The sequence below is a fragment of the Dermacentor silvarum genome, chromosome 1 (assembly GCF_013339745.2).
Source record: "Dermacentor silvarum isolate Dsil-2018 chromosome 1, BIME_Dsil_1.4, whole genome shotgun sequence".
In the NCBI taxonomy this organism is placed as follows: Eukaryota; Metazoa; Arthropoda; class Arachnida; order Ixodida; family Ixodidae; genus Dermacentor; species Dermacentor silvarum.
The window spans coordinates 305,943,759-306,232,116 of NC_051154.1; the positions used below are offsets into that span (position 1 = coordinate 305,943,759).

Below are 288,358 nucleotides of genomic sequence, written 5' to 3' on the forward strand. Positions count from 1 at the left end.
CGTCCTCTATATCACCTGAATGTTTCTACACATATCAAGTTGTTTAGGGGTTCATAACTAACTGTTATTTGTAGTAAATGAGTTCAAGGGATCAGAGTTGCTGAAGTACAGGGCTTCGCTTTTCTTTATATCTGCCTTTTATCACATGACACCAACTGTTACCGAGGCAAGGAAGGAAAGGACCCTCCACCACCATATTGCTGTAACTTCCCTTCTCCCCACCTTTTGCATGCTCTCAAGCACAGAGAGGCTGGTTGCACACACAAAAATGCTAAGAGAATGCTAGGTGACATGATTTTTATAGAACTCATTCACATTTGCACAACAACTATTTTACAGCTTTGCCTAGTTGGCTTCCTCGGCACTTTTTCCTACATCTTCAATAGATGTGCACAGTGTCAGTGCCAACTATTTTGCAGCCATCACATGAGAGGACGACCACGAATGTACTTGTGGTACCAGAGGAACGTAGTGGCAGCACTCAGTGAGTACCTATAACAGGAGGAAAATTTTGTGTGGTTAGTTACGGGCTTTTGAGGAGCAAAAAACATGTTTCAAGACAACATGCAAGAAAAAGAAAAAAGAAAGCCCAGAGGTTCACACTGCATGCAAGCTGTGATGTGTGTCATTCTTGAATGTTCTTCAAGAAGTACAATGGAGAAAGCATGGCAGCCTAACTGTAAATAAAAGTGAATATACATGGGACTTGTAAGAACATTTGAAGGCCATGAAGAATAAAACAATGCCATTCCAATTCCATTCTTCACTGGCTTGCACATCATCATGCTGATGGTGTATGGCGCTCTTTGGCCATATCTGGGCCTTGCGCCATAAAACCCCATACATCATCATGCTGATGTCATCCCCGGCATTGACCATTTGGTGCAATGGATGATGAAAATGAACAGTAGGACCAAATAAAACAAATCAGTTCAATGTCTGGTCCCAGTTCTCAGCATGGTAGTATCAAAATAGAAATACAGTTAAGACTTAGAAGAATAAGTGGAATGTGGGTAAGTGACTTTTTTGCAGAAGTATGAATGGAATTTGAAAACTAAAGATATTTAAATGTCATTGCATTCCCCAATACAAGTCCAGCCTCAAAAAGAAACCTTGCGCCCTCAAGAAAGTTAGAGAAATTAGATGGTGCGTGAGAAGAACATTCGGTTAGCGCTCAGTTCTCAGACTGTTCTTGTGGGAAAAAGTCAAGACGCGACACTATAATGAATGCAGTGAGACACAGCAGGTCATGGAAACAGTTACCCAAAGAATTTTATGTTGCAGGAATGAGGCAGTGTTGACAATGCAAAAACAAAATTCCTTTTAAGTCTTTAGCGTCTCAGACACTTTATTTACAAAATGAAGTTGCAAGTCTGGAGTAATGCAGAAAAGACACTCCTATATTGCTGCCAGTAGTTTCCCCTTACCTAAGATCTGTTGCCAGATTTATTCATAAAGAAAAAGCTGTTCCAACAAGATGGGCAGAAGAATGGATAGTCACTCAAAAGAGGACAAATTATGGCAAGTAAGCTTTAGTTTCTTGTGCCAGCACTGGTGAACAAATAGTACGCATATTGCCTAAGTTTACATTATGTTTCGGGTATTTCGAGCTACACTTTGTAAGTGACAATCTATAGCCTACGTGTTGTTATTAATTCTGTTATTCTTCTTTTTGATACCACATGTCTGCTGATGTTGTTTTGTGTTAGGTTGTCAATGTGCAGTAAACTGCTCTATGACTGAGCTATTCCTGAAATGCACTGTCTCCTGTCTTGCAGCTTCTTGTCACGCAAAGTTAATGCATGGGGCCGGAGGCTCACTCTAGCTACAGTGTTGTAGCTGTTTGCCTGTAGTTCGTTTCTCCCTTTCATGAAGCTGGGAATAAAAATGTCATTCATATATACATTTAGCTTTGTGTGTAGAGTATTTTATAAGTGCTTCTCTCACCCACTTACCATAATAAGAAAGAAAGCAATAACAACTGCTGCACATTAATATAGAAAACAAATAGGAAAGTGGGATATGCATGTGCTGTGTGTTCTATACCCCAGAGATGCAGAATGAAGGTAGTCTGTTTGTGCCTATAGCAGTTCACAAGCAACAAAATCGAGGGTTTGGCAAATGGAGCACAATAATTTATAAGTGCTGATTCTTTTATTCTGAAAGGTAGCACCTAATGGAGCCACCTTCCTGCTTCTGTCACCTACCTTAACTACCGTCTTCAAGACACCCATTGTCAGTGAATATTGTAATTGTGCTACATTGTAATTCATTGTTTTCCTGTGTGTTTGCATTTTTATAATATCCACTCTCTGTAATGCTAAGTACTTGAGTGAGAATAAATGAATAAATCAGTACTCAAGTATTTTCAAAATGGAATAGCAAAATATGCAAAACTCACCAAGTGATAATGTATGAGACATGCTCATTTCGAAGAGTCACATTTGTTTGACCTCCTATGGGTCCTCCTTCCACAGTGCTCTCTGCCATAGTGTATAACAAGGCATGAAAAAAAAATTAGAAAAAGAAGACAGAAAGTTGTGCAGGAAAAAAAAAAAGAAAGAAAACGCAACTGACAATAGGACTACAAGATGAAAGAAGAAAAATATATAGAGTAGACTTCCGTTAATTCGACTCCAGCTAATTTGACCCCGACCAGTGCCCATGCATTTCTATGGGCCCAAATGTTTGTTATTTTGATCCTAAAATTGGCATTCGCCAGATAATTCGAACTTCAACAATAAGCACACACGTGCCTGACCCCCATGGTGAACCTAATAATGACCCCTTTAGTGGCTACATCTGTCTTGGCGGAGCTTTAGGAACAATGAATGCGCTGAACACATGCCATCTCCTGCCGAAAATGCCTATTTCTGGCCCGCCCTAGGATGATTCTCCAGCAATAAGGGTAGCACACAATGTCTCATTACGGTATTTACCAGATTCTAACGCGCGCCTTTTGTTTTTCACAGAAATAAATAAATAAATAAATAAATTGGGGCGAAAACTGCCTGCTCGGTGCAATCGGATACAAAACCAAGACTGCTTCACGGCATTTGTATGCTTTACCGCATAACATGGTTGTGTTGCGGCGAAGCTGACTTTAAAACCATCGGTAAAAAAAGCAGCGCCAAATAAACACAGACAAGGAAGGAACACAGGACAAGCGCAGTTCCGTGTCCCGCCCTTGTCCGTGTTTACTTCACGCTGTTTTTTCACCGATGGATTCGTACCAACTAGCTCGCATTCATACCCTTTTAAGTTGACTTTAAAAATTGTGCGGAGAAGCTCACTTTAGGAAACCAGTTTCTAGTTGTTTATATTTCTTGTATAAATTTGATGCATGTTGACTTCCTACATCATCCTGTTTACATGCTTGTAAAATTCATTGTAAAATTGTTGTGAAGTGCTGGTGTGCAATGCCAACTGTTTTACAGTTGACCAGGACTTTGTCAGGCTCTTGCCTTTTGTCTTCGTGCCCTCTTTTCATTGAAAAGGAATAAACTTTCACTTTCACTTAGTGTTTGTCCTAAACGGAGTCTACTGTTGTTCCAGAGCCTATTGTAGAAGTGAAACAATCACATGTGACATTGTTTCAGTCAAGTTTCAGTCAGCACAAAAGAAACCTCAGGTTACAATTTAACAGTGAATAACATGATCACAGGCAAGATTAGTACAGAGTCACGCAGAAATAGGTAGTATTCGCTATGGCTTTTTTTGAAGGTCACAGTAGAAACACTGAATAGTTCAGCAAAGCTTGATCCAGTTCAGCTTATGTTCTGAGTACAAGGAAGTGCTCAATGTTTAGGCTGCTATATCACATTTCACAGTACAATTCTTTGTTCAAATTATATTTACTTCATATTATTTTCCAAACTTGCAAAGCTTCGCACAACCACAAATATCACAGCCTGCCTACACTCATGTTTAATCTGCTGAACCCTCTGAAGTGGAAACTTGAATAGCTGAAATGAGTAAAAATGAAGCTCACCAAAGACAGCATCAAGAAGGACAGGTGCAGCTCCACAGGCCTGAGCCATCTGTTCCACATCCTTGTAATGCCAGGTGTGGCCTGTGGTCGGGTTCTTAGGGCCAAGAGGTGGCCTCTAAAGTTGAAAATGTAAAAAAAAAAAAAAAAAAAAAAAAAAACCCAGCAGCATTTCAGTGCTCTCGAATGTTATGCAACCAATGGCAACATTCAGTAAGTGAACTGGATTAATATATACACAGTATATGCTTTTAGTATCAAAGCCCATTTTGTTCACAACAAAGCTTGCACTAATTAATGTATACAGCTTGATCTGTGTGAAGGGAACACCTCTTTTGAAGCTCATGTATAGCAGAAAGAAAAAAGCATTTGTAGGGCAACTCTGTCTGACCACTGACAAATTTTCAAAGAGGAGAAAACAACAAAACAATGTAGAGCACTTCTTAACTGTATGCTTAACTGAAATCATCATCTGCAATCGTGCCATAAACAAATGATGCATGTGCTCTAGCCCCAAAACTTTGCATCTGTGAATGAATCACACCAGTGCCATGCACACACAGGTGAATGTAAAACAAGGGAAATGCACCTTATAGTTTGTTTTCTCATGTTTGTGTTTCATTTCAGCATGACAGTGCACTGAATAAGTACACTGACCCAGAACACAGACCAAAGGGAAAACTGAAAAGCCCAATCTTGCTTCAACACATTTCTATTATGCTCTGCAGAAAGACTTAAAAAGGTACAGGCACCAACCTGTTTGTAGGTATTATCAATGTCAAATGTTTACATGGTATGACTTCTGCAAGAAAGCCGAATTTCCACACAGTTTTGCCATGCAGCTTGTGAAACATAGATCAGGGTGTTGGCTGCACGCTCTACCACAAAGCCTGGGCATTGCCACATGTCCAGGCTTTGTGGCAATCAAGCCTCTTCGCAGTTCCCATGCTTCACAAGCTTTTGACGCCAATAGTACCATTTGTTTTACAGGATCCCAAGCCACTGTACTTGTGGCCAGTGCAAGCACAAGAGTGTTTTGTAGCTGCCATGTATGGTGCTGGCCTGTCCTATACCCTTAGAGCAAGCATGCATTACCAGAGTGCTGCTGTGCTGTCTCATACTGACTCTGGCGATGACTGCAGTGGCCTGGCAACTTTTGAGAATGAGAGTACATTCATCTTGTCATCTGCAGGCCACTATTCACCACCACGCTCACACATACCCCTGTGGCCACTGTCTTCATATCCTGAAGCTGAGGTGCTTGCTAGATGGTTTCTCACTACAAGGACCTTAAGAAAGAGCTGTTAACTTATGCTAAATTGTGTGTGCTTTGTACGGTTTGCACTGATCTAACAGCAACATCCTCCTGCGTGGCATGACAGTAAAAATGAAGGCACGAACATTCATTGATGACAAGGGAAGCCACTTGTCTTCGATGACTGTTGTTTTTTTACTCTCAACTTCCCGGATTGTTCCTGTGCCCTGCATTCGGATGACCTCGACTCTGACATTCTTGTTGCTGTATGTTAAATAAGAAGGTATCCTGGTCACTTGCTTGCTCCTAAGACTACGTTTCACATGGTGTCAGCAGCAGACATGTGGGTTGAAAAATTGCATTTACCTTTTAAAAAATAATTTTTGAGAGGTGTTGGTAGCAAAATTATGCTTCAGCATTCTATTTTCATGTATAAGAAAATCAAGGTGTTTCGCTATACACAAGACTGCAAAAAATTCTAATCGAGGCATGGTAGCTGTAGGGGCCTCATTTTTCCATTCATGCTCGACTGATGAGGGTCACAACCACATGTTTTTCCCAGATATGAGCTTTCCTGGTGTACGAACAAGCGAGCAATAGCCCTGACTAAGCCGGCACCAGCTCATTCCTCAATTTTTACCAGTGCTCAGCCAAATTCACGTCCTGTCGTGGAGATACCCACTTCTATGGCCATACTGTGGTTCAACAAAGGCCACAAAAGCTTTGAGGAGGTTCTACTAGAGCTGGTCGTCCTTCCAGCTCAAGAGTTGGTTCGCTCTAAGCAACCAGACGGACCAGAGAAGAATCAGAAGAATGTCTGTAAAACTGACAGCTGAAGCTAAATCTCGTCATCACTGTGCAGCAAAGAGAGCAGGACGAAGCTTGCAAGGGTTATAAGGGTACCACATTTGCAGCAGGCGAAATTTGAAGTTTTACACTTCTGCAGGGCATCGGGCCGAGTCATGAAGGCCCTCATCGAAACGCAGAGCCTGCTCTGGAAGAAGTGACAGTGCTCATATTCGAAATCAAGCAGCATATGTTGCAGCAAGCTGCATCACTGTCGGTAAGCTCAGTGCATACCAAAGAAGCTTGCTTCTCAAATCTGGCATTTTAAAGGAAATGGACAGAGAAGTGGAGGACACTATCGAGTCGCAAAGACTTCAGGATGAAATGAATAGAATAAATTAATATAAAGAAGGTACTATTAACGCAAGGTAAAGCTGGATTTCTTAATTCTGCAAGTCAAGGTGAGCATACTTGAGAGACGGTAGAAATCAGGCAAGCAACAGATAAAGCGAATCAAAGAGAAAAAAATCCTTTGAGTGATCTAGACAACGAAAATGATGCACGCAATCCAGCACCCAATGGAGACATAGAGAATGATGGTAACAAGGTACCATCCGTTACTGTTCTCTCAGATATTCCGCACGAAGAAAATTTTGCACATCACAAACCGACCGACCAACCGACCATGAAAACATTATATACTTATTTGTTGCACGTTCAAGAAATTAAGACTTCTTACCATAATTATGGAGTTGACACCTATCCAATAAATAGAGAAAAAATAAAAAGGGCAAGAGATAAATATTGTGTTGGTGCTTCTTTAGGAGTGTTTTAGTTTAGCTGAGGTAATCACAAAAGAAGTCATCAGACAGGCTTCACCTGCTTCTTCACTGTTACTGCAAGGAGCCCCAATGTTCTTTCAGCTGCACCGTTATGGTCCTGTTTACATTCTGCACATCTACAGCCCTTTCTGTTCATATGAGTTCAGCATGTCGGTCATCAGTTTTTACAAAAAGAAGCATGTGTCTATAGTAGCTCAGTACATGGTATGCTGTTTTCTCACTTTTAAATGAGGTTGAAACAGCAATACTAACCACTAAATTATGGGGTTTTACATTCCAAAACCAAAATCTGATTATGAGGCACACCGTGGTGGGGGACTCCGGAATAATTTGGACCACCTGGGGTTCTTTAACGTGCACCTAAATCTAAGTACATGGGTGTAGCAATACTAACCACAAGTGCCTTTTGTTGTGCAATATAAGCTTTTATTCTATGAATTTTTATCCATATGCCAAATGACCACGATGCCAGCTTACTAACGGTTCAGTTCACTTTGTACCAACAGTACTGCATCTTTAGTGGTTGATATCCCATCTCCTATTGAATAGATACAATAGTGTGATGATAAGTAGGAATGTGTGAATATCTGAGTAATTGTACAATGTGGAAATAACTAATTATTAGATACAATGACGTAAATAAAATATTTGGTTGGTCACACTTCATATGGGCTAACCTATGGCTATAACGAAACCAAAAGTAATAGAACCAACACATTATCGGATATAGCGAAGCGAATATTTGCTCACTCTCAGTTCAGAACATGTTTCTCAGGAGGCAGGCATTCTGGAGTAGTATTCTCGGTCAATAGAGAGTTTTAGCGTGTCCAGTATTCCAGTACATACAATGGAGTTCGCATAATACCGGGTAAGCGGACACTGGTAGCGACGTCTTGTGATGCTTCGTCTAACCACGGTGCCTTATAGACACGTTTTCATGTTCCTTGAGTGTTCTTGTCAAAAAAAAAACATTTAAGAAAGCGACATGTTCAGGATCACACCACTGCTGAAAATTTATACCAGCAGTGAAGTAGAATACATTTGGCAACTGCAATAGTAGCTCTGTGTTTGTCTGGCTGAGCTCTGCACCAGCAATTCAGCCACTTAAGTTTACGCCTCTGCTAACCTGGTAATCTACGAATGATACCGAATACTGAAACTCTCTACTGATTTTGGGGGATACAGTTGTTATTGCGTGACTCGGCACCGAACATGTCGGCGTTTAAGAGCAACAGCATTCCTGGCTCAGTGCCAAGAAAACGTGCTTGGCACTGTGTGAGAAGTGCTGTCACCTGTAGACGCTGATGCTTCCAATGCCGAGTCACGCAAAATCTCGCAAAAGTGATTGTAATGCTGACAGGAATTGATTGAGACTACAGTGGCTCCTGGGTACAGTGAACTAGAATATATGGGCAATGCGACAGACGTGTACTGCATCTTATTGCTTAAAAGTAAACATCTTTGACAGATCTGTCTGGCTGGGTGGGAAATATTACAAGTGAAAATTGCTAAATTCAAGATTAAGAATTTCCCAACATTTCGGGGTCTTGCTATTGGCTGACTATTGAATGTGTGTCGCAGTTAAGTGCAAGGCATGCTGGAGAACAGCCATGGCTGGAGCTGCCGTTTGCTAGACACATTCAGTAGTGAGCGACGACAACACCGCCGATACGAGTACTACTTCGCATGACACGTGCATTAGTAACGAAAAACTGCTGCCCAGCCAAGGTTAAGAAGTTCCCGACATTTCGGAACCAGCTTAACTGCCGACACACAGCATCACGCTTGCACATCTCTCACTTAGACACAATCTCGGATTTTTTTTAAATTCATAAGAGTGAGTACATTTATAACGAATATCGGACATAATGAGGTCATTGTAGTGGCAGCTGCAATTTTCTTATAACGAGGTTCAACTGTACTAACACCAGTCAAGCAAATAAACTTAAACCTGACAATTTGACAATGCACGTGTCTGTTACTTAATGCAGGTATAAAAAAAAAAGAGAGAGCCGATCACAGAGCAGGGACCATGTACAAATGAAGCGACCCCTCAGTACTCACACGAATGCTAAACTAAGAGTTGCACCATTGACTAAGAAGATCCCCAACACAGATCTACATAAATCACAGCAACTTTTGGGAATGTGAGACAATGCACCACATTTTTGTGCCATCACAAGTGTGCTATGTCATGTCTCTCAGCCCATTGAAGAGAAACCATGCCAGGGATAGCTTGCACCATGTGTCTTAAGGTCACCATCATTATCAGCGTCAAAACATTGTGCTGTGGCCGCAGAAGTGTGCACATCTGGCCACAATCGTGATGACGATAGTAACGAGCTGGAAAGCTCATGTCAAAGACAGCATGCCTATCACATGTCTAGATAAGCAAGCTGGTATGCTATGACAGCCAACATGTGACGATGCTAATTTTTGACAGAATAATCGCATGATTGTTTGTTAGTATCTACATGATGTCAATAAAACTAATGAACATATTGACAAGGCTGTAATTGAAAGAACATGAGATATCCATGTCAACTTGAAATGTTAGAGCCACTGCTGCATATAAATACCCTTTCATATCCCACAGGGACTCATAGCTTTTTAATGCGGTACATACAGTGGAATCTCGATGATACGATCACGGCTAATACGAATTTCTGGATGGTACGAATTTTTCTGAGGTCCCGGCCGAGCCCCATTACTTTGCAATGTGCTAGAGAACGGTTGTTACGAATCGATTTTTGACCCGCGTCGGTTGATAGGAATAAACGCCGCCCCACCGATGGCCGCGAAAGAGAACAGCACGCAGTCACGTGCGTTTTCCCTTTCTCTTTTGGTGCGGAGGCACGGACGCGACGCTGGACAGCGCGGAAGCCGCGACTGGGCGCGAAGAGTTTGAAGCGGTGGCGCTTTTGTTGCTTTTGTGCTTTTCTTTTTGTCTCTTCGCTCGCTGCGGCGGCCGCGCTTCCCCACGCGCGGCCGCCGCAGCAAGCGAAGGTTCGTGTGGTCTATCGCTTCAACTGAAACTGAGCGGCGCAAGCACAGCGCATACAAAGGTCAGAGCCATGTGGAGATCGCTTTCAAGATACGGTGCGCGCAACAACACCGACAGCCGGCACAGGCGCAAAGTACAAGAACGCATTTGTTGGCAGAGTAGGAGCCCCCCCCCCCCACTCCCTCCCTCCCGCGCTACCTTCCCGCTTTGCTCCTTTCGCGTGGGGAGATTTCGTCGCCAGTTACCCTTGTGCTCGGTTGCAAGATACGCATTTGGCACCGCAGCACAGCGTCGCCCCCCCTCCCTTCCTCCCATACCTCCACGGCCTTTCGCGCAACAGAAGTCGCGTTTGCTCTCCGCTGTGCGTCCGCTGTCCATGAAGGCACGCGTCCTTTCACTCGCACATACGGCGCGCGGTGACGACTTTATCGCCCTTGGACTCGTGCTCCACGTCTCATGCTCCTCCTCCGCATTGCATTCGTTGATCTCCTCTCCCATCGGTGGGCGCACCTCGTGCTCGCTACCGCCCTTGTCGGCGAGATTTTCCCACGGAAGCCACAATTTCGTCTCACGCGGCTGCACTGTAAGCGGTATGCGTATACATGGAGTTCTATGGGAGGGTAAACGGGAGTCGGAAAAGGCCGCGTTGTAGCCAGTTCTGCCCTATAAATGGTTACATTATAAGTGGTCTATACTGTAAATGCTTTTTACGTACATGTGCCTGAGTGAGTTCACCTCTCGACTCTTCAATTTAGCTAGTTTTAATTGTGTTTTGATGATACGAATTTCGGCTAATACGAATTTTTTTTGTGATCCCATGAGATTCGTATCACCGAGATTCCACTGTATTCTTTTTCCTATAAACCTGTGAAGAAATTTGCATACCAAGATGCTAATACTAAAGCCTATCATCTTCAATCTGAGGCAGACTACCTGCTGCTATGTCCTTACCTTCTCTGACTTGCGCACAATGCCGACCAGATTTACCTCGCCTTCTATCTGAAAAAACAGAAATGAAGACAGAACACCAGCATCAGCATGTTTCCTATAGGAGCTGCTGTATAGTCAAGAGTGAAGCGCTAGACTCAGTAGCAATTATACAAAGAATGAAAACTTGAAACATGCTCTATCTGTTTTTGAAAAGTGCAATAATATATTAGTGGCCAAGTTGGTTGAACAAATTGCTACCGTATAGACTCGTGTAAGGGCCGCAACCCCAACTTGGCAGCGCAAAATTTAGAAAAAAATTTCTATTGGAGACTCAATTACGTTCGGTGCCCCGATGCCACGTGCACGCATCGGAAAATTGTCGCCACACTGAGTACTTCTGCATGCCGCTACTAGATGGCGACAGCTGCACGTTGACCTCTGATGCAATGGTACACCTGGGGATCCAGGGTGTGCAGTAGTCGCCAGCTGTGCCAGCACCATTTTGCCCAAAAGGTTCGGTCCTGTGTAAGGGCCGCACTTCTTCAAGGGCCGCACTTCTTCGTCGAAAAAGAAGTGCGGCCTTTGTACGAGTCTATACGGTATTTTCAGTACAGAGACGTGACAAATAAATAAACTAGACAAGAGAGAGCACCAACTATCAAATAAACTTTATTGTTTGATTCTGCAGAATGTATGTGCTGTAATCACAGAAACAATGACATCAGAAAGTACACCGTTGACGCATCGAATCTTACAGCTACATGACACGCGTCTAAGAAATATGTTTAGGTTCCTTTCCTGACAGTGCGAATGGAAGCCACATTGACGGATATGTCATCAAGGCCAGCAATTTCTCTTGCCTCCATGATCTCTCACGTCAGGCTGTTGCGACTTCTGTGCAGTCACATTAGCTCCATCAAATCTCAGATGACAGTATTCAGAGATAAGAAAGAAATTAAGAAAGTATGGAAGACAAACAAAGAGCTCAGGGATGGAAGATGTCAAGCTACAAGTAATTGAGCAGAAATGAATACCGGGCCATCAAGTGGAGGCACTTGCTGCAGCCAAGGCACTCTTAATTCCTAACCATCTTGCAGCCATTAAAGACATTGATTACACTGTTTAGGGAGAAATACTGAGAGGGTGTCAATATCTGCCATACGGTTTCTGGTAATAAGTCACCACTGATGCGGACGAAAGATGAAATGAAGTGTTGAGCATTCCATTGGTGAGCAAGGCATTCCATGGCCTGAGTGCTGAACTGCACACACAACAAAAGTCACTGTCGGGCTGTTAAGCCTCTTATTTTTATCCCATTTTTCTATATTATGCAGGGGAAAAAAAGCAATAAAAAATTGGCAGATCTCATGCATATGCGTGAATTGGTGATAAGCAAAGCTTTCTTTGATGTTTACTGAAAGTAAAAATGTCCTCACTTCGCTTCTCTTTCTTCTTCACTTCTATGTAGCTCAAAGCTCCTCACTCAATGCGCACTCTGGTCCCATTCTTTTAACTTTACTTCTTTCTCCACGCTCGGTTACTTCCTCCCTTCTTGCCTCTTGTTCTGCTTGTCTATTTGTGCATGCACCTCTTCCGAAGGATTGGCCCAGAATGTTCACATACACAGTGGCACCCTGCCAAGCTGCACATACCCAGTGTAATGCATTAATTACGAAAGGACGTTCGTCACACTTGTTTGTCGTGCCGCGCGATAAGGAAAAGGGATGCAGGAAACACCAGTCTGACTTGTGATGCAAACTCAAACTACATTTATAGCAAAAGTCAAACTACACCGGGACAGAACGCTATGCCACATGAAACACGTAATATGCTAGAAGAACTAAGGCTGATGGGAGTCCAAAAAAAAACCCACAGTTCGAAAGAGCTCACAGTACGTGGACAGGAGACGAGAGGCTGCCGAAGTGAGGGGCGATGACGTGACGACGTCGGACACGCCTCGATGTTGCATGGTGAGGAGAAGATGGCTCTTGACAAATCGGGAATGACCGCTCAGCAGTTGGCCTGCATCTGAGCCGCAGTGCACGTTGCAGGAATGGTCAGCCTGCCCAGCGGACAGCTTGTGTGCGAGCCGCAGTGCTCGGCGCATACGCGATCATTAGCCAGGCCACGAATGGTGCTCCGCCAAACAGCTGTCCGAGGAGACGCCTTGCCCGCGATCCGCAATGTTCGCGGCAAGTGGTAGCACAGCAGGCCACGCCACGCTCCGAGCTGTAGTACTCGTGCTGGCGAATGCCTTGGCCAAGGGCAACGGTCGGGCGGCAGCTGCATGGACGACCGCGTTCCTTGGAGCCTTGATTGTTGGCGTCCGACACGTCGGCCTGCTGTCTTGCGTCTCCCGCTGACTAGGCGTGTGTCTCACCATGAAGCATTTCATCAGGTGCTCGCCATACGTGGCCCAATCGTGGCACGACGCATCTTCGGAATACCACTGGACCATGCTGATTTGGCGGGATCCCTCAAATGCGTGGTCCACTCATGATAGAACGCGTGCACACTTCGTCGTCTGTGTCGTTTTCTTTCATTCATCACACCCAGTGACCCAAGTTGTCGATTCGGGCACATACTCAGTGGCACATACCCAGTAGCGCAAGCTGTTGTATACTTATCAAAGCAGCAGACAGCAGCCGGCACCCGCAAAGTGTAAGAAAGAGGCAAAGAAAGCTTTGCTTTAAATACGCAGATCCTACGCTATGTGAAAACCAATATTGTGCAAAGTATTGTCTAATGTCGACACAATGTGGTGTTCTAGTGTTATAGTCGTACCCATCAACGCTGAGCAACACGTCTTCGTCCCAATTTTTTCTTGTGCTGCTCCAAAGCTTGTTGCACCGAACTTCAAAGTGTTATCATTTTGTGCAGCAGATGCACGGCCGTACCCCACAGTCCAGTGCAGACACGACAGCGAGACATGCGGCTGTGCATGAACTTTGTGGCAAACGTGTCTCGCTTTTGTCATGTATAGCAGTGTTACAGACAATATGAAACACCAAGTGCTTTCTTTCTACTGCCAACCTTGGCTGATCCCGAAGGTTGTGGAATGTCACATAGTGCCTCAGAGTGCTAGCTATCACATAGAAGGATAGGGGAACTGGTGCACTTTCATTTTTGTAACTACTAAATTGTTGCTATGTGACACAATGCATGCACCAAGTATCACTAATCACCAGCATGAACGAGGAATGGACTTGCAAGGTTTGTGTTCTCTTGTGCTATGCATGCATCTGTAGTCGAATGGGTAGAGCATCGGGCTGTTGCACTGGGGAACCCTGAAGAATCCCACTGGGAAATCCCACCATCGGACAAATAATTTTAATTTTTCCTTATTATTGTGCAACTGAGGTTAGCCCACTTGATGCCGAACGTACTAAGAAAACGTGGACAGTGATCCTATATAAACGCTTCACATAAAAAAAAAACAAGCGCTCAACATTGCACAGCAAACTAATGTTTAGGTCACCAACCATGTCACAGGGAAGATCTCTCAAGAAGCAAGAGCCAATGCATGAAAAATTTTTGGCTGTATAGTTACCTAAGGAGCAAAGGATGCATGATTTCAGACTTCATTTTTTCCTCGGGCTGCCAGAGACTGGAACGACCTACCCTTCAATGCCGCTGCCATCACATGTCATTCAGAATTCTTGGAAACTGTTCAAACTTGTATTTCACCGTAACACCTGCATTTTATTGTGTAAACACGTTCACCACCCCTAACGTTATACCCCAAACGGTGTCTTTAAGGTAATAAAATGAAATGAAATGAAATTCCTTCTACGCTGTCTTTACACAAGGTTAAAAGGAACGAGGGCCATTATACTTTGTGCACAATTTTACACTCTCACATAACCCAGCAGCATCCATCAGCTGACAGGAGGTGAAGTGTGAGAATGAATATATTGTGACAGGCACCAAATAGATGAAAAGTAAGCACGGTTTATGTACATACTGTTTACAGATGGATGTAGCCAAGATGGCCGAAGAGGAATTATGCGCAACATCCCGGCCAATTGTGGTCTTCTTTATTACTCTAAGGAAGCGGCTCATAACATCTAACCTGCCTGGTGGGCGGAGCACCGTCTCGGCGCAGAATAATTACACAAGGAGGTGGTGGAAAAGTAGGGTTTCAGCTGGGACATGTGCACGACTTCACGAGGTGGCAATGTAGATGGTGAAGAACTGTCCAGCAGCATGATCTCACAGTTAATGTCACTAAGTTGCCGTAAAGCCTTGTAAGGCCCTATGTAACACGACAAAAGCTTTGCAGAAAGACCTACACGGTGTGATTGAGTCCAGAGAAGGAAAAGATACCTAGGAGAAAAGCAGACATGTCAGTGGCAGCAGTCATAGCAATCCTTTTGAGATGACTGCGAGTCGCAGAGTTGCACATGAGCGATCTTATGTGCCAGATGGGCTCGAGCAGTAGCATCACAGGCATGCCCTTTGCTATGATGCACCACAGCAGGTAGTAGCATGCAGAAAGGGAACGCTGGGTGGCGACCAAACAATAGGTAAAATGGCGAGAGACCAGCGGTGTTGTGACGGGATGAATTGTACGCGAAGGTGACACATGGCAAAGTGCTATGCCAGTCACAATATAGTGAAATCTCGATATAACGAACTTTAAGGGACCGCAGCAAATTGTTCGTTATTCTGAAAGGTGAGAAAATGTGTGAAACCTGCCACAGTCTTTTACATACCTGCCCCTGTAGCCGCTTATGGGGAAGTGTTGAGGACTTTGGGACCCAGCCACGGTTCACGAGGATTGTAAAGCTTGAAAAGCCAAAACAAAAAGAGAAATTAAAACCAAGAGAGAGAGAGAGAAAAGGAGGGAGGAACCTTAATGGGTGAAAGTTGGAAAGGTTGACCTGAGTGACGTGCCTCTAGCCTGCTACCCCACGCTAAGTAACGGGTTTGGGGGAACGAGAGCAAGATGAGGGATGGCTGTTATGATAATTATGACAATGAGAGGCAGACACTGTCCAAGTACTGCTTATGCAATGCGTACCTGCATACTTCATGCCGAAAAGCAGCTCTTGCAACTCCTTATCCTTCGAAGTGGCAAGTCTCGCATTAGAGCACAGGGGCCCAAGTGTGAAGAGACACGCTAGACACCAGAGGTGGCGCACCCACTGTCATCAATTTGAAAAGCTTCTCCCCCATAAGTGTAAGTGAGCCATTTCTATGGCAAAACCATTAGGACAATGCAAGAAGCTAAGCTTGCTTATTCCAATTCATATTGGCCTTGCCAAATTCAAACAAAGAATTTCTCATAAAAAGTGCAGCTGAACATACTTATAAAGGGAAGAATCAGACAGTGGTACCAATGGCAGAAAGGCTTGGCCCCACAGTTGTTATGAGAGTATATTATTGAATTATCATCACTGCCATTGCTTCTTTGATATTTTATTGTGCTTGAGCAAGTGTTGTTTAGAGAGATACCAGCAAACATTACAATAAGAGAGAGATGAGATATAAAAATACCATTATGCTGGCACTTTTAACACAGAATCATCTAGAGCAACACAAAACAATCTGAAAGTTTATGATAAAACTGCATCTGGTCAGGGCACATCATGATCATCACTCCTGCTCGATGAGTGAGCAGTACAAGTGTTAGCTGAGGCACTTCTTATTCAAACACATGTGAAATGCAGAAATTCTTTCCTTAGGCAGCTGCCGAACCAATGTGACTTAATTTTGTTGCACATGAAAGAAAAGGTGATATGTTATTGAGCGTTTAAAATAGACTTTTCATTTAGGCCTTGCAACTTTATTAAAAAAAATTGTTATTATTGACAATAAAAAGGATTGAAAAAATTTGAGCATCAAGATTACAACATTTTAAGACTACAACAAAAATAAATTGCAATTCTGTTAAACGTACCTGACAGACCATTTAGGGCAGACAAAATCAACATGTTAACTGAGAGTTTGCATAAAATTTCTACCTAGGGCACGTGAGTTTTGTGAAAGCCTTCTACACTATATATAGCAATACTTTCCACACAATATAAAACAAGACAAGGCTCCATCCTATGCACATCAGTAATAAATGACATATGCAGCATGAAGCACATGTTTTGCATTCGCACAGTTCAATGCCCACATCTGTTACCAGCCTTTGCTCTGGGCCACGGAGAATGATGAGCAGGAGCACTGACTCTGCTAATAAGGCATGAATGACACTAAAGCCTCAGGATACAGTATAGACCACTTATAACGTAACCGCTTATAGTGCAGGACCGGATATAATACGGTCTTTTCAGACTCCTGTTAATTTTCCCATAGCACTCTATGTATACGCGTATCGCTTATTAGTGCAGTTGCGGGACACGAAATACCAGTTACAATGCGGCTGCCTGGAAGTTCGGCAGTCAACCTAGACGGCAAACGCTCCCCTCAAGCCACAAATAACGTATTAACTCGAATCTAACACGCACTTTTTTTCCGATAAAACAGGTCCAAAAATTGCATGCACGTTAGAACCGAGTACGACCCTAAATCTGCGTTACCATATAGCCGTCGGCATTTCAAAATGGCCGCCTCGCAGGCGCGTCGAGCCTAGCTACCGTAGCTTCCTCCATGTGCTGCAGTACACGTGCTTAGGCAATAGTCTACTGTCTGTCTTCACGTTCTCTGTGTCTGCTCTATCAGCATGAAGCACCGAGTTCATCATGATGCCACATTTAAAAGGAAAGTGATCATGTGTGCGGAGACGGACGGAAATTGGGCCGCATCACGGGCGTTCGGAGAATCCGAAACTTGAGTTCAGGAAAAGCATTCAGGACTGGCGCAAACAGAAGGAGAGGATTTTTGCCAGCAAAAATGCGGAACGGTTTCAGTGGACCGAAGCAGGGCGTAATCTGCGACGATCCACTTCGGCGATACGATCGCCTTGGCCCTAACTTGAAAGCAATCTGCGACGGGGAAAGTCCGCCGCGCACCGTGTTTTCGCCGCTTATAGGTCGCGTTGAAGCGAGAGGCATGATATCACGAAGGTCAATCCGCTCACCAGGCTTCGTCACTCGAGCGTTTTGACAGTTCGTTTCCGCGGTCAACGAGCAAGATGTGTTCATGTTTGCTTGTGCACGCGTGACACCGTGCTTTAATTTATTTAGTAAGCGAATACGGAACCTACTGCACGGTGACAGTGACGGCAGAAATGCGCCTGGAGTGACCATTATAGCAATAAAATAGTTGTTTTGGTTATAGTGCGGTACCGCTTATAGTGCGGATATTCGCGACTCCGGCGACTTACGTTATAAGCGGTCTACACTGTATATCGGATAGATGAATGTGGTTGCACTTTGTCACACTAATAGCAGCTGTGCATGACAGCATCACTGTGTTCTTATGCAAAGTCGGCAATGCTAGACTGTTTCAAGCTTAGAAATACAGTTAAACTTCGATATAACGAAGTTGGTGAAATTGGCAATTTGCTTCACTATATAGAAAATTTCGTTGTATTGAAATTCAACCTTTTATGCAAATAAGTACAGTTTCCGATCAATTTTTCTTGCACGGAAGGGGCCGCAAAATTCAAAATTATTGAAAAATCGAAAAAAGCAAATTTGACTCAGAAATAAATGCATTTTGTTGAATTTGAGAGTTGGCAACAAAAGATATGGTGTCATGCTGTGTCGACAATACCTTCAAGTTGGCGGTATGAATTAAACAAAGCCAGCCATGCTTTCGCGTCCACTCCAAGGTCTATTCGCAAAGCCGAAGCCAAAAAGCAGTTCGTGCGACAGCAGCGTGACTACCATCTCGAGGGGCAGAACACCAGTTTATGAAAATTATACATCCATTATGTCACTTATTAAAGCGTTTGTAAAAGTACAATGTCATTAGAATAAAAAAATGTGAAGTCACAAGCTGTTTGCTTCTATATCCACGAACAATTATGGGTACGAAACTGTGCAGGCTTTCTGCAATTTGCTCGTGGCGATGCATGCTGAGATATGCCAAGATGGTATTACCGTACTTAACCCTTTGCGGTCTGAAACTTTTACCCACTTTCCGGCTGTTCCGGTCCGAAACTATTTTGCCACTTTGTGGCGCCGCTAACAAAACCACCAACTGTGGAAGAAAAACTCGCAGGATATATATTTTTTTCTCTTGCATTCTGCAGGCAACTCCTCTACCAATATTTGAGCAGCGTGTGATACCGCTCGAAGCATTCTCCTGGCTGCAGGCCTGGGTTGTTACTGCAGGTTTTGCAGAAAAACACAGTTTCCCTGCTGCCTCCGTTTGTTTTTCGATCGCTACAAGCGGCACAGTCCTTGCTGCTTCGGCCTGGGAGCTTGTAGATGAAATGGCTTCTCCGATCTAGCCTTTCCTCGCACTCCTTCCGCGCAGACGGGCCTCGATTTTTGGCTCTAGCCCTTATGTCACCCACCAGCTGTAGGATGAGGTTGTGGCGGTACTGCAGGTGTCGCTGTTCTTTCTCAGCATGATTCTGCAGCTGTGTGCGCCTCAAAATAAAGTTATTGACAATGGAAACCCCTAGAAGCTTTCACTAAATGCACCACCGTAAAATGCACGCGGTGAAAATGTGGTCATGCTTCTCAGCGAACCGTGCGAACGTGCAGTTGCGCGCGCAAGTGAGAACGCTCTGGTATCCAGCAGCCGTGCTGAACATTGTGCTGCACCCTAGTGCAAAAAGAAGTAAACTTCAACAAACAATGTTTATTTATCCCTCAAGAGATGGCGCATCATGTATACAGGGCTCGGGCCCGCTTTACGAGGCCCGAGCCCAGCCCGGGCCCGGCCCGGGCCCGTGGTTCCAAGCCCGGGCCCGACCCGGGCCCGTGTTACTGAGCCCGGGCCCGGCCCGGGCCCTGGCGTTCATTACTAAGCTTAGTTACGGACCGCGTGTGCATGACCAGGCCCGGCCTGTAAGGAAAAAAATCTTACAGATTGTACCGCATCTGTCAGCCTCACCTTCTCGAGGTTTGATCAGCTGCATTATATAAGCAATAAAAGGTTGAAATCTTTGTTTCCCCCACAGGAACATCAGTAATCCGGCCCATTGCCTGTGCTACTATTCTATTGGTGGTGTGCATGCACTTACCTTGATTTGTACGATATGGTTCTACTGATGTCATTTACCATGAAAACATACAGGGCGTTTCATTGAACCAAATTTTTAAAGATTGCCTGTGGCAGATAGCAGTTATAATCTTTGATCTAAACTACTCGATGAGGCGGCCATTGCTTCCCCGAGAAATCAAAACGCCTAATTGAAGAATTAACATAATTACGCTAATGAACGTTTTAATTAATTATTTTATGGCACATCTTTCAATCTTCGAATTATAGCCGCCGAGTTCGCAAGGCGTATCCACTTGGAACGAATTCTCAGGACTAAACCAGTTTCGAGATAACTTTCAAAGTGTCCGACGAAATCAAATCAAATCAATTTATTGTCTAGTTTACATGCTGGACGGTCATTTTGGACTAAAAGCTACATATGTAGCTTGACGTGACCCAAAAGACCAGGCAAGGCAATAGTACAGCAAACAGTGTGTACACATGCACAATAATTCACATATATTTCCAGCTGTCGCTGGAATTCCTCATAGACGAAATAGCTATGAATGGAAAGACAAAAAATATTTGCATCACGGCGAGTTAACAGAATTGGAAAAAGTTTTGACAGAATGCATTTTAAACAACACTACAATAACAATACTAGCTATACAAAACAACGCAACACCAGCTATACAACATAGCATGAGACTGAATTTTACAAGATCAACATTTGCTAAGAAAACGAAACAGGATTTACATTATATACTCAGAACTATACACAAAGGCAGAATAATGATACATTACCAGCGACCAAAGTGTCAGCTGAGTTCTTTCTTACTGAAATTACCGCCATTTTTGTATCTGTTCAAAGTGAATGGTAGGTAATGTATTAACGACTGATGCTTATAGAGTGTTCTGAAGTATGGAACTGACCATATCTCAGGATTTCTTGTGTTCGCATTAATGCAACGACGCTCTAAGGAGGCTAATTGTTTTATGTAGTTCCAAGCTAATTCTGACATGGATGGCCTAATGGATGGTCAAAACGCCTAATTGAACATTTACCATAATTACGTGAATTAACTTTTTAATTCATTATTTTACGGCACATCTTTCAATCTACGAATTATAGCCGCTGAGTTCACAAGGCGTATCCACTTGGAACGAATTCTCAGGACTGAACCAGTTTCGAGATATTAATTTTCAAAGTGTCCGACGAAATGCATGGGCGTTCCAGTTCACTTTTTGAGGAAAACGCTGTTTTATGCATTGAAGCACAAAAGTAACTGGCCTTAGCGCTAAAATAATGCCATTGTATAGACACTGGTAATAGTGCGATCGCAAAAGCGGTAACATGGACATGGTTTGAGGAGTGGTTCTTTGTATAATTTATTTTTCCTTGCGCGGAAACAATGTTCGTTTTTGCGGAAAAGAAAAAAAAATTAGCGTAGCTTGCACTGGCGGCGCAATGCTAAAGTGACAGCGGAGATGATGGGCACCTAGCTAGTCCTGGCTTTTGGGCTAGACTAAGTACTACCAAGTCATCCCCAGCATTTCCCGGAATTTATTTATTATTGATTGATTATCGATTAGCTATGATTGGCTGTCGATTGGCTATCGTAAGGTATTGGCCACGTATTTGGGCTAGGCTAAGCACTACCAAGTCATCCCCAGCATTTTTGGGAATTTATTGATTATTGATCGATTATCGACTAGCTATTGATTGGCTATCAATTGCCTATCGATAGGCAATTAGTCCCCACCATTCTTAGCTAGACTTATCCAGGCTCAGCTTCGCTAGTTCACAGGTGTATGTGCCATTGCACTTGGCTTTTTGCACTGCTGCCAGGATCGGCCCACATTTTTGGATTCAGCAGACACATTAGGCCCGGCTGAAACAGCTCCATGGTTAAAAATGAGAACTTCATCTGTTTTACTATTTTCTTTGATAAGATATAGTCATCTGATAAGATATACAGTCAAGAGAGCGGCGTGGATCTGAGAACAAACGGGGATAACCGATATTCTAGTTGACATTAAGCGGCAAAAATGGAGCTGGGCAGGCCATGTAATGCGTAGGATTGATAACCGATGGACCATTAGAGCTACAGAATGGATACCAAGAGAAGGGAAGCGCAGTCCAGGACGGCAGAAAACTAGGTGGGGTGATGAAGTTAGTAAATTCGCAGGCGCAAATTGGAATCAGCTAGCGCAAGACAGGGTTAATTGGAGATCGAAAGGGAGAGGCCTTCGTCCTGCAGTGGACATAAATATAGGCTGATCATGATGCTGACAGTCACCTTGCACGTGTCACTTCAGCTTGGCACTGAATGCATTGAACCATGCAATGCATAACGGTCGCGTGTGCTCGAAGGCCTACTTAGGCCCTTCAATGAGTGGGTCCGAGTCTGGCCCGGGCCCGTGGCTTCAAGCCCGAGCTCGGCCCGGGCCCGGCCCGAGCCCGCCGACAAACGCTTTGGACGGCCCGGGCCTGTGCAGTGCTCTAATACAGAGAATGCGCACGAATCGCAGTGAGAAAAACCGCGAAATTTAACCCCCGAACACCCTTGTCGGGCGGTGCCCGACAGCGGACCGCTACGGCCATGTTGCGTTGTCGGGCCCTGCCCGACAACGGACCGCAAAGGGTTAATAGCGTAATGTCGCTAGAAGTCTCTTTATGCGTAGCCATAAAAAAGTTATGGCTATATATATGATAGTAACTTTATAAGATGTGATCAGTAAAGTTCTTCTTGAACGGTCTTTTCACTAAACAATGTTTCAGCTATGTGTTCAGTACTAGAGAAAAGCTACAGGTGGGATGCGTGCTGTGCTAATAAGATGAAAGTGTGGTTTTTGTGAATTATTGCATTGTAGTGTTGCTTTTCTCTTGACACCGAAATAACAGATGTGTGTTGGTACAGCGTAGACCGCTTATAACGTAAGTCGCCAGAGTCGTGAATATCTGCACTATAAGCGGTACCGCACTATAACCAAACCAGCGATTTTCAAGCCCTGCACGTATGCAAAACATGTAGACCAAGCAGCCGTGCGTATCCGAGAATCGAAGCGTGCGACTGGGAGTTTTGCATCCGTTTAAATTTACGAACGTTGAAAGGTTAATGTCCAAGTACCCACAATCTTTGCATGAAGCAGACAAAGTAATAATTTTTTTTAAATGTCTCAGTTTTGCCCGAAAGGCGAAGCATCAATTGCGATAGCAAATTAGTAGAGAGCTATAAGGAGTAGGGATAGTAGATTTATCAGCTGCATAAACTTGACACATTCGCTTGCTAACTGAATTAACAAGTGTGGTGTCAACGCGCACAAGCAAACATGAATAGACTCGATGACCGCAGACAACCACTGTCAAAACACGGGCGTGGGGAAACGCGGCCGCGGCGGCGACCGAAGGTTTGTGCGGTCTATTGCTTCAACGGAAACAGAGCGGCGTAAGCACAGCGCATACAAAGGTCAGAGCCATGTGGAGATGGCTTTCAAGATACGGTATGCGCGACAACACCGACAGCCAGCACAGGCTGCGAATGCATTTGTTGGCAGAGTAGAAGCCCCCCCCCCCCTCCCTCCTCGTGCTGCTTTCCCGCTTTGCTCCTTTCGCGTGGGAGATTGCGTGGCCAGTTCCCCTTGCCCCGGTTGCAAGATATGCGTTTGGTGCCGCAGCACAGCGTCGCCCCCCCCCCCCCTCCCTCCCACCCATACAGTTTTTCGCACGATGGAAGTCGCGTTTTCTCTCCGCTGTGCGTTCGCTCTCCGTGAAGGCGCGCATCCCCCGCGCGCTTTCACTCGCACATACGGCGCGCGGCGACGATTTTATCGCCCTTGGACTCGTGCTCCACGTCTCAGGCTCCTCCTCCGCATCACCCTCGTTGATCTCCTCTCCCATCGGTGGGTGCACCTCATAGAGAAGCGTGCTCGTTACCGCTCTTGTCGGCGAGATTTTCCTGCGGAAGCCGCATTACAACCGGTATTTCATCTCATGCGGCTGCACTGTAAGCGGTAGGCGTATACATGGAGTGCTATGAGAAAATTAACGGGAGTCTGAAAAGACCGTACGATATCCGGTCCTGCACTATAAGCGGTTACGTTATAAGTGGTCTATACTGTACTAAGGACACATACATGTGGTACTTAGTTCAAAATCTGGGCTATAAATAGAGATGAGTCAGTAACTCTATTCGTGCCGGTTTGTGATGTGATCTTATGGCGATTATTCTCACTTGCTTGTGCTTTATTTGCACTGTTGCTATGTGCACTGTTAATGAAGTGCCAGCAATGGATGTGAGCTGGTACAGTGGCCAACTTGCCGTAACAAGCCTCGTACGGCAAACATCGATTTTTTCCCACCAAGAAGTTGGCCCTGCGAAATGTAGATGCCGCTGCGGTGCCTACACATGCCACCATTACAGGACATATCGGCTTCTATAGAAGTTTCGCTACCATGCATACATATACCTTGTCCACTCTGCTCCCGCGGCTGATAGTGTCGCCCACAGTGGGACGATGCTATCATGAAAAGTGCCGGCAGTGGGCAGTGAATGCTTTGCCTGCCTCTCGCTTCAACGCATCTCCGAAACTTGAGATTACGCAACCTCCAGTACTAATCGTGCGGGAAGACAGCGCACATAATGCCATGCCATCTCGGCATGCCCACTATTTGCACACGTGGCAGATTACCTCCAAAACAGGGTGTGCAGGCTGTGTATGTGCTGAGCTGCACTGACAGCCATGCACAGGGCTGCGTTAGAAAAGGAGACGCGCGCCAACCTGCCCCCCATTTCATTCCCCCCTTGCACGCGCTTGATCGCGTTACCGCAAGCTCACTCCCCTCCCCCTTTGCCTTGCTCAGCTCGAGAAGACGGCGCTCATCAAGCCACCATCCCTCTCAGCTCACCCTCGCATGCTATCACTCGCATCCAAAACATGAAGCGTGTGGGGTGCGATAGGATCTTATCGCACTTGGACTTTATAAGGAACATGACAGTGCTCCACTTTGGCGGTCTCTCTTGGTTGCGCACGATTTGAGAGGTGCGTTTGCAAGCAGCCGCTTGTCATTCAACCATTTGACCATGTGTGTTCAGGGAAGTTTCCATTTGTTGTCTCAGTATTCCTTTGCATTGGCAGTGAAACTTCGTTACATGGAAATTGTGTATAAACACACCTCGTTACATTGAGGCTCTAAATGCATGGTGTTCTATGGACAAGAACTTATGAAAAATAAAATACTTTGTTATATTGAGAATTTCTTTATATTGAAGCTAATTATATCGAGATTTAACTGGATATGCCTTTCTATCTGCAGACGGGAAGCAAAAAACAAGCCACCATAACATCAGCTTGTGTGCATGACATTAGTGTGAAACACCAGTGGCTGATGGATGTGCTTGAGCGCATGTCTATGTTAAATGTTTTATGTTTACTTTTCTCACTCCCTCTCACTACTTGTAAGCTTCCTCTCCCACTCCCATAATCCCCCCCCGGCTGCAAGAAATTTGAAATGTTCGTGGAAACGCAAGACTGAACAATAATATAACAACAAGTGTGATATAATGCACTTTTTTTTTTGCCTTTTGACTTGCTCCTGACACTGCGTACACTTAGCTTTCTGGCTCTGACAGCATGAAATTCACTGCTCACAGCTAGCGGCAAAAGAAAAGTTGAAAGAATTCGAATGGAACAAGGTTGAAAGAGGGAGACTGGGGAAACACAGCATACTGCACAGTACCCTAAAGCATGTTATGTCACTACAGCACTAAGTGGCAGACTAAATGCACCAAGATTTATCGATGAGTCGGCTCCTGTGTTTGCCTCGCTGCATACTACAAGCTTAAAAATAGCAAGAGTGACAGCACCGTCATTAGTAGCAGCACTCACTCTCGGTCCTTAAGCTTGAAAGGTGTGATGACCAGGTTTCCTGTCTGTCCTGGTGCAGTGATGATGCCGCCTCTCCTTTTTCTTCGGCCCTCCTCTGAGTCCTCCTCTGGCTCGATACGTGATCGCGGGCCCACATACATCTCCCGCTCGTGGTCAAAGGTACCAGTAACCCTCACCTGCCGGTACTCCATGTCGTTCAGCTCCCTCAGACTGCACAGCACAAACATAAGTTATGAGCTTCAAGTTGGCTAGAAATTCTGTTATACCTGAAGGCCACTGATGTAAACATGTGTAGCCATCTTAAAGATAAGCGGGCCCGTTCATAGTAGACAGCTGAATCAACGCAACAGTTTTCACAACTATACTGCTGCCATGAAGTTGATAGACGAGCATTCAGGTTGTTCCAGAACAAGAAATCCCCATACGTAGGCCAAATATTGCAAAAACAAGCGTGACTCTGAATGCAGCTTTGGTTGTACCACCTACGAGAAGCAGATATAGTTACATAAAAAAACATGAAATTCAACATGCTGAGGGGGCTTGATGCAACACTAAACACACAACGATATGTCATACTGCTCTGAAATGCTACACAGGCGTCCAATAAAATTGTTGATGTTGATGTCTCCCAGCATCTCTGTAGAGGTAAATTTCAGTGAACAAAGGTGCCTGCTTTCCTCCACAAAATGCAGCTGACATTAGCAGTGCATCCAGCCCATTTGTTTTGAGTCAATATTAAAGCAGATCTTTAGACTATTCCTAAGTCAGGTAAAATGTAGATATTTAACAGCAAAAATTTGTCATTATTTGATCCCTAATTATGAGCATTCAAGATCCATTCTGTTAGTAACTCTGCCTGAAAGACTGATAGCATCATTTGTAGCCAAGCAAACAAAATTTCCCGATGAAGGTATACATATATACCTTGCCGCATCCATAAGATAGTTCAGAAAAGCTGAACACAATGGAAGTGCCACTAATCACTGGTGTTTTCAATGAAATTGGTTGTGACCGTGTGTTGCCATACACAAGCAGTTATTTGGAACATGCATAAATTAAACATGACTCCCTACTAATGTTGCCTAATAGTATATTATATTACTCATAAGTAACAACAAAAGAACCTAGCAGACACTACATTTTTTTTTATTTCAAGAATTATACCTCAGCACTTTTTGTACAAACGATCAGACTAGCTTATCAATTTATTTTTTGTCAAAATATAACGATGAGTCAGGCTCGACAAGAAATTTTGTTTATTCAGTCAGGAAGATATCTACTGCTTGTCTATAGCTTTAGGAAAAGCTGCAAAACTCCATTTGGCATCACTATAACTAAAAGCACAAATACACAAAGCCCAATACCTCAGGTGAGAGCAGAACACCACAGCATGCTACTTCAAGCAAGCTTTATTTGGAAATGTGCCCCATGTGTAGGCTACATACCTGTGTCTAAGCAGACATCACACAGGTAGAGCTATGACAATCAACATACGGTGACTTGCCATTTTTAACTTAAAAAGGTATCAAAAATATTTCGCGCTTACCGTTCCTTGGCTGTAGCTCAAATCTTCCATCAAGGATGCATTTTATGGTACGAATGATACAATTTGACACTTGGCACTGTTTTGTGGCTGGGTTGTAAATTAAAAAAAAAAAAACATGCAGAGGCTGCCTTTGCTTCCATCCTTTGCCATAAGTGCTGTCCAAAAGATCACGGTCATTAAATCACTTTCAGTGTCTTCATAATGGCAAAACATTGCTTTCGAGATTGGTTTCCATTACTTTGAAGGAGACACCACTGGGGGGGGGGGGGGGGGCACCATAAGAAGCACAGATAAAGGCAACTTCACATTACTTGGGGGCAAACCAGGCAAGAAATCAAGCAAACTAACACTGGTACGTGTTGCCAAGACTGCTGAACTCTTTTTTGGAGACAGCTACAAGGGGTACTGACACATTTGTCCACCAAGTGAGCAATCTTTTCTGCCTCAACCATAGTGTGCATGACAGCCAGAAGTACCATGCTGTAGCGTCCCTGTCTCTTTGTCCTGCTTTTGCCCTGTTAGTATAGAGTACGGGTGCGCAACTAGTAATTTTTGAGACTGAATCGAATACGAATCGAATAGTGCCACAGACGAATCGAATCAAATTGAGTATTGAATACTTTTGAATAGGTTTCAAATCAAAAAGTAATTTTCGCCATTAATATAAAACCATGCTCACATGCTCGATGCTCTTCACAGTGCTAGTAAGTTTCTGTCAGAAAACTACACATTATGAAGCACTGTTTATTCAAAGTTAAAATGAGGAATGTGGAACGAATAGGCAGTTTGTTCAAATACACAGAATTCTTCGGAGTGCGAATGATAGTGGTTTCAAAGGAAAAGTCTGGCTCCTTTTGCAATGTATAGCGTGTGCCATTACGTATGACAGTTGGGGTGAAATTTATCAAACTTTTGCTACAATATTACGTTTGATTGCACAAACTAAAGAAGTTAAAATATTAAAAATATATATATATTCAGATTTATAAATACTAATGATTAAATTCGAAGAACGAATCAAATAAGGCCTTATTCGATTCGTTATTTGCAATTTTTTAATATTCACGCTCCCCTGGTGTAGAGTACTAACAGGCCTAATCGTCTACTGTCGTGAACTTACATTTTGCACCCATAGTCCATGATAAGGCATGGCTGAGGCAAAACCTTTCTCGACAATATGTGTAGCCACTACTTATCAACTGCTCTAGCAGCAGAACCAGAACATTTTGCTTAAGCACACATTATGTTCTTAATGAAGAACAACTTGATGGTCTAATTGGTTTATGATTAGGGTAGGAAATTACTGCACAAATGCAAAGAAAGGGGCAGCACACAAGAGGACACACAGAAATAGTGCAAGCTCTGCTACATGCAGTTGCACTGTTTCTATGTGTCCTCTTGCATGCTGCCTCTCCGCATTCACACAGAAATTCCCTGCCGTAATTACTCATATGATGAGCATGTTTTTCCAGAAACATAAAAATATATCTACAGTGTAATGGGCACAATGCTGAGCACTGTTAATAGTGTTTACATGTAGAATAGTAACTGCTGCCACAGTCAATGCTTTGTGACGAAGTAAAGCCCTGACATAGAAAATGAAAAAACCCAATGTTGTAGAGGAGTTACACTTGTATATATTGCAATGTGCTTCTTTAAAATACAATAGAACACGTATCTTGTACTTCTTTCGTTACTGCACGTTTAATTTCTTAATTTCTGCAATTAATTTCTACAATTTTTTCAGCCAGCAGTTTTTTATTTTCATTGTTAAAGTGTATGTTTCTGTAATGTTATTCAGCTAATCAAATTTAGCTGAACAATACTAGCTCATCTGTGCAATTTGCAACAATATGCCTTTCTGCCTCATTTATCTGATGTGTTCGGCAAAAGCATATAACATAGCGAAGTAATAGCTCTGCAAAGGGACTCTGAAAATGACATAAAATGTTTTTACTGTACTACATCTGGCAGACATGCACAACATGAAGAATAAATATCAAGCAATATACTTCTACGTAGTTTGTCCAACAGTCAATGAAGTACACCAACATTCTAGCTTTGTACGTATATAAATGATGAGACAAAAGATGCAAACAGTTTCACGGGCCCTGAATTTTGTTCACCACCTATTTATAGTAATCCTTTCCACAGACCAACTCCTCAATATTACTCTGATACATTATACCACTATGCAAATAGACAAAGGCAAGGTTATATCAAAGTGTTATGAGTTATTGTCATCTCATGGCCCTTTTTCGCAATGTCGGTTCCCCTCCATGCATCATGCATGACTGCTATGCTCAAAGTTTGTTCATTTGTGGTGCCTCACATTTCCGTCAGGGGAAAATTACACGTAGTGACAGTCTCTATTCATCCTCCTCCTTCTACCACTGTAATCCTGGTAGCAAATCTTGAAAAAATTGAATATATAGACGTGTTATGGGTCGTCTGCCTGGTTGGCTGGGGCAAATATTTCAACATCTACCCACCCCCTTTGCCCATATCCGGCTCACATTTATTCTATAGCAACTTGCTGCTGATTCTCTCACATGCTCATCCATAGCCTCCTCGATAAACTCTGTGCCTGTCAAATGGCGCTCGAGCGGTCATCGCTTTTCTCTCTCCCTCTCGGTCGTTTCCACCGAGAGATGGCGCCACCAACATAGACTAGCTAATGTAGCGTGCACCCGCATTTCCTATGCCTCCACAGCAGTACAGCAGTAGTCGTTGTGCGCATTCATTTTGTCGTTTTTTTGTCGTGTAGCACACTCACTCCACGCATTTTAAACCTTGTTGTGTGCTGTGATCATCGGCCTGGGCTTAACGTCAAGCGACCATAATTGCACGATGCTTTTCACGTGCATACTCAACAAACAGATCAGTGGGGGAAAAAAAAATAAAGGAATTCGAAGAGGCCACGCTGGTTCCCAGACATCATGTCTCGGAATCAGATGGGTACTGTGATCTTGTTTACGTCTATACATGTAACTTTGAGCAAAGCATATAATGACTGAAATTGATCTCGCTCATTTATGACCACACTTTGCTTGAGCTGGCTTTAATTTCTTCCTGTATCAGTTTTGCTGTTGAATGCATGCGAACCGCATCACACGTGCTCCCAAGTTCAGTCGCTTTGTTTACTTCGCTAGCACTCGGTAAATACTGTTCGCTGAAGGTTGATATTAGTTAAATATAGTCTGTAGCAGCTTGCACTAGCTTTTCTTTAATTCATAGAATAATGAGTGCAAATCGTTATCGGTAAGCGTTAATATTTTATGGCAGCGGGTGTTGGCAAGAGGTTGTAACTCGATCTTTATTCTACCTGCAGGAAGCAAATTTATCAAACCACTGCTTGTGAATTATGCTAGTGCAGCCACCGACAAGAATGATGTCTACAGGGGATTTCCTTCAACACCACTGAATAGGAAATATGTTAATTGTAAATGAGCCCTCAAGATTTTGTATGTCTAAACTTTATGCATCATTCAACAAAGCGTTTGTAATAAAAGATTTGCTCACATCTTGCTTATTCAAGGCATGCGGCGCTTTTTTTTGGGCCTTAAATATTTCTTTCTATTTTTCCTGGTCGCCAAACCACACGGACATGGTAGAAGGTGCAAAGGTTTCTGGGTATGAATATTCACGCCGGCCACAATGCTCGTCTGATGTAAAAGAACTGGGGAAAACTCGTCTGAGAGTTGTAAAAATAGTATGCTATTAACTTGTGCCGAAGCCCGAAGGACGGCTAACTATAAGAATATTCTAGCTTTGAATAGAGCATCCTTGCAAGCACTTTTTGGCAAGATATCATATCTGTAAGAACGCTTGACGACTTCCATATTTTCTGCACTTTGCTACGGTAACCAACGGCGTATTAACCGCAATCACTACGACAGCAGTAAATAAACTTGCGTTTTTCTTTTTTTTCTGCTTTGTACGAAGCACAATTCGCTTTGACGCTACACTTGCTGCAAGCGCGCTCGAACCTTCACAGACTGCATTCAAGACACTACTATACTACTCTACAGCGTTATAAACAAGGTTCTGATCACACAGTGGATCGTTATTCCACTACCGCTACAACTAAAAACAGCCAGCGTCGCCTGCCAGCGCGCAGGCAGGAGTCTCGGCGGCAATCTACGTCGGTAGCGCCCTCAGCGAAATGAGCGGCGGCAGTTCGCAACTCTGCCGACGACGCCTTCCTATTGTCTCGGCGTCTTGACAGGCACAGAGTTTATCGAGGAGGCTATGGCTCAACTCACCCAAACAGCATGTCCTCCTAATGGAGCTACTCTCAACGATCACTGATCACAACTCAAAGAACATCGCACTCACTATTTATGCCCTTAAATTCACACATAGGCACTGTTCAAGATTCCTTGTCCTTTCCAGTCACCTGTGTATCCTATGAGAGGCTAGGCATCTTAAACTAAATAACGCATTTTCCGGACTATAAGTCAAATTTTTCCCCCAAACTTTTTGTTGGTGCGTCTTGTACAACGGTATGACTTATATATGCATAAAAACATGCAAGCTGGGACAACCAATATGAGCATTTATTTTTCTCTCGAGCATACCACACTGCAGAAGCAATGTCAGCGAGATGCCTACAACATCTCTCAAAAGTTATTCAGAGGTCGGCAATAGTGACCCAGCGATGCTACCGGCTAAAGTAGCTGAAGTTTTCAACTGTGTAGGAGTATGAGGCCTTCGATGGCTTCGAGTGAAGTGCAATAAATGTTGGTATTCTGGTCCTAAGAAGAGTGTCCGTTGAAGTTTTTTTTTGCTGGAATTTGCGGCTTATAAAACTTTTGTTTACGGAAATTTAGTGCCCCGAAATGAGTGAGTAGACATTTTGCGATGAGTGTACGAGTGTGCATAATCATGTTTAATCAGGCCAACCAAGCTAAAATAGGTGCGTCTTATACACCGGTGCGACTTATACAAAGGTGCGACTTATAGTCCGGAAAATATGGCATCCATTCTAACCCTTACAGTAGGTTTTGGAAGAGAACGGGTAGGGTGCTCTTGCATCCCAATTTCCTGCAGATTATGCCCGTTTTTGAAATCATCACTGTGTTGGAGTGGCAGCTTCATGACTGGCACTCCAGCATGGAGATGACTTCTGCTGGGCGACAATAAATATAAAAGCCACAGTACTCTTCTGGCAGGTCTACAGCAGGAATTGTTGTCTTCTTGGCAAGGTCATCAATGAGCTGCAACTTCCACTGCCGCCTTTGCACCTGCCACGTTCCCAGGGCAAAGGTTGCGATGGGGATTGCCTGCATGAACCAAATGAAAAGTACGATGGTGTACTGCGACAATGAGCGTAGGATTAAGTGCCATCTGCTGAAGCAGTGGTCCTCAAGAATGAGTGAAGTGGACTGGGTAGTTACTGCACATTGGTGAGGATGAATGGAGGATCCAGGGGCGATTGAAGTGGTCGTATAGGTATTATATTATGATAAGAGGAAAGGTTGCTACAACTAATTTCAACTGCATATTAGAATCTTTGCATTCCTATCAAAAAAGCAGAACAGTCATAAAGCTCTTCTAATTCATTGATATATGCTGCTGTCATGTTGCATGCAATACGGTAGTTGTATACAAAGATAGAACAAAATATAATTTGTAATGAGAACACAGATGAATTAACTGCTTAGACCAACCAAATGGACCATAAACAGAACTGACTCGATTGGATAAGATATTTGGCTCCAGCAGAGAAAGAACACAAACTTGATCCTTGCCATGTTAGCCACATAGTATGACTCGAATATTTTAAACTCAATTCCAGAAGTTTGCTCCAACATGAACATATTACTTAACAACCCACTGCAAACAGGTACACTGTCATTTTTAAAAGATACAATCTCACTGACATATAGTTATATTGCAACAAAATTTGGATCAACCAGCAATGTCAGTGCTTCCAAACAAGCAGTATTAAAGTTTTGTAAGCAGGGCCAGTATTTTGTAGCGATGCCTTTCCGGTAATAATGCCTTTTCGCACTTATTGCGCTTTGTCAGTGGTCGGAGCGACGGTCCGCTCACATTATCAACGGGATCAGCCAGCCGTGAGCGGTGGATAAGACTAGAGTAGAATAAGTCATAATGCATCGCTACAAAATCGCGGCCCAGATTTTGTAGCTTATGGACAAGCACAAGCAGCTTTCCACTGACTATAGCAGAGCACTAGTGTGTTATGTATAAACTTTTTTGTTATTTCATGGGATTGTGTGTCTCTGTGAAGCCCTATTGAGACAAATTGATATTTTGGCTACTATTGATGCCTGTGGAATTTCCCAAGTAACCAGGTGACCAACATGGATTCAAGCAAGCTACACCTTTGGCCCTTAAAATGCACCAAGAAGACACCCAAGAATGCCTAATTGCAACTGTCTTAATAACACTATGACACACACAGCATCCAGTGGAAGTGCAGCCTTTATAAAAAATATGCAGGCTGGCGCCAGCGTGCCCGAAGCAGGTATGGAGCACTCCAATCACCGCATGCACTTAGGCCAAGATTATTAAGGGTGAGCAGGTAGCCAATTTCGCCATTGCATGCCCGCAGGTGAGGGAGTCTTGGTATTCACTGTATAGTAAGTGCGCCATTTCCTTCTGCTATCATTTTTTTTTGCCCTTCCCCGTTCTTGGATGCTGCATGTCTCGGTGCTTGGTCAAAGGGCTGTTGCTCTGCTGGCACTGCCACGTGAGCTCTACAAACATCCTGCTGCTTAACTGCATCTTGAGCTGCAAAGCCACGATGCATTATTTTTTACAGTGGCAGCTGGCCTGAAAGAGAGGATGATCTTGACGAGAGCACAGCAAGAATGACCATGAACACCGATGAGGAGCATGTGAAGACAATACCGACGACAGTACAGCGTTTTGTATGCCGCAGGCCCAGGTTCAGATCGCGGTTCAAGAAAAATTGCCTTTCTGGTGGGCACTTCTTACACGATGATATGGTGACAGTATTTTGGCATTCTACGAACGGAAAGAGTGAGATGCAGAAGCCCCAGTAATGTCGACCACTGTAAAAAAAAAGAACTTTGTGGCTTTGCAGGTCAAGCTGCAAAGCAGGATGTTTGTATAGCTCGCAGGGCAGTGCTGGCAGAGCGACAGCCTTTTGACTAGGTGCCAAGACAAGCGGCATCAGAGAGCAGAGAAGGACAAGAGAAAATGATAGCAAAAGCAAATGGTGCACTTGCTATTCAGCAGATAGCGCAACTCACTCATTTGCAGGTACAAAACTACTTCCTCACCCTTCATAATCTCAGCCTTAGTGCATGCCATCAATCGGAGCGCCCCAGCACGGCCCTGAGCCTGCTCTGGGCACAGTCGTGCCAGGCTGCATATTTTTGACAGAGGCTGTACAAACTATCATGAAATTATGCGCTAAACAAACGGGGACTCCCCCAATTGTTTAGAGCAAAATTTCACGATGAATCAATTCCAACTAAGCCGGCTCGCAGTGATGTACAGACTATATTAATACCAAGTGGACAAACAATAGTTTGGGAGAGCACAACAGCTCCAGTGGTTGCTCACTGTGATAAGGCAGTTCAGACGGCTGCACATTGTTCAGTATAAACTGACTAGCCCAGCAACATGTACGACTGGCTATACAATTTAGTTCATGCAACAAGATACCTTGAAATTATTTTTATGATTAACTACAATAATGCTGCTCACAGCTAATATGGCAATGTTAAGGATGGTATAATCTTTCATCTGAACCACATCATAAACAGTTGAACTTATAACATAAATAAGCTTGCGGCAGTACACTCAGAATTACTTGCTTCTGCACTACATCCATGCATTTTTTTAGGTTATAGTTTGTAATGGCTACTAAATAATACCTATACGTAGCACAACGGCAGCCTGTAGATGCTGCAACGAGCTGTCAGCTGCAATATCAGTTGCTGCCAAATTTTATTCTGCCATAACAAACTATATTTGATCAGCGTTCCTTTTTTTTTTCCTTATGGCCCAACTTGAGCGAACAAGCGCACTCCCAGCAAGGTGCTCGGCCAACACGGGACCTCAACGTTTGGGAAGGACACCCACGTGATGGGAAATAGCCGGCATGGGACCGGCAAGCATACTTTTTGAGAGTTGCGTGTGGCATCACGAAAGTTGTTTGCAAACTCGGCACACTTACCAGAAGTGAGTACCCCGCCACGCCAATATCTCGTGGTAATTTGAAATTGCCAGTATACTGGTGGCACTGCTGCCCTGTTTTGGGTTGCCATCGGAGTCTCAGAAAAGGCCGAAGTGCCCGCTCGAACTGCAAAATGCATCAAAATCTGATCAATGAAATTATGGCAATGTGTGTATTTATTCGAACAACATTAGAAGAAAATTTTACGCTTGCTGCTGCTCATTCGTGCTCACAATTTGCAGCAGGATCACATCTTTCGGACTGCATCACTGAATAACACACTTGGAATCTTTGGTTGTCTGGTTTGTCCAGCAAAAATGAAAATCCCGCATTCTATACCATTGAATATATGTGAGCTGCAGCAGAGATGACTGGTTTGGCTGTTTGGCTGCCTGTGGGCAATTAAAAGTTGGGATGAACCAGGCAAATAATGATGTCAAGTGTTTTATTGGATGATGTAGACCAGAAAATGCCATCTTATGAAATTTCAGCAAAAACAAGGCAGTGGTAGTGCAGCACTTTCATTTGCATTTGTTAGAATAGGAATTTGTCACTGCATTTCTGTAGAGAAAAAGCAAACGAACTACTGAATCAAGTGTTCCAAACACGGTGTACAATTCTGTGATGAGGTGCTTAACATGTCAGGGGGCTGCTAATGCTACGAAGACAGGAGCACTAGACTTCATCAACTTGGCTCTTGAGAACACAGCTTTTCTTGAGTGCAACGTGAGCACACAATGAGAACAAATGTTATAAATTCTGTGCATTTTACCTGCAGTTCAACTACCAGCAACTCTTCCGAAACAATCATGCATCTGCCCCTACACACTCAAGTAATCATGGATATCCACTGGACATGTAGTACGACTACAGGAAATAGTTTGGATAGTCTGGATATCCCCAACTTTCCAATGGATGTCAGACATATCCAGTGGAAGTCCAGAGGTGACGACCTTACAGGTCCTGTGGATGTCCGAATTAAATATTTCTTTTCTGCAAAAAAAAAAGAAGAAAAAAAGTAACAATTATTCTGTTCTACTTTCTATCTAAACTCCATGGAATGTAGAGTTCATGCATTTTCCACCGACTTGAAAAAGCTATATTTAATCCCATGCATGGCTCAACACTTTTAAACGGTACACTCAGTCTTACTTAGCTGAAACTTAATATATTCCAGCAAAACTAGGGGACACATGCTGGTACCAGTGTTTCAAAACAAAGGGGTAATAGAGAATTTCTTCAATTATAAGAAAGCACATACTGTACGTGAGTGATCAGACTGGACCGCAAAGTACTTTGTTTAATTGAGTACTTTCATTGTAATTTTGTATAATTTTTACAGCCCAATTAGCTTTGCAAATACATTTTTTTGTGATGTCCCCTCTAATGGATAAGAAGACATGTGCAAGATATGTTTTGAAGTGTCTTACTGACATTTTACATGTTATCTTTTATTTGCAAGGACAAGGACAGAACATTAATTGGCACATTTTATATTTATTTTAGCGTAATCACTTGAAGAGCCATTAATAGGCATTCCTTGTGTGTCCATCATAAGTGCTATGTGGATGTCCCCCCTCAGTAGTGGATCTTCGATAGATATTCTTCAGATGTCCAAGATGAATATTCGTGCAATGGGATGCTAAGGTCCTAAATGAATGTTCTTTTGATATCCGTAATTAACTATGCAACTATAGCAGAATGTCAGAAAAAAAGGATGTGCACACATTACACATCTGCAAGTGCTGGGCATTTGTTTGCCTGGCCCACTTTCTTCCATGAGGACATCCTTAGCCCTTACACTGCCACTTCTGAGATAACTTGTGAGGCCCCAATGCGTGCACTCCCTGCTACTAATGAGTATAGTACTCATTTTGTATTTCAAGCACACTTCCTGCCTCTCTTTAAGCAACCTGGGAAAAAAAAGAAAGGAATATTGTGGATCTGTTGTGCAGTACATGGAGAGGTCAGCTAAATGCACAGAGCTCAAACATTAAATTTCTGACAGTAGGTGGAGCACATGTTTTGGTTCTCTTTTGCTTCGTCTTGGCAGGGCAGTCGTGGCGAGTCAGCCTGGCAGGTCTGTCCATGCTTTGACAGATGAAAGAAATTTATGAACTGTCGATAAGTTCAGACTCGGACGAAAGCAATGATGAGAAACCAGCTTCTATGTAGCATGAAATATCCGCTGAATCAACATGTGAAAAAAAACTTGGAGTAGGGTCATCACCAATTGGAACCAAAAAAAAAAAAAAAAAATGCCAGTCAAAGGGTCAAATATGCTTAGGTTCAGAGGCCAATGCCATCATGGTTTGAAGGGTTGTGGAACTCCTTTTCTTGGTGACATATAGGTGTGTCGGTCACGTAGGAACAACACATCTTACAATTTGTTGATTAGATGGTATACATCCAAGTGTTACTGACTGAAGGAAGAAATGTAACAACAGCAAGAGATGCTAATCTACACACACAAACATTTATATTTTGTTATACTGACATGTAGGGGGTACTAAGTGGTGCAGCATGATATGTTATAGCCAACCTATATACTAGTATTTATATGCCAGACTAATTTAAGAGGCAGTGTTGTACATTTTCGAATATTTACACAAGACGTCTGACTGAGAACTTGCCTTTGAACCATCCTGTGGTAACTTGTAGATGCAGCAGCATTACACGATCAATTACATTAAAAAGAAAAGCTATTGTAATTTTTGCCCCAGACTAATTACTTGGTTAAGAAAGTGGTAAGTGATTAATAGAGTAATTTATCAATTGAATATCCATAAACAAAATTGCCACTCTTATATCTTGCCGTCTTGAATATCAGTTTAAAATAAATATAAAAATGAATAAAATATTTTTTATGTCTATCTGTCCGGCATGCCGACTACACACAAGTTTGACTGTTTTTTCTTGAAATAGAAAATGCAACCTCTTGTTACCTGTTGCCATATATAGCCTCCATCCACACATTATTCATCGGCTCTCTGACCGCGGGTGCCGGCTCAGGTGACCTGCTGCTTATCACTGCAATGCAAGAGCTCACATCACCCGATTTGAATGCGGGTTAAAGAATGTTCTGCTAGTGCTGTCTGCGCTACAGCTTAGTTATGCTTGATGTTGTTGTAACTGCCCTCAGGAATAGTTGCGCACCTACTTTGGAGTATCGGCCACGACATTTTACACTGTGTGCCTCCTGAAAGTGATCTGACAATGTGTACACACTGTGGAAGAGTGGCAAGGAATGTATTTCCCTCCTTTAAATATATATATATATACATATATATACACGTCAGTTACATTACTTCAGCAGCCTTAAAACGACTGTTTTTCCTTAAAAGCTCGACCCGGAACTAAACTAATAGCCTATAATACTTCAGTACGATCAGTACTAGAATATGCAATTTTCGCTTAGTTTCCTTCCACTAACAAACAGATTAGCATAATAGATGGGGTGCAAAGGAAAGCAGTTCAATTCACCTTCAATAAGCACTGACTAACAGACTCTACAAAAGAATTCACTAACAGACTCGACAACATAATTATTGTGAATAGCTGGATTATTGACACTTCAGAATCATGCCACACTCACACAATTTACTTAATTCAATGTACATTACTAAAACTAGCTCAAAAACAACACAACACAAACAAATGTACTGTACACTATAGAGGAATACCGTTTCCGCACCGATTGCTTTAAGTTTTCATTTTCCCCCGCTAGAAATAAGGTAATGGAACAGTTTACCCTGATCTATAATAAACAGTTTATTACTATTAAAATTTTGACATTTTTGGAAGATTACTTACTTGCCCCACAGCCATGAATTAAAACCATTTGCTGTTCACATGCAAGAAATTACTGTACCAGTTCTTACTTTTATAATTATTTTTGTTTTGTATAATTGTTTGTCAATTCGTTGCCCAAGCGTCTGACTGTATTACGTTATATTGTTCACTTATCGTCGCTTGAATTCCCAACATGGTTCCACTGATTTTGCTAAGTTAATCTAACCTCAATGCACAACGTTTTTTGTTGCTCTGTATAATTACTTCCTTGCTTAATTTTTACAAGTACTCTGGCAGTATTATAACATGTTTCTTCATCTATTACCCTTCCTCTAACAAACCTTGATGGGATCGGCAGTATGTATAAAATAAAATAAATATACGCGCCACTTGCTGCCCCATACGCAACTTGTAAATAAAGGTGACATCTATTCTTTAAAGCCAGTCGCGAATTTACGCTGCGACAACTGTGAAGACTAATGGCGAGAGCGTAGCAGGACTGTATGCATATTAAGTTACAGATGCAATGACAGGTAGCTGTGATGGAAAAACAAGTCATTTTAACCAGCAGTTAACTGATGCAAAAAAATAAAAAATTAAATAATAATAATAAATCGGCAAGGAACGTACAAGCAGTGCACTGGTTTGCGTGGCTGATGCGGTTGCACTCAGCACTGTTATCGAAATTATATTGATTTTTGGTCACCGCTGCTTAGTACCATAAATTACGTTAAGTTTAGCGTTTACCTAGCGCATATTTCGGCCGAACGAACATGTGTCGTCTGCCAACGCCATGGCGCAAGAGGTGCGCATAACTGAAACGGTGGTGATGGCTAGTATACGGTGAACCACCAAGTTTATGTTGCATCAGGAAGCTTGAGTGCTGCCACGAAAAGGCTATTAAGCACTCAACTCTTCAAATAAATATATATACATATATTTGATTCAGCAAAGAACAACTTACACATGTTTTTACCTGCATGTTGCCGCTACTACGTGGTTGAGAAGTCGTAGTCTCACTTTCGAACCTAACAATCACCTGGAATTGCCTAGCTTAACTATGCACTACGACTATGTTAGAACATTGAAATATAAAATATTATTTTGTTGAGTTTTTAAATTTTTAAGCGCGCATGATTGTTCAGCTTTGATACGGAACTGCGGATTTAATGTAACATGATTTTTGCGGACTTTAAAAATGGCGCTGTCGATATGAGGTATGGGATCGGCAGCATACGTGGATGTTCCGTGAGCATATGGAGCGGCGTCACGTTCGTCGGGCATCGTGATATGACACACGCGCCGAATGTGTCGTGAAACACGGGAAGCGCCGGCATCTCGGCTTGCCTGAAAGGCGGTTTGGTAAGACGTTATGCGGCTCTTCGCTCCCCGTCGTGCGTCATTATGTGCCCGCCTTTTATCCTTTTGCGGAATTGTGACTCGAATTCTGATTGATTGTTAATATTTTCGTGCGATTTCTGAGCTTATCCTGTTGTGTCAGTGCCGCCCCAGGGGGCCACGTAGTTCACGAATTGGAACGTTTGGCATGGAAAGATGTTCTTATTCGCGCGCGCGCGATCTCGTCCCACGATGAGATTTGTCGCCGTATTATTAACCAGTGCATGATTAACCCCTGAATCATTTTGAAATGGGACTTTGGGCCAGTGGAACGACTTCGGTTGTATCCACTCTGCCGAACCTGTGCTTACTTGTGCTTTTTTTTTTTTTTTTTTTACCTCTCGTCATCGGCTTTCATCGAACTAGGTCACATCGCAGAAAGCGTGATTTGGGCGTTGAAGTTGAGAAAACAGTCGTTTTTTATCGCTTTTGCCTGTTGTTTTTCGCATTGCTAATCAGTGGACGCCCAACGCTGTGCTACGATGGCGCGACTGAAGCATTTTTCTAGTTTCTTTCCCATTTGTGTATCTACTTGACGCGCCTAGGCCGTTTATTTACGCCGGCTTTTGGCGCAGCTGACTTTGACAGCGAGCGGGGTCTGAAGTTTTTCTTCATTATCGCGATAGTGTCTGCTTTCGTTTACGTGTTTGACAGATTGAACGTCGAACAACGGCATCTGTTTTTAACATCGTGCTCTGTCGTGAAGTGAGTTTTATCAAGGATTGCAATGGCGCTCGGCGTTCATATAGCTAAAGCATCGCCGAGGCAATACTTCGTAAGTCGCATATCGAGGGAACTCGCAGGAGCTATAGCAGCTTCTGGAGTTTCCTCGATATGTGCCAACATCAAAGTTAGCCTCTGTGGTAGGCTAAGGATTATTGTAAGCAGCACAGCATCGGTCAGCACGACTGCCTTGTGGACCCTTCAGTCCCAGCTGATGGCACTAGAACTAGCGTCATGTTTCTACCATCTCTTTGGTGAAATGAAATTAGATATGAATGTGGCTGCTATAATAGCATGTGAACTGAAGCTGTGGTGCTTTTCAGGTAGAGATCAAATGCAGCAGAGTAAACGAAAAGAATGAGCAAATATAACCCAGTGTGTAAAACAACCTTCATAAGCTTGCAGTGCTTTTTTTTTTTTTTCAATTTTCAAATACCCGTATATCATACATGATACACTATATGGTCATATTAAAAACAATCTAGATACCCTAATTTATAGCACTTTCACTTGGACGCGATCAAAAAATATGTGGGAGGCCTCATCACATATCTTTAAACTCCATTTTCAAATGCAATAACGCTCATGTACTTAGATTTAGGTGCACTTTAAGAACCCCAGGTGGTCAAAATTAATCCGAAGTCTCCCGCTACGGTGTGACTCACAATTAAATGTTGGCTTTGGCAAGTGCAACCCCAGAATTTAATATTTTTCATTAGGCTAGTTGGCAATGTTTGTAATAAAGCATAGTTGGCCTAAACAGTACAACACAAAGGGCTGATGGATACTTGCCTCTTCCTGACCTTCTTTACATTGTAGAATATGCACAAACCACATTCCTTTACTGTGTAGGACATTAAAACTGTATGAGAGGTTGTGTTTAATACATATATGCTATGTGTAGTAGCACACTGTGTGGTATGAAGGTGGCCAATGCATTCAGTCTATCCTTTTTGAAATGACATCATAGGCTGGTACTAATGCATAAGTAGAATGTAGAATTTTTTAGCAGGGACCAAATTTTTAATTAGCAGGGTTTTTGGACTGACTGGCTTTGGTTTAGATTTCTCAGATTGAGGTACTCATTGTGAGTAGCTGGATAGCAAGAGTGCTTACAGCTCTGGTGTTAAATTAAACTGTCTTGGAAAACAGTAATGTCTTGCTGCATGTGCCATGACATTTATGCAATGCTTTGGACTATGTTAGGTTTGAATGTTTGAGAAAAGGTCCTGTTTTGTTTACTTTCTTTTTTTGTACATTGGCAAATGGTTTGTGATTGGGTACAGTTTTTTTTAAGAACCAAGCAGTCAGTAGCGTCCACTTGTTCAAATTTTAACGGATTTGTAGTGGATGCTTGTGTGCCCACAATTGGCTTAGTTCAGTGGCAGGAGAGAGAGCACAAAAGAGTTGTGAGAATGTGTCTCATGCCAAGGCTTCAGTTCTACTGATAAAGCTTAACCTTTTCATACTGCAGGAAATGAAAAAAAGTGTACCAAATTTTCTAGAGATTTCCAGAAACATGGCCTCACGATGTACTCATCGTCGGCTATATCGGTACAAATTCCGATTGTGGCTATACTCGTTAGCGGTAGAGCAAGTATTAAAGATCTGTCAGCATTTTCCATAATGGTGATGTGTTTGAAAGTTGTGGCGACACTAAGGCACAGTACTTGGCTGCAGTGGTGGCTCCACATGATGAGAATTTCATGCTGCACAGTTTCACAATGTGTAAATTTACATCTCGTATGGCTCCTCAATTTCATTTAATTGACAATTGAGTGACAACAGTTCACCACTTACATCATGCTCTTTGGCCATATCTGGCCCTTGTGTGGCATTAAACATTACACATCATTATCATTAAAAAATTGAATGCTTAAATAAAAGACCTGCTTCCTACAGTCGCTAGATTTAAACTATTTTCTTTTAATGTGACAAACCTTATCAAATGTGGTGCAGCATGCTGAGCAAAAGGATAGGAGCTGCTTAGGTATAAAAGTTCCTCTTGAGTATCTGCAAATGAGCCTCTTTACAATACATGCAGGCATGTTTATGATGCAACAATAAAACGCCTACCTTTCTGTTTGCTACTTTTGTGTTTGCTAAATTTTAATGGTTGGTTGCAACTCATGATCACATTGTTTTGGCATGTTAATGCATTCATACTTGCACAGTGATGTCAGATAAGAGTTTCTAAATGCATGTTGATGCAACAAGGTTTTTCCCTGCCACTTTTGAGGACCAAAGTTTTTGAATCTGAACTGAACACGCATTTTCAGAAAAGGAATGTGTGTTACTGTTTAATGGGTGTCCCAACTATTATGCACCAAGATTTTAAAATATGCAAGTGCCATGTAGCTGGACAGAACCAAGGTAATGTTGTTTGCTGTCGCTTGGAAATAAATTTTTTGCATTCTGCCTAATTACATTATAAGTCTTAATTAATCAACTTCTCACATATTATAATTAGATGAAAAGTGCCAATGAGAAAATTGTAGAGCAACATGAAAAACTCCCAATACAGCTTTCTGTGGCTCAATATGTGTTTTTCCGAGCATGAAAGAAGCCCGCGAATACACGCAAAATTGCCATGCGACTGGCTGCTTGAGGCACTTTGCATGTATTCGCGAGCAATAGAATAAAATGAACTCTTTTGTAAATATATGACAGTTCAAACACTCGTACAGATATTTTTACGACCATAACTTATTCATTTTGCTGAGTAAAACTAGAGGTGAATAAGGGTCAACCATCAGCTTAGTAAGTTAAAAAATTACATTCTGAGGTTTTACGTGCCAAAACCACAATCTGATTACGTGACATGCCGCAGAGGGGCACTCCGTGGCGGGTAGCTGAGTAAATTAGTTTTTACTAGTCTCTATATAATCCGGAGCCCTCCACTACAGCATGCCTCTTAATCGGAACTGGTTTTGGCACATAACACCCCAGAAAGATCTTCTTTATGGCTGCCTTTGCTTTGCCCCAAGTCGCCTAACAAATCTCTTCTACAAAAGTGTATTAAGGTTGTGTGCATAATTCTGTGAGCATAGTAGTTGATAGAATGTGCACTTGAAGCCAACCAAGTCAATTGCTTTGGCCATGCATCTTGCGCGAGCCTCACAAAGACTGAAATGTCCAATGATTAAGAATTTCTTCGTTGTGTTGAAATTTTACTCTATAGTGCCACGACCCTGCCAAATTTTTCTACCTGCAATCTGGCTGTCTTGTTTGATGACAAGATGGCAGCCAGCCGCAGTGCCAGTAGTAATGGCACAAGTCTTGGAACAGGAATTTGAAAGTATTGTTTGTGTTTGGTATTGTTTCACATCAAGGATCTTGAAAGGTGCTGAATATGTGGCAGTGGCGGAGGCTGCCACATGCACATTCAACAGAAAGATAGTTTGAACTACGGAACTCTAGGAATCAATATGAGGCAGCAAAAACAAGGGCATTACAAGTGCTTGGTTGGGGCAGCAGTGGGAGCACCACTTATTTGCTTGCTTTTGCACTGTCTGGCCACTGTCTGCAGGAGCAGTAACCTTAGGTGGTTGTCCCACTTGGCCCCCCTCCCCACTTTTGATGCCAGTTGGAACAAATTAAGGAACACAGTTCAGTAAGCGTAGTAGGGCTTGATGAAGTTTGAACAGGTAATATACCACGAAGCCGTAATGGGGTTACAAACTAGTGGATGAGGAGTTCTGGTAAACAGCTGAGTATATGCTACAGTCAGTGTATAGGGACATATAGTTGCAAAAGTAAGAATCCAGCATCTTCAGTGGGACTTCAGAAAGCCACTTAATGCATGTGAAAAATCTTAAGATAATGTCATGAGCTTATTGTGCTACTTATCACATCTCAATGAATAACTATCAGTTATTTGGCAGTACTGGGGCGTTCATTTTTGCTGGGAATTCAGATTTTTTTTTTCCATGACAGGAAAATACAGGCAACATCTTTTCTCGTCTACCCTTTACATTTCACTAAAAAATTGAGAATCAATTTATTTCATTAAAATAAAAGTGCCAGTGTTCATAATTGGAAGCATTGATGTGCTGTGACAGCTTGCACATAGGTTAAGGCAAGTTATTGAAATGAAGATGTCTTTGCAAACCCTCTTGGACTTTGCTGACTGTGGCTGCTGTTAGGTGCTGCTGCTGTCTTGCCAAGTAGCTCGCACATAGAACAGCATTCGTATAATTTAATGCCTATATATAGCTGTCTGTACTACCACTACAGGTGTGCTAAGGACCAGTTCTGTTTTACACAGAATTGCGCAATGAAAGAACTGGTACATATCCTTACTGCAACAAGTACATGTCTTCAAGCATATAATTCCTTTAATAAAGTGAACCTTTCCATACCATTTCTTCCAAGGTTTGGCATGTCTGCTCAGTCTGTTTCTCACCAAGTAAGATGGGTCAGTCCTGGAGATAGTGCAATAGTAAACAGGGCTGATCCAGGAGGTAGTGTAAGGAAAACTGGGCTGATCTCGTAGACCGTGAACTCCACAGTCGCTTGGGTCGCATGGTGGAGTTCTCCGCGTCTTGCTGAGCAGGCACATAATCGCTATGCTACAAAATACAGTATGTAAAATGAAAAATTTTATAGCATTTAATGAACCGCTTCACATAGATTGCAGCATGTGCGTTGGATCTGCATTTTTATAAAAAATAAAGGTAGAAAGGAAGAAAAGTTCCAGTCTAGTCTGATGGTATGATATACAGGGTGTCCCAACTATCATGCACCAAGATTTAAAAATATGCAAATGCCACATAGCTGAACAGAACCAAGGTAATGTTGTTTGCTGTCGCTTTGAGATACTCTCATTATTTTTTGCAATCTGCCTAATTACTTAATTAGATGAAAAGTGTCAATGATAAAATTGTAGAGCCACATGAAAAGCTCCTGATACAGCTTTCTGTTGCTCAATACGCGCTACATAAGTGTTTTTCCGAATGTGAAAGAAGCTCGCAAATACATGCAAAATTGCCGTGCGACTGGCCGCTCGAGGCACTTTGCGTGTATTCGCGGGCTTATTTCATGCTCGGAAAAAACTTATATGTAGCATGTATTGAGCAACAGAAAGCTGTATCGGGAGATTTTCATGTTGCTCTACAATTTTCCTATTAACACTTTTCATTCAACTATAATGTTTGAGAAGTTGATTAAATAATTAAGACTAATTATGACATTAGGCAGAATGTAAAAAAATAATCTGAGCTATCTCCAAGTGACGGCAAACAACATTATCTAAGTTCTCTCCAGCTGCGTGGCATTTGCATATTTTTAAACTTAGGCTAAAGTTATGTGGGACACCCTGTATATTGGCACTAGTGATATTCAGGTGGCTTCAGTTGATCGTTTCACCGATGTTGGTTGTGACCGTAAGCACTTCTCACGCAGTCAAAGAAATTAAAATCACAGAAACACAACCACAAAGATAACCACATGAAGCCAACATGCAATGAAGCAAAGGAGAGCATAAGAAAAATTTTGCTGTTTTCTTCGAGTTGTAATGTAGTTATGAATCAGAATTAAATTTCTGATAAGCTTCATAATATCAATAAATGATAGTGAATTGTGACTGTTCTGGGCACTGTACAGTTATAGAATTCCTCTGGTCCTTATTATATATTACTGAAGTTGTTGATGTTCGTTGGCCCTATTTCGTATCTTTGACTGCATAAATCTCCTTCAGCCAACACCAGTTCTCCTCCTCGCTTATTTTATGCTTCCATTGTTCTTACTGCTTCTGTATTGATAGCATTTGTAAAATTATATATATAAAGCAAGCTTTGGACATTATGTGCAAGGCCATAAAAGCCATTAGGCTATTGCAGTATTCAAGAACATTTGTGCCATATGAAGGAAGCCACAAAGCATTGAACATCTTATTAGGTGATTCAGCTCTGACCCCATGTTGGCAATACTGCACACCAGGACTCAGAAATGAGTTTCAGAAATAATTAAAACTGCCAATGACTTTCTCATTTTATTGTGAGTTCTATTTATTAACACCCATTCTGTGCTTAAGCTTCAAATAAGAATTACTAAAAGCAAGTAGAACTGAGTGGTAGCTTCATATTTGCATATATGTCCATGTCAGATGTGATAGATAATTTGTTCAGGGAATTTTCATGTATGTGCGAGGTGTTTTACCCTCTCACGTGAAATAGCATATGCATTATTCGTTCAGCTTAAATTAGAATGTGCCTGCATTGTGTGGGTTTCCCATACAAAAGCTAACATTGATGCCTTCAAAAACAAATAGCAAATATAAAATAAAATGGCTGCCCATTTTATATTCAGACCTGTCATTTGCACTCTCTTTCTCTTAACTTCTTGTTCTGACCTTGTATAACTTGCCCAAAATATTTTTCCCCTCATGAACGATAGATAAATGGAACAGCCAAATAGAGTATTGGCCCAAGCAGCACTATCGAGGACATAAGACTAAGGCAGCATGACACTGCCTTGTGTCATGTCGTCCCTTCTCGCGTCCCCATGATTAACCAGCGATCTCAAGACATGTTTAAAGGGGCACTAAAGAGAAACACTAAGTCAGTTTACTGATAAACTCTTCTTTGAGAACTCTTTTTTTTATCTTATGATAATAAATTAGAGAAATTGAAGGTTAAATTTCATTTTTATTTAAATTTGTTTTTGCTGCAGTACATAAGTGTGGTGTCAAAGTATTCTTTTGTATTTGGGCCATCGTGGCTTAATAAAAGTTGTTGAAAATTGTCAAGTTCAGACTTTGGCTCTCTTAAAATACGATGTAGTCAATGTTTAACAATTAAAATTTAACTTGGCCCCAGATGAGGCCATAAGAATCAATGACGTCATGGCGAGCTGGTGCCAAAAGTTCAAGGTGGCGTTGCCACTCATCTTTTGCATTTCCATCTTTCCGGCTTGCAAAGCTTCTTGTGGTAGGAGTGACTTTTTTTGGTATTGTAGAAGGGTAATTTACTAATGCAGCTGAAGTTATTTTTCTTTTTAGGATCACTTTAAATTTAGCATTGTTTCTTCTGTATAACTAATAAAAAGCAATCTATACTAACTTGCTTCTTGAGTGGCTTTAATATTTTATGGTTTGTGTAACTTTGTTCTATTTGCATTGTATATATATTTTTTAAAGCATTGTTGTATGTATTTTGCGCCTCCATGTCTCGTCTCTGGTACTACAGTAAAACAGAACTCTGAGCATTGCACTAAATTGTCTGAATTACAAAGGGTGGTGCTGTCTATTCTAGGTAAGGCATAATTGAAAGGTCCTCATAATCAATTCTGCAAAGCTATTTTAAAAAGGTTCTATTTTTAACCTGATAAGCAAAGGGGGTGGGGGGGGGGGGGGTTACTTGACATTTGCCAGAAAAGAGATTGCCTAAAAAGGCAATCTTGATGACAAACTTGGTGCAGTGCAGATGGCAAAGCTGGTTCACTACCTCTTTTAAAATAAAGTAGTTTTGAAGCTGTAAAGTCAGATTGAAACATGCGTAATGGCTTTGACACTGTGTCTGTCATCCATGCCAGAGTATTGTTGTCAAAGTCGTGTGAAAAAAAAATGCATTAGACACACATGCCTTTCCGTATCGTGGCACAGGGCAATCTTGTCAACATCTGCTGCTCTGCTTGTACGCGACAGTTTGAGCTTATCTCAGCCTTGTATGCCCTTCTATCTTTCCGGCTGGCTAGTGTAAACCACTGTAGCGTGCTGTTGTCCTCCCAGTGAGCTATTGTCTTTCGGTATCTTTGTGAGCAATCGGTCTGGCTGTCTTTGTTTTTAGTGTGTGAGGTTTCAGCAGGGGGTCCCTTCACTTCAATGATGCTCATCTTGCTCATCTAAGATCTGAGGTAGTCTCACTTTTTTATCACCAACTTTTAAAATCGCTTATCCCCCACTTGCTCAGTGATTGCTTTAATCTTCTTTGTTTATATTGTCATGGCGCATCACTGTTGATACTGTGATGTCAGTACTGAAAACGTTCTGCAAATGTCGCAGTAAGCTCCATAGGAGCAGGTGATGCCAGCAGAGAGATGGCACAAGGAGCCATCACAGCCAGGTGTATAAACTTAGTGTAGGAAAAAAGAAAAGTCTATGCAACCTTGATGTAGGATTCTGATGTAAGCTTACATTTTTGGAAGGGGCCCAAGTAGGCTAAGCTGGGGCAAAAATAAACTAGTGGGGAGGATAGCGCGGAGCAAAGTTCTCCTGCTCCAAATGCTTCTAGGTTAGGTACTGCTGTACTTGTTTTTTTTTTGTTTTCTTTTTTTATTCTTGAAGTGTAATCTTTTTTTTTTTTTTTTGTGGACCCGAGAGTAAGGAGTAGTGCCTTAGAGGTGCCAGTTAGTAAAGTTATTGTCAGAACATTGTGTATTAACCCTTCAATAGAGTTTCAGAGGTTAATGTGTGCTTGCTGATGTTTACGGGAGTGAAATGCAGTATATAGTGCTTGTGGAACTACGCAAAAAAGCGATAATGATTGGATTGTCAATGTGGTATGCTTGTGCGCAAATTTACTATATGTTTGTAAACTCAATCTCAAAAATACAGCTGTTGGTTGGCACCTGTCGAAGGTCCCCTTACACTCTGACTTTGGGACCCCCATCTGTGTATTACCTGTAATCCACCCACTGCACTGTTGAATGAACAATTAAACTGTTAAGCAAGTTAAACTGAAACCTGGCTTATATAAGTGTCTTTACGTTCACCTGTTTCTCGATGGAATCTAGTAATGTGCTGCTATTCACTGTGCACGCTGTTTGTGGTCATGCTGCAGGTCGGTGCCGTCCTCTTGGCAGAGCAGCACTTGTGAAGTTCTGGCAAGATGCTCACAGCCTTTAAGAAGCTGGTGGGCAACAGCGGCGATGGGGGAGGGGGTGCCGCTGGTGGAGGGAAGCACCAGCCCCCGTCGGGCATGCAAGCCATGGAGCAGAGCCTGCAAAAGCGCTTTGCTCGAGGTGTCCAGTATAACATGAAGATTGTCATCAAGGGAGACCGCAATGTGGGCAAGTCGTGTCTCTTGCTACGTCTGCAGGGCCAACCATTCAAGGAGGAGTATCTGCCCAGTGACGAGATTCAGGTGAGAAGCACACTGCAGGTGTTGACTCGCGCTGCACCTAATTAAGTGTTCATCTATGAAAAAGTTCTCTCTAGATAGATTCCTGGCCCGCAGTCTCATTTTCTGATATGTTTAGTGGAAAATGTCGTTTGAGAGCACTTGTCACTGTTGACTGTGACTCGATAGAGTGTGACATAGTGGACGGTGAGGGGCTTAACTTTTACATTCTTTATGGCGTTTCATTGCTTATAGTTTGCAGCGGTTCTGCTGCAAACTATAAGGCAAGGCAAACTTGAAGTATTTATTTGGGCAACAAAAAAATAACATTAGGAATGAGAGCTAACATATATAGATGGACAATGTGAGAAGCAATACCACACCACCATCGCACTTACAATTCAACTGCTGAGCCTTCCCTAGGCAAACTGCTGCAATCGCTTTCTATGCACCACCTTTGTCCAGCAGCCACCTGTCTCCCTCGCTCCTCAGCGAGTGCTCCTTTTATATTATCATCTGTCAAGCGCTATCTGGTTACATTTTGTGAAAGCAGTACTTAGTACAAAAACAGATGGCATTGCATGTCAGAAATTCCTGTAAGTTGCAGCCAGTGTCATGCTAATTCATTTATACTAGCAGTAGCTGAAGCAAATAACTGTATTTTGAATTTGAGCTTCTGAGAATGCATTGTGAAATTGCCTGTAAATTTTTGACCAGCTGTTCCATGTTGCTTAATCCTTATTTTTATGGGAACATCACTCCTTAACAAAAGTGCGCCCGCAGTGTTGGCACCTCATCGAACTATAGAATATGCGTTACTTTACAAGCAGTGTACACTGAATTTTGGAATACTCTGCACAGCAGATGCTTGAAGGACATGACTCCAACTTTGATTTCCACCTGCTGTGGCAGCTCAGTGGCTATGGGGTTGCACTGCTGAGCACGAGGTCATGGGTTCAAATGTGGCCACATTCCAATGAGGGCTATGGAATAAAAAAACTCTTGTGTGCAGCGCATTGGGTGTACATTAAAAAAGAAGCAGTTAAAAATTTATCTGGAGTCTTCCACTACAGCGTGCCTCATATCAGATCATGGTTTGTGTGTGTAAACCCCAGATTTTAAAAAAAATTTATTTCCAGGGTTGCTTGCATTCTGCCCATAGTTGCATGTGGCCTTTTGAGACTTATTGGCGCTTTCTACTGCCAATAGCGCATCCAGAATCTCTGCCAGGGGGGGTTGAATTTTTGTTGGGGGACGGGGGAGCAAGCACGTTGCATAATATGCAATTTCCTTGCTTTAGCCAGAGGAATCCGACAGCAAATAAAATGCCTAATAATTATAATAGTAATGACGCCAAGGATGATGATGATGTTTATTGCTTCAGCATTTTACTCAAAGTCTTGAAAGAGCTTGATAGGGCCAAGAAGCCGGTCTGCAGAGCAGTGCATGTAGTCATCCGTGCAGCTCTTACCTAAATGGTCGTGGCAGCAGTGAGGGGTGGCAGTGTCTAAGATGGTCACTTATGACTGATGGAGTGAGAGAACTCAGGAATGTCAGTAATAGCATGGATAGAGCACCAAAATAATAATGTGTATGTTACAAGTTGTCACTCGCGCGTCGTCAGCGCGAAGGCGGTGACGTGAAATGACAGCAGGGTTTGGTCGTTCCGTATGTAAGCGGACACAGTGAAGGGAGCAGAGACTGCGGTTGAAAACAAAATAGCTCAGTCTCAGGGGGTGTTAGAACCCCCCCCCCCCCCCCCTTGTCGGTGCGCCACTGTCTACTGCACACTAAAGCCCCTATATATAAAAAGTAGCGCCAACCACTTCCCTTCTCCTCCATTCCGCTGTCGCGCTCGGCACGGCCCGCGCGATCGAGGCGCGATATTGACAGTGGCGCCGCCTGCGTCGGGCCTGCCGTGGCAGACGACAGATAATGCGCTACCAGAGGAAACCCGCGGAAAACTTCGATCGTGCCCTGCGGAGCAGTTTTTGAGGCACGATTTTGCTTCGTCAATCAGTAACTGGCCTTAATAATGCCGTTTTGGAAGTAGCAACGCGACGATGCGAGACGGCGCAAATCACGCGTGTGCAGCAAGCGTTTGCCCTAGCCTTGTCAGCTGCGGCAACTTAATGCGCAGCAGCATGCCATCACAACTAAGTTCTTGTCCCTAACACGTTTGGTCAGTTTGTGCGTACAGCACTTTCGTCGCACAGGCCCGAGAATGGCGGTCAAAGCGCGCTGGAAAAAAAAAATGCAAGAGCGCCATGCGTGCTTCCACGTGACACGGATTGATCAATGGGGGAGCGGAGGAGGCAGGGGCAACTGGAAGCGGTGAGGAGGAAATGCCGGGGTGAGCGCGGTGGCGGGAAGATCTAAGAATGGCACTACTTTTTATATACAGGGGCTTTACTGCACACATTTTCCATCATGGAAACACTATAGAAGGCTGTGGTGGGGGTGTATGTTCCTTTCTTTCTGGTCAAGGTGAACATGATACATGTATTTGCTCTCTTTGGCTTCATAGAATTCTTTCTTGGCTGTCTATGGGAACTTTTGAAAGCCATACTTCACTCACTTCAATTATGCAACTTTTCAGGACTTTTGGTTTTGCACTTGATGTTCTCAGACTGAGATTGTGGAACTTCCTTCTATCACTGCTAGTACTGAGGATATGAAAATGCTTGGGTTTTCTTGTGAGGGAGGGAATTTGCAAAACACAGTAAAATAAGTGTCTCCTGTGATGTATACAGTAATGAACACTTGATTGAAAACCTACGAACATGTACAAGTTGGGAAAGCTTTTCATAGTAGTCGAGCAGGGTATATTTTTCCAGCTTGCATTGATTGCAGCTCCTGCCGTGATGCACAGAAGTGAATTATGATCATGATATTTGTCAGCTGTATTATGGTAGGTAACTGTGGGATTGACAGAATACAAAAAGGCCTTGCACATTCTATTTTTTCTATATGAACCAAGATTTGCTCCCAGGATCTGCGGACTAGTACGTATTTCCAAATGCTAGACACTCTCAAGGGAAAACAAAAGTTGTTTCTTTCTCTTTCTTTATGCAAATTTACTGACATTTCTCAAGTGCAGAGGGCACCTCTGTTCCTTTTTAGCTTATCTTAAAAGGCCCCTATATTGTGCGAATTGTGATGCCATATTCCAAGTCAGTCGCACCTTGCAACATTTTCATGGGGCATAACATCCATTGCACAACCTCTCCGCAGCAATAGGCATTCATAGGTATCATGATGTTTATGTAGCCCATCCATTCAGAGCAGTCAATAATTAAGTGAAAGTAATGCCGATTCCAGGTAGTTGGTGCCCATACGCAGCTCTCATTCCACTGGTTTAGGTAGCCAACTAAAACTAGAAGTGGTGCCAGTGGGCTTTAGTGTGAGCAAGGTTGAGTTACAGGTACAGTAGACAACCTCGTTCACATCGTGGCATTGTTCCCCCAGGTGGCCAGTATCCAGTGGAGCTACAAGGCCACAGATGACATCGTCAAGGTGGAGGTCTGGGATGTGGTGGACAAAGGCAAGAAGCGGAAGCCCATCAAGGGTCTGAAGCTGGACAACTCGGTGGCTGATGCTCAAGGGGTGAGCAGCTGTGGGGGTGTTTAGCGCAGTTGGTGGTGCTTCTCGTGTGCTGGTGATATGTGGTGAGCAGCTGTATCGCTGTTGCATATTTAAGTGTCGCTACATGTAATACAATACATTATTATGTAAAAACACTTCGGATGCAATTTTGCATGGTACAACAGGTGCCACAAGTTGGGCAGAGGAATAATTTAGGGCAAGTTTTATGGTGTATCTTCCCTTTAGGTCAACTTGGAGAGAATAGGTGCTGGGCATACAGTAATAGTGAAGTAAAATCACCTATTTAAGAAAGAAAGGCACAAAGCTGTGTTGTGAAATCGTGTTGCAAAGTCTTTGTGGTGGCCACGTACAAAGGTCACTTTCACAATCTCTTGAGGATATTGCCGTTGGTCAGCTTGCCTGCTTGAACTTTGTATGATCAATAATACAGTGTTCTATGTTCACTGATTTTCACTGCAGAAGTTAATATAAAACAGTAGCTGGTTACTACAGCACACTAATTTTAGAAGACTATGTCTCTCCAGGGCTTGCAGTCACTGTTGATGCACAAGTTGGGGCAAAGCCTGTACTTTATCAGGCCAGCACAGTACTTTCACAACAAATTACAAAGGCCTACACAGTCTTTTAGCTATTGCACTATAGCCAGTATACCACTTCACATGGCAGCTTTGTAAGTGACATACCTGCCAAGTCTCCCGGATTACCTGGGAGACTCCCGGATTTGGACCATATCTTCCTGTTGTACGGTTGACAGGAAAATCTTCCGGAAATAGCTGTTGTGTCCTAATCTAATCCAGTTAGAAGTTCATCGCACAAAACATTGTTGAAGTAGTAGGGAAACACTATACATGCACTATTTCGTTAACCGCAGAGCCGCTCCTTACGTTGACGGGGTTGTTGGGTGCCATAGTGGCCCTAGTCTCATTTTTAAGGTAGCCAGCGAATGCTGCCTTCTGCAACTAGCAACAGTAGGCTCCATCGTTTTCCTCGACGTCAGCCGCCCTGGCATTGCGTAGGGTCAGTCATGGCTTTAAAGGCAAGGAGTGCTAGGGCAAAAGGTATCTTCAAGTATTTTTAATGTAGTGCTCAGCCGAAGTGACGCTGGGTATTTTGCTGATACCACAGAGGAATGCAGAGTGCGAGCGGCAATTTAACATCATGAAAAATACGAGGACGCAGTGCTGCTCGTCCTTGTGTCGCTCGTTCAAGACGCTGGGAAACGTCATCCTGAAAAAATGTGAAAAATGAAATTTCTTACAATCAAAGATTATCTGAATAATTTTTGAACAGCCACTGTGGTTGCCTAGTGGCTGTGGCATTGCGCTGCTAAGCGCGAGTTCGCGGGATCGAATCTCGGCCGCGGTGACCGCATTTCGTTGGCGGCAAAATGCAAAAACGCGCGTGTGCTGTCCATTGGGTGCACGTCAAAGAACCCCAGGTGGTCGAAATTAATCCCCCACTACGGGTGCCTCATAATCAGATGGTGGTTGTGGGACATAAGACTCGAGAATTTAATTAATTTTAAATAATTTTTGAAGGGAAAATTAGCAACAACAAAATGCTTATAAAAGTGAGGCCTTGATGTTCATGCGGTCATTTGTATATCTGTAAATAAAATTGTAATGAAGTTCTCCTGGCAGCACTTGAAAATATCGAAGTCGAAGTTTGGGGAGAGGGGGGGTTGTGTAACTGACTGACCCCCCCCCCCCCCCCGGGTCGGAAGATCTCCCGGATTTAGTTTATCTGAACTTGGTAGGTATGAAGTGGTATGCACTCAGTTTTACGGGAGTGAAAGCAGGAGCCATAAATGGTTGCATTATGTATGGTCATGTCTTTGTGCAGTTACGTTATAAGTGTTCTAGACAGTATACTTCGTGAGCACTGCTAAAGCGAAGAATTTTGCAATTAACTTACCTGTTTAATCAACTGGTCTATGTTTATTTTGAATCTATGACTGTTATCCTAACACCATATAACCATATACCCTGTTTTGAATAATAAATTTCTTATTGATTCTGATAAATGAGCAAACATGAAAACGCACATGTTTACATTGCCATCATCTTGTTCTGCATGTGCAGTGCTCTAGTGATCAGATTCATCGTATGAATCTCAAGTTTAGCTTTTGCTTACGCATTTTCGTTGTCAGGTGTACAAAGATAAGTGTTCATTTTAGGTTGTTGCTGGTTCTAATTGATTTGAAGCACACAAGATTAAGTGAAATATGTATTTTTATATGAAGTGTATTCTATATGAAGTGTGGCATAAGACTGCATCTATGTAGATGCATTGTTATATTTGATGATGTCGCATTCTACATCTTTATCTGTGCTGGGTGCTAAAGGCTCAGAAGAGGCTGTGCATATGAGCGAGCTGCATGCTGTCTCAGATATATTGCTTTCTTATGCCATCAACACAATGGTTTGTGGTCAACATGACTAACAGTACAGACAGTAAGGTAAGAATAACTGCTCAACACTGTCAGCAGCTGTTTTTTGGTCCTGCTTCACATGTACGTTTGTTGCAACATTCTTCAATTCCATACTATTGTCTTATGGCCAGCTAAAATGAGTGCAAGTTGCTCAGGGCTTTTCAAAACATCGACATTTAACCATGATGGGAAGCTCAAAATAATTATCCCTGTTCTCAGTGGTGCCCGGGACTATCAGAGGTACAATTGTTATAATGAACGAATTCATATAGTGCAGGATATTTGCAGCCCCAATGCATTTTGTGATAAGGGTGTTTTGCTGTACCATGTTGTCCCTTCCATACATATATATGTATATATATATATATATATATATTTTTTTTTTTTCGTTGGAGCTACGAGCAACACTTCTCTTATGCAAGGGTCATCTGGAATTGGCCATTCCATGGCTGTAACCTTATTATCACACCTGTTGCTATCATATCACTAGTAGCAAGTACCTGAATGCCTGGCATTGAGCAAATGTTCTTATGTAAGAGATGTTTTGTGAAAAGGGACCGAGGTCCTGCGAAATTTGACATGTCGTTCTCGTTGAATGCCCCAAGTTTATAAAAAAAAATCTCAGCTAATGCCTTTTATTGTGCCTCATCATTTGCCACACCCATGCATTTAACATCAGTGACACTTTTCTGCTGAGTTGTAGTTTGAGCTATGCACTGGTACAAAGGTGTAATCACTTGTGCAGCAAAAGAGGACAGCAGATGTAGAGGAAGGAGCTTACTTGCATTCACATGGTTAACATATGCGAGTAGAAGGAATGCTTTCCTTCCACATCCACTCCGGCATAGGCAAAGTATAGTAGCAACCACTGCATATTGGCACAGCTGCTGGTCATCTTTAAACAAGTGGCCACTCACAAAACTGATACTTGTTCCAGCAAGCATGCTCTGCTGTGCCATTGGTATGTCTGTTATGGGTTCCACTGGGGTTGTGGATGTGCTTTGCAGTTGTCCTCTGTGATTTCCTGGAGCACAGCTCTTTGCTTGTATTGTCCCCTTTTATTTGAGATTATTGCGATTTTTTTAAATATTTGATTTGATATGAGAGATTACTTAAAAAGTGCACTACACTACAGATTCAGGAGTTGCCAACAGGCACTAATATCTTTGCTTAGAGGGCAGGTGTACATGTCAACTCTTAGGGTAGGCAGGAAGATCTTTACTGACCTTGCTTATTGGGCCTACCATAAGATTTTTCTGACTCAAGAGTGTTAAAGCAGAAAAAAATATGTTGTGCATTTATGTGCATTGGAATATATATTTTATAGGCACATATATGTAGTCTCCATGCAGCTCCTTCTCAGTAGAGAAATGAAAGTGCTTGCCTTCTTGTGTGGCAGGTACCTGAGGAGGCTGCCCTGGATGCAGAGTTTATTGATGTGTACAAGGGCACAAACGGAGTTGTCATGATGCTAGACATCACCAAACAGTGGTGAGTACGCACTCTGATTTGTGATCTATCATTTAGTGGCAACATGCTCAAAGGAGGCTGTTACTGTACACAGGGGAGATTGCCCATCACGGTGTTGCTGATGTAGTTTTAATTAAAGAAAATTTGTGTCAAATGCTAAAGGTTGCTCAAGCATGGTAATGGAGCATGGAAATGAAGCATTGTGGAAATGTTTGTCAGGAGTTACTAATTTTTCACTCAATTATGACATTTTAAAGGGTTCTAATTGCCTGCTACATGCTTATTTTGAGCTGAAGAGACACGCATATAAACGCTTCAGACATGTGACATGTGTAAACAGTTGTCTTGAACATTAAAAAATGAAGGTGCAGTAATGATGTATGGTATGTTGGCTGTGTACACAGGGCAACTTTTATGCAGAGTGCATTGTTTTTTAGGTGCCCATTGCAGAGCAACTGACATGGTCACATTGCACAGTTGACAGCATACTTTCACTGCCTCATTTTTTGTCACCCAAGTGCCAAGCATCTTGCTGCTCTTTGCACTGTCAATTTTCTTGAGAGCTCTGCCTTCAATGGGAAAGGAAATTGTCTTGCAGTGTGGTCCAAGTATTGAGAAGGTACAAACATGCATGGGTGGGTGCCTCGATCTTGGAACATTTGTTTCCACAGTGCCATTTCCACATACAATGAAGCCCAGATACAGTCTAATCTCGATAATTCGAACTCGAAGGGGCCCGAAAATTTGTTCGACATAAAAGAAGTTCGAATTAACGGAAGGACGTATTTTTGAAGTATTCGAGCACCATAGCAAGATGAACGAATGGTGCGAGTCATGAAATTTCGCGGCGCGCAAGCGCATAGCAAGTTGCGCCCACGCTGGCCAATGCTCGGTTCCCGATTACAGCAGAAAACGAAACTTCAGGGAGCGAACGGCGCCGACATGGCGACAGGAGCGCGCGCGCGGAGTAGGTGAGGGAGGAGGGCAGCAGGAAAGCGGATTTGGCCTCGGCAACTCCGCTGCCTCGGTGGCAGTGGCTTTGGTGGCTCCCCTCGCCCTCTCTCTCAACTCCTTCGCAGCTCCCTCACCTTCGACTGTCTCCGTGCGCACCCGCCGCCGGTACAGCCGGCTCGGCGCAGATTAGCCCGCTCCTTGAAGTTTCGTTTTCTGCCTGTATCGGGAAGCGAGCATTTGCCGGCGTGGGTGCCGCCGGTCCCGCCGGACCGGCGCCAGCTTAGGCTGTGCCCTGAAGTTTCATTTTCTGCTGTTATCTGGAAGCAAGCGTTTGCCGGCGTGGGCAGTTCGTTGGCCGGACTGGGCCTCCGCTGCTGTATGAAGGGGTCTCTCCTAAGCTTTTGCTCTATGGCGGTGTCAGAGCAATGCCGGTCGGAGGCGCCGCTGCGTTATTCGGCGCGCTGCTGAGAGCATTGTCGGTCCGCCGTATGTTCGAATTAACCGTCGCAAATGCTTTCGCGTTCGAATTACCGAGCGTTTTCGCCCATTGAAATACACATAACTTTGACGGGACCACAGCGTCAGTTCGAATAAACCGGCAGTTCAAATTAAGCGTGTTCGAATTAACGAGATTCGACTGTACAACAAGCACCTTCATTGCACAACATGTGTTCGCTGTTGGAGAAGTTAGTTATAATTTAACTTTCCTTCTAAACTACCGATAAAGAACTGAATAAGGTGCAGAAGAGCTTGTTTGTTGGCAATAATGATGTGCACGGCGCTTACTGGCACAAATTGAGTTTAAAAGTAAGCTTTTAGAGGGACTAACAACTAATTTTCATGGTACCCATTTTTTTTTTGTGCAATGGAAAACTTACTGGTCAGAGTGTCTAATCATGAAGTGGTAACGTGGAAAACACCGTGGAACATTTTTATCAGAATTTTTTTATCTGCAGTGAGGATGTAGTCGTTCACTGAGAGCATGCTGAAAACTGTGATAGGTGAGAGCGATAGTGATTATAAACTTGCATTTGGTGGGAGGCAGATGACAAGTATGGCCATAGCCATGAAAAAGTATTGTTTTGTTTATCCAGCCGATATTCTTGCGATCCATGTTTTCTAATGTGTTAAATTATTTGTACAATAGCTGAATGCTATCATGGATTCCTGTCCAACTGCTTTGGTCATTAACCAGACAAGAATGTTTGTTAGCCAAGCCAAGTTAAGTTCTCAAAAGCAAAACAACGCTTTTACGCATGATACACAGTTCAGCGTGTTGCTCTAGCCATGCATGTGCTAATGCTATTGTAGTGCTTGCACCCATTTACGGCACAACTAGTCGATGGCATTTTGTATCTCACAGGGAGACCACTCAACTCTGGGTACTTACAAACTTGCATGCATACAACAGCATGTATGCTGCCATGCATTGTGGGATGCGTGTGTTGCTCATTAGCGTGGACATAAAAGCGAAGCTTTTCTTTGCAAACCTCACCGGGTTTTGGGAGTGTGGGTGCTGCGGCCTGGCTGTTCTTTTGCCACATAGGCCAACCAATTGCAGCAGAGTATGCATGCCAGTGGCGCACTGTCGGGGGGGGGGGGGGGGTTGTAACCCCCCCCCTCCTTTTGCTTAACCCCTTTTCTTTCCTTGCGCATTTGAGTACTGTAACTAAGATGTAAGACGCGCAATCGTCTGCACACTCGCAAAAAGCGCATTTTTTGACAATTTCCCTTGAAGAAATTGAAATTAGTGCTGTTTAGATGGTATTGGCAAACTGTCAACGCCCCCCTGTCAGAGATCCTGGGTGCGCTACTGATGCATGCTGCGTGCACTGCTGGATTCCTTGCATCACCAGCAAGGAATGGTGCTTGCCTCCACACATCCGCGGCACCGGCCGTGCAGGGAAAAGAAAAAAAAAAAACAAAGAACCAGAAAGTGCACCTATGCGCATCTGCGGCAGCGGCATTGCATTATCCTCTCTACAATGCCTGAATAAAGCCTTCTGTGTCACTTTGTGTAGACATTCAGTAAACACAAACTCGTGCTTTGACTCTTTATGCACTCACACAAAGCATGGCTGTATATAGGTTCCAACTTGTTAGATCTGCTGCATTCTTTTACTTCATAATACACATAGAATAAAGTGCAAGCGTCTAATAATATAGGAAATGTAATTTTAAGCAATAAGTATGCTGTACTTAATAACAGCCGACTTATGCACAGTAATCACATATACTGCATCTGGAGTACCAAGATTTCACCCTCAGGCCACACCACTTAAACTGGTGTTTGAGACTTTCTTTGCAAATTTAGCATTTTAATCTCTACTTAAATCACGAACCGCGTGCTGGATCTCATCACTAAATGAGGTCATTTCATTTCCATCAACGTCTCGCAACACATTCTGGCCAGTTGTCAGTCCCTTTGTCACTCGCATAATGAATGCAGCCCCCACTTTTCCAATCAAGAAGTGTGTTTTTACTTTTCCTCGCATAATGATCGTACCCTGAACTTGCTGCCGTGAAGTAGGAGACACACGGTACGATTCGATGTCCGATAGGGCATCCGACACAATCGTACCCGCCGGACGCCCTATCGGACGTCGAATGGTGCTGTCTCTCCTGCATTTTAGAGGTGGCCACAAAAAAAAAAAAAAGTTCCAGTAACGTTTCACTTTGTGAATGCGGGTGATGCGAAAGCATATGGGTGCTATAGCGCACACGAAGCTATCGGCCCTCGGTGCGCCTAGATGCCTAGACTGTACACATTGCAGATCGCTTTCAAGATAGGGCTCGCGCGGCCGCGCTATGTGCAGCAGCCGCCAGAGTACGAAACTCTGGCGGCTGCTGGAGTATTGTGCCATAGACTGTCCTCTAGGAAAGTCTCGGTGGCATTGAGTCTTCATCTTTTAGCGCTCACTTCTTTCGTGGCTTCAAACATGCCATCGCCAATTTCACTAGCTGGCCCCTTACGCTTGCGCGGGGTAAAATATTTAGCGATTTGCACATAGGTATTTTGCACATATTTTCGGGAAAAAAGTGCATTCATTGTGCCAGTAAATACGGTAGTTTAAACCAAATAATCGCACTACTGCAGTTCTTCAAGCTGGTTGTAAGGGAAGCTACATGGTTGTAAGGGAAGCCCCTAACCATTGGGGGGGGTCCAGTAGAAGGTCTGCTAGTTTCTTGGTAATCCCTGCTACTGAATTTCTATAAGTTGTCCGTTTTATTTCTCCTACAATGGTTTCTTCAGAGACACTCTCCGATTGGCATGTGCAACATCGTCAGCAGCAGCACTGCTCGCTGTAACAGCAGCCCAAAACTGAGTTGAAAAGCCCAGAAGAAAAAAAAAAAAGATTGTTCCACGTTGTTCAGAAGTATCGACAGGCTGATATCAGTAAAACCATAAAATTAATAAAGACAAAAAGGCGGTGCAATTTACAGTTGCAATTGCCCGTGCAGCATCCTCTCCTGCCCCAGCTAATCGAGATGCTAAAGTTCCACAGTTCATTCTGTTTGTTGTAACTGAACCCAGTTAGTGAGTCATTACAAGTGGACTGCTCTCCCATAGGCTCCTTGCAAAACTCTTTGGATATCGAGAAACTCTTTGTAGTAGCGGAAAATTTTCTCTAAATGGGATTGTCGTATGTAGGCTTGACGGTACTAGTACAGGCACATCAACACTTATTTGTGATGTATGTATGTATAGCTCAATTAAATTTTGAAAACTTTAAATCTTTGCATCATATGAACCATTTCCACATGTCCCACAAAGGTCAGACTAGTGAAAGTCATTTTTTTTATGTATTGGTGAAGCAACAAAACGACAGACACCGACCAAAATAAAAGCTAAAAAATTAATAAAAACTGAGTAAGACACGTTTCGGCTTCGCTACGGAAGCCTTGTTCACAATTGTGAACAAGGCTTCCGTAGCGAAGCCGAAACGTGTCTTTACTCAGTTTTTATTAATTTTTTAGCTTTTATTTTGGTCGGTGTCTGTCGTTTTGTTGCTTCATGTTTCATCCCGACCAGACGGGCTTCCGTCGAACCCTCGATTTCATATAAAATTGGTATTTAATTCAGTCATTTGATGTAATGAGCATGCAAGCATTAGAGTTACTGTAGCTTGTGAGAAGGCCCCGTAGTGTTTCTTTGTCTAGGCATTTCTGTCTCTCGTACAGTGAACCACAAAAGTTTTTGGAGCATGAAATTTGAAAAAAAAAAAAAGCTAAATTTCCAGGCTCTTTTACCACTCAGCCTAGAATTTGTGTGTAATATAGAGGTGATAGGGGAATGCCCATAGTTTATTTCAAATTGAGGGAAGATGCATTGGCTGTAGCTGAATTAAATGTTTTCGGGAATTGCATGTTCCATGAACTTTTGTTGTAGGGTGTACAGCTGCCCAATTCCTAAATAATATCGACACATTTATTAATATTGGCACGTCATTGCAGACGTCATCGGATTCCATTTGTGCATGTGAGTCACAGTGTCGGCTAGGCTCTGTCATTCAATGTGACCACATCTACCTCGCCACAAGTCACTGCGGCACTGATGTTATTAAAGGGGCTCATACATTATTAAAGGATTAGGAAGTTGTACATGCTCCTCACTTGGCTTATAAGCTAAAATAGCTTACCTGTGTCTTTGCTTCCAGGACGTTTGACTATGTGCAGCGCGAGCTGCCCAAGGTTCCAGCCAACATTCCAGTTCTGGTTCTGGCCAACCACTTAGACATGAAGCACCACCGAAACATCACCGAGGACCAAGTGCGCTTCTATGTTGAATCCGTAGAGCGGTGCGTTATTGCCCTTCTTATTCCTTCCACGTGTAAACTTAGTTGCCATCTTGTGGTGACTGTCTAGTATGAGGTTGAATGCTTGGGATTGCATATCTGTCAAACACCATAATATTGTAACCTCTAACCAACACATTCTTTTTTTATTTGCTGCTTTTATTGTACATTGTGTACAATTGGTAGCTTCCAGTAAACACTTTGGTTGAAAGCCAGAAACGCCAATAACGGTACACAGTAAAACCTTGTTAATTAGAATTTCACGGGACCGAAAAAAATGTCCAAATTAACCAAATGTCGAATTAGAGATTTTCTATTTTGCACAAAAGCAGCGCGAAAGCTGCAGTTGTCGTCATCTCATGACTGATTATACCACTTGCAGCGGCCAAGTCCTCACGTTCTTCCTTCACAGTGCGGCTGCGGCTTGTGTTTTCATCCTAGACACGCTTTTCACTGACGTGCACATCCCATTATTTTTTCGGCAATGATCTGGTTGCCAGCTGATCGTCCGTTCGTCGTGATATAGCCGGCGTTCTTCATCTTCGACAGCTTCCGCCATGTTTGTGCCATTGCGCACGCAGCCATGGCACTAAGCCAAAATGAAACTACTGTTTGCCACAACCGCTGCGGACGAAACCGCGGTCGTTATCAACGTGATCATGGACGGTGTTCACACAGTACTAAAGGCAAGCAGCCGACGCTCGTACTAAATAAAAATGAAACTACCATTTGCCGCAACTGCTATGGACAAAACCATGGTCGCTATTGACTCTATTGTAGATGGTGACTCTGCAGTTATGAACACACTCGGCAAACATGTCTTTTTGCGCGGCGGTAAATGCAAGAATAAATGCACAAATAGGCATGAAGTGTTCCGGCATTCCTGTCATGCATGATTTCCGCTCACAACTATGGCAATGCTGACTCTGCCGCTTCTTTTCGGTTGAACAGGAAGCTAGTGCCGTTTTTGCTTGTTTGCATCACACATTTGCACCGCTGTGCTCTCGTTGAGCTCCGAGAGTTGTCCAAATTAACCAGTGTGGGGCCAACTATGTCCAAATTAACAAGAGTTCCAGTAAGTAATGTGTATGCCTGCCAGGACCAGAGGACAAGTCCGAATTATCAGATTTTTTTAATTAATGAGGGTCAAATTAACAAGGCCTTGCTGTATCGTTTTCGTTTTCTAAAACTCAGTTTTAACTGGGAAAGGTCAGTATTCTAGGACGATACAATACAGGAAAAGAAGAAATGCAGATTGAGATGCTCAAGGAGTATTGTAGCATATGAGTTTTATGGTAATCCACAGGTTCGAGATAGTTTCTGAGAAGTAAATTGAAAACTAAGTATTTAGGCATTAAGGATGAGACATACAAATACCTGAAGGAAATGTTTGTTTTTAATCTAAATGTGCAAAATACGCCAAGTACAGTAAAACCTCGATAATTCGAACTCGGTTAATTTGAAATTTCGGTTAATTCGAAGAATTTGAGCGGTCCCGTCATTCTCAATGCAAATTCTACCGGATAATTTGAATGGCCCGCGGGGCTCTATTCGGATAATTCGAAGTTTCCGGCTAGTAGCAACGTGCGGCGGTTAGGTTAGGGTGCTCCGTCAGTCGCCAACCGATTTTCCGAGCTCGTGGGGACTGAAAAATAGTCCGGAAAACTCGTTCGGCCGAAAAAAAAAAAGTTATTAGTGCAGCTTAAAAAAAATCTCTAATAATGCCCTGCCTCATACTACGCTTGGAGGGGATCGACTTGCTTGGATTTGCGCAGCAATGACGTCGTCTCCATGTACAGTCGACACGAACGTCACCGCGTTGGCGATCTCCGCCAACGGAGTTCGCCATGGAGATCCAAGAAACGAGCTTCGCACCGCTTAGCTCTCGCGAAGGTACAGGAGGTAGCGCCGATCACTGAGACATGGGTCTCCGAGACACCTGCTCGGTGTACACGCCACGTTCAAAATAGCAACCGAAACTTCAGAGAAAAAAAACTCACTGAATTAACACACGTGGTGTCGGCGTGCACGAGCGAGCGCGGCCGCCGCAGCGAGCGACGGTTCGTGCAGTCTATCGCTTCAACGGAAACTGAGCCGTTTGTATGGGTGGTCTGTGACTGAGCGGCGAGAGCACAGCGCATACAAAGGGTCAGAGCCGTCTCGAGATCGCTTGCAAGATACGGTGCGCGCGAGAAACCGCTCCGGCGTTAAGTACGCAGTTGTTAGAAAAGTAGAAGTCGCCCCCCCCCCCCCTCCCTCCCATACCCCCACGGCCTTTTGCACGAGGGAGGAAGTCGCGTCTACGCTCCGCTGGCGTTCGCTCTCCATGAAAGCGCGTGTCCCCCCGCGCGCTGTCACTCGCACATACGGCGGGCGCGCGGCGATGATTTTATCGCCCTTGGACTTTGTATGGATCCTCAGGGCGGCGGCGCCGACGGCGAAAATCTGCTTGAAGTGTCCATATAATTGCTGTCGCAATAAAAAAAACATCCCACAATAAATGGTTACAACGATAGTGCTGAGCGCATATACTAAGAAAAAAGAAAAAGTGCAAGGAAGAGCGGGCATGGCCTCCGAGACTGGAAGATTACGCGAGCTCTCTATTGATAGTGCGCGTTCCAATCTTGGAGGCTATACAGCGAGCCACTGGAATTCAAGCCAGTGCAAAATCCAACATGGCGGCCTCCAAGATTGGGTAGCGCGACTCGGAAAGAGCGCTTTAGTCCGCGAAATCGAACTTTGGGGTCTCAATGCGTCCGAAAAATTGGGTGCGAAAATGCATGAACTCAATGGGAACCCTGATGGTGCATTTTTGAAGTCCAGAATATCCAGCAAGTCCAAATTTTTGGAGTCAAGCACCACCACGCCCGCTTTCGCGGCAGTTATCGATTCCGTGAACATCGTCCGCAACTTTGTTGAGTGCAGTGCGGGTGATATTTGTATGCTACGTTTTTTGAGCCAGCTGGAGAGCATGGCACTAAGGGCGGTGAACCAGCGCGCCAAGTAATCCCGCATTGGTGATTACTTTGAGTAATTTTTCTCGGACATGGAAAATAAAGGTGATTTTTTTGCGGCAAGTTCTTGCTTGTTTTCTTTTTTTATTATTCATTTCGGTTAATTCGAAAATCCGCTTAATTCGAATAATGTTCGCGGTCCGGTGACCTTCGAATTATCGAGGTTTTACTGTATAAGCATATTCAGTGAAAAGAAAAATGGTCTTGTAGAAAATTTTTCAACAATAGGGGGAAAACACCAGGCAGAATACTGTGAGCGAGTTTCACCCCAGCATCTATCGCTTGGTTTGAAGCTTGTACGGCCAGTTCTCGTTGGATATGAAACATAGGTGTACATTGCATTTGCTTTATTACATTACATGTGTGATACCACAGCCGCTGAGGATCTTGCATCGGTCTGTCTCCTCTGACCATGCTTTCAAAAGAAAGCGAGTCGCAAGCCAAACTTCTTCCTTGCCCTCTTTTCCTGTTCTAATCCAACAAATGACGCTTGATGCTTGTAATTCAGTGCTGGCTGATGACATTTAGCCAGAAACTTCATACTCAATACCGTAACTCGGCAAAAAAAAAGTTTTTTTTTTCTGGTGTATTGCCTGCAGGCAACGCTCGTCCATAAAGGGTTAATATGACACTTAAGCCTGTTTCATATTGTGTAAACCAGATGCATCTTGTGCAGTGCTTTTTGCCAAAGATGCCTCATGATAACACTGCCTCGATACCACTGTTTGTGACCTGTCTTCAAATGTAGTAATTTTTGAATAATAAAACTAAGCAACAGAAAGGACATATAACATGTTATGATTATTTTAGCAGTGAAAGCCTAGTAATAGTAGGCCTTATGCAGTGTTTCTGAATCTGTTGGTCATGACAGTTGTGAAGGTCGAATCACTTTAACTGGGCTTTCCAAAGTTGTTTGGGGACTTAAGGGAGAACAAGTGAGTGCGACATGAAGCTGGCAGGAACAAAGGGTCAATGAGCTCCAGAACCATCACAAATGACAGAAAAATTTTGCAAGTTATCCGGGGAAAGCAGCCAATATCCATGATTGGAAGTAGTCAATGTCGATGAGTGGAACCAGCAATTCTGGTTACGTTATTTATGTGTACAATCGCCAACCAATCACCAACCGCGGAGTCTGAAGACTCCGCGGTTGGTGATTCCCTTTCGCGCTGCCTTCTCGCTTTCCTCCTTTTGCGTGGGAGATTGCGTCGCCAGTTCCCCTTGCGCCCGGTTGCAAGATATACGCATTTGGTGCCGTAGCACAGCGTCGCCCCCCCTCCCTCCCTCCTATACCCCCAAGGCCTTTGGCACGACGGAAGAAGTCACGTTTGCGCTCCGCCGTGCGTTCGCTCTCCGTGAAGCGCGCACCCCCCGCGCGCTTTCACTCGAACATACAGTGCGTGGCAACGATTTTATCGCCCTTGGACTTTACATGGAACCTCGTGACTGTGACGCTGATGGCAGAAATCCGCTTGAAGTGTCCATATAATTGCTATCGCAATGAAAAAAAAAAAAAAACATCCCACAATAAATGGTTATGACGATAGTGCTGACCGCATATACTAGAAAGAAAAAAGAAAAAGTGCAGTACTCTGGAGCGTTTTGTCAGCCAAGGAAGAGCGGGCATGGCCTCCGAGACTGGAGGATGGCGCGAGCTCTTTATTGATAGTGCTTGACTCCCAATCTTGGAGGCTATAGAGCGAGCCACTGGAATCCAAGCCAGTTCGAAATCCAACATGGCGTCCTCCAAGATTGGGTAGCGTGGCTTGGAACGAGTGATTTGGTCCGGAAAATCTAACTTTGGGGTCTCAATTCGTCCGAAAAATTGAGTGCGAAAATGCATGAACTCAATGGGAACCCTGATGGTGCATTCTTGAAGTCCGGAATATCCAACAAGTCCAAATTTTTGGAGGCAAGCACCCGCACGCCCGCTTTAGCGGCAGTTATCGATTCTGTGAACATCGTCCGCAACTTTGTTGAGTGCAGTGCGGGTGTTGTTACGTGTTGTGAGGCAGCTGGAAAGCATGGTGGCGAACTACCGCGCCAAGTAATCCCGCATCAGTGATTACTTCGAGTAATCTTTCTCGGACATAGAAAATAAAGGTGATTTCTTTTTGTGGCAAGTTCTTGCCTGTTTTTTTTTTTAAATATTTTTTTATTAATTTCGGTTAATTCGAAAATCCGCCTTAATTCGAAGAATTTTCATCGTCCGGCGACCTTTGAATTATCAAGGTTGTACTGTACTTTAACTTTAGACCTTTCCTGTGCTTTCCGCACTTCGACGCCATCGGTGACGATGACAAAGGTGGAGTCCGAGCCATTGCTGACAGCGGAAAATCCTTTAAATGAAAAACATGGCACTGTACTGCAGGGAGCTTGATAGTCAACATCAAAGCAACTATGCCTAACGACATCGCAAAACAACTACTATGGCTGCCAGCGAACGGCGTGTGAGAGCGCTGGTTCGAGGCTGCGAGATAACCAAATAGTGGTGGTTGCTTCAATTAATGCCTTTTCAGACGTGCAATCATGGCAAAAAGTAAAAAAAAAATCGGACGGCAAAGGCTTTTAGCATCCGAAATTTCAGACATCCTTATACGTTGACTTCATGGGGTATGTGGTCGTGTCGCGAAGGTGTTCGATTTATCAGGCATGTCTGAAAGATTTGTCGTTCACTGATAGTGCTAAACCCTAGCAATGCTGACTCAACTTGTTGTTCAAATGCAGGCCCCCGGGCAGTGCCCAGATCCGCTATGCGGAGTCCTCACTGCGCAACGGCTTCGGCCTCAAGTTCCTGTACAAGTGGTTCAACCTGCCTTTCCTCCAGCTGCAGGTGGGTGGCAAGTGGTTCCAACACCGCGTCTCCTGGACAATGTTATGTTTTGCACTCACTGTTGCAGTAGGCCAGTTTAAACACATTCAGGAAGGTAGTTGTTAGAAACAACACTATCTGGTATTAAAAAAAGTTACAGCAGACAATTACAGAGGTAGCCATTGATGTTTTTTGTTGGGTTTAATGTCTCGAAGTGTCACAGTGGCTAGGATGTCGTAGGGGAAGACTGGATGAATTTTGACTACCAGGTCATTTTTTAATGTGCACTTAATCTAAGTACATAAGCATTTTTGCATACTGCATTTTTGTCCCCATAAAAATGTGGCTGCCATGGCCAGGAATCGAACCTGTAACTTTGTGCTCAGCAGTAGAGCACCATAGCGGGAGTGGATAGATACTATTTAAGGGGGGACGCGGCTTTCGCATCGCAAAATATGACCAAAAAAACGATTTTTTGAAAATGACATTTTCAGTTTGTATGACTTCTTTTCTATTTTATTTCAAAATTTCGTCACGGAAAATCGCGCGGAAATGATGTAAAAAATGTTTATCGAAGCTAAGGTGGTGAGGAGTTTCTCGAAAATAGCGAAAAAACGGCATTTTTCAAGCCGCGATATCTCCGCAACCGCGTAACCTAGCGCCGCCATCTTGGTCTCTATGGATAGCGCGATTCTCCGTCTTCAAATCTGGCGCCTCGGCCAGCTGCACCAGGCAAGAGCAAGCGCACAGCAAGCAAAAGTTTCAAGGTCTCGCGGCGGTTTCTGATCAGCAGCGCGCGCCACGTGACTGTACGCGGCTCCGCATTGGTCTCCCGGGCGGTTGCCCTTAGCAACCGGCGGAAAGGTCGTCTGCTCGCCGCGCTGACAGCGCTGAGGAGCCGATTTCGCGTCTTTTCAAGTCGTCGCGGCATGGTTTGGAGATTGTATCTCACTCGTGATAACGGACCGGCGCTCGCTTGTTAGAGAAACGAAAAACGTTGTCAAGCTCGGCCCGTCTTAGCTTGGAGAACGGCTCTGGTCTGTTATCATGGGCCGGCGATCGTTCAAGAAGAAACGCAAGACTGCGCATCAATTTGGTGCTCGTAAGTCGAAGCCACCGATCTCTAAAACAAAGTTTGCTCCAGCGACTTCAGCAGTGACAATGACGGTGGCATGCAACACGACGCGGACGTGCAGCTGAGCACCTCAAGCACGGATGGAACATCGTCCGCGCGTATTGGCGAAACTGTGCGGAAAGATACCATGCGAAAAAAGAAAGCTGCAAAAGCTCATCAGACCATCAGGTCAGATGGTCAAGCGATGCCGCATCGCAAAGGACACAAAGAACTATAACCCTGGTGCCTATTAAATTTTGACAACTTTGAACCTTGTTTTCTCAGTACAGTTTTTGTAGCATGTTGCTCAGCTCGTGGAGCAGATATCTTGGTAACTACTTTACACATTTTGATTGCGTTTGTTTTGTCAGACTCACTGAACTGTACTTTAGGGCAGGGGTTCTCAGGTACGTTCATCCCAGGGAACCCTGCTAAGCTCCATAAAGTGCCAAGGAACCCCCCCCCCCCCCCCCCCCCCCCGATTTAACCGAATTATCAAGGGTATCAAGAAAACAAACAAATGCTGCACTACGTCAACACGCTTTTATTTACTCAATGAATCGTCAAATCTTGTTTCTATTTAGCACAAGACCAGTGCGGAAGCTGAAATTCTCTTCATCTCATGATTAGCGCTAGCAGCGGCGAAGGCCTCGCGACATCCTTCGCGGCGCGCGTTTTCATCTGAGACACGCTTTGCACCAACGGGCGCACATCCCGATTATTTTTTCGCCACTCAGCTGCTCGCCAACAAATTGTCCGTCCATCGCGATGTAGCCGGTGCTTTTTATCTTCGACAGCTTTGCACTGAGTAAAAGCGAAACTACAGCTTGCCGCAACCGCTGTCGACGAAACCGCGGCCGCGATCATGGACGGCGACCTTGCGGTTCAGAAGGCAGGCGGCTGACGCACGCACCAAGTCAAAACGAAACTACCGTTCGCTGCAAGAAGTGCGGACGAAACTGCGGTCGCTATCGATGCTACCATGGTTGGCGACTACGCAGTTGTGAAGGCACGCAGCCGACGCGCGCATCGAGTGAAAACGTAACTACTATTTGCCGCAACCGCTGCGGACGAAACTGCGGTGGTTATCGACGCGATCAGAGATAGCGACTACACACTACGGAGGCACGCGGCTAGCCGCCAACGCGGTGTTACGCGCGGCGATAAACGCAAGAATAAACGCTTTGAAGCGCTTCGGCGTTGCTGTCAGTCACGTGCCGCGTACGATTGCCGCTGAGGACCACGGTGCAAGCTGAGGACCACAGCGATGCGGACTGCGCCGCTTCGTCTCGGTTGGACGCTACGCCGTTCTTGCTCTTCTGCGGCGCGCATTTGCGGTTCTCCGCGTTTTTTATATATATATATATATATATATATATATATATATTTCCTCCAACGTATAGGTCAGTGCACACGCTATCGGCACCTACCCTATCTACAAATAGGAGAAAGGCGCATGGGGGTAAGTTACGGCCTCCGAGATTCAAGTGAGAAAGCTTAGGCGCGCTGCCCGTTCTCGGAGGTTGGGTGGCTACAAGCTGCTTGCGTATTTATTGCGCAGTTCGCGCGTTGCTGTTACACACTGTGATGTGCTTTTTGACACTCGGGCATGGGTAATGGAGGTTCTTTGGATCAAGCGCACCTCGTGTTCGCCGTTTTAGACACTTGTCGAGAGCGGGACCAGGGAAAATTTATCAGTGGCTCGCGGAACCCCGAGCAGGGGCCTGCGGAACCCGCAGGTTCCGCGGAACCCACTTTGAGAACCCATGCTTTAGGGGATAGCGCTCTTCTTTTTTTATCCTAGTGTTTTAAGAATTCGTAGTAGGGTTCCTTGTTTGCAGTGCAAGCATGCTCACTGCAGTGGGACTGGAGAAAACAAACTACAAATTTTAGTGTTGAAAAAAAAATTATTTCGAGAACGCTATCTCCTTCTGCATACATTTGGCTCTGCATACAGTATTTAACAAACTTTTCACTTGATTTCGTAAATCCTCCAGTCCCTCCATGAGGTTCAAGAAAGAAATAATTTGTCTAGCAAAAAGTTTTCATGGTACCGCTTTGAAATTTTTATGAAAGCATCATAGAGCCATTCTTATTCTATGTACCAATTTTCATTGACATCCACCAAGAAACAAGAAAGTTGGTACCGAAAGCCGCGTCCCCCCTTAAGTGACCAACAGGCTACTGGTGTGTTAGACATGTTCAGGGGTGCCTATTACATACTGGATATAAGGCATATTCATTTCACCATTCGCAAAAAAAAAAAAAAAAGCTCATTCACGTAGTGTGTGCTCATAATTTACCTTTTCTGTTGCGCATTCTCTTGATCCTTTACGTGTGGTGATGCACTGTGCATTTTAACCTTCTTTGGCGTTTTTTTTTCTCACTTGCTTTCTATTGATTCCTGAAAAACACAGGCATGTTGTGTCTTTCAAGAAACAGTTGCTAGCCGTTTTTCTTTTTCTATTTTGTGCTCATCCTGTATGTTTTCTGTGGTAACAATACAGTCAAGCTTTCATTAATTTGATCCCGACAGGAGTGTGTGAGTCAGTCTAATTATCTGGTTGATTGAATGGAAATATAATGAAAGGGTAATATAATGTCTGAACATTCTAACCAATTATTTACCAAAATAATCTGCCGGCACGAGTTACCATTAAAGGGCCCCTAAACCACCTCTGTCATCTTTTTGCATATTTTAAATGTATGTACATGCCCATCGTGTACAGAGTATTGTGACAATCATCCTTCACAAAAATGGTAGTTTCACAAAGACAGCTTCTTAAAGAAAGCATTGATGTAAAAAATGATGCGGGCTACTTCGCCATCCAAACATTTCAAAATGGTGGCTGATGGGAAGGTCGCCTGTGTACAAGGAACACGTAGTCACGCTTTCTTATGTGCCTAATGTAAGCTACCTTGTGTTTATTGTAGGTTTGCGCATGCAAAGTGTTAACACTTGTGGGAATCCTCGGGTCCTATAACCGCCGCACGGGCAGCGAACGTCGCGTCAAGCGCATGCGTGCCAGGGAGAGTTGGGACAGGGGAAACTTTCCTTCTGCGGGGGGCACGCGGGAATCGCAAGCGCTATCAGCGCCACCGGGTGGGTCGCGTGAGATCCCGCTGATATCGCCCGGGTCTCTTTGGTCTCCAGCAAGCGGCGACGGCGGAAGTCTCCGCCGCCGCTCCCGTATTCCCGCACGTGGTTAGTTAACCGCGTTCTTGCCGCGGCAAACACCGCGGCCCCCTCGTATTCCCCAGTTGGTAAGTCGGAAGCCCTTCTTTACCTAGTGTATTCTCTTCGAGGGAACCCTCAGCGATGTCAACTATAGCTAGCTGGCCTGCTCGAAGTGTTAGTTGCAGTTGTAATAAATGCTTTCCGAGTGTACACGTGGTTGTCCTCTATTGTTTCCTCGAGCTTGTACCGGACCGCGGTTGATGCACAGGCTTGCGCCAACCGCGGGGCTCGGTGTGTCGAGGCAGAGGGCCGTTGGCATCCACCCCATATCCCGACACACTTTCCTGTCCACGGGAAAATAGGCAGTTTTTGGGTAGTCTAGTAAACAATTTTTCTACTGCTGCAGCAACTGCTTGATATTAAATTGTATGGTATCAATTTGTAGAAGGAGGAATGTGCTTTCTAATGGTATTATTGTCAAGGAAACATTTATTAATAATGCTTTGAAAAAAATTATTTTATAAAAAAGTTCGTAAGGAAAACGGGAAAACTCTGTAAAACCATCGATGCTGCTTTGCACCAAGAGAACATTAAAAAACTTCAAAATATTCATTTTGAACAAAAAGACTATACAGGGCAGTCCACTTATAACGATACCACACATAACGATATATCGGTTATAACGATGAGTCAACATAAGAGTGTCAACTTATGCATTAGGGCATGGGTTCTCAAAGTGGGCTCCGCAGTCCCCTGCTCGGGGGTTCCGCGAGCCACTGATAAATTTTCCGTGGTCCCGTGCTCGCCAAGTGGCTAAAACGGCGAGCACGAGGTGCGCTCGGTCTACACTACCTGCATTACCTATGCCCGAGTGTCAAAAAGCACATCACAGTGCGTAACGGCAACGTGCGAACTGTGCAATAAATCCGCAACCAGCTTGTAGCCCCCCAACCTCTGAAAACGGGCAGCCATGGGCAGCGTGCCTAAGCTTTCGCACTTGAATCTCGGAGGCCGTAACTTAGCACCATGCGCATTTGTAGACAGGGTAGGTGCTGATAGCGTGCACACGGACGTATACGTCAGCGGAATTAAAAAAAATAAATGCGCAGAGCACCGCAAATGCGCGCCGCAAAAGAGCAAAAATGGCGCTAGTGTACAAAAACGAAGCGGCGCAATCCGCATCGCTGTATGGTCCTCAGCGGCAATCGTACGCAATACGTGACTGGCAGCAATGCCGGAACGCTTCGTGTCTAATTAGAGAGTTTTAGATTAGGGGGACGGAAGCGTTGGGGCCCCCTAATCTAAAACTCTCTATTGTGCCCCCAAAGCCTTTTCTTGCGTTAATCGCCGCTCATAACACCGTGTTGGCGGCTAACCGCCTGCCTTCATAAGTGCGTAGTCGCCATCTATGGTCGCGTTGATAGCCACTACAGTTTCGTCCGCAGCGGTAGTGGCAAACAGTAGTTTCGTTCATATCTTGTTTTTTTGTCAACAGTTCATTTCGTTCACGAGTTCATATCTGCCGCCATTACCGCGCAGCGCATCCCGCCTGCGTGCTGATTGCGAACAAAAGCCACGGAGAGCATCACAAGTTGGCGCAGCGTGCACAAGATGGTGCACGCCGCGCGTCACTGCAGAATGCAATTTCGAGGTCCACTTCCTGCCGTCTTCTCACGCAAAACTCCTCTCTCTGCGTTGCAGCTGGCAAGTGGTCCTGCCCAAATGATGTTGACAGCCTGCAGATAAGAACTGTAACCTTTAGAACACTCCGGATATCTTTAGCTCTGATTGTGGGAGTGATGAAACAGTTCGGAGTAGGAAACAAAACTTGCCGGCGAATACCTGGTGATGTTACGGGGCTATTTGACGCACTTTCACCATCCATGCTGAAGTCTGATGAATCACAATCATCTTCCAAGTCTGTGTTGCTACCACCATCAAAAAATTCTAATGCAGACTCATCGAAATCCGTCAAAATTGGCTGTTTCTGAAGGGCAGCTGCGCGTGATGTCGACGTCGTGTCGGAAGCTACAAGGGCTGATCACGCCCGGCTAAAAGGCGCTTTAAACATCCCCCTGCGGTGAAAAAAAGAAACACGAAAGGGACACTAGAAAAATAGTTCCTCTTTTAAGTGCTGGATGGCGCTAGCAGTCCGAAACAGCTCCGAGTGCGGCAAAATTTTAAGTTGAAACCATCTATATAGGCGCGGACAGGAAAGTGTTCAAACACTGCGATAATATGTGCTTTTCATAGTTTTTTCTTGTTGATGTTAGGTGGTGTCGAGTCGCTAAGTTGTCTTCCAGATATGTTCCATGACTTCATCTCAAAGTTGTCTTTGTACTTGGCAACGTAGACTGTCTCCAATGCTGGCCAGAATTGGAACGCACCCATAATCCCTGCAGTTTGCAAATGTTTTTCATGGTCTTTGTCTGTATCACTGTGGCCTTGCTGTTTATTGTTTGGTCACCGCCGATCCATTGTTTGTGCAGCGGGAGAGCTTGCTGCTGCAGCTGCAGCGCAACAGCCAGGAGACAAATGCGACCAACGATGAACTGGACATGCTGCAGGAATCTGAGGAGCAGAACTATGAGTTGTAAGTGCTCGATGTGTTCAGCATCTCAGGTTTGTGCATCACTTGCATTGGTGATGTGGGATTCGCATGCATACTGGGCACTTGGTACGCAAAAAAAGGTGGTCACACTTCTTTGTTATTTACTTAGGTTTGTGAACATCGGAATGCTTCATAAGAACCACACTGCACACATAAATATCCACAGCGCTATGTACAGTGGAACCTCGTTGATACATTCATCACGGGAACCGAAAATAAAGCATATCATCCGAAAATCGTATCATCCAGCGTATTATCCAACCAAATCGTATTATTGGGAAAAGAAAAAAAATGTATCATCCCGAAAAACGTATTACGTAAAATCGTATCAACGAGGTTCCACTGTATATATGCAGTAAAAGGTCATTAATTCAAATTCTGCAGGGATGCTACGAAAATTCGAATTAGACAAAATTCAAACTAATGAAAGTCGGACAATAAATCGCTCGGTTAAGGTGCGTATATACAGTAAAACCTCGATAATTCGAACTCGGTTAATTCGAAATTTCGGTTAATTCGAAGAATTTGAGCGGTCCCGTCCTTCTCAATGCAAATTCTACCGGATAATTTGAATGGCCCGCGCGGCTCTATTCGGATAATTCGAAGTTTCCGGCTAGTAGCAACGTGCGGCGGTTAGGTTAGGGCGCTCCGTACAGTCGCCAACCGATTTTCCAAGCTCGTGGGGACTGAAAAATAGTCCGGAAAACTCGTTCGGCCGAAAAAAAAAGTTATAGTGCGGCTTAAAAAAAAATCTCTAATAATGCCCTGCCTCATACTACGCTTGGAGGGGATCGACTTGCTTGGATTTGCGCAGCAATGACGTTGTCTCCGTGTACAGTTGACACGGTGTACAGTTGACACGTACGTCACCGCGTTGGCGATCTCCGCCAACGGAGTTCGCCATGGAGATCCAAGAAACGAGCTTCGCGCCGCGTAGCTCTCGCGAAGGTACAGGAGGTAGCGCCGATCACTGAGACATGGGTCTCCGAGACACCTGCTCAGTGTACACGCCACGTTCAAAATAGCAACCGAAACTTGAGAGGAAAAAAAAAAACTCACTAAATTAACACGCGTGGTGTCAGCGCGCACGAGCGAGCGCGGCCGCCGCAGCCCACAGCGAGCGAAGGTTCGTGCGGTCTATCGCTTCAACGGAAACTGAGCGGCGAGAGCACGGCGCATACAAAAGGTCAGAACCGTCTGGAGATCGCTTTCAAGATACGGTGCGTGCGAGAAACCGCTCCGGCGCTAAGTACGCAGTTGTTAGAAGAGTACACGGGAAGAGTAGAGGTCGCCCACCCCCCTCCCTTCCTCCCTCCCTCCCTCCCTCCCTCCCATACCCCCACGGCCTTTCGCACGAGGGAGGAAGTCGCGTTTACGCTCCGCCGTGCGTTCGCTCTCCATGAAAGCGCGCGTCCCCCGCGCGCTGTCACTCGCACCGCGGCGTTGATTTTATCGCCCTTGGACTTTGTATGGATCCTCAGGGCGGCGACGCTGACGGCGAAAATCCGCTTGAAGTGTCCATATAATTGCTGTCGCAATAAAAAAAAAATCGCACAATAAATGGTTACAACGATAGTGCTGAGCGCATATTACTAAGAAAAAAGAAAAAGTGCAGTACTCTGGAGCGTTTTGTCAGCCAAGGAAGAGCGGGCATGGCCTCCGAGACTGGAGGATTGTGTGAGCTCTCTATTGATAGCGCGCGTTCCAATCTTGGAGGCTATACAGCGAGCCACTGGAATTCAAGCCAGTGCAAAATCCAACATGGCGGCCTCCAAGATTGGGTAGCGCGGCTCGGAAAGAGCGATTTAGTCCGCAAAATCGAACTTTGGGGGTCTCAATTCGTCTGAAAAATTGGGTGCGAAAATGCATGAACTCAATGGGAACCCTGATGGTGCATTTTTGAAGTCCGGAATATCCAGCAAGTCCAAATTTTTGGAGTCAAGCACCACCACGCCTGCTTTCGCGGCAGTTATTGATTCCGTGAACATCGTCCGCAACTTTGTTGAGTGCAGTGCGGGTGATATTTGTATGCTACGTTTTTTGAACCAGCTGGAGAGCATGGCACTAGGGGCGGCGAACCAGCGCGCCAAGTAATCCCGCATCGGTGATTACATTGAGTAATTTTTCTCGGACATGGAAAATAAAGGTGATTTCTTTTTGCGGCAAGTCCTTGCTTGTTTTCTTTTTTTTATTATTAATTTCGGTTAATTCGAAAATCCGCTTAATTCGAAGAATTTTCGCGGTCCGGCGGCCTTCGAATTATCGAGGTTTTACTGTAGTCTGACGTAGCGTGAATGCTTGCATGTACGCACACGCTACGTCATGTCGGCAAGAACAACACAGTGATGTGATTGCTGCTCCAATTGCTCCAAGCTGCTCCAAAGGGCAATCCTGCTACATCCCGATACATTTCCGTTAATGTGCTCCAAACCTGCTCCAAAAGGTGTTTTATGCTATTTTTGAAAGCCAACGAATCTAACAAGCGACATCATTCATCACACGCACTCGTCATGTGTGCACATGGAGGAAGTAAGAGGTGGGTGCGAGAGTAGGGCTGCAACATGTTTGAAATGTGGTGGCTCCTGCCATTGCTGAAATGGCACTTTTAAAACTAAGAGGTGAGAGCACAAAACTTTCATAATAATGCTATATGGTAAAGCGTTCTGCTGGTACAGCAAAGCCTTTACACAATGTGACTTTCATAATAACGCTATATGGAAAAGCGTTCTGCTGATACAGCAAAGCCTTTACACAATGTGACTTTCCCGTTGTTAGGTCAAGTGGTTGCATGATGGCTGAAAATTTTGTTAAATGGGAGCAAGTCGTTGCACATGCTACTGAGCTTGTTTCTCTTCGTTGCACTGCTGCCATTTTGCTGTTTTCGGCTGGTGTAGCTTAGCGAGTGAGCATTGCGCACTCCTAACGCGCTTCTGTATTTGAGTTCCCCAAATTTGTCTCTATGTGCACTTCTACAGTTCCCGCCATTTTAGTTCCCAGCCTCTTGCAAACTGGAAAGCTAAAGTAGAGATTGGAGAGGTTCGTGGTCATACTATCGTCGTGATGCTGTAGTGGTCCTACTATCGTCATCACAGCTTCATCCTCTCATTTCGTTGTCATTACTCCGTCATCATGCATGGGATTCGCGTGTTTTAGCGCCACAACTTTTTGTTGAGGTAAATAATTCTTGGTAAAAATGTGCTTGTTTTCCATTAAACTGGGCTCCCTCCTTTTGTAGTCTGTCTCTCTTGCTTCTCTCAGAGGCAATTTTGCCGCTTGAAAATATGCATTTAGATGCTCCAAAAGCTTGTTTTTCTGCTCCAAAACGCACTTTTGGCTGCTCCAAGAAGCTGCTCCAAAACGGTCTTTGCCAATCACATCATTGACAACGTCGTCTGTCATTCACCGCACTGGTGTAGCCAACGTAACCGGACACAGCCAACGCAATCAAACGTGCCTGACGTCGAGATGGTTCTTTCTCCATCTGCGCATTCTTTGCGCCGTCTGCGCCGATTCACAATGCATTGCGCGAAGAAAAAAGGTGCCCATGCCGCTTAGCCGATATCCGTTCAAAGTGTCGCCGGCGCATGGGTTGGGGATCATTCTGCGCATGCTCCCAAGAGAACAGCCGACGGCGCCTGGTGCAGCGCAAGTGGCATAGCGTGACTGGCCGCAAGCGATGCTCGCCCGCGTGCCGAAAACATCCTTTATAGTCTGACGTTTTCAGCATGCGGGCAAGCGTTGCTTGCGGCCAGTCAGGCTACGCCGCTTGCGCTGCGCCAGGTGCCGTCGGCTGCTCTCTTCGGAGCATGCGCCGAACAATCGCCAATCTGCGCGCCGCTTTGAACGGCTGTCTGCGACAGTCGACAAAGCGGTGTGGGCACGTTTTAGAGTTACCCGCGTGACGACACCAGCATCGCCAACGTGCTCCCACGCAGCACTCTCCCCATCCACGATAGTGTGGAGTTCTAATTATTGGTGGCAGTGCGGATTTCAGTGTGAATTAGCGGGATGCATTACAAATTGCTTTCAATACATTGTTGGATGGACTGCGGCGGCTACTTCGAATTATCCAAAATTTTCAATTAACCCCATTGTCATTGTTGCCTACTTGGCTGGTAGATCATGTGTGTTGTTGCTGCCGTGTTTCAAATTTCTTACAGTTCTGAATTAACGAGATTTCACTGTATATTTTTTAGAAACTCAAGTAAGCTAAGCAGCGTAACAGTAAAGATATTTCACAGTACAAACATATCTAGCTAACTACTAGAACAGTGCAACTGTGAGGCAAAAAAAAAATCATTACTCTCTATGACTGTCCCATTGTCATTGTTGCCTACTTGGCTGGTAGATCATGTGTGTTGTTGCTGCCGTGTTTCAAATTTCTTACAGCGATATCTCTATTGGGACCCGTTGTCGTGTTCACAGCAATGTGTTTTTGGCTGGGTATAGGTTTTTATATGACCTACTTCAAGAGTAATAATTTTTTTAAATGCAAGCGGAGATATTTCCATGGCAGCTGCACAATTTTAGTCTGTCCTGTGGGTTGGAACAGTCTTAACCACTAAAATATGCCACTGAAGTAGTTCACACCACAAATGGTGTATCATTGTGTGTCATATAAGGAAACCGTCAGCTGTGTTTTGTAAAATCTAGTGATTGTTGCGGCCAAACGCCTACAGTAAAGACCTGGTGATACGATCACAGCTGGTACATATTTCGGTTTGATACGAATTTGTAACATTTCCTGGCCGAAATACTGTACTTACTCGATTGTAATGAGAGTTTTTTTCCAGATTTTTGCTACCTGAAGTCGATCCTCGCGTTACAATCGAATACCGAAATTCAAGTTGTCTAAAAAGTGCAATGATGCACCCAATTCTAATCAACAAGTGAAATGTGCGAGTGAAAGCACGCGATGGACGCGTGCTTTCACGGAGAGCGAAGGCACGGCGGAGAGCAAACGCGACGTCTCCATCGCGCGAAAGGTCATGGGTGAATGGGAGGGAGGGAGGGGAGGTAACGTTTAGCTGTGGCACCAGATGCATATCTCGCGACCGGGCGCAAGGGGAACTGGTGACTCAATCTCCCACGAGAAAGGAGGACAGCAAGAAGGCAGCGCGGACGAGAGGGGGTACGGCTTCTACTCTGCGTGATTGTACTGTACTTTGCGCGGCTGCAGGCTGTCGCGCACACCGTATCTTGAAAGCGATCTCCACACGGCTTTGACCTTTGTATGCGCTGTGCTTTCGCCGCTCAGTTTCCGTTGAAGCGATAGACCGCCCGAACCTTCGCTCGCTGCGGCGGCCGCGCTCGTTCACGCCAGCGTTTTAACGGTGGTTATCTGCGGTCATCGAGTGTGATCTATTCATGTTTGCTTGTGCGCGCTGACACCATGCTTGTTAATTCAGTTAGTAAGCGAACGTGTCCAAGTTTATGCAGCCGATAGAACTACTATCCTTACTCTATATAGCTCTCTACTAATTTGCTATCACAATTGATGCTTCCTTGCGGGCGAAAGTGTGACTTTTTCATGCATCCGGTGGTCTTGCTTTACTTTAGCTTTTTTCTTCTTCATTTTTTTTTTTTTTTTTTGCTGGATGCAACGAAAAGTTTCCCCTCGCGTTACTCTCACAGTTTTATTTTTTCTTGATGTTGGCAATGAAAAGTCACCCCTCGTGTTACAATCGCGGTCGCGTTGCAATCGAATAAATACGGTACATTGCTCACAATACGAAAAATATTGACTGTTCTGAACTCGTTGCCGCGCTGCTGGGATCATATAAACGCATGAGCAACAGCGGCGGCAGCCGAGCCAGCGGAGCAACCGGCACAGACAAGCCGGCATAGCGGGATCGGGGCGGGATCCATAGTCGCCAAGCAACCGGCTACGTCACACAGCTGCACAATCTCTCATTGGTCCCCCCGGAGCGGAACCGAACCACATCACAGCCTGATGCTTGAACAGCAAGGAAGTGACGAGGACCACTGCAGCAACGACGACCGCGGCAGCAGCCTCGACGGCAAGCGCTCCCTGCACTCGACGTGCTGAGGCATTCCAGTGGCGTGCGAAGATGTTCTGAGATCACATGTTCACCTTTGTACGCCTTCCAGAAGGCGATCGTTGACGATTTGGGCAAGGAATGCTGAGGCCCCATTCAGTGGCGTGCGAAGATGTTCTTGAGATCACATGTGCACACTTTTACGCCTTCCAGAAGGCGATCGTTGACGATTTGGGCAAGGAGAAAATGCACACAGATAGTAGAACCCCTTTGATGTGTTTTTCAAGGGACCGCGAAAAAAAAGTAAAAGTAAAAAAAAAATTTTGCCCAAAATTCGGAGCAACGATTGCAATAGCAAATTAGTAGACGGCTGTATGAAGTAATGATACAGTCGAATCTCGAAGGGGCCGGAAAACTTGTTCGACATAAAAGAAGTTCGAATTAACGGAAGGACGTATTTTTGAAGTATTCGAGCACCATAGCAAGATGAACGAATGGTGCGAGTTGTGAAATTTCGCGGCGCGCAAGCGCATAGCGAGTTGCACCCCACGCCGGCCAACGCTCGGTTCCCGATAATGGCAGAAAACGAAACTTCAGGGAGCGGACGGTGCCAACATGGCGACGGGCGCGCGCGCTCGCGGAGACCGTCGAAGGTGAGGGAGGAAGACGGCAGGAAAGCGGATTTGGCCTCGGCAACTCCGCCGCTTCGGTGGCAGTGGCTTCGGTGAGGGGCTTTAGCTTTGGTGGCTCCCCTCGCCTTCTTTCTCAACTGGCTCACAGCTCCCTCACCTTCGACTGTCTCCGTGTGCGCCCGCTGGCACCGCTGTGAGTCATGCCGCAAGCGGCAAGTTGCCGCGTGTCAACGCCTTGCCGCGAGGCCACCGTGGCATGACCGTGCGGCAGCGCGATAAGATGTCCCGTGCTCTCAAAATGCGCGAGCAACATCGCGAGCGCTCGTTGTTTCATGCGAGAGACGACGATCATCGATTGAAAACCCAGCGCGGACCGGCGGCGGTCCAGTTCTGATGGCTCCGTGACGTCACCCTCGTTGCTCTTGATTGGTTCTTCATCTCGCAGCACGCGGCATTTGCGCAGAAATGGGTCTCGAAGCCATTTCGCGGCACGCCGCAAAACCCCCGATTCCTGCCGCTTTTGCCGCCGTGGCATGACGCGTTGCCGCGCGTTCTTGCCGCTAGCGTGGCCGTACCATTAGGCCACTCCCTGAAGTTTCGTTTTCTGCTGTTATCGGGAAGCAAGCGTTTGCTGGTGTGGGCAGTTCGTTGGCCGGACTGGGCCTCCGCTGCTGCATGAAGGGGTCTCTCCTAAGCTTTTGCTCTATGGCGGTGTCAGAGCAATGCCGGTCGGAGGCGCCGCTGCGTTATTCGGCGCACTGCTGAGAGCATTGTCGGTCCGCCGTATGTTCGAATTAACCGTCGCAAATGCTTTCGCGTTCGAATTACCGAGCGTTTTCGCCCATTGAAATACACATAACTTTGACGGGACCACAGTGTCAGTTCGAATAAACCGGCAGTTCGAATTAAGCGTGTTCGAATTAACGAGATTTGACTGTAGTAGTTTTATCAGCCGTATAAACTTGTAAACATTCGCTTACTAACTCAATTAACAGGCACGGTGTCACACGCACACAGGTAAAAATGAACACATCTCGCTCGATGACCGCGGAAACTCGCTGTCAAAACGCTGGAGTAAGGAAGCGAAGCAGCAGCAGCAGCAGCAGCGAGTGAATTAACCTTCGTGCTGTCTCTTGGTTCAACACGAACTGCATGTCGAAAGCACAGCGCATACTAAGCTATCCGGCACTAGGCGCACTTTGTCAACATCACAGATCGTTTTCAAGATGAGGCCCGCACGTGTGCGCACTTTGTGCATGTTGTAGATTGCCTTGGGCCCGCGCAGTTGCGGCCAGCGACGTATCTGCAATGCGCCGGTCACTTGTTGCAATGTACAAGCTGGCTGCACCGCTAAATTAATGTGACTGCCACATTGAAATGCAACGTAAGATGCAGGAACATTACAGATTGGCGACGTATCAAGCGGAACTTAATACAGTCAAACCTCGATATAACGAATCTCGATTTAACGAAATTCGAGTTTTTTATTTCCCCATCTTAGTTCTATTGATTTAACGAAACCTCAATATAACGAAATTCTCGATATAACGAAGTCATTTGCTGCAAGTGCAACTTCGTTATATCGAGGTTTGACTGTACATGGAAGTCAATGTAGGATTTAGGTCGGGATCGCGAAAACACGACGTCGCAGCCGGGAAAACGCAGCAGCAAGGAACATATCAACAGGGTTCGACTATTAGGTATTTTTTTTCTGCTAAAATAAATTAATTTTTTCTTGATTTTGTGTATGTTTTGATGATATGAACTTTGGGTGATACGAATATTTCACGCGACCCCGTGAAATTCATATTACCGAGATTTTACTGTATTTGCAAAAAGTGACTGATTGCATTTTCATAAGGCTAGTGGAAGGAATATTTGTCGGACAGTAGAGAAGGAGGTGAAGACTTTATGGGTGAGGAGCCTAATGTAAAAAATGAAGTGCTGGCACAGTCCACTGTTTCAACCTCGCCTCTTGACGCACAATGTAGAACCGAGGAAAAGAGAAAGAATCACAAATAGCAGTTTTCCAGAGTTGTGCTAGGCATCGGTGTCGCTTCTTCACACATTGGGCATTAGCGCTGTCATTCTTTTTACCTTTAGAGAGTACCAGATTTATTTCATTATAAGGTGAGGGTGCAGTTGGGGGACCCAAGAAATATAAATGAAGTGGGCACTTTAATATAAGGTGATATACAGTAGCCCAAGGATTATTCAGGCTCGGTGGGGATTGCCCAAAATACAGAATAATCGTAAGTCTGAAAAAATTAAATAAATAAATAAGACTGTTTTACCATGGCAAGAGTGTCTTGATTTCGCAAGTGTGCAAGGAAAGCTTGTGAGTGCGGTGCTGTGTGCACATGTTTGCATGTGACCACGTCAGCGTATCATTGTCATGCAGTCCCTATAGACGCAGGAAAGTACAGTCCGTTAAAATATTAAATTATAATATTGCAATAAATATTTTCATCACTGGACAATTTGGAGAGGTTCACCACTTTTCGCGAGCAGAACGATTGCAGGTTTGCAACTTTCATTGTGGAGCACTTCTCTTGCTTTATCGCGGCCCGTGCTGGCATAGACAGTAAGGGTGTATGTAGCTGGCTAATGATTCTGAGCAATAGAAACTCTTTAAAAAAAAAAAAAAAAACTAAGTTGGCTCGGACCCTGAAAAAAACTTTTGGACACATGTTAAACACACGACATGCACGCAAATATGCAGCTCACCATCCCTGGCTTGGCTTGGCTCTTTAGCTTGGCATGCAACTGCGGGAGTGATTGATGGATTAGGCCAGAAGCACGATTTTATTACTTTTGGTTTCGAGAATGCACTGGCATTGTAGAAAAACTAAAACTTCGCTCATTTTGCTTGCAGTGGCGACCAAGTTCTCGCGCCATCATACAAGCGCAGTCCAAAAGTTTGAACAGCGCGCTGTAGGGTGTCTCAAATTACAGTCATGGCACGTATAGAAGGGCTAATGGGGACTAGTGGTGATGCCGCAAATCAGTTGGAAACAGAAATTGACTCAGCTTAGTTCATTCCTAATGTAAGAGAAAAAAAAAAAACAATGAATTCAATGCATCCTAGTAAATGTCACTTTCTGGCATGTCCCACTACTGCTTTCCACCAGCTGTTCAGGCAGCACTTTAGATGGCTGGTTAATGACGACAATGATCAACGACATTCACTTTGCGTTGGTGTGATGGCGCAAATACTGCCTCACAAGCTGCCAAAGTTTATTAGTTGTTATAATTTTCACAGCCGTTTAAAATCAGGATCACCAGAAATTGGCCGTGGTGCTGGCATATTGAAACAGTAACTGAATCCATCAGCCTCGCATGCAGGGGGGGGGGTGACTTCGAGGCTAAGGATTCTGGGAAGAACCTCGCCTTATATTCGAATAAATGCAGTAATGCATCACTTTTTCCCATAATGTCTTGCTAAGTATGAGGCATGTTCCTATCAAAGAGTTCGAAGCTGGGGTTAGTTGGTTTTCATTCAATACAGTTGAATCTCCCTATAACGAATGCTGCTATAACTAAATGTCCGCCACAACGAAGATTTTCTGATTCCCAGTCAGCTGCCCATAGAAGGTAACACAAAAAAAGTATCTCCATAACGAAGGCATTTTATTCGGTAGTTCCACTTCAATGAACTTTTCGAGAACGAAACTGGGATTGAATTGAAATTGGAACTGCCGGGAGTAGTCAAATTAGAAGGCCCTTCCAAAGCTGTGATGATCGTATGTCCGCTTGAACGAGGTTTTCGCAAACGAAATCAAGTTCAACTTACCGATTTACGCCACTGCAATCCATAGCCACGCGTGGTCATCACACGCCTGTGCGAGACTGCATGGGTTCACCACAATCGCTGCCGTTTTCTGTGGTGTGTGTGTCCGGTCGAAATGGCTACGTCAACGAAGAAGTGTAAATTTCTCTCTCTTGAGAAGGCACATATGATCGCAGAGGCAGAAAGTGTAAGGAGAAAATTTCGCAGTTTCGTACGAAAGGCGAAGCATCGATTGCGATAGCATATTAGTAGACAGCTATACGAACTAAGGATCATAGTTTTATCGGCTGTATAAACTTTTAAACATTCGCTTACTAACTAAATTGCCAAGCACGGTGTCACGCGCGCACAGGTAAACATGAACACATTTCGCTCGATGACTGCGGAAACTCGGTGTCACCCACCGGGGTGGCTCAGTCAGCTAAGGCGTTGCGCTGCGGAGCACGAGGTCGCGGGATTGAATCCCGGCCCCGGCGGCCGAATTTCGATGGAGGCGAAATGCAAAAACGCCCGTGTGCTTGTGTTGTAGTGCATGTTAAAGAACCCCAGGTGGTCAAAATTAATCGGGAGCCCTCCACTACGGCGTGCCTCATAATGAGAACTGGTTTTGGCACGGAAAACCCCAGAAAGAAGAAGGAAACTCGGTGTCAACACGCTGAAATGAGAGGGCGCGCGCGGCAATAGCAGCGAGCGAATTGACCTCCGTGCCGTCTGTCGCTTCATCGCTAACTAAAAAAGCACAGCACACACGACCCTACCGGCACTAGTTGCACTTTGCCCACATTGCAGATCGCTTTGAAGATGAGGCACGCGCGGGCGCGCACTTTGTGCACAGCGCAGATTGCTTTCAAGATACGGCTGCCGCGCCGCAGCCGCTGTTGTCAACATGATGCCAACGTCTCGTCGTCTGGGAAAAATGACAATCCACTAGACCATGGGTTCTCAAAGTGGGTTCCGCGGAACCTACGGGTTCCGCAGGCCCCTGCTCGGGGTTCCGCGAGCCACTGATAAATTTTCCCTGGTCCCGCTCCCGACAAGTGTCTAAAACGGCGAACACGAGGTGCGCTTGATCCAAAGAACCTCCATTACCCATGCCCGAGTGTCAAAAAGCACATCACAGTGCGTAACAGCAACGCGCGAACTGCGCAATAAATACGCAAGCAGCTTGTAGCCACCCAACCTCTGAGAACGGGCAGCGCGCCTAAGCTTTCGCACTTGAATCTCGGAGGCCGTAACTTACCACCATGCGCCTTTCTCCTATTTGTAGATAGGGTAGGTGCCGATAGCGTGCGCACTGACCTATACGTTGGAGGGAAAAAAAAAACGCGGAGCCCGCAAATGCGCGCCGCAGAAGAGCAAGAACGGCGTAGCGTCCAACCGAAACGAAGCGGCGCAGTCCGCATCGCCGTGGTCCTCAGCGGCAATCGTACGCGGCACGTGACTGACAGCAACGCCGAAGCGCTTCGTGCCTAATTGTGCCTTTAAAGCCTTTATTCTTGCGTTTATCGCCGCGCGTAACACCGCGTTGGCGGCTAGCCGCGTGCCTCCGTAAGTGCGTAGTCGCTATCTCTGATCGCGTCGATAACCACCGCAGTTTCGTCCGCAGCGGTTGCGGCAAATAGTAGTTTCGTTTTCACTCGATGCGCGCGTCGGCTGCGTGCCTTCACAACTGCGTAGTCGCCTCCCATGGCAGCGTCGATAGCGACCGCAGTTTCGTCCGCACTTCTTGCAGCGAAAGGTACTTTCGTCTTGACTTGGTGCGTGCGTCAGCCGCCTGCCTTCTGAACCGCAAGATCGCCGTCCATGATCGCGTCGATAGCAACCGCGGTTTTGTCGACAGCGGTTGCGGCAAGCAGTAGTTTCGCTTTTACTCAGTGCAAAGCTGTCAAAGATAAAAAGCACCGGCTACATCGCGATGGACGGACAATTTGTTGGCGAGCAGCTGAGTGGCGAAAAAATAATAGGGATGTGCGCCCGTTGGTGCAAAGCGCGTCTCAGATGAAAACGCGCGCCGCGAAGGATGTCGCGAGGCCTTCGCCGCTGCTAGCGCTAATCAGTCATGAGATGAAGAGAATTTCAGCTTCCGCACCGGTCTTACGCTAAATAGAAACAAGATTTGACGATTCATTGAGTAAATAAAAGCGTGTTGACGTAGTGCAGCATTTGTTTGTTTTCTTGATACCCTCGATAATTCGGTGAAATCGGGGGGGGGGGTTCCTTGGCACTTTATGGAGCTTAGCAGGGTTCCCTGGGATGAACGTACCTGAGAACCCCTGCACTAGACATACTGATTCCAGCGACTGCTTTGAAAGTAATGGATCCTTTTGACCTCATCTTAAAAGTTAACAAAGCCCACGACAATGACATTGCGATGGCTCTTTTAACGGACTGTGAGACTCGCATAACGCCTTTGCTTGCCGTGAAGTGTAATAAATCCAGGCTTACGGACTTCTGGAAATAAAACTTCTGGTAAGCGCAAGCTTGCCAAGTTTGCCGACTTTGTCATAAATATGCAATGAAATTGTGATAATTCAAACCGCTTCATTAATTGCAACGGTGCATGTGCTGCAAAATGAGTTTCACGATCAGCCGGGCACGTGCGCCGAGTTAGGCCTCGGCCGCAATGTACGAAAAATGTAACGGCGGTGCGAAATGCATTGTCTCGTGAAGTTGACACTATTTACCGCCTTCGGTACGTCTCAAACTTTGCACCCACGCCATCGCGAAGATTTCCCAGACAGTGGTTTTGGTTTCGTTCGCGGCTTTGCCGTTTGGCGTACGTATGTACATACTAATTTGGCGTCAACGAAGTTCCTCCACAACTAAATTTTTCACGTGTCCCGTGAATTTTGTTGTAGCGGGACTCGACTGTATAGATAACATGGCAGACGACGGGGAGCTGTATAAACAGGACAGAAGTTCTGTCAACATTTTGTGGGGTCTAAAACGTGCTCTTGGGACATAGGAACAACAACACAGTAGTAGGAATGAACAGAAGGGCATTTATTGCACTTTCTATACACCAATGCCAGCTAGCCGAATCGCAATCAATGGAACATGCCGATGGGTGCTAACGAACCGAGGAAGTCTGACTCACAGTGACAGGATATAGAGCGAATATGTTTGCCCCAAGCCGGACACCAACGCCTAATTGTTCATGTTTACAGCCATGTGAATGGTGATGCATTCGAACAATTGTGTTCGTCCATCGTGGTGCCCCGCTCCAAAGCCTCTACGGGGGCGAAATGCGAAAACGCCCGTGTATTCAGAGTTGGGTGCACGTTAAAGAACTCCAGGTTATCCATATTATTCCGGAGTCCCCCACTACGGCGTGCCTCATAATCGGATCGTGGTTTTGGCATGTAAAACCCCAAAACTTTTTTTTTATCCTGTGAAGCGTGCGGATGGGCACGCGAAATATTCGCTCGCACCACCGACCCCAAGCCAAAGTGGTAGAGTCTACTCTCTTTTGCGCTAGAGGAACCTCACCGTTAGGGAGTGTTAGCAGCGAAACACTCGTGCCATTTCTCGTACTATTCTGAAACATTACTGACCGGCAGCAGTGCACAGTTACATGGTGAAGCCAGGTTACAGGAGACGCGAGAGCCATTCGGGGGAAAACAAGGTCAGGGGACTCATGTGAGTTGAGTGTCCCCACAATTTTTGTTCAGAGCCGTACAGTATAAGATGACAAGCTTGCAGACACAAAAGCACGACGCTATCTAAGTAAGCTGCTTGACCGGTCGTCAAAGGGGCGTCTTCAAATTTGTCGTGTGTAATATCTATACTCTGTAGTAGGGTATGTCCGAAAAGTAATGTCAATGAGTCAGTTATAAAAACGTTATTGATCGGATTGATACAACACATTAAAAGGTTTAAAAATAGACTCCTTCCGAGTGGATACATCACTTCCAGCGAGATTTCCAAGCATCGAAGGCGTCGCAATAGGCCTCGTCTGGAATGTCCTTTAGAAAAGCCTTGGTGCAAGCCTCTTTGACCTTGTCAACTGTCCTGAAATTATTTCTTTTCATGGATGTTTTCAAGTGTGGAAACAAAAAGAATTCTGGGGGAGCCATGTCGGGACTGCAGGGTGGCTGTGGAACCATTGGCACCTTTAAATCGACCAAAGCGGGTCACGAGGAAAGCGTTGTGGGCTGGCGCGTTGTCATGAAATTTCCAATTGCCCGCAATGTCAGGTGCAATGCAATGAACCCTTCGTTTGAGTCTCTTGAGCACTTTCACATAGAATTTGGCATTGACAGTTGCAACACGTGGTACAAACTCATGGTGGACAAGCCTTCCCTGATGTCAGAGAAAACAATGCGCATGGTCTTGACCTTTGACTTGCTCATTCTGGCCTTCTTGGGGCGAGGGAATGCCGACGTGTGCCACTCGGCACTTTGCCTTTTTGTTTCAGGGTCGCATTCGAACACCCAAGACTTGTCACCTGTGATCACATTGTCTAAAAAGTGGGGATCACTTTCACACAAGTCCCAAAATTCCTGGCATGTTTCAACTCAGCACGATTTTTGGTCGTCTGTTAAACTTTGGGCACAATCTTTGTGCACACTTTTTGCATCTGCAAATTATTCATAAAAATCTCGTGAACGGTACTTTTTTGGAATGTTTAATGTCTGTGCCACTAAAGAGACTCGAGCACCGGTCTGAGTTCAAAAGATCTCTCCCATGAGTCCCATTTTTGGCGGTGATGGTCGTTGATGGTCGTTCAGTGCGGGCTTCATTGCTGACCTCTTCACAACTTTCTAAAAAGGGCTTGTGCCACCAGTAGGCTTGACGTTCTGGCAATTAATTGTTATCAAAGGCCATCTTTATCATAGGAAAAGTTTCCACTGCGAACTTGCAGAGTTTCACACAAAACTTGATGGCAATCCTTTGTTCCAATGAGCGCTGCATTACAGCTTGCATGGGAAATGAAAACGAGTTTCACGGAAAAGCCTGTCCTTGCTCTCCAGATGGTAACAGACGACTGAGCGACCGGGAGTGCATAAGCTAACTTGCCCCTCTACCAATCCCAACCGGTCCTAGTGCGCTGCGATGTATAGTCGCTTCACAATATAATCACTGACATTACTTTTCGGACAAACCCTGGACAAACAAATCGAATCAGTTGATGGCGCATCTGTCCTGTTTATATACTTCCTGTCCCGTGCTGTTCGACATATTGCTGTTATTCATGCATTGCTCCAGGTAACCCACAATCAGCCTGATAACTGGCATAATCAGCCTGATGCTAACCATCAACAAGATACCGCTGCAGGGTCGGAACAAGGCCACTCTACAGCAAACTGTGTACGAAATTAACCGAAGTGAAATTACTGGAATAATACTGTACAGGCTTAACTTAATTAAGGAAACTTAATTTTCTCTTAGTATCCCTTTAAGTTCCTTCCATAAAGAAAAATTGCATTCATTGAGAGATTTTTGACGTTGTTATGATTATTGCTACTTTTCTGCGCCTTTTGCAATTTTGGTTTATTTCTTTTTTGCAGGTTTGTTGAAACCCTCAACAATAGGCGGCGGCAGATGGCTGAGCAGCTCTCATCAGCCTCTAAGTTTGCAGAGGCAGCAGCTGCTATGCCAAATGGAATGCCTTCCAGTGCCACCACCGCCAATTGTAAGCGAGCTGTACATCAATTTGGCACTACAGTTGACTTCCGTTAATTCGACCCTGATGGGACCGGTGAAAATGCTTGAATTATCCAGCGGGTCGAATTAAACAAGATGCGGAAAAAACAGAGTAGTACACACCATTGATTCATTTGGCAGTATTTTCCTGATGCTATCACGCCCCTTAATCAAATACACAGCCACTTTCTTGGTGTCCAAACTAGAAGACTACCATAGAAATTACATTAAAGCACCTAAACAAAGTAGGAGTCTAATGCGCACCCGATTTATTAGAAAAAATTGGCTGAATGGTGGCTGTTTTCCTAAAGTCAACTTCTCCGCAATACACCTGTGTATGCGGTAAGGCATACGAACGCCGCAAAGGCGATTTTCGTTTTCCGCACAGGCAGTTTTTAGTCCAATTTTCTTGAAAAAGGAAATAGGGTAAATATCGTAATCAGACATTTTGAACTGTGGTTATTCCTTGAAAGGCCGAAAATCGGTGTTTTCGACAGGAGATTACATGCTCGACACATTCACTGCCCCCTAAGCTCCAGCGAGAGAGACGCTGCCAGTAAAGGTGTCACCATAGGGGTCAAGTGCATGCGTGATGGCTGGTCAAACTAGAATTATCTGGTGAAGGCCAATTTTAGGGTTGAAGTAATGAAAGTTTAGGCCCATAGTGCTTGGGCACCAGCCGGGACCTTCGGTCAGGATCGAAATAACAAAAGTCTACTGTAATATAACTGTGTAACTGTGTTTACTTGTCACAGTGGCTCGGTGGTTATTGCAATCTGCTGCTAAATGCAACACCATGAGTTTTATTCCTCATCATAGCAGCTGCATTCCATTAAGGGCAGAATGCACAAATGCTTGTGTACTATGCTCCGAGTGCAAATGAAAAAACCCCAAGATGGTTGAAAATGATTCGGCGCCCCTTGCCCTCCTACGTTGGCATGCGTGTCAAACGGCAAGCCGCTGTGTGAAAATTTAATGGTTGTACCTGTAGACCACGTTGGAGATAAGGTGTGACATCACATGCACGCGCTGGGCTGATGGCCACACCCATGAAGATGAATTTGGGTCCGCCGGCATCAGCTGGCAGCTACCATGAACGCCTACCAAGTTAATGTGTGCACTTCCTGCATGGAACTGTATACGCTCACGTGTGAGCATAAAGCCTAAATAAATAAATCTCCAAACTGGTTTTGCACAGCCCACAGCCTCGACTGAGAGCATTTGTAGAGTCAAGGTCACGTGAGTAGTATCTGTACTTCATGACGATACATGACACTTGTGTATGCTTGGGACAGCGTGAAATGCACCTGGAGCCTCAATCACACAAACTTTCCGAGTACTGTCATTCTCATTATGAGATGCAAATGAGAGTGTATGGCCAAAAGTGCTACAAGACTGCACGGTGGTGCCGACATACAAAAAAATTGGTGAACTAAACAGCACTCCAAAATTACTGGTACATATTTGGTCAACCAATTTTTCACATGTTGGTGCCTTCATGCAGTCTTGAAGCTCCTTGGGCTACGGGCTCCATGTTGCAATTCATATTGAGCATGATAGTACATATTAGTACACTCAAACCTCGGTATAACAAAGTTGAAGGGGAGCTGAAATGACTTCATTATATCCATTACTTTGTTATATCCATCATTGCCTTTTACTGCGTAAACCCAGAGATAGGGACAGCACGTGGCACACAATACAGCACGCCAGGAGAACACCTATGGAGGAAACCCACGTATGACGCCAACTACGCCACTGATCCAGGCTGATCTGCCACTCTCACGTGGCTCAGCAGGCTTTGCTGTGTGATCAAAGAGGCTAGCGAACCTCACCACGCCGGCTTGGCTTGGCCAGCTCGTGGCCTCTGAGGTTGCATCGATGCCAATGCGATCTCGAAGGCCATGCCTAGCTGTACTAGCCCGCGCGGCGTGCCGCAGAGAAAGAAGTGGATGCACTGGTCTTTCACACAGTTGTTCTAACTTGAGTTCATATTCAATGGTTTAGTGAATAGTCTGGGCAAATGTTTTATGAAAGGTGTTAATTACAGTTACTAACCTAATTGAAGGGGCAAAAGTCGGAAGGTTGAGGTCTTGGAACCCTTACACATTACTCGTTCACAAGGAACCGAAAAGGTGGTATTTGAAATGAGAATGTTGAGGTTTTGAAACTGCCGCAGTTTTCTTGTTTATCTTTTGTCCATCTATCTTTACTGAAATGTTCTGTGCGACACACCGCTCGCATACACTTTTCTTTTTTTCATTGGCCACTACTACCTAGTAGGGGCCATTATACAGTAAAACCTCGTTACAAGAGACACTCAAGGGACCCAGGAAATGTGTCTCTTGTAACCAAGGTCTCCTTGTAACCAAAAATTCTAAAAACACTGAGCAGTCGGACTAGATCACTTTATTATACATCAGCATCAAAGTGCATTTAAGCACATCTACGTACTACACATCTACAGTTGTACATACTTACGTCGTACCCACGTCAGGGGGCGGCATACCGCATTTGTTCGATTATGCTTAAGGTGGGAGTGCATTTCGAGAGACCTCCCACCTCTCCTCCAGAAAGAAAGAAAGAAGAAAAAAAGTATGCACGCCATTTATAAGGTGATAAAAATGTGCCAGGAAAATAACTTCATCTGTGGAACCCCTATTTATACGGCCGCGTGCTAGCCATGTGCACAAACTCCGTACCGTACAACTCCTGGGGAGTCTAATGTCCGCTCACAGACGAACGTAACATGAGACGCCGCGTTCATTTGTCTTTCCTTTTTTTTTATGTCGGCAGTCTTTAAACGCAGCACGAGCATGCTTTTATGACGGTTGCCCTTCTGCTGTTCAGTTTCGCGCAACCTACTAACCGCACGAGCGGAGAAGCCAGGCGGGGGGATGCGAACTGTGGATGGGGCGATAGCCGCACTAAACAAAAAGCGAGCGAAGAGCGAGGTGCAAAGTCCGGACATGGTAAAGATTCACAGCAAGATAACCGGGCTGGTCGTGCATCCGCCGTGTCCGCTCCGCACTGTTCGGCTCCCGACAATTCGAACAGAGCTGTCTCATTGAAACATGGCGATGGCTCCGGAGTTCTACTACCAGCATACGAAGCGACCAGCGCCGCGGGTGCTGCGACGGAAATCCAACTCAATGGTACTCTGTTGCAGAGTCAGTGAGGGAGCGTGACTGCGATTATAAAAGCATAATGACATAAAGTTCGGTGCAATTTGTAGTCACAACCATATGAGGAATGACATCCAGCTGCGGAACGGAACAGAATCGACCCAAGGGAATGAGAATTGCAGTGCGTACCAGTTAGTACGACATCGGCCGCGTTGCGGGAGCGTGTCTGGGTTATGTCTCTTCTAAATAGTGAATAATTTACTCTAGGGATCTAAAAAAGTTGTCCTTAGTAACTGAGTGTCTCTTGTAACCATGTCTCTTGTAACGAGAGTTTACTGTATATGCTTTACCCCAACTTTCACAACAACTTAACACAAAATTAAGTGGTTTGCCACTGTTGAAAGCTGAAATTGCAGAACCCAGTTTGAAAGCAGCCAACTTAGACTAACTACCCCTGTTAATGTGTCAATTTGATTTTCTTGTCACTGAGACCTCAATCGGAGAGCTGTGATGGTTGTGCTAGGTGTGATTGTTGGTTGGCTGGTATGATACTTTCTTCAAGTGGCGTTTATACACATATAACTGTGCAGTGGTGGGAGAGGCAGGCCGGAGACCTTCTGTTGGTGCCAAGGTGGGAGCAGCACCCTCACGAAGCGTGTCAGTGCCTAGTTCGCTGGGACACGAAGCACAGAGGGCAATGGTAGGAGCTACATTGCATCCACCACAAGTCCAACAGCAGCAGTCGCGGCTGCAGCAAACGCAGTCACCCAGAAAGCCAGCTGTTTCACCTACAATTGAACAAGGATACCATGTCCAAAAAGCATCACCAACTGCATCAAATAGTGATGCTGTTGCTTCTGCTAAAGCATCATCAGGAAGTGCACCATCACCGACAGTATCAGTGGTAAGTGTGCATTGAGGATGTGAAATTCAAATTGCTGTTTCATTTTTTAAAATAATCTTATTTAGCTTATCAAAGCAGAAAAGCTTGATCACGGAATAAGACTTACTTGTACAAGGATGACTCATTGACATGTTTTTGTGGGGAGGGGTAAAATGAGTGGGATGAAAGTCATGGGGAAGGGAAAGCATGCTTTCAGGGGGTATGAATCACAATGAATGTACAGCCAAACACCTTTATAACAAAGTGCTTGGGGCTTCCTGCGTTATGCAGGTCACTTCGATGTATAGGTCGTGCACCGCGCTACTCACAATAGAACAGGGACAGAATTATTCCTTCGTTATACAGGTCATTTCATTGTAGAGGCGTTCGTTATAGAGGCACTCGACTGTACTAGTATTTTCAGCTTCTTGGAAAAAGCTAAGAGAGTCGTCATAGGCTGGGCCATCGTCTGCCAGTCATATGCACCCATCAAAATCTGACATCTGCCTATTGAAGGAGTGATAAATATTCTAAAAAAAGTGCTTTTTTTTACTGCACCAGAAGTGCGAGGTTCACAATGCACATGTTCTGTCTGCATCTGTATCGTGTAGCCTCTGACTTGCTTAAAAATTTTCACAGACGTACTGTGCAGTGAGTATAGACTGACAAAATTGTCTCGGAAGTGTGCTGGAGTAAGTAGGACAGCACTAATATTTAATGAAGTTGACATAATTGCTCAGGCAAATGGCTCTATACAACATAGAAGTGTGTTAGTGATTTGTGAATAGTTGCTGCTGAGAGAGAACGTATGTAATTTGCATAAACCCAGCGAAATCATTGTACATTCTGATGTGGGTCTTAAAAAGCACCATGTACAATAAGAAGTAACTAGTTAAGAGCACAAATAGCAAGGTATGTGCTGGGGTCAGTGCTTGGTGCGGCATGGCACCTGGGGAGAATATGACATCAGTGGCAATGAATAGAATAGCGCACAGATGCTTGAGCAACAGTGAAGCATGGTGATGTGATGTAGGACGTCTTCAAAAGCTTGTCACGCTGAGCACAGTGCAAGGACGTGGGTGGCTGGGACAATGCAAAAGCGAGAGCTAGAGTACTGGAAGAATGAACTGATGCAGAATTCTTGCCTATGATAAGGTATGGAATATGCACAATGTTTGCACTGCTATAAGCAAGAATGCATATGTTAGCAGTGGGCATTTGTGAGGCAAACTCTTGATGATGTGTTTCACAACACGTTGCACACATCTGTAAAAAAAATTTCATGCAAAGATAAAAAACACGTTGGAAAATATGGAAGCCTAAAGTTAACTGAAAAGAAAGATATCTTAAGTGCAGAAGTAGAGGGGTGGGGTGGGCTTCTCTGAGGGAATAAATTGTACGCCAAGATAGAAGGTGTACTTACGTTTAGTTGAACATCCTTGGTGTGAGGGGGGAGGGCACTGAATATCTCAGCCTCTCTGCTTGTCTTGTACCGAGCAAAAGGGCAACTGGTTGGGCTGGTTGGTTAAACATTCATTAGACAAGGAGAAATCCTTTTTAGTGCACAAAACGTAGGAAGGTAGGAGGAAGGCACACTAAAAAAGATTTTTCCTTGTTTAAACATTGTACCAAGCAGTTTTCTTGTTAAGCTAACTGGAATAGAGTGGGGGTGCTGTATATAGGTGTTTGCGGGGGGCCAGCTTCCAAGCACTTTTACTGGAAGCCATTTAAGTATTTGTTCAGAAATGAAAGAATAGCAATCTTCTACTTACTAATTGGCTCCCTCAACTTGACTGACATGCATGACATTGTTCTGGATTACCTGTGTCTCGTTATCCTCCGAGTTCAACAGCAGATTAAACACTACAAGGCAAACTTGTACCCACTCCTTTCCCATTTAATGGGTCTAGGGGGTGAACCACTACTACCCTTGCCTCACCCCCATTCCTTTGTGCATGCCTAGGGGGCTGGATGTCATTATAATGCGGCTAGACAGGATTGACAATTGTTGGAACAGCTTGTGTATCGCACTCTTCAGCTCACGTCCCCACAGCACGAGTCTTTTGAGATGGAACAAAACGCTGTTCTTATCTCATGCGCTGCCTCCTTATCTGTGCTTTTCTCAGTCTGTACTATGCACCTGTCACATCACTTTTCTGCTTGGCTTCGCTTTGCTGATTATCATTTCTTTCTTTGCTTTGGCTCGGCGCATACTTTTGTACACAGAGTCGAGCATACTTGAGAGCAGAGGGCAGCCATGCCGTACGATGTATTTTGAGTGCGTTATGGGATATTGTCAGCGCAGTGGCTTGGAGCTGCCATTTGTTTTCTTTCTCATCGCAGGGTACACCGACAAAACAAGCTGCCAGTCTCATGTCAAAACTTTTTAATAAGAAACCAGAGAGGGAGGACTATATGGGTGAGTCTCGAGAAGCCCCGTCTCATTTCCTTTTATTCCTAACATCTATTTTGCTGAGTCTTTTTTAGCTTCTAAAAGGTGGAAGATGGCTCATTGATGCCATAAGCTGTCTCTTGCTAGTTGTTACTAGTGGTGACGCAGAAATGCAACCTGGAAAAGCTAAATGTAAATTTAAATCACTTTACAAGCAAGCGAGCAAACAAAAATGCTCATTGCAAAAGTCTATATTATAAGGCATTGTGATACAGCCCAACAATAATAAGACAGACTATCTACCAATTTTTAAGGACATCCATTTTTGTGGTGGAATGGAAAGCTTATCAAAATTGTTCAGTGTCCATACCAGACACCGTTAGTTCAGAAATTTTTTACAATCTGTGAAATTTCTTTATAAGTGTAGACCCCCAGAAACACTGAAACTAAGAACAGGGGCAGTAGCACACCTAAAAAATATTGCTGAACAAGTGCAGCTCGGGAGCAAGAAAACTAATTTTTTATTATTTGGTAACTATGAAACTGAGCCCCCCCTATCTCCCCCCCTCCCTCCTTTTTTGTTTCTTGCAATGCAGATTTATTTTTTCTTTCTTTCTTACTATGCCTGCAGAGTGTGAGAAGTCTCTGCAGAAGTTTGTAATGTAATATGTCGACTACCTTTGTTCTTGTGCATTCTATGAATCCCAGCACTTGCCAGTATGGTCATTCTTTTTTTATTCTTTGAATGACCATACAACCAGCATGTGAGAGTAGATCGCTATGTCAAATACATGCTCCAAACTGGCACGCATGCTGTGCCATGTCTTTAGTGGACTGGGAGTGGCACGACGATCAACGACTTGGCTGCTGTAGTATGCCTTGAAATGCGAGGGCATTTCTAGCCTTCGGCTTCATGGCAGTGTGTGCGGTGTGGGGGAAGAGAGGGGAAGCAGTCGACTCGGCATCACTCGGGACTCGGAAAAACAGTCGCCAGTCGCTCTACCACAGCTGCACAGTCACTGCTCGTGCGCCGCCATTCCAGTACGAATTCAAAATTTTCCCGCCACTCCTGTCAAACTTTCGAGAATTGTTAATCTAACAGGTTGAATTGATTAGGTCGATTAAAGGTAAGGTGGAAATCGATGAAGATTAATCATTTTGTGGGATACATTTAATCGATGAATCAATTAAGCAATTAATCATTCATCGATATTACCAACCCGAACCTGAACTCAGCTATTTGACCGTGTTTACCTAGTGACAGTATTGACTCTTCCAAGCCGCCAAGTCTGCCTACAACATTCTGTTTAAGAAAGAAAGTGTACTAAGTGCTGAAACTGAACCATGAAATCTAACTTGTTGTGTACTACTTTCATGTAGACCGAGCTTTCCATAGTGCTCCTTAAGCACCCTATCCTGCTTCATGGTCCTAGAAATCCTGCCCCCTGTGCAAAAGAACCATGCGACCCTCTTGCATTGCCTCATTTTGCTACTTGTTTGATACTTCATTGGACAGCATACTTTGACTGGATTTTTAAGGGGCTGCTCTTGTGGTATGAATGGGGTGAAAAGGGTATGAGTGAGTTCATGTATTGTGAATGGTTGATGCAAGTGGCTACACATGATGACCTTGTCCTTATTCAGCCATTAAATAAGGGGCAGTGGCTTTGGCACCCTTCGAAGCTACAACTTTGGAACATTTCCCCCAAGCCATGCCTAATCGATGTTGTTCAAAGAAAGCCCTGAGCATGCATTTGTGATTTAGGCACAGGAGAGTAGCCACTGATGATTTCGGTAATCTCAGCCTCAGCACTGTACACTTACTTAATGAACAGTGTTTGCTACTGATCACTGCTATCAAGCCCAATGACCTAACAGAATTTGGTGCGACATAAAATTATGCTACAAGAAGTAATTTAACCATACCAACAGTTTTATATAAATAAACATTGCCTGGCAGCAATTTCTGCAATGTGGCATGCGCAGTCTGTATCCAAAGAAATGAATGGATTGTCACATGGCACCTCAAATGTTATTGCTGTGGGTCATGTTAGGGTGCCATAGAGAAATCCGAAAAAACTGGTCGTCGACTGTATGTTTGTTAAAGGTTGAAAAATCTTTCAACCAAAGTTTAAGCTGAAATGATCCAGGTATTTTACTTCTGCATGCCTGACACATGTGATCTATTGTAACCATGTGACCATGCACCCTATGTGACAGGGATTAGTGAGTAGAGTCGTCAACATATGCAGTCAACTAATGCAATGACATTTTCTTCTGTCTGTTTCACAGTGGTGCAAGCTGATGTGCATGCGCCACCACCAATGAGCTCGTCATCCTTGGCTGTTCACAATGTTGATGACTTCGTGCCAGATGGTGATGCCAGCTTCCACAGCTTTTTAGAAGAGCGTGATGTTGATGGTGGTGCTGCTGCATCATCTGCCCTTGATGACGAAAGTGCCAGGTAAACACTGTGTACAATTTATTGGATTTATAAACTACATTTAAGTACTGTACAAACCGGAATATAAGTCGAGGTATTTTCTTGAAGAAAGCAGGCTGAAGTTACCCCTTATCTTAATATAGCGATCTTTAGTAGAATGTGAGTCGTCGTCTGGCAACCTACAGCATGCATGTTGGCGAACACATAGTTAAAGTATAGTTTAAACAGTATTCAATTCCAAATGTTATTCCTGGCATTTTTCTTTCTTGTCGCTTTGTCCTATTGTGTGAGTTCTTCCAATTCACCTCGTGTGTGATGTTTTTTTGTCTGGTGAGTAGTGGCACACAGTGACAATTTTCAGCAGCGTTCAAGATAAGTTAGATTACAGTTGTAGACTTCACCGAAGCAAGTGGCAACATGGACGCTCAGTGCCAGTATGGCGTTTCTGAAAAAAAGCTTGTGATATTGGCAGGCGCAAAAAGGAAGACTGTTGCCATGCAACCCACATAAAATATTACTTCATGGGTGTCATGCAGTGCATCTATAGCTTGAGGACGCACTTTCAGATTGTGTAGAAGCTTCATGTGTGCTTGCTACCAGTGACAGTACTGTGGTGAAAATAAACAGGTTTCGGTGATTTTCTTGCTGTTTTCTTTTTTCTTTTCACTGCAAGGTAAGGGGTCGACTTATATTCCCGCTGGACCTATATTCCGTTTTTTACAGTACCAACTTTTGCGCTGGGTGGTAGTCAAGGCAGGTTGTAAAATTTTCATGTGCTGAGATTGTGGGGCAAAATCAAGAAACCCAACTTGGTCAAAATTGATCTAGATTAGCCAAGGTATAGCTTTATGGCATTGAAATACAAATCAATCAAGTCTGAGCTGGTAAGCAGCTGGTCAAAAAGAGTGATGTTTTTCATCTTGCCTGTGAACTTTCTTGTGCAGCCTACTTCTGAGATAAATTGTTCTAGTTGGTGGGCTTGTGCCATTATGACATTATTCCACATGGCATAAAAATGAGGGTAGATTCAGTACATAACCTGCCTGACCATAAGTCTTTTTATGGATCATATGGAATGATTGTGCCAGTTTTCCAATGTATAGTTGTGGCCTGTAGGTGCTGTGACAGCTGCCACTTTAAACTTGCATGCCTTGAATATAGAGGTTAAAATTAATTTTCTTATTGGTGGTGCTGTGTGTGTGCGTTTTTTTTTTTAATTACAGTTGCAGCATTATTTTCTTCTAACCAATTATTTTGTTGTTGCAAGTTAGCTTGTCTGGCCTGCAGAAGTACAGAATACCAAAATATCACTTGCATAATTGTCGCAGCTGTCACTAGCATTCCAAGCCAGCCAAATAACAAGCCTACCTTCCTGGCCTCTTATGTTTTTCAGCGATGAGGATGACTCTGGTGGCAACCCGCTGGTCACCGGATTCCAGGACGATGTAGACCCCGAGGACTTTCGTCCAGGTCGGGCAGCTGGTGACCTGCCGGCTCCTGTAATGCCCGTGGGCCATGGAGATTCCCAAGATGAAGAAGATGCTTTGTGTGGGGGCGGAAACAGCGCACGAGGTGAGGTGTTTTGAGGTAGTCTACGAGAATTGGTGAAGTTTGGAGCCTGGTAGAAAGGAAAAGGCTTGAATGAAAACTGAGCACAGCACGAAGGTACGGTGGACTGGAAAAGAACGTCAAAGAGCCCCAAACCACTCTGAGCTCCAAGGCGAGCAAGTGGCTTCACTCTTGCCTTCGCTATTCTCAGCCATGGGTGTTGTCTCTCATCCTTGCTGCATACTTCCATAGAAGACTTGGGGGCACTACGTCGGTACCAGAAGTCACATTAGCGCTCTTTTCTCGTTTGAAAACACCATCAACTTCCATTTATCAGGACTTTGCACTTGTTGGCTACATGCGGTCGCCACCGCACAGGCACTGCAAAACATGCTACAGGAGGTGAAATTAGTTAATTGCACACTACAGACAAGCGAGATGACAAGGTAGAGCGGGTGTGCGACTGCATGGCACAGGCATGCTAGCAGATGGATTAGGAGTAATGTCTCTCCTATTGGATCAATGTGCAGTGGAACCTCGTTGATACGATTCTGCGTAATACGTTTTTCGGGACAATAAATTTTTTTTTCTTTTCCCAATAATACGATTTCGCTGAATAATACGTTCGATGATACGATTTTCGAATGATGCACTTTATTTTCTATTCCCCATGAAGATCGTATCAACAACATTCCACTGTACAGGTTTTCCCCTGGTGACATCATGACATGTGAAGAATGGACCAGTAAAGCCCAGAGAAGAGTACGCAAAAATTTTTTTTTAATTATCAGAAGTGGTTTAGGGGCCCTTGAAGGAATGGGATTAGAAGCAGCACAGATTAGAGAAGAAAAGAGAGTTTGTGATATGAGAGTTGAAATTTAATCAAAGAATTGGACTTGCGTAAGACGTGATGCACAGAGAAGATAACTAGAGGCCTTTTAGAACATTCGGGTGGGTACCAAGTACCAAGGTACCATTTCCAGATGGTATGAAGAAATTGCGGAATTCTCAGTTATTGGTTGGGTACTGTTGGTACAAGGACAGGGTTAATTGCAGTGCAGAGTGAGAGGCCTCTATCCTGCAGTGAGTTTGCCACAGAGAAGTGACAGTATGCACCTGCTGATGATTATGATGGTAGTACATGCATAGCTTAAAAGATTTCCGCATGCTGTGTAATAGCTGAGCAGTTTTAGTACTTAATTTGAGATAGAGAATAGCCATACTTCCAGACTTTGTGTCAGTCAGTGACCTGCAGTGCGTGGTGAACTACTGTTTATCCACACTAAAAAGACGGAGAGGGGCATTGACCTAGGGTTCATTGGATCATGTTCAAATTACCATTGCTTGGTGCTCTGGTAATACGGCAGCTTTTGTTAACACTTCATGGGTCTATGACAGTGGTTGCTGCTTCTTTTCAGTGCCACATACTGTGTGAGCAAGCTGGTAACGTAGCATCTGTTGCATGTCAGCAAATTGAATTTGCATTTGAATGTTTGTTGCTCTTTTCCTTTGCTTGCTCACCTTAGCAGACAGCAATAAGGCCTCATGACTTCTTGTGCTGTACTTAGGGTTCCTTGTTTCCAGTTTTTATTTTTTGAAAACTCTTGAACAAAGCTAATAAAGTGCCACAATATTCTGTTGCTTGAACTGTGCATGAAGAAGTTGGCGGCTAGGGTTCCTTTGCCTACTTACTAGCGAGACCCCTCTCACTATACCTATGAGGCCACTAGACACGTTCAACACCATCCTCAAAATGCCTTGAGCTGATGATTTGCTAGAACAGGCACATTTAACTACTCATTTCCACCTCGAAATATTGCTGACTTGGAATTCTTCAGATGCTTCATCATGACATGTTACTCAGTGATGAATGATCTAAAAGTTCTTGCCTTCTCTTCATGTGTTTGTTTCAGTTTATGCCCTCCCTGCATAGGAGTCTAATCTTCATTATGTACTAACTAAATAACTGCATAAATAAACTAATGTTACCTGGAAATATTCAAAAATAGACTATTTGAAAGTGCTATTGTTCATGCATCGAAGAAAGATGACAGTTTGGTAAAGTACAAACATAATTGAGTAGCATGAATGGTTAATGCTTTAAAAGGCACAGCAAATTGTTGACAGACTAATGCAGTTACCCACTGCCTGTTTGAGTAAAGCAATCTGTAAAGCCACTACAATTGTTTATAGTCATGCCACTTGTGATTTAGATGAGCACAAAATGGGCATTGTAGTGAGAAATTGACTGAGGTGTCCTTTGGCACAATGGTAGTCTGCTGGTGTAAGACCAATGCAGATGGTGTTTCTGATGCAGTGCATTTTAACTAGATAAAGGGTGCCTCCTTTTACACCACAAAAATATGGTGCTCATCTGAAGAAATTTTTGGCAGAGAGGCTACACCTGGAGTAGCATTCCAAGCCTATAGCTAGGCTAATCTCTCCATCTACCATAAATTTTCTCTCTGTTGGCAAAGCTTACATGCCCTGGATGACCATGCACCCAAAATTGTTCTGAATGACTCGGGCTTCATATTCAGGGCATGTTTGCTTTGCCAACAGAGAGAATTGGGAATTAGTGTCTTGTATGTGTCCAGTATTCCACAATGTGGAGGACAAGAGGTTTGTGTGCTGTGAGTGCTTCTTGGAGTGACTTTGGCTCATCAGGACATCAACACACAGTCACGACATAATGTGCCACAGTTTTCCTCCTACCATAGGAAAATTTATGGTGCACGGGGGGTGTGCAGGAACAATGGTGATGTAAGCATTATGTGTGCCCTTGACCCCGATATGGGAGAAAGCAGAGGAGGAATATTTCGAACAGGTGCTGGTGAAAGGAATCGGGGAGAGCCTCTGCTGCGGCGATAGTAGCTCGCTTCCTTATATGACCTCGCAACATTTCATTTGCTTCCATCTGTACTAGTATCAATAAACCCTTTTCTAAAATTCTTGCGGTAGAAGGCTGCCCCGATGGTGCCTTACAACTTCTGATGGACTGCCAAAATTTCGTGCAGGGCGTGGCGAGGGGGGCTTTCTTTCCCTATTTCCTAGGCAAATAATGATTAACTAAAGTTCCGTGATGAAATGACTGGAAAAGTACTTCTGCCATCATTAAAGTATTATGGCATTAAAGGTGCTGCAGCTGCAGCAGGTCTGGCCATTTGCTTAAAACTCAAGATCACCCTGACCTCTGACCTTGGGCTTAAGCTAGTGGCTTTCACTGTTTCAGCACAAAACACTGAGCCCGGAAAGCCTTGTATCTGAGCTTGAAGAAGTCCAATGATGGCCTGTGAGAGTAATGAGAGAGGGTTTGCCATCGTATGTGTCAAAATATACCTCACTGCAAAGATTTTTCCATGTTTTTTTTTTTTTTTTTTTTCATGAACTCTCAGGTATTATTGACCTTGCTATGCCAGTTCTCAAGCATTTGTAAAAAAATGCATTTGGCTTCTTTAATTCTGCTTTAAAACAAAAGTACACACTACCGGTAGTGCTGTGATGTTCGCTGACTGGGATAGTATATAGCATCGGAACAACTTGGAGCACTGATTAACTATGACTACATACATGATTGCAAGTTTTCATGGAGCTTCGGCTACAATCACTGTTAAGGTGTACTTGAACTCCACAGTAGAATAGGTCCTTAAATAACATGCTGACTGTATTGGACAAAAGTCCCAGTTCTTTTCTATCTTGTAGTCATACTTTTTCAGTATTTACAAGTGAGTGAAATTTTTGAAAGGGTTTTATTTCCAGTGGAACGAAAATTATGATTGCTGTATGCAGGCCTCCTGTTCTCATTCCGGTGAAATTAAAATGAATATAATGGCCACAGTTGGGGTTGGAACAGTGCATTTATCATTTATTACTGCACAAGATAATGATAGTAATTTTGTAGAGGAAAGATTTGTGAAATGAAGCCTGGATCAGATTCCAGGATTAGGAGTGGTTAAATGGGGTTTTCTTTTGCACATGATGTTCAAGCTTCCTCGCTTTAATTGGTACGCTTTAACTGGTACGTTATTCACCCCAGTAAGAGATTTTTTCAATTTGTTTCAGAGCCTTCAGAGGAATCTTTTCTATCAAGGGAAGAGGTATGTGATCCATTGCTTTGTTGTGAGCTGTAGATTGGTGTACTATCACTAGTTTGTAGATTGTTGCACATGTAAAAAAAAAAATAAGAAAGAAAAGGTAGGAAAAGCTGTCTGAAATTAACTGGTGCGCTGCACTTGTTACAGTGCAGACTGCATTTGTCATTCTTGGGAAGCATGCCTTGGGCCTGGAAGGTAGTTCAGTTGTTATTTTTGTTTCTTTCATAGCCACCATGTTCCATGAAGCATTGTGGATAACTGTGCAATGTTGGGACATGCTGTGTGAGCGCAGTGTACAGTCGCGATCAAAAGTTTGGGGACCACAGCACCAGCAAAAAATTAAAATGTATTCAAGCGCAGCTACGCAGCCTGGAATTGGTTTGATACACTGTATTGGCCAAGCACGCGCACGTATGCTTGCACACTTGATTTCAGCCGGAATGCCCAGGCTGAGAAAAAAAAATTAAAAATCGAGGCACCTTTGGTCCCCAAAGTTTTTATCGCGACTGTACAGCCCATTGTGTACAGTTGTGTGCTTTAGTGAATGGGACGCCCTGCCTTCATTTGTTTTTGAAGACAAGGCCGCCTTTAGCGAGTTCAGGGGTTTCTGGGATCTCGGTATCTAACCACCTTTGTCTTGTCGTCTTGCTAATTAGACTATTTGAGGCCTTCTAGTGCACGTAGGACAACGAAAAAGGCGTCAAAATGAAGCTTGAAACGAAGATGCACCAAGTTAGCGTAAAGCTATGTATGGAACAGTAGCACATAATTAGCGAAAAAAGGATGAAATGAAACCCAGACACGCTCGATTAAACTGCACGCACCTAAAACCAGAACCGGAAGTGTGGCTTTACTAAGCAAAAAATGTGGGCTGATCCTAGTGATAGTGCAGTCAAGAAAAGTAAGGGTTAAATAAAGGGCTCTATGTAAGGGTAAGATGGTGCTTAGCTGGGTAAGGAGAAGGGATGAAGAAAGCATCAGTGGCGGCAAAGTACGGCATATCTGACACAATCGTGTCATCTATTTACAAGAACCGGGAGAAGGTGCAGTAGCAGCTGCAGCAAGATTCTTCTTTGCTGTCACAAAAAAGAATTTGTGCATAAAGTACGGGAATGTGCATGCGGCATACTTCAGATGGTTGTGAGAAGTGATGGGTCAGAACATCCTAGTAAGTAGCCCCATGCTCCAACAGAGATGTAGGTTCCTTGGTACTCTTTTAGGTCATGATGAGTTCAATCCACTTAATGGGTAGATCCAGCAATTCAAAGACATTGCATCAGCTTTACAGTCATTTGAGATGAAAGTGGTGAAGTGAATGATGGGGGGGGGGGGTCCATCAAAGTCTGGCTTCGCTCTAAATTGGAGACCATGCTGTCAGCATAAGCGGACAGAGATATTTATAATGCCGACAAAGCTAGCATATTTTGTCATTTACTGTCAAGCCACACTTTCCCACTCGGAGGTGAACCCTGCTCTGGCCTCAAGGCTTCAAAGAAGTGCATCAATATTTTTCTCTGCAAATATGGATGGCACTGACAAGCATCGCCTCTTTGTCATTGGTAAATCAGCTATGCCGCGTTGCTTTAAAAGATGAAGTGCTTGTCAGTGATGTACAAAGCATGGAGGACGCAAGAGATATTTGCAAGTTGGCTGTGCATGTTTCATGAAGACATGGTGGTAGAGAAGCAATGGGTCGTGCTTATCCTTGACAGTTGTACAGCTCATAACATGCAGCCAAAGTTGACTGTAGTCAGCTTGGAATTTTTGCCAGTTAACTACACTGCTAAGAGTAAGCCCCTTGACCTAGATGTCATTGCCACCTGTAAAGGTGCTCTACAAAAAACGCATTCGCAAGAGGGTTTTGCTCAATATGCAACTGCACGAGCGTCTTAAGGTGAATCTAAGGGGTGCAGTCGACATGGTTGTCAGCTCGTGGTGGCAGTTGAAAGCCATAACAATAGGCAGGCGCTTTCAAAAAGCTGGTTTTGTGCGTAACGCTGAGGCTTTTGAAGCCTGTGAGGAGAGACACTTTGTGGATGAGACAGGCAACACCAACAACGTGTAGTCCGGCCTCGTTGACAGCAACATTGTTTCCACAACAGGCACCTTTGAAGACTACGTCGATGCTGGTGAGAATGAGCTGGTTGTCTGTGAGGAAGTGAGCACTAACGATGCAGTTGGCATAGCGGTTTGCAGTAGCCCGAAGCTTGCGACTGAAGATGGGGCTGATCACGACGAGGATGAAGACTGCGCAACAGATGTGCCGTGCAAACAAGCACTTGAATGCCTGAACAAAATGAAAATGTACTCCGTTTAAAACAGTTTAACCAACAGAGCGCTTCAGTGTGTAAGCCTTGTTGAAGATGAAATAATTCGAAATGCAGTAAAAAAACACCGCCATACGACAATCGCAGCCTTCTTCGGCTGATAAGGCACTTGTGAAGACATCTTACTTTTTGTACTTAGTTGTGAATATTTTTTCTAAGGTGCCATAAATTGTGTTTGAAAGGTAGGTTGCCAGTTCGGCATGCAGAAGAGCCTAAAAACACTGTTTTGGTTATAACATGGTACCGCTTATAAGGCTCTGTACACAGTAAGTGGTGGTGGGCTGGAAGAGGAATTCCGGTAATCAGAATACAGTAAAACCCCGGTGATACGATCCCGGCTGGTACGAATTTCGGTGTGAGACGAATTCGTAACATTCCCCGGCCGAAATACACTGCTCACAATACGAAAAAAAATAATCTGTTCCGAACGCGTTGCCGCGCCGCTGCGGGTCATATGAACGCGTGATCAACAGTTGCGGCGGCCGAGCCAGCGGAGCGACCGGCACAGACACGCGGCTATGCAAAAACGCCTGGTAAATCGAATGCAAAATCATTTGCTACAGTCAATTCGAACATACCATGCACCGACAATGCTCTCAGCAGCGCGCCAAATCACGCGGCGGCACCTCCGACTGTCATTGCATTAGGAGAGACCCCTCAATGCCACGTGTGAACGAAAAAAAACATTTAAAAAGCAAAGAAAAAAAATGTGGCGGAAATTTTACCCTCTCTCAAATGGCAAGGTTGCCGTTTCTGCGTTGCGCCGGAACACGCGTGTACGTGCCTCGTCTCAGCCACGCGGAGAAAATGGCAATGAACCCTTCTCCTTTATGCTTCCTCTATTTTCTAGTAACATGTTGACCTTGCACGCTGCGGCTGCAGTGCAGAGGGAAGCAGCGGCAGTGTCCCAGTCCGGCCAACGAAACTGCCCACGCCGGCAAACGCCTGCTTCCCGATAACGGCAGAAAACGAAACTTCAGGGAGCTGGCGCCGAGCTGTGGCTGGAGCTGCGGCGCCGGCACAGCGGCAGTCACGCACGGTGACAGTCGAAGGTGAGGGAGCTACGAGGGAGTTGAGAGGGAGGGCGAGGGGAGCCACTGCCACCGAAGCGGCGGAGTTGCCGAGGCCAAGTCCGCTTCCCTGCCGCCCTCCTCCCTCACCTTCCGTGGTCTCCGTGTGCGCCTGTCGCCGTGCAGGCGCCCCCCGCACCCTGAAGTTTCGTGTTCTGCCATTATCGGGAAGCCAGCGTTGGCCAGCGTGGGCAGTTTCGTAGCGTTCGCTCGCTATGCTCTTGTGCGCCTCGATATTTCACGACTCGCACTGTTCGTGCATCGTGCTATGGTGCACGAATAATTCAAAAATATGTCCTTCTTTTAATTCGAACAAATTTTCGGGCCCCTTCGTTCGAATCATCGAGATTCGACTGTACGACCGCGAAAATGCGATGTAGCAGCCGGGAAAACGCAGCAGCGAGGAAGGTATCTATGGGGTTCTACTATTAGGAATCTTTTCTGGTAAAAATTAATTCTTTATTGATTTTGGAATGTTTTGATGATACAAATTTCGGGTGATACGAATATTTCACGTGACCCCACAAGATTCGTATCAACGAGATTTTACTGTACATGCACCGTAGTTAACCTAGTATCTGGCATGCTTTTGTTTTCACATCCGTATGCTGTGGCAGAGCAGTGGATTAGGTACCCTGTAACTGGTGGTATTGAGGTGAAATGAAAACTCGCTTCTGAAACAAGAACCTCCAGATGTATATACTACAAATTTAGTACGCTGTGTACAGTCGCCGACCGATAATTCGGACTTCGCGGGGATCGCGAAACAGTCCGAACTATCGAATGTCCGAAAAAACGAATTCGGCAAGAAAACACTATTTATTTACTAGTTACAGCACCTGAGGCTGAAAAAACTGTTCAATGCTTTGTTGAACAGTATTCCGCTTGCGCAGAACCAAATCTGCTTGAATTTGGCCAAGCGTCACGTCCTCGCTGAAGCACGACGAAAGCACCGCGAGGGCTTGCGCAAGGTCTCCATTCGTTGGCCCCGCAGCACACGTTGCGTTTTCCTCAGAGTCGGAGTCTTCTTCCACGGGCGCGAGCACTTCATTAACGATTTCCTCGTCAGTGAGCTCGGCACAGGACACTGTGGCACTGTCTACATTAGCGAAGTTTCCGAAGTTCACTGTGGCCGGAATGGGCACGCCGCTGCTTCGCAGGTCTTCTATCAACTCGTCTCCGCTCACGTCCGGCACAGTAGCCGGCAGTTCAGGTGCAGGGTCCTGCGTTGCAGCGTCCGATTCAACGCCGGCAACAAATCCTGCGTGGCGGAAACAGCGGTGGATTGTGCCTGCTGTCAGTGCCTTCCAGGCATCGGCAACAATGTGAACAGCTGACAACAAATCCACGCTGTAACTTTTGCCACTCTCGATGCACAGCACCATGCGACGTAGCAGGCGTGACCGGTAAAACACCTTTAGGTTCTTGATGATGCCCTGATCCATGGGTTGGAGGACGCTCGTGGTATTTGGTGGCAAAAATTCGATTTGAATTGCCTTCAAATTATTGATCAGGCCATGGGCACCGCAGTTATCAACAAAAAGCAGCACGTTGCGCTTTTGTGCCTCAAATTTTCTATCGAGCCTGCGCACGTAGCCTTCAAATAACTGCTGCGTAATCCAGGCTTTCGTGTTAGCTTCATACAACACGGGCAAACTTCTAATGCCTTTAAAGCATCTCGGGTTTTTAGACTTTCTGATAACCAAAAGCGGTAGCTTTTCACTTCCGGACATGTTTGCGCCTAAAAGAACAGTAACCCGTTCCTTACTGTGCTTCCCACCATGGCAAGGATCTCCGGAAACAGCAAGCGTCTTCTCTGGCAGAAGCTTATAAAATAGTCCGGTCTCGTCACAGTTAAAGACATCGTCCGGCGAGTATCGGCTGAGCAAGGTCTGCAGCTTGTCAGTGCGGTAATTCGCGACCAACGTGTTGTCCACAGCACCACTTTCGCCGCACATTTTCTTAAAGACGAGGTCGTATCGCTTCTTGAAGTTGCGGAGCCAGCCGTCGCTGAACTTGCAGCCTACGATTCCCATCCGTAGCGCGAGGGTGTCGGCCTTTTGTTTCAGTAGGTCACCAGATATGGGAATGCGCTGCGCAACCATGGTGCCTAACCAGATATTTAGAGCCTCTTCAAGTTTGGGGTATGTGCCTTGACGGAGGTTTTTCTTCTCGGCCGTTGCACATTTCTCGGTCGCTCCAAGAATCTTGGCTTTATTCTTGACGTAGCCCGAGATAGTTTGCTTCGAAATGCCGAATTCCCGGGCTACCTCAACTTGTGACCGGCCGTTCTGTATGAGCTGTACGACAGCAGCTTTCTGCGCCATTGTCATTGTCTTGTACTTGCAGCGCTTCGTCACCGGCGCTAGCTGCGAAGGTGGAGTTGGCGCCATGCTCCGCTTCTTGTAGATGAACGATACTACCTACTGTTGAAGTACTGCAGGGACAACCTCGTGTTCAAAACGTAGTTATCACGGGCGTTACTACGCAGCACGCTCAACGAACACGGAATGGTGACTGAGGCAACGTTCAACACAACAAAGCACAAAAAAAAAAAAAAAACAGCAACGGAACCGGAAAACGATGGTGATGGCGATGCGAATGACCTACTAGCCTCAGAGATTTTGGGCCTGTATGAGAATCTCTGAGGTTCTACTTCACTTCACAGTTTGGTGGCAGTGCTGGCGTCAGTTGGCAACAGCGACAATAACAAAGTTTTTCGCGGACCGCGCGGACGGAGTCCTAAATATCGAATGGAAAGCCCTAGTTTGTCCGAAATTTCGGTCGTTGTTATGCATGGCGTCTATCGCGGGAACGGCGGTGCCGCAAAAAAGTACGAATTACCAAGCAGGTCCGAATTTTCGGTCGTTGACTGTATTCTTAAACTAGGATTTTCGGTGTACAAAGCCCTGTACTCGGTATGTATTGGATTTGAAAACCCAGCATTTAAATGAACTTTCGTGATGGTTTGTGAAAAATGCTGCAGATAAGCCGAGAGGATCCTGATGGAACATCGTCACCAGCTGCTCCTGAGAATGCGCCAACAGAGCAGGCATCAACATTTTGGAGCATGCCCAGTGAGGACCTGAACTTTCTGGAGAAGAGGTACACTGGCCTTCCTCCACAGCTTGGTGAGTTGTCCTGCTAAACATTTTCACGCTGCCATGCGAAGGCTCATCATCACATAAATTGGTGCAACTTTTATGTCTTTAATGCAGGGATCTGCTGTAAAAGAGCTGTTAAGATTTGATGGGTTCTGTTGCAGGCACACATCTTAACACAGATGTGTGCCTATTCAGCAATATTTTTGGGTATGCAGCTCTGTTCATGACCTAGAAACAGTTTGTGAAATCACAGGTGTCCCCTGTCCGCCAGCAGTGACCTACTACCATATTTACTCGCATAATGAGCACACTTTTTTTTTCCCCGAAAAATGTGTGCAAAGTTAGGGGGGGGGGTGCATTATACGGGGTAAAATTTTGAACGATTTTTTTTTTCCGCAGCCACCTCTAAATAAGTTGCAGTTTCGCCTGAAACGCGAACCATCGATTGCGATAGCAAAAGCGTAGACAGCTACAAGAAGTAAGGATAATAGTTTTATCGGCCGTATAAACTTGCAAACATTCGCTAACTATGTAAATTAACAAGCATGGTGTCAGCTCGCACAGGCAAACATGAACACATCACATTCGATGATCGCTGACACTTACTGTTAAAATGTTGGCATGAGGAAGCGCGGCAGCAACAGTGAGCAAAGTGTGCTTCGTGCTGTGTATCGCTTCAGCGCAAACGTAGTGGTGAGAACGGAGCACGCACAAAGGTATAAGCCGCCGTCGCACCTAGATTCTGCCAACACCACCTAGATAGCACAAGGCCTGTTCACTCCGATCCGTGACGTCATGCTACCTGGCTTGACTGCCATAGAATCTAATGGGGATACACTGTAATTTTGACGTCATCGCTTTCGCCACGCCAGCCTTGGCAATGGAAATTTCTGGCCAGGTAGCGTGACGTCATGGATCAGAGTGAACAGGCCTTCTGCTATCTAGGTGGTGTTGACTCAGCCCCCGAAGCAGATTGCTTTCAAGATAAGGCTCACGCGGCTGTGCAATGCGCTTTTTCTGTGCCACCTCCCCTTTCCTCCCCGCTTCCCTCCCTCAAACGTGGGAGATTGAGGTGCGATCGTTGGCACCGATGGCAAAAATGCGCCTGGAGTGTCCATGTAATTGCTATCGCAATAAATGTAGGAGACACACGGAAACAATTCGGCGTCCAACACGGCGTCCCATACAATCGTACGCGTCGAACGTCATACCAGACGCTGAATCGTACCGTGTCTCTCCTGCTTTACGGCAGCAAGTTCAGGGTGTGTTCATTATGCGAGAAAAAGAAAAAACACACTTCTTGATTGGAAAAGTGGGAGGTGCGTTCATTACACGAGTGGATTCACTTTGCGAGTAAATACAGTAATTCATCTGTGTTCGTGCGTCGGGGGCTACCTTTTTCATGCCTCTTTGGTGCCCCTTGAGATGCCTGTCATGTTTCCTGCCTTCACAGAATGCCTTTCATGCCTTTGGTGCACCTGCTCAGCCAATAGGGGGGGGACTGGCCTCCCTTGTGTGCATGCCTATGCCTGCACCCTGCAAAAAAAAAAAATCTGGAAAAAAGTGCGTCCTTAATCGAGTAAATACAGTATATACTTGCAGCATGCACAGGTTGGCTAAACTAGTGGATGGGGACGTGACTGAAGAAATTTGTTGGCATGGGCACTTCCCATGAGCATCATTTTCATTCATTGTCAGATGCAATAATGACAACGTGGACGTCAGTGCCAAAATACTATTAATGGATGACTTCTTTATCATTGCAATGAATGCTACGTCACGGGAACAAAAAGTTGCAGTGTTAAGAATATGGCTCCACATAGTGTTATCCTGCTTTAAACGTGGTGTTCCATAAATTCAAGTTTGTCGATCTGAGGTGAAGTGCCATTTCGAAACTGCTTTGTGATGGCCTAATTACAGCTGTGTTTGATTCTTTGATCATTATTTACATCAAGTGTTTAATTTTGTTAGTTATACAGTAAAACCCCGGTGATACGAACCCGGCTGGTACGAATTTCGCTGTGATACGAATTCGTAAGATTCCAAGGCCGAAATACATTGCTCACAATACGAAAAAAATCGGCTGTTCCAAACGTGTTGCCACGCCACTACGAATCATACGAACGCGTGAGCAACAGCGGCGGTGGCCGAGCCAGCGGGACCACCGGCACAGACGGCTTAAGCCGGCACAGCGGAATCTGGGCGGGATCTATAGTCGCAAAGCAACCGACTACGTCACGCGGCTGCGCAGTCTCTCATTGGTTCCCACATCGAGCGGACCGTACCACATCAGAGTCTAGCCGATGCTTAGCAAGAAATTAGATGAGGACCAATGCTGCAACGACTACCGCGGCGCAGCCCCGACGGCCAAAACGCTCCCTGCACTCTACTTGCTCAGGCGTTCAGTGGCGTGCGAAAACATTCCCAAGATCACGTGCACGCACTTATACGCCTTTCAGAAGGCGAACGTTGACGATTTGGGCAAGAAGAAAACGCCGCCCCGTTGATACGTTTTTCAAGGGACCGCGAAAAAAAAAAAGAGAAAAAAAAAGCCGCAGTTTCACCCGAAAGGTGAAGCAACGGAAACGCAGCAGCAGCAGCGAGCGAATTGACCTTTACGCAGTCTCTCGCTCCAACGCGAACTAAACGTCAAAGGCACAGCGCATACGAAGCTACTGGCACTAGGCGAACTTTGTCAACATCGCAGATCATTTTGACAATAAGGTCCGCGCACACTTATGCGCACGTCGCAAATCGCTTTCAGGATATGGCACCCGCGCGGGTGCATCGTATCTGCAACGTGCCGGTCGCTTGTTGCTACGCATCGGTCGCTAGTTGCATGGCTGCACCGATAAATTTACGTGTCGCCACATTTAAACGCAACGTAACATGCCGGTACATTATAGATTGGTGAAGTATACTTCACGAGGAACGCCCGGTTATTCAAACGCGAAAGCATTTGCGATGGTTAATTTGAACATGCCGCGCACCGACAATGCTCTCAGCAGCGCACCAAATCACGTGGCGGCGCCTCCAACCAGCATTGCTCCAAACGACACCGCCAGAGAGCAAAAGTTTAGGCGAGACCCCTCAACGCCACGCAGAGAAAAAGAAAAAGAAAACCGTGGCTTCGTACCAAGGTCGCCATTTCTGCGTGGCGCTGGAACACGCGTGTACGTGCCGACGTTGCCAACGCTGCGCAGTGGCTGCAGTGCAGAGGGAAGCAATGGCGGAGGCCTAGTTCGGCCAACGCTCGCTTCAGCGGCAGAAACCGAAACTTTGGGGAGCGGGCTAAGTGGCGTCGGGCCGGCGGGAGCGGCGGACGCGCACAGAGACAGTCGAAGGTGAGGGGGCTACGAGGGTGTTGAGAGGAAGGGCGAGGGGAGCCACTGAAGCGACAGAGTTGCCAAGGCCAAATCCCCTTCCCTGCCGCCCTCCTCCCTCACCTGCGACGGTCCCCGCGTGCGCCCGTTGCCATGTCGCCTCTTCCTCTTCACAACTACAATCTCTCTCTCTCTCGCCGTGGCTGCGCCGTGCACTCCCTGAAGTTTCGTTTTCTGCCGTTATCGCGAAGCGAGTGCGGGTAGTTTTGTGGCCCTCGCTCGATATGTGCTTGCGCGCCGCGATATTTCACTAATTGCACCGTTCGTACGTCGTGCTGTGGTGCAAGAATATTTCAAAAATAAGTCCTTTTAATTCGAACAAATTTTTGGGCCCCTTCGAGTTCGAATTATCGAGATTCGACTATACATGGAAGTCAATGGGATTTAGGTCGGGACCGCGAAAACGCAACGTAGCAGCCGGGAAAACGCAGCAGCGAGGAAGGTATCAATGGGATCCCACTATTAGAAATCTTTTCTGGTAAAAATAAATTAATTTTTCTTGATATTATGTATGTTTTGATGATATGAATTTCGGGTGATACGAATATTTCACGCAACCCTGCGAGATTCGTATCACCGAGGTTTTAATGTACCGTCTTTTCTCTTCGTGGTGTATTGTGGTGTAATCGATATTGGGTGTAGAATGTCCCGATTTTTGTTTGTGGGAGCCAGTGTAGCATAGAAATAAAATATTGTCTTAGGCTAGGTTTGAAATGCAGTTGCTTTTTTTTTTCAGTTTAGGTGGTATGACTTGGGCAGCACGGTGTTTGCATTGTTTAGAGTACATTCTATCCAACCTGGACCAGTAAAGTAATTCCACTTCTAGTAGATTCTTCTTTGTTATTTTATTATCAGTGTTGATGCTGCCTTGCATGGTTAATGTGAAGTGTAGCACTCATGGTTGAAAGCTTGCTAAGTGTACTGATAAGTAGAGCAGATCATAGAAAACTTTCAAATCAAATCAACATTTGTATTCCAGTAAACTAAAAGCTACGACAGTAGCTTGACGGGGCCCAAAAGACCTTGCATAGCAACGCCAGCATAGTACGTAGTAAGACAAGTATACATATAGTGCGATGAAATAGTAATTATATACAGTGAAATCTCGATGATACGAATCTCACGGGGTCACGAAAAATATTCGCATTAGCCGAAATTCGTATCATCGAAACACAATTAAAACTAGCTAAATTAAAGAGTCGGAGGTGAACTCACTCAGGCACGCGCACGTAAAAAGCATTTACAGTATGGATCACTTATAACGTAACTGTTGATAGTGCAGAACTGGCTACAACGTGGCCTTTTCCAACTCCCGTTTACCCTCCCATAGAACTCCATGTATACGCATACCGCTTACAGTGCAGCCGCGTGAGACGAAATACCGGTTATAATGCGGCTTCCGCTGGAAAATCTCGCCGACAAGGGCGGTAGCAAGCACGCTTCTCAACGAGGTGCGCCCACCGACGGGAGAGGAGATCAAAGAAGGCGATGCGGAGGAGGAGCATGAGACGTGGAGCATGAGTCCAAGGGCGATAAAATCGTCACCACGTGCCGTACGTGCGAGTGAAAGCGCGCCTTCACGCACGGAGAGCGAACGCACAGGGGAGAGCAAACGCGACTTCCGTCACGGCCGGGCGCGCCAGTCGAGCCCGGCCCTGCTTCCGTCGCGCGAAAGGCCGGGGAAGGGAGGGGGGAGGGGGGTGGGCGGCGACGCTGTGCTGCGGGGCACCAAATGCTTATCTTGCAACCGGGCGCAAGGGTAACTGGCGACGCAATCTCCCACCGAAAGGAGCAAAGCGGGAAGGCAGCTCAGGAGGGAGGGAAGGAGGAGGGGGGGTGGCGGCTTCTACTCTGCCAACAAATGCATTCTTGTACTTTGCGCCTGTGCCAGCTGTCGGGGTTGTCGCGTGCACCGTATCTTGAAAGCGATCTCCACACGGCTCTGACCTTTGTATGCGCTGTGCTTACGCCCCTCAGTTTCCGTAACAAGTAAATTAGGACGGGCATGACTAAACATGACTGAAGATTCACATGCAATGTTGCGAGTGTTACACAGATTAAAAAAAAAGAAAAAAAGCCCTCGTAACTGAACAAAATATAACCGAAGTTGCTTTAGCATCCGCATATTTATTTAGTCACAGGTAAATTGTAGGCTAGTGATTGATAGCAGTCATGGTTGTCACTAAAAGCTAAGTGTTTTTATTTGTCCCTATTGAATACATTTTCTCTTCTTTCTTTCTTTTTTTTTTTCATCTTGCAAAGATAAAGCCACTTCCGTGCCAAAACATCAGCAGAAGCTTGGTGGCGCTTCTGGTGCAGCCAGTGACACTCACGAGGATGATGATGCTTCCATCACGAAGCATAAGAAGCACAAGCACAAGTCCAAAAAGGTGCTTGTCAATTGCTGAACTGAAGCATGCTTTTATGAGGTTATCTGTGGACACCAGTACTCGAAACTGTTTGTATAACCAGGTGCAGTGGCATGTTTGCTTTTGCTCAGTCTTTTCATGCATTTAGGTGTGAGAAAAATAGGAAAAACTTTGGTCATGCACATTGACGCGTTACTCATTTGCAGCGTTTGCTGTATGACTGGGATAGTTCTAAGAAATTGCATAGCATGCGAAATTTTCATGTGCCGGTTTCTTGTGTAGGTGTTCGACTTGTGTACATAATTATCAGGGTGGTCACACATTCTGAACTCACACAGCTCTTACTTGTGGGGAAAAAAGGCTAGTCGTCATTGGGCATTTTCGTTCATTGTGGCTTTTCCTGGGATGAATACGATTAGTACTAATGTTTCTACCTGCATTTACACTTATTTTGACAGAAGGGCTGTTATTGTTTTTCAAACTTTAGCAATAAATAAAAATAAATAAAATAAATGCTCAAACTATTAAGAGGTAAATTATTGTCGTCAGACCAAACAGCATGACCTGGTTGAATTATTGGGACAGCTGGAAGTTATTCGTGGTGTGCAGCTGCGTTAATAAACTGCCTTGAAAGTGGCATAAATCACGACATGATATTTGACGCATGATACTGTGTGGTCACTTGTGCATGATCATATGTGAATTTTAAATTTGGACACCAGGGGCGCGATCTTGTACGCGTTCCAAAATGGAACGGAGGCGGTCCGTTCCATCGAGCCGCACACGATTGGTCAATTTGAACCATGAGCCGCACACAATTGGTCAATTTGAACCGTGACGATCAAATTGACCAATCGTGTGCGGCTCGATGGAACGGACCGCCTCCATTCCATTTTGGAACGCGTACAAGATCGCACCCCAGGTCTCTATAGTTATAATGATGCAGTCATTTAGTATCGACAACAAATATGGCCTCTAGGTGTCTGGCATGTACTTTTGAATAATCACATGCTTTACTTTGCACTGTAGCTTGGCGACCTTTTTTGTTGTTGTTTAGGTCTGTATCACTTAGCCTTCATTTCCCTACTGTGAGCTTATTTAAACGTGGGGTTTTGCCAAAGTTCTACTCAATCAATTTTTTCTAAAATCCTGGAATAAATATGCAGAGAGATCCCACCTTGTTTACTGTGTGCTGCATTGACCAGACAGTTTGTGCAGTACTGTAGTGGAGAAGAGGCATTGAATGATATAAACGTGTTGGCTTTGGGGACATGCAGGATGACACCGAGAGGAGCCAGAAGCATCGAAAAGAGAGGACCAAGGAAAAGTCAAGCAGGGATAAGGAAAAAGGCAACGAGGAATCCAGTGACAAAACTAAGAAGAAGCCTCACCGCAAGCATCGCAAGGCAGTGGAGGAAAGTTCTTCAGATGCAGAAAAGCTGGAGGCTTTCCTGGGTGCTGCTGATGATGTCGGTGTAGAGCGAGCGGCTGAAGCATACGAATCGTTGTGACATATCCACTTTGTAGATAGTGGTGTTGAAGTATACTAGTTTGTGCAGAGTGTTAATGGTGACAGAGCAGTAACATGCGTGCTACCATAACAGAAGATGTACCAGAGAAATATCCCACAGGTATACTTTAAGTTTGGACTGAGACCATAACTGCTGGTATCAGCAGTCTTGGTCTTCCTTTCTACTGACAATGCCAGCATCAGCTTTAAGGTGCTGTTAAAGCTGATGTTAAGGGACTGGTGCCAACAGTTCTAATAACCATGTTAATATCACTGGTGAGGTAGCAATACTCCAGCTTTTTAGGTATTGCTTAACCTGTGCGGTGATGCTCAAAAGAAAAGATTGTCAAGCCAGAACTCAGCTGTATTTGGTGTGCTTGGACTGACAGCAACTGTATGTGGAGTGCTGCTACCGCTGTGGCACCTGAATAGTGTGGCATTGTGTTGCCTAATGATGCTGCTGGCTACCGACAATAGTCACTAGCGCGTGAACCCTCGTGCGGCAGGTATTGTTGGAGGCTGGGTTAGTGTTATGAACCATACTGAAGTAGTGGTTGCAGTTAGAACTTGTAGCACTAAGCAGATACATACGGCACACTGCACACGTCTTTCATGTGCCATCCAACAGTGTTGATGCTGAGTAACTGATATTTACTACTGCTACCATTGATGCTTCTTTCACTGGAAAGAGTGACGGTAATCTATGCTATTGGGCTTCGCATCAGGTATGCCAAAAAGTGTTTGCAAAGTGAAGTATTCAATGGTTGACAGGCAGATAAATTATTTGCACCATTATTCTCATTTTGTTTTGTGCACTGAAAGCAATGTTCACTCATGTTTAGGGAGCATCAAAAAACCACCATGACTGATGGAAAGATTTTTTTTTTATAGGAGAATCGTTATAGACAGTGTCAGAAGTTAAAAATGTTCATCTTTGAGGCACGCTCCAAGTGCTGTTTGCAAGGCACCATTTTGAATAATTACGTAAAACATGGGGCGGGAACACATTGGTTATGCACTGTGCACAGTACTATCATTGGTCCTTTCATTGGTCCTTTCATTGGTCGTGCCTCCAAGTGCTGATAGTCTGACAACCCTTTTGCGAAAACTCCCAGGTAGTGCCTAAAAGGCAGCCACATATTTGAATGTGTTGTTGCTCCCGTGAGGCAGTATGTTCCGAATAGAAGTTTCAGGCAGCACATTTCACAAGGCATTTTTTGGCCACAAACAACTTTTGAATTGGAAAAGCCTGCCAAGAAATGTACCCTGGATTGTATGCGCAACAAAGTTCAAATTTGTCCTCTGCATAGCTTGAGTGTGCTAGAGCTAACCTGCTATCCTGTTGCACAGGGGACATTGGCATGTCAGATGAACTTTGTTGTATTTATGTGCAAGCCAGTGATGCTCTCCAGGGGCAGAGCTGTCACGCTTGTAGGTATTGAAATTCACTTGTAGGTGTTGAAATTGGGGGCACACTTCAGTAACTCCACTTGACAGGCTTGCAACTATTTTGAAACATGCAACGGGTACTAGATATTGCTTGCTGCTGCAGTGAAGCAAAAAAATCTGAGTAGTGTTTAGCTCTGTTGTTGTGAGTTATTGATGAACTGTGCTGTGGGCTGGCATGTATGTCTTCATGATTAAATGCAAATCATCTTGTTTTTACGGACCTGTATGGTCACTGTGATGAGCGCTCCTTATTGAATGCTTGCTTGTTGTGTACAAGAATGTCCTGTTTATGGAAGTTCCTGCAAATATAAAAATCTCGAGGCATCATTCTGTCCTCACTTTGAACAACTTCCTCTCAAAGTTTGCAAGATTGTTATTTGTTTACCTTTTACTGTGTTTCACACTTTTCAGTTTGTAACCTCATATTCTTAAACTTTCTAAAGCATGTTTGACAAGGTCCAGATCACATACTTGTGGCATCAGTGTCATACATTTAATTACTCCAGCTGGCCACGAGTTGCTGTGATAGCAAATTCTGACAGTGACTTGCTTGGCCTGGAAATTTAACAGGGTTACTTCGTGAGCTTTGAATTGTACAGTTTCTCTTTTTGTGTGTTTCTTGCCTTGCTTTCTTATTGAAAGTTTGATTGTGTGCCTGTATTTATAGAGCACTATAGAGCATGACTAGTGATGTTTCTTTGAAGTGACATAAAAAGGAAGCTTGGAGAATATGCATTCTGTTTTGTTTACCTATAAAACAAACCTTGAAAGCATGCTGTGACTGGCTCAAGAAAAGCTGACAAACACTTTTAGTTTTGCTGCAAGAATTGCATCAACAGCTTGTCTTTCATTGAAGTAAGTAGTGAGATAGTTTACAAGTGTACTGTGTGTTTTCAGGATATATTACTGTAAAAAAAAACATTATGAAGATGGAAAAGTATCTCAGTTACTCTACAGTGATGCATCCATGTTTTATCAATATCACTGTTGAACTGTCATAAACACAGAAGTGCTAAGAACAATGCTGTTAAAAGGACCCTGAAGCATTCTGTTGTTCGTGTTTAAATGCACTAAATCATTGGGGGAGGTCATTGTAGACATTCATCAAGTTTATTAAACCAATAATTTATTAATGAATTTGAATGATTGCACATTGCTGGTAACAGTAGCCCTACTCCATAAATTTTTGCCCTGTTCTGCCCATTGACAGCAAATTGGTGACTTGTCAAGCAAGCAATCTTGTCTGCTTCCTGTGTGGCTTTCTGTACAGTTGACTTCCATTAATTCGACCCTTACGGGACCGCCGAAATTGATTGAATTATCTGGCAAGTTGAATTAAACAAGATACAGAAAAAAATGCCTAAACATACTGCCGATTCATTTGGCAGTATTTGCCCTATTCTAACATGCCCTCGAATCAAACGCTTGCCCACTTTCTATGTGTCTAAAGTAGAAAACTAATGTAGGAATGGCATTAAGGCTCCTAAATGAAGTAGAGACTTAATGTGCACCTAATGTTTTAGCTAGAAAAATTGGTGCACATAGGAAGCTGGGGGAGGGCAATCTGTAAGTGCCCACCTAGTGTACATGTCCATTTTGCCTGTTACTTAAGTTCCGATTGGCTGGGCTGGGGTACGCGTGAGGAGATATGCACCCCTAGCCAATCAGCACTTCAGCAGCAGACGAAATGGACATGTCCGCTATGTGCACTCCTACAGACTGGACACTTTTCCACTCCTCTTTCTAATGCTTCAGTTTTGAGGGTACAATAAATATAGGCCCGTTCGATTCACCTGCACCGCCTGAACCAGTTCACGAGGTGCTGCACCCTGCCATTCGTTTCAGCAGTGCAGCAATGGCGCCTGCTGAACCATGCCGTTCGTTTCAAAAGGTGCAGGAAAGGTGCAGGGCTGGTTCATGATTTTGCTGCACCCACTCCACTGTCGGTGCCGCCTTGGTGCAGGCGTATAAGTGCGCGGCAGCAGCGCAGCAAAGGACACAGCACACGGGCGCGAGCGCCGTTAAAACCCCGCTTATGCACGTCTGATGCATCTATACAAGTGTGGTGTCTATTTAGGCCCCAGAATCCAATCATATCTGCAGTTCAGGACCTCTCAATCTTACGCACTCCGTACACATTAGTCGGAAATAACACAACGCCTGCACCTCGGCATTCGTTTTGAGTGTCGCGCTGGGCCTGCACCCCAGAAATCGAGCTGCACAATTTCTGGACTTCTCGTGAACTGGTTCACAGTGGTGCAGGCGAATCAAACGGACCTTAAATAAATCCCCCCCCCCCCCTGCTTTTCTACCACATAGTCTTTATTTTTTAAATCAGCTCCGCAGCAATACCTCTGACTTATTGGTAAAGTGTATGACTGTTCCAAAGGTGCGTTAGGTTTCGTGTCCGATTACACCATGTTGGCAAATTTTGGCCCAAATTTCTTTTGTTTTTAAAAAGGAAGGTGCGTGCTAGAATAAAGTACATACTGTGATTAGAAATTGTGAACTTCGGTTATTTCTTGAAAATCTTTCTAGGGCGAAAATGGCCGTTTTTGACAACAGATGATGCGTGTTCAATGCATTCACTGTCTCATAAGCTCCGCCAAGACAGACACTGCCACTGAAGATGTCGCTATCGGGTTCCCGAAGGGTCGGGCACATGCATACCAACTGGTCAAGTTCAAGTTATCCGGTGAAGGCTAATTTTAGGATTGAAATAACCATGGTGTAAGAAATATACTTCAGGTGTAACTGCAGTGCGTATATGCAGCGTTTGCTTTGTGCATGACAGGGCTTGAGTGTGCGCTCGCGCTCAAATGCTCCTATCTGGCTGTGCTACGTGGTGCGGACCGGCATTGTCCTGCACCAGCTTGACTGACTGATTGTAGCCACATACAACTTGTGCATTTTGAAGTGCTATCGATAGCTAAGTATGAAGTGAAGTCTCCCAAGGCATCTCGCCTGGAGGGGCTAGGATTAAGTACGCACTGGCAAGCATGCGTGTGGTCTGATTTTAAGTTTCTCATAGTTTGAGGCTAGTTGAGTGTTCAGATTTAGTCGAGATTAGCTAGACCTGAAGGCTACGACTCCGATAAGTCTGTTGGCTGAGCAGCAGCGGCCTGGCGTGAGCAGATGATAGCGGCTTCTTCCAGAAGTACGTAATTATTATTGAAATTCGAAACCGGATTTTCACTTGCTTCAGCCTGTTTATTAAACAGCGTCAATAAATATACACAGTAACAGTCGGAAGATGCGCACTGATCCAAACACCCTTCTTGATTGATGTCAGCTGTTGGCCAATAACAGCTGCATATGGGAATCTGCTATATAACGAAATAAAGCATCCAAAAAATAGTGAAGAGCAGGCTTCTGTTGAAAAGAGCGTTTGAGAAAAAGGTGACTCCGCACTCTGCTGGTAAGCTCCACACGATGCGCACGACTGCAAAATTTGGCTGAGATGTTCACAGCAGTGTATGCTATCAGCAGACTGTGTTTTTTTTCAGCAAGCCCAAGGGGGTGGTTCAGGACCCCTTTAATACATGGATTGCTTGCAGTGAGAGAGACATACGATTCTTAAAGGAGATGGTGTTCCCACAGCCAAGGACAAGGACTGTCTGCTTGAACCTGCTTGTGTACACCATGTAACTTGCATAGAAGACTTGTTTGGTAGCATGGAGGAAGGGGAGGGAGTGAATATAAAGGCATCAAAGGTTGAAAACAGTGCAGTAAAGATGTAGGCTTGAATGGACTTCTGGTTTGGTCTTCTGCTAAGAACCAGAGGCAGCTATGCCTTCTGGCACACAGCAGATGCACATGTCATGAAGCGACTTCTCAGCCCTGTATTAGGCTCCACATTAAGGACGCCTGTAAACAAGTGCAACATTATCTTGCCTGGCAGGTGTGTGCCGAAAGTGGCCACGCGCTATGAGACTGAAAGTGCACAGCACATGCATTGTCAGATGATAGGATGCCTAATATGTAGTGTAGTATGGATTAAAATCTGAGGAGGAAAGGGTGCAGGTTGTGGGGGAGGGCAATTTGCAATCATGTATATTTCTTTTAATGTAGAATGCTGTGATAATATTTTTGTGAGCTAGCAACATCTCGACAATACATTTTATGTCTAAACCTTTCTCTTGGTTTTGCAAAAGTTGTTACAGGGATCCTTTAAAGAAGAGTGTAGTTTAGATCAATGTATTGGGTGTGACATCCGATTTCCACAAACCATCATGTGGAAGGACACGTGCATGTGTGTGTGCATGCATGTGTAAGGGGACTGTTGCACGTATCGGTTTTATTTCGAATGATGATGCTGTGTGGCGCTTTCAGTAATCATGAGTCAATCTTTGTTGTTCTGCATTCAGTGTACCAAATGAAGGGAAAAAGAAACTGGTAAAGTATCTGCCCGCAACAGTACACAAAGAACTGATGCTCCCGTGATCCCACACTTAATTATGGTGGTGGGGAAGCATACTCCAATAAGAAAGAGACTTGGGCTGGTTAGTGTAGCATAGGTCAGATATTGTAGGACCAGCGCTTAGATGAAGCGCAAGGAAAAAGATGCACAATGTGTGTGTCTTTTTCATTGCACTTTGTCTAAGCACTGGTACTACAAAATCTGAACTAAGCAGCATACTCACTATATGACACCCCTGTACTGGGGGGCAATGCAGTAGCGTCACTCCTTTATGCATTAGTGAAAGCTACGATTCGGTGCCGTTAGAATACTAGGTATGGATAAAACCTTAGTATTAAATGCTTAGAAGTACATTGTAGGCCTCAAATGCCGAAACTTAGCAATAGCGGTTAAAAAACTACAGCTTTAATGGTTAATGTGCAAATTTCTACGAGCAGGCTTCTCCACAAAGCTCGAACACATCAGCACTGTGAAGGTGGATTTTCGCATGCTGGGAGCTAGAACAGCGAGGAATGTTTTTGACGTACCTGTAAAGAACATATTCATGTTATCGGCAAGTGCCACATACTAATGCATTCCCTGTGTTGTACCTGCTTTGGTCAGGGGCTTTACCATAATAGAGATGACATTTCAGTTATGTAGAGAAGCCTGCTTGTGGAGTTTTGCATATGCACCTGTTAGTACATTAATGTTGCCCAGAAATCCTGTTATTGCAATTACCAGTTTACGGTATTAGCGTGTGCCATGCCCTGTAGGTTAAAAGTGAAATGACAAATACACAAGCTTGGCTTGTTTATCTAGTGGGTATTTGTTGACGTGATATATTAAACTTAGCACTAAAATGTAATCTTAGAAACAGGTGACAATCCCCAAGTTTCATGTCTTCTTTCCTCGTCTTGGGCCACTTCAAGTTTTGGTTCAAGAAAAGTTCATGGCAAAGCTAGAGGATCCATTGCACAAATGCTACACAAGTGTGAACTTGTGCCGATCAAACGATTCTTATTTATCTAGGCACAGGGCTAATATGAGTCTATGTACTTGGTCATGTTGTTTGCCATAAGATTTGTATATGATGCTGAGAAAGACTGTACTATCGCATCTTGTCAGCTAGGTGTCAATTAAGGTCATTCTAGTGTATTGTGCTTTGCCAGTGTGTATTTTGCTAGCTGTGTGCATAGAAAAGGTCCATGTGCAAAAAGATTGGGTTGAACCGCAAGGTAGCTGTTGATTGTAAAGTTTTAGTATGTGCAGGAAAGTTTGTACTCTGATATCAATTTATATTGAGACAATATTGTGCAACATCAATCCCTGTGTACAGGTGTAAGGTAAGAGCACTTTGAAAAAGAATGCTTAGCTCTTGCTCATTTGCAAGTAATACACATCAAGCAGCAGAAATTTATCAGACATATTACTAGAATGTTCATGCAAGTTGCAGATGGTGTAAACTGGCATATGGTAACGTAATTATGCACCTCTCATATTTCTCACCATTGCATATGCACATTGTGAGTTAAGGGATGCATATGTTGGAAACTTTAAAAATTAAATTATTGCAATGTTGTTTGATTGACGCAGTAAACTCTTGCTGTATTAGTAGAGATGCTCATGCAGTGATGTTTCTTGTTAACTGTGCTGGCTTGCTACCACTTAGTAGAGGCCCCTGTTCTCCATATGTCCATGCTTGTATGCAAAATGTTTCAGAGAACTTTTTATAGAGTCAAATTGTCAGCACTAGTGCACGATGCCAGTGACAACTGCTTTGGTGAGCCCTTTTCTTAAAAACTAGAGTTTTTAGCACAGAATAGCACCATGCAAAGGCTCATCTTAAAAAGGTTGCCTCATTTAATGGGCACAAGCGATGATCAAAGTGAGAGCAGACAGAGTACAGTTCTCTATGTACTGCATGCAGACCTAAGAGGAGCATATAGAGAGAGTGGCTGTGATCTAAAATGAATCTCCACGTCTTCTGACACTAAACAGCTTCTGCTAGGCCAGTGCACAACACAGGTACCCTTTTTAGCAGCATGAAAGGGAACATTAAAATTTACATTCAAGGGACCACATTGACTACATATCTGTTGAATGTAAACATGCTCCTCAAGGCAGAATATAAAGTCACATGGCTGTTTGTAACATAATCACTTGCCACAAGTAATTGTTGCTTGGAAACAACTTTGATGCTCCCTTTCAGGCAGCTCGAGTAAACATCCTTCTGCACGATCCATGCTCACCCTTTTGCACTTGTTTCACACACCCACTTCCTACACTTGTGTGTGCTCCTAGCAACTGAAACGTGTGCAAGGTGCTGCTTTGCCAGCCATCATATTGTGTGTGTATGACGGGTCTGGCAGACGCTACAGAGGAAGTGAGCTCTGTTATTTAGTGGTGCCCTTTGAGTCAAAGGCATTGTTCATGTGGCTTGCACATGAGCACACTGCTTGTTGTGAACAAGTGAACAAATTTATCTGAAAGCATGTCCGAGACCCAAATGCGAGTTTCCAAAGAAGGGTTGTGCAATCAGATTTTGAAGCAATGCATTTGTTTCCAAGACTCTACAATCCCCTTCTTTATTTTGATCAAAAACTTTTCAGAAACATTAGTCTCAAAACTTGTCAACATGGCTTTTCTTTTTTCGCTTTTAACCTCTTCAGGCGGCAGTTAATTCAGTCCATTGGAAATTTAATTTCACCACACTTCTTGTATCTTATGAATCAGGAAAACCATATAGCTGCAGAAAGAGTTGAGAATTTTTAATTATTGAGTAAGTTTTTTTACAGAATGTGGACTGTGAGAACTCTCTACAGGGATGTCATATGTGAGAACATCAACTATTTTTCTCTGGCATACTTTTAAAGCACCCATCCAGGCACTTGAAAAATATGCCCGATGTAAAACATCGGGAAAAGCTATGAAAGGAGTGAACCCGCTGCAGGTCGACATAACACGGAGCACAAACACCTAGCCGTCTAGTTCCAATTAATTTGACTAAAAACCAAATTATTCAAACTTCCAGCACAGGTTTAATCAGAAGTACATAAGATGTATGCGACACATTTAATACGCCATTATTTTCATCAGTGCTACTGCTTTTGATGCACACACAGTGCCTGAAAGGGTTAAAGCGAAGCCTTATTTGCGAACTTCCCAGATTTTCCTGATCGTGGCTGCTGATTGTTGTTGCTGGGTGCTGCTGCTCTCTTGCCGAAGAGCTCATACTTAAAGAAAAATTGAAATAAAGGCTCGATGGTAAAATTTAAACTCTGTCCCCCAGCACAGCAGCCCGGTGCTCTAACCATTAGGCCACAATCTCATGTATGCTGCTCTCGTGTCAATGCCAAGTCGCCCTTTTTGAGACAATCTCTGCATGTGTCACATTGCATAGCACAGGTGCACAAGAGCACACGCACCAGTTTAGTTTATGCGAAAGATTCAGGAATGAAATTGGCAAATTTGTAGCATTTCTGCTTCACGAAAGCTTCGCTTAATGTAGATTCTAAGCTGTGCATTGGATCTGCGTAATTTCTTTATAAAGAAATACAGTTGGTCAGAAACTTATTGTCTAGGAGGTGGTCAGACAAAAATTTACATTTTTCGTGTGATGCTTAAAAGTCGCAGATTTCAGTCTGTCATTTGTAAGGAGTAAGTATGGCTACTAATTTCTTCTACTGTTTAGATTTTAGTGCTGTTTACTTTTTAGTCTGAGCAGTGCAGATAATTTGAAATTTTCTGCTAGTACAGTAGCTTGATAAAGTCTTAACGTACATCAAGAAAAAAAAATAGATGGCCACAATGGATGGCTGTACATTGGAGTGCCACTATGAAAGTGACCTGCATTTGTAAGTGTGCATGAGACCACTCTCATCTAATTTGCTTAAGTGATTGCTTGCATTCTTTTCGAATTCTTTTACTTCTAATACAATCATGGGATGACCAGAATTGAAAAGCTTGCTGTAATGCCATTTTCTGCATGCCTGGCATGTTTCATTCATGAGTATAATTGATGTACTGAAGGACATGAATGAGACGGAGAAAGGACAGAAAGTGGAACACTCAGAGCTGTAAGGTCTATTACAAGAGCATACATGCATGATTGTATAAACGAGGTGCCTTTTTTATCATTAACAAAATTCTTGAAAATCACTCGTGGCAGGTAGTACAATTCTGCTTCTTGAGCTAGATTACACTCAGAGGCAGCAATAATTTGCACAAAAAATTAAAAATGAATATTTGTATAATTAATGCTTTCTTTGCAATTTAACTGTTAAACTAATTACTTTATGGCACATATTGCAATTTACTAATTCTATCTAGTGACTGAAAATTATACCCATTTGCAACGAATTCTGAGGATAACGCTTGTTTCAAAATATGCATTCCCAAAGTTTGCGATGACATGTATTGGTGTTCCAGTAATTTTTAAGCTTTACTGAACAAAAAGAAGTGTTGTTAAAAAAGTAAGTGGAGCAGTACATTTTTACCACAATTCTGACTGCGCTTATCTCAAAACTGGTGCTAGCTTCGAAATCGTTCCAAGTGGATGTGTCTTATGAAATTTCTGGCTTCAATTCATGTATTGCAATATGTGGAATTTGATTAGTGAAATTTTGTTAATTATGCATTTAGATTTTTAGTTAAAGTAATAACCACCTCTTCGAGTAATCCAGATTAATAAGTACATTTGTGCTATGTGCCACAGGCGATTTTGAAAATTCTGTGAACGTTAAAACACCCAGTATAAATGATGTAACACATTCTTGTAAAGGCACATGTGTGAAAGCGAAACAAAAGGCAAATGCAGAATAGAAAAAAGCTCAAAAAAGGAATTTTTTTTGTTCTCTGACAAATGTCAGTAGTTAGAGATGTGTATAAGCCGCACTTGCTTTTGCCAATGGGCCACAATTATTTGTGTCTGCATCCTTTCCATTTACAATGGATTGTGATGTGCATTGTTACAGTCCTTTGATCCTGCCTTCTTCCAAATAATTGACAGCTCTCTATTTTTCTTATGTCTTTCCTCAGTAGAAGGCGTTATTGTGCACTTCAAATACACTGCTTACATGGCCGGGATATCTTTATATAACAGGCTACAAAACTTTGCAATGGGAAAGAGAACATGGAAGCTGCACAGAAGGGACTTGTACACTTTGCCGCTTCACTGACAAAACACCACCAAGAATGATTACAGACACTTTGAAGTTGGGATGAAACAAACCAGTTTCCGCATGTGCAAGGTGCTTGGTGATGATAATACTTCGAATGTTAGTTTTCATCATGAGTGCGTGCACCGTGAAAGCATATTGGCTGTTTGCACCTCTACAATGCTTACTGATCAGTGAATGCGTGACTGCACATTACATGAAAAGCAGATTTGAACCAGTAGTGACTGTTTTGCAGTAACCAGAGGCTGTTGGGGTGCTTATGCTCTTCTTGCCCAGCAAAAGCGTTACACTTTGCTGACCAGCACCTTGGAATTGGTAGGCAGAGTGGAACCATCCCTTTTATTTATTTTATTTATCTACATACCCTAAGGGCCCCTAAGGACATTACATAAGGGGGGAATTTACACAATCCAAATTTGCATCACATACAACAGAAAAGAGAAAAGCGCGCACAGAAAATCGGCACATCATACAGTTGCCAAAAAAGAGAGAGAGAGAGATAAAAACATCACCGCAATGCAACATTCGGCTTGGCATAACACAATTTGATAAGTATGTACTCTGCTAACATGGAAATCTTCACAGGCATGATGCTCCTTGCCCGTTCGAGGAATCTTTGTTGTGATGTCGCTTGCAAAGTTTGCGCAAGAGTTATTGTCCGCTCATAAAGGCACATGTCGCACTTGAAGTTTATTGTAAGTTTGCATTTAAGTCTCATTGAGGTGTATTTCACTGCATCCTAGTTTTGAGATCCTTATAAATGTGTGTAGCAGCCATTGATACCAGAAGGAAGACGTGCACACTTTGATGGAGCCAGTAAATTTTAATGTACCACTGTCATTGTCCGTTGAACACAGGGCCCAAAAGAATATAGAGCGGCATAGACAGTGCAAGTTTAGTTATGCTCTGTGCAGGACTTGAAGCTTTCTCTTCCAGTTGTTTCAGTTGTTCATGTGGCAATGCACTTGCTGTCTTTAACTCTCTGAGAAGTCCAATTTATTGGGCATCTTGCAGTGTTTTGAGTGAGCTTTGCCTTTTCGGGAAGCAGGGCTGGCCCGATTATTAACAGCAATGTATTAACGGTACCCGGGCATACACAATCAATCTGAACAGACATATCAAAATGATACTCACTTTCATAATATGGCGCCCGAGTGGTAGCTACAGCTAGTATCAGCCAGTCACGAATGCGGTAATGTGAATGAATGCACATGTCCCTGTGCCATGTGTCCCTTGACAGCAGCCTGTGCAGCCTCAAGCACAATCCTGAGTTCCAGAGCCTGGCTTGTAGCTTCCACTCCAGTGCCATGTTATTGTGAAATAGAGTGAAGGAGCAGTGGTCTGCATGTTATCAGATGCATGACTACATGGTGACGCAGAAAGGAGAGGATTTCCCATCGTATGTGCCAAAATATACGTCAATGCAAAGATTTTGTCATGTTCTTTTCCTGAAAGTGCAGTCATTATTGACCTTGCTGTAGAGTTCTCAAGCACTTGTGAAAGAAAAGCTTGTGGTTCTTTCGTTGTGCTTTAAAACAAGACTACGCACTACTAGTAGTGCAGTGATGTTCGCTGACTTAGTAGTCGTACCATGCGCAATGCTAACAAGAATATAGCTTCCATGTGTCCTTGGCTGAATTTATCATTTCTGCAAGCAAAAGGTTATTCACTTACCTTTATGACTGACAGAGCAACAGCTAGGTTACCTTATTGCTTATCACTTGGTTTTAAGACTAGTATTTTTTTTGGAAGCAGGTGTGTCTGCATTAATCTGCTTTGTTCATCTGCACATCTATGACAAAAATGCTGACTGAGTTAATCTGCAGGTCTGTGAGGCAGTATTATTTGATTTTACATTGGTGTGTACACTATCATACTCTGTATTACTGCGCTTATAGGGAAAGCAAAATTGTGTACTTTGGCTTCATATATACGTATGGCTGTGCATCATAGCATTTGCATGCTGCATGCTGAAAAGACTCAAAACTGTAGTGATGTACCTGTGTAGCTGGAATAAAAAAAATGATAGTGTGGCATTTACCTTGGCTAACCTGATAGGCAGATTTCACTAGTTTGGTCCAGAGAGAGGGCCCTTAGCATCAAATTTTGATGTTTGTTCAAGGTATTGGGATTAATTGTAATGCAGCAATTTCGGTTAAAATACTTTGTCCAGAAAATGCATGACTCTGTGTTTTTATTAATGTACTTTTGCTCACACTGCTGAATTCACAATATGGCATTCTTGGTGGCCACCAGGCACACTGTCATGAGTGCATCGGTCTTTGTGCTTGTAATGTGTGTCATTACTTGGCCTCAGGCTCAACCTTACCAGTATTACTTGCATCCATCTTCCAGCATAGTTACTGGCTTTAAAAATAAGCAGCCAGCCTGGGCAACTACCAAATTGTAAAGCTACAATAGCTTGTGAGCAGCGTCATTGTCCAAACGCTTTTTTTTCTTTTGTGTCTGGAAATAGTAATAAAGCATGAAACTCGTTTGTTCATGCTGTTCTTGCAGCTTTGCTGCTGCATCAAGTGCTCTCAGAGCAACAGACGATCAGGTGTAAATTTCGACCCATGTACTGTGGTGACCACATCGGGACATGTTATTCGAGCTTTAGTGGCCGACCTATGATGACATAAAAAAAATGCAGGCAGAACCTATTCTTTGAGGATGTTTATCGTTGTTAATGCAATTAGCATTCTAGTGGTGGTGCACATGTAATTTGATGGTGAGGTATTTGTTTAATGTTATGTAATCATTAAACTCATGTATATTGTGCAAGATTCATATGTTGTATATGCATGCAGTGAACCACAAATGTATCTGAGATGTATAAATTCGATCCTAATGTTTAAGAGGAAGCTTTAGCTCGGGGGCTCCTATCTAAATACATGGGAAAGGCGAAATCGTTTTTCTCGGCAACCACTGCAGCAAATTTGGTGAGCTTTGTTGCATTTAAAGAGAAAGGTATGTATAATGTATACTGACTGTTGGGAGCGGATTTTCTATCTAGGCCGTCAATTTTTAAAATACATATAGTTGAAAATAGCAAATTTTCAGAGAACGACACTATCAAGTTTACAATTTTCTAACTCGGCAATGAAAAAATCTCAATTCTGTTAACTGTATCTAATAGTACATATAAAACAGGAAAAAAAAATTGATGTAATATATATCACTCTTAAGTGCACCACTACTATGGGAGTAGGACATCTGTAAAACCCTGGTTAATATTGTAACAAATTCACATAAAATAACAATTAATATATCAAATTTGTCTGCTTTATTGGTTCTAACGAATGCAGTTTACAAAAGTGTGATGCCTGTTTTTGGTGCAGAGTTAGTGATTTGTAAACTTCGTGCTTCTATTTTTTTCAAGCTTATCAATTGTTGGCAAATTTTGTAAAACAAAATCAGGCCCTAAATCAAAGTTTCGCTTGCAACGGTCAATATAAGATAACTTTCTCTCTTAAATGCAACAAATTTCATTAAAGTCGGCCCAGGGGTTACCTCAGAAAGGCGTTTCTGCATTTTTACCAGTATGTGACCCTTTCTAGTACTAACAATGACTCCCCCACTCCCTAATGTTTAAAAACCTTTTGTAAATTTTCTTATTTCAATGACGCAAATACATTTTCATTTTATATTTATTTAACAAAAAATTAACCATGGCAGATCGACAGAGCTACAAAAAATACTTGTTAATGTTTTTTAACAAGAATTTATTTAATCATGTATTTTTAATGATAAGAATGTATTTGCTTTCTTGATGCAACCATATCTGCTGAACCCAAATTCTGCAGTTTCAGTGAAACTAAACTGGCTGCAGTTGGGAGGCAGTGTTCGGTAAAATTTTCTTTGTGGCGACTGAATGTTTAGATCGTCGTTAGTCTAGGCGTTTCACTATCTATTTTGTGGACAAAACTAATATTATACTCGGCATAATTATAAACATCAGTTCAGGTAGTATATATATATATATATATATATATATATATATATATATGTATATAATAAATAAAACTGCGTTGAAAGAGTATTTGGCATCGAGACTGAAAATGGATCTCTGTTCCCGCAAGCAGAATGCACCGTCACCCGCAAAAGTTTGTGGGATGCAGGATCTGCCAAGAAGCTGAATTCTCGCGAAGCGTGGTCACACAGCCTCAAATTAAATGTTCCAGCATGTAGTAGCCTTCGTCACCTACACAGTGATTCATTAAATAGAAGTGCCATGCCTTAACAGTGCAGTTAATTCACATTTGCAGGGGAAATCCACATCCCGTAAACTTGTGCGGTTTACTGTACATATAGTTCGACCCTCCATGACACCCAGAAAAAGGCTCATGAACAATAATTTGGGGGTCATGACCCACAGTTTGAGAAACACTGTCCTAGAGCGAAATCTGCTAGCGATCACACGCACGTACATTTTTGTCAGAGAAATCCAGGACGTCCTAAGCATGTTGTTTTGACTTAAGGAATAGACGGCTTTTGATTTTATCACATGACCTCTATAGTAAGTTACTATTGCGATAGCAATTATATGAACACTCCAGGCGAATTTCCACCGTCGTCTTCGGCGTCACCGTGAGGTTCCGCATAAAATCCAAGAGCGATAAGATCGCGGCCACACGCCGTATGCTGTAGGTGCGAGGGAAAGCATGCGAGAGTGAGCCGAGAAGAATGGTGGCTTGGTGCGTCTGCGTCGTCTGGTGCAGCGCGTGCGAAGGCGGAAGGCAGGGGGGGTGCGCGCCGACTTTACGCGCGCGCAAGGAGTGGGGCGGAGCGGGGAGATGAGCGTGCGCTAGCAGGAGGGGGTGGAGGTTGTAGGTGGGAAGCACTAAAGCCCCTCTACAGTGTTCTGTAGCCCCTCATACTTCGTAAAGTAGCGACACGCTTTGAAGAATGCCGCCTCCTCTAAAACCCCTAAAACTTCGTAAAGTAGCGACACTCTCCTCCTCCGCCTTCAATCCTCCTCGTTTCTCTTTTCTTTTTTTCTTTTTTCTTTTTTTCTTTTTTTTTTTCGCGCTCGATCCTCGACCGTTGCGCTGCCTACATCACTTGAGTAAACTTGAGCGTAGCAGACGCCATTTCGCAGAGTGAATGCACGCATAGCTAGGCGGTGCGCTTTGAGCATTCGCGTTGGCTTTTTAGCTCCGAGTAACTTCGTGTACAGCATAGAATTTCAGTACGTAGGGTTATATAAATTCAGTGACGGCAGCTTCTTTTTCCTGTTTTGATAACTATTTTCTTAAAAGAGTAAACGAGCGCTAACGCCGTACCATGACGACTCCGAATGTATCGCGTGCGCTACAATTAGGTACGCAACATTTGTCAAGCGCGTGTCGCAAGATCTTGTTGCGAATAGTTGTAAATAACACCTTTACGATCGAGTACCAACATCCTGGCCTCCAGCAAGCCCTCAGTAACCTAAATAATCCGCGCCGTACGTCTTCACCACGTGAATTCGCGGCGCGTATCAGCTATGGTCGACGCTCAAAGGCTGGCAGAGGGCACGAACGCACCGGCCTTAGTGCCCTACAGCAAGTGCGTATCAGAGACATAGTGGCCGTACGAACTAATAATTGAACGAACAAGCAAGCGAACGAGTAAACGAGCGTGCGAAAAACAACGAACGAGCAAACAACTAAACGAATGACGACTAAAACCAGCCAGTGAACGAGCGGGCGACCGCACGTTTTCTTTGCGAGTGCTTCTCCGCCGCATATAGTTACCTTCACACACTTTAAAGCTCACGCGAATTAGCACGTACGCCTCAAATACCTATGATGCTGTCGTTCGGCGACGAACGCACCACGCGTCTCGGTTTCGGGAGAGCACGCACGCTTTTCATCGGCGCCTCTGTATCGCAAATCCAGCGGGCGACCGCCAACGACCAACACGAACAAAAGAGGCAATCAAAGCTATTCGCTCTAAAGAAGGCTAGTAATTAAGTAACCACGATAGGCAGAGTTGCTTTCCTAAGGTGAATAATTCACGCTCGAGTCTCAAATGTTGTCAAAAGGATTGTGCTGAATTTTAAAAGTTTCGTAATCACGTTTTCACACGCAACCTCGCGTGCCTGCGACCTCACGCCAAAACGATTAAGCTTCTTGCCTTTGCTGAAACTATTTTGGCATCCGAAGGCGCAGCAGCCCATGGTGATGGAAAATGCCGTGAAGCGACACTTGCCGCAAAACTTATATTACACTCTGCATAGTAAACATCAATTCAGGGAGTATATATATATATATATATATATATATATATATATATATAGAGAGAGAGAGAGAGAGAGAGACGTTGTAGACCACGCAAAGACAAACTCCTAGCACTCCCCGGACAAGAATGCTGTACCAACGAGGATGCACGTATTTGCGTTGCAGACACTTTGCTTAACTTCCGACAACAGATTTTCATTGCTAAAGCGTGCAGCTACTACGCATCAAATTATGCTATCACTCATGCTATTCTCATGCTATTTTTTTAAAATGATGATATTAAAGAAAACTAAAATTTAGTTTACGAATTGATGCATTTATATAATGTATATGTTGATGACCTAAAGCTGATACATGACTTGGAAAAACGAACAGCGCTAAGAATGGGGCCAAACAAAAACAAGACAACGCACTCTCGTTTGTCTTCTTGTTTGCATTTTGCAGCACAGACTTGTTGCAGCCCAGGCAACAGTGGAGATAACCGTTGTTTTCCAGCCAGATCTTCTAATGAGTGGTACATCCACGGCTACGTACGGAAGATGGCGGGCACTATTTTGCAAGTCTCCTATCAATCGCGCTTTCGGCGTCGTGGGCATGCTATATTATTCTAGATGTAAAAATGCAGGAACGAAGCTTTGCTCTTGAACTTCGATAGCGTCATATGATGCATGTTTCACTCACTTTCGGTGATCTGCTGACCCACTTGTTTGAAGAGACTTTTGGAAGTAACTTGCAATCATGGTATTGTAGTCAGCACGTGACGCATATTGTTATTTGATCCCACTCGGGAATAGATGAGGCAGACAGTCGAAGCAGGGCTGCTTCCTGTTTATAATTAAGCGTTTGTGAAAATTACGGCATCCGTAGTTTGCAGTAAAATAATAAGGGCCTGTAGCTCCGAGAGATTTGGAAGTGTTGTGTCTCCCAACACCCGGCTATTCTGAAAATTGCTGAGACGTTTAGTTAAGATGGGCTCTTCGCAGCAAGCAGCACGTGTTAGGACGGGGTAGGTGAGCCTCAGCCAGGCGACTGGCCACGGTCGTATGGTGTTGAGCGATAGGGCAGTGACCAGACGCTGTATCCGCCAACTTCGTTCTTGACGCGTTTTATGCGGTCCACACGTCCCACATCAAAAGGTCCACACGTTCCACATCCAGATGAAGATGTCCGATGGATTTTCCAGCAACGTCCTGCAGCCAGCAAGGTCCGAAAAATGCAACATCATGGACACGATTGGGATGTAGAATTAGCATGTGAAGTAATTTCTGCGAATGTGCATCAGGTGCATGTGCATCCGGTGCATCTATGAATTCAGTGGTACCTGGTTACTTGAGAAGTGTGCGTTTAATTTGGGTGCCTGGCCATAAAGGACTTATTATAAATGAAATTGCAGATTCTCTAGCCAAGGCATCGATAACCGGACCGATTTTTCCATATTGTCCTTTGACTGCTCATGTCACTGCTGCTAGATTTCGCAGGGGTGTCATTATGCAGGCAGTGTCAGGTTCTGATCTAACTAACTCAATGGATTATCGACATCTTCTATACCCTTGGCACAGAGATTTTTGCCAAACACGGAAAATTGAAGTGGTCATCACGAGGCTGCGCTGCCGTATACCTAGGTTAAACTTCTACTTACACAGGTCTGGTCTGGTCCCCTCACCATTATGCTTATTCTGTGGCGAAGCGGAGACAATAGACCATTTTTTGTTGTCTTGTAGACATTTTTCTGCAATAAGAGAAAAGTCTACTGGAAATCCCGCTTCGCAATATTGGACTAGATTTATCGGAGCCTGTGATCCTATCTTTTGGGGCCTCTATTATTGGGTTCAGCCACAGAAATGTTTGCTTGGCAATCCAAAATTATCTGATTGAATCTAATCAATTACCATGCTAGACTGATTGTCCCCCTCCCCACCATAGTTTTCTTTTATTCATTTATTTCTTTTTTACCTATTAGTTTTATTTCTTCCCTCTCACAAAATCTTACTTTCTAAGCTCCAGCGTTCAAATCGTTAATTCCCTTGTTTTTACACACTGAATATAACCACCCGATTCATGGCCAATCCCCCACTGTGGGTATGCGCCGCAACCACTCAGGTCAACAAAAAGAAAAAAATAAACTCTTGCCTCTTGGCCGAGTGCGGCGTATTTGTTTGTAAATATACTAATGTATAGCTTCTCGTCTGCGTCCTCCTATGTAACATATTTGGTACAGGTGGACGTCCCCTGTACCTCGTCACGGAGCTTCGCAGTGGACGGTACGTCGAGCCTTCGATCGTGACTCCCGGCGACGACAGCTCGACTCATCCGGCTCCGACACCTGCTGCCACTTCGACGACCTATCGCACTCTCCGCTCCCCGTGATCCTGGCGTATTCTCGGGAAAAGATGGGGAAGACGTCGAGGACTGGATCAGCCTGTACGAACGCGTCAGCACCAATTGACGGTGGGACCCTACTATCATGCTCGCCAACGTCGTCTTTTACCTCGGTGGCACACCTTGAGTTTAGTTTCGGACACATGAAGATGAGCTCACCGGTTGGGATACACCTAAGCAAAAACTCCGAGACTTGTTCGGTAACCCTTACGGTCACCAACTTGCCGCGAAGAAGGCGTTATCCTGCCCCGTGCAGACGCCAACAGATCCCTACGTCACGTACATTCAAGACGTCTTCAGTCTATGCCGCAAAGTTGACGCACAGATGACTGAGCGTCAACTTGCTCGTCTTCAACCACGTGGCGACGGTGGACGCAGTCATCAAACAGTGCCGCCGCCTGGAACTCGCAAAAAGCCGACGTATCGACCTGCCTTGTACCAAACACCCCGGCGACATCTTCCTGTCCCGACGTTCCTCGTCCCAACAACACTGGCGATGTTACCAGGATCGTCCGGTGAGAGATTGAGGCCGCCTATCCGGCTGCCTTCGACTCCAGCTCCTCCAACTCACCTGCAGTCACGGTTTCCCTGATCCAGGCAGTTGTCCACCAAGAGTTCGCTAACATGAGTCTGCACAACGTCTGCTCGGCCCATCGCCCTGATGCCCGCCCGGCTTCTTCGATTCCGCCCCGTCCCACATCTTATTACCCACCACGTGTCCGCAACCGATCTGAATGGCGCACTGCAGACGACAAGCCCATTTGATTTAACTGCCGTCGAATCGGGCACATTTCTCGCCACTGTTGCAGTCGCTGGAGTTTCCCGACCCGGACCACTTATACTGGCTACTCTCGGCCAAGCGGCCATTCTCGTCGCTATACCGTACGGTCCGATAATGCCGCCACTGATTCTCCTGCACCGAACCGCCCCTCTCCACGGTCGCCTTCGCCCCAACGCCGCTAATCTCGCTCGCCCCAGCCCCGTCGCTCATATATATGCCGACTCCCTACGGACGCTCCCAGCCGGAAAACTAGACGATTCAGCGCCTCGAAGTGACGCTGCATTACTGCCTACGCCGCCAAATCCTCTACCGACGCTGTCCACTCATATGAACCTTCTTGACGTGCAAGTCGACAGTGTTCCTGTGTCTGCTCTTATAGACACTGGGGCGCATTTATCTGTAATGAGCACTGACACCAGCCATGACGCCTGTTGTCCGTGTCGCCGACGGCGGAACAGCCCCCGTAATCGGTATGTGTGCCGCCCGCGTCTCCTTCGCCGATCACTCCACTATCGTTCTCTTCACAGTCATCGTTCACTGTCCCCACGGCATCATCATCGGCCCGGACTTCCTCTCCGCGAATTCAGCTCTCATGGACTGTTCAGTCAGTACTCTCCGCCTTGACCTGCCTGATCTGGATCCCGCTGCACCACCCCCAGTCGCCTTTGTTCCGTAGACTTCGTTCGCTTGCCACCTTCGGCACTGATTTACGTTGACTTTGTGTCATCCCCTCCAGTGACCGACGGTAACTACATCGCGGCTCCCATACAAGACGTCCTCCTTACCCACGGTATCACAGTACATCATACAGTTTTATATATTACGGCGAATTGCGTCTGCCTGCCAGTGGTCAATTTTGGCTTGAAGACACAAGTGCTGCCAAGCGGGATGTCTCTGGCCCAGCTTTGCTTATTGGAGGATCACTCCGTAGGATCTATTGCGGTAGACGACCATTCAACCGATCCTCCTCTACCATCACAGTCGGCAACTTGTACCATATCGCCGACTTACAGAAAATGATTGCGCCCGACATGCCGTCCGAGCACGCTCATGAGCTCTACCGCGTTCTATTTTTATACCACGATATTTTTTACTTTAACGATCGTCCTTTAGCCCAAACTACAGCTGTTAAACATCGCATAAATACTGGCGATGCCCCTCCTATTCATCGCCGCCCGTATCGAGTGTCGCCGGCTGAGCCTCAAGTTATTCACGCGGAAGTCTGCAAAATGCTTACCAAGAACATTATTGAACCATCGTGTAGTCCATGGGCGTCACCTGTTGTACTGGTGAAAAAGAAAGGTGGTTCATGGCGATTTTGCGTGGATTATCGATGCCTTAGCAGAGTTACAAAAAAGGACGGGTATCCCCTACCTCGCATTGATGACGCCCTTGACTGCCTCCACGGTGCTCGCTATTTCTCATCTACTGACTTTCGCTCCAGCTACTTGGAGATTGACGTGGACGATCAAGACCACGAGAAGACTGCCTTTGTAACACCCGACGGTCTTTATCAATTCAAAGTGATGCCGTTCGGTCTATGTAACGCTCCTGCCACATTTGAACGCATAATGGACTCCCTTCTTCACGGTTTCAAATGGTCAACGTGCCTGTGCTACTTGGACGACGCTATAGTATTCTTCCCAACAATCGCTACGCACCTCGAGCGCCTCTCAGCAGTCATGGACGTTTTTCGTCGAGCCGGTCTGCAACTCAACGCATCAAAGTGCCAATTCGGCCGTCGCCAGATTACCGCCCTTGGACATCTCGTTGATGCGAACGGCGTGCAACCGGACGCAGGCAAAACCAATGCTGTTACGCACTTGCCTGTTCCGAAGTGTGTCAAGGATGTGCCCAGCATCATGGGCCTTTGCTCGTACTTCCGCCGCTTCGTGAAAAATTTCGCGGCCATAGCAAGCCCACTAACCGAGTTTTTGAAGAATGACGCCCCTCCAAGTGGGGCGATAACGAGGCCTCTGCGTTGTCGCATCTGATCGACCTTATCACAACGCCGCCCGTTCTGGCCCATTTCGATCCTTCTGCGCCTACCGAAGTCCTTACTGATGCCAGTGGCCACGGAATCGGCGCAGTACTAGCACAACGCCAGCGTGGCAAAGACCGTGTTATCGCTTACGCCAACAGGCTCCTCTCACCATCTGAGCGCAACTATTCCATTACTGAGGGTGAGTGTCTGGCCCTATAGTTTGGGCAGTTGCGAAGTTCCGCCCATATATACTTATATGGCCGACCCTTTTCAGTCGGCACAAACCATCACGCGCTTTGCTGGCTGTCCTCACTGAAAGATCCTACAGGAAGACTTGGTCACCGGACGTTACACCTGTCATCTACAAATCTGGCTGTCTACACAAAGACGCTGATTGCCTGTCTCGCTACCCGGTCGACGAGCCTGAAGACGTCGACAGTAGTACCGCCAGCGGCATTTTCTCCGTGTCTGCATTCGCTAACATCGCCGATCAGCAGTACTGGGACCTATCACGAGCACTCATCGAGCGTCTGCACTCTACACCTACCGACACCTCCGTTCGCTGATATGTCCTCCGGGGCGGCATTCTGTACCGAAGGAACTTCCTCCCTGGCGGATCTGATCTTCTTGTCGTGCCCAAACATATACGACGGACTGTCTTTGAGCTCCATGACGCACCCACTGTGGACACCTTGGGGTAACTCGCACGCACGACCGCGTCCGCCGCCGCTCCCAGTGGCCCGGCCTAGCTCGCTCCGTTCGCCGCTATGTTGCTTGCTGCCTAGTGATTCCTGCCAGCGTTGGAAAACGCCTCAGGTGCTACCTGCCGGTCATCTCCAGCTCATCACCGTCCCTGTGGAACCCTTTTTTCGCGTTGAATTAATCCTCCTCGGCCCCTTTCCCACGTCATCCTCTGGGAACAAATAGGTAGCGGTTGCAACTGATTATGCTACCCGATACGCCATCACGCGGGCTCTCCCGACCAGTTGCGCCACTGACGTCGCAGACTTTCTCTTGCATGACATTATCTCGCTTCATGGCGCCCTGAGACAGCTGCTTACTGACCGTGGTCGTAACTTCCTGTCGAAAGTTATCGCCGACATTGTGCGTTCCTGCTCCACTCTACACAAGCTGACCACCTCATACCATCCTCAAACCAATGGACTGACGGAGCGGTTAAACCGTATACCCTCACAGATATGCTATCCATGTACGTTTGCAAGGACCACCACGAATGCGACATTGCCCTTCCTTACGTCACAGTTGCGTATAATTCTTTTCGGCACGACACCGCCGGATTTTCTCCATTTTATCTACTGTACGGTCGCGAACCGACCTTGCCACTTGATACTGCACTTCCTCCTGCTGCGACCTCAACAAGCGAGTCTGCGCGCGACGCCATCGCCCTCGCCGACCATGCACGCCAGGTTACCCGTACTCGGCTGACGGCCTCGCAAAACCACTCAGCAGCGTCTGTACAACGCCGCCACCGTGACGTACAGTTTTCGTCTGGTGCGCTCGTGCTCCTGTGGTCGCCCTCTCGTCACGTCCGACTTTCATAGAAGCTCCTTTCGCGGTACACGGGGCCCAGGTGACGCCAGTGACGTGCGAAATTGCTCCTCCATGGATGGAGGAAAGAAAGGAAAAAAAAAAAAAAAAAAAAAAAAAAAAAACAGGAGAGGCCCTGACGTCACGTTTTTGAAGCCGGAAGTGCAGCCTTGGTGGTGTGCCATTTCCCTTTGCGCCTCCAATCAGGGGTTCTGCAGCTCGCTGGAGCAGATGGGCGCGAATTTTGAACTTGCATTGTTATGAGCCGCCGAAATTGTGTTCTGCCGATGCGCGTCAAAACAAAGCCTACGGAACTTCTGTGGCAGTTTTAGAGAAGCAGACGCGCTCCTGTGTTTTTTTCGTGGCACGCTTAAGAAGATGGCGAAGACCCACGCCGGGATTGCTTGAGTGTATCTGTTGCTGGTTGACACTCACACTCACAGACCCAAAACACAACTTTCAAGCTTAAACACCACACTTCAAAGTCAGCTTTTCTCGCGAACAAAAGGTGCTGCGAGAAAGACACCGGCAGAAAAACTCACTTTTCAGAGACCGAGAGCAGCAGTGAAAGCTTCAGGAAAGCGGTTGCTATGGCAACGTTGACATTTGATTATCCGTCCCAGTGCTCCTTTGCGAAAAACAGCACGTGACTTCCGCCACACCTTGTCCAATACGTCTGTGCTGGCCGGGGCCTCTCTTAGTTTCCTTCCTCCATGCTCCTGTCAGTTCGACCTCACCCTCTACTCTGGCAACCAGTGATGTCATGCACGTCAGTAGGCTCAAGGCCTACTACACTGCTTCCGAGCCCGGCCTTCAGTTGCTCCCGGACGGCGCTTTTGCCACCGGGGGTAGTGCTACGGACCAGTATTTACGATGACGAAGAGGCCAGTAGTGTGAAGACGACGATGACGATTAGAGGCTGGCGCAGGCTTTGCCTCTTGGACAAGTGCGGTGTATTTGTAAATATACTTGTATATATAGCTTCTCGTCTGTGTCCTCCTACGAAACAATATGTTCCACCTGCTTCTCTGACGATCAGCGCTGACGACCGGAGGATTAACCTGTGGTATGTATACTTGTGGATTCAAGGCTGAAGTACCTGTGGACTCAACGCTGAAGAACGGAGCAGACGACGCGGCAAGTGATGCGACATGTGTGCAAATAATCGGCGCACATGCAGCTTCATTCACTGACGTTTTAAGCCTGGTGATGCTGACGGATGCGAGTTTGCACGGAAGAATCGCGCAATGTGAGGATCGGTGCAAGCGAAGCTTTAGCGTTCACTCCCATAGTAAGACAAGTTGCGCCAGCCCACGGTGTAAGTCTTACTTCGTGCGCTCACCTCAGCGAACAGTTTTCTACATAGTCCGACCACGCACCGCGACAACTGCCAACGTCACTAGAGGTGGTGTTGCCACTGCAGAATTAAACCCGTTGGGCTTATACTCAATGAGACGTACGCACGTTCCGGTGGCGTTTCGTGAAACCGAAGCTGAACTTTATCACTCACCTGCGCATGATAGCTCTGGGCACGTCGGGCAGTCTGTGGTCGATGTCAAAGCGCTCCGTAATTTTCATGGGGACCTAGTTAATGCGAAAAGTGCTGAGGACGACACTCAGCTGGAATACCAGCTCGAAATTGTCCAGCTTCTCCTTTTAAAATAGCTGTCTTAGCCTCTTTCACCCGTTTTCGTGGTTGGCGGCGGTCGGACTTGCGACCCAATGGTGCCGAGGGAAAGGGTCGGAAGGGGAGTGGACTGTAGCGCGTGTTTTGTGGAGCGCTTGGCAAGTGTCACAAAAGAGCGCATAATCTAAGCGCGCGCCTCGCGTCACTCAAACTAGCAAGGAAACAAGACGGCCCCTTGGCAGCTTGGACAGAGGGAGAGAGCGCATACGCCACAGACAGTCGACGCGATCATCGGAGTCTAGAAGCTACGACAAGATACGCAAAGGCGACGGTAACGAGAGAGAGAGAGAGAGAGCGCGCGCCGAAACACCCTCTCACCCGGTGAGTCAAGAAAGAGAGAGGGAGTACTACAGCGTGAGCGTGCGCCTACGGATGAGTCACCAACCTCTTCGACGACGCACCGACGGCCGCGGTCGAAAACGCGAGAAAGTCTAGAAGATTCCCAGGCTTACTGCGGTAGGAAGGTTCGAGAAGCACCGGCGAAGGAAATAAAAGTGCCGTGCGGGAATCAGAAGGGGGTTAGACCATGCCGCTGAAGAGAGGTGACGTGAAGACTGACGTCTGTGGAAGAAGGGATTCCCCGGCAAGCTAACCGACGAGTTCATCGAGCATCTGCATTTCCGGAAGAAGTTCCTTCGAGATTTGCCTCGAACTACGCCGAGCTCATCCGGCTCAAGACCAGCACGGGTGAATAGGATTAGACACTTTGTGTTCCTATTCATTCTGTACTTTACGTGTTGGACTCTTAGTGCTTGTCGTTAATTATTTTTCAGTGTTTTGTTAATACCCACCTGAATTGTATTGTGATGTGCCTAGCCGAAGTGTGCACGTGTGTATGTAACTACCTTATTTGAAGAATCTATTTTGTTGTGTTTTGACAACTCTGGGCTTGATCTCTGGACCACAACCGGCGTTCGCTGGCGCACCAGAGGGCCCCTAGCTTATTAATTGTCCTTGCTTTCGTGGGGTTATTTTCGGAAGCTGATAAGTCGGCTTTGGAATTTGGCCCTGCGTTGGCGCCTCGTTCACGGGGTGACAGCAAGGAAAACGTTCCCTTCGTTCATCAAAAACACAACGTACTCTGGAATGGAAGACAATGGAACGAAGCTGGACGAACAACGTATTTTTTTATTGCGGGAATCAACAAATACATAACCTCCGGCAGTAGATCCAGCGCGTGCGCGAGAACCATCATAAGAACCAATGGCCGAAATTCCGAAAACCTAATCTATAAACAAATTACCCGAAATGCTACCACTCAAGGATCGCAATTCCTTTTCACTGAAGCTTAAGGACGTCGCGCTCACGCGCCTGTTTCCCTGACTAATGATGTGACACGCTTCTAAAATTTTCCTTCCTGATTTTGTCTTTCCGCGGCCCAAAACTCCGGAACATTCAAGCATCGGGGTGCAGCCGCAGTGCAGTGCCTTATAATTACATGCCTCGGCAAATGCACACTGTCGGTCGTCGAAAGGGGCGCTTTATGCTCTCTCAGACGATCATTGATATAACGGCCAGTTTGTATATAGATTCCCGCATGACAATGGGATACAATACATCACATGTGCCAAAGAACAAGCACATTTGACAGTATGGTTCATACAGCACGTGCTTTGTTGCTTTTGCTTTTGCTGGCCGATGCGCCTGCACAAGCTATAGCTAGCTTCTGAGATGCCAAGAAGACCATGCGGATATCAGATCTGCTCGCCACTATCTTTGTGTTGTGCGACAGCCTATGTACGCGTATATACGGCATCACTTCAATATTTCTGTTTCCACAGTGACAGCCCTTTGTTTTCCTATATATCCGGTGCTCCCTCTGCTTTTTCAACAGTTTCCTCTGCAGCTTTAATTGGTTAAGTGTCCCGAAAACCAAGCTACCATAAGTATTTCTAATTGCTCCTGGAAACTCGACGGCGTCATATATTGAACGCAACTTTTTTGCAGATGCACCCCAACCTTTTATTGTTCCACTGTTTTGAGTCGCGCAAACAAAGTCGCAACATGGCCATTTTAGAAGCTTTCTACATCATTAGTAAGGGAAACACGTGCGTCAGTGCGACGTCCTTAAGCCTCATGACAAGGAATTACGATTCTTCCGTGGTAGCACATAGGATGATTTGTTTCTAAATTAGGTATTTGAGTTGGTTTTTGTGATGGTTGTCGCGCTTGCGAGGGAGAACTGACGAGTGTTATTTCTTCTTTATTTCCTGCAATAAAAAAATTACAAATTCAGTTGTTCGTTCAGCAATGTCCCGCCGTCTTCTATTCCTGTGTACATTGTGTTTTTCGCTGCTTTTCCACCTTCAAAATCTATAAAGCCCGTTCAAAGCTATCTGCTTTGCGGCACTCGTGTAGGAAGAAAGCGCGAGAACGCGAAAGAGAACCAGCGATCGCCATTGCAGCAGAATCGATAACACCACTCCTACAGTGTACTAGAAGTGTACTAGAAGGGGGCAGTGGGCTTACTCAGCCGCTCCTCTGACGCAGTCAGCGTCGCATCCAAGAGGTGGCGCCACTGGCAACTTCAATGGAAGCTTTGCTTGCAGAAGCTTTGATTTTCCTTGCGTTTCTGTCGGTTCAGTTCGAAGCAGTTCACACTCTTATTTGTTTTTAATTTTGGCATACTTGACAGTCTTTACGTATCTTTAGCAAGCACTATATTTGTTTAGGCAACATGATATTTGCCATAATAGTACCTTGTGGAAAAGGAAGACGACAACTCTTGGGCAATTTGCTGCCTATACTAACTCTTAGACCTTTTGTGCAAAGAGCTCGTCGCTGACGGATGTTGCTTATGCGGAAGGGGCCTTCGAATTTTCCGAATAATCGGGCAATCGTAAAAAAAATTTGAAAACGCTTTCATGCCGTGTCGACCTAATGTAAAATTTTGTCAGACAGAAAACAGTGCGTGCATACTTCCCAGCTGGGCTCAAAAAAAGAAAAGAAAAAAAAAATCACGCATGCTAACCAGGTTTGTGCCTTTGCTTAGCCAAAATGAATATGTATATATTCAAAATGAATATGAATATGGTGTAATCGCTGGCTAATGAACCTAAATCCTAACAAATGTAAACTCGTGTCTTTCACTCGCTGCCGTGACCCCCTCACATTTACCTATTCCATTGCTGATGTTCCAATAGAATCAGTCCAATCATTCAAATATCTTGGTGTCACTCTATCTTGTGATCTGTCCTGGCGCTTGCACACTACCAACATCATCTCATCAGCCAATAGATCACTGGGATTTCTTAGGCGACATTTACATCATACCTCACAACAAGTAAAAGCGTTGGCCTATAAATCATTTGTAAGATCGAAACTTGAGTATGCATCTCCCATCTGGAACCCGCATCAGATTTATTTCATAAATGCACTCGAGGATGTACAAAATCGTGCTACTAGGTTTATTCATTCTTCATATTCGTACGATATCAGCATTTCATCGATGAAAGCGGAATCTGGCTTAGAAACGCTTTCTTTCCGTCGACAGGTTGCCACCCTCTCTCTCTTCCGTTCATTTTTTTTCAGCTCTCTAAATCACCCACCGTACATCACGCCCCCTTCATACATATCTCATCGCACCGGTCATCCGCTTCAAGTTGCACGCGCACGTGCCCGGACCACCACTTTTCAAGCATAATTTTTTATTCGAGCATCAAGGGACTGGAACGGCCTTCCACACGCCATCGCAGCCATCACAAGCCCATCTGCCTTTACCGAAGCTGTTATCGCATATCTCAAAATGAACGCCTGTATCTAATGTTTATATATATATTTTTAACCACCCCTTATGTAATACCCCTCCAATGGGGTCTTTAAGGTAATAAAGTGAAGTATATATGGCTGAAATATTTCATTGTTCCACTTTAGTTGTTCCATGCTTCACAGTAGCCTTCTGCGTTTATTATTAACCATCATTACGCCGGCACACATTTGTTAAATCAAATCAGGTTTGTTTTTTCCATAAAGAAATGGTGGGAGGCCTGAACAAAAAGTGAAAACTAGTTCACTTGACAAATGCTCCGGCCTACGCTTATGTACAGTTATATAAGGGTAAGCAAAATGAAAAGGGCTGTTGCTGACAAAAAGCTTTTATTTGCAAGAAGTACAGCAAGCCATTGTTTCATGCACTTCAACTCATGTGCAATGGCTCAACTTCAGCTGCTTGGCCCTCTGCCGCTTTCCTGCCTTGTCACAGTTAATTCCTTTCACATAAGAATGCAGACGTGTGACAATGTAAAAACTAATTATTTTAGCTGTGAGGCTAAGAGCGTGCACATTGCAGCCAACTTCGAGGGAAAGCTTACTCTTAACAACTTCCAGCATATCCATAACGCTGTCAGAGTGTAGCTCACTCTGAGAGAAGCATTCTGTGAAAAGATCCTCTAGAATTTTCACAAAGCCGTACAGCTGACTGGAGGGATAAAGGAGGCCTCCTCGGTCACAGAAGTTTGTTAGCCGGGCAAGTTGAAAACTTTCGCCTGGTGGCGTCATAGTGAGCAGTTTTGTGCATTCTTGGCATTTTGTGCGGGAATTGACAATACACTTCCGCGCAACATAGCCCGCAATGTGGTAAGTGAGCCTCGAGTCGCTTCTGGCCACGTGCTGGTTATGGTCGTTGAAAACCCGCAGGCCCGTGGAATGCTGGGGTACCACGTTTGTGTGGCCTCTGTGGCAGTAGCGCTAGCAGCAGTTTGACTGCACTCATTTCTGTCACCTGATGCTTCGAGAGAGTCAACTTCCAGTAAGGAGGTCAGTGTACCTTCCTCGCAGTTTCCTTCGCTAACTGACCTAACTAGACCATAAAAAGAAAGACAATTCACAGTGATCAGGAACTGCGGTGGGCATGAGCACAGAACGTGGCTCGAAATGGAGCTCGCATACTGCGCTCGATCGTGTCGTCCAGGGGCTTGTCAGCTCTGTGGAGGTTTTTTTCCCACTCTTTTCGCCCATTTTTACCCTTCGGGACGCCAAACAAGGACAACTTCGGCCCATCCTTCACATAAACATAGCCTGTTTGGCACCCAGGCGCGTAACAGTGGTCGATGCCGCGGCCTGGCTCAGTTACTGCAGTGCAAGGCATACAATCTCTTGCAGGCTATGTGCGAAAAAACACTGAAGGAAAAAAAAAAAAAAACCCACGCGACGACGTCCACAGAAAAAACAACGCAACTCAGCAACTCCAACTAATATGATCGGGCACTGGGCGGGCACCATCGGGCACTAGGAAGCCGCGCCGTCGCACCCACGTCCCATTGAAACTGACGCCAGCGCCGCCGCTCGGGCTATCGGAGAAGCTCATATTTGCGACAATCGTGGAGCCGCCGCATCGCATAGCCTCCGCCAGAGAGTAAGCCCACTGCCCCCTTCTAGTACACTGTACCACTCCGCTCATCTGAAAGAGACGCATCATGAAATGCCCATGGTTGACAGCGGCCGTTCGCAGCACGATACTTCCCTGTAGAAGTTCCAACATGGAAGGTGAGTACAGCTGTTGTGCATCTGCAAGGTTTTTTTCCCCTCGTATTTCTCAAACCATCCTCGACTCGAAGCTCTTTCTCCAGTACACCGAGGAGAGTTAATGTATATCACCGAGTTAAGCACAGTGTCACTTCTTGACCGAATAAGACGCATTGTCAAGAATTGCCGTGTTGGGATAAGGAAGCGCAGTGACCACTTATCTCGAGGGGTGGCGCTGCCATCTATTGAAGCCCGTAGGTAACGTACACCTTCCAGAAGCGCTTGTATTTAAAGTGGATGGAAGCATCGGCCGGTCAGCAGTTGAGATAAGCAAGATATGTTTAGAGTATTGTTGGAAAAAAAAGCAGGGAAGAGATTGATACGACCGGATCCATTACAGACATATGCAGCTGTACAAGGTAGATAGAGAAGATTTGAGGAAGGAAAAAAAAAAGATTAAGGAGATGTACACAAAAATTATAGAATGAAAAGAACGCATAGCATACCTGATTAAATCAAGCAGGCTAGGTGTCTATTTGTCTCCGCCCCGTTTCAAAGGGGATACCAATACATAATAATAATAATCATCATCATTCCAAATGTCTGCCTTATGCAAAGGTCATAGCTACAATTAACCATCATCACGAGTGTTGAGTGGCGCGATCTGGCGCGTCGTCTTCGTGGTGGTGGTGCTGGTGGTCATCGTCGGCTGTCTCGCCGAGTAGAAGCTGTCGCTACCGGAGATACGGTACTTTCGCAAGGTTCTGCGTGACTCGACGCCAGATGCGTCGGCGTAATTATGGCCCGTCTACTTCGACGCGCACGGTGCAGAGTCATGCAAAACATTGCGAAGGTAATAGCATCTCCAAAAGTGATCACTCGAGAATATCGCCCCTCAATTGAGCATACTTTTGCTCTCCAAGGTGCGCCACTGTGGCTGTTGACCGTTATGGGTCGCCTTCGTCACCAAAATCCGCTGCGCGTTTCTGTTATCATGGTACCATTTTGTCTTGCCGTCTCGTCAAAGCAAGAAACGCACTCTCCTGAAGGGCGCCGGTTAGGAGTGTCGAACCGCAGTTTTCAGGTGAGCTTCGGGTTCACACTTTTCGGGTTGGTTCAGGTTCAGCTATGGAGCGAAAGTAATTACGATTCGAACCAGGCTCAAGGCTTTCTGAACCGATTCCATTGGGGTTAAAATGGGCACGAAAAAAAAAATTACGTGCCACTAGTTTCCGGGAAAACGCGCGGAGCTCTTGAAGAAACAAGTTCGCTTGTGCATTGTGCAGAACTACAAAGGGCAGTTTTCCTTTGCCCAGATCAAAAAAAAAAAAAAAAAAAAATCGCAGAAGGCACACCCTGTGCACTGTTAAATATAGGCATGTTGGAAATTGCACATTCAGTTGGCTTCGTGGCGCCCTGTGCGGCTATCTAGTACACCCAACCCGACCGACCCCCTCCCCGAAATTTTCACGTTCACTGATTCCTAAGTAGTACTGGCACAAAAATGTTGCCCGTGTTAATCTTTTTTTTCCTCTCGTAAGATAGCTACCGACTCAGTAATGACAGTATGAGACCTGAATTTCTCGAAAGTGTTACAAATTATGAAATATAACATCTTTTAATGCGAGGAATTCGTGACGCGCGCCAAAGAGAGCGCGACGTTTTGGTAAAACGTTTGATAGAAGGGCTCAAAAAAGGGAATGGGGTGGTGGCACGTTATCACTGATGCGCTGGCCGAAGCCGCTATGTGATCGTATTGCCGAAAGCTTGATACAGCATGATAATACGGGAGAGGTGTGAGAAGAGCGTTCTGAGAGAAGCGATAGCAGATGATCAAGCTTATTATCCCGCGTCGATTGCGGAGAAGCGCAGTGTGAAAGAGAAACTAATGGTGTAAGCAGCGTGCGGGTCCAGCTTACGGCTACGCAGTCCTTGTGTGGCTTGCAACCACAGCACCAGGCTCACTGATGACACGCGCGCGTGCACACACGCACGCACGCACGCACGCACGCACGCACGCACGCACGCACACACACACACACACACACACACACACACGCACGCACACGCACGCACGCACACACACACACACACACACGCACGCACGCACGCACGCACATTCTGGTGCCGTTCTGTAGTTGCGCGGTCGCGACATGATACGTATAATAAAGCTCAAAAAGCGAGATATTTCTGCGAGGGTACCGAGACAATATTTCCTAGTCTTCTTTTTTGCTTTAAATTAAAGTCCGGTACCATCTAAATCCCAGAAAAATAAGCGTCACAGCGTGCCGATTAATTTATTATATAACTTTTCTACAGCTCATTTAGGTTTCGTTTCTACTGTGCTGTGACGCCACGACGCAGTATGTGGTCACGCGAGAGCGTACATTGGCACGTTTTGACACTTGCTCTGGCTCGCTTGGTCGTCCGCTGTGCTGCTATATCGGCTCTCAAAACGAGTAGCAGCATACGAGACGATCGAGCGAGCCGGAGCGAGTGTGAAAAGGTCGCGATGTCCTTCTCCCACGTGACCACATACTGTGTCACGAAGTCACACCAGCCTCCTAGAATCACCAACAGGAGAAGAGGCATGAAAGAGAAAGAAACCCTGAGACTAAAGTCGCAAGGTGTCACAGCGCTAGACGTGCATCTCTATAGGTCAGAAGGAAAAAAAAAAAAACGAAAAAAAAAAAAACGTGGGAAGTTTGCACTAGTGGTGCAAGGCTGGAGTAAACAGCGGAGCTGGTGGTCGACCTAGCTTCTTCCAGGTTTTACTAGGCATGGCTCAGTTTTGCTAGGAAATGCTAAGTGCTGCCAGGCACGGTATTCCGAATCGGCTCACCGCTGACGCGCAGATTCTCGCTTGGCCGCGCGAGGCGCTTCGGAATGAGCGGCTTCTTATTTGGGTGTTCGGAGCTTCTTTGGTCGTCCCATGTAAACGCTACATGTACTCGCCACAGAGTCAACGAGAGTTCTGCCGCCGTCGCGGCGGCTCCGAGCTTTATCTCCCCGGTGACGTCACTGCCAAGCTGCGCCTTCACACTTGCCGGGGCCACGGCCGGACTCGACTCTCCTCTGCGCTCCCTTACGGCCTTTGCAACGTGACGGGAGTCAAATGTAATTTTATTGCGATAGCAATTATATGGACACTTCAACCGGATTTCTGCCGTCGCCGTGAGGTTCCGTATAGATTCCAAGGGCGATAAAATCGTCGCCGCGCACCGTATGCGCGAGTGAAACGCGCAGGGTACGGAGAGCGAACGCACGGCGGAAAGCAAACGCGACCGTCGCGCGAAAGGCCGTGGGGGTATGGGAGGAAGGGAGGCGGGGCGACGCTGCCACGGCACCAAATGCATATCTTGCAACCGGGCGCGCGCAAGTGAAACTGGCCACTCAATCTCCCACGCGAAAGCAAGAAAGTGGGAAAGCAGCGCGGGAGGGAGGGGGGGGGGCAGCTTCTACTCTGCCAACAACTAGCTTGTACTAGCTGTGGTGGCGGTCGCCCGCAACGTCTCTTATCTCCACACGGCTCTGACCATTGTATGCGCCGTGCATTCGCCGCTCAGTTTCCGTTGAAGCGATACACCGCACGAACTTTCGCCCGCTGCGGGGGCTGGGCTTGCTGCCAGCGTTTTGACAGTCGTTGTCTGCGGTCATTCAGTGAGATCTATTCATGCTTGCTTGTGCGCGATGACACCACGCTTGTCAATTCAGTTAGAAAGCGAATGTGTCCAAGTTTATGCAGCCGATACAACTACTATCCCTACTCAGAATAGCTCTCTGCTAATTTTCTATCGCAATTGATGCTTCGCCTTTCGGGCGAAACTGCGACATTTTTTTCTGACGAGTAGCTCGATGGCTCGCCGCAAGAGGTCGCTACCATCTCACCGTGTCCGTGGGAGCGAAGGGTCGCGCGGGTAGCCACCGTAGCGCGGGCTTGGTTTTAACCAAGCCCGCGCCATTATCTTCAGTAGCTGCTGTCAAGTTGGTTCTTTATTCTATGCTGGTGTCCCGACTGGTGAGATTCTTGTGCGCACAGCGTTCATCAGACTTGTCCGCTGATGCCCACGACATGAGTGTGGTCTGCTTTTGTGGGCGCAATTACTTCACCACTTCCGTGCTTGACGGGTCTGAAGCATCAGGCCTATGTCGCCAATCCCTCGTGTGCTACCTACTGTGGGCCAGCTTTTGCAGCTGAATGTGTGAGCTTTCTCCGTGGGATCGTTGCAAGCGTGAAAGCGTCGTTTCTTCCTTCTGCCTCAAACGCGATCACTGTAGCCATGGTGTACTGTTGTGTGCCATTTTGCAAATCTCAACAGGGGAAGACGCCGGGTGTTTGCTTTCACCAATTTCCTAAGGATGCGGAACTGTGTTTTTAATGGCGAAAAAACATTTCCTGTGAAAATCTTGTCATCAACGACAAATCCTCATCAACTGTAAACTGTAGTGTGTAGCTAACACTTCAATGAGAGTGATTATGCTCCCGGATGCCGAATACGGAAGTTGCTTGTGGGAGCTGTACCAACCATCTTCGAACTCTATCCGTCCTACATGGTGCCACCTGCATGTCGTGACCAGCTCCTGAGAATTCATCAAAGCGAAAAGCAGAGTCACTGTTGCCTGCTCATGAAGATTTTGGTGCCAGGGAGGAGGTAACCGAGGAGAGACAAAGTGCTTCAACACAAACCACCAGTAACAACGCTTACCGAGCTAGTCACTACATGGTCATGATGAAAAGGCTTCGGGCTCAGGTTGCCTACCAGCGTTCGAAGTGCGAGGGGCTACTGAGAACGCTCTCTGTAGAGAAAGAAGACAGTACAACGACGACAAACACTATATTGCCGTCAAAAAGATCGTTGCCAATTCCCAGAAACGTGAGAAAAAAGCTGTTTTTCTCAGTCACGTTGAAGTCCATGGCAGTAAACGACCTTGTTATTCAGAAGTTGTCAGAGAGTGTGTGATTTGGCGCTTCCTTTCGCCGAAAGATTTTGATCACTCTCGAAAATCTGACCTCTTGACACTGCCGGCGAAGTGTACGCTTCACCCAAATCGCATGCTTTTGGCACTATTGGACAACATCGTGGCTTTCTTTGAAACGGCTGCGAAGCACTTTCGGCGATCAAAAGTGCATGAAGTGCTGCAACTTCTCGTTGCACACTGCCTTGAACAATCGCCTTTTTTGAACTGCCAAGATGTTGGCAGTGGTCACGCAAGGCGCACAGCTGGTGTGATTGCTGACAAATTTGTCCGACTACTTATAGTAAATCACACAAAGATGGTAACGGGAAAAAAAAGCCAGTTGCTTATGTGCATACGCCATCCAGAAAATATTTTAGGCTTTAATGTACGTGATGTGAAGGTTGTTGGCACCAAAATGTACAAGAGTGCACTGTATTGATCAGGAAATAAATAGTTTGTACCTGTAAAATTTTTATCTTTTTTGTAGCCTCGCAGTATCTGTACCTCTCTTATAAATTGAAGTGCATGTACTGAGATAATCATTTTCCCGAAGTAACGACATGTGTATTCAATAATTGTGGGTGTTGGCTTAACCTTCCCCTTTAATCTTTCGAGCGTCGTCTGCTACAGGCTTCAAGTAGAGGCTGTAAGACGTTTATCATATGAGGCTATGGTGTTGACTACTGGCACTGAAAATAAATATTACGCTTTAAAATTCGAGATAACTTGCGTCTGACAGCCGGAGTTATACAAATGTCGCTGGTATGCTGCCCTGCCGGAGCGCATCTGTGAACGCGCTTTGCGGAGGCGGCAAAGATTAAAGTAGGGTGCCTCGATGCCAGCGCCGCCGTTCAGGGTGGTGCCATCCATTGACCGCCCCCGCGCCGCCGCTTTCTCGCTGCGACGCCATCTTGAATCACAGCGAGCGGTTGCGATTGCTTGGCGCCAGTGCTTAGTTCGAGGCACAGTGCGCGCGGATGCTTCGCTGACGCTTCTACTTGCTGGACGGTGTTCAGCCGCATGACTGACAAGCTTGTCAAGTGCATCGAGTCGACATGAAGGGCTGTTGTGTTCCAAGTACGCCGGATCAACGCGTAAAGGGATACGTTGTTTACGCTTCCCCCGGGACCCAGAGCGAAAGAGATGAGAAGCCCAAGTAAAGCGGGATCACTGGAAGGCAACGGATAGCTCTTCCATTTGCGAGGTAAGTGTTGATATAAGCTCGACCGGGTGAGGTGGGTCGTCACCGCAGGAATCAGGAGACGACGATGAAGGCGGGCATCGTGATGATGAAAAATAGAAAAGATTGTATTCACTTCATTGGTACATGGTTTTGACTCTATCCGAGTCTCGAGCGGTTCTGATTAACACGGGGGCCAGGACGGCCTTAAATCCCCTCGTGGTGGCCGATGTTTCTTTCCTTCGGGGAAGTCCTCTCTCCGGTGGTCAAGTTGACGACCTCCTCTCCCTCGGGTCCTCCTTCTTGGTAGCTCGCCGTTTTCGTCTGCTCCGTAGAGGTGAGAAGCATTCTCGGGGATGAAGGGGATTATCTCGTCACGGGAAAAGCGCTGGGGCTTGCTTCCCACATTGGAGAGATAGATTCCAGGAAGATCATAACCTGCCGATGACTCCTTCGGGGAACTTGTGGAAGTGTCAGACCTCTGTCGGGCGGTCAAGTTGACGACCTCCTCTCCCTCGGGTCCTCCTTCTTGGTAGCTCGCCGTTTTCGTCTGCTCCGTAGAGGTGAGACGCTTCCTCGAGGATGTAAGAGGTTTATCTCGTCACGGGAAAGGCGCTCGGGCTTCTTTCCCACATTTGACAGGTGCAGTCCCAAGCCGATCATAACAGCCCGTCCACCGCCACAGGAGGTCTCGAAGGGGTTGCAGCATCCAAGCACCTCGAAGAGACCGTAGACCCCGTGCCTCTACTTCGTTTCGCCGTTTGTTCCAAGGCAGGCCAGGTGACACCCTCTGGAAATAGACCACGCCAAGCCCAAGGCACAACAAACCGAGAGCACCCAACTACCCATGAGAACTGCCAGGTTCACACATTCTTCACACAATAGCTTATCAGAATTAAACCTACAGCCCTCGTTCGAGCTTCCCGAAAATTAACAAAAGGAAAAAACTAGACTTAAGTGCATATTTCAATTAACCTAATACCTAACGTTTTTGTTTCTTCTGCCCGGGAAAGCCACATTTATTGAGAGACTGAGAGTGCATTGGAAATGATCAGACGGATAAATGCTGCGCAGTGAGTTAGTTACTCGTTGGGTCAATAGTATCTGCCAGTACCAGCGCTTCTAAGGCAAAATGTACTGCGCTCTGATGACCGCTTGAACTCCTAATTAAGCTGATTCATAAAGTGGCATTTAAAGCCACAAAACCAAAAGCCATACTCTATCTGCAATGGTAGCCGATAAACGCACCTGCCCTGTAAGCATTGAATTACCCAAAATGGTTTGTTTCTACAAACCTCCAATGTCAATGCCTATCTACAAAAACAGCGTGTTCACGAGCCACCACCGTCGCAAAACCTGCTTCGCAGTTTTATTCGCGTAACTGGCGCGCATAACAATCATCACAACGAATCACCGAGATTAACGCGGAACCTTTGAAATTAAAAGAAATAAGGTCTTAATAACTAACAAATGAAAAAAAAAATGCAACGTGCTCTATTTACAAATTTACAAACGGGAACCTTATGGAGGCGCCCAATTCGACAATTACTACCTCCTAATGCGCACTCGACTAGGTCGCAGCCTGAAAGTCATTGGGCCTCGCCATGGGCAATAAAGGGTGCCAGACATACACTGCCCCCTCCCGTCACTTGTCAATTCGCGTGGCCGCGGCTTTCTTTCGCGTCTCAGAGAGGGAGGCCGTAAACGCGAGGAGAATCGCCATTCTTCCTTTGTACTCGCTCTCGCGTCGCATTCCCCCTCATTGACTGTTTGACTGGCCCTGTGCGTGCGCGCGTACCTCAGCCAGGTTGCCCCTTTCAGCCGCCGTCCTACTCGCGGAGACGCGCCCTTTTTTGATGTCATCCGCCTTAGACGTCTCCGTTTTCTTAACCACCATAACGAGCCCTTTGACGTTCTGCATGATGGCCTGTTCCCTTTGCTTACGGGCTGCGGTGTGGCGTCTTTCTCGAATTTGCGCTGCTCTAAATACTTCGCTCGTTTGCGCCGTCTGAAAAATTTTTGCATTGCCAGGCGGCCACTGAATGTGTCTCTGCTATCCCCGAGTGTCATGTTCCTGCTCTGCTTGGCCACCATGTCAGTCTCCTCTCCTTTGCGCGGTTCAGGACTGTCGCTCAAATGCGGAAGTACACGGGAGTTTTTCAGCGCCTCCTTGACCTTTTTAGGGCTGCTGAAACAAGCCTTGTCTCCGCAAGGAACGGCCTCCGGAAGAGCCACTGTTTCCACTTTCGTGGCGCAATCGTTCTCTTCTACCGCGATTTTCTGAGCCGTGTTACGCGGGAGAGCTTGGACCGTAGGGTCGCCAAAACTCAGACCCTTCTTCTTTAACAGCATCTCCGAGCGATTTGAAAATAAGTAGGGGTATTGCTTGGACAGATTTTGTGATACTGCGGCTTCAGTCAGCAATATTCCGAATGGCCCCTCGATCTTTACGCTAGCTATGGGCAAACAAACACTATTTTCCTCAACTACCTGCCGGATCCATGCACATTCCCCGGTGAAATCCTCAGGTTTCACATACGCGGGGTGGACAATGTCCATTGTCGCAGCTGAGTCCCTAAGTACCCTACATGGCGTTCCGTTCACTCTGAGGTCGCGAATGTAGGGTTCTAAGAGCGCCAAGTTGTCGCCGTCATTCATGAAAGAAAAAACAATTCTAGGCTTTCTACAGCCGATCGCAAGGTGTCCAGGCTCCTGGCAACGGAAACAAACGACCGGTTTTCTAGCCTCAAACGCCTTTTTTGTTTTTCTTTCGTTTTTCATTGTGGTTTCATTCTCTCCGGAATTATCTGTCGGCACGTCTTTGGTCCCACTTTCAGCTTTCTCTTTGTGAAAGGGGCGCTTGTTTTCCTCTTTGCCGAATTTAGTCAACGGCCTGACGCGCGTTTTCTCGGATTCGCGACGTGCGGCGAATTCATCTGCTAGCACTGCAGCACGTTCTAAGTTCTTTTCGCCCGACCTATCTTGAATCCACAGGCGCATCTCTTCGCTCAAGGACCCATAGAATTGCTCCATGCAGATTAGCTCAACAACCTTGTCGTGACAACCGAACGCGTCTTTCCCTTTTAGCCACTCAATTAAATTGACTTTCAGTTTATAACTGAAATCCTGAAAAGACTCGCCCGGTGTCCTAACTGCCTCCCGAAAACGGCGGCGGAAAGCCTCCGCTGAGAGCCGATATTTTCTTAGCAGCGCAGCTTTTACTTTCTGATAATCCTCTGACTCGTCCTTCGTTAGCCTTGCAATTATTTCGGTTGCTTCGCCAGGAAGAACGGTCAGAATCTGTTGCGGCCAACTCTCTCGTGCCAACCCGTTTTTCTCGCAGGTTCGTTCAAAAATAACGAGAAACAATCCCATGTCATCGTTCACCTTGTACGACGGCATCAGATCCCTTATTTTCACTCCTGCTTCACCTGAACGTCTTTCATCTATTGAGAGATTATTTGCTGATTGCCTGGCCAGATCCCGCTGCACGTCTAGTTCTTTTAGCTTTAGTTCGTGAGCTCTCTGTTCCTCGCGTTCCTTTCTTTCTGCAGCTTCCTTTTGATCAGCTCTCTGCCTTTCTCTCTCCTCTGCAGCGTTTTGTTCAGCTTTCTCAGCTCTTTGCCTTTCCTTCTCTTCTGCAGCGTTTTGCTCAGCTTTCTCAGCTCGTTTCTCTATCTCTTCCCATGCTTCTGAAATTTCGTCCTCAAGAGCCCCGCACTTCTCAATCGCCTCAATAAGCTGTGGCTTTCTCTGACTTTTCCCGACCTCAATTCCCAGCTCTTCACAAAGTAATAACAACTCTGGCTTTTTCCGTTTGCCCAAATCCATGGTCAATCCCGAACGAGGACTTTCTTACTCTGCTGTGACGTGAGGAAGCTTTCAACAGGAGCCTGCACGTACAGAAACTAATTCGCCGTCTTAGAAAACACACAAGCTAAAACCTGGCAAATTCTCAAAGAAAGTCAAGCGCTCACCATTCTGCTGAAGCCAGGACGAAGGGTGGAGTATCCCATTGCTGCCAACCAGCTGATATAAGCTCGACCGGGTGAGGTGGGTCGTCACCGCAGGAATCAGGAGACGACGATGAAGGCGGGCATCGTGATGATGAAAAATAGAAAAGATTGTATTCACTTCATTGGTACATGGTTTTGACTCTATCCGAGTCTCGAGCGGTTTTGATTAACACGGGGGCCAGGACGGCCTTAAATCCCCTCGTGGTGGCCGATGTTTCTTTCCTTCGGGGAAGTCCTCTCTCCGGTGGTCAAGTTGACGACCTCCTCTCCCTCGGGTCCTCCTTCTTGGTAGCTCGCCGTTTTCGTCTGCTCCGTAGAGGTGAGACGCTTCCTCGAGGATGTAAGACGTTTATCTCGTCACGGGAAAGGCGCTCGGGCTTCTTTCCCACATTTGACAGGTGCAGTCCCAAGCCGATCATAACAGTGTAAAGAAAGTTTAGTCTACTGCATCGTGTTTTTCATTTAAATAAGAATCTATTCTTTGATCCTCGCTCACGTGCCTACGTTCGCTCACGAACTAAGCACTGCACCGATGCTGTTTGAGTAGCGTGTGGTTTGCGAGCGCGCGTCGCATAGACTTTTTTCGTTTTGATCGGCGCAGTCTATGCAAGTAGTACCCTGACTTTAAGGACTGACGAAGATGCTTAGCGGAGACATAGACTTACATTAGCTACGAATCGTCACGTACACCACCTATTTTAATTTTTAACGGTAAGCACACATCGTGCGTGTCTCTAGTTTTTTTTTTCTTTTTTTCGGTACTGGTTATTTGTGACTAAAGAACGCAGTGCTTCGTCTGGGGAGAGCGGCTTTTGTGTACGTGGCAAGCGAAGCATTGTGATTTTCTCTGATTTCTCATAAGATATCTTGCGGATCTCCGGGTGTTACATTACATAGCTGATTTTTTTTTTACTTGTATATATTTGTAGCGTGGTGTTCGTAAGCCGATGGTCATTCGTGTTCATTCCCGATCGTAGTGGGTACTGTGACGGTCTTTAGATGCCTGTGAACGGTATGCCCAGGCGTAGTAAAGGGGAATCATGGGACCAAAATGTTTCGGCGCTTTCTGGCATGGTGTCTGTTATAGCCTGTGCATTTCTGCGAAACGTGTGAGGCGAAGTAATACAGCATTACTTCAAAAATTATTTTTAAGCACTCTAATGGGTTCTCTTTTTTACAAGGCATCTTTTTATATCAATTTAAAAGTCAATAATCACTTTTGTTGTTTTACTTGTACTTAGAAACACTTTGAAGAGGACCAGTACGAGGGAAATCGACAGCGCACTGAACACCCAAGCGTAATGCGAAAATTGATGTGCCCTTTTGTCGTCATGCGACTGCGCATCCACCTGCGCTGGCTAAACGAGCCTGATGATTCAGACGATGTTTATGGCAGCAAGACTGTGGCTGGCGTCAACTTGCTGTAAAGTGACTTGCTTTGCAGGTTACACCACACATTACATTATCGTCGCCATCAGCATGTTTGAGTCCACTGCAGGAGAAAGGCCTGTTGCACCTCTCTACATCATGGACTATTTTCGAAGTGAAAAACATTGCTAATCTGTATTTGACTGTCTTAGTTTCATTTACGGTTTTTGGACGCGATATGTATGCAGTGTTGTTTATTTTTTCAATGCCGTTAACATCAGTGTTCTAATGGTTATTTAATAAAATGTTCTGTACTCGCCATCGATGTGTTTGGTTGATGTGATGTATACGATTGGTGGCTGATGTATGCTGGCTGGATATCTTGAATAATATTACCCGCGGTTGCATTTTATTGTTGGTATTCTTGTTTTCTATTTATATTGTTTGTAATAAGGTTGATGTACTCACTTGAAATGCCCCCCCCCCCCCATGTTTTGAATAAAAAAAACTCCCTATCCCGCTTTGTGTGCGTCGAGCCTACCTGGCGAATTTTTTGATCTCGTCTTTCAACATAACCTTCAGGCGCCACCCTGTACATATAATTTTTCATGTACATATCTCTTTCATGATTGACTGTGCCAGACATTAATAAGTAAATGTATTTGTTGCATCGTTTGGTTTCTTGTGTGTTCTACGCAAGATTAACACTGACAAGTTGCGTTACATGCTTATCTACAGCACTAATTAAACCTTATTTTCACATCGCAGTTATTTTACACCAGCTTAATCTTGTCAGCACACAGTTTTGTGGACACAAACAATGGAAAATTGCGCGTAGATATTGTCAAATAATTGCAACCAACGCAAAGAGCACGCGCAACGCCAGTGAAACTAACCGCCGTACGCGAGTGGCTGGCTACGGTAAAGGAGGCGTGACGTCTAAACCAACATACAACAGCGTAAAATAAAAATGACTTCAGTACTCAGGTGGTCGCAAACCTTATATACCAAGCAACGAAGCGCTAAAAAAATGGCGCGTCTTTCTAACATATGACATATTAAATGTGATTGAATTAAGCAACTTGGGACATGTTCCAGGCCCCATACATTTACGTCTTCGACCCTCGAAGAGTTAACGGCTATTCGTTATGAAGATGTGCAGATGCGATACTGATAAAAAAATACTCATCAAGGCAAAGCACTTGGAAGCGCGCCGCGGCTAACTCTATTTATGAACGCAAGCGCAGCTGAGTCTGAGCTCGTGTGATTCAATATGGCGGCGCCAGCGGGGTTGCCTGAACGGCGGCGCTGGCATCGAGGCACCCTAGGTTAAAGTAGGGTGCCTCGATGCCAGCGCCGCCGTTCAGGGTGGAGACAACTCCGCTGGCGCCGCCATATTGAATCACACGAGCTCAGACTCAGCTACGCTTGCGTTCATAGAGTGTTACTCGCGGCGCGCTTCCAAGTGCTTTGCCTTGATGAGGATTTTTTTTCGGTATCGCATGTACACATCTTTATAACCAATAGCCTTTAACTCGTCGAAGGGCGAAGACGTAAATGTATGGCGCCGGGAACATGCCCCAAGTTGCCTAATTCAATCACATTTAATATGCCGTGTGTATGTTTGAAATACGCACTATTTTTTTGCGCTTCGATGCTTGGTATATAAGGTTTGCGACCCCCTGTGTGTGGAAGTTTTTCTTTTTCGCTGTTGTATTTTGGTTTACACATCACGCCTCCTTTACCGTAGCCAGCCACTCGCGCACGGCGGTTAGTTTCCCTTGCGTTGCGCGTGCTCTTCGCGTTCGTTGCAGTTATTTGACGATATCTACGCGCAATTTTGCTTTTTTTGCCCACAAAACTGTGTGCTGACAGGATTAAGCTGGTGTAAAAATAACTGCGATGTGAAAATACGGTTTAGTTAGTGCTGTAGAGAAACCTGTAACGTGACTTGTCTGTGTCAATCTTGCGTAGTACACACAAGAAACCAAACGATGCACAAAATACATTTACTTAGTAATGCCTAGTACAGTCAATCATGAAAGAGATATGTACATGAAAACTTATATGTATTGTGTGGCGCCTGAAGGTTTGTATTGAAAGACGAGATAAAATAAATTCGCAAAGTAGGCTCGACATACACAATTCGGGATAGGGAGAGTTTTTTAAAATTTATTCATTACATGGGGGGGGGGGGTTCAAGTGAGTACATCAACCTTATTACAAACAATATAAATAGAAAACTAGAATACAAACAAGAAAACGCAACCGCGGGTAATCTTAATCAAGATATCCAGCCAGAATACATCAGCTACCATCGAATACGTCGCATCAGCCAAACACATCGATGGCGAGTACAGCACATTTTATAAATAACCATTAGAACACTCATAACTACATTTAAAAAATAAACAACGCTGCATACATATCGCGTACAAAAACCGTAAATGAAACTAAGACAGTCAAATACAGATTAGCAATGTTTTTCACTTCGAAAATATAGTCCATGATGATGTAAGGCTGTTGACCTTAACAGACGGCGCCCATCCTGTCGATTTCCCTCGTACTGGTCCTCTTCAAAGTGTTTCTAAGTACAAGTAAAAGAACAAAAGTGATTATTGATATAAAAAGTTGCCTTGTAAATACAGAGAACCCATTATAGTGCTTAAAAATAAATTTTCGCAGAAGTAATGCTGTATTACCTCGCTTCACACTTTTCGAAGAAATGCACAGGCTACAACAGACACCATGCCAGAAAGCGCCGAAACATTTTGGTCGCACGATGCCCCTTAACTCTACTACACCTGGGCATACCGTGCACAGGCATTTAAAGACCGTCACAGTACCCACTACGATCGGGAATGAGCACGAATGACCATCGGCTTACGAGCACCACGCTACAAATATATTCGTCTAAAAAATCAGCTATATAACGTAACAACCTGAGATCCGCAAGATATCTGCTGAGAAATCAGAGAAAATCACAATGCTTCGCTTGCCACGTACACAACAGCCGCTCTCCCCAGAAGAAGCACTGCATTCTTTAGTCCCAAATAACCAGTAGCGAAAAAAGAAACTGAGAAAAAAAAATAGAAACAAGAGACACACACGATGTGTGCTTCCCGTGATAAAGTAAAATAGGTGGTTTACATGACGATTTGTAGCTAATGTAAGACTATTTCGCGGCGAAGCATCTTCGTCAGTCCTTAAAATAAGGGTACTACTCGCATAGACTGCGCCGATCAAAACGAAAAAAGTCTATGCGACGCGCGCTCGCAAACCGCACGCTACTCAAACAGCATCGGTGCAGTGCTTAGTTCGTGAGCGAACGTAGGCACGTGAGCGAGGATCAAAGAATAGATTCTTATTTAAATGAAAAACACGGTGAGATAAGTCTAAACTTTCTTGACACTTACCTCGCAAATGTAGGAGCTATCCGTTGCCTTCCAGTGATACCGCTTTACTTGGGCTTCGCATCTCTTCCTTCGCTCTGGGTCCCGGGGGAAGCGTAAACAACGAAGCCGTTTACGCGTCGATCCGGTGCACTTGGGAACACAACAGCCCGTCATGTCGACTCGATGCACTTGACAAGCTTGTCATTCATGCGGCTGAACACTGTCCAGCAAGTAGAAGCGTCAGCGAAGCATCCGCGTGCACGATGTCTCGAACTAAGCACCGGCACCAAGCAATTGCAACCACTCGCTGTGATTCAAGATGGCGTCGCAGCGAGAAAGCGGCGGCGCGGGGGTGGTCAAAGGATGGCACCACCCTGAACGGCGGCTCTGGTATCGAGGCACCCTAGGTTAAAGTAGAGTTACTGTATATGCTACCAAAGGTAGCAGAGTTGCGCGTCTGATTTATAAACGCCGATCGTGCCTCCATTGGCCGAACGCCATCACGTGGGTTCCAAGCAACCATACACTGAGGAGAAGCTGATGCTCCGGCCAGTTTTTTGTATTTCCCGACGCCGCCGCTGCAGTGAACTGGATTGACGCAAGTTAACGCTAGCCAAGTTCAAAGCGAATCCGGTCGATATTGGCGTTCGCTGTTACGTGCGTAATCGTGTTGCTGCCGGAAACTTACGCCAGCAGCGAAGTAAAATACACTTGGTTACTGCAATATTAGCTATTTTTGTCTGTTTGCGCTCTTCGCCACCAGGTGGCAGCACCATACAGGCCGCTCACGTTTACGGTTCCGCCTACACGCCGCAACGCCCGGTACGCCTGCGTTTACCCGATTACCGGACAAGCTAAACCTCTCTATTGACCGGGTGCTCTGCTCCCAACTGCACCAATCGCTAGGAAAGCGAAAAGTTCTGAGAAGGTGCACAGGTGAACGCACAAGTCCAAAAACCAACTAATAATTTTCGCGCTGCATCTCACGCCGCGCGTTAAAAATCAGCAGCGCCTTTTTTCTTCTTGACTATTTTATCCAGTGAGCTATTTCCATGCGCTTTGTTTGCGATTAGACGGAAAAGCGGTCCACACGCGATGGAAAAGCGCCCACGGTCGACCGACGACACAGTAGGCATGTCGCCTGCAATAACGGAGTTCGGCTTCGCCACACAGTTTTGGTTGCTTGCCAGGCAAGATGGCGGACCTACGCGCAACTCTGTACCCGTAGGGAGCATATACAGTAACTCTAGGTTAAAGCCCCTAACAGCGCCACCACAGAGTTGCGGCGGCAGGCGGCAGCATCCACCATTGCAAAGGCTGTAAGGGAGCGCGGAGGGTGGAGTCGAGTCCGGCCGTGCCGGGGCGTGGCTGGTCGAAACCTGCCGAGCCGCCGCCAGAGGCGCCTGCTGCAGTCACGGACACTGCGCGCGTTCGGCGTAAACGCTGGAAGCGGGGAAACTCGGGTGGCGTCGGCAGCAGCTCTGCGTGTTGCCTCGTTGGTGCTGCTACAATTTCTTTCTATCTCTCTCGCTCTCATTTTCTTTTCCCCTCTCCCGAGCATTGCGCGCGCCGAGCGCTTGCTCTCCTGCCCTCTCCTTAACTTCCCATGTCAAGGCAACATGTGCACGGTACGGAGAGCAGGCGAAGCACACGCCGCTCCGCGAGGTGGTTGCTAGGCAACCCAGGTGACTCATAGCTCAGCGATATTTTTTCGGTCGACGAGCACGGTTTTACGGATATCTTGAACAGCTTCGCTGTTAAAAAGATACTTAGCTCTTTCCTAATAGATATTTTAGTTTTACAGGTCTTGCGACTTCTGAGGGTTGGATCATGGAGCCAGTGGAGCACAGGGCAGTTATCAAGTTTCTCTTTTTCAAATGCGACACACTTTCAAGAAATGACGACGGTGTATGGTACAATACTCCATAGTATGGCGTTATTAATTACTGGCATCGGCAGTTCAAATCTAGACGTAACTCGGTTGAAACAGCACCTATTCCCGGGCGACATCATAGCCATTGAAAGGAACATTGTCACAGCAATGGAGGCCGCAATATCGGAAGATTGCAGCATACAGTTCAAGAACTAGCTGAAAAATTCGAAGGGCGCTTCAGCTTCGCCTCTAAGAGTGAAACGCGATAGCATTCAAAGATCCCTTAATGCTTGTCAGGCTTCCCGGCAACTGCAGCTGTCTTTTTTCTCCAGCTTCGCCTCTGCGCGCCACTACCGTTTTACGCTGCCGAGGATGCGAGTGCCATCTGGATGGTCTTTACGCAAGTAACCTACCCGGGCGCGCCGCTGTTGGTATGGTAGAAATGCTGGAAAAGGGGTTTGTGCTTGAATTTCCTCGTAACAGAATTATGTTTTCTCGTACATTAAAATTACAATCCGACCCTATCATGTCTATAGGTTGTAGTTCAGCCGTACTTTAGGATTTTTCTGACGGATTTTACTTTCAGAAATTCAATTTTGTTCACTAACGCCGCTGCGCCACGCGGAGGGCCTGCGTGGTCGGGGTGGTACGGGTTGATTTTCTCCGCCGCGGACGCCGACGCTTACACCGACACCAACACCGGATTTACTACGACACGGGGCCCTTAACGCTATCACGTTAAAATATCAAGATCAGTGTAGGGTCTATATGAAATATTATTATGAAATATCTGCCCGTGCGAAATGTGTCAGCGCATTGCTTTCCTCGATTGCCTTCTGTTTTCACAGGGCGAGCCGAGCGACCTGTAGCCGTCAACACTTAATTGACGACGTACCTTAAAAACCAACCTTACATTTTTTCAAGAGTGATTGCACAGGATGAAACATAAGTTCAATATAAAGACCCACAAACAAAATCCGCGTCTAAAACACGAAAGCGCTACGACTCACCATCACCTTAAAAGACATGCCTGCAAACCTCAGCTAGCAAGGTGATGCTGACAGTTTTTGCGATCAGCAAGGAGTGGTGAAGAGAGATTTCCTGCTGAAAGCGGCCACCGTAATGGGGAGCTATTATGCTAACTTGCTGACGAAATTAAAGGAAGCCATCAAAATTAGCAGGTATGGCATGCTGTCAAAAGGCGTCCTCCTCTTGCAAGACAATTCTCGTGCTCACAACTCGCATGTTGCACAAATGCAAGCAAGCTCTTGTGGATGTGAAATTATTCGCCGTACCACGTACTCTCCGGAACTTATGCGCTCAGATTTCCATCTCTTTCCATCAATGAAGTAATTTTTGAAAATCAGGTAGTTTTCTGGTGTCATGACTCGCCGAAGTTGAGTCGTGGCACCAAGGCCAACCTGAGGACTTCTACAAGAGTGGTATTCGCAGCTGCGTAAACCAATGGCATAAATGTGTAGCTCTCGGTGGCCAAAGCTATGTAAAGAAATGAAAGAAACGGCCATGAAAAAAAAAAAACGAAAATAAATATACCAACTTTCGTGCTCCTCAGCCCAGAGGAAGTGGGTCAGGGTAAATCTTTATTGAACACCCTTTCGTAGAATAGGGCTTAGCGCTTCCACAGACTTTCCAAAATCAACTTCTCTTGGACCACGTATGTCTATTCAACATTTTATCACAGTATACTGAATAGCCTCTGTGACTTCGGTTGCCACTTCGGTTGCCACCCATTATCAAGATTGTGGGAACTGTGGTTGTGTTACGACTTCCGATATCTTGTCGGATGATTGACTTTTATTGAACAAACCAAACCGGTGATGAGGTAAGGGATCCAGGGTACCTCGGTGTATCTCGTTCTGGCCCGTCATCGGAGTTCCCCACTTATTTGTGTTACTGCTCAGCAAGAAATGGGAGGGGCGCCTTTGCTGGTAATCTTTGCTTTAAAGTACGTTGATTTACATATTAAGGCAAGTACAGCAAGCAAAAGAAATAAAAATCAGGCCCTTCATATCATACCCTTCCTTCTGACATCACCCTCACCACCGACATTTCCCAATTCGAATCTGCTATTGAAGACCATCTTTCAAGTCACGCCACCTAACCTGTCCCGCCATTTTTCTACGTGCCCACCCCTCATGTAATGTCCCGTTCTGGGACCTTTGAGGTATCGATCATGAATAAATAAATAAATAAATAAATAAATAAATAAATAAATAAATAAATAAATAAATAAATAAATAAATAAATAAATAAATAAATAAATAAATAAATAAATAAATAAAGAGATTAAATTGCGACAGTAACACGACTGAAAAATGTGTGCACGAACGTTCTATTGGCGTCAGCCAGTTAGCAGCAGGTCTTGAACGCGTCGATGTTAGTACATAACCAAAAACCCCGTCCAGCACATTTGGTATCTAGATGTAGATGTAGATCCCTGTGGAGCAGTGGCACTTACCCACTTTGTATGATTGGGCAAGAATGAGGTGGCTCAGTATAACATCTAAAACCAGTAAAACAAGGCAGATGTTTACTGGTTACCAATAAGGCACCAACCACCTGCCTTATTGGTTAGCAAGCAAGGCAGGTTATAATCAAAAGTAAGAGATTGCATAGGGAGTAAAAGGGAATGAAAGTGAAAAATTAAAAACAAAATAAAAATAGAGCTCAATTTGGCAGAAGAAACCACACTAAAATTGGAATTTAGGGATTAATCGCATTGAGCCTAAATTAAAGTTCTCAACGACAGAGCGAACCTTTCCGTCACTGTGCCCTGGAGTCGAGACACCCAAACATAGCAAATTTGCAACAGTCATATCTAATACGAGATATCTCTAAGGTTCTTTTTTGTAAGATAATAAATCGTCGACTAAAAATGAAAAAATGGACGACGCTTAAGCTTCGCCTTTAAGAGATAGCGTTATAGGGACCCGTTCGCATCGCACCGTTCGCATACGGAAAGTAGGCTTCATTGACTGCAACACTGAACGTGCGAAAGCCAGCTTACAAAGACCAAGCTTACGCCGATCCCATTAAAGTCGGCTTCACTTTTAAACTGTAATGCATTGCTGAAAAGACGTTTTTCCGGGGGAAATATAAGTGGTCTTATATTAAAATGTGAAAGTCGTAGCACCTTTTTTATTATTTTACTAATTGTTTGCTATTGCCCCGACGCGCGCAGGTCTGGTAGAAATGCTGGAAAAGGGGTTTGAGTTTGCTCGTAGCAGAATTAGGTTTTATCGTACATTCAAATTACAATCCGACGGCGAATCCGACGCCGAATGGTAAAGTCGTACTTTACCATTTTTCTGACGGATTTCACTGTGAGAAATTGATTTTTTTGTTCAACAATACATTGCACCACGTGGAGGGCCTGCGCGGTCGATGTGGTTGGATGATTTTCTGTGCCAACCGCGATCACACGCCGGTTGCCGACGCCGGATTTTCTGCGACACGGGGCCCTAAACGTTATCGCGTTAAAAACTTCGAGTACGCTTAGGCTTCGCCTTTTAAGAGTGAAACGCGATTGTGTTATGGACGCCGTTGACGCCGACACCGTATTGTCTGCGACATGGGGCCCAAACAAAGTTTAGAAAGGCTCGGTTTTAAACATTCCCCTCAATGTTGCCTAGAACGAAAGTACAGCGAAACACCACCAGAATTGGAGGACGCTTAAGCTTCGCCTTTAAGAGTGGAACGCGATAGCATTCAAAGATCCCTGGCTGCTTATCAGGCTTTTTTATCGTATATTCAAATTACAAGCCGACGTTATCGCGTCTGTAGGTTGTGGTTAAGTAGTACTTTACGATTTTTCTGACGAATTTTTCTTTGAGAAATTCTATTTTTGTTCACTAACACCTTGCGCCACGCGCCGGGCCTGTGTGGTCGGGGTGGCTCGGGATGATATGGTTCGGCATGATTATTTTCGCCAGACGCCGATGTTTAACGCCGACGCCGAAGCCGGCACCAACGCCGGATTTTCTGCGACACGGGGCCCTTAAGGTGTCGGTCCCACTCCGGCGGCACGAGCCCCCCGTTTTCAGTACTTTTGGAGCTACCGTGGCGGCTCGTCTACTTAGGATATAAAGTTGTCGTATATACCATAAAAAAGTTTAATTCTTGTAGATTCCAACTATATATAATATAAAAATACTGATTAATGTGATTTAGAAATAAATGTTCAAGAACAAGCATTAGATAAATGGTTTTTGCGAACTGTGTCTCAGTTGTGACCATATTTAGAAGAAACTATACCACATTTACTGCATCGTGGCTTGCTCTGTAGCTTTAGGACATATTTATTTCCTAGACGCAGCAAGAAATGTTGAATTTTTACTTTTTGGATAATTTGCTTTTGAAGAATGCCAAATATCGCAACTTCTGTTGTAAACAGCCCGGCAACTACACGCTCAAGGAAGCTAAATTTTGGGTAAATTATAGTTCAAGGAATTTCCATTTTGGACGCAAAATTTCATTCATGTACAGTTAGCCAGGTCGGACCTGGGGCCGCAGAGCAAACTCCTTCAGCAAGTCCAGCGGGCGGCCAAGGCCCGTGGAGCCCTGGACTAAGCGAGCCACCCATCGCTCTTTGGCCCCTTTCCGCCACTCCCTGCTTGACGGGGTCGGCTACAGACCCCATCAAGCCTTTTGCGGCTTTCAGTCTGTGCTCCCAGCATTTTGTACATGCTATAATGTACCATAATGCCGAAATAAAACGAACGAACGAACGAACGAACGAACGAACGAACGAACGAACGAACGAACGAACGAACGAACGAACGAACGAACGAATTGTATTACTACTACTTCCAGGATGTTATGCATCAAATAAACTCGCTGAAGTTTGAAATAAACCAGCTACGTTTGGAATGAGCGTATTGGCGCTGGCATTGTATTGATTTGCGCATCGACTACGTTTGAAATAAATATAGCGAGAAAACATGTAATTATTGCAACAAAAACATAAACAATTTTGTGAGGTCCTCGGCCCATGCCACGAAATCCATGCGTGTATTGGATAGGCTGAACAAAACGCGTTAAATGTTCAGTAACGGTGGCAGGAAGCTCTTGGCTTCAGGAATTTGCAATCAATTGTTGTTACAAAATACCTTCACAAAGAACCGAATGAGACACAAAATAAACATAACAATGTGCTTGTCGCCGAGGAGCCAGACATTCTGAACCTATAAGCAGCAACATCGCACATGTATGCCCTTTCTTAAAAATGTTTTTGAATGTCGTATTCTCTTCTTACTTGTCCACTATTTATTCTTCAGAAGATACCGCGTGCACTAAACCAGCAACACATTCGGTTGTGGCCAAAAAACCTGCATATCTATGGGTGAGAATAATTTTCTTCTTTATTCTACATTTCTGTTTTTCACGGCTGATACCGCGCATAAGACGGCTTACAACACATACCACATACCATTTGGAACAACGTGCTTTTCCTATCTTCTAAAGACGTCAAATTGAATGGTTCTGTGGACATCGAAGTATCGATGCATACAAATGAAGCACTTTACAAAACACAGAACTTCACGCTTGCAGTGATAAATGCTGGGGCTTTTTCCGCCGCAAACGATACAAGGCGCCTACGCAGTATGAACAAGGCGTTCTGGCCGCGAGTTCGGGATGCAGCAAGTAGTGAAATAAAACAACAAAAAATGTTTAAGGCGGTAGCCACAATAAAAACATGGACGAATTAGGTAAGGGCACACAGAAGGTGAGAAAAAGAAAGGGCTTTACCGGTGTTCTGGAAAACATTTTTATCAGCGTTGACCGGTCCCCCGCCTCTACCTATATGCATACGTACAAGGAGGAAATATTTCAATGTGCCACTTCTCTATGCGTTGTTATCGTATTTACACAGCTGGCCGGCTCTGACAACCCTGCTGCATTCCAACCATGTATCATTTGCTATGGGCAAAGTCCCATAACTTTCATTCGTAGATGTTCTCTCTTCAAAAAAAAAAAGTCAGCAGCCATTCCCCTGTCGAGAAAATGGGGGTTAGCGAAGCTTGTGGCAAGACGACGCAGTCACAGGCGTTCCGCTTCGTTTTCCCTAAACTCAGGGTCGACGGCTCTTCGCTGACGTTTGACCTCAACATCGCGCTCCCGCAACTCAGGGTCCGCGGGTCTTCGCTGAAATTTCGACTGGGCTTCGGAATCCCTCACGCTAGAATCGGCACGTCGACGAAGAGCCCTTTCCCGAGAATATTCGCCGCGCCGTGGCTCAAACGCAGCCTGCTCCTCGGCGGAATGCAATACGCGCGGCCTTCCCATCCTGTCGCCGAAACTGATCTAAGGCGAGAGAAGCCTGGCGGAGCACACGCCCACCCCCTTTACTTCCCTTTCCCTCCCCGCGACACACCAAATGACCCTTATTGGTCGCAACGCGTCCCGTGATCTGGAGCCAGCGCAGCCCATGCACCCACCCCGTACAGATGGTAAACCAGCGGAGCTGAAATGTGCGGCCCCGGTATGAGCCACACGTGATTTCTTTCTTTCCTTCTTTCTTTCTTGTCCCTGGCTCATACCCGCATATCCAATGCGGGTATGCGCCCCATGTGATTTGATTATCGTTAATCGTGACGTAACTGACGAGCATGTAATGTTATTGGTGTCATGACCTGTCAGTCATGTTAGTCATACATTCGTACCCTTCCGTGCCAATTTTTGTATATACCAAGTGAACGAGACGCGAGTTGTCGACATGTTTTCGATAGGGTCGAAAACCTGTCGCCGACACCGCCGCCGACACTTGTGAGGCAATACAAGCTTCGCTTGAATTAGTGTTTTGGTAGAACAGGTATTACATATCTTAACATCTTGGTAAGGACTCGTTTCACCTCGCCGCTGCTCATCGACGAATACAAACAACAGTTCTTCCGGGTGTGCTTCAACAATGCTCGTACGACACACCAAACAGTTCAAGATATGGGCATCTTGCACTTAACACGTGGTGAGGAGGAATAAACTTTATTTAGGGAAATGAGCAGACGCTAAAATCATCCGAGGTGGGCGGCGTCCCTAGTCCAGGATGCCGTGGGCCTGAGCCGATAAACAACAATATTTTCTTCTATGACATGACGAGCCCTTACACATCCCTTCAAGAAGCCAAGCAGCCACAAAAAATTGAAAAAAAAAAGTTAAATCTGAATTTTCAATGACAGGCGAGTGCGTGTCATTGGTCGGCGCGATAGACCAATTGTCGGGTTCGCGTGAAACGTGGACGCTTTCCTGACACTGACTTCCGCGCGGTTCAGTCATTTCGAATTTTATCTCCCGTTGCTATAGCAACAGGAGATAAAACCTTTTCCGTGCCAGTATGACATAGCCTTGAAACGCTTTGCCAGCTCACCGTCACGGCACCGGGGTCCGTCATGAGACAGCGTTTTCTCGGTCATTTATCGTAAATAAACACACGCTCATGACATTATCCGATGCTATTTACGACACCGGCGTCCCATTTTATTGCGATAGCAATTATATGGACACTCCAGGCGAATTTCTGCCATCGTCGCCATCGTCGTCGCCGTGAGGTTCCGTATAAAGTCCACGGGTGATAATTATCAATAGTCGCCGCGCGCCATACGCTGTATGTGCGAGTGAAAGCATACAATGGTAAGCCGGCAATCGCTGCTCGCGCACACAAGGGCGGAAAGCAGGAAGGAAGCGCGCAGTCTTCCAGTCACGCACAAGGCTCCGGAGGGAGGGTAGGGAGGTGGAGGGACCGCGCTTTACTGAGGCCGTGCGGTCCCACGGGGATGGAAGGTTCCGGGGCGAGGAGAGGAGGGGGCGTTCTGCGGCGCGAGCGACCGCCCGCGCGGCTGTATCTTGAAAGCCAGCTGCGGTGGGGCAGAGTCCGCCCTCCCTGTGTTTTAACGCGACAGTGTTAAGGGCCCCGTGTCGCAGAAAATCCGGCATCGGCTGCGGCGATGGCGTTAAGCATCGGCGTCTGGCGGAAATAATGATGCCGAACTACATCATCCCGAAGCACTCGGACCACAAAGGCCCTCCGCGTGGCGCCAGGCGTTAGTGAACAAAACTTGAATTTCTCAAAGTAAAATCCATCAGAAAAATCGTAAAGTACAACTTAACCACAACTTACAGGCGTGATAGCGTCGGATTGTAATTTGAATATATGACAAAAAAGCCTGATAAGCAGCCAGGGATTTTTCAATGATATCGCATTCCCCTCTTAAAGGCGAAGCTTAAGCGTCCTCTAATTCTGATGGTATTTCGCTGTCCTTTGGTTCTAGGCAACATTGAGGTAAATGTTGAAAACCGAGCCTTTCTAAATTTTTGGACACGTGCGCGCCTCGGGGCAACAGCAACCAATTAATAAAATAATAAAAAAAAGATCCTAGGGCCTTCACATTTTGATACAAGACGGCTTAAATTGCTCCTGTAAAAATGTGTTTCCAGCAATGCATTTGTGTTTAAAAGTGAAGCCGACTTTAAGGGGATCAGTGTGAGTTTGGTCTTTGTAAGCTGGCTTTCCCACGTTGTGTGTTGCAGTGAAGCCTACTCATAAACAAAAATATGATGCGAACGGAGCCCGATAACGCTATCGCGTTCCACTCGAAGCTTAAGCGTCCTCGAATTTTTCGCGGCTAAGATCGCGTTGATGCGAGCGCCGGCTTCGCTCGCTGCTGCTGCTGTGCTGACTCCAGAGTCTTGACAGCCAGTTTCCGCGGTCATCGAGTGAGATGCGTTCATGTTTGCTTGTGCGCGCGGGACACAATGCTTGTTAATATAGCTAGTGTGCCTATGTTTACAAGTTTATACGGCCGATAAAACTACTATCCTTACTTTGTATAGCTGTCCACTAGTTTGCTATCGCAATCGATGCTTCGCCTATCGAGCGAAACTGCATTTTTAGAATCTCCAAATTAAAAAAAAAATTGCATGCGGCAGATAGCACAATTCTTACCTTTGATCTAAATTACTCGATGAGGCGGCCATTAGTTTTACGAGAAATCAAAATGCTTCATTAAATAATTAACATAATTACGTTGATTACCTTTTAAGTAATTACTTTACGGCACATGTTTAAATCTACGAATTATAGCCGGTGAGTTCGCAAGGCGTATCCAATTGAAACCAATTCTCAGGAATGCACCAGTTTCGAGATAATAATTTTCAAAGTGTCCGACGAAATGCATTGGCGTTACAGTTTTTAACAAAACGCTGTTTTTGCTTTGAGGCACAAAAGTAACTGGAACACCAATGCATTTCGTCGGACACTTGGAAAATTATCTCGAAACTGGTGCAGTCCTGAGAACTTTTTCCAAGTGGATATGCTTGCGAGGCTATAATTCGTAGATCTATATATGTGCCGTGGAATAATTAAATAAAAATTTAGGATAATTATGTTAATTATTTAAGTAGTCATTTTGATTTCTCGTAGAAGTAATGGCTGCTTCATTGAGTAACTTAGATAAATGATTAGAATTGTGCTATCTGATACAGGTGATTTTAAACATTTTTGGACCTTCTTAAAAAAAACACTATATATGAACGAGAAGAAAAAAATTGAGGGGCCCTGTTTTTATTTAAGTCATACAATAAGAAGCCAACAAACAATGATGCCAAGGAGAGCGTAGGGGAAGTTATCTGCAGTTATTAATTGAATTACAGAAATGATAAGTAAATGGAAATGATAGTGGATGAAAAAACAAGTGGTCACGAGGGGGATACGAACCAACGTCTTCGCTTTACGCGTGCGATGCTCTTACCAATTGAGAAAACTGTTGAAAAGTACGCCGGGACCAACCTCCAGGAGTCAACCACGTGAGTTAGGTATACTAGACAATACCATAAAATCACATACTCGTCCAAATATCCTTTCCGGTAGTGTTGGGACTCGGGGTAGCCTTTAGGCCGGTGCTCCTTCAGCCGTAGGGATGAGTACGGCCGGGAATAAGAGCGAGAGAAAAGGTTTATTCTACATATTTACAGTGGCTCCAGGTATATGGAAGCCCACTCAATGTAGGAGCACTTTGACTGTCTGACTCACTACATATCTCAGCACACATGAAAACACGTCAGGACACACCCATTGAACCAAATGTGTTCGCTCGAAAAAGCAGTCATCTTCCCTAGTTTCCTACACAAGGGAATTCGATGGCCTTTATGCGGCCAATCAGAGGGGCCGTATCGTTCACAGAACTCCGCCTCTCATATCCAATTAAACTTCGATGCAAGGACGAGACAATCTGGAAACAGGGGGTTCACACTCCTTCCACGAAAGTCGTCGACTTGGTTTCTTGCTCTCCGTGACAGTCATCTTGCCAGGGTCGGGACAGTGACCTTCGTGCTGGTCCCCGCTTCCACGAAGGGTGGCGGTTGTGGTCGCTTCTAAGCACGGTGTAAGAATAAGGAGAGGTGCTGACACTCTCCCCCCAACGCGCGCGAAAGCGCCGCTCGCTCGCGTCCAGATTATGTTCGGCTTGGTTGCAGCTGATTCGGCGCCGTCGTAGAGGGCGCTGCGGTATGCGGTCCCAGCCTCGGCGGCAAGGCGCGTGCTGCCGCTGCTTCGTCTTCCTGCTTGCATGTGCGGTTGCGCTGTTTTGAAGGCACGATTTTTGTTCGCGTTCGTTTCATGAGCTTGTGCTTGGGTGTTGTCGCCACGGGACCTCGACGAAGGTGGCAGCGGGCTTCTGAGGGGCGTTTGAAATGGCTAGAAAGTGCTTCGTTCTGAACTGCAATTCTGCATACCTGACTTGTGCGGAGCGTGTGCCTTTATTCAAAGCGCCGTCCGACAGCGGTCGTCTAGAGCAGTGGCGCCGTGCAAATCTGAGGGCAGACCGAAGTCTAACGCCTACCGACCATGTCTGCACCAGCCATTTTTCAGAGGATACGATATCGATGGCATATTGTCACGACGTCGAAAGCTCGAGGGACAAACGAAACGCACTTGTCGGCAGAGGCAGTAACAAGAACGGACGGTTTTAAAATAGCGCGCGCTAGTCACTGCTTCTTCTTCTTGCTATGTTTTTCATAAGTGCCGATGTGTCTTATGCTGTCGTCATCGCCGCGCTAGACACGTGGCAATATTACGCGGAACGCTCGATAAAAGGATTCTCACCTTATTTCCAAGAGAGAGAGAGAGAAAGAAAGAAAGACAAGGAGGTTAGCCAGTGTGAATACCGGCTTGCTACTCTGTACTGGGGAAAGGGGCAAAGGGAATAAAAGATGATAGAAGAAAAAAAAACATTGAAGTAAGAAAATTTGCGCAATAACGCGACCCTGCGCGCTACAACGTTCAAAGCCAGTCGCACAATTCACAAGCCCTTAAAAACTTCAGCAGAGCCCTTAAGGCCTTGAGTGCCGAAGTCCGTCTACACCAGTGTCCTAAAGCTTTTTCTTCTGTGAGGGGGCGATTGTCCAGTTTTTCAAGCGCAGTCGCGAGCACTTTTCTTGCCACATTGTAGCGGGGACAGTCACAGAGTAGGTGCTTGATTGTATCCTCGCGGCCACAGTTGTCGCAAGCAGGGCTGTCAGCCATTCCAATGCGGAAGGAATAGGCGTTCGTGAATGCCACGCCGAGCCACATGCGGCACAGAAGTGTTGCTTCCGCTCGTGGTAACCCTGGTGGAAGACGGAGTTGCAGACATGGATCCAATCTGTGGAGGCGTGCGTTGCTGAAGTCACTGGTGTTCCACAGAGTCTGCGTAAGCTCGCGTGCGAGGGAACGAAGTTTTGTGGCTGCGTCTGTTCTCGACAGTGGTATGGATACAATAGGGGCACAATCGTGGGCCGATCGGGCAGCGTCATCCGCATTGTGATTTCCCGAAATTCCGCAGTGACCCGGTATCCACTGGTAGATGATAGTTGTGCCCCTTGTCGGTTGCGTGATGGTGAAGTAGTCGGATGTCTGCTACTAATTGTGCGTTAGGTCCGTGGTTGAAGGGGGACAGCAGGCACTGGAGAGCTGCCTTCGAGTCACAAAAGATGGACCATGACTGTGATGATTTGGGACCAATAAATTCCAGAGCAGCACGGATAGCTGCGAGTTCTGCAGCCGTCGATGATGTAATGTGAGACGTCTTGAATTGGATGGTGACAGATTTCACGGGAATTACCACTGCTCCAGCTGAACTTTTGGAGGAGACAGAACCGTCCGTGTAAACGTGGGTGCGTTCTCTGTGCTTTTCATGCATGAATGAAAGCACGGTTTGTTTGAGGGCGAATGACGACATGTCCGTTATCTTTCTGATACCGGGAATTACAAGAAGGGCTTGGATTGGATGCAGGCACCACAGTGGTAGAGATGGTCGTGCTGCAGGCGTGAAGTTCGACGGTAAAGTTCCATGGCTGGCGGCAATAATCCTGCTAAACGCTGAACGAGGTCGAGCGGCAGGAAGGGAGGCGAGATGATGCGATGGAAGTCGGGCGAAGTGCCGGATGTGTATCCTTAAAGCATCGACTTGAATGTACGTAGTGATGGGTTGATCATGCGCGATGGCTATTGTTGCTGCCGTGGATGCACACCTGGGAAGGCCAAGACATATTCTCAGAGCTTGAGCTTGCACAGACTGGAGGACCCGGAGGTTGGTCTTACCGGTCCCACTCAGTACAGGTAAGCTATAGCGTAGGAGACCCAGGAAGAGTGCATTATACAGTTGGAGCATCGCCCTCACAGATGCACCCCATGACTTTCCCGCGAGAAATCTGAGAACATTAATTAGCTCCTCGATGTTTCCAGGCACACAGTTCTGAGAATTTTCACACATCTGCTCCATGAGGAGCGTGTATTTCGGCAAGTCGATGCGTTGAACTGTGGTACAGTGTGACTTGCCGATGCCTTCGACCTTAACATATGTTGGAACATGGTGACTACCATGCGTTTCGTTGTCCGGGAACATCTGAGAACAGGTCTCGATCGATTGTCACTCCTAGAAAACGGTGCGTCTTCTCGTAGATGATTGGCTGTCCATTAATTTTGACAACATACGGTCTCATTGCTTTGCGCGTGAAAGCGACCATGGAGCACTTCTCCGATGACACATCCAGACCTCGTGCTCGGAGATAACCTGATGTAACTGTGGCCGCTTTTTGGAGTCTGGCGCGCACCTGGGGACGCGTAACTCCTCATGACCAAATGCATATATCGTCCGCATAGATCGACAAGTGGACGATTGCGGAAGGGAATGAACTAGGTCGATGAGCGCTAGATTAAATAGAGTGGGGCTCACGACTCCACCTTGCGGTACGCCACGGTAGGTGTTGTGCTGCGATGTCATACCATCCTCTGTTTGCACAAAGAATGACCTGTCCTTCAAATAGCTGATAATCCATCGAAAAACAAGGCCACCCAGGCCAACATCGCTCATAGCGTCCAGGATGGCTCGATGAGTTATGTTGTCATAAGCGCCTTTAACGTCCAGGAACATCGCCGCTGACAGTCTCTTTAGGGTTTTTTCGTGCTGAACCGACGAGACAAGATCTATGACGTTGTCTATAGAAGAACGTCCGCGTCGGAAGCCTGCCATAGCGTCAGGGTATATCTCGTATCGCTCTAAGTACCACTCCAGACGTGTAAGCACCATCCTCTCCATCACCTTTCCTAGACAGCTGGCCAGAGCAATGGGACGATACGACGCCACGTCTAGAGGTGATTTGCCTGGTTTGAGCAGAGGCACAAGGCGGCTGGACTTCCATACAGCAGGAACCACTCCTTCACGCCACGAATTATTGTACACGTCCAGAAGAGCTTGCCGAGCTGTTTGACCAAGGTTGGCAAGAGCTGCGTACGTCACCCCGTCAGGTCCAGGCGATGAGGAACGTCTGCACGCTGCCAATGCCGCTTGCAACTCCTCGGTCGAAAACAGATTGTCCATACGAGAATCCCTCGAGATGGGAACGTCATAGGAATCATGCGCGGTGAACGAGGACGGTTGGCCGGCAACCTTCAAACAGAAGTTCTCCGCTACGTCGATCTCTCGGCGACCTTGGTAGAGAGCCAGGCATTTGAAGGGGTGGCGCTGTTGCGGCGATGTTCGAAGACCGCGCACCGTCCTCCATATATATGACAGGGGTTTATGGGGGTCAAGAGAATTACAGAAACTCTTCCACCTTAGAGACTGCAGTAAGTTGATCCGACGCTGGATCTTCTTCTGTATGCGTCTCGACTCCCTTAAGTCGTAGATGGACTTGGTGCGCCGGTAGCGTCGTTCAGCGCGACGGCGAATTGCTCGGAGGCGTTCCAATTCCGCTTCGAATTCACAAAATTTTGGTGTAGGCCTAAAAACGCTTGTGGCCTTTTGAGCAGCGTCATTAATTAGCTCCTCGATGTTTCCAGGCACACAGTTCTGAGAATTTTCACACATCTGCTCCATGAGGAGCGTGTATTTCGGCCAGTCGATGCGTTGAACTGTGGTACAGTGTGACTTGCCGATGCCTTCGACCTTAACATATGTTGGAACATGGTCACTACCATGCGTTTCGTTGTCCGGGAACCATTTCACACTGCTACTGAGGGATCTTGAAACAAAAGTTAAGTCCAGGCAGCTGCTGTAAGTCAATCCCCGCAGAAAAGTGGGACTTCCATCATTAAGGCAGCAGAGTGCATGGTTCGACGCGAAGGTTAGTACATGTCGTCCTCGGCAATCCATCTTTAAACTTCCCCATAGCGGATGATGCGCATTGAAATCGCCGGTAATAATCCATGGTCCAGGTGTCGATTTTAAAATTGCACTTAGTCTTGCGTTGTTAAATCGGCTCGAAGGTGAAATGTAGGCACCTACGAGCGTGAGTGTGACGTTCTTGCATTTTACGGTCAAGCATACGTACTGATTGTCGTCATCAGGTGCCACAGGGTGTAACACATAAGTGAAATCACATCTGACGTAAACGATGACTTTGCTGCGGTCGCTACAGGTGCCAGACATGAAAGCTTCATATCCTGATAAACAGATCGCGCTATCAATGTTTGGCTCACAAATAACGATGATTGGAAATTTGTTCTTAAAAACAAAGGCACGAAAGTCCGAAATGCGGGATTTAAGACCACGGGCATTCCACTGGAAGATAAACGCTTCCTTGACTTGCTTAAGGAACGAGTGCAGAGGAGCAGCCATGGTGCTTCTCAAGACTGGACAGTACCGGATTCAGCGCATCCAGTATCTGAAGCGCACCTCGAGCCGCCGGAGTGTGTATGGACGTCAGGAGAACACGGAACGTGTTCATAAGGGCCCTTATCATGGTGACAACTTGTTTGTCGTCTTCGTGGCTGCTGTCCGAAGGTGAAGTATGATTCGGCGAGCGTGCGTCATGTAGCTTCTCCGCTGGTTGGTCTAGCCTCGGCAACGGAGGCCACTCCTCGCGTGAGGCAATGACATTCGAGACTTTCTGCGTAGGATCCTCGCTGCTAGTATTGCTAGTTGTCTGTGGAAGTGTGTGGACTGTCGGCGGACGCGGTGCATCCTTAGCAATAGCAGTGGGTTTCCTCGAAGATCTCCGGCGATGCGAACGCCGGCGTCGCACCTTAGCGGCAGCCTTCCTGTGCGACGAACCATCCCTGACCATTTGCCTCAAGACTTTCATCTCCTTTTTCACATGTGGGCAATTCTTGGAAGATGCGTCGTGAGAGCCTTGGCAATTGGAGCACTTTTGGTTTTCTGCACGACAGGCGTCGGAGCTGTGTGACCCAGAGCATCGTGAGCACACGGCTGTCTTTGTGCAAACTGCACTAACGTGCCCTATCCTTTGACACTTCCGGCACTGAACCAAACTGTCCAATAACCCTCACACGGTCAAATAAACCTCGAAAGCCGCTGCGGAAGAGAGAACCTCCTGTGTGCCGCAGTAGTTTGTGCAAATTTTGCTGCATGTAAAAGATATAGACTGCGTGTTTACTATAATGCACCAATATTGGAAAATATGTAAATGTCACGTAGCTGGACAGAACCAAGGTAATGTTGTCTGCCGTCGCTTGGAGATACTCAGATTATTTTTTTATTCTGCTTAATTACATAATTATTTTCACAATTGATTAATCAACTCTTTTAATGCTATAATTGGATAAAAATATGAACGAGATAATTGTACAGCAGCGTGGAAAACCCCCAGTATAACTTTCTGTTGCTCAATACGTGATACATAAAAGTGTTTTCCGAGCGTGAACGAAACCCGTGAATACAGCAATATTGCCGCGCGACTGGCCGCTCGAGGCACTTTGTGTGTATTCGTGAGCTTCTTCCATGCTCGGAAAAACACTTCTACGTAGCGCGTATTGAGCAATACAAAGCTGTATCGGGAGTCTTTCATGTTGCTCTACAATTTTCTCATTGACACTTTTAATCTAATTATAATGATTGAGAAGTTGATCAATAAATAAGACTAATTATCTAATTAGGCGGAATGTAAAAAATAACCGAGTATCTCCAAGGGACGGCAACAACATTACTATGGTTCTGTCCAGCTACGTGACATTTGCATATTTTGAAATATTTGTGCGCCCTGTAAAATACTGCTGTTTTCTGTGCAGATGTGTGCCTGATTTTCAAATTTGTTCCATCCTGGCAACTGAATTTTTTTTTACAATGCGCGTGCGGTGTATATTACACGCTTGCATGTTTTTATACATTTTTCCATTGTGTGAGTGTATGAGACCGCAAGCTTCTGGGATGGTTATCACCTATTAAAATTATCGAGCTGCTTCAAGCACAAGTTTTTTCGTATTGTGTCTATGCAAAAAAAAAAAAAGGTCTATGGGATTATTGTGTGGTGGGTGTAAGTGTATTTGTGGACAGGCTGTAGCATGCATGCATTGTCAAACACGCTTACATTGGCACATTCTCATATGCAATTTAAGAAAAAAGAAAGTCACCTCTTTTTTTAGATCTTGCAAGAGCCACTCAGTCCTCAATGGACGAAAGCCCAATGAATAATATACACGGTCTATGTTAAGTGGAATTGGAATAAAAAAGGCATTTGCTCAGGTTTTCATCAGTAAACTGTGGTAGTGATGCTCTAATTCAAGATAGACGCCTGCCTTCGTCCCGCCTAATAAATTCCCATTTGAAAGAGTTTTTACATAGCTGATGTGCATTCTCATCTTAAGTTCTAGCCATGAACAGCCACTTTGCTCTAGTGCATTGCATATCAGAAGTTTGCGCCGTTTCATTTCTTAATTTATATCGCGGCCACATTGAATTCGCGCAACGATGATTGAACGGTTTTCTGAGCGTGAATGGAAGCAGCGGTAAGCATGAAATACATTTTGTGGTGCAGTCACTATTTTCTTCTCATCGAGGGGTAGCACGTGGGCTAACACTTTCATTTTTTTATGCTTGGATGAACGGCTAGACCGGACGAAACAAATTGCGCGCGCGAGGGTAACTTCAGTGGGCTTTGAGTGCTGCCCGATTGATCCGTGTTCACGTCATCCACGCCCTTCACAAGGAACCTTCATGTTAGCGAAGCCTGGTACACATCACTTTAATGTGAAATAACGATTTTTTTCGCGCTTTGAGGTTTACTCACTCCACTATGAACGAAAATTTAGCGGAGGCAGAGGAATGCCAAGCTGCCGGCGCCGTTAAGCTGGGACCGCTGGCCGCGGCGCCATCTATCGGCTCGCAGCAGAGCTACTCGGTGCGCCCGCGCGCGGCCGAACATAATCTGGACGCTCGCTCGCGCGCAGTGTCAACACCTAAATATTCTTCCACCGTGCTTCTAAGTGAGCTTATTTGCCATCGCGCCACAGCCGGTGTCAGATCGCGTAGCCAGGTAGGCGGCCGCTGATGAAGGGGGTGGCATCGGGAGAAGCACCCAAAGGAATGCGCACTGCCCAGTTGGGGCACTTGTTTGCCCGTCACCGTCGGTGTCGGGCACTGTCGCCGTCTGGGCGACGCTGATGAAAGGGGCTGCCTCGATGGAAGCAACCAAAGAATGCGCCCTGCTGATTCGGGACGCAAAAAGTATAGCCAAGGCCATCTTGACTGTGCTTGGCATCCTCCTATTCGTGCATTAATGACGCCAGCGTCTCCATCGCCTAGCTTGCAGAACTTTCCTAATATGATAACCATATTTACATGGAATACCTGCAGCCTCCGCAGTTACCTCTTCGACTTCAAAAAATTTCTTCACACACACTGCTTCCAAAATTTATGAAGAACCAACTCCTGTTGCTATTCAAGAATTCATTTAGCACGATTAGGGAGGGGATTGTTTGTGGCAGTATGTTGCATTATGTGTTATGGATGGCGCTCCCCTTACCACCGTACCTCACGTGTACGTGGTAGTCAACCGGTACTTTGAGCACCACTTCCTCAAAGACCAGTTCTGAACCCCGTGCAGCTTGTGATACCAGAGGAGAAGCTTCTCAAACGAAAGCGTTTGCGTCTTCTGCCAGAGGCACAGTGTCTGGACGACAGCATCTCAAAACGTTAGCTGTCACGAAGGAAGAATGTGAGAACGCTCTCCATACCACCGGTACCACCTTGTGGTTTTTACCGCTGTGTTAAACTGCACGTATTCGGGATCGGCCCACGCAAACAGTCAGGCAGTCACAGAAGATCGCAGTTAGTCTCCAAAGAGAAATAAACGCGTAAAAAAGTATAAAGGAAAGACACATGAGATATGGGCCCTCGTGCACCACGCAATAGGCAAGCGGAAATTTCTAGCCGATGAGCGCTAGGGCGATATGAAAAGGAGTAGAGCAGCGGACAGCGGATGACGAGGGCCGATCGTGACGTGGGCGTCACTAAACGCTACAACGAATCAAACAATGTGTTGAAAGCTCCGGTAACAGAGATGACCACTTTCCCAAGAGTAAATGAGCAGGAGGGCCCCGAAGGAAGTGAGGACCGGCATCAGAAGAAGTTGGCTTGCCGAGGCTGCCTGACGTCATGCTCCCTCCTAGTCCTTTTTCTTCCTCCATGAGAAAGACATAAAAGCAAAGGAAAGGCTAAGCAGAGGATATTGGCTACTCTGCACTGGGGAAGGGGAAAGGAGTGCGAAAGACGAGAGAAAAAGAAGCGAAGAATGAACAATGTAAAACTGCCTGTGTGGGCACCAGGGGCGTAGCTGCAGCACCCCCCCCCCCCCCCCCCCCCAATTACCCACCCTTTGTTCTCTCCCCGCTACAGCTCCCAGAGACAGACGCTTGTGACGACGCTGGCGCGCCTCGACGACCGGCCGCTTTCTGAGCAGACGATCTTAAGAGTGCCGGCTGACACGGTCTTCACGCCAGAAGGCGCTGAGCGCACTGCTGTGGTTCCCCCGGACAAGCGACCTGCTTGAACGACTGTGACACTCCTGAGTTCCTTTGTGTGCGTGCGTGTTTTTTTTTGTTTTTTTCTGATCACCCTCTATTTCTACGTGTGTGCACTTTTCTTTATCTTTCTGTCTCCCCTTACCCCTTCCCCAGTGCAGGGTAGCAAACTGGATACCTACCTTCCGGTTAACCTCCCTGCCTTTCCCATCTCATTTATCTCTCTCTCTCTCCTTTGTTCTCGTCGGTTCGCGCTGACATAATTCAATAAACCGGTGCTACTATCACAATTTCATTCCTGGGCGCTTCCGTTTGGGTTGGTAATTTACAGCGAATCATGTCCGCATATAGGAAAAAACTGGCACGGTGTTTGTCAAGGCTTTGACACTCTGTGAGGTTTTGGGCGAGAATGTGGCGGCCGCATTGCGGCGGCGGCATTCTGAAGCAACAAATGCGCAACAAATGCGCAACAAATGAAGCAACAAATGCGGCAGCCGCATTTTAGATAAAGGCGAAAATGCTCGAGGCACTTTTAGATTTAGGTGCACGTTAAAGATCCCAGGTTGTCGAAATTTCCGGTATACATTTCCGCCGCTTCCCTTCAGGTGCCGGTTAGGGCTCGCGCAGGATCTTAGGCTACGTTCATACTTGGTCTCGAAGCTGGCGGAAGCGGCAAAATCTTGCAGAAATCCGCCCGCCCAGGCGGCAAAACAGGCAGAAAAACAGGCGGCCAGCCACATCGGTCTCGGACCGATTTTTTCGCCATGGCGAAGCGGAAACCCGGCGGAAAGTCGTTCTGCTCGACCGGAAGCTACACTAGCATGTAAAAATCCGGTCGTAAAATGGAACATGGCACCAAAAGTGTAGGCTGTAATGCTGATCGACGCGATCAAGAACCACCCCTTGCTCTACGACAAGAGTGGTACTAAAACGTACTGTCAGCAATACTCGCGATAGTTTTCAACGTCGCGCGATCGGAGGTGCGGCAACGAAGCCTTGGCGTGACCCAACTTCTTACACTTAAGCAAAGCCAGGCGAACCCACCACCGCCGTTTCCGAGGTGTCCACGTCTTCCGTTTATTCATTGTCCATTTCTAGAAAACAAGTAGGTAGAAGTATAAAAGCCATTTCTTCTTCCACTTCCATGGCAGACAATAGTTAGGCAGATTCCTCGTTGGCGCTCCATAATTCTCCTCGCACGTGCACTGTATGTTTGCTTTTCTCGTCGCGAAGATAGATTGGGAGCGTAGGTCTCACGTAGGACGCGCAGGCTTCGGCGAGCCCCAAAACAAGCGCCAGCCCGGGTTTTAGCTTTGGTGTTCCCGTTGCCGCTTTGGAGTCCTGGAGGCGCCGACAATAATACGAAATGTAAATGTTATTACAACTTGTAAATAAAAGCTATTAAAGAAATATAATCATGCCTAGGCATCAACCTGTGACTCAGCGCTACCGCGCCCGTGTGAGGAGAATTACGGAACGCCAATGAGGAATTTACCGAAGGTCGCAGATGACAAGCGAAGTGGCGCAAAATGATCACTTTTGATGACGGGTGGGTCAATGAATACTACAATACCGCTCGAAATGCGATAATGAGCGCCACCACACCGACAAACGTACGCAGACTAGATGGATGTGGACGAAAGCGGCAGCGGCGGCCGCGGCGGTAGCAAAAAAAATGTGAACTTGGCGCAGAAAAGATTTTCCGGCCGCTTTGGCCTTTCCGCCCGCTTGCCGCTTCCCAAGTGTGAACGTAGCCTGGTCTGCGCGCGAAACGTCTCTTGTTTGCGATTGCGCCCCTACGGAAGGCTGGTAGTTACTGTTGTGTTGTTGAATCCTAAACCAGCAATTACGGAAGGCTGGTAGTTGCTGTTGTGTTGCAAACCAGCAATGTACACACGAAGGGGTTGATGCCAGCAGTGAAATTCCACCGACTCGCAACAGAATGCATGAAACAGACAGCCGACAAGCATGGATTACTGCTGTGCGCAGTACAGCGTAAGTGAACTCTTGTTGCAGGCGCTGACAGTTCTCGTCGGAGTTCACGCGTCCTGAGAAATTGATTATGCGCAATATGCACTGAACAAGACAGGAGTTCATTCCTGCATCACTAGTACACCGATCAGTCGAGATTCTGTGAGGTACAAGGCCGCTTCCTGTTTGCACAGGCGTAAGTAAAGCAGAAATGAGTTGCACGCACTACTTAAAATGCATACACATACCATGTCTATGCTGTGCTGTGAAATATTCTGTACAATTCTGAATCTGTTGACGTAAAGGCAAATGACGGCTGCACGCTCGCACACAGCGGAAGACACAGCGGCTCATGCACTTGCCGCAGGAAATGCAACCCTCTCGTATGAGGGAGCAGGGCGACGAAAGCTTCGGGGGAAAAAAAAAAAGCATTACGCGTTTTTGCGCGTATTTAAGTTTTCTAGCGCAAAGACGCAGCGAACAAGCTATTGCTATGGGAGTAGGTATAGCCTGGTCACACGTGCATTTTCACGTGTATAGCCGTCCTTGACTTGTGAAACGCACTTCTCCCCGACGAGGACGACGCTTAACGGAGATTAACAATTAATGATGTCTACCCCGATCGGGCGGGTCGTCTCAATGATGCGTTTTCGAAGACTGGTCCATTCAGTGGCACGATGAGAGACCGTTGCTCCAAACGCCCACTGTACCTGTCGTACTTACTGTATTTTACTGAGTACTTACTTTTTTACTTAATTTCTTCACAAGCACACGCACACGCGAGGGGGGGGGGGGGGTCCCATGTCTTTGATATACAGGTAGAGTCTGCTTAAACTACCGATATTTATTATCGATCACGTCACATAGAGGAAAGCAGACGCTTGCCCCCCCCCCCCCCCCAAAAAAAAAAAAAAAAAAAAAAAAAATTCCGGCTACGCCCCTGGTGGGCACTAACATACCGACATCGCCTCACAGTGTCACACACAGTCTCGGTGTCCTGCCGAGAAATACAGTATACCACACAGTGTAGTGTCGCACAGTCACAATTTGTCGCACAATACGGTATCCTTTAGGTAACGCAGCAATACTTATAGGACTGCTCGCGCTAATGTCCGTGTAGGCCAGTGTCCAAACATTTTGCTTTCTGTGAATGGGCGTTTGTCCAGCTGGTCTAGTGTGGAGGAATGCGCTACACCTTGCTAGTTGACAAAATGAAGGTGCACAATCGTTTCGCTGCACCCGCAGAAGTCACAAAGTGGCCTGTTGGCTATTCCGATGGTAAACGCGTACGATTTTGAAAATGGCCCTCATAACCATGCATAGATGGGCTGGACGGAAAACGAAGCCGAAAATTATATAGATCCTGCGCCGCCTGCTTTATTAAAATTCCCAGACCATCATCCTGACGCTTCCGTTTGCCGGTATTTTTTTTTATTTTCGCATGCTACATGGTTCCAGGTGAGCATAGCGGAGCGCAGATACTAGGGCGTACTTCTACATGAAGCTTGATGCCTGATCCCGAAGGCGCAGATACGCGGCGATGTGCTTCACATCCCTTTCGTGCGGCGCCGCTCCAGTCGCTGGGAGCAGGTTGACACGCGCGCACCCAGGGCCGCGTGCGAGTGGCTCTGGGTGCGCATGGATTTGCTTTAACTTAGTCCTTCTGGCTTCAAACGGCTTCGCTACTTTGTAAACTCGCCCTTTTCAAGAATGTACTGTGCAATGAACAATCAAGTAAACATTAATAAAGCTATCTGACGGCAGGATCCGAACATAGGACCTCTAGTACAGAAGCCCGATATTGAAACCATTACGCCACGGACGTATGAATCGACAAGCGGCATATAGAACGCCCTTGTGAAAATGTCGCGGGCAACTGAGCGCGTTCAGACGCTTGGCATGTTTCGATTTGGCCCCCTCGACAGGCTGAACCGCTGCAATTAGTATATATGCAATTGTGTGTGTTCGCAGAGCATTTTGCACTTGTAAAAGTAGACACTGCTCCGAAATTTTGGACAATAAAGGCAGATAAAGCGTATAATAAACAAAGCAACGTACAGGAGCGTTGGAATCTACAAACACGAAGATCAGACAAATCCATGTACTTCACATCATTCCCATGGCGGCTTAGCGATCGCAGCGCCGTAGTTACCTCTAGTAATTATTGTATAAAACTATAGCGCACCGTGTCGTGCGCTACGTGCAGCTCGACCACGACGTTCGCCTGGTATCGTGCTATAGCTGTTATCAACTCCGTCGGCTGTTTCGCGACAGTACGGACAAACCAAGAAGCCTGTCACGAAAGACTATCACATTGGAACAGAACACAGCTATCGTAAAGGCTGTCACGTCAGGCGCTTAGTCGCGAACGCCGAATATTCTTTTTTGCTGTTTTATCAACTTCATCGCGAGAATGGATATAAAGTATTGCATGCAACGAATTTCGGCTCCTCCTTCAACTTCGCTAAACTAGTTTACACACTACCGTTCACTTACTTTTTTGAAGCGCTAACGTCGCAATATAGCTGCCAAGTACCAGAAAAAAAGCATTAGTCGATACATTTTGCAGTTCAACGTCACGTTTCGTCATCTTGATGAAAATGCAAAATTGCATAACTTCCGCTTCCCAGCATGAATTTTAAAACGCGTGACCTCTCGACAACCAATCATAGCCAGCATGGCGGATAAAGGCGGCCGTGCAGCCGCCATGTGTCGAGAATGAAGCCCCTGACGACCAACGACCGCCTAATATTGCAGCGAAGCTGTATACCTTTCGCTGGTCGGAAAATTTCATGGCGTAAACACAGAACTCCAGGCTAACAATTGAAGGCAAATGGCATATCTTTGCAATCAGGCATACAGCATGTTATATATATATATATATATATATATATATATATAGAGAGAGAGAGAGAGAGAGAGAGCAGACGCGCCTCCGTCCAACGGCATCGCCAACGCTCGGCCCGCGCTGCTGGTTGCTGGTGTATTTGGAGACGGTGCCCACGCTGCCTCGCCGTTCCTTGAACTCGCAGCGTCCTTAACCACGCACCTCCATCAATTGAGAAGATGTTTTTGGGCGGTGTCCATCAAGGACGCTACGAGTTCAAGGAACGGCGAGGCAGCGTGGGCACCGCCTCCAAGGACACCAGCGACCAGCAGCGCGAGCCAAGCGTTGGCGATGCCGCTGGACGGAGGCGCGTCTTCACAACACGCACACAGTGACGTCACCACGCTTTCATATAGAGATGGGAGACCCGTCTAGCAACTCGTTCAGTTCATTCTGACTGCCATGGGTAGACCACGGAAATTAGACACCAGAAGAACAGCGTGAATACAATGCTCGACCATGTGTGGTGTTTGACACAGCTTCGCTGGACATACACGTTAGCAGGCCGGGATGGCGGTAATTTTTTTGTGTGCTTGACATCCGCAACAAGATCTCGGCATCCACTTTGCAGAGTTTGCCAAGCAGCCGAAAAACAGACTTCACGTAGGATAAGGCACTGCGCATTTAATGGCAGCTACCTAACGCGGTACGCCAAAACAGGGCTCAGTAGAGTCTCTGGGGCGGACCCATGGTGGACTTGATGTGCAGGGAACGAATGTTCTGCCAGTTCTTCTTCAAAAGAGATACTAGGTAGTTGACGGCCAGGGTGATGTTCAGGGCCAGCTCGTCCGGCTTCATCCCGACATTCCCGACAGCAACTGCAAGGCACAGCACCTATCACGGAAGAAAAGGTTTACGGTGAGAACAAGATCATAACACGAGACACTAAAGGGAATGATGGGCATCAGAGCTGCACAAGGGGTAACCAATGAAACCATTCGATGTCCAGTGGTAAGTTCATGACATGCATTTCCAGAACACAAGCATCTTTATGATACAATGCCCTCAAAAGCTTAATGCAGAAACCGTTGTGATCTGTCAATCACAAAATACCTTGGAAAGAAATGTAGGAAAATGGAGCACTTGTCACTACCTCACGCACTTTCAGAATGCTGCATCTTTCGAAAGCTCACACGAGCATTATGTAAAATTAAGCTGCTTGGGCATTAGCTATTACTATAGTGTACTAGAATATGGGGTAGTGTGTTCAGGGAGGACCTGCGGCTGCCGCACTTGGTGACTTGGTGTCGAAAGCCACGAGATGGTGCTACCAGAGCATGGGCTGTTGCATCATGCACCACTTACAATGCGCTAAGGCGCGTTGGAGACATCGCGCTTAAGAATCTGCTTTTTAATCGCTAACACGTCAATGCTACCACGTCCCTGCTTCGACGGCATCCTACTGAACCAGAATCCGTCAGAGAGCTTCTTGAAAATGCACAGATAACGGCGGCATGCACATGCAATTCTTACAATTACGTGTCACACATGAACAAACTGTATCAATGAAAATCTATCTCCTTCGTATGCAAATATCACTCAAACGATACATGAATATATTATGTAGAGAGACTGGCTACTGCATTTCTAAAAGTCACAGGATCAACAATATATTGGATATAGAAAAAGTATTTAATTACAATATGATTAACTATTTACTCCATTATTTAGGTAATATGAGTAATACGAACCAACAGCAGAAATATTTTTCATTAATTGATGATCATACGTTTTAATTACTTGAGTTATTTCAAGGTTGGGTAACTAAAATTCAATAATGAGGTAATTAGCATTCAGCCCTTTATATTGCGGTGACAACCGCTGTGTGTAATTCAAACTGGAATACGTCTCAGGGAAAATCAAGTCTTTAAACAATGAGTCGTTAGAACCACATTAACTACGAAAAAAAAAGTCACAAACAACACAAACTTGGACGTAAGCTCTAGCGACGGATCGACGGATGTTGGCACCGTCGCTGCTGTCGAATGGGCTGGCATCAAAGTGCCGGACCTTGCCGCCTCACCGCAATGCATGGCGCGTGCCGCCCCTGAACACACTACCTCCTAGTAAACTTGACTATTATATAGGGGTGTGCAAATATTCGAAACTTTAGAATAACCAATCAAATAGTGTCCTTGGTTAGCAGCGCGACGACCGGCGTCGGAAGTGAGGGACAGGAAAGAGCGCACGCCCAATGCTTTCCTGTCTCTTCTCACTTCCTGCGTCGGTCGTCGTGCTGCTAACGAAAGATGCAACATTACCAACATGCCTGTTCCAGCATTGCGATATATTGTTCTCTTCGATTCGGTCCTCGAATCGAATAGTCAATTTTTGAAAATACGAATATTTGTCGAATACATTACGTCGTCGACTGCACAAGATCAAACATGAAATTGAAGCGAAAAATGCAATATTTTTCATCCTATCCACAGTGGACTTACCGTACTAGAGCACGCTACGTACGTCGCTCAGTCAGCCACAAATTTTCGGCTAAACACGATCACTCACAATAAAGTGTCGCACAGCATTCGGCATTGTTTGATACTATTTACAGAATCAGACCTTGTGTCCTCATCAGATTAAATCAGGAAGTGTTTTATTGCAGCATACTTTTATATGATGTCGCACCATCTGCCGCAACAATTCGACCCACAGAAAAAGTTTTTATTCTGCCGTCCCCCGCAGACGACACGCATACATTTCTGGTCGGCACGGAATACTCAGATATTAATTGGTGCTCAAGATTACTTTTACAAACTGATAATACATAACCGCGTGTATTCTGAGAACGCGGAGCTTGTGAATAGGTTTAGTTGCTCTAAATGATCTTTGTTCTTTTAATAAGAGATGCTTTATAACGTGAAGTGCAATGACAAACTTTCTATTCCTGCGAGTAGCAGGATTTTAGATTGTTTCATCTTCATGATGAGAAGGCTGTACAATATTAGCAAACTATCCAAAAAATAGTCAAACGCCTTTAAAACAAAGTGCTCGCGACCTCAAATGCTTTTCGTTATACAGGTCACTTCGTTGAAAAGCTCGCGCACCGTACAGCTCTATAGAACAGACTAAGCATGTTCAGTGAAATATTTAACATGAATTCATAGATACTTAGTGAATGAACTCGCCAATTTTTTTTATTTTTTTTGCCAACTTCGTCTGACAATGTGCGAATGCAGTCAACCTTATTGCACAGTTTCACAGCATGCTCCGCGACGACACGCAGTGCCCACCCAAAGCAAAGCTGAGATCGCCTAATGCCGCTGTCGCCAACTTGCCGTCAAAATTCGTGGTTCGTTTACGGGATCAGCACTGTTGTCTTCGTTCATATTGGCGTCCTTTCCGCCCTAGATGGCTTTAAAGACGTAGTCGGTCGTCTGTTACGATTACATCACGTCATCATCAACTACGACGTATTTGTTAGCCATCGCAACCGCTGACGCGTTACAAGAAGCAGCGTACCAGTTGAGCGATTCCTGGAGCAGTGCATCAGGACTATACCAGGGGAGTGACATATCCATAGAGAATATGGGGACAATTTTTCTGTTGTCATCAGCATCTCCTGGCTACAAAGGCAAACACATAAAGCCTCTAGAGTAGTATTTTATTAAGATTTTGGCTTCATTGCTTCCTTCTATTTATATTACCAGTACTTACTAAGAAGTGAATGCTTTTATTTTCAGGTTTTACAACAAAATAACTTAGTGAACTCTGGACATAGCTCAAAACGTATTTAGCCCAGTCCAGTATTGAGCCGACACAAAGGTGGTCGAACTGCAGTGTGCAAGTTTTGGCGGTGATCCATACAGAAACATTCCTCAATGCGGAATCGCATCGATAAGGCGAATCGTTTGCTTCGTCGCTCACGCTGTTTTCTGCCGTTTTGCCGCTTTAAACAGAGTGAGGCGGTGACGCACCTCGATATTGAAAGTGCCGCCTGCGCCGCCGCTTACGACCCAGAACAAAAGTACACTTCAGGTGACCGCTGGCGCTGCTTAATTTACGTTACAAGTCGGCGAGTAAAACTAAAGTGTCCAAGTATTTGTATGTTGCAAAAAAATACAGTAAATAGGCTTAAGCTTGCCTCTGGATAGAGGTGCTCCCGTAGTTCGATCGTGCCGCGAAACTCAACTTTTGTCATCCCACAGACTACATGTATACTTCTGACATCGACCCTTTCGTCAATGCGTCGCTATCTCTGCTGTTAGCGCTAGCACAGATCACACCTCGGTGACTGTGGAGGGCAACGGCGACACATGCTAGGTAGTTTCATTGTAAATCAACAAACTACCGTCAGAGATGCCTGAATTTCTTCGTTGCAAAGGCAAATTCATTGTAGTGGTCTTCGTCGCTCACGATACGCTCGAAAGATAGGATTTCGGCTGGGACATAATCATTCGTTATACAGGTCGCTGTAGAGGCGTTTGACTATTCGATATTCGATTCGCTTCATTTGACAGATTTGTAGTCGGTCTAAAAAATTGCTATTCGCACACTCCTAGCTACAGTATGAATCAAGGAATGCAAACTTTAATCCTTGGCGCTCTACTGTTTGCACAACATTCCAATTATGCTGAATGAACTGTAGGAATGTCAAGGCAACACATTCGGTTCCACAAACTTGCACACTAACACTGACTGGCAGAGCAAGGCATACCTTGCATTACACATCTGAGGTCGCCAAACTAACACCAGCTATGAAGAAACAGCGCTGCTCACAAACCTGTAGAAACGACATGCAACTATTACAACCTAACCGCAACAAGAGCCCCACGCAGGCGTCGTCCTACGTACACATCAATTACTGACAACCACTTTAGCCAATTGGAATACATTTGGTCACTGGTGTCTTGGTTCACTGCAAGCAACCAAGAAAATGATGCCTTTCATCTAGTCTCCATTCGCACCTTCATTTTTACACACTGAATAAAGGTCTGAGCGACATCTTTCAGACTCGTTTACACCAGGACGCTCCCTATAAAAGCTCTAAAACTTGCCATAAATGGCTAGAACACGATAAGAAGTACAAGCCATATTTCACAGAACGGATCAAATCCGTTATACCAACAAAAATACAGGCAGCCAACCGTGCTACCACAACTAACAGCAGTTATCCAGTGTGACTGCTTGAAGTCAAACATAATCTGCCTACTAAAGTATAATCGCATGCATAATCTGTCAATATCGAGAGTTTTGTACAATCTTCTAACCATCTTGCTGCACGTTATACAAAGTAAATACAATTGTTTCTTCGCACCTCCCTATATGCTATAAGGCAATCAAATTTTATGATGGGAACGCAGCTTAAGCAGCTAATCGTGTCAAATCGGAAGAGGAACTACACGGCATACCTTCTTCATCTGGAACTTGATGGTGGCCTTGATATCGTCAAGCTTAGCTATCATGGAATCATTGTGGGTAAGCAGCGTGGGGAACTTCCCTGCCTTGTTCAAACCAGGGCCCAGAAGACGCGGAATCTGCTTGATCAGCGACTCGGACGCCATGAACGCATGATACTTCTTGGCTGTAGTGGTGAGAACGGAAATAAATGAGGACCCGACCTAAAGGCACACTAACAGAAAGGCCTAGGTGATGCTAATAGAACAAAAGCTAATAACTTGACAGGTGCATTTAAACTAAAGGTGAACACACCAGCTTGATTTTCTTTGTTTCATGCTACCACTGAAAACAAGAGTCAATTTTCAACTAGTGTACTTTGCCCAGGCATATGTTAGCTGTTGGCTTCCAGTTCCAGCTACCAGTTCAGGCTACATAGTGTTAATCGAGAGAGAGAGAGAGAGAGAGAGAGAGAAACGTTACTAAATTAAGAGAAAAACCGCATTGTCCTTCAAGGGCCCCGGGCGTGGGTGAAGTTCTCAGTCCAGGACCCCATTAGCCCCGGCTGCCCGGCGCGCGCTCCTGACCAGATCGAGCTGGTCCCAGGAGTCGACGCTGGACAGCGTCGAAACACCCCACGTTTGTGTGTTGGGGTGTGTTTTGTGGGTTTCCACTAACTTCAGGTGACACGTGCAGTTTTCATCAAATCACTCTGGTAGCAGCTCAACTAGCCGTCCCACATATTTTGCTTAGTGCTATCAACAGTGCTCATATCTGACTTCAAAGAGGACCACATCATTGTGTTGTTAGTTTTGGTTTCGGTATCCTGTCTGGAAACCCTGTGAACCTCTGTGGCGCTGTTGTTCCTATGTATATATTTGGGTGTCAGAAAATAAACGGGCATCATTCGTTGGGTTACGGCTGGTTGGATTTCTTCGTCGGCCCGTAGGCCGCAACACCACAATCAAGTGCCAAGCTTTAACACAGCAGGTTATAAATTAATGCCAAAGCATCAAGCGCCCCGGAAGACACGGAATCGGCACCAAGCAGATTATACATGCAAGCACGCACCAAGTTTCTTAACTTGCTTCTTGTTTTTGTTGAGCTTCTTCAGTTGCTCAACGTCAAAGCAGTCGAGGTTGTGGCGTTTGGCCTCATCGCAGTGTTGTTGGTCACCCAAAACGCACACACGGAACTTCGGCCTAGGGATGTACCTTAGCCTGTGAGGTAAGAGGAACAACTTTAGCATAGCAATATTTAAAAGCAAATACAACAAAACTGTATTACACGTGCTCAGAAATGCATGTGCAATCAGTGCACTCCATTGCCCAATGCTCGAGTCACCACTGAAACTATGCACATAAGAACTCCACCAGCCCTTTAGTTTATGAAGTCCTCAGCATATCTTGAAGTCGCAGCACAGCACTCCGAAAAGCTTCTTAATCACACACACACAAAAAAAGCGACAGCCTTCGAACGAAGCAACAGACGCAGAAAACGGCAAATTCTTGCTTACTATTCCACTACAGACGTAACGCTCGCGAATAGTGTGGGATCCATACTTTGTAAAAATCCATTTCATTTTCCGCACCCTTCGTCAGACTTGGAAGTCGTTATCGGCGACATCGTACGAGGGTTGATGAGAACGAAAAATAAATCGTTACAAAATACGACCTCAGGACGACTATCTGCTGCGACTTCTGCGATGAAACTGGTCTATGTTGTAAGCGCACCAGTCATGTATACGACGGCCAGCTTCCAGAAGCCACCACAGCGCAGCACGTTCAAAGCTTTAAGACTTAATTCAAGTACACCCGGCTAGAGCACTGTACAGGCCGATTTTTCAGCCCGGGCCCGGCCCGGGCCGGGCCCGTTTTTACGTTGGCCTGCTCGCCCGAGCCCGACCAAAAGTTTTATGGCGAGACCCGGGCCCGGAAATAATCTACATTACCCGCCCGGCCCGCCACCCCTTTACCTTAGGCCCTAGCCCGGCCCGAGACCGAAAACATCACCTAGCGGCATTAAAAAAATAAAATAAAGAAGATAATGAAATAAATTTATTCTTAGTGATAAATACCTATCATATGCAATTATGAACACCATTTCAGCGGTCTGAACGCAAATACCAGCGCGCGAAGTAGTACGAATGACCCTGCTGAGCAGTATCACCAGCAGTTTCCTACGGCGCGACCTTGATGCGGCCCAGTCCACTTCTATCGCAGCGCCGCCACATTATTTTTCCACGTCGGGCGCCTCACTGCTATGGTATCACTGCAAAGCATGCGCCGCCCCAGCCGCTCGTCCCATTTAACCGTATCCTAGTACACTATATAGCCGAAGCGCAGCCACGACCGGTCGTGAGCGTAGCGCATGGATCGAGTCACGGCCGCCTGGATCGGCGCGCGTCGATCCAGGCGGCCGTGATCGAGTAAATGGAGAAAGCTTCTCGTTCCTCCATGGTGCAGCGTAATGCGCTGCTGCTGGGCGGCCGGTTAAGAACATGCTTGCAATCATGGATGGACGCAGTGCCATATTTCAACCGCGTGACGAATTATCTTACTAGTCATCGTTTTACCAACTCGCCTTTGAAGAATCAGCAAGTCGCGAACGCGCTTGCACCACGCTGAAAGCATTATTTACATTGATTTAGGTAAGGAATACAATGGCATCCTTTGGTTTGAGGCGACTTCGGTCTTTCTGAACTTTTACATTCTGTGCAAACAGCGCAAAATACGACGGAAGAAGGGAAGTACACACGAGTAGCACTGCTAGCTTCCAGCTGCGCGGGGGCAACAGCTTTTTCAGAGTCGAGACGCGCGAGGATAACTCACAGCACGTTACATGCACACCACCCGAAAGTCCGAGCCCGGCCCAGGCCCGCGTCAAAATGCCCGGCCCGGGTCCGGGTCAAAAAGCACATGCCGTACCCAAGCCCGGCCTGAGCCCATGAAAAAAAAAAAAGCCCGGCCCACGGCCCGGCCTTTCGGGTAATCCCGAGCCCGGGCAGTACTCTATACCCGGCTTCCCTTGACAGAAAACTGAGCTATGGTGCGCTACAAGCCTTTGGCGTTTCGGGAATCGCAACCAGCGAAATCTCCCGCTACGTTCAACGAGTATGAATCAGCAACGAATTCATACATCGGAGTGTTCTACCACTGGGCTAGTTTCGGCATCTGGCAAATAGTGTCGCCATGTTTCTGGCGGCCAATGGAAAATTAAATGCCATATTTGGCTCAAATTAATTTAATACCTACGAATGATTAAAGTAAGATTACGGAATTATGTGTAGACAAAAGTGCCTCGTATTCTGTCTTTTTCGCGTACTTTTTTGTATTTGGTTGCTTCATTCGTTGCGCAAAAGGATGGTACTATCCTGCATGGTTATCGCTAAAAATTAGATTGTCGGGTATTACGTGCCAAAAGCACGATATGACTACGAGGCACACCGTAGTGGGGGACGCCGGAATAATTTTGACTACCTGAGGTTCGTTAACGTGCACCCAATACACGGTACACGGGCGATTTTGCATTTCACCCCCATCGAAATGCGGCCTCCGCGGTCGGGATTTGATCTCGCGCCCTCGGGCTTAGCAGCGCAACGCCGTGGTTATCGCTTCAACTGCCATTCTGTTGGTCTACTGCTACTGGTACTCTCTGCACACGTGATGTATACTGTCGGCGTATCGGCGTAAATGTTGTAGCGCACAGCGCACAACTCTGCGCTGCAACATTTTGTTTCTGTATCAGCCAGTGGTTCCAGCAAAGTAAGGAAAACGGAAGAAAGGCAACAAGGCGTTCTGCGCGGCTCTGTTGGGACAACACGGAGAGGGACAGCAGGGCCACTTTTTTTTTTTTTTTTTACCTTCCAAGAAAATGAAAGGTAAGCACGCTTTTCATGCATTTGTTTTGTAGCGAATAGCCGCTGACCTTATTGAAACGGCTATAAGACGACATGAAGGGTCTGCCGTACGCGGTATATTCGTCTGTGTACCTGTAAAGGCATTGAAGCTATACCTATCGACATCAGACCCCGAGTAGAGTGAGTGCTAGCTAACCGGCTGATGAAGATTGGGCTTCGTTTTATCTCGGTGAGCCGGCGACTGTTAGCTTTCCTCAAAAAAAAAAAATTTAGTTTTATAATATTTGCTGAAGATAAGTCAATGCGTACGGCACGTACGAGGTGATTAGGTTAGAGAGCATTGCCTGTTAATTCATGGTTAGGAATTGCAAGCCGCCTAGCGCGTCGCGACGTGCGGAAACCAAGGGGAGTATTCCGCGACGATCACTTTCGGAGACAGGTATCGCCTTGGCGACAGTATCGCTGTAAGACGCGCGCTGATTGGCTGGTTGAGCACTACGTCACGCGAGAGCGATAGTATCGCTCCCCGATAGTATCCCCTTTATGCTACCCCTACAATGAGCCGCAATCCGTCGATCACTTTATTATCGTGTCGGCGGTTTTCTAATAATCGAAAACGATGTTTGGAAATTCCACTTCGAAATTTAGGTCTGCCTTTATCAAGTTCTGTTACTCACTTGGAGCAACGGTATTAGGGTATATCCACAGGAACGTTTGCCGAGCCATTAATAATTTCCTGTGACACAAAAATATTGCCGTATTAATATTACCCAATTTTCTACGATTTAATTATCCTTCAATAAATTATACATTTAGGAAATAAAAAAAACACGAATTCAGTTATAATAATAATCAAAATTTAACTTACACATTATTACGTCTATCCTTTACTGTATTTTACTGTGAAGTTCAATCATTGCATTCTACCGGTGCTAACATATCGGGCGTTAACGTGGAGGTTAACAAAGAAGCTCGAGAACAAGTTAAGGACCGCACAAAGAGCAAAGGAACGAATAATGTTAGGCCTAACGTTAAGAGACAGGAAGAGAGCGGTGTGGATCAGAGAGCAAACGGGGACAGCCGATATTCTAGTTGAAATTTATGAGGAAAAAATGTAGCTGGGCAGGCCATGTAATGCGTAGGCCAGACAACCGGTGGACCATTAGAGTTACAGAATGGATACCAAGAGAAGGGAAGCGCAGTCGAGGACGGCAGAAAACTAGGTGGGGTGACGAAGTTAGGAAATTTGCAGGCGCAAATTGGAATCAGCTAGCGCAAGACAGGGGTAATTGGAGATCGCAGTGACTGCAGTGAACATAAATGTAGGCTAAAGATGACTATCAAGTTCATATTATTCCTATATAGGCAAGGCTGACTAACTTAGTATAGACTACTTGATTTTATGTTATTATCGGTTTATTTCTCTTCACTTATTCATTTACCTTCCTTTTTCAATTACGCATTTATGTATTAACTAATTTATTTTAATTTTCAATCATTACCACCGGTTCGCGGCCTATCCCCCACAGTGGGTTTGTGCCATTGAGGATTCATCATCATACGTCCCCAATTGAAGGAGCTCTGCGCAGGCGCAAAAAAGCAGTGCAAACGCTGCTTTCTCCGCATTGTCTGCTACGGCGCATGCAGGGCGCATTTTTACGTTACAAAGCGAACTTTTTTGTCTCCAAAAAACAGCCCGCTCATATGTTCTTTATCAGATATTCATCTGCGATGTGCAAGGTTCGCGGCTGTTGACTGAGAACTAAGCAGCCGAGCAGATTTTGCATCGAACGACCGACTTCGCGGCAAATCGCGCTGCGGCGCGTTTCGTATACGAAGGTGCTTACGTGGGCGCTTAGCGAGCCGCGCGCTCCGGTGTTCCCGCAGATTTGTTCCCCCTGTGCAACACAAATTCTTCTAAAGTAGGACATGCTCATACAGTTGACCAGTGGCTTACGACTTTTGGAAGCTAGCCTTCTTGTAATGGGCATTCGGCTGAACAAGGAAGACAGGGAGCAAATAAAAGGTTGAACAAACTAATCCGTCAGTGCCTTATGCACAAGTGAATAGGACACTTATGGATCAAGATAATTTACCTGTCAGAAACTGATCAGTATTTTCATACAGCCGTTGAGAAAGCTTCCTGGAATGAAGTCTTTTCTCTCTCTTACCAAACCCGTTACTTCAATATAGTAGCAGTTAAAGTTAGAACTTGGAAATATGAGTTGACCTACATTGAATTGAAAGCACTGTTTTGCGGAAACCGCGCTGAAATTTGTTTCAGCAATTGTGTCATGTGTAAGCATATAACTTATTACCTCATTTTTTTTCCAGACCACGGCCCCAGCATGAACTCCACCTCCCCTGAATCTGTCTCGTCTGTGTGAGTATGCAACAGGTGCAGTCTCCAACCTTTCAACTGGTCTTGTTTACTGATGTTTTGCATAAGTAATCACAAATAACTGTTGCGGCCAACGATTTCCTTGTGTGGGACTGTGACATGCAAAGCAAAAGAAAACGACTTTTGTTATTCAGAAAAAAATTGTAAGAAGCTTTGTTATGTGATGATGCGCATATAGAATGTGCAGTTTGAACTGTAGATACGAGACACTAAGCTCTGTAATATTGTTTTGTGTATTGCATATCTCGCTGTGCAAAATTTGCGAACGAAAATGCGAAATAAAGCACATTTCTCTGCTTGTTAATGTCCTGCCGAAACGCGATAGACGCACGCTATGGCGTACTGGCCCTCGTATCGTGAACGAAATAGGGTAAACTTAAGTACGGTTGGCGCTGCTGACACTCAGTACGCGAACGACCACATACACAAATAAAGTGTCATTTGAAGAAGAACGAGGCGGAAAATGACAGCTGTAAAGCAGACTGCAATAGCAAACAACCCGTGCTCATTTCCTCTTGCGTCTGCCGAGAAAAATCGCGCGCTCGTCGAACGCATAGCAGACTAGCGGGATTGCGTCTCGCCCTCGCGCATTAACAGAACAGTTGTCATGGCAGCAGCCCTAATTTTATGTTTTAATTTTTTTTCTTAAAAGCATGACCTACCAGCCACCAGGGGATAAACTGGCATTCGTGAGGCAATTCCCGTTTACCTAGGGATATATCAGCTGAAATAGCCGTGGTTCTACTAGCACAGCGTTCCCCGGCTACTGTACCCCGGCCCCGCATGACGCCAGGTGCGCATGCACTGCAGAGGGTCACATGTGCCCATTCCGATGTATCACTTTAACTCCAGTCTTTGAAACGTTCACGTTAAAGCTTGTAGAGAAACCACCCCGTCCTATTGGTCGCGCTACAATTAAACTCTGGGCTAAGGGCACTGTTTGCTCTGGAGAAGCGTACCGCGCGGTCTATACTCTGCAGAGCGTGCGGCAGCCCACTACACTATACGGGGCCGCGCCTTGCGACGGCTCTTGTGTCCGAGGTAGGGCGCCCAGGAGCATGCGCGGCCTAATTGAAGATATGCGTGCAATGCTTTTAACCAGCGGTGATGTGACGAATCGCAAGGGCACGTACCAATGTCACTTGACATAAAAAACGAAAGAAAAAAAAAACGCATGCGCTTTCACCGATTCCAGATAATGTAATGAGTCAATAAAGGGATATACATAACGCGTGTAGGAGCTAGAATAACTATAAATACCTCTGAATAGTGGTTGCCTGAGCTCGTTGGTTTCACATAGCCATAAAGAGCTACTGCCCATTTGTGACGTTCAATTTCATTTTGCATTCGTTTCTATCACGCATGCGCAGCAATGAGTGGTGATGCCAGCGATAACCGCGACGCGGCAGCGTCCGAGCTGCGAGGCACGTTCGAAACAATGGCGAAGCTCGAAAATAAAATAATGGTTCGTTAAGAAATGCGGCCCATGAACGTATGCCGTTCGGTGCAGAGCGCTTTATGTTGATTTATTCATGAAGGTTTCGCGCAGCGGCTTCTGAAAAGGCATGTTGCACCAGTTTTGCAAAATAAATATGGCGATTTCTAAAGCCGTACACGTGCAATATTTACAGCAATAATACGCGCGCTCTCAACCTCTGTACCAGGCTATGCGCACTCGAGCGTTAGCTGTTTTGCATTGTGCTGAAGATACGTGTTTTCATATTTAACTGTATTTTAATTACTGTAGAAAGTTTATTGTTTCTTAGCGTTTATATAACAGCCATTGGCAGCCATTCTTTTTGATGACACACATTAATACCAGACACAATCGCTGTGTTAGATCAGAAAAATATGCATTACACGAAGGAACGTAGCATCTACATTCAAAACCTTTGAATGTTCCAGTATTGATTTGAATTGTGGGGTTTTACGTGCCAAAACCACGATCTGATTATGAGGGGGGACTCCAGAATAATTTGGATCACCTTGGGTTCTTAAATGTGCACCTAAATGTAAGTACACGGGTGTTTTCTGCATTTCGCCCCCATCGAAATGCGGCCGCCGTGGCCGGGATTCACCGCAGCGGCAATTCACCCAAGAGAAGCTGCAAACGTTAGAACCGCCCACCACACATTTACATTAGAGACGAATGATTTTAAACACTGAATTAATGGTCCTTGCATACAGTGATCGGCCGAAACCGTCAGCTCACGGTTCTCCGCATTCTCGTAGATTATCCGAAAATAAACTAACGAACCACGTTATACAGCATAATTTACCTTTAGCATTTTTTAACGGCAAATTCATGTACTCAGGAACTTGTGCGTCGTCACGATGCGATTCTTTCGGTCTCAAGACACTTTCCAACGAAGGGACGTCACTGCCGCATTTCCAGCCCCTCCACATATTTCTTGTGGTGATCTCAGATGTTCTTGCGTTGAGTAAAGTGTTTACTCTAAAACACGCGGCGATGGTTGACGCACTTGGCCGTTTACCCACTCAACAGGTGATCTCAACTACAGTATGTCAACTCTCGTGTGATCTTCCCGATCTTCCGCCAAGCACGCCACCCATGTTCTCATTTTCACGTGACGCGCCAGTTACTTCACAGCGTCATAGTGAACTCGGAGGAAGAACACAATTCTAGGGACAACTTAGGCAGGAAAAATCTGGTGTGACGTCAGAGAATCTATTCTCTGGATCCAGCCAGCCTGCGGGGAGACGCATATGTGCTGGCAGCTAGACGGCAGCCAGCTAGTTCCGGTCCTGATAGAAAGTCACGTGGGCTGGGTTCCCATGACAACCTGAAGCTGCACGAAGGTCGCAAAATCGAACGCCGGGACATCTGGCCAGCTGGCCGCAGGATAAACGTAAACATGCTACCAGCAGCGGCCGGCGTACGAGTAGGGGGGGGGGGGGGGGGGGGGGCAAACCGCGGACGATCTCCATCTCGCTCATATATATATATATATATATATATATATATATATATATATATATATATCGAATTACTATTACAATAAGTGAGAAAGCCTGGAAATGCATCTGTCAGGTATTTTTATTTTTAACAGACATAAACCTATTTCTCAATCACATGGTGAACCATCGAGGCCCGCCAAATAATTTGAATTTGCATTTATTTGTTGACGCTGTAAAATCTATATGTGATGCAGGGACAAATGGAACAGAGTGCGCAGAGGTCCCTGATCCAACCCAGTAGCAGCAGTGCAGAGCACAAAAATAAAAAATAAATGCAGATTTGTTGCAGACAACTTCACTAATTAAACAAAGAATTTTACTAGGTGTTTAAGTCTACAGCATAAGTGTATCGCTAGTTAAGGTAATAGTACTGTCGAGGTTATACAGAACAAAGTACAAGCAACATAAATTATTCTCTATACTCAAAATAAAGAAAGACGGCAAAGGTGTGCGAACTTGGTGAAATTAGAAGCCGATTTCCAGGGACGCTGTTTTTTTTTGTTTTTTTTTTTCGAATAGTTGCACTAAATGTTTCAGTTTCCTGTAGTTACATCGCATACTACAAAAAGTTACCCGTATTCTGTGTTACCCGTGTTCCGTTTGAAACCTTAATTGTCCCCGTGTAATGCTTTGAAGCACTTCTTGCTGGAAAAAAAAAAAAGAAACAGTAATTCATCAATAAACATCTTACTTCGCCAGAAAATTTCAAAATGTCCTCCCGGAACGTAACGTACTCCACCCGGAACGTAAAAATTTTGTCGCACATCGCACTTACCATGACCCCTCTCCCCTTTACACGAAATATAAGTTTGTTGTAACCAACAGCTATGTCGGAACAATGGGAAGCATAGCTGAAAGCGGCAATTTCACACGCTCGAATAGTACTATTACACTTGAATAATACACTTTAAAAACTTTTTTTTTTTTTTTTACAAGGACCGTGTTTGCTCCAACCGCTTGAACTTCACAGCTTTCATAGCGTACCACCAATTATCGCAAAATTTGGTCTTGGTGGTATTTATAGTTCTTTCAGGGTAGCGGCCTCAATTCTACCCCGCTCCTTAGACAGGCTCATAACACTAGAGTGCTTGCATACGTAATTTATTGCGAAAGCCCCAATTACCATCTATTTTGAACTTAACATCCACATCCTGAGAGTAACAAAACATGAAGCTGATCCATTTAGTTCAGTGAGAACACCAGACGAACCCAATATATCAGGCATGAAAAAGTAATAAATAAAAATGACGGTTTATATTTATTCGTAACGGTTCTAAATAAGCCAAAACCTTAAGACTTCGCGACACATTGTACTTAAAATGCGGCCTATTCTGTCAAATTATAAAATATCTGAAGCAGAGTTATCTTAAAACATTGGGAAACGCAGCAAACAACAGTGTGATACTTTCGAATACTTGCTTACAGTGTTTTTAAAGCTGCATTTGATCAACACGCATTAACCATAGCGCATAAACTTCGCATATTGTTTCCCATATGTTCGCAAAATTTGACCTCAGTTGTATGTGTAACTATCACAGCGTAGCCGTCTATTCTATTGGAAAAAGCGAACTAACTCACTCACTTGGAACGTTACCTACATATTGCCCATACCATGCCCCTAATTTTCCCCAGATATAATCAAGTTGCCTTGTTTAGCTCACCGAAGACACGGAGAAACAACCTATACGCATCCCGTATATGGTGCACGGCAACAAATGGGAAAACAAGGGTTCAGTAATTATCGGCAAAACTTGCATTTAAAGCAGGAAAGTGAAATTTTCGCAACGCATTGCGCTTAAAATTCTCCCTATTTTCATGGAATTTCAAGTCCGTATCTCGCGCAGTTGTTTTAGGAGTCTGGGAAAGCGGCGGTATGGCACCCTGAGCCGGTATTTTGTAGCGATACGTTATGCTTTATTCTATACTACTCTTATCATCCACCGCTCACGCAGTGTTGCCAGGCTTGGCTATATATAGCCAAATTGGGCTACGGACGGGAAAAATTTTGTGGCGTCGACTTGGACGAGTTGGCCATGTGGCTATATTTGGGATACTGAAAATCTGCGACTTGGCTGTTTCGGCTATAAGTGGCACCCTAATCTACGCTCCAGAAATGGCTCTGATCGGGTAGAAGCAAATCTCGAAGGCTGTGTTTTAGCTGGCTGAGACGGCCGCGTGGCTGCGCGTGTGTGCGTGCGCGAAGTAACCCCCCCCCCCCCCCCCCCCCCCCGGCCTTTCCTTCCCTCTCTGCGCCGTTGTCTGAGCCGTTAAGTGCTTTGATCTTTGATGCACATAAACTTACACCCTGCATGACCGTTAGGCATCCAATCCGGGTGAACCTGGGAGTAATGGGTTTTTCACAGTACACTGTACTAACATGGCTATACTCAGGAAGGGAGAGCAATAACATAGGGTTGGAGCCGTCGGGCGATCGTGGCGCCGACATGAAAGAAGGTAAGCACGGGTGGATGACACGCTCCAGTGTGTTCATGGCAATGTCTTCTGAATGAAGTATCACGCCGGGGACAGTTTTCGACCTACTCCACGTTTCTGGCGCAAAGCATTACTGCCGTTTTCCTTTTCCTGCTAGATGAATTTTTCTTCGTGCTTAGATTCGAGATTCATTTCGATAAGTTGGACGTAAGATCGGATCCTCCTCAGCGAGGAGAATCGAAACATGGGGAAGTGGGCCAAGTATGCGAGAACGTATAAAAAGGAATGGGAGCAAGACCCCGAGCCAAAGGTGGGTTCTGGTGCTTTTACTTCTAGATGGTTTGCCGTAACGTCGTGGATGCAGATACTCATTCTGCTAATATCGAAACATGTTTGCCACGAAGACATCAGTGCTTCACGTCACATGAACTTCACCCACCGTGTTAACTTGTGAGGTGTCGTGCTGCTGGCTCGAGGACACGGGTTTGATTCCCGGCCACGGCGGCCGCATTTCAATCAAAGCGAAATGCAGGAACACCCGTGTACTTAGGTGTACGTTAAAGAAACCGAGGAGGCCAAAATTATTCCGGAGTCCCCCACTGCGTCATGCCTCCAAATCATATCGTGGTTTTGGCAAGTAAAGACCCAGCAATTATTAGAGTTTTAGAATAGGCCTCAAACGAATTGGGGCCCCAAAGAAATAGCGTCGCAGCCACTGCGCATGCGCAAGACGGAAACTGTGTTTAAGTTTAGCGTCGGGCCCGCTATTTCATCGATTTAGTGGGAGCCCCAAAAGCTGCCCCAAAAGCTTTCGTCAACAAACATGGCGGCGCCCATCGAAGCGACGGCTCTAACCTAGCACAAAACTGGGCTCGATTCGTGGTAATGCGTGAAGTTCGTACGCTAGAAGAAGTGATTGCGATTATCGCTTTCACTCAACATGTGTAATGAAGTTTGATTCATTATATACGCCACAGATTCCGAATTCAATTGTCGATTTCATGGCTCGTACGCCTATCACGGATTGACTTGGCTGGGTGAAGGTGCGTAAAGTGTGTTACTCAAAACTAAACGCAACAAGTTGCATGCCGCTAATAGAATATGTTCTAAATTGTAATTAAAGGCGAAAACACGAAAGTCTAAATTACTTTTATTGCGATAGCAATTATATGGACACTCAAAAGCAGATTTCTGCCATCGGCGTCGCCGTCGCCGTGAGGTTCCGTATGACGTCAATGGAGATGAAATCGTCGCCGCGCGCCGAACGCTGTATGTGCGAGTGAAAGGGCGCGAGGGGCGCGCGCTCTCACGGGGAGTGAACGCACGGCGGAGAACAAACGCGCGTTCTGCGCCGTGTTCCCTTAAGGGCTGCAGAAGTAGGCGTCTCTTTCCTCCTTTACAATCACCATATATGTAGAGCAAACGCGCCTTCTTCCGATGCGCGAGAGGCCGTGGGGGAGGGGGGGGGGGGGAGGGAAGGGAGGCGACGTTTAGCTGCGGCACCAAGTGCCTATTTATATCAGAGGCTCCGGCAACAGTCACCAACGCCGCACGCATTTTGAGCGAACGCGGGCAAAACGCCGACGGCGTCGACAACAGTTCTGCGTGTTGCCGGTGCTGCTGCATGTCCAAGTTTATACAGCTGATAAAGCTAATATCATTACTCCATATAGCTCTACAAATTTGCTATCGCAATTGATGCTTCGCCTTTCAGGTGAAACTGCGACAACTTTTTCTTATCATAAAATGGTATATTTTATTTTAATATTTATAACATCTTTTCTTAGACGCCGTAGTGACGCTGCAACGCAACACGCTATTGGCAAACGCAAAACGCCTATTCCAAAACTTTTCATTCCTGCATGCCCCAACACTAACACCCGCAAAGCTCTTTGGGGCCCCAAACTTTAGGGGCCCCTATTTTAAAACTTTATTAGCCATCAACATGGTTTGCTTTTTGACAGTAACCGGTTTTCACAGCATTACCACTGTTGTCAATTTGTTTACCATTGCTCTTTGTGCGCCATCACGGCTTTTACCATTTCGAGCGAGTTACGTTCGGGACGTGCTCGTCGCCGAAAACGACAGCGCGCTTCTTACACTAGCGTGCCGGTTTGCGCAGTAATCTTTTGAAGCTCCACTTACAGACAGTGAGTGGCATCTGTTGCCTGTCCCTTTTCTTAACGCCATGTTCTTGGCGTGCTAGAGACCTAAGATGGCGGCCAGGTTAATGTAAATTGACACTATATAGGTAGTTTGTGTCCCAGCTAATCCGGCCCAAGCTAATTGAAAAAAAAAAACGAGAAAACAAGATAGAACGATGCGACAAATAACGTGAGATATCGTAGCGCGAAAGACTTGCTTTAGCTCATCAAAAAAGAAGCCGTGAGCACGTCGCCATCGCAGATCGCTGGACAGCTAAACTTCTACGCTGTAGGCAGAGATAACGTGAGTGATCGATGACCCTGAACATTATTTTGTGTTCACGCCAGCTAAAAAGCAGAGTTCGTAGTTAATATTACTGTAAATAACTAAAAATAATAACTTAGTACTATCTGTCATAAAATAAAAGCACTGATTTCGCCCTCTGCAGCGATTCGCTGGAACTTAAGAGCTTCCGGGGCCAACGAAAAAGTGTTCTGTGCAAGCATGATGTCGCTGTTGTTGATCTAAAGGGCCGACCGTCACGGCGGCACGGACATTTTGTTACGACGTGTTGTGCAAAAAAAGGATTGCCGTAGTCGAATGTGCAAATGCGTACAGAAATAAAATTGCAAATGAAAAGGGGTATTTTTGGCTATGAAATATTTTGCACTTTTTTTTCTGTTTGGCTACATTTGGGCTACAACTTCTCTAGCTTTTGGCTACGCCGCCTCGTCGGACCTGGCAACACTGCGCTCACGGCCGGCTGATCCCATTGATAACGTGAGCGGACCGTCGCTCAGACCACTGACCAAGCGCGAAAAGCGCGAAAAGGCATTAGCATCGGAAAGGCATCGCTACAAAATACCGGCCCTGGAACACTTCAATATCCAATTTTCTAGAAAGGCTGCTAATGAACCTACACAGAAAAACACCTATCGCTCGTCACTCAGGACATTGCTTCGTACTTCGAATAAATATAAACACCGTGCCTCGCATAGTTTACCGAGGATACCGGGATCAACAACTAAATGCCGTGTATAAAGCATAAAAACTGGGAGAAAGCGAGTATTCAGTAGCGGTTTTCCGAGCACAAAGCAACCTACACAGTTCAAATTTTCGGTACACGTCACCACAAAGTGGCCTTCATTTCTTCAAAATATAAAATATCTGCTGTTCTTGCTCCTGTCGGGAAACAAGCAGAGTGTAGCTCTTATTCATAAACGGCCTGAAAATAAAGTGTTCTATTGGCATTGAAACGGCTCTGCATGTTCGACTGAGCTCGATAAGTCGTGATTACACAAAGAAATTCGGCAGTCAGACCTGTAAATGGTTTGATTAGATTTTTGATGGTGATAAGATATTTATACTGCAACGCTACGTAGACTATCTCTGGACGAAGATTCAATAGTTCCAGCATGTGATAAACCAACGATTCCATGCAGTAAGCAGTAAGGCACACCGTTCGTTGGGCGCGGCTGATTATATATTCGGACCTCTCCCCTCGCCCGAAGGTTTCATTATCAAGCCGATTGTTTTGTTTTTTCAAGTATGGTTAGGCCATAGGCGGAAAGTTTTCATTTTTCCGGGGGGGGGGGGGGGGGGGGGGCCGACCAGCTTTCCGAAACCTACACACACACACACACACACGGGTTTGTCGGCTTCCTATGATATATATATATATATATATATATATATATATATATATATATATATATATATATGCACGCACATGCACACACACACGCCCTCTGCTAACAATTTTTTATGTCTAGCTTTATGGCGAATGCAATTATATCGACACTTCAGGCAAATTGTCGCGGTTGTCGTCGCCGTGATGTTCCGCATTAAATCCAAAAGCCATATACATGAGCGACCCATACCCTGTGGGTGCGGGGAAAAGCACGTAACAGTGAGCCGAAACGGATGGCGGCTTGATGGGCATTATTTCCCACGCGCTCAATATTCGGGTTAGTTGTAGGTCACGTAATCAAACGCGAATGGGAAGGAAAGCACGCGTCTTCTCTAGCCCTACTGTAGCTGTGAATGACTGTGCGCGGCTGACGCTTAAGGGGCCCGCGTGCCATATCTAATTGATGGTAATCATTGGTGGGTGCAATGATAAAGGGCGACCAGGGATGGCTGCTAACTTGATGCGCGCTGTCTTCCCTGCCGGGCTGTCTTTCTGGGCCCCTAGTGTTGCAATGTTAAGAGACAGAGGTCATCGCAGACCACTCACAGAGGCCGTCAGTAGTGGACATAAAAATAGGCAGATAATGATGAATTTAATTTTCGAAGTTGCGGTGAATCGCGCGGCTGTACGAACCGTTCGCCTCCTGCTGCCGACGTTCTTCACAATGCTTGCGTTGTGAAAGCGAGTCCTCGAGGTCATCCAGTGAGGTATTTACAGGTTTACATGGTCCGTGCTTACTATGTCGACTATGCTTACTATTTTAATTTTAGGTGAATGTTTACTACAATTTATATGGCCACTATAACTAACGTATAGACTCGTGTAAGGGCCACACTTTTCTGTCACGATTTTGACGAGCCTTTCATGGGACCGGGTCATTTGACCTCATTTTTCCAACTACGAGTATGAAATCCGCCGTAAACATCCGCGATCGCCTGCTCTCGACATCCAGTAGCGACGCGCGAAAGTACGCTGCGCGCGACAATACGTGGATAGCAAAATCTCGGTTGTCGCAAGGGATTGTGGGGTACGGCGTATTCTGCTACAACTTCCGGTTCGAGACCACGACGCCGTCTATGCCGCCGTCACTTGGTGCCCATGCATCACGCGCTTGGTCTTTTATTTACTGCCGAACGTTAGTGAAAAACCACGATGCAAGCACCGCTGGGCAGTTCCAAAACGTAGGTGTGAGCTATCGCTCCTTCGTACTTACGTTGGCGCCCTTAGAGTCGTGTATTTTTAGGTGGCAGGCATTTCATGCCCTAACGTGTTTGTGTCGCCTCAAATAGTCATATAACGTTTATCAAGCGCAAACGTTTGTCGACCACAAATAAACGTTCGTTAACTTAAGTAGTAGCTTTTAATAAGTGGTAAGTCAACCTAATAAGTGGCCGTTTGTTTGCTGTTGCTCGAGCCCGTGCAACAAGATATATTCGCCGTCGTTGTAACGCTTCCCATAAACGGTGCAGTCGATCGCTTCGTCCGCTGTTTTGTCTGCAGCGGTGCCCAGCGCGCGCCATGTCGTCGGCTGCTGTGCCTTCGCAGTCTCCCGTTTTTTCTCAAGAGACGCATGTCGTGAATAACTGCAGAGAGAAAGCACTGATTTAAGTATCTGAAAAGTGCACGAATTATTTTGACGTTACCTCTCCCCCCTCTTTCGTACAGCCTCAGTTGCCTTTTCGTTGTACCGGAATAAAGACGGCACATAATGTGCTGAGGATCCTTGCTGGGTGCACGTGTGTATTTAACTGATTGTTAAAAAGGGCGTATTTGTACTAGAACGTTAGAAGACGAAGTTATTCGCCAAAACACTTGCCTGTGACGAAACGATCTTCACATATTCGGGCTCCTACGTTCGGTACCCACGGCTCGCCGTTCACGGTCGCTCGTTTGACGGCAACTGCCTGTTTACGTCTGTGCGCTTCATTCCACGGAAAACGAAACATTTTTTTTTCCTTTCACGGAAGAGTTCGCGCACCCTAATGCCTAGCAGCCAACCATAATCACGTTGTTGAAGCGTGTTTTCTTCGCGAACAGCGGGAAATCGCATTGCAGACAGAAACTGCTGACAAGGCTGAACAAAGCAAGAGAAGCGCTAACCCTCGAACCGGAAGTCGCTAGCTGACGACATCGTCATTTTGCTATCCACCTATTCGCTGTTGAGCCCGATCAGAATCAGCGCACGGAACGCGATTGCTTCTCGGTTAGATGTCTTTTCTTTTAAATATTGGCTGTCATGTTATGGATGCGGCCCTTACACAGGTGCGATCCTTACACGGATTTACACGCTAGAATCTTCCTTCGTGTAAATGTCTTCTACTTCGCTATCACTAATACTGATTCGCCTTCCCGGCCAAACAGCACTCATTTTTTTAGTACTTTGAGTCCGAGTATAAGCGCTGCTGCGCATGACTTCTATTTATTCTGATTTTGAGTGAATCCGGCTTGGCATCATTTCGGTTACTGAGTGAATTCTATATGCAAGGTGTTTCAGCGAACAGTTTCCAAAACTTTTAAAGGTGGCCTGTGGCAGATAGTACAATTCTAGTTCATAAGCTCGTCTACTCGAAGAGGCGGGCATTACTTGCACAAGAAATTGAAATGCATAATCGACTAATGAACAAATTTAACCAATTAAGTTTTTAGCTAATTACCTTATGGCCCATGTTGCAATTTACAAATTCTAGCCGTGGAGTGTGGATCCACTTTGAACTAAATCTCAGGCTGACACCAGTGTCGATATATTAATTCTCTAACTTTGCGGAGAAATACATTGGCGTGCCAGTCACTTTCTCAACAAAATGTCGTTTTATGCATCAAATCACGTAAGTATGAAAAGAACAAATTATGGGATTTTAAGTGCAAAAACCACGATCTGATTATGAGGCACGCCGTAGTGGAGGACTCTGGAATAATTTAGACCACCTGGGGTTCTTTAACGTGCACCTAAATCTAAGTATACGGGTGTTCTAGCATTTAGCCCCATCGAAATTCAGCCGCCAAGGCCGTGATTTGATGCCGCGACCTTATGCTTAGCAGTCCAACACCGTAGCCACTAAACAACCACGGCAGGTAAGCGCAAAAGTAACTGGAACGCCAATGCGCTTCTCCGCAATGTTCGGGAATTAATATCTCGAAACTGGTGCCATCCTGAGAATTAGTTCCTAGTGCATCCGCCTTGCGAATTCCACGGCTAGAATTTGTAAATTGCAACACGGGCCATAAGTTAATGTTAAAAACCTAATTGGTGATTTTTTAATTAGTCCATTATGCATTTCAATTTTTTGTGCAAGTAATGCCCACCTCTTCTCTGTAGACCAGCTCATGAACTAGAATTGTGCTATCTGCCACAGGCAACCTTTAAAATTTTTTTGAAAGTGTTTGCTGAAACACCCCGTATTTATGGCCTCTGCATGCAAGAGGCGATGTTTCCATCCCTAATGCATAAATGTTGTAAATAATTAGAAGAGTTTCATTTATTTTGTAGCCAGTCGTTAGCATTCATTGCCTACTGGAAAGAGAATCAATATTGAGACATCACTCACGTGCTTTTCATACGCCGTTGATAGAAGACTCTGCCGAAGGGGTCACTAAAGTCTGCAGGGTTTTTTTTTCAGGGTCAAAAAGCACGCAAAGTAATTTAAAGTGAGGTGAACATACACCAACATATTCATTCTCTAGGTATAGGCTATCCATTTAGTTGGCTACCTCCTTCTCTTTCAAAAATATAATGAACTGTCCTTTGTATATATTTAAATATATTGTGTTTGTTCCGCTGTTCTCAGCGGAAATTACAAAAAAAAATGTCCATGAGAGAAAACGCGGATGAGGTAGCCGCCGCTGGTGCTTGTAATGCGCCTGTCCTCCTATTGTCAGGATTAGCCGAAATAAAGCGAAAGTATAAATTAAAAGCCGTGCACGTCCACGCCAACAATGGTGCCGTAAGCTTTTAGCCACAACTAAAGTGAAAATGTGGAGGCAATGCAAGAGTCCTCAAATTATGTGGGTAACAGAACTCCGGTAATGACATTTTAGGGGCGGGGGGGAGGGGGGCTCAGCCTCCCCGGGAAAATTCCGGAGGGGGCTCGAGCCCCGGAGCCCCCCCGTAGTCGGCGCCTATGGGTTAGGCGGTAATTTGTTACGGCAGAAACTGTCTAGCGCCAGGACTTCTGCGCAATGCGAGCGTGTATGGCAAATCCCGCGCATAGCCCGCTACAGCGCGTCACGAGGAGGCACAATACTCGCTGCCCAAACCGGGGATCAGTAGTAAAGAAAAGCATTATTAACGTGGTGACTCTATTAACAAATAAAATTTAGCTTCAGCTAAAGCAAAAGTAGCAGAAGTGGGGGGAGGGGGGGGGGAATAGCATACTTTGCCCCCCCCCCCCCCCCCTGCCAGAGAACTCGTCTGCTAGCCAGATAACTTCCAGAGAGCAGCCAGACTATCCTGCTGCTGGCTCTGGCGGCCCGCCGGTAGCCAGCGCCAGAAGTGGAAAATCGAAGAGGCCGAGTAGTGAGTGCGCACCATTGCGCACTCACTACTTGCAAAAGGATCGTACAGGTGTCCACAAAATAACTCGGAACGCCAGACCGGTGGCCGCTCGTCAGCGAAGCACACCCGCGGAAAAATACAGCCTTGGTCTGCGCGTGCGCGGCATCCCTAGCAAGCAAGCCTCGCTCCCTAGTGCATCTAGAAAGGCGTTGCCTTGCGCCAAAATACTTGCGGTTTGTCCCTCTTAGCGCTGCGACAACACATCTGGGGGGAGGGGGCTGTAGGCTATAGCGTGCTCGCGGGCTATGCAGCGTTATCTCTAAACGCACGCGTAATCCTTGTGGCGTATTCTCGTCGGAATCTGCATTCATTCTAAGAGATAGTCATGCCGTCTGGACAGCTTGCATGGATGGAAGCCATGAGCGTTTATAACTTTTAATTATACTTAATGTCTTGCATGTCTGAGTCAATTATTTCGCCTAAAGAAACTATGAATTCATAGCCTATCTTTCATGTGGGCGAGCGCCTCGGCCGCCTATAATAGCACTGTATAGCGCACATTTCAACCGGATTATCGTGTTGCGCGATGTATTTTAGTCCTCGTGCAATTATATTCCGAGCCGCATTTACTACTTGATAATAAGAACAGAACTTTGACTTTGACAGAACACGACGGCTCCTTCAACAAGGATGACTGCATGTAGTAATAAGTTTTCAAAATGACATCAAATGGCGTATTCCAACACGCCAATTTCATGCACAGGAATTAATTTTATGCATGCGGAACTATAATAAAGGTCTCCTTAATGCTTCGGAGGCACAATGAACATAGCATATATATTGTGTGCTATTTATTTACGAAATCTGACCGCTTCGCTAATCAAGCTGTTCAGCTGTGCGAGCTGAATGGTAAAAAAAAAAAAAAACTTTCATTGGGGTCTTATATCGATTGCTAAGACGACTTTGACGGCGAAAGCTTGAATGTGTTGACGTCATTTCATTTGCGATTGTCTGCTTATGTAGGGTAATTAATTGAATAACTACTATTTGGTCGTAATTCGGTTTATTGTTTTCTTACTTGATGTTACGGAGTCTAATTGATCCTAATTAGTATGTAACTGCTCTTTGAAACTCGTAGTCTTAATTTGGCGTGACCAGGCTTAACACGGAGCCTCGAGTTGATGTTAAGTAATCTATTACTGTTCGCAACCCTTAATTACTTTTAACTTATCGTAATTATTCTTGGTTACTCAGTAATTCACTTTAGCACGCTTTAAAAAGGTGTCGTATGATGTCCGTGTTCTGGTCTTGTTAATTACCCTAATTACATTTAGCCATTACTCTTTATTAATTTTAGCTACTGAGAGCTTAATTCACATTTACATGCTTTATTGAACGGTAGAGGTGTATGCCGCTTTGATTTTTGCTACCGCAAGTGTTGGTCCACGATGGTCACATTCCGCGAGTAATGAGCCAGTTAAGTGTTTCGCTTTAAAAGGCGCCGATGCCCAGTAACGCGCACGCACAGCAAAGCTTATGCTCCATCGCGTGCACACGCGCGCACACAGCGTTTTCGAGAACGCATCCGCACAGCCCCCTTGTCACAACGCCAAAAGGCACACAACTATATTCCTTTGGAGCAAGGCAACACCTATTTAGATGCACTGGGGAGCGAGGCGAGCTTGCTAGGGAGACCGCGCATGCGCAGACCCTGGCACTACTTTTTCATCGGCGCGGAACCTGTACGCTCGTTATCAGCCCATACACGTCATTCTGTGGCACTGCGGTGCAGCGAGACCACGAACGCTATAAGGCCGAGCGCATGTGCGGTTAAAGGAAGGTGCTTAACGTCGCCCCTCGTGTAAAACAGTTCTGAACGACTATTGGGTTGCACATGCTCTTCTGGGCGGACAATCTGAGACCGAGCAGCCGCTGCCAGGCGTGGCCTCGTACAGAGTGAAGCGGGCCACGCACACGCACTACACAGCAGTGGACCGCACTGCACAACGCGACTAAGGCTGTCCGTTTCAGGTCAGTTTTGCGCGATTTGGGGCTAAGGTGGAAGATGGCGTGCTCGCGTCGAAGCTTACTTGACGGTTCCTGAGAAACGTTTGTCCTTCTGGGGATCGTAGTTCTTGAGCGCGACCTGGAGCTCCACCGACTCGAGGAACTTGCGGCGCTTCTGCGCCGACTCTCGCAAGACCGTTTTGATGCACTCGGACAGCGTCTCCTTGGTTATTTTGGAGCTGTAGAATGAACAATGTATTACAGCAATGAGTGTCACAGTGACTACGTAATAAAGTGCGGGTGGGGAGCAATTGAAAGCTCGTGTTCACGCAAAAGGCGGGCGCTACTCATAAGTATGAGCTTAACAAACACGCAAAAACAATAAAACGACCGTGATTAGTAAAATACAATCATGTACTGTACTGTCATGCATCTAACTATCGATCGTTACACAAATCAGAGCCGTAAACATTAATTCACCGAAAGATTGCAAAGGATTACATACCTCATGATTTCAGAACGACGTCTTCTGGAACACGGCACACGACCAAATCAACTAGCGGAAGTGGAAGTACTCGAGAGTCCTTCAATACAGCTAGATCAGATGCTCAGCTAGACTCCTAGAGTGGCCTGGGGTGCGATCACGCAAACAGCTCGATTTTCCGTTCGTTGGGTTGCCCGCTCGTGATTGGTCAGAATTGTGATTGCGTCAGCGGCCGTCAGAAACAGCGGGGCGGTACAACAAATTTTGAAAACGTCACGCATCTGTCAACTCTTCTAAACTTAACGGCTAAAAAGCGACTTCTTGTGCGTAATTACGGAGCCCTGGAACCCTGGAAACGGTGCGCGAGAGCGCACGCCTGCTACGGCTTCCGGAAAAATGACGTTAGGTTAAGCTCCGAAGGCGTCACACTCGAGCGCACTCGAGCGTGCTCCTTTGGAGTTCGGAGCACGCTAACTTAACTCGCCCAATCATTTTCAAAGCGAACACGTCGTCGGCCAAGAGCGGAAGCTGCGAAGAGGTAGTCCGCTTTGGGTTCCGTTGCTGTGGCTTGGCTGTTGGCTTGCGACCATGGCCGCGCGCGCCGGCCGCACTGCCCCGGAGACCCGTGGGCGTCGCGCGCGCGTGCGTTGGTTGCCTCTAGTAGAGTGTACTAGACAATGGTCGAGTGGGCCGAACGGCGCTCTGCCGCTGAGGCGCCGCGCGTGGAAAAATAGTGCGAGGGCGCTGCGAGCGAAATGGATTGGGGCGGAGACGCGCTCCGCGGCATATTCAACGTACTTTTGCTGCGGGCGCCGAGGCCGATTGCGCATAGTACGCTCTTAAAATAGCGCTTTATTTCAACTGCAACTTTATGTTTACATCATTTTACCAAACATATATATTTGAGGCATAGATTATACAACGCGACGTCTTCAATTTTGCTGTCGTTGTCAAGCGCGTCGTCTGCTAGCGAGCGCGTGTTCGCTACGCGGACGCTGGCGGACGCTGGCGGACGCCCAGTTTTTCTCGCAGAACCTCTGTGCAGGACATTTTTAATGGTTTAGTTGCTCCGGTGCGCCCATGACTCTTGACGGCCGGTGCAAAATGTAGTTTCAGCCAGGTGAACTGCTGTTTTAAATGCAGAGCATTTCTTTAACTCACATGTAGCGTGCGCCGTCCGTCCGCAACAGCTCGAGCACAGGTGCGCCCTCTCCCCCACTCCTCCTCTCCCGCATCACGCTTGCAGCACATGTGCAGCGCGCGAAGCGTCGTAGTTGAGTCGTGCTCCGAAAAGAAGAGAACAGAGAAGCAATAATAACATAATATAATATAATATAATAATAAGAATCGCAGTGATGCCAATAAAATAATAACAAACTTACGTTACCTACTTACGATTCTCTCTTCTCTCTCAACCCAGACCACCACCACCACACCAACAACACCAACACCACGGAACCCCACTATGCTCTGCATTTACACGTGTCCCTCGCGCGGGGGCATGCGATGGATTTTGTAGCGTTAGCTACACTGGCCTAGCCAAGCCCGTTTCGCGCGGCACATCAAGAGCCGTGATGCGCATGCGCAAGGATCAGTGATGTCACACGGCTTGCGCACCGGAGCCACCGGAGCCGGCACCTCTCGCGCACTCCGCCGCCGCCGCGCGTGACTCACCGCCGCCGGTCTGCGCATTCCAGAGGAGTGACGTCGTAGCCGTGGTAGACGCACTGGCGCCGGCGCGCGCTCGCTGTGCAGTCGCCGTCTGACACTGCGCTGGAGCCGCTGCGCTTCTGACTGGCGTTTGTGTGTGTCATTGGAGTAGCTAATCCTTGACAATCTAGACAACCAGGAAAGCTAAGATAATCAGCTGAATCTTTGCTAACGCTACGTATATCCTGGCATAGCTGAGCTAAGCCACTGCAACATTTTTTTACCACTGTCCTCTAAAAGTAACTGGTATCTCCGCGGCATGAAGGCTACGTAAGAAAATTTTAGTATTGATATTGTGTCATTTTACACGCGCTTCTTGTTGGTGGATATTGATCAGGGACAATGATCGAAGAAAACAATATTAGAGTGAAGTAAACCAGGTTTATTAACTGTGTGGCGCGAATAATGACCAATGTATTTCTAGGTAATTAAATGAAAGGGTACATAGACATATATATGTAAGAGAAAAATAACAAATATTCGAAATGCAATAATTGAAAAAGTGAGAACTCCCGACCGGAATAAGCGCACGTGTTTGCAGTAACAAACACACTTATTAGTGAATACTGGAAATAAAACTCTCATTCGCAGAAATAATAGTCACAGCAGGCAAAACCATCTGATATATATATATATATATATATATATATATATATAGGAAAGTCAGAAGCACAACTTCGCGGTTATCTTGGTTTAATATTTTCCCAACAGTTTCGGTCGGTGGACCGACCTTTTTCAAGGGAGCCGACCACCGACCGAAACTGTTGGGAAATATTAACCAAGATAACCGCGAAGTTGTGCTTCTGACTTTCCAAATACGCTTGGCCCCTTGAAAATCCAGTTACTCCCTTGAAAAAGGTCGGTCCACCGACCGAAACTGTTTGGGAAAATATTAAACCAAGATAACCGCGAAGTTGTTGCTTCTGACTTTCCTAAATACGCTTGCCCCTTGAAAAATCCAGTACTATATAATATATATATATATATATATATATATATATATATATGTGTGTGTGTGTGTGTGTGTGTGTGTGTGTGTGTGCGTGTGTTGTGTGTGTGTGCAAGTGTTATTGATATACTGTACGACACCGAATAGTAATTTCCGCTGGAATGTAATGCATAACAGCACTATTGCAATCTCAAAGGTGAGTGACTGTATGCAAGTGCAGGACTGTTATTCCGAATGATTTTGCTACCGGAGAGTCGTGGCTGTTGCGCAGAGGCGCAGTTCCTGATAGAATTAACGGACGGGTGGTAATAAGTCCTGCTTACCAAGTTCCTCGCTCTCATTCAATATAAACGCCCCATTTTGGGGCAGCCTGTAGTAAATCTGCTAACTTACTCAGACAAGAATTTTTGACAGCCTCACCATGTTTGCAACCCATTAAAACTGAGTGCCCTATGTGGTACCACACTTTTCTTCAACGAACGCAACAGATCTGCACATATCTCTACGTGTATGTGAGACATGCCGTTCCTTTAATTGTTTCATTATGGTCGTTAGGATAGTGCAACGGATAACTGAACGCAGCCGTTTATAATACACAAGCTGCTGAGTTGAGCGGTCATACATTTGGGAACGGCATTACATTTACGCATGAAATGTAGGATAAGTGTAACATGTTTTTCTCAGAAATCAGACTCGAGAATAATTTATCTTGTTTACACCCCCAGAAATAAGCCGAAGAACGCAGCCACCTGCTTTTTCCTTTTTCTTTTTTTAATATAAGCAAATTCTTGAGTTTTACGTGGCAAAACCACGATATGATTATGAGGCACCCGGTTTAGTTTTTGCCACCTGGTGTTCTTTAACGCGCGCACCTAAATAGAAGTACACGAGTCTTCTTCCATTTCGTTCCCGTCGAATTCCGCGACCTGGATTGAACCCGCGAGCTCCAGAATTAGCAGCGCAACTCCATATCCACGATATCGGCACTAATTAGGCTACCGCGCAGGCTTTCTTTCTTTCTTTCTTTTCTTTTTTGAAGTATCGACTGGGAAAGAAATTCCACGTACGGCTTACGGCCAAAGATTAGCATATAGAATGACTAACTAAAACCGTTTTCGGCACTCGAGGTCCGACTGCAGTAAATGACCCCGTACCAATTACTCCGCATTCTGTTACGCGAGAAAGGCGGAAACTTGAATGGAATCTTGCACTGCAGTTTCCTTTTTTTTTAAAAAATCTATACCAATGCTTCCCGTAAATCTAAGTACAAGGTGCCGGATGTAGCAGATATGCTTTACTTGTTTGATGCGGCAAGCAGGAAGGTTACATATGTTGCTTCGTCTGCGTTTCGCAAGACCTACTGATAGAAAACTATAGGCGCAACAATACACACGAGAGATACATGCTGCTTCAAGAACGAGAAAAATATTTTTTCTCCAAAGGGAACCATACAATAACATAGTAGAATGAAAGCCGACACTGCGGCCGCAATGCACGCGCAATCACCGAGCGGCATTAGAAAATAATAAAAAAATAAAGAAGAGAAAGGAAAGAAATGTATTCTTAACGCATAAATACATGTCAAATGCAATTACGAACCCCATTTGATCGGTCTGAACGCAAATACCAGTGCGCGAAGTAGTACGAATAACCCTGCCGAGCAGTATCGCCAGAAGTTTCCAACGGCGCGACCTTGATGCGGCCCAATCCATTTCGACCGCAGCGCCGCCCCAGTATTTTTCCACATCGGGCGCCTCACTGCAAAGCATGCGCCGCCCCAGCCGCTCGTCCCACTCGACCGTATTCTAGTACACTCTACTAGAATACGGTACTAGAGTGTACTAGAATAGTACACTCTAGTTGCCTCGGAGCCTATGACATGCCCTCGCCGTGTGCTTAAGGCTGATTCACATTACGCCGACACGGTACCGATTTTGGTATGCCGACTATTGGCGACAGCGTTTTCCTTCCTTTAAACCGTTGGCCAGCCGTTTTCCATCCTGTAAACTGCTGTCGTCATCAGTCGGCGACCAAAATCGTTGTCGTGTCGGCGTAGTGTGAATCAGCCTTTTCGTCCCGAGAACGACCTACAGATGCGCTGCGAGCGCCACTCGCGTGACGTCAGGGCACGGACTCGCGCCTGTCGTCTGCTGCCGTTCGGGCGCTGTCCGGGCGCCTTCTGCATTCCGTTTGTTCGCTGTCGTTCCCTGTGCTTGTATACTTATGACGGTCATCTCAAATACATTTTACGACGTCTTTATTCGCGCAAACTTATTCAAAGAGCTTATTTCCTAGACGACAATTTGTTTCTCTAGGGCAACGCTGCAGTGTCAGCCGAAGGAACTCAGACAAGCCCATTGCGTGTTTTTCATGCGCGGATGTAGACTTTGCAGATTGAGGGACTAATAAAAAAGCGTAAGTGGCACGTGACTAATAAGAGCATAAACACATAAACATAGCACATAAGCATCCAGTTAGGATACCATACCTACATATGACTGCTACATTTACCTTGATTTTAACCTATTAAGGCGTGTTTGCTTATGATGAGTAGCTCATGGTATAATGTCTAATTTTTCATTTCTTCACAGAAACACTCGGCAGTAACACAAGGACCTGACAATGCAGTTTAGATTCAACCAGCAGCACTTGTTCCTCTAACTGCTTCTCAAATTTAGGTCGTTCTTCAGCGGTTAATATCAAGTGGCGGTAATTTCAAGTAAAACTAATTGAGGCTTACAGCTATTTGCAGAGTACGCAAAGGAATGTACCAATATTTATTCATTGTTCCGTGCTACACGTTTAACTCACTTGTGAAATTTACTGCTGCTTGTTTCTTGAGGAACAGACATCACGAATCTGTTTGGCGAACTGACAACAGGCTGCTCGGCCCAAATTTTTTAGTGAGATATGCATTTTGGACCGTATGGCTGCAGCTAGAGAGAAGCCCAAGCCTCATTCATTAGCAGTACGAGGCTTATTGAAGATATCATTATTCCCCTGTGGAGGTCAAAAATCAAGTGAATTCATTTGAGGCTTGTGCTGTCTTCTCTATGAGGCGGGTATGTGAGGTTCTCTTTTATGTACTCACGAAGCGAATAGTTCTCAGTTTGTGTAGTTAGACAACGCAGGATCGAGACATGGTAAGGCAGAAGGCGTTTGAATTTTCCTCTTTAGCGCAGCCTAAGTTGCGCTGTATAGCCTCGAGTATACCTTACGCATTGTAATTGGCGCTTAAAGAACTGGTTCATGGTTTCAATTCTAAGTTGTAGTGAACTGATCCGTTTCGCGAATAATGCATGCCTCGCCATATCGACAGTCGGTAGATTTAGTTGCGTAAGGGCGGTGCCATGATGTCGATAAAGGCAACTGAGGGTCACTATGAAACACTTTCTAGCGTGCAATTGATAGGCTCTCGATCTTAACCATGAAACTGTTCTTTCAGGTGATTGCTGTTATGGTAATCGTGAAGTATATAGTATTCGTTTCAGAGAACGGTGAAAGTATTAGCAAACGTTTTCATGCAATGTGCGTGCCTAACTCTTCCTTTTACGCATTAATAAAGTAGCCATATTTGACTAGAACAACTCGCCATAGTCATAAGAATCATCATAAAAGATTCGCTGTACAGTTTCCTTCTAACACGCATTTATAATATTGACATCAAATACCAATACCAAGATTTTTCTTCCTTGTAAAATGCAATGTCTCTCATAGCTAAGCACTAAGGGTATGTTAAGTGTTTTGCGGAGCATCATACACAACTTCGTGTCTTGAAAGTGCAGACATTCTTTTTACGCAAAGTTTATGGACAGACACTGTGCATATACGCATTGCAAAACCAGTAGACCCCTTCAATGCTACATAGCTTGCGATATCCACGCCGCAAATTTTCACGACACGTGGTTTAGAAGAAGAAACTGCCGTTCAGGCATGACAGTAAAAAGAAGCCGACATATCATTCAATAAGTACGGCTCGAGCCACCAATGCGGCAATACCCCAAGCATGCACGAAGGGAACGAGCGCGCGCAGCAGCCTAGCGAGCGCCGTCCTGGCCGTGACGTCACTCGTAGAGGGCGCCACTCCAACTTCTCGCCGCTATTGACCCTTTTCGCGGCGATCCCGTGGGCGCTGCCATGTTTGATCACGTGGTGACGCGTCCATTGCTTGCCTCAACTGCCTCCGTTGCCTCCTTGTTTACAATGGAAGTGTATGACGCCAGGGCAGCTTAAAAAACCTCTGTTTTCGGAGATATCGTAGACGGTGACTAGGTGGACGACACGAAGCTTTGATCACAGCTTCAGAGAACATGCAAAAGCGCTTTCGGAGCTGATTAAGCTATGTCCAAACGGCGCAAGCAGCGTATATGGTGCTTGTTCTAAAAGCGGGGCTAAATATGTATTCCAAGCTATCCAAGCTTTCCAATTATGAATTCAGTCAGGATTAGTGTGTTTTGCTCTTTTTTCTTTATTCGGCAAATATTTTGAACCAGTGGCTTGTCGGTTTCTGACTCCATGAAGTTCCTCGGTGCGGCCACTATCTGATTATTTTCGGCCTAATAGCTCGCGGGTGCGCTCAGTTCCGATAGATTTGTTCTTGCTGCGCACAAGGCTTGAAACGTGGCCAGTCTGCACATTGCAATACCTTGTAGCAAATGCGTATTATCGCGAGTAACTCGCTTACTCTTGTGGACCGTCACGAAACATTCAGCTTCGACCATTCGTGCGCTATCGATGTAGTACCGTCACTTATTGTGCGTATATAGTGCGCATATATTCAAGTGTGCACCCATTCACTTATTCTTGACACGTTGGCGAAAGAGTGGGCGTAAGTTTCCGTGCTGGTCGGGATAGATGTGCGTAATACTGTGCGCGAAACCTACTATGACAGGAGGCGGTGCTACTCCCGTTATCATTGTTCAACGAGCAGTACTCACTCTTGCCGACGTACCGGGGCTGAAGCCCTTTCTTCGAAGGTTAGCAATAAAACGCAGGCGGATGAGCAAATTTGTGTTTCCTCGAGGAGAGCCGTACATCTCGAAGTGCCGGAAACGCGTACGGACAATTGCAACAGCGGTCCGCGAACTTAGCCCCGCATATTCATTACATTCCTTAATATGCCAGTCACTATTTTTGCAGCCAACTACTGCACACGTCTTCAATCCACAGGATTCAAACCAGAGTGAATGGAGCACAGTGCGTTAGCGAAAACTCAGTTGCATTTCCGACAGCTGATCGCACAGAAGCAAGGTAGAAGCGGTAATGGTTTCGTATTCGTGCGTGGTCGCTGAGGAGAGGTATGGCGCGTAAAGATCAAGGGGCTTTAATGGCGTGCCGCCGTAAGCGCCATCTCGTTTCTCTAAAACAAACTGCTCCGCGAAAAGGGTCAATTAGCGTTTCTCTCCCGGTGTCGACGATGGGTGGAGGTTGCTGGAAGTATGCGTTTGAAGAGATGGAAAATTATTTGCGGCGTCACTGTTGGCTTTCCAAGTAGACCCTTTGCTGGCTGTGCTACGAACTGAAGTAGACTCGGGGCTCGATTCTCGACACGCATGGCGGCTGCACGGCAGCCATTATCCGCCATGTTTATGTTCACTATCTGATTGGCTGTAGAGAGGTCACGTGCCTTGAAATTTGTGCCGGGAAACGGAAGTTTTTGCAAAATGCAATTTTGCGTTTTCATCAAAATGACGAAACGTGACGTGGAGTTGCAAATTTTATCGAATAATAGTTTTTTCTGGTCCTTGGGACTTTATATTGCGACTTTAGCGCTTTAAAAAGAAAGTGGACGGTAGCGTGCAGAAGCCCGTGCTATGCATCTGCAATTTCGCGAATATGAGGTGGTGGTCCAAGATAGCCGCCTTGTCAGTTTGCTCATTGGCTCAAGGAATATGCCGTGAGGAGCGTCACAGGAAGTGCTGTTTCGTAAATGTCAATTTGACGTTGCGTGACATTGCGCTGGGCCGCCATTGCAGAGATTTTGCGCCATAATTTGTGGTACGTGCGACGTGCCGCGCGAATTATGCTAACGAGTGGCCATATACAATGGCGGCAGAGAAGCATGCGTATCGCTGCATTTTCCCCGTCGTTTGTGGCAGTGAAAATCTTTTGTTCATAACGCGTGCTCATAGCATTTGCATCACTAAATAAAAAATTAAATTATGGGGTTTTACGTGCTAAAACACGATCTGATTATGAGGCATGTCGTAGTGGGGACTCCGGAAATTTGGACCACCTAGGGTTCTTTAACGTGCACCTAAATCTAAGTACACGGGTGTTTTCGCATTTCGCCCCCATCGAAATGCGGCCGCCGTGGCCGGGATTCGATCCCGCGACCTCGTACACAGCAGCCCAACACCATAGCCACTGAGCAACCACGGCGGGTGCATTTGCATCGCTCTCAGGAGGTGTTGGCATTTGTGTTTTGGACCATTACTTTTATTAAAAACACGTTAATTTGAAATAATATTGGTTGAACATAGCAAACTTTCTGCGACTTTTTGCACTTTTCACTGCTGCCTTTGTATCGTAATCAAGATTAATGACTTTTCGCGTCATCAGAAGCTATGACAACGGCGGCTTTTTAATTTATAAAAAGAAACGTTCGCAAGGCGGCGCCTTGAAGTTTCCTCTCGCGGTACGGTGGCTAGATGGGTAGGTGTGCCGACCGAGCGTAGTTCCCCACTTCTCCGCATCATGACGCAGAAGTGGCGCTGCGGACAGTATAACGGCTATAGCTGAGCTGCGCGCAACGTCGGCTGCGCTGTGTAGACGAGCAGCGCGTTTAATAGTATCGCTGCGTCTGCTCTAGTTTTGAAGTATGCGTTATACAATGCCGTTTTGAGCAGTGTAGCAAAGACAGAATGGGGAATTTGTTACTGTCGTCTACTCAGAAGACACGATATGCTGAAGTCAATTTTCTAGCTTGGCGATTGATCACATTTATTGGTATAAACGCGGCGCTCCAGCCCATTGCATTAAATACGTAGACGCATTTTTTCCATGGATAAAACAACACTGCCGTGGTTTTATACGGTATATGGAAACGTGTTTACGTGTTAGTAAGTTCTAATGTTTCAATTTCGAGAAATTCAGCTATTGTGTTTATATTGCTGCCTCAGTTACGGTATTTAAATTTTTACGAGACGAATTGTCTTGGTAAGTGCATATGGTTCAGTGTTTGGTTGTAATAAAATAAAGCAATACTTCTTGGGCTAGATTCATGAATATATTTAAAATACAAGAAACGCTCTCATAACTTGAGTAAGCAGACGCACCAACATAGATAGCCTAGCGCCAGCAAGGTCGCAACGTTGGTCCACCACATCATAACATTATTCACAGCACACGCCTTCGCTTCAGGTGATTCCTCTTCTCCCTGTTGCTTTCGCGCGCCATGTTCTTGCCCTTGACAAGAAAGTAAAGGCGTGTAATTGAATATAACTTCACAACATCGTTTGTGAGCTCTTTCTTGTGCCGCTTCACAGACGATCAAATTCGGAGGATTCAGCTGCAGAAAGGATGCAAAGTCGGCGATACTGTTCCTTCGTAACTCATTTAAACTGAAGCACAGCTTGAAGGCGTCTTCGAGCGACGCTACCTAGTTTTTTTTTTAGGGCTTCAGAAGGGAACAACAGCCCTGACCTACTCATTCTGTTGAATTCAGTGATGTCCCTGAGCAATCGGAGCACTTGGTTCTTTCCAGGAGCTTTCTTGCTACATATGTATATATAGCCTGCCTGATATATAGAATATAAGCCTAGAGTCACTTTTCTTTTCCCTGTAGCAGCGCAGCGGTGCTCGATGTCGCAGGCGCTAAGCACCTCATGTGCGGCTTTCAAATTTCCGATGTCGAGGAGCTCATCGACGTTCGCTTTTCGGTGTACGGCTTGCTCATTAACGTCGCCGATACTGAGCAAGCTACTGAGCAGCCCGGGGCGAACATCTCCGCTGTCAGACAGCGGAACATTTCCGCTGTCTTTCTCATAAATTTAGAACCCGACTTGCAGTTCGGAGCGAAGCAGTAAGTCTCCTTGGGGGTCTTCTTTGGTGGAGCAATGCCGCCGCTAATCTCGCTGGTCATATTTCCGACCTGAAACATTCCACATCGCTTAGGAACTTGGAAACAGTACGAGAGACACAGAGCTCTTCACCTTTGAAACTGACACGAACAGACGACATACAACTATTCCAATACGGGCTTTATTTTTTATTATTATTATTTTAATTATTTATTTATTTTTGCTCGCCGCCAACCTCTGTAGCAGACGACGCGCGCTGCGGAACTGTTCTACTGACCGCAGCGCCAATTTTGCGTCATGACGCGGAGAAGCGGTGAACTACGCTCCAGACGCGCCGGTCGGCACACCTACCCATCTGCCCACCGTAGTAACGGTAGCGTGAGTGAAAAAGAGCAGACAGCTTCCGCGATGGCGACGTGCTAGCGGTTGTTGCGAAAGCTGAAACCGGACGCTTGTCGTGTAGTATTGTCATATAGCGAGCATCCTCGTCCTCGTGTCCACCATGATGTACGGGCGTCTTGTATCAGCCGCTAGGCTCGTATTTCTGCGACCGAAGATGCCGCATCGCGCGCTATCGCGACCGAAGTGAGTGTCCTACATCTACATGCGGAATCGTACGATCCCAGCCGGTCAACGGCGTCCTTGAATAAATTGGTGTCAGATGTATCCTCCGTATAACATGTCGTAAAACACAGCTGTGAAACCGTAGAATTGTTTAAAAGAATACTTGCTTGCTTTTTGTTTCTTTTGCGTTTTAAATGTCTCGCACATATGCCGCGCGCGCACACTCTTTCTACACGTTGTGATCACGCGAATTAAAGTTGGGTCAGTGCCCTGCAGAACCAGGAATTCCGGATAGTTCAAACAGTTCTCAGCTTTCTATAAATAAGTTCAGATATCTCTCAATCGATTCGTAACTTAAGTCGTTCTCCATAAAAGTTATTTATGCGCCAGAAATGAGTGCAGCATTTCTTTTTTACTTAATTTAAGTTCTACTTATTGGGAAGCTTGAAACAACTGGAGCACCGCGATAGTTTGTTGGAAATAGCTCTGTGATATGCTCAGTGATGGACGGCGCGCTCGATCGAGTTAAAGGGAATTAAGTGAGCACACGGCGCATCAATGTTATGCCAAGGGGGACACACTCTCTTTTATGGAAGTTGTTGCGTTACGAAGCAACGAAGTTGTCTGTAACTCTTTCATTCAAATGACACCCGTGAGCAAAAGTATACGGACCACAGGGTCGCCGAAAAAACTGAAGTTTTCGTAATTATAAGCATAAACTGGAATTGACGAGTACATTGAAAGTTCGCAATGCCAACTTTGAACTGCAGTCCTCAATTTCAAGTTGCGTTCGCATGCGGATGAAAAAATCGGCTTTATCGCGAAGGCTCCTGCCCGTATACTTTTGCTCAGGGTGTAGTGTAAGAAAAAACAACAGATTTAAGGGACATGTAAATTTCGACACATTTCGTCATTGTAAAGCTTATAAGGTGGTTGTGTGACCGTTACGTGCTCAGAATAGTAAAATCTTAGTATGCATCTTCATGCTTCTGGAGCCAATTACCATGTGCGGATATTGCATGGCGATCGAAGCTGGCCAGCTCTTCGCTGCTTTGCAAGTGGCATTATGTAAACTAGCTGCATTGCCCAAAATGGGGTAAATAGAATGTGTTTTGATGTTATATTCAAACGGTCTTTTGACTCGTGTATGTGTGCAGACGAGGGCATTGTGACCGAGGCAGAGACAGGTGGCTTCCAGCCACTACTACCCGTGAATCGTCGGATGCCGACCACCAGCAAGATGGAGTTTGTGCAGCAAAACCCATGACGGCATTCCCATGTACAGTATCCTGAACAAGGATGGCAGACTGGCCGACGGCGTCGAGGACCCAAAGGTGCCTGCGAGTGCTTCGATGAATCTTTCTCTATGGGCTACATTAAGCGTGTCCTTCAAGTCTATTTCTGAGCTTCATTACATCACGTCCCAGAAACTCCGTGATGTCAGTCTATAAATTCGGACTCAAAAGTTTGTATTGTACTTTCCTGTTCTTTGTATTAGACTATTAGTAGCAGGCCACTTTGACACCTGCTGTAGCAGCCCGTCATTTAAGAAAGACGCAGATTTGAAGGCAGACCAGACCAGTGTACAAACCATTGCTGTCCTAGCTTTGAATTAAAAAGGTTTGTTGCTTGAGTAAGGGAAAGTTTTCTAAAGAAAAAAACGATTTTTCAATGCTGCAACTTCTCCACTAAAGGTGAACCAACAACTCATGCTTGATTAAAGGAAAGCTCATGCATCAAACACAGTGAAGCTACATAAAAGTTCTCGCAGCTGAAGTCCTGAGGTCTCATTTGCCACAGCCCATAATCTGCCAAAGACTTTTTTGCAAATGCTTTGATATTTTCCAATACAAGTATATTACAATACTTGAGCCTTTTCATGTGCTTCACTACATCCAAGCTTTAGTACTTCTATGGTCGCTAAATCTGATGTATGCTGCGCATGACCCCACTGACACTGGTGTCCGGCTGCGCATTCTGACAACTTTGTCATATGGATGCTTCGTGAATGCCTTGCCGGCTGTTCTGTGGCTGACACTGGGTACCAACCATGCGCTGCCGCCGCCTGAGAACCACTGTGGAACTACCTTTAACATCTTCGCAGTAAGTGTACAGAAGCAGACAAAGATGTAAGGAAGAAGACATGATACTGGCCTGACCAATGCAGCAGGCCAAAAGTATTATGTCTCAGGCCAGTATCGTGGCCAGGTGTTGGTCTCGGGTCATGCCAGACCATAGTTTCTTCTGTTGAGTGCATGCTAACTTCGTATTGAGCGTGGCAGGAGTGCGAGCGAGTCCGGGGCATGCATCTAACACTTATTGTTGTCCCACTACTGCACACGTGTTTTACATAAGGCTTTCCTGCCATCTGCACGCACATCTATCTCCAGCTGGACAAGGACCTGCTGGTGCGCATGTATACCAAGATGGTGCAGATGAACATCATCGACCAAATCATGTACGAGTCGCAGAGACAGGGCCGTATCTCCTTCTACATGACCCACTATGGCGAGGAGGGCGTGCTCATCGGAAGTGCTGCCGCGCTCGATGACAAGGACCTGTCTTTGTCCAGTACCGCGAGTACGGTGAGTCGAAGTGCTCGGTGGACGTGTCCGCAGCAGCCGGTGATTTTGCATGCAACGGCATGGGCATAGCTAGAAACCCTTCCGGTGTGTACTGCCAGCATAAACTGGAATGCGAAGAGGGACAAATCAACTTGCACGAGCGTTAAATGAGCGCGATGGTGTTGTGTCTTCAGATCTTCTTGTCATATCACTAGAGTCTGAGGTGCACCTCCAGAGAACAAATCTCGCAAGTGTCCATCGTCATCACCAACCTATTTCATGTCCACTGAAGAGAAAGGCCTGTCCCAGTGATATTTATTGATTTATATTATTTATACATACTGCAGGCCAATTCTTTTGGCCCTAGCAGGAGTGGCATGCGTAGATTTAGAGAAACATACAAAATCTAACGCAAATGAACATATCTGATTAACTCTGTCTTGTGCCAGCTAATACGATCTTATGCCTGCAAATTTCCTAATTTCATCACACCACCTTATTCTCTGTTGTCCTCGACTGTGCTACCCTACTCTTGGCACTGTTACGATTCACTTTGAGCGGCCATGCCTGGACCACGTGCAAAACGCATGGGAAATGGCATGCCTAACGATCTCGCTCGTCAACATGAACAGACATGTCCGTCGCGAGGGTCAGAGATATGTTAGAGACGAAACCTGCCGTGCCGCCTTGCGACCATCTCACCCCCAGCTAAGGACGTTCACCCCGCTACGGTCACCCACCCTCACTACTTCGTCTGGTTTACTTTGTCCTGCAGTGGGGGCAGGAGAGGGGAAGAGTGCCTGGATGGTGTTTACTCCATGAGGATGTTTACTCGATGAGAATGTTTACTTAGGAGCACCCCGCTCACCGTAACCATGTATTAAACTTGTGTTATTTGTTTTTACGTTGCCTCGTCTTCCCTGCCGGACCCTCTCTGATGGTCAACCTGGTTAGAGCTCCAAGCAGACGCTGTTGAAGGCATCTACCAAACCCCCGACCCGTAACAGCACCCATTCTGCAACTTTTGTAGACCGCTGGCATATAACATGGCCTGCCCAGCTCCATTTTTCCTCTTAATGTCACCAAAATATCAGCTACCCCCATTTGCTCTGTAATCCACACCACCTTTTTCCTATCTCTCAACGTTATGCATATAATTTTCATTCCGTCGCTTGTTGCATGGTCCTTAGCATCTTCTCAAGCTTCCTTATAACCTCCAAGTTTCTGCCCCATATGTTGGTACTGGTAGAATGCAATGATTATGCACTTTCTTTTTGAAGGCTAGTGGTATGCTACTGGTCACGACACTGATGTGGCTGCCATGTGCACCAGCAAATGCAGAAGCAAGAAAGTGTGGTTCAGTCTTTTCAGATCTGTTGCATCTGAATTTGTGTGATAGTACAGTCGGCCACAAAAGTTTACGAGACACGAGTTCCAAGACAGAATTTATGCTCCACTAAGACATCGCAGTTAAAATATAATGAATCATTATGTAGGTCGCAATGGCTACTATGCACAGTCTAGAATTTTAAATTTGAGGCTATGTGCTCAGGCTTTTCGGGAATCCATGTTTTGTCAAATTCGCTGTGTTCCATAATCTTCTGTGGCTGACTGTGCCTGTGAGCACGCAGTACAGAGTAAGTAGGGTAGGCAGCTCCACTTTATTTTAGCCAACTTGCATTACTGTATATTGCTGTACTGCTGTAGCATTGCTGCTGTATTGTTGAATGACTGAAGGTTGTTCTAAATTGTCAATTATACGGACACTCAAGGCGTGTTTTTGCTGTTGCTGCCACCATGCTGTCACAATATCAATGGAGGCCTGCGTACTTAGAAGGCTCTCGGAGACGTGAGTGACGCGCGGTTTGTCTGGCTGCAAAAACAACTTAGCTGAATGGACATGCTCTGCTCAACTGGCTGGACCTGCCCTCTGCTGCTGGCATGAGCTTTGTGCGCACACACACCATTCCTGTTGATCACGTGTGTCTACCTACCTGACCATGGTGAATACATTGGTATGAACAGAAAGGAGAGCAGAACTTCATGCACACACACGCCGTTCTTTCAATTCCTTCATTGTCACTTCGGGACGAATCCGAAGAACCGCTTGTTCGTGTGCTCACTTCAGCGGCTGTAGCTCGCCAACTAACGGTCAGAGCGAAACGCGGAAAATGGAAGTTTGTTGTCTAAACCTGCCGCCACATGCTCTCAGTAGCCGCAGCGCACTCCCTCTGCCGGTTGGCGTGCCATTTCAAAAGTTCGGTTTCTTTTTGAACGCACCTCGTAAATGTAGGCTGCTGATGATGATGATGAAATCCTGATAGTTTTCCATGTTTTGTTTCCTTCCTCTATAGTTTTTCATCTGCCTCTCTGGCAGCACTATGCAAGCATTAAGAGATGCCTGCAATGCTGTGCAGCAGCAGTTGTCTTGCGTGCTATGCCGTGCCACACATTCAAGGAACTAGCGCCATGCTAAGTCTTGCTATTGCTTTTTTTGCTTTGCCCTTTGGGCGAAAGTGCCAATTTACTTATTCTCCTTTGATACTCTCTGGAAGCATTCTCACGAGTCTCTCTTTCATAAAATATGGTGACTCATCGCAGGCGTGCTGCTGTGGCGTAACTTTTCGGTGAACCAGACGATGCAGCAGTGCTACAGCACAATGTACGACTATGGCAAGGGCCGCCAGATGCCCATCCACTACGGCTCGACAGAGCACCACTTCGTCACCGTCTCATCGACGCTCGCAACGCAGATGCCACAGGGTAAGGCACCTGAACTCCCTTATGCCACAAAAAATCACGTACTTTTGGACAGAATGCAAAATGTGTACTAATTTAGGCGCACATTAAAGAAGCCTAGGTTATCGAAATTAATCCATAGCCCCTCACTATGCCATTTCATTCCTGTTTGATTTTTGTTAATTCATATGCTTTTATCTAACAATAAAATCTACCTTGTGGCTGGCAACATCATAGTCGAGTTGCTTTGTTTAGTGAAACTCTACATAATGAACCAACTAATGGAGCCTCCGCTACAGCAAAACGTATCGTAGCCTGGGTTGCTTTGCACCATAAAGCTCTATATAGTTTAATCAACTAACTAAAACTACTAACTAACTACTAACTAACTACTAACTAACTAACTAACTAACTAACTAACTACAGTTAACTAACTAACTTACTAATAATGGAGCCTCCACTACAGCGAAACTGTATTGTAGTCCGAGTTGCTTTTGCGCCATAAATCTCTACATAAAATCAGAGCCCTTCCACTACTGTGAAGATGGAAGCCAGCGAAGCTGTGGTTATGGTGGGTCTGCTATAGTGAATATTGCTATAGTGAATATATATATTATCATTATTGACTATATTGAGCAAGACTTTGGCATGTTTGTCAAAGAGCAAGGACATCGACGTCTTGTTTTCGCCCAGCACAATGACCAATTAGCGGGTTTGCTGCACCAGGTCCACCCCATCGTCATAGACCAAGCGCCTGAGCCACAGCATTCATAGCCGCGGCACTCTGCACAGGCATCATCAGGATCCTGGAAGATGGGGTTAAACGAGCGTCCGTCCCATAGCGAGTCCAAAGGGCAACTGCTGATAACAGCGCAAGCGCGATCTCTATGTCCAGATACAAAGGGGCACAACGATTGGTGGGGACGTGCCGCCACCGATATCGCGACCTAATTAGTGCGTTTTGCTGCGCTAAGTCCGCACCCATCATCATAGACCCGCGTATGAGCTACAGCGTTCATAGCCGTGGCACACTGCACGGCATCTTCAGGATTACGCTTTCGCCGAGTATGTCTACCATTACTCAGCTACTCGAAACTATTCATGACCTTACGTTTGGCTATCGATAAATCCAGTCAAATTGATATCAGATTTTTAGACTTCGAGAAAGCTTTTGACCGCAGTGTCTCATCCTAAGATGCTCTCGAAATAAGACCAATACTTAAGAACGATTCGTTACTCGCATGGTTTGCAGCCTACTTATCCTACAGATCCCAGGCAGTCACCGTTGGCCACACAACTTCTAAATCTGCCCCTGTGCAATCTGGAATCCTTCAGGGCTCTGTACTAGGACCTTTATTGTTTTTGATATTTATAAACGATTTGGTTAGGGATCTTCCTGTTGTAGCACGGCTTTTCACTGATGACTGCATTATTTATAAAGAAATCCGCACTCCGGCAGATCAGGAACTATTAAACAACGCGTCAAATTGCATACCCACATGGTGCTCCACGTGGCAAATGAGTATTAACACCAAGAAAACAGTGGCAATGCAAGTAACACGTAAGGTTCAAACCCTTAAGTTCACGTACGTCCTCAATGGTACCATTCTATCTGAAGTAAACGAGTTATAAGTATCTTGGGCTACTTAATTACTCATGATCTTCGTTGGAATGATCACGTGACCTATAGTTAGGGAGAGCTATGCAACGCTTAGGATACTTACGCAGATCTTTAGGTAGATCAACGCAGAAAATTAAACTCTTGGCCTATAAAACTTATGTAAGACCGATCCTCGAATACGCGGCAGTAATTTGGGACCCCCATACACAAACAAACATCCGAAAACTCGAGAAAGTACAGAGGAAATCGCCAGATTTATTTATAACTCTTATAGTTGGAAACATCCCCTACAGCCCTTTTGCAGACAGCCAACTTGGAGAGCTTGGAGACAAGGCGGTATCGTGATAGACTAAAACTCTTCTATTTATTGCATCATGACAAATTAGGAATAGAGAAGAATTTATACTTTCAAACCAGTACAGCGACGGCAAACTCGATCCTTCCACTCCAAGAAAGTCAGTGAATACTTGGTCCAAACGAATGCTTTTAAAAACTCGTTCTTCCCGCGTACAATCCGTAACTGGAACTGACCTGCCCGCTGCGGTGGTCGAAAACCCCACTATTTCGTCTTTCATGTGCGCGCTTGAACGTTTGCGATAATTACTTGCCTTCTATTTATCATGCGTATTTGTCATGCGTTTTCATTCATGTGCGTTCGTTCCTTTTTTTTTTTTTTTGAACAGCTGCTATATCGAATACAGCAGTGCCGAGTGCTGTCACACGTCACGCGCAACGTTAGAATGCTGTTGATACGGAATTGCTGTATCCTTGCATTGTTTCACCTATTCTTGTATTATTTCATACCCACTCCTGCCCAAGGCCTGACATTAAGGCCGGCAGTATGTACCAAATAAAAAAAAAATAAAAAAAAAAACAGCAACTGCTGATAGCAACGCTAGCGCGATCTCTACATCACGAGACAAAGGGGCACACAACGATTCGTGGGACGTGCTGCCGCCGAGTATCGTGACACTTGTTATAGAGGCATCGGCGGTGGAGAGGGTTATAACAATGCTTACAATCGATCATCTGTTTTGACACCTGTGCTAAGGCACAACTGACAAGAAACCGCCACGCACATGGAGCCCACATTGTTGTTCTATGCTTCATTTTGTTGTTGTTCTACATGTCGTCGGATGCCGTGCTGGAGCACGAGCACGAGGTGTGATTCACCCATGTCTGTGAAATATAGGACGCGAAGGATGACGCGCCCACAATATCATCGTACACGGTCGATTCCATGCCAACTGCACCAGCCTTGGTGCTTGACCATCACCCATTTCATTGTAAAAATTTTAGGCGATCAGGTACAACACGCGAAGTCAGTCTACGAAATATTTTTTCAGAAAATTTTTTTCACTGGCTGAAGCAGCAGCTGAATTTTCATTTATGCAAAATAAGAGGCGTTACGAAAGAATGTTTCGTTATTAAAATTCAACGTTTAATTTTCTGAGGAGACTGAAGAAAGGCCCTACACCTAAAATTGTATTTTTTGATGATTTGCCATTCCTGCATTTTTTATAATCCGCAAAAATAAGCAATACAAAATGGCCCATATTTGGGGTATTGTTTTCTTTCGATAAAGTGGCTTCATACATAAAACCAATTTTATACAAGCTAAGGACCCAGGAGCTTTACTTCACGCAAGAAAATATTTTTGGACCGACATATTGCACAGAAATACGCACAGGCAACATTATATATTCATAAAATTTATTGTTGGTCTACATTTAACTGCCAATTGAATACCGAGGTGGCCCCAGTAAAAATATGCTGATGACGCATGATATTCTTTCCAAACTGAGAAAGGTTTATCAAATTACTTCTTTTTAAGCGAGCAAAAAACATTTGAATTTGTCTCCCACCGGGTCTCGAAAATTACATCTGGTTCATCTTCGGCGCAATGCCTCTCAGCGGCAAAAATAAAGTGTAGGGACGCGAGCCTTCACATGTAGGGGAGTGTATATAGGGAGCCCGAACTGATTCTAAGTTTATTTCTTCACTGCTGAGTAAAAAGTTTGCCGTGGTTGAACGCAGTTAAACGAACTTTGTCGAGTGACAGGATGGTTTTGCTTACTTTGGGAAATGACACAGACGCTGCTCGGCACCTTTAGCAGCTACCGCATCAAAATTGCACCACAACACAACACGCAGACGCTGCTCAGCACGGAAGCGGCAGCGAGGGAATTGACCTTCATGCTGTGTCTCGCTTTAACGCGAACTAAGCGTTGAAAGCACAGCGCATATGAAGCTACGAGCACTCGGCACGCTTTTTCCACATCGCAGATCGCTTTCAAGATATGGGCGCCCACGCGGCGTACGCAGCAGCCGCCGGTAATGGCAGGCTAAGTACCAGTTTGACCTTGGCTGAGCTTGAAGGTCAGATTTTCGGTACCAGGCATTTTCTGGGTTTGTACCTGGAGTAGTAGAGCTATCGCTCAAAAAAAGGGGTTTTCTTCATCGCTACGATCTGTGTCGATCAAACAGAAGTACAAGCCCATGTCGCTGTCAGTTGTCGAACTGTTTGGCGCCTTCACACGGCACCGGGAAGCGCATCGACATCTTTGTGTTTGCTATATGACTTCCTGCACTACAGGATTAAGCTTGTGAAAAGTGCAATAATTACCAAATATAGGAATGACGTTAAGATTACAAATTTTATGTGTCAACACCATCTGGGCTTTCCTGAACGTTCCTGCTGAGTGACGTTAGGCTTTCATGGCGTCAGTTTCGTCATGCTTAAGTGCGCCTAACCTAAGACGGTCATCTAAAATGAAGAAACTCACGAAAGGAATGATGTTTTGTTTTTCCACCATTGTGCCATTTCTGCCACTGCCATTGAAATGCGGTACCTGGGAAAAGCACGTGTCAATGCAAGTGTCAATATGAAAGGGAACATCGATTTAAAAAAAAACTTAGTTCGAGGCGTTCGCAAGCCAAAACAACACAGAAGAGCAACGGGGCAAACATGCGCTCCTCGCCAGTCGGTAGACGCTTCTCAAGCGAAAATGGTTATGGAGCGCGACTGTAAACAAACGTAGCCGGCGCGAGGGTCCATGTGATGCCATTAGGCCAATAGAAACGTGATGTCGGCCTCAGCCAGCGTGCGTGAGGAGGAGGCGGCATTCTTCAAAGTGTGTCGCTGCTTTACCATGTACGCCATGTAGGAGCAGCAAAGCGAAGTACTGCATCATGACACTAATGGGCACCGTCAGAGAGTGCTTCGGTAGTCTCAGCGCAGTGGATGCTCCAACGTGGGGTAGCCCTAAGTGTAGCCTGGTGTAGGTGGTGTGCAGGTAGGCCTTCTGCTGAGGTGACGACACAGTTTCCGCACATGACCTGTCCATCGCGTCCGATTTTGTGACGACTCATCGCCTACGGAATGGTGTTTCAACGTGCATCAGCAGTGCTTACACGCCACCTACTGCTTCGCTTAAGATGGCACCAATTAAGAAAACTGCTGCGATATGTGGCGCACAAAGGCAACGACGTCGGGGGGCGAATCTCGCTATGGTCTGGCGAGAGACCCCCCAGCGTGAAGAGGAACGCCTTCGCGCATTCGCGGCGGACTTTGTGCACTCTGCCACTCGCATTGGGCGCGTTAAGTTAAGGCGCTCGAGCGCGCTCTAGCCAGCAGAGCGCGCTCTCTTAAACTTAACGGCTAAAAAGCGACTTCCGGTGCGCGCTCTACGCGCTCCACCCTGGAAACGGTGCGCTGAGAGCGTGCGCTTGCTACGGCTTCCGGAAAAATGTTGTGTTTCCGACTCTTTCCACTTATGCAAGTCTGCGCTCCTTGCCCACTCGTTCCTGCCGCCGCTGCGCAGCCAGGCGGCTGCTCTAAGGCATGATCGGGAACTTCGCGTGTTGGCGCGGTGTGAGCTTATCACGAACCGAAAATGACGGCCCGATCATTACTTGCCAGATGCTCAGGTACGTAACCAAACAGTCGCAGTTTGGTGCCTTCTCGTCGCTACGTTCATGTGTATGACTTGTTCAGATCCTCACGTTATCATGGAAGATGTTGGGCCACTGCTCTTTGAATTGTGTGTCCGTGTATCTGGGCACGAGGTTGATCACATAATCCTGGATAACTCAGATCATAAGGTTTTCTGTCCTCTTGCGATCGGCAATGAGTCATCAGTCAGCATACCGCGGAGCAGAAATAAATCCTCTGATAGGGTACCTCTGAGAACAGCACAAACAGCTTGCATCACATACATAAGCCGCTGCTGCTGCATCCGTCGCCGCGCGTCAAGTTCTTCTAGCTCTTCATCGTCTATCAAGAACTGCAGGAGGGTGTTTATCGGCGGCGCCATCTTCAAAAAGCGCGCTCAATGCGATAGCAGTCGCGGAAGCAACATAACATTCGCCAGACGGCGCGTTCGTGCGCCCGAAAGTAAAGTCCCTATATAAGTTATATAGGGATTTTACCCGAAAGCAGTCGGCGAAAATCGCCGTTAAGCTAAGCTCCGAAGGCGTCGCACTCGAGCGCACTCGAGCGTGCTCCTTTGGAGTTCAGAGCGCGCTAACTTAACGCGCCCATTGTTGAAGCTGAGCGCATCGCAGCTGGCTGCCCAAGACACTACGCAGCCAGACAACTGGCGGGAAATATGCCACGCACATGGAGCCAAATTGTTGTTCTACGTGTCGTTTTGTCCGTGGACATGATCTGCCAGAACCTAGCCAGATACACCTTGGCTGTAAATAACGAACTTATGATTTAACTAACTAATGGAGCCTCCACTATAGCAAAACTGTATCATAGCCTGAGTTGCTTTTCCACCATAAATGTCTACATCATTAACCAACTAACAATTTAACTAACTAATGGAGCCTCCACTATAGCGCCCCTCATAGCCCATATGTTGCTTTGGAACATTAAACCCTATAATTAGACCTTTTCTTTTTGTTATAGTACTGCTTCTGATATCTACTTCCACAAATTGTGTTGCTTATATTAAAAACACCTGTCTTCTAGCCTTATCATATTGTTATAAAAGATAGAGTATTCGCTGCAACACCTTCTGTGTGCGTGAATGTGAACAGACGTGCGCGTGCAGATGTATTCAAGTAACCGTCTCGCATTTCTGCGTCGTCTGCATGCACATGGCAGCGGTGGGCACGGCGTACGCCTACAAGCTGGCCCAGAAGAAGCAGTGTGTGGCCTGCTACTTCGGCGACGGTGCCGCCAGCGAGGGTGACGCCCATGGTGCCTTCAACTTTGCGGGCGTCCTCGGCACGCCGATCATCTTCATCTGGTGAGTCCCTTTCTTCTGCTCCCGTGCTGAACTCTTGGCCTATTTTAAGTACACGGTGCGCCATCCAATTTAAGTTTCTTATGAAGCCAAGTTAGGTTGTTGGCCAAGGTTTGCATGAGGCACAAACCTTGACCAACAACCGGCACATCAGGTAAAAAAATCACAAAGACAACATGTTCAAGAAGCTAAAGCAAAAGCCGCATAACATGTGTTCAGAAAACTCGAAAACCTAACTGAATTTCAAGGCGAAATTATTTTTATGCGAACATTAAGCAAGCGCATGGTGACTGCAAAGCAACATGGAAAATTATAAATACTGTCCTAAACATCTGCGATAGAAGCAGCATAGCGATATCTCTGTAAACAGGCACAACAGCCTCTGGCACAACAGCAAGTGACCCTTCTGTAATTGCTGAGAGCTTGAACAGTTACTTTGCAACAATGACATCTACTCTGACTACAAGGCATGCATATAATTGACAATCAGACACCACATTATTAACTAACAGTCCTAGTTTTTTCTTCTTTCAACCTACTCGCCCACGGGAGTCAATAATGTAATCCTCTCTTTAAAAAATACTTCATGAACTAGTTTAAACTCTATTTCTGTGTTCCTGCTAAAACATTGCTCAATTCACAGATGTGGCCCCTTGTCGCATATAATTAACTAGATGTTCCTTTGAGGCACATTTCCGGTGCAACTTACGATTTCTGAGGTTGTACCAGTGTTTAAAAAAGGAGATAAGATAGATGTGTCGAATTACCGTCCAATATCCATGTTGTCTCCATACTCTAAAATTTTTGAGAAAGTTCTGCTATCTTGTTTAGAAAAGTTCTTAATGTACACAAAATTTACGTAAAAAAGCAGTGCAGATATATAAGAGGAAAATCAACAGAGGCTGTGCTTATTAACATCGAGGAAAAAACAAAAGCAAACATTGAAACTAAATGATTAACTATGGGTGTTTTCGTGGACCTAACTAAGGCTTTTAATCTTGTTAATCACAATATATTGCTGAAAAAACTTGAGAATTATGGTAGTATTCGTGGCGCACCCCTAAGCATCATTAGCACATATTTCAGAAACCGTCAGCAGTATGTGGTGGTTAATAACATGGCGTCTTCACCAGTATTATCTAACACTGGAATACCCCAGGAGTACATATTAGGCTCTCTCCGTTTTCTGGCATATATCGACGATTTACCCGACTATCTCTCAGAGGACTGCATCTTATATGCAGACGATACTGTTATTATCTCAACAGCCGAAACGGAAACAGAACTTTACAAAAGAGGTAATGATGTTCTGCAAAAACTAAAGCTGGTGTGACTCTAACTCTCTTCGAGCAAACATAGCGACAAGCAACTACCTAGTCTTTGCTGCGAAAAACACCCGATTAACGAACACTAAATCTTTAAATTTTAACAACCATTCCTTGCAAAAGGTTAACGAGACGAAATTTTAGGGGGTTACTTTGATAGCCAACTACAATGGCATAAAAACATCTGCAAAACTACACTCAGTGTCTACAAGAAAATCCCAATACTTTATAAATTACGCCATATTTTTCCATTGGACACACATCAAACGCTCTATATCAGCTTCACACATTTCCATATTATGTATGCAATTGCCTTTTACGAACTCGCGTACGCCACCACCTTATTGCCCATTATTGTTGCACACCATACTACGCTTTGAGCTAGGCTCTACCTAAATATATGGACTCAGTTAGATTCGCTTGCCCCAAGCTTAACATACTACCTGTAAGAGATTGCATTCATTACCATGTTCTTGTTTTCATTTACAAAATTATACGCGAAATTATTTTATGCCATTCTGTAGAAATTGCTTATCTGGATATATTACATTCCCACTACGATCAATCACCACGAAAACGCAAGTTGTGCCGAACGCTCATACTAATTACAGCTCATTTTCTTTTTCATATGCTGCATCACAGCTTTCAAATTAATTACTACGAGATCTAACATCACAACTGTAATTTATCACTTACAAAACTAGCCTTCGCTCTTCCACGCTTGCATCACTCAATCAATGAAACTGCAATAAATTTGTACTGTCTTGAATTAAATTGCTTTAGTTCTAATAAAAGCCACTGTTTCATGTCTTCAATGTTGCTCGGATTTATCATTTCAGCCGCAACAATGGCTATGCCATCTCGACACCTACTTGCGAACAGTACAGCTGCGATGGAATCGGTACGTCTGCCAAATTCACCTTCTTAAAGCAAATGAGCTTTCTTTAGCTACAGCGCTGGTTCTCTTAGTGGCCGGTGGTGTTTCTGCACGGATAGGTTGAGGGAAACGGCATTGGTTTGGGGGAGGAGGGGGAGCTTTCAGCCGCTTGCCGCAACAGCCCCCCTCCTCTCCTGCTTTCGCACCTGGTAGAGAGGGCTCTGGTGGTGCGAAAGGAGGAAGGCAGTCACCTTCCACACCGCCGCTCGCACTACTGGAGACAATACACAAGTAATGAATCGGCTTATATTGTCACATACTGGTGACTGGCTCTGTTCTCTGTGCTTTAAAAAAAGTTTGTACCCTTTGTGGCTTATCTTGTCCCGAAACAATAATCGTCATCATCTTACGTGCCTTTCCTTTCTTTAATGCTGCGCACCTGATACTTCCAGGTCACAAATCACGATCGCGATTATGTGCATTATCAGTGTGACATAATGTTCTTGATAGGAAAGTATACAGAGCACAGAGTTTTCAAGAAAGGAAATGCAAGCACGATAGGTGACGAATATTGTTTGGGGACAAGTTACGTCCCAAAGGGTGCGAACATTTTCAAGAGCGGACGCCAACTGCCTCCTCTCCAGTGTCATCCGAAAATCGACAGAAAAGCACTGGGACAGTCCGGATAATCGACACAGACGACTACAGAGATTGGACCCTACCATGAAATTTAGGCTACCACCGAAAAATCAGCGCAGCTGTGCCAGTCTTCTGTACAGACTAAGGCTGGGGGTAGCATTTACGCGCGGATATGTGCACCTCATGCGACGCACCGAGTCTCCAGACTGTGAGTTGTTCCATGTAAATGAGACTATAGGTCATGTGCTTTGTGACTGCCCTAAGTACGTGGAAGAGCGTCAAAGGTTGAAGAATGACCTTACGCGTCTCGAGAGCCCATCGTTGTCGGAGGACGTTGTTTTAGGCCCTTGGCCAGGCGCCCAATCGAGCTTCAAGGCCATCCAGGCGTTACTGAACTTTTTATAAAAGTACGGGCCTGGACTGTAGGCTTTGAGCATGCCAAATTGCTTTGCTATATGTTTTACATCCTCCTTCTCTCGTCATCGTCACCCATCATGCGCCTCTTTCTTCCCTCTTTCTTTCCCTCTTCCCCTTTCCCCAACGCCGAGTAGCTGGCTAGAGGAACTTACCTCAGGCCGACCTCTCTGCATTTCGCATCATTAAACTTATCTCTCTTTCTTTTAGAGTGTACGGAATTAGGCAATCAAAACAAGAAACGCCACCTAAATATCATCACTGCTACAAATATACATGCCTTCAAGTGCATGATTCTTTTAATAAAGCAAATATGTAGCTTTCTGTAACCAAACCGAATGCTTTTATTAGGTGAAGCTGCAGATAGCACCCACCAATAAGAAGAAGATCCGAGATGGTTAAAAATGATGAGGTGCGCTAAAAGTGCTTGCACTCTTTCTCCCCTCTCCTGTAGCGACCAACCTAGCTGCAAGTGAAAGGATAAGCGAGCAAGGAGTAAATGGCTTGAGGCAGGACACGAGGGCAATCTCAGCGTTACGGTGACGGCGGTCGTTCACAAAATGGGCCGTGGGAATGCGGTAATTCACAGCAGTCCTTTGTTCTACGACGATGCAAGGGCCAATGTAGCGATGTAGAAACTTCTCACAGAGGCCATGGGTTCGAATGAGGGTCCATAGAAAAACTGTGTCGTCTGGGTGGAACAATAGCACATGTTGTTTCTTGTCAGAGCAAAGTTTTCTATTTGCCTAGGCGGTGTCTGTGTTGGCGCGGGCGACACAACGGCAGTAGTTGACTCGTGAAACAAACTCTTCCGGAAGGGATGCCGTGCTAAACAGAGAACCTCCAGCACATAAAAGGACCAGACTAAACGCTTTTATTAGGTTATACAGATGAAAACCATGAGGTGCGCTAGGAGTGCTTATAATATATATATATGTATATATGTAAAAAACAAGCCGTGTAAGGTTTTGAAACTTTCTCTAATAAGTGCTCTAAAATGCAAAATGCTCCCCCTCCCCTCCTGCTCCCACCCACCTTATACACGCGTCCTCAGCTTCCTCAGCCACGAAGAGTTGGAAGAGCAGTAAAGGTGCTGTGCCGAGCAAGAACACGCTCATTATGCTGCGAAACGTGTCCCCAAACGTTTGTGTTAGGCTATACGCTTGCATTGAAAGTCATTTTCGATTATTTCTGCACAATTCTTCATGTCAAAAGATACTCTGTGCTATGGAGTAGAACACAGTCAGAACTATGGAGTAGAATACAGTACCACGTTTCTTATTTGGATGTTTTCAATATAATAGAGAGTTATAGTGTAGTACGATACGCAAAGGCATTGTGCACGCAGTAAATTTGCGGTTCCCAAATGTGCATGCCCAGAATGTTACGGCGAGCTCTGTAGGTGACATATGCACGCTGAAGTTTATATTTAACCCTTTCGGCTTTGTATGGCTTGTCTAGCTAGTGTAAGAAAATGACGGCACCGAGACCACCTGCTTTGATGTGAATTCAGCCTTGATACTTGCTCATCTTTTTGAGAGAAAAAAAAAAGCTAGTTCTTGCTTTGTGCTGTCTCGTCTTGAGGACATAGTATTAGTGATGTTTTTTCAGGAATATTGAGATCAGATGGTGCCACTGCATTTGACATTAGTCACCATTCTTTCTCACGTGGAGTGCTCTACTAAAATTCTCATTGAAACATGCGTATAGTGTGGCCATAGCCATTTCATGTGCATCCACATAAACAGCTAAACCATTATACCAAAACCGTCTACTATAACATTGTCGGCTGCTGAGCTATCTACGTTTATATGTTCCTCTACTGCTTGATTTCTTTGTCACTGTCAGCGCTGCTGGACCCTCTATTCTGGTTATTTTTGCTGCTTATGGGTGCTACGCAAACTTCTGCTAAATATCAAATGCTAAAGATATAAGAAAATGTAACCTCCGCTCTCATGGAAAAGTAGTGCCATATATAGACATTTTTTGTAATTATAACATATATTGCCCATCATGCCATTTATGTATAAATTTTTGCACCAACCATACCGCCAGCCCGGCGAATTACCGGCTTTGGAAGCCAGTGAGTTAAGGTATTTTTGTGCCAGGTGCGACTTATTATAACGAGGTTTGACTGTACAAGTATGACGTTCAGCAAACCTTCATTCGTGAGAATGTCTGTTTGCAAGGGCTATCAGGAACTGTCATGCTGTAATAATTCAAAATATGCAGCTGCGCGAGGTCCATCATACGGGCTGACAACGATTCGTGTTGACGGCCAGGACATCCTTGGCATGTACTTGGCAGTACAGGAGGCCCGCCGCTTTGTGATGGAACAGCAGAAGCCCGTCCTCATCGAAGCTATGACGTACAGGTAAGTTGGTTCTTTGGCCACATTCTATTGTGCACTGATGCTTCATAATGTGTGTGTGAACTGAGGAAAAGGTTACAGCTGAACCTCAATGTAAACAACGTGTATATAACGAATTCTCTGATATAAAGAATTACCGGATATAACGAAGTAAATATAACTATTTTATCAACGATATCAGGTTTAAACGACTATGTGCTTCTATCAAATAACAGATATAGTGAAGACATTTTTGTATGGGGCACGACTTTGCTATAACTAAGTTCGACTGTACAGGCTTCATTACATTTGTGTGCAGGTGTAAATCTAGCTTCCTGACATACGAGTTATAGCCAAAAGAGAAAAAAAAAGCTGGCAAATGAATTCACCTTATCAGTGGAGCGTCAGAGCGGAACAGTGTAAACTCAGATGAAGTGCAGAGAGAAGGTGCATGCAATACTTACAACAATTTATTTAGACAAAAAGCACATTTATGTGTAATGATACACTGTTGTGCAATGTCAGTAACATAAAAAGAGACAAGGACATTGTCACGTGCAAGAACAAGAAAGTTACAACAATCAAAACAAATGCTACGCTCTTTCGCTTTTGTCTTTTGTAGCGGATGCACACTATATGGTTCAAAGGAAAAGTCATTATAATTAAAAGGAGCACAGTGGAGATGATCATGTTTTTTTTATTGGCAATGTGTAAATAAGTGATGACAGACATTAATAAATGTGTGATTATTATTAATTTAATGGTTAGACAAGATTTTTAATTCACCTCAGTTAATTACTTTAGGACACACGCTCCAACTGCAGAGTTGAAGCTAGCCAGTGAAAAAAAGGCATGTCCACTCAGTTGCAAGTGTTGAGACAAGCAACAGTTTTGTGAAATCCTTTCCCGAACATGCAGAGAATATCGCTTGAGTGATCTCTTTTACATTCGCCTACAAAGCCTTTCTTCTGTGTTGTGGTACAACTATTAAGTGGACCACCAATGTATCTATTGTGGAACACCAATGTATCTTATGACAGAATTTGAGGACCAGTATTTTGAAACTGGTGCCGGGTCTCGGGATTCCTAATAAATGGACACGCATGGAGTGCTGACCGGCTTCAATTCCATAATTGCAAAATTTACACCGCAGTAGGTAATTAGTAAGTTAATTTGGAAATCCTAATGGCTTAATCAGCCAGTCAGTAATCCTGATTGTGTTGGAACAAGAGCGACGAAGAAGGGGACGAAGCTCTCTCGTCCTTTGAACCACGCACAACAGCAGCTACCCACGGAGTCAATTCATGGTTTATTCTTAATAAACCCCTTTTTCTATGCATTGGGAGGTTTGATTTACTACAGATTGATCTACCACGGTGGCTCAGTGGATATGGCGTTCATTCATAGCCACTGAGCTATATATAGCTAGCTGTAGCCACCGAACTGAACAAAAGCAGTCATTTACTTACAGATTTAGGTGCACAATAAAGAACCCCACATGGGCGAAATTATTCAATTCCTTAGCCCTCCATTGCAATGTAAACGAGATCATATGTAAAAGAGAGGATAGTAAAAGAGATTTGTGTCATTTTAGACGCAGGAAACTAGAGTAATCAGATAAGGAAATTTGGAGGTTCTACAGTGCGTGGCTGGTAGACAAAGGACTGCAGCAACCTGAGATCTTTTGCAGAACCTTTTGTCCTGCAGTGAACTTTTTTAGGCTGACGGTGACGACGAGGCACTTTACAATCTACATGCAGAATCGGCCACCACAGCACGTCGGACGACAGCACTGCGTATCGGTCGGTGGACGAAGTGCGGACGTGGGATGAGCACGCCCATCCAATCATGCGACTTCGCCATTTCCTCGTTGACCGTGGATACTGGAGCGAGCAGCAGGACAAGGACATCAGGGCAGCCTTCAAGAAGGAGGTAAACTCAAGCATTGCTCATGCAGTCTGTGTTGGTTTGACCAGCTGGTACATTGTACAAGCATACAACCGTGTTTGCACAATTCTAACGTGCACCTTTTTGGATAAAAAGTGCGTTAAAATTGGCTTGCGCGGTACAATCGTAACTAATTCTACTCAAAACCGATTCCTACCAAAAAAAAAAAAAAGAAAAAGCTCCAGACAAGGTAGCTAGCCGCATTCCCATCGAATATACATGTTTTTTTTTTTCCGTCCTTAGTTAGCGGTCGCCATTTTCCAGTTTGCTGTACGTGTGGTGTTTCTAAAGCATTAGATGGAACTGAGGATGACTTTCTGTGGAAAGCGAAAACGATGTGTAGTCGGACTCCGATAGCGACTAGCCGCTAAGATTTAGCTGTGTGCCTTCGTATGTTCCATAAAATCGTTTCAACACGGTACGCATTGACTCAGGTTTCATTACTTGATGTGCGTGGTAGAATCGACACCAAGTTATTATTTTTGTTTTATTTGGGCGGCAATATAACTGCGTGCTGCAATCAGGGGCGCAGTAGAATCGGGCAAATATGGTGGTAACTGATCTCGGCAACATTTTGTGTTGAAATAGTCTTCCATTGGTCCCATTCCCACTCTGATTCCCTGTTTAGCTCGGAAGAAAATCAGCTTTTCTAACTTGTAGCTAAGTCACGAACAAGAATACAAATAGGAGAGAAGGAAGGGACGAACACAAGCACTAAGTTTCAACTACAATTTATTGCAACACAAGCTGCCTTTATATAGGCAACCAGCTACCAAAAAAAAAGAGTGCATGCACTAACCTGCCCTTGCTAGCTTGCACAGGGAAATGAGGAAATGGTTGCATAAATTTAAAATGGGATAGAAAGATATAGTTGCAACACAAATGCATCAACAGTTACTGTCTGATACCTTGGTCACTGTCAGTGCTAAAATGGTGTCATTCTGTCCAAGATTCCGAGAATTGTTTAAATTTTGGTCTGCCATATATTGGTCTACATGCATCACACACAAAGTACGCGGTGAGTACATTTGGATTTCACTACGACTTCATGAAAAATTCACATTCGGTATGCAGCTTATAAATTCAGTGCAGGGTTTCCTAATATCTGCTTGCATTGCTAATCAATCAGCGAGATTTTGCCGATGACTTGTTTCAACGTTCTTATCATCATAATTTTTTCCGTGACTACCCTCTCACAGGTCTTACAGACCATCAAAGAAGTCGAAAAAGTTCCCAAGCCGCCAGTCAGCGATCTCTTCACCGATGTTTACAAGGATATGCCTCCACATCTCAAGGAGCAGATGACGTACATGTTGAACCATGTGCAGAACTACAAGGAGGGGTACCCCATTGACCTGTATGCCAAAGAGAAGAGCTAGGACTAGGCACCTATGTATGATATTGCATGCCGTTGCTGTGGGCAGTAAAGGGTGTCGAATACAGGAGGGCTGAAGATGCAATTTTTGTCGAGCTTGAAGTCGCCGCCACTCATTTTATAGAATTCTCATAAGTTTTCTCCAATGTGGAAACACTATTGCCACTGTGAGGTGTATCTGCGAAGCGGAGGTGTGTTGATGTGTTCAAAACCGGTTGCACACACGTTAAGTGCTTTAGCCGATTGCCGTTGGCACTGAGAACATGTTGATATATCTTGCTGAGCGCGGAGTGGAGTCTTTGCTTACTTTGCCAAACTGTCCTGAAAAGCGACCAAAGGTTGCAGAAGCACCCATGCACCGTCACTTGTTGCAGTCACGAAGTAGCTGTATGTCAACCTGTGTGCGGATGTGGAAGCATCATGTACACAGTTCTAACATTATGTTTTGCCTTTGTTTTAGGCGCAATTCAGCAGGGTGAAAAAATGGAGACGAGCTTTGTTGTTCAGCTTTGTTCCTCGTAGAGAAGTCAAGGATGTTGATGTATTGTGCCAAAGGTCACTGAACTCAGTTCAGTGGATGAATGCCTGGCAAGGTTTTGTTTGTCAATAGAACATTAATTATTATTTTGACTGGTTGTCTTACAATTATATGTGTGATGATTTGGAAAAAAAATGTTTCATTTTCGAGAATGTCAGATTTGCTGAGGAAGTGAAAAAGGAGAATCTTGCTTGTATGTAAGTCACTGATAGAAAATACGTTAATTGAAAGCCCAAGTTAGGGCAGGATTTAGCTGTGATCATAACTTGCACTTTCGTACATCTGTTGTCATGGGACATCATTTTGTGGTCAGCTTATCAAGATAGTTTGATTGATAGCATTGACAACCTGAAATACATGATCTTACTAGGTGTGATATTATAAAGTAGCACTTAATTGTTTTAGTACTACTTGATAAGTGGTTGCTCATGATAAGTGGTTGCCCTAAGATAACTGTCATAAGAGCGGGTAGGTTACTGTGACTAACTGCATTTAAGTTAATTTATGTACTCTTTAACTATGTTGGTCAGACCTGTGGGGCAACACCTGACAAAAGGTGTTACTTTGTAGTGTGACACATGAGTGGCGATATAATGCATCATGTTGCAAGTTATTTCTGTTAACGCACACTTTTGGACACATGCTCTATAGTGAGTCACAAGTAATCACTTTTGCAGGAATTGTAGTTGGGCGTCTCTGTGTACAGAGTAGGCATGACATGTTTTGTATACCTTGCGGATTTTCATTATATAGATCACTTTGCAGACTGTGCATTTGTACGTCAGCTGGGGCGTGAAATGACATATCAGAAGCGTGGAATCTTTGAGCGCTCATTGTACGTAAAAGTTATGTGCTAGCCACCATAGTTATGTTCCAGAAATATCTTCACTGGTGTAGCATTTTGTTTGTGAACCAGTTAGCACCTTGTAATACTTAGTTGTCAGACATTATCCAATTTAGCTTATAGCTATATAGCTGAGATCGTTACTATGTAGTAGAATGTAATCAATAGTAAAATGTATTGTAGTCAATATCTTGCAATAGCAGCACATGCCTACAGTCTGTACTGGGCGAAGCATAGTGCTTTTCTCACAGTACAGTTAACTATAAGTGGTTTGCTTGGAGTCTGGTAATGTAACTACCGTCGATACTCCTCATAACAAAGTCACAGCCGACTTGAAAATATGTTCGTTATATCCTATATTTGTGATCAGTGAAAAAGAGAAATCATGATCAGGGGGGGGGGTCTATGGGAAAAACGCAAGACTAATGCCTTCAGCGGGTTAGTAGGGGTCTCCTGACAATTTTGAAGGCACTGACGGAATTTTGACATGTGAGCCAAGCAGCTGGCCAAAACGTATCCAAGCGCCTATAATGTGCCATTTCAAGTTGCTCTTGCTGAGTGCATGTCATCTTTTGCTACCAGAATGTGTATTTTAAACTGTTGAGTGAGCTTCGCTGTAACCAGTACTGTTAATTGTTTGGAATCTTCAATTTTCTGTTTCGTTATAGCAGTAGAATACTCATTGAAATAAAGCCCAGGCTACCAAATTTTAAATTTACTTCGTTATATCCGATAATTCGTTATATCTACTCTTTTAATGGTTATTAAGCCAGTGTGTCCGAGATTAAAGCACATGTGTACTTTGACCTTTGGCAACGTTGATCTCTTATCATTGCCATAGGCTTGATCTGCATAGCCTTCTAGTGGTTGTGATAGTCTAAGGCAATGTCTGAAATGTTGTGATGTTTTTTGTTACCCTTGAAACAGAATAATTTAACTTCAGCTATATTACAACACATCAAGTTATAGATTGATGAGATGCAGAGGGATTGGCCACCTTGCTTGAATTTGGAGCTGTACTCTTCTTTAAAAGCTGCACTGCAGATTATTTCAAAAATGCAAAGCCATTCCGTGTGGAGACTTGATATTTTTCTATTCACGACAGCTTTTACTGTCATTTTGACAATTACTTGTGTCAGCATATTTCTGCCGGAGGGATTTTGTTGTGTTATGCATGTTTGGTGTATTTGGCGTGTTGTTTTTTAGTCTTAGGAGATTGGTGTGATGAATACTGGATACCATAGGCTCTATTACAAAAATAGGAACATGAGCAAAACCCATGAAACAGCCGTGCTTGATGGCTGCTTAATGTGTGGTACACAATTCTATATGCATTGTATGACAGTTTGCTTCAGCATCGGGATATTGGTGTACACCTTTTGTGTTACATAGACAGAGTTTATGTTCATTGCAAAGTCAGCAATTTGCTGAATAAACTGTTGTGAGCCTTGGTTGCACTTGTACTTCAGCGTTACTTGTGTCATGTGTTACTAAAAAAAAATTAATTAAATGATGGGGTTTTACATGTCAAAACCACGATCTGATTATGAGGCATGCCGTAGTGGGGGACTCCGGAAATTTGGACCACCTGGGGTTCTTTAACGTGCACCTAAATCTAAATACACGGGTGTTTTCGCGTGTATTTAGATTTAGGTGCACGTTTTACTGTATAGAGCTAAAAAAAAGAAAAGAACTTCTAAGCCTCTCTGCAAAACCTGTTAAAAAAACGAATAGGTGATAGCTGTCTCTAAACACACCTGCTACTGTGTGCAAATATGTGCATGTACGTCCAGTTGTGGTCATTCAGCTATTGATGAAATATCGTAGCAATATTACGGAATGGCTAGAGAATCTGTGCCCCACTTATGGTTTCCTCCCACTTCCTCTTTAGGCCCTTACTTACTTTCTTCTTTGCTTAGAAATCATCTATTGGCTTTTTGGAATGATTGCAGGAAAATTAAAAAGTGATTTTAATTTCTGTAAATTGATAAAGCGCTGTGACAAAATTTGTATATAGGCTCTGATTTCACTATGCGCCATGCTCCGCCGGAGCACCTATTAACCGCACATGAGCACCGGCATTGGCGTCAGCTTGCGTCTGATTGGGGGAAAAAAATTAAGCAGACTCGGTGACATCTATACGTAACGCGAAGCATGCTTGGCTTGATAGAGAATGGTTTCAATGAACCATGCAAGTGTTCTGCAGCAAACAGTTACTGCTGTTAAGAAGTTTGTATCTTATGGGACTGTCTATGCATCTATAAATGTTGTTCATATATATATAAATTGTGGGGTCTCAAATGTGCTCTTGGGACAAAGGATCGACAACACAGTAGTGAAAACAATCGAAACGACATTTATTTTGCCTTTTATACACCAATCTAGCCAGTCGAACTACTGCCAATGGAACATGCCGACAGCAGCCGGCGAATCGAGGAAGTCTGACTCAATGTGACGTGAACGGTAGCGCGTTCGAACGATCGTGTGTCCCCATCTTGGTGTCCCGCTCCGAAGCCTTTCTCAGCACGGTCCCGCGAAGCGGTGCGGTATCGGCGGTACGGTATCGGCGGTACGGTACCGGCGTACGAGACGTCCGCATATGCCGCCGACTCCAAGCCAAAGAGGAAGAGGCCACAAGAGGCTACTCCCTTTTAGGTGGCGTCAGCAGCGCAACGTTCGCTCCATCTGTCGTAACTATCCTGCAACTATCCCGACCGCCGGCGGCGCTTAGCTACGTGGGCAAGCCGGATTACAGGAGACGGGAGAGCCATACGGGGAAAACAACACAAGGGGGCGCAAGAGAGTCGAGCCTCACCACAACACACACCGCCGTCGCCGTGATGTTCCATATAGAGTCAAGTGCTATAACATCGAGGCCGCGCGCCATATGCTGTAGTTGCGAGGGTGAGCCGTGAAGGAGAGGTGACTTGATGCGGCGGTCTCTTCTCGCAAGGGAGGAATGCGGGGAGGGTGCGCGCCGGGGGGAGGGACACAGGTTAGTGCGAACCTCCTCTTCTACTCCAGCTTCGGCTAACCTCCCTACCTTTCCCTTCTCGTTTCTCTCTCCAGCTACGGCGGCTGTGCGCGGCCGCGCGCTTCCGATCTTGGAGGCAGTCTGCGGTGGGTTCGAAGGCGGACGTGTGATAGCCGATGGCTTCGTGTGTACGCTCTGTTCTCGCGAGACTGGTGCGCTTTGAAATGAGAGGCAGCGGCATGAAGAGGAATTCGCTAGTCGCTGCTGCCGCTCTCCATAACGCCAGCGTTCTGACAGCGCGTGTTCGCGGTGTTCTCAATTGTACGAAGCGCTGTCGTTAGCCTGTTCCCTTGCAGTCGATTACGCTCGAGGGCAGAGCGCATTATACCGCGTACTTCTGCGATGTAGGCTTCGGTCGAACGGCTGCCACAGTGGTACAGACGAAGTAATCGCCACGCTGCCTCCTCTTCTCGGCACCGCTGCAGCACGTAAAAAGCTACCGCGGTGTTCAACTCGAGCATGCGATCGCGGATGCGATCATGACCGAAGTTCGTCCCTTCACCGGCGGGGGCGTTGTAATATGACCCTCTGCGTTCAGAGGGGGAGGCGGTCTCGGACGTATCGCTTGCCCGCTCTCTCCTCCCACTACCCGAATCCGAAGATTCAATAATCACAAGGTCATCGTCAGCTGCAGAGCTCCTCCACCGAAGTGGAGGCACTTGGGACACGACGATTACGTCGTCATCTGCAGGCGGGTTTTCAAAAGAAGCAACGCCACTGGACGCTGCGCCTGCCTCATCGCCAGCAGGCGCCCTAGACTGTGAAGAAATGCTTTGCGACACAAGTGTATCATCTGCAGGACGTGTGGGCAAGAAAGCAGCTCCAGGCTGGCCAAGCTCAGTGGAAACTGATTGCGCAACACGCGTTTCTTCAAGCTCAGACGGCCTTCGCAAAAAAGGCATGTGCTTCAAAGTAGAAACCAAACTGAATGGGCGCCGCGTCCGCTGGGTAAGAAATTCAGCGAGCCCCTTGTATGCCGATTTTCTCCGCGCAGCAGGAGGCGCCTCAGACTCGGCAGGTGCAAAAATCGTGTCATCAAGAACCTGAGCCAATCTTTGTTCTAGTGGCAAGGTATAGGGAATGGGAACTGGGGACTCCGTAGGCTCTTGCAGAGAGTTTTGGCGCTCAACGCGAACACCCTGTTCGGGTGTTGTCGTCCTTGGAGGAGCCAAGCTTGTTGACGGGACAGGGAAGTCATCATCACCACACTGTCTCTGCCGTCTGGGTTCGACACGTACTCGTACGCTATCAGCGGCACACAGACTCGGTTCGGAAGCGCAATCTAGTGAATGACTTCGCTCGCGCGGAATGTTCTGGCTATCTTCAAGCACGTCGCCGTGCTCCGACCACCTCTTCTGAGCAGGAGGGTTTTCGGACAAAACAATCCCGCTGTCGCCATTTAAGGAGTCCCTTTGTTGACATGAAAGGGGGCTCTCGGGTCTAGTGCCAGACGTGTCTTGATCGATAAACATTCCTTGAAAGGAAAGCAGGATATCCGTTACGGTACTTGGTACCTCACTGGAACCAGGGACAGTAGCCGACGTCTTCAGTATACCCTGCAATGATGAGTAATCCTGATAAACGTTCACGTTGTACAAAGAAAAAAAAAAGGTGTCAGACCATGCAATCCGTTACGGTAATGTAGTACATACAATAAATACACTCAAAGCTCTCACCTGGGGATTATTTGTGTCGCAGTTGAGAAGCAGTCGACCTCCGCCATTTGCGACAGCAGACGGTTGTTGCACGTGCGCGACAAGTCCAACAGGCCCACCGAGAGGCGTTTTGTCCAACGACGCTCTCAGTGAATGCAACTGCGATGCGGGTCCGATGGTGTCATTGCTTGTGCTGACATCGTTCTTCGATGCCTTGTTGTTAGATGCACTGCATGTCCGGCCTAGAGCTGCTTTCTTTGCAGCCGCAGTCTTCGACGCACTGCGCGTTCGCTGCTTCGCGGGCGTTGGAGACCCTCGGTCGACGACTTGACGCCGACCATTTTCTTGACGGCCCTTCCTCTCGCCTTGCTTGCGCTGTTGCCCGCCCTGAGTCAGCTTTCGACGCTTTGCCTGCGTTGCTCCTTTAACTTGGGCGCGTCCCTGCTGTACTTCGGCCGCCCCGCCAGAAGGCGGCGAACGACCTTTACGCTTGCGAACGTTTTTTGAGAGAACTGCTGGTTGCTCAGCCTGCCGACGCGTTGTACTTGCCGTGGATTCGAGTAGCGAACTCAGTTTTTTGCCGACTTGGCTGGCGCGAACCTGCTGGTTGGTGGTTTTTCCTTGCGGGATCCTTCGTTTTCGTCCCGCGGAGACAACTACTGGCTCAAGAGATTCTAAAGAAGTAGCGCTAACTCGTTCTTCGCATCTGTAGCCAGCGCAACATGCCTCTGTGCCAGCCGAAGCGTCTTCTTCCGTTTCGCCGCACGGCGTCTTCGGCGTGCCCCTCCTTGCGACGTTCCTACGCTTTGGCTTTTCGTTCGAGCAGCATGTGGATGGCAGTCCGCACGCCACGCTCACTGCGCGCCTTAATCCGTACCGCGCCTCGAAGTAGCCGTCGACGTTCGTGGTGGCTTTGTGGCTGGCCGAGGTGGACGACTTCTGGCGCGTCGGAGCCGACTGTTTCCGCGACATCGACGCTGCACGGCGTCTCGAAGCTTCGGCACAGTTGCAACGGATCGAAACACTTGTCGACCTCGGAGGAACGCGCCGGCGATCGGGTCCCTCTGGCTTAGCAGAGACGCGCTCGCTTTCTTCCGCGGCCGTGGTCCGAGCTGGCGATTTGCGTCGCGTCGGAGAGCGGCCGGATCGAGTCCTATACAGCGAGCGGTAGCCGGGGCACCTAGCGCATCGTGACGATCACACACCGAAGGCACTTCTGCAGCTCAGTCTTTCTCCGGTGCTGAAACCACTCCGCCGGCCGTTGCACGGTGCCAGTCACAGTAGCAAAAAAACTACACCGAAAGCGGCGTCGAGCAGTCCACGGTTAAAGCGGCCTGTCTCGAAGAATCGGTGTGCGTCTGTCTAGTGGCGAACCACGGGCTGAATCGTGAGCGCAGCGGTTCCTGGTGGGACGCGTTCTTGGCCGGCGTCTCGAGTTGCGGACATAAAGCGCGGGGGGGATGCGCCGAACCACGGGCTGAATCTAGGGTGCCTACATGCAACGCCGTAAAACGGCGTTGCATGTAGGCTCCCTAGCTGAATCGTGAGCGCAGCGGTTCCTGGTGGGACGCGTTCTTGGCCGGCGTCTCGAGTTGAGGACATAAAGCGCGGGGGTGATGCGCCCAACGCCGGGTACGGCGTCTGAAGAGGAGGGTTGATTGATGTCTGTCAAACCACGAACGCCGTTCATTCACGCAGTGGTAGGGCGTGCGTTGCCGTCGTCGACCAAGCGTTCGACGTCGGCAAGTGCGGGTGCCCTATAAATATAGCTGTCTAATAATTTACTATCGCAATCAAAGCTTCGCCTTTCGGCCGAAACTGAATTTTTTAAGTGCACCAAAGAAGGTTTCGCAGCTGTTCTTGGGCACTATAATAACCATTTCATTGATTATTATTGTTGTTATGTTTCGCATATACAGGGCCACTGTCACGGCCGCTGGATAAAAAAAGTGGTCGCAGTTTCACCTGAAAGGCGAAGCATCAATTGCGATAGCAAATTTGTAGAGAGCTATACGGAGTAATGATAGTAGCTTTATCAGATGTATAAACTTCGACATGCAGCAGCACCGGCAACACGCAGAACTGTTGTCGACGCCGTCGGCGTTTTGCCCGCGGTCGCACAAAATGCGTGCGGCGTTGGTGACTGTTGCCGGAGCCTCTGATATAAATAGGCACTTGGTGCCGCAGCTAAACGTCACCTCCCTTCCATAATAATAATAATAATAATAATAATAATAATAATAATAATAATAATAATAATAATAATAATAATAATAATAATAATAATATAATAATAATAATAATAATAATTTACTTCCCATGAAAAGAATGTGGGGTTCTGGATAAAACGTTGCACGCAGGCAACTTGACCAGCCCAAAAACCCATCAAAGGCAACAGAGGGCGTCGGGCGCTCATATGTGAGTAAGCAGATGGGAAGGTGTCAATTAAAAAAAAAAAAATGTGTATACGAGACAGGTAGTAATACACTTCAACAATTAGAAAAACAAGTAGTCTGCATTAACAAGGAAATATTGAATTTATACATGAGCGTTATAGATTACATAAAAAGTCTTGTTATACGAAAACAGAAAAAAAATAGAAAAAAAAAACTTAACATAGCAGTATATTCAGTGAAGCATAAACTAAAGCAAATAAAGGGAGGAAAAGTCATACAGTATTGCATATGAACAAACTCATTAAACAACAAGGATTAGTTTGACTGAAAGTAGTTGTGCAGGCTGCATAAGGACAGAAGGTCTATTTCTCGTAAGGCGAGGTTATTGAGTAAAGCCGGAAGTGTATGTCGAAGAATTTGTTGACCATAATTCGTTCTTGAGTGCAGATTGTTCCATTGTTCAGGTGTCCTACTGTCGTAGGCTGCGACATGTTCGTGTAGGCGAGCTGTGTTCAACCATTCTGCATTCTGTCTACAATGTCTTTTTCACGCTCGAAAGACATTTCGGCACGAACATTGCGAACTCGGGCTGGATTTTGTGGCACCTGGGGTCACGTAACGCAAGGAGCCCCATCCGAGCACAAACTTTCAAAGGCTTTTTGATAGCGAGCGGGCGCGTTGCGGCATCTCGCAGCGGCCGCGGAATCTACGGAGCGCATGGATTTCAATTCCGAAACTTTATGGGTATAAAGTTCTCATAAACTTTTGACGCGAAAGGTGCACTGACATTTCCAAAGGCGTGCTTCAAAAGATTTTCAATTCTGGAACTTTATGGGGTTAATGAACTTGGACCAACATGCGTGCACTGGAGCCCTCGTGTCCAAGCCGTTCCAGAAATGAAAGCACGCGCTCGCAATCTTCCACTCACACAAAAATACTTAATATTACCGTGACTTTGAGCTAGCAGCTGATAATTTTCTCCAAACATTTTCAGGACGCGTGCCCAATGTGATCGATCAGCTGGACCAGGGCAGGCAAAGTAAAATTTGAGAAAACAGGAGAAAGGAAATGGCCTATTATTGAGGAAATTCTTTTTGCGGGCTACAAGGTCTGGCTCTCGTTGGCCACAGGGACAGTGGCCCTATGGATTCAAGCATAGGCCCCCTCGGGAAATACAGGTATTTTCAGAGCGCTTCTTCGCATGCGAGCTGATTGGGGAGATACATATCTGAAGAACCATTTGGAAAGTTGCCCCAGTAATGCCTCGTATTTAAGCCCAGATGCACAAAACCAAATTATAGAAATTTGAGACGAAATTATCAAAGAAAGCCTAGTTGCAAAAGCAGGCTGCTTCTCCGTATTTGCTGACGAAACGACGGACATCGCCGGAATCGAACAGCCTAATGTTTGTGCAAAGTACCTAAGCAAGGATGCCAACGACATCGAGGGAGTGTTTTAGGTTTTAGCACCGGAATAGATGCCCATCTCTCATTGCGACTGCAGGTTCTATGTAAATGTGTACAAACTGTTCCAGATTCTAGTCACCCTTCCAGTGACTACTGCCAGCACAGAGAGAATATTTTATTGCGATAGCAATTATATGGACACTTCAACCGGATTTCTGCCGTCGGCGTCGTCGTCGCCGACGCCGTCAGGTTCCCTATAGATAAAATCTTCGCCGCGCGCCGTATGCCCGAGCGGAAGCGTGCGGGGACGCGCGCTATCACGGAGAGCGAACGCACTCAATCTCCCACGCGCAAGCGAGGAAGCGGGAAGCCAGCGCCGGAGGGAGCGGGGGGGGGGGGGGGGGGGGGGCACTTCTACTCTGCCAGCAACCGCGCTCGTCGCTCGCTCGCACCGTCGCTTATCTCCACAAGGCTCTGACCTTTATGCGCCGTGCATTCGCCGCTCAGTTTCCGTTGAAGCGATAGACCGCACGTACCTTCGCCCGCTGCTTGCTGCCAGCGTTTTGACAGTCGTTGTCTGCAGTCATTCAGTGTGATCTATTCATGTTTGTTTGTGCGCGCTCACACCACGCTTGTTCATTCAGTTAGTAATAGTCGGGTCACATTTTCCAACGCACGCTACACATGCAATGCTGCCCGGATCGGCAGTGCAGCGCTACAGGTGTGTCCCTTCGCACGCGCTGCCCACGGGATGCGCTTCTCATGAACACCACCGTTTCACAGGCGCCTTCTCGTGGTCATCGAGTCTCTCTTCATGTTGGTCTACTTACGGCGCAGCACACCTGCTTACTTAATCAGCTCATGTTTACTACAATTCATATTGCTACCAAAGCCGCTCACCTTACTTCGTATGGCATTGCTGTGTTGCTATCGCATTCATTGCTTCGGCCTTAGGGCGAAGCTGTGACATTTTTTTAGCTACCTGCTTTTATTTCTTTTTTGAAACGAAGCAAAACCCTCCTTTAATTTTGGGTGCAGAATAATTGTTGCCGCTGTGCAGGCAGTTAAATTGCACATTTTCGTACTGATTTCTGCATTATTCATCTATTATTCTACCTGTATGGTGCTGTCGCGACCGCTGCATGGCCCGAGTACATATCACGATGTCTGCGCGATCATGGTTTTGTTCTTGCCTAGATCATCTGTCTTTCTGTGCGCAAAGTTTACTATGTCTGACTCCGCAACGTCTTTATTTGTCTTGTTTGACGCATAATATACAGTGACGTTTGCTTAAATACGTAGATTTATTGGAGACTTAGACGAACATTTAAATATCTTCTTGCGAGGTGTTGTGTATACAAGCAGTGAACTTTGTTCCTAGCGACTATTTTTTGCCCTTAGCGAGTTCTATCTTCGTATTTGTATATTACATTCTATCTTCACATTTTTAATGTATATTTTGCAGAACTCCTACTTTTATGTGACTTCCACAGATACGAAGATGAGAGGATTGCCCTTCGGACGGCTTTGGGGCACTTAGACGACAAGCCTTTTACGGAGGAAAAGATCTTGGGCGCGTGGCCTCGTGCGTCAGCTATGTGCAGGGCTACAAAGGCGCTGCTGTGTTTTTTGAAGTGTACAAGCCTGTATGACCGCCTGTGACGAAACTCGGCGATGAACGCTTAACTGTAAATGTGCAACGTGTGAACTGTGAAATTCTCTCTTCCTTATCTTTCAATCCCTTCTCCCCCTTCCCCCGTGCAGGGTAGCCTACCGGGCTCAGCATGGTTAACCTCCCTGCCTTTCCCTTATGACTTCTCTCTCTCTCTCTCTCTCTCTCCTACTTTTTATTTGTACTCACTGTTGCGAGTATCATCTCGGTGTAATTACAATACACGACCGGTAACAGCTGCTCCTGCGCAATCTATTGCAACGAGGGACAGCGTCATTGAGGTTTTTTCCTGGCCGTTGCATATGTGCAAAAATGTAAATAATCTTCTTGAATGACGAAGATTCATCAAAATATTTGTCCTCAACTTATTCATTAGATGGCCTTTACGTTCTTCATATCAGCTGTATACACTGCTTTGCTGGTTTCGAACTCATATAGTTCTAATGTCCGTGTGATGTTTTCTTTCCTTATTAAATAGACAAAAAAAAAAACGCAGCCGCATTGATATCAGTTATTTCTGCCAGAATTTTTAGGACATACGAATGTATTCTTTTCTGAAAAAATACATATTTTACTTGACAGTGCGTAGTGTTCAATAATTCGTTTGCAGCATCTAATATACAATGGCATTGGCAATACAGTTATTATTCATGTATTTGATCCCTCGACAAAGTCTATAAGGAGGAGGCCGCGCTGCAACCTCAAAATTTCTGGCTACGCCACTGGTGGTTGCCGCAGGATTTATCCGTGTTGGTGTGCTCTTTCTTGCGCATTCTCGTGTGCTTTTTTTGTGTGATCGTGTGTGTGAGCAGCTTGCCTTAGGTTTTCTGTGCTTGACTGCGGTTGTTTGGAGTGCGCGTGTGTGGCAGACGGTTTTTTCTAGCGGTGTAATGCCGCGAAGCTGTTGTGTGCCGCTGTGCAACTCGAACGCGAGAAGAGACGCTACTGTGAAGTAGAGCACTGCACGGGCCGAATTTTTCAGCCCGAGCCCGGCCCGGGCCCGTTTTTACGTTGGGCGGCCCGCCCGAGCCCGATAAAAACTTTTTTGGCGAGACCCGAGCCCGGCCCGGGCCCGAAAATAATCTACGTTACCCGCCCGGCCCGCCACCCCTTTACCTTAGGCCCGATCCCGGCCCGAGCTCGGCTCGAAACTGGCCCGAACCCGACCCGAGACCGAAAAATACATGTTTTTCAGAGTTGAAACGCCCGAGAATAACTCGCTGCACGTTACATGCACACCACCAGAAAGCCCGAGCCCAGCCCGCGCCCGCGTCAAAAAACCTGAGCCCGGGCCTGGGTCAAAAAGCACACGCCGCGCCCGAGCCCGGCCCGAGCCCGTGAAAAAACTGCTCTACCCGGCCCGGCCCACGGGCCGGGCCGGGCTCGGGCTTACCCGAGTGCTCTACTGTGAAGTACCACGAATTCCCCTGCGATCTACAGCGTCGGGAAGCCTGGATGAAGAATATTTATCGCCAAGGGCCGTCAGGGAAAGGAAGCAAGTGGGAGCCAAGCGACAGCTTGCTGGTATGTTCACCTGCACCTTTGTTCAGCGCGTCATGAAGGCAGACGACGTCAGAAAAAGCAGCAAGTTGTGCCACCTTCTGACGTCAGCCTTGCTTCCCCCCCGAAAAAAATGTTAGGCCACGCCACTGCTTGTCACATACCAGATAGCCTTTATATACTGTTTTATCTAAGTACTCGATCGTGCTCAGCCTTCATGCTTACATTTAATTTCATCCTAAAGTTATGTCTCATGGCAACCCAAGCGAATAATAATAAGAACAAAACAGTAGCAGGAACCCTAGGGGAAAGAAGAAGAAGGAAAACGTTCACTTGGCGCGCAGTCAATGTCCCATATGCCACTAACTCCAAGGCTATCTACATCTACTATGAAGCGAAAAACAGCGTATATACCACGGCCGGAGCCACCGCTTGCAGTCCAGCCGTGAATAAACCCACCACAAGATGTGGTGCGTTTATTAAAAGAATTACAAACTCAAAGAATTTATTGCACAGGCTAAAATGTGCAAAAGGCATGCGAATCAATGAATCATTCACTGGGTCGGAAAATCCGGGCATGTGTCACTAGCGGTGGCCGATGGCGTCTGGTTGGGCGACTTCTCTAACGTCAGCCGCGGTTTTTTGGCCTGTCTCGGCCCATGAAGCTTTTCGCTGAGCAGCTGGCGGCCGAGACAGTGACTGTCGTCCAGGATGGCTCGTTGCGCTCTATTTCGTCGGCGAACTCAAGTCAGCACCTTCATCTCCGAACTGGCGCCTACGTAATGGACGTCGACGAACTCGAGTGGCGGTGCAGCCAAGGGCGCAACCGCTCTCGCATGACGTCGACAAAGACCGCTGCAGCTCCCGTGAGCGCGCACGTACGTAGTACATGTTTCTCAGTTTTTTCATCAATTAACAGAAGTGTCGCGGAGCGAAGTCGCAGATGCCAAGCTCCAGGCTGCCGGCTGTAATGGTGAGCTATGCAAGGTGCCGATTTAGACGAAGTAATTTGTGGTTGGTCTTTGAGAACAACTTCATCGGTCAGGCTGTAGAAGCAGAGTGAACCCCGCTTACCCTGCACCCCCCTTTCACTCCTTCCTCTTTCTGTGCCCGATAAAGTGCGTGTCCATCCGGAAAAAAAAAAAAAAAAAAAAAAAATTCTGGCTACGCCAATATCAGACGTAAGCAAGAAAAACGTGACGAAGGACATATATCAAGCCTTTTCCATGGTTGGGGCTTGTGCAGAAGCCTGCGTTAGCGAGCCGCCTGTGTTAACCTCTCATCTTAAACACAATTCTTAATATCGCTTCCATATGATTCGAGTGGGTCTCGTGTCAGATCTGATTTTTCATCTTTTCCTTGTCTTTGTGTGCGCATTTCACCCGTAGCTGCTGATTGAAGTTACGGGTATAAAGGCTTCTTTCTTTTCGGACAGAAGTCAGTTGACCGTTCGCGCCCGTGTCGCTTATCGCTTATCGCGCGTTCCATGTTTTCCGCTAACCTCGTGTGTCACGGTGCCAGCCACAATGCAACTGAAGCTACACTGGCTACACGAAATATAGGTCATTTTCAAGCTCTGCTCACTCGGCAATAATGTGTTGGCAGTTCTAGTAACGTTGGTGGTGGCAGTGTTCGACGCCATCCTTGAGGCTTCACCGATGACTAGTCGCCGCAGCGACGTCCAAGTGCGCGCCCACTCAAAGTTTCACTACCGCCGTGCGTGGTTCAACTGGGTGGGCCACAACGCGCAAATGGCACATGCAAAAGCCATGGATGGTCGAGATCTCGAGTCCTTCGGTCAGCAGCACGAACGAATTATCGTGGCATAGACGGCGCACGGGGACAGCGCCTTGGCCACGAGGAGGGCGCAGTTGAAGTGAGTGTCAGTGACTTGATGGTGCTAAACACTTCGGGTTGTTCGGAGGCCTGCCATGGAGTCAGTCGTCTTCAGCAACCACAATGACTTGCTCGAATGCTTGCAGGGACACGTGTTGCTGTTGGAGGACGTACGCCCTGAAGGCCAACTTGCGGCCGGTCTGGTTGCTGAAGTGGAAGACGGTGTCGTCTCCAGGTATATATTCAACTGCTATCTACAATTCACGGGTCCGCTGGTGAGCGTTCTCACTCGACACTGTAACTGAATCTTACGAGGGTGCGATTGGATGGGACTGCACTTCACCCTGTTGCAATTGGACCCTCCTGCGGCGCCCTAATTGAGTACCGTGCAGATACACAGTAGACAGTTGTCCTTGCGCAAGATGCGCTCTATTGATAGCTTTCGCGTGACGTCACGCAACCACCTTATCACCGTTTTGGGGCATCAGCATGGCGACTACGAGCACTTCAGCTCAATCCATCTTATTGAAAGCTTTCACGTGACACCAACATGGCGGCTACAATGACGTCAGTGCAAGCCATCTATAGGAGAAGAGCGTTCAAAGGCGTAGCAACGATTTCGACGGTCATGCTCACTAGTTGTAGACTGGAACACGCGTCGACATAATTAGTGGCTTGGCTTGGGGGCCACGGGTCGTAGCACCGGTCTTCCAAGAGCGACCACTCCAGCTGTCTGACGTTTCGGAGATTGTAGCAGGGAAAAAAAAAGTTCCGATGGCGTGACCACGCAATTTACGAGGCACATTTGCTAAAGCCACGCGTACTGGTGCAGTCCAGTATCGAGAGCGTCCGGCAGTTCAAGCAGAGTTTGACCACGTGCTGAACAGCATGCACCTTCCCGATAGAGCCTTGTGTAAATACGTATTTGCCCGTCGAAATTCCTTCAATCGTCGGTATTTTGCTTGGCAGTCTTTAGCACGGGTTTCGGAAAGGCGTACGTTCAAGTGTGGGCTCTGCCTCGACTATGGAAAGCGTTGACACGTGTAACATTGTTTTTCCGATGACCGTTTTTACAGCGAAGCTGTATATGGCCAGCTTCTGTCCAAAAGTGCGTGCGTCGACAGAAAGTCACGACGATAAAATTGAATCCACACAAGCCTGCTGCGCGCCGGCAGTGCTCCGTGGCTCCGGATGGGATGGCGGAATAATTTTTATTTTATTTTTATTTGTACATACTGCACCCAAACGTTGGCTATAGCAGGAGTAGGAAAAGAACAATCGTCATTGAACAATCGTACACAATAATACGTAACTGTGTACCACACCAATGTCTGTGCCTCGTTTTCTTGTGACGTAGACGTCGCTCTAGCGACGTTATTAGCAGTGTGCTTTGATCTTGCTATGGCCAGGTCGCGCGTAGTCCGCACTGAAGAAGAACGTGCATGGATAGAGCGCTGGCGTGAGCAAGAGCGTTACCACGGTGACGAAGTAAAAATAAAATAAAAGACGATAACAACAACGAAGTTATGTGTATGTCTTTACTGAATCAATATAGCAATTAATCATATATAACTCAATATAGTTATCAACAAGTACAGCTATAGGGTGGCTAGACTTCTAGCTACCCTAGTACAGCTTCGCTGGTCTTCCATCCTCACATATAGTGAAACAGCTTTGAACTTTTTCACCACCCATAGCCATTGCGCTCGGCGCGAGACGCGCCTTCCTGTATCAGAACTATCTCGAATGTTCTCGTCGATTCTGTAGCGAAATAATCTTTGTCTAATCAGATTGCGTGCGCGAAGCGAATATGTGGTTGTGTGCGCTCTGAAACGTATTACGCGTGCACCAGCGATTAGGCTGGAATGTACGATGTAGAAATAGCCGACACGTTTGACGCATAGAGATCGCATTTCGACGACAGTGCTGGGCCGGTATTTTGTAGCGATGCCTTCCCGGTAATAATGCCTTTTCACGCTTATCGCGCTTCGCCAGTGGTCAGAGTGACGGTCTGCTCGCGTTATCAACGGGATCAGCCGGTCGTGAGCGGTGGATGATAAGACTAGTATAGAACAAGTCATAAGGCATCGCTACAAAATCGCGGCCCTGGCCGCTATCGTTGTGTTTTGTGTGTAGTTTGTTTTGCTTGGCCCATCTAAATTTGGCCAATAAAAAAAAAAATCACCGACGATTACGATACTTCCTAATGCGAAATTTGAGCGCCGTTCTTTTGGTGTTTAGCTCTTTAGGTGGATGCGCACGCCGCATGCCTTAGTAATGACGTCATCTGCGACCGCGGGTGACGGTGATGATGATAATGATGTAATGGCATCCTCTTTGAAACGGGGCGGTGACGAATAGTCACCTAGCCTGCTGATTTTATCAGGTATGTTATACACTTTTTTTAACTAGCACTTTTGTATACATCTCCTGAATCCTATTTCCCCCGTCAAAATCTACCTTGTAACGCTACCTATGGCTGTAAGAGATCTGGTCGTATCAATCTCTTTGCTGCTTTTTTTTTTCCACCAGACGGCGCACGCTATATACAATGGCGCCATCTCGTAGCGGGTCACCGCCGTGGCGCACGTCTGGTGCGGCACTCCGCTTTCCTCCTAACCATTTCGCCAATCTCTCCTCCACCGCTTTCCTCCTCATGGTTCTGCGCTCTCTTCGCTACTGACGTCTTTCATCCTCCGCTTCGGTCCGCGTTCGCTCTCTTTGTACAGCGAAGCTCGGGATTTTTCGTGCCCGCGTGCGCGGTGCTCACACAAAAATGTAGGCCGATCCCGGAGACAATGAAAAGAAGTGGGAAGCGCAGTGTGGTACTTCTCCAAGAGGCATTACATGACGCATCAGGTGACGTCGGGCCGTTCCCTTGAGGTAGTAGATAACGTTAGCCAGCATGATGGTTGGGTCCCACCCGTTGTTCTTGCTGGCTCACTCGTATTCCGTTAACCAGTCTTCGACGCCCATGGTGTCCGTACCGGAGAAGGTACCAGGGTCTCGGGGTTGGGCCAGGACAATCAATATTGCGGTAGCCGAGGCTGAGTCAGCGGGCCTCTCAGTCGACATAGTCGTATCGCCCACAAAATGTCCGCTGCGAAGTTCTGTGGTGTCCTTCGGATATACCCCGCACCTTCACCAAAGATGTTACGGGGAGATGTCAAAAATGGTTTATGTACAATATTTCCAAGTGACAGCCAGTGGCACCACAACAACAAAGATGACGGGCCGGGGTACAGCTTGTCGTCTTTCTCGTCTGCTATATGCTACTTCTATTTCGTCCGCAGGATAGGTGCATTTTTTCTCAACATCCTTCTGAGACCCGAGCACAATTACGGAACACCATCGCTCTTCAATGTGGTTTTTATTGTCTACTGTTATGTTAGGAACTTGAAGAAAATTAAAAATTTATATGCCACAGTTAGATGCCAAAAGTTTCGTCTTCATGTAGGAGAAAAAAAATAACTATCTCAATCATGTGCTCATGTTTGCTATGATAAAAACTGCATGTCATGGCTTAAACGCAGAGATGAAAATGGAATTAGGGGAAGTACTTTGCCACGTTACCCGCCGTGGTTGCTCAGTGGCTATGGTGTTGGGCTGCTGAGCACGAGGTCGCGGGATCGAATCCCGGCCACGGCGGCCGCATTTCGATGGGGGTGAAATGCGAAAACACCCGTGTACTTAGATTTAGGTGCACGTTAAAGAACCCCAGGTGGTCAAAATTTCCGGAGTCCCCCACTACGGCGTGCCTCATAATCAGAAAGTGGTTTTGGCACGTAAAACCCCATAATTTTTTTTATTGCCACGTTGCTGCCGCACCCGGTATTTTCACGCAGTCTCAGTGATTTCGAAACATACCTCAAGGTTGCTTCCAGCCGTCTGGGACGACACAAAGGTCTAGATCAATTTATTGTCGAATTTCTCGAAAGCGGATGGACAAGAATAGGGGTAAGCCACTTCGTTACACAGTTACACACGCACCGTACTTCGTACCCAGAATGAATATTGTGCGTAATGACTTCCGAGTAAACTTCAAAATAATAATAAAAAATAGTTGAAGGCAATGCGCACTATATTGTACAAGGGGGGTCTCAGGAGGACATACTTCAAGACACGCGCCACGCGCGGACTTCGCGGCGGCCGCGCTAGATGGCGCAGCGTGTCCGGAGAGAAGCGCGAGGGAGGACCGAGCCCAGCTGCAGAGCACGCCTCATGCATCACGCATTTCGGCGGTGGCAGTACGGTGCGTGGTTTGATTTGCTTAAATACTAATCGCACTTACGACGACAGTCATCCTGAGGTGGGTTCTTCCGGAATTTTTTTTAGTCACAGCCATATACCAAGTGACAGATTATAAAGTCATACATCTAAAAGGAAAGCAGACGTCATCGATTGCCCTTCGGCTATGAACTCTTTTACTCCACAGTGAAGACCGCCATCCTATTTTCGCTTGCCTGTTTATTCACGAAATAATTGCGCTCGCCCACTACCCAGGACGAGAAGCTTGCGGCTGTAAGGCTGTTGGTTGGGGTGGGTGTTGTAAAATAACGTACTCACGAATTTGAAAAAAAATGACATACAGTAGAACCCGGATATATCAAACCCACATATTAAGAATAATTGTGTATAATGAACAGCAGTAAAATCTCCTCAAACTTTTTTAATCAAATTTTTATGTTATATATCGATTTACCTATATATCGAACTTTTTGTGATCTCCTTCAGATTCGATATATCCGGGTTCGACTGTATTTTATATAATATTTAAACGATAATCACACGTTCTGTTACTTTCGAGAAGGAAAAGTGTTGTTCAGATAAATAGGGAGTTTTAGTATAGCGGAAAACAGCAAACGCAAGGATTTAGCGTTAGCATTGCGTGCTGCAAACAGCGCATGCGCAGAACGTAAACGTAGCCAGAACTCCTACGTACGCTATTTCCGGAATATAGCGTTCAACGCTAACGCACGCAAGGGATTCCGTACGTAGGACAAGATGGCGGCGCCTGTTGAAGCGAGAGCCGTCCACTTCGGATCTATCGAGTCATCGGCTTGCACTGTTCGGCTTCGTTCCCCACTAATGCTCGTGTACGCTTTAAATTTGTGTGATGATGCTTCGACAGCGGCGTACAGGTGACAAATGGTCGTTGTTTTCGATATACGTTCTCGATTAGCGGCGGAGCAGGCTTAACGAGAGGGTTTGCTCATGTTTGCTGTATCCGCCTCAAGATGGCGCCCAAGTGTATTTGCGTTAGCGTTAGCGTTTTGCTCCGTTCCGCTATTCTAAAACACTACTTTGTACCACGCAGTGAAGCCTTTCTTTGCGTTAGCGTTGCGTCACACGCTAACGCTAACGGAAGCGTTTTCCGCTATACTAAAACTCCCCATTATCTTTTGACTGTTTTCTTTGTGATGTACAGAACTTCCTTTCTGTATAGCATATAGAAATGTATGTCGTGGAATTCAACATACGTACAGTGTACGACGTGGTTCACTGTTTAAGGCAACACTCTAATGTGTAGTTCTCCCTCTAGCTGCAAGTGACTACTGAAGCTATGTCAGTGTCATGCACAGGTGTGTGGAAAGGTGCTAGCACCATCAAACCACCCATCTGCTGCGAAGATGACTTGTGGCTGTTATACTAGCAGCGATAGCGCAGTGGGTATCGCTCCGGACACTGAAAGTCACATTGCTGCGCAGGCATGGGTTAGAATCTCAGTGGTGGTCGTACGACGAAAATTAGCTTCGAGGACGCGCCAACGGTCTTCGTCAGCGTAACGGAATGGACTGTGTTTACTTGAGTCCGAGATTGCAACACGGACGCGATCTCTGCCAAAAATTACACACGGAGGCCCATGGCGCTGGAAGATATCATGCAGCATGTTCTATTTTTATTCTTTTTATTTGAAACAGTTTCGGACGCACGCTCCAAAGCCGAACACACAGCCGGTAACCACAGCATCGAGGTTCAGCCCAGAATGCACAAGAAGGCTGTGACGGTGGCTTCTTTCAGAGCTTGCCCGGCGGTCGCTTTGAGGCCGGCTCGTCATATGTTGGCGGTGATCGGCTTTCGCGTACTATGGTCTTTGCAGTACTTTGCAGTAATGTACCGTGTCTTCGTAGGGTGATGACGACACGCAAGTAAACGAAGCATTTCTGCTGAGATGTATCATTCGTGCTGTCCGGTAGCTCGACATGTTTTCCGCAGAATTCGCGCGCAAATTATCCCCTATTTAGGCGGAATAGTAGTTGAGTTTATGACGGTACGTGTAGCTATACCCATTTACAGACCACCGAAGACGTAGACGTGAGTGACAACGTTGGTGGCGCCACCTCGTGATTCTGCATAGCTAAACGAGTGCGGAAGAAACTGTTATTGCAATGAGTGGCTCTGTGCTACCTATAGCTGCTGATGTAAAGGCGTGGGCAGTAACATGCATGTGTTGTGGCTCTTTTGTTTTCCTTCGATGAGAACTGCATGCGACGCAAAAGTGTTCTAACGCTTTGCAGTCGAACAAATCGTCACTATGACGCCACAACCGCTGGAAAGTATGAAAAACACAGAATTAAAGGAGCATTGCTCTTTCTGGTGGAAAGAGGAAAACCACCGATCGAGAAAGGGGTCAGGCAAGGAGAAACAACATCTCCAATACTATTCACCGGCATGTTTAGAAGAAGTATTCAAGCTATTAGAATGGGAAGGATTAAGAATGACGATTAACGGCGAATATACCAACAACCTTCTGTTTGCAGATGACATTGTCCTGATCAGTAACATTGGGAATTAATTGTGACAGATGATTGAGGACCTTAACCGAGAAGATGTACGAGTAGGGTTGAAGATTATGCAGAAGGCAGATGTAATGTTCTACAGCATGGCAAGAGAAATGAAATTAGTGATTGGTGGCCAGCCTCTAATAATATGTGCAACAGTATGTTCATCTAGGCTAATTACTCACAGCTAGGTGACAGTAATCATGATAATCACGTAAGAATGTTGCGGAAATCATGCAGTCATTTGTCTGCAGCAAAACGTTGATAATAGGGCAAGTTGGTTAGACTTCATTGCGAATAACACGACGCAAAAGAGGTGAAAAGCACGGAGCCGAATAACCTGCACATGACAAGCGCCATTCGGAAAACTTATGGACTACGTGCGCGAAACATTTAAACGGGGTTGTAGTAACTGTAAATGCACCGCACTGCGGCTGGGCACCTCCGTAGAATTTGAGTTACGACGCGTCATGTCCTAAACAGCTGAAGCGGACACAAATAGGGGTTAAACGCAGGAAATCCGGCGGAGCACGAAGTGACTATTTCCCGCTTAAATGCGAACAGCGCCACGTGTCACCCTTTTATGTGCTTAATTCTTTGTCCTTAGCGCTGGTACCTTCTCAAAATATAAACAGATGAGGCCTTTCATTTTTTTCGTAGACTGCAGCATGGGCATGCAGCTGCAACGTTGATGGTAGACAGTTTTAGTTTAGCGTTAGCGTAATAGCGGGGTTACGGGAAATAGCGTTACCGTTCCGCAAACGAACTTTGCAGAAAGAGAGTTTTAGTATAGCGTGATAGCGTAGTTTACGTGCGGGACGCTATTCCATTACGCTTTGAATTTCGCATACACAGGGCACCTAATTCTATGTGTGTGTGCGTCAAGAGAGTGCGATAGGCAGCGCAATGGAAGCCAGGAGCGCGTTGTATTTTTACTTCACATGTCCGTCGATCTGCAACGAAACAGACAAGTAGTACAAGCTGTCTACCATAGCCTCCGAAATTCTCCAATCTCAGAGGCCATATGCCGTCGTCGCGCCTAACTCCCGACTTTAGCGACAGATGGCGCTAGGATCTCAAAAAAAATTTATCTCGTGAGGCTTAGGCGCGTTCGAAACGAGAAGCGATCTCGAAAATTCCTCAAGATTAGCCATAACACTCTCTCGGCGAAGCGACATGAGACTAAGCAAAAGCCGTTTACGCAGTCATTTGCTACGAACGAAGTGAATTCTACAAAAACAACGCCAAATTCAGTTCGAAGCGGGCGGCCGGGACCGCCGCCATGTTTTACGTACACTACGTAAACACGCTAATACGGTAACGTTAACTCTGAGAAATAGCGTGCGCACGGTAAACGGTATGGGTTGGTTAGCGTTCTGCGCATGCGCACTTCGATCCCGCTATTCCGGTACGCCCGCTATTCCGGTAACCACGCTAAACTAAAACTGTCTGGTGACAGCTTGTGGAGAGCTATGACAATGCGCTATAAAATTTCCTTTTTTTTTCGCTTTTCCGTTAGTAAAATGTATAGATACGAAACAATTTCTTGATTAATGCGCGTTGGCGTCTACCCTAAAAATAAGTGTGAAGCAGTCGCTCATTGCAAGAAATGTTCTGTGCCCTTAGGCTTAACACACTGCCGCTACTCCTCGCCTACAGATCTACGCAATCCGAAGTTCCGGGTACACGCAGGTCCCAGTGTAGATAAAGTTTTGTTATAACACAGGACTGTGAAATGTCACCTCTATGCTAAGCCTGAATGCTAAACCAGGCGTAACCCCCAACGAAATTTCTTTCTGTAATACACTGTCAAATAATCCACAACCTCGGAAATGAACGAGGGTATAAACAGGTCTATATGATTCACACGCTTACATCCTTTTTGAGTGTAAGGGATGTGAGTTGTAGATCGATGTACCTACACGCTTATTCACGTTTAAGGTTGCAAATTACTTTACAATGTAGACATAACTTTAGCAGAGCGTTTTCGACCCACTTCGCTCAGCCCTGCATATCCTTGACAATTTGCACACATGCAGCCGCTCAGTGGGAACGATATTCCCCGTGCCGACAGCGCTCATGTCCGCAGCGGAACGTAGAACTCCGCACTCGTTCTCTTGTTTTACAGCCAAGCTGACTGCACGTCGGCCACGTCCCGGGCTCATACGTGCTTATCAAGCACGTGAAATCAAGCTTTGTTGCCTGCAGTGATCTCGGCGCGTGGAAGCGGAGCGTAGCGTAAGCGAAGTTCAGCTGAAACTGTCTAATAAGAAACGCGAATCAAAGCACCCATTTGCCGGCTGTACACTTTGCCGCGTCTATAAGAACGCTACTGGAACGTGGCGCTTTCGTCGATCGGCGGCAGGGCTCCCTCTCTCGTCAGGGCTTCGATGTCGTCCTCCATGTTGCTGGGCAAGAAGTTCGGCTCGTACCGGCGCAGTAGTGTTCCGTCCCGGTCGACGAGGAACTTCTCGAAGTTCCACCGGATGTCGCCGCTGTCCTGGGGCGAGTAGAACAGGTTGTCCTTGGACCGAAACGGGGTCACCGGTGACGGACAGCGACTCTGCGGAAGTTATGGAACAACGAATATGCCGTGTGACATCATAGCCGTGGTATGACATTCGCGCGCTTATTTGTGTCTTTGTAGCGAGAAGCAGTGTGTTCTTATCTTATAACACTATAGCCGCGTTTACATGGTCGACGCGTGTCGTAATCTGGGCTACAGCTAATACCCCCCCCCCCCCCCCCCCAAAAAAAGTTTGCACACCTTGGGGTGTACATTTGCCCCGCAAGAACAATCGTCATCTATCTTGAGGGCGTTTTCTTTCTTCAACGCTGCGCGCCCGGTACTTCCAGGTTACGATCGAGAGAGAGAGAGAGAGAGAAACGAGAAGGGAAAGGTAGGGAGGTTAACCAAGGACGTGCCCGGTTGGCTACCCTACGCTTGGGGAGAGGGAAAGGGGAAGAATAGATAAGGAGCGAGAATACGAAAAAAAAAACACATAAGGAGTCAGTTATTAACACAGTCAGTCGCAGAGGAAGGTCCACTGTCACAAGCGCTCATATAGTCCAGTCTCCTTCAAGAACTGAAGAAGAGCTTTTGTGGCCTTTCGCATGCAGGAATGCGTAGGCCATGGTCCTAGAATCTTTTCCTCTGACATCACTCTGCTATCTAACATGCTGAGTTGAGTTTGAAGAATCCGTCGTTGAGCGTCAAAAGCTGGGCAATGACACAGAAGGTGCTCTAGAGTCTCATCGCAGCCGCACAAATTGCATGCTGCACTGTTAGCCATTCCTATTAGGAATGAATAGGAATTTGTAAATGCGACGCCCAACCACACGCGACACAGTAAAGTTGCTTCACCACGGGAGAGTCCAGGTGGCAGGCGAAGTCGCAATTTAGGGTCGAGAGAATGCAAGCGTGAGTTGCTGAAACCTGGTAAATTCCATCTTTGAAGTGTGATGTGGCGAGCAAGTGATTGAAGTTGCCGCGCAGCGTCCGTTCTTGAGAGTGGTATAGGCACTCGCTGATGTTTTTGATGAGCCGAGCGAGCAGCTTCATCGGCGCTGTCGTTGCCAACAATTCCGCAGTGGCTCGGCAACCACTGAAATACGATGTCATGTCCTTTCTCAATCGCATGGTGATGAGCTTGTCTTATTTCGTACACTAGCTGTTCGTGTAACCCGTGACGTAGGGCAAACTGCAGAGTTTGTAGGGCTGCTTTCGAATCGCAGAAAATGGCCCAGCGATTTGGTGGTTGCTGGAGCACGTAATGGATTGCACCTTGAAGAGCCGCAAGTTCTGCTGCTGTCGACGTGGTGTTGTGAGAGTACTTAAATTGCAAAGAGACGGCGTCCGATGGAACCACCACTGCTCCGGTTGAACTGTTGGAATTAGTGGAACCGTCCATGTAAATATGTATTCGGTCAAGATAAGACTCGTGTAGGCAAAGCAGGGACAACTGCTTCAGGGCTAAGGGTGACAGGTCTGATTTCTTAGCAATCCCAGGAACTGAGAGGCACACGCGAATTTGACGGAGACACCACAATGCCGATGTTGGGCGTTTTGCAGGCTTGAAGCCAGAAGGTATCGACTCGTGTTGTCTCGTCACAATACTACAGTATGTAGCCTGTGGTCGTCGCGCTGGCAAACTGGCTAAATGGTGGGATGGTAGTCGTGAAAGGTGTCGTATGTGCGCTCTTAGCGTCTCTGCGACGATATGGGTGGTGATCGGATGCTCCTGTGCAATGACAATCGTCGCAGCTGTCGAAGAACATCTCGGGAGGCCAAGACATGTCCGAAGTGCTTGGGCTTGTATGCTCTGTAGTGCAAGGAGATTAGTCTTGCATGTGTTCGACAAGACTGGAAGACTGTAGCGAAGAAATCCGAGAAATAGTGCCGTGTAGAGCTGTAACATAGAGCGCACGGATGGTCCCCACGATTTTCCAGCTATGAACTTAAACATATTCTCAATACAAATGAGTTTTTTCTTCATGTTGGAGACATGGGGACTCCAGGTGAGGTCTCGATCCACAATAACGCCTAAAAACCTGTGAGATTTCTTATATGCAATTGAGTGGCCCTCGATGCGCACTGGGTAGAAATACATCGGTTTTCGTGTAAATGCCACTAGTGCACATTTTTCCGTAGATATTGTCAGACCTTGTCGGCGAAGGTATGTCACTGTCAGGGTTGCTGCTTTCTGTACTCTAGCGCGCACTTGTGGCCGTGTCACGCCGGACGCCCAGATGCAAATATCATCTGCGTAGAGCGAGACATTGGCGGTCTGTGGTAGCGCTTCGGTAAGCCCCACTAGAACGAGGTTGAAAAGAGTCGGACTCAACACTCCACCTTGTGGGACACCACGACTGGAAATATATCTATTTGTCGGGCCATCTTCTGTAAGAACAAACACTGATCTCCTTGAGAGATAGCTCCTAATCCATCTAAAAACGTGGCCTCCAAGTTCTGCAGCCTCAAGAGCTTGGAGAATGACTTCGTGGGTTACGTTGTCGTAGGCACCTTTTACGTCTAAGAAGAGTGCCACAGAGAGACGCTTCATAGCTTTTTGTTGCTGCACGGAGGTAACAAGATCAATGACGTTGTCTATTGAAGACCGTCCACGTCGAAAACCAGCCATAGCATCAGGGTAGATGTTATAGTATTCAAGGTACCACTCCAGACGTGTCAGCAACATCCTCTCCATGACCTTACCGATGCAACTCGCAAGTGCAATCGGTCGGTACGATGTAAGGTCCAGCGGAGACTTTCCAGGCTTCAGTAGAGGCACCAATCGGCTGCACTTCCACTCATCGAGGACTATGCCGTCATGCCAAGACTTATTGAAGATATCCAGCAAACAGCATTGCGCTGTTGAACCCAAGTGTCTTAAGGCAGCGTAGGTCACCCCATCGGGACCGGGTGATGACGACCGCCTGCACATAGCCAAAGCCGCTTGCATTTATTCCATAGTAAAAGGCACTTCCATACTTTGATCTCTCGCGACAGGGACGTCATGTAGCGAGAGGTCCATCAGTGGAACGATGTCACCAGTAACCTTTGCACAAAAATCACCAGCGACTTCAAGCTCTGGTCGGCTTTGATGTAGAGCGAGTGCTGTGAAGGGACGACGTTGTTGTGGAAGTGATCGAAGACCCTGAAGAGTTCTCCACACGGGGGATAACGGCTTGCGAGGATCCAGGGAATCGCAGAAGCTCTTCCATCGTCGGTCCTGAAGTTTGTTCATCTCACGCTGAATTTTCTTCTGAATGCGTCGGGCTTCCCTCAAGTCATAAATAGACTTAGTACGCCTATATCGTCTCTCGGCCCGCCGGCGTATCGCACGAAGCCTCTCCAGTTCTTTGTCGAAATCTGTGCGTCTTGTCGATGGTGTATACGTCCGCGTAGAAGCCTGCAGCGCTTGTATGATAATGTCTTCAAGGGGCTCGGGATGTTCCTGTCTGCACTTGTCCTCGATCGAAAGTTGGTATGCTTGCCAGTCAGTCTGTCTTGACAGCATAGGCGAACTAGAACTGTCAAAGCCTCTGACATTAATGTAGGTAGGCATATGGTCACTGCCATGAGTTTCAATGTCTGTGAACCATTGAACTTTAGAATGTAAACTATGAGACACTAATGTCAAGTCCAAACAGCTACTGTAAGTCGCCCCTCGGAGATAAGTCGGACTGCCATCGTTCAAAACTCTCAGTCCGTGCTCGGCAGCGAGATCAACTAGACTCGTGCCTCGTTGATTAGTCCTGAAGCTTCCCCAAAGTGGATGATGGGCGTTAAAGTCACCCATGATTATCCAAGGACCTGGAGTTACGATCGAAATTCACGTTGTGAACGTGACGTAACATTCTTGACAGCAATGTAGCGAGCACAGTTTTCAAGACAGAAAAGCCAAGCAAGATAGAAGACTGTTATTGTTTGGATAAAGGATAAGCCTGAAAGGGTACAAACTTCTCTTTAGAGTGTATATGGCATCACACAGAACGTACTGTGCGTGTGTATATATTGTCTTCTTGTGCCCGGTGTTATTGCTTTCGCTACTACAACGGTTGCCTTTACATAAATGCGACAGCAGCGCATCGCATTCCTTCACGCAGCGTTTAGATATGGCGCATAACCCGCTTCGTCCGAAACCTGCCGCAACCTGTTTCCGGCGAGTACGTCTCACCGGTGAGTGATGGAGGAGGGCACGCGCCGACAGTCATTATCACTTTCCCTCTCCCTCGACGCGAAACGCCAGCCGCCATTCATAGAAACGCAGGCATAGACCCGCAAATTTAAATTGACATTAGGTGATATTAAAGAAACGATAATTTTTTTCACTGACCTAATTCACACGGGTTTGGTGTATCTGGGATCTGGCTATCTTGTAACCACTTCCAGAAAAAGAAGAAAAGGTCAACCAAGTGTCGACGCTGAAGAAGAAGGTCGACGTAATTGCGCGTGAAATACGATAGGAATGAGGCACGTAATGAGGGAATAACGAACATGAAAAAAGTGACAGATTAGAGAAATATAACCCCAATTTAATTATACAATCATTTGAACCACCATGTACGTCAACCTCGTCTTCTTTAGTGTTGATACTTGGTGGACCCTTTCTCTTTAGAATAAATAAATTCATACTTGCACACGTTACAGAAAAAAGTAACCGATTACAATTACAATTACACCTCTGAACATTTTATTCGATTAGTCACTAATTACTGCCCCACTGAAGTAATTGATCAATTACTAACCATTAATCGAATGCATTAACATTACTTTCCTCCCTGGTTTTATTAACATTGCACAAATACAGTAAATAGAACGAGCTGACCTGGCTATTTCAATGCGTCCTCTGCAGTCCATTACGCTTTCTTTTATCTTGACTAAGAATTACTTTTCAAACTTGTCCTATATCAGAGAAGTCGTACACTGTACTAAGCGACGAAGAATTAAGCAGCAGCTTTCAGCGCCTATAAAGGCCACTTAAAAGCGCTTCTAGAAGAGTGAGAGAGAAAAACATTATTATAAGAAAACAGCTTGGTGGTATGACTTCCAAGAAAGGAGTGCAAACTTGCAAGCCTGCCATGTTCGGTAACCGAGGCGTAGATGCAGGACGCTGACTTTCAGAAGGAGGTAACCCATGCACATGTTTTCATGCCTTTGGATGCTTTAGTTCTGGCCAAATTCAAGTTTTCAAGGCTGCGTCAACTGCTGTATAGCTTGTTTCGTTAGAAATCTAACTGGCTACATTAATTGGTCGCTGAAAAAAAACCTAATTAGAGTGAGCGTAGCCGAGTAAACGAAGTAATTGTTAAATTACAACATTGCCAACAACAAATGTAACATAAAAATTTACTAATTCCATGTAATTCGTCACGTGGAAGTCTGCATATATTATACCAGGTGTTTAAACTAAGCTTTATGACATTTTTAAAAAATCGTCTGTGGCAGGTAGCATAATTCTTATCCTTGAGCTGCGTTATTCGAAGAGGCGGACATTAATAGCACGAGAAATCGAAACACATATTCAACTAATCGACAATTGGCCAATGAACTTCTTAGTTAATTAATTTACGACACATAATGCAATTTGCGAATTGTAGCCGGTGAGCTTGCAAGATGCATCCACTTGGAAGGAATTTCTAGGATGACACCAGTTTCGGGATATTATTTCCCAAAGTGTGGGACGAAATATATGGGCGTTCCAGTTACTTTTGTGTTTCAATGTATAAAACAGCCTTTTGGTAAAGAAGTAAGTGGGTCAACGGTACATTTTTACGGCGAGTTTGATGGCAAATATCTCCAAACTGGAGTCATTCTGGAAATTCATTCCTGACAAGCTGACAAATTCATTCCTGACACGCCTGACAAGCTCACCGGCTACAATTCGTAAATTGCAATATGTGCCGTAAAGTAATGAACTAAAAAGTTAATTAGAGAAATTTTGTTAATTAGTTGAATATGTGTTTCGATTTCTCGTGATACTAATTTCCGCCTCATCGAGAAACCGAGCTCTACGATAAGAATTATGCTACCTGCCTCAGGCGATTTCTAAAAATTCAGTAAAACTTAAAAATAAACATCCTGCATAGAAGCGACTCGAACACGAAAGCATTCCAATTGTACTTGGGTATCGCTGATACACAAGCGGCCTTTTATGTCCACCATAAGTAACCCACCAATATCCAAAGCTATTATTTTTGCCTTTAGCGGTCCAATCCTGCGTAGTCGCTCACCTTAAGAAACCCAAAGAGTGGATGCTGCGTGTCTCCATTCACATCCAGCTTCTGGACAAGCCGGAAGTTTGGGACGTAGTTGTCGCCCGGTCTCACGTAGCGGATGCCATTGAGGATCTCGTCACCCGACCCGCCAGGCTCTTGCTGCGAGGTCAACGAAGCCGGCAGAGGACTATAAAACTTCCTCTTAATACTGACATGTTTCAATGTATTTACTGACTAGAGGCCCCATTTCAGTGTCATACTCTGGGACCTCTTTCTGTATTCCACTCTGCAATTTCCAAATGCGTATAAAAGTCTTACAATGCACTCCTACTACTACTACCACTACTACCACTGCTACTACTACTACTACTACTACTACTACTACTACCACTACTACCACTGCTACTACTACTACTTCTACTACTACTACTACTTCTACTACTACTACTACTACTACTACCACTACTACCACCACTACTACTATTACTACGACGACTGTCTAACTAACTGAACTGACTACAGTCGAACCCGGATATATCAAACCCACATATAACAAATTATTGTGCACAACGAAGAACAGTAAAATTCCCTTGAAAATTTTTGAATACCATTTTTATTGTACATATGGAAATACCTATATATCGAACTTTTTTGCTATCTCCTTCAGATTCGATATATTCGGGCTCGATTATAGTATAACTATAGCTATGTAACTATAACTATATATCCGGGTTCGATTATAGTATAACTATAGCTATGTAACTACAACTATATATCCGGGCTCGATTATAGTATAACTACAGGTATGGGGCTTCGTTGCTTCTCCGTGGCCACATCGGGAGTGTGAATGGTCTTTGTTCATCTCTGTCGTTCTGAATACAGATCGCTTTGAAGAAACCCGTCGTTACTGTAGAGTCCAGCTCGAATGTGGACCGTTTCCATTGCCTACGGAAACACCGCGTTTCTCACTCCGATATCAGCAGATGCGACTTGAAAAATTGACGAGCAACATGGCGAGCGTCTAGTTTCAGGTTCTTCGCTGCGGTAGTTTGTTTGCGACTTGCGGCGCCTCACCGAAGTTGATGCCACTAAAGCGGACAATGCTATACGCCGAAATAAGCTTTGAAGTTCGCACACAGTCGACTACCGTTAGTTCGACCTCGGTTAATTGGTCATTCCGCTGGATTCGACAAAACTGAGAAGTCCCGGAAAGGAACCGCACAATGATACGGAAGGAAAACTCGTTTAGTTCGAACGCAAAGGCTTGCCTGTTCGGTTCATTCGACCTCCACTGGCATAAACCGGCGCCACCTCCTGTGCGTACTGGTTACTAAAACTTTGCAAACACAAGAAATTTAGTAGACGACGCTACTTCTTTTGTCCCTTTTGAGAAACTGGCAGCACCGACGGCAATTTTGAGGCTTGTGGGCTACTCACCGACGATGGCACTGTCAGCAACGTGACACTCCAACGTTGAGACGGCGTTTAAACATGTCCCCGCTGTTGGCCGCATGCTGGTTGATTCGAACCCAAATGACATTACGTACTACTTCGAGCAATAAAAAAAGTTATGAATTCGTTCATTCTGCCTCAATTTCTTTATTCGACATTTCGGATAATTCGACCTAATCTCGAGGTCCCGCAAGAATCGAACTAACGGAATCGACTGTAAAAGGATGGAGCGCCATAGGTCTCCTGCATGTTCTGCGCAGGCGGATGTGCCTATTTCTTTGTTAGATCTACCGATTGATCCTTTACGTGCTGTGTCCAACACGGGCGTGTCGTCGACATTGGTATTTTTCTGGCACTCTTTCAGGTAATGCTAGATGCACAAACGTCACTTTCTTCCTTTCCTTTTCACGGTATTCATATGTCTACGTGAAGTGTAGGTACTGTGGCACCTAGAGCAGCCGCGTCTGCTTCAAAGAATTTTCTTTACTTGGAAACGCTGCACGCGTGAATTGAGACGAGGTTTCAGGTATACAAGAGTTAAACGAATCGTGCCTGACGCAATACCAGGGACTGGTGTTTTGTTTCAGAGGACGTGCTTTTCAACAGCGATGGCTTGAACCAAGCGTATACGTGAAAGAAGATATAGTCAGATAAGAAAGGAAACGAGAATGCAGAATATTGCACCTGCTCGACGCTGCGTCAAGTTCTCGAGTCCTCGAGTTACCAAATTATCGTTGATGCTTAGAATATCTCAGAATGCGGTTCCAGACTCGGGAAGTCACGTCTGGAAACGGCGACAGAAGTGGAGATCCCGACAGTGCTATCGAAAATGTAGTGAACTAGAAGTCCAGTTCGCTATGTAGTCTATGTCGTAAAGATGGCAACATTTGTATTTCTGCACATTCACATTTTAAAAGTAACAAGCGCTCTTTATCTTAAGCAATGACAATATCCGAACGACATGCTTTCAATGCTTTCTTCAAGCATAAAATTTACATCCGTCGGAATTAAAATTTACAGTAGCGAAGGCGCCATGCGTAATGTTACAGCATGTATTACACGAAGCCTGGCGATGAAATTAAGTGCCACGTTGTTCCTGTAAACTTTAGTAACACTGATGCTATGTAGAGACCTGACAAGAACTCGCCAAAACATCCAAGGTTGCACGGTTGCTAGTATCTTTTATTGTAGAAGAGCGCAGATTACCCAAATTGCGAGAATTGTGCACGTCTTATATAAAAGTTACTGCGCTTAGACTGTAAGGTGCCACTTATAAGTCTGTGTCAAACACTGCAACTCGCACAAGAAGACGAGCGATGGGAAACAGGAAACCGAGAGGACACACCACTTTTGTGTCCTCTCGTTACTATATGTCTCATGTGTCCTTTGCGCAGTTGCAATATACATGTGCTATTAATTTACCAAAAAAAAGTTTACGGACCACGGGATCTCAGAAAACGCTGAATATCCGAGCAGCCTTTAAAAGTAGCCAGTAAAACAGTACATCACAATGTTCGCATATACCAGTAGAGGCTGGAAATGGGAATACCAGGCTGCGTTTTGGGGCTGCGGAGATATTAAGCTTTTTGTCAGATCCCTTGGTCCGTAAACTTTTTGGTCGATAGTACCTTCGTAGAACGCATCAACTATGACCCAAATTTCATTGTTAATAAAACTTGGACACTCTAGTAAATTCGAGGTATCACCCGTTTCTATCGTGTCGTGCTAAAGCTTCGTTGGGGGGTCGAGGGCATACGGTGGCGCCACCTTCCGGGAGCGTGCCTCTGACGTAGTATGAGGTATAAAACGCGGCGGGCTTCTCGTATTTTTGCTGCCGGCGCTGAAACGAAGCACCGCGCGAGCACTATCCTGGTCAGTTCTGTAAGTGCCTTCAAAACAAGGGAAGTTGGTAACTGCAATTGACTGGTCCTGGGCAAAAATTTGCAAACACAGAACACTATACACACGAAGTATGTTCGCAAAATACAATGCTTGGCCACTGGGTGCGCTCGTCGCAATGAAGTCCGCCGAGCTAGTTTCTTACGTGAAAGGAGCAAACGAATATATTCCCGTTGTACACTGTAAAATAGCAGACATTGTCGTGTCAATACAGAGATCGTACGGTTTCTCAACGAGTGTTTACACATGCCCGTGTAGGTTAACGTGCGATATGTCTATTTCGCTGCGAGCGGTACCACCTGTGTGTCTCGATCGTTTCAATTTAAATTGGAATGGATTTTTGCAACATCGCATGTGAATGATAGTGCATTTCGGTGCGCTTAAGTGGATTACAGGAAGGGACGGACATTGCTTGCACGACAAACGGACATGACCACGTAGGTAATTAAAATTATGCACTAAAATGTTTTCGTGTAATTCACTGTTGAACTTGCGAAAATTGAAACCAAGACGTAATGCGAAGTGTTGTTTGCCTAGCCGAAATCCCGAGTCTAACATCACCTTCGAGATACACGACCCAAAAATGTGCTAAAATTGTTCATTGGCTTTGCAGTTATTATCGTTCCAAACTCTTAGAGCCTCTACTGAAACCGTGGACAGGAGCACCAATATATTTCGTACGCCATTTTGGAGACGCCGATGGTGTTATAGTCCTACATGATCTCCGCTAAGCAGGCGTGACTTCAATACTGCTCAGGTTCAAGATTTCAACGTCTAACAAAGTCAACAAATGAGAAGTTAATTAACGAATCCTTTTAATTATAGCTACCTGGGCATTTTGTTGTTGTACCCCTTGAGATAACCCATCAGAAAAGAACGAAAGCGTTTTCAAGGTGATTTCTAAAATATATTCACTATAACTAAAGAAAAGAAGAAAAGAAGTCAAGGTATATTGCAAACGAGCCTGAATTTAAGCATGGTATACGGCTTCATGCCCGAAAAAAGAGGGACGCGGGAAAAATTAAGAACAGTGTGGACAAGGCGGTGTTGTCCAGTTGTCCGCAGCGCAGACATTTTTTTTCTTTGCATTGTGCTCGCCATGAACACCATATACCTGTACCTATATAACGCACGCACTTTAGCTCGCAGCATATGGCATTTGACGCGTGCGAACGCTTTCGCAGCTGTTCGAAAACACTTCCGCTGCAAAGTTAGAGACTTCGTCGCCAACACGGACGTGCTATATAGCCATTCGCAGCGATTAAATCTTTTCTGCTGAATTCTTTTTGATGTCTCGTTATTTATCATAGGTGAGTTGCAAGCTACGCTGAGGCTTTCCTGGCGTTGATAAAGCTTTCATTCTGAGCCCGCTCCACTATTTTCGAAGCTCGAAGCAGCCGACGCCAACGTTACTAGAACAGGTTAGTAACGTTGGCCGACGCGGCAGCTGTGCCCACGTGCTCCCTCATGCCACGTCACGCCGACTGCAGCGCCAGTCTGTCCCGTGGTGGGGCTCGCCCCCATGTCGCCTCAAGGACGAGGGGTTGTTGACGTTGGTGTGATGCCTATATGGTGTAGCATATACGACGCTGCCTACCAGAAAAGCTAGAACATTTCAATGACCCGCGCGCCCTATATTGAGCTGTACACTTTTGGCAGTGATAAGCATCAAAAGCGCAGGAATCAAGAAATAAAAGTGTGGATATTGACTTAG

General features: G+C 45.7%; 5 protein-coding genes and 1 pseudogene across 6 annotated transcripts; 2 read left to right on the forward strand and 4 right to left on the reverse strand.

Moving 5' to 3' along the window:
- Positions 1 to 280: 280 nt before the first annotated feature.
- On the reverse strand, positions 281 to 40,272 carry LOC119437282 (surfeit locus protein 1). 2 transcript variants are annotated; one of them, XM_037704340.2, is made up of 9 exons: positions 40,236 to 40,272; positions 35,468 to 35,593; positions 32,455 to 32,576; positions 25,746 to 25,955; positions 15,521 to 15,593; positions 10,827 to 10,874; positions 3,992 to 4,106; positions 2,402 to 2,483; positions 281 to 492 (listed from the first exon to the last, which is right to left on the reverse strand). In XM_037704340.2, exons 1-9 carry the CDS (start codon positions 40,239 to 40,241, stop codon positions 423 to 425), a joined length of 852 nt encoding a protein of 283 aa, XP_037560268.1. In that variant the 5' UTR covers positions 40,242 to 40,272; the 3' UTR covers positions 281 to 422. The 2 variants fall into 2 exon arrangements, with proteins under 2 accessions (XP_037560268.1, XP_037560267.1); XM_037704339.2 differs by having other exon boundaries at positions 40,224 to 40,268.
- Positions 40,273 to 40,445: 173 nt separating this feature from the next.
- LOC119437283 (rab-like protein 6) lies at positions 40,446 to 122,918 on the forward strand. The gene is made up of 16 exons (XM_037704341.2): positions 40,446 to 40,621; positions 50,161 to 50,463; positions 53,908 to 54,045; positions 57,876 to 57,967; positions 63,559 to 63,699; positions 69,438 to 69,543; positions 76,304 to 76,407; positions 92,357 to 92,481; positions 96,208 to 96,521; positions 98,844 to 98,919; positions 101,185 to 101,356; positions 102,729 to 102,907; positions 106,946 to 106,980; positions 113,361 to 113,505; positions 119,124 to 119,251; positions 120,508 to 122,918. Exons 2-16 carry the CDS (start codon positions 50,209 to 50,211, stop codon positions 120,739 to 120,741), a joined length of 2,244 nt encoding a protein of 747 aa, XP_037560269.1. The 5' UTR covers positions 40,446 to 40,621; positions 50,161 to 50,208; the 3' UTR covers positions 120,742 to 122,918.
- A 70,418-nt stretch (positions 122,919 to 193,336) lies between these two features.
- On the reverse strand, positions 193,337 to 220,729 carry LOC119437284 (60S ribosomal protein L10a-2-like). Its single transcript, XM_037704342.2, has 5 exons — positions 220,581 to 220,729; positions 220,159 to 220,314; positions 199,141 to 199,289; positions 198,084 to 198,256; positions 193,337 to 193,566 (listed from the first exon to the last, which is right to left on the reverse strand). Exons 1-5 carry the CDS (start codon positions 220,583 to 220,585, stop codon positions 193,396 to 193,398), a joined length of 654 nt encoding a protein of 217 aa, XP_037560270.1. The 5' UTR covers positions 220,586 to 220,729; the 3' UTR covers positions 193,337 to 193,395.
- A 12,291-nt stretch (positions 220,730 to 233,020) lies between these two features.
- Positions 233,021 to 255,744, forward strand: LOC119437285 (2-oxoisovalerate dehydrogenase subunit alpha, mitochondrial-like). Its single transcript, XM_037704343.2, is given in 9 exon segments — positions 233,021 to 233,137; positions 234,194 to 234,362; positions 234,365 to 234,388; positions 236,969 to 237,130; positions 243,841 to 243,985; positions 246,147 to 246,208; positions 249,470 to 249,611; positions 251,348 to 251,519; positions 252,734 to 255,744. Coding segments are annotated over 9 exon segments (1,113 nt in total). The 5' UTR covers positions 233,021 to 233,080; the 3' UTR covers positions 252,914 to 255,744.
- Positions 255,745 to 256,663: 919 nt separating this feature from the next.
- LOC125942235 (uncharacterized) lies at positions 256,664 to 259,974 on the reverse strand. The gene is made up of 2 exons (XM_049660406.1): positions 259,002 to 259,974; positions 256,664 to 258,881 (listed from the first exon to the last, which is right to left on the reverse strand). Exons 1-2 carry the CDS (start codon positions 259,950 to 259,952, stop codon positions 257,520 to 257,522), a joined length of 2,313 nt encoding a protein of 770 aa, XP_049516363.1. The 5' UTR covers positions 259,953 to 259,974; the 3' UTR covers positions 256,664 to 257,519.
- Positions 259,975 to 276,034: 16,060 nt separating this feature from the next.
- LOC119442096 (glutathione peroxidase-like) overlaps positions 276,035 to 288,358 on the reverse strand; it is a 13,292-nt pseudogene continuing 968 nt past the window's right edge.

What these genes read in the sequence shown, in the direction of transcription:
- LOC119437282 (XM_037704339.2), bottom strand. An exon ending in TGGCGGGGTACTCACTTCTG is followed by an intron (nt 32,577 to 35,467) that starts GTAAGTGTGCCG and finishes TGGTTCATGCAG; the next exon opens with GCAATCCCCATCGCAACCTT. An exon ending in ATAAGCGGCTACAGGGGCAG is followed by an intron (nt 10,875 to 15,520) that starts GTATGTAAAAGA and finishes CTGTTTTTTCAG; the next exon opens with ATAGAAGGCGAGGTAAATCT.
- LOC119437283 (XM_037704341.2), top strand. Translation starts at nt 50,209, where the DNA reads ATGCTCACAGCCTTTAAGAAGCTGGTGGGCAACAGCGGCGATGGGGGA. An exon ending in TGCCCAGTGACGAGATTCAG is followed by an intron (nt 50,464 to 53,907) that starts GTGAGAAGCACA and finishes TTGTTCCCCCAG; the next exon opens with GTGGCCAGTATCCAGTGGAG. An exon ending in GAGGAGCAGAACTATGAGTT is followed by an intron (nt 76,408 to 92,356) that starts GTAAGTGCTCGA and finishes TCTTTTTTGCAG; the next exon opens with GTTTGTTGAAACCCTCAACA.
- LOC119437284 (XM_037704342.2), bottom strand. An exon ending in GAAGCAAGTTAAGAAACTTG is followed by an intron (nt 198,257 to 199,140) that starts GTGCGTGCTTGC and finishes TCACCACTACAG; the next exon opens with CCAAGAAGTATCATGCGTTC. An exon ending in TCAAGTTCCAGATGAAGAAG is followed by an intron (nt 193,567 to 198,083) that starts GTATGCCGTGTA and finishes CTTCCGTGATAG; the next exon opens with GTGCTGTGCCTTGCAGTTGC.
- LOC125942235 (XM_049660406.1), bottom strand. Translation starts at nt 259,952, where the DNA reads ATGTCGCGGAAACAGTCGGCTCCGACGCGCCAGAAGTCGTCCACCTCG. An exon ending in GCGACACAAATAATCCCCAG is followed by an intron (nt 258,882 to 259,001) that starts GTGAGAGCTTTG and finishes TCATCATTGCAG; the next exon opens with GGTATACTGAAGACGTCGGC.